This window comes from Dromaius novaehollandiae, chromosome 16 (genome assembly GCF_036370855.1).
Source record: "Dromaius novaehollandiae isolate bDroNov1 chromosome 16, bDroNov1.hap1, whole genome shotgun sequence".
Classification (NCBI taxonomy): Eukaryota; Metazoa; Chordata; class Aves; order Casuariiformes; family Dromaiidae; genus Dromaius; species Dromaius novaehollandiae.
Window position 1 is genome coordinate 1023185 of NC_088113.1, and position 284152 is coordinate 1307336.

Sequence of the window (284152 nt, forward strand, 5' to 3'; positions counted from 1 at the left end):
AATTGTGTTTGAACGTGGGTTGTTATTTGTTCTCTTCCCTGATACATGTGTTGAACTGCAGTATGTGATGTAGCTATACTCCCTTACTCACAGAATCCTGGAGTGAAGGTTTTCCATGATGTATCAATGGAAAATTGTGCTAGTCCAGTGTCCTATGGCTAATAATTGTAAGTATAAGATGATATTGGAGGGACATTTATGAATAAAAAGCAACTTCCACTGTAAATTTATTATACTCTGAAGCATATCTGTTAGGAAGGGCTTTGTCAAAACCCTTGAAAGGTCAAAATCTTTTGTCAAACAGTTTACCTTCAAATGCTTTTGTATCTAATATTGCTTGCAGATTTATTTGATTGGTTCCTAACAGTTTTATTTTTGTCAGTTGGTACATGTGTATATATGTATAAATGTGTCTGAATAAGCATAAGCCAAATGGTTACACTAGCTGTGTATCAGAATCAGTTGACTGGACTGGCTATAGATCAGCCAGTTCTTGAAGTTGAGAAAGAGATGTGAAATAATTTTTATATTCAACTGCCAGAATCAGACTTAGCACCATTCCTGGAATATTTTTTTAGGATTAGTCTTCTTGCTCAGTCATCTTGATACTAATGAGACAGTGTATGCTTTAAAAATATAAGAAGTCCCTTCGAGTTCTGTACAAATATTTATTCACCCCAGATTATTTATTGCTTTTAAAAGTGCATATACTTGCCACCTCTGACTACGTTTTTGTTGCCCATAAAAAGTCACTTAGAACAGATTTTCTTCATCTTTTCTGAAGAAATATGATTCAAATAAATAACTTAGTTTTCAAAACTCACATTATCTGCACTTTTTATCTATTCCCGGGTATTCCAGAAAACCTTTAGTTTCCCTTAGATTTCCAACTTGTTTTGTTTGATTTTATTTGGGTAAGCTTCTAGTTCCTGAAGGATGCTTGTTTAACTTGAACATGGTAATTTATTCATTTTTCTGTTTATTTCTGTCCCCAAAGGTAAGCTCCAGTACTCTTTTTTTCTAGTCTGCGCTGAGAATTTTTGTTTTCCCATCTCTGATATTTTCAAATATTTTACCAGCTTCTTCATTTTTTGAACACACTTTTTTTTTACAAAGCTTATTCTCAATGCTATTTTTTGGTTCAAGCTTAATTGCTAAAGAATATGGAAATGACTTACATTAAACCACTGTTAAATCAGTTACAATAGTTGCTTGTTTAAAGACTTCTTTGTTGCAAAAGACTCAGTTGGGACTAGTCCATCTTTATCTGTGCTTACCATTAACTCATACAATGATTTAATACTTAAATACTGTGTAGCAGTCCCAGCAAGTTCAGAAACTCATCGGTTCAAACTACACATTTCTGAAAAAGGCCATTCTTTGTGAAGCTTACAACATAGTAATCAACTGTTTACAAATTCTATATGCAAATACACATTTTGGAATTTTTTATATTTACATTATTCCTGAGAAAACTCTCTTAAGAACAGAATGAAACTATGAAACTCTTGTTACAGGAAATTTTGTTTTTCTATGTATTTTAGGCATAAACAAACTGCTTCTCTTATCTTTTTCCTAGCATGACCTAGCATGATCAGTTTTTAAATTAGACTCTTCTCCACTATTTAATATTGGCTGTCTAGGCACTGCTGTCATCTCTGCTCTTGAATATGAGATTGCTAAGAGGTATAACTTCTTAGAAACTTCTCAGCTTTTTCCTGGCTCCTATCCTACTTAGCCATTTACTGCCAATTCCGCTGTGTTTCCTAGAGAGGCCCATAATTTCAAAATAGAGGTTTTTTTTTCTCTCTTTTTAAGTAGTTTATGCCTTTATCCTCTTTAATGTCTCTAATCCTGTTTTTTCTTAATTTCAGGACTTAAAATGTTTGCTTTCATACTGATAAGTCTTCATACATCCCCTCCCAGATTTATCTGGAGTACTCTCAGTATTTCAACCCATTTGACACATTTAATTAGTATTCTGTCTGTCAGATATAGAAAGTATTAAAAAGTTACTGATCATCACACTTATATTTGAAATTTGCAACCAAGTCTAAAAGAAGAAGAAGAAAGTGTAACAGAGGATCAGCTTAAATATGCCATTAAGCCTTTGGATGAAACATGTAGCTGGACTGTCTCCTTACTTTCCAGGCTAGTAGCCAAATGCATGGCTTAAAAGGATTTTAATTTCCGACATCTGGATTTATCTGAGGAAGTGGCCTGTAAAAACAATAACTACAGATGAAAATAGAAGTTTTTTTTCCTGGACTTGGTTTAATGCTCAGGAGCTGTTTTTTAACTCCCATTGTATTTGTGTTATTGATCTTTACCTAAATCTTACTGTGAAAGTCCAATAGTAGTAGAAGACAACATAGTATGGGAAATTCTTACTGTAATAATGATATGAATATCTTTGCCATAGCAGTATTCACAGGAGGATGATGAAACTATAGAATGTAATTTTGTCATTTTAAACTTAGAAAGAAGCCAGAAATATTTGCATGCACCTTATTTAGAAATTAAGCAGTTAAATATAGCTTTGCTTCGCTGGTTCTGGCAGAACAACTCAACACAGTTTAGAAGAATGGAAAAAAACTTGATGGGAAGGCTAGAAAAAGAATGAATGTGGTACAGTTGTATCAGAGTAAAGGGGAAGGATAGCAGGAGTGGGAAGATTTGACAAATGAAACAAGGCCAGCTATTTCATTACAAAAACATGATACCTTTATGTATAGTCATACTTGGTTATTCCAAATTAAGAAAATACAGCGAGTCTCTCTGGATGAATTGTACTCCCAGTTGTACATATTAAGGGAATATGTTCTTTGTTTACATGTTGATATATCAAAAGGAACAGCCTACCTATCAGGGTAGGCTGAACGGTACCAATAGTAGAAATGATCAAATCAATTTTCAAGCAATCTCTTAGCTGTTTCTTAAATAATCTCCAAAGAGAAAGTTCTTGAGGACCTTTTGGTCTATTGCTAAGTATTTCAAGTTCCGAGTGTGAAATTTTTTCCTTCTTGTTTAACTGGTAACTGCCTGCTGTAAGCGTAGGAGTGTCTTTATATTCTTAGGCTAGTTAGTTCTGTCCTACTGATCAGTTCCCTGAAAAAATGAGGTATAGCAATAAACAATCAATTTACTTAAAGATATCTTTTAAATCAAAATAAAAGTAGGCATGTTTTTTCTAAAAGTTTATGCCTTGACTATTTTCTGGAATAGGGACTGTGTTCTAATATATTCAACTGTGTGGCATTATTATTTAGCACTGATTAGAATTTGTATTTTTAACAGGCAATTTTTATCCAAATTGATGTTCTGAAAGTTCACTTTCTAAACACGCATTACAGGATTCAGATATTTCTGATCTTTTGAGAGGTGCATGAGGATAACAGTAATCAATCATATCTAATTAGCTGCTGACACACTGTGCTTGCAATAATTAAACAAGACATTACTGCTTACTTTGTAATGTTTAAGATCACACAGATTGAAAGCCAGCTGTTAATCACTTCTCTTGCAGGACTAATGTCATTAACAGAAAATCCCAACTTCCACCCCTAAGGCTATTTTGAGGAGAGCTTTTGGTGGACAGGCTGTGATGTAAGCAGTAAAATAGATTTTAAAATTACGGTTTTTGAGCATCTTTTCAAACAGCTGTTGGCTTGAGCTTTTAGTCTTTTTTGTAGATTTCTATGTGCTAGTTAAATATTTAGAAAAAATCTTGTGTCCTGAAGTGCTGGAAAATAATATCACAATGCTGCAATTAAAATATTCTAAAAACTTTTAACATTAATATGCCTTTTAACTGGATGTAGTGAAATGTTAATCCACAATAAGCACTGATAAATGCAGATATGCAAAAATAAGAAAAATCTTTATGAAAAATAGTAATTTTTAAGATGCATATTTCATATATTATAATTCATATATTCATATATTATAATCTGTACTTGGGGGAAAAACAGAATGAATTTTTTATTAAATATCTGTTCTTGAACATTTTTGTTTCTGATTCTGATTCTTATAATAATCATATATCTACCTATTAAATATCTTGCATTGAAAATTTACAATATATTGTGACTGAGTACCTTTAGTCTTAATTGACTTACCCTGGAATCATTAATGCCCATCAGACAAATTCCACTGGCTTTAGCATGAATATGAATCACCCGTTTAAAAACAGGCTGTCAGGAATTTCTGTTCTTCGCCACTGACTGACAGTGGTGATTGTGAACTCTATGAAACGGCGTAACAGTCTATAATCAAAATACATAATCTAGTCTCATACTTTAACTGCTCAAGAGGATTAAAAAAAGGAAATAAGTGAAGAATAAATACTCTTATTAGCTACTTACTGATTAGGCTACCAAGCATTTTTCTCCTTTTGATTAATTTTTGGTGGGTTTGGCTTGAGGTTTTGTTTGTTTTAAATAGAGGCTGAAAGAAGATACATTCCAAATACATCTTAGATAGAAGTAAGGCAGCTGTTAAGTCAGTTTGGTTGTATATTATTCTAGATTAAAACTTACTGTTGACTTTGTGATAATAAAAATAATCTGCTATCAAAGATTAACATTGGCAGTTGCTTTCAGACTGGAATAAAATTCACAGTTTATTTTATGTTGGTTAGTTTTTCAGAAATGAAAATAATACTACCCTTCAGTCTACTTCATGATAATGACAAAGTAGACTCTTGCTTCACTGTAGTTTGGGGGAAGGAGGGAATTAGTAGAATTAGGTAATACAAATATGATTTCAGATTTTTGCTTTTGCTGACAGGATGCATTCTAAAGTCCTCTCCAGTTCAAGTTTAAGGCTAGTTCAAAATATTTAATTTTCTTTCTAGGTTGTATAGATCTATTCTTCCAGTAATTTTATTAGGAAATTGTAAAGCAAAATAAAAACAAGCAATGTGTTTAAAACATCATCTACACTATTTTTTCTGTCATTCTATTTGCTTGCACTTAGAGCTGCTACGTTTGATATGTTCTACTAAGTTTAAGTAAAGTTTCTAATTGAAGAAAGCAAGAATACTTATATTGCAAATATTATTTATAGTGTTTGTTCTGCTTGCGTTTACAGTGCAAGTAATGTTTAACCAGTCAAACCTTCTCATTACCCATTTTAATAATTAAATTCAGTTTCACAACTGCGTGTGTGTGTGAAGAACACTGTACTTAAAAGGTAAAATTAAAATCAGTGATTAAGTGAAGCAAAGCCTCTCCTGAATTCCTGTGCAGCATTGCCTAGTTTAGTGATTAAAGCTTATCAGTGACAATATTTGCCAGATTAATGTATTAATAAACGCTGTATGCTCTGTGGCTGGCCACATGTGTCATATGAATGACATACGAATGATGCATTTGTTACTTATTTTCCTAGATGATTATCAGGGACTCAACATTTTCTGTGGCTCAGGCAAGTAGGTGCTTAGTGCTCACATCACCCTTGTTCTAACAAAACATTTCAACATATGCAGAACTCAGTTATGCTGAAGTTTACATAAATGTGGTGCTCTTGTAAAAGTCATTGACAGAATTAGCATTTTAAATTCCTCATCTTTTTTATGCTATTAAATGCTTTTATCTGTGCAAAACAGTTATAATTCTGAGTTTTGCATCATCACATAGAGGAAAATACATTTTCTATTACAAATCTGTGTTGTTCTTTCAAACACCATATTGCTGTATTTTTCTCTCAGGATTTATTCCAGTAGAATGTCATTCTACTTTTCAGAATATTTATTATCCTAATGGGTGCAGTTTCTAAGCTATAGCTCACAGTGCACACCCACACACTGTATCATTGAGCTACATGGGAGTTTGCATTTCTATATAGGTTGCAGTTTTGGGGCAAGGCTGTGCTGTGGGCAGTTCCACCTTATTCAGTCAAATAAGTTCTTACATCACGGCTGCCTGTTACAACTCACTTTCGGTGTACCCTCTTCTGGAAGTTGCATTGACGGTGCTCTTCCTCTGTCTATGCAGCAGGCTGTAAACCCATGGGCTTTCAGTGCTACCTTGCTGTTCTTCATGGATGTAAAGGCAAAGTAAAGGGGGCTGGCTGGGAAAAGGGGCAGCTTCTGCATGGAGGGTGGAAGGGGTACATAGATTCAAACTGAGAGCAGCTGTAGGGGAAGGGAGTAGTCTTGCCTCAGCCACAGGCGAAGGCCAAAGGACTGAACTGCTGGGGCAGGCAGCCACCTCTTGTGCAAGGGGTAGCGCAAGACGCTGGTGCTGCGGTCACCACTGCAGTTGCTGTGCTCACTTAGAGCGGAAGCAGAAGCAGCTGGCAGTGAGCTATGTGTGTGTGCGGGGAGAGGCCCTGGGCATGGTCCTCAGACCCAAGCACAAGGTAGAGTGTGTAAGAGTGTCCAGCACAGCCCTGGCCTTTGGACTCTGCGGTTGGGTAAGCAGTAAGGGCCCCTGGTGATATCCTTGGGCCTAGCATGTAAAGGCACTGCTGTGCTCCTCTGTACATGGAAACTGGACAGTTGTGGCACTGGTGATGGTGAGCAATAGGAATTTAGAGCAGAACGGTGTCTGGAAATTTGAGCTCCCTCCTGTTTTCCCTGTCTTCAGTATTTCCTGTTAAAAGCACAGCCTGATTAAGTCGTTGACTGGGAGGGGATAGGAGCTCAGAAAAAAACCTCCATCAGAACCCACTGGTACTCTCTGACAGAGCACCTGTGTTTTGGAACAACTTTGAATTTTAATCTCATGTCTGGTTCAGACTGTAGAAGAGATGGCTTCAAGGCAGCTAATAGCAGCCCCCCCCTGTACCTATGAGAGAGTATCAAGAAGACAGAGCTGGGCTCTTCACAGTTGTGCATGATGGGAGTATGAGAGACAACACGCAAAAATTGAAAAGAGAGGTTCAGACCTGATACAAGGGGAAGCTTTTTCCCCAGGAGGACAGCCAAGCAGTGGAGTGGGTTGCCCAGAGAGGTTGTGTAGTTTCCATCCTTAGAGAAGTTTTCAGCCTGGTCTGATCTCAGAGCTGACTCTGATCTGAACAGGAGATTGAGCTTCAAACCTCCCAAGTTCCCTTTCAACCTGAATGATTCTGTGATTGTAAAACAGCATTTTACCTCCTGATCTACAGCAGTTTTGAGTTACTCTTTGAGATATGGGAAAAGTCCATACCGTTTGGGCATCCAATGGTTAGCATTTTTACAGATGGTTTTGTAACTTGTTCTCAGAAACCCCTAGTATTAGGGAACCATAATCTATCCAAACAATCTGTTTAAGGACTTCATTATCATTATAATCCCTACATATCTGCTGTCCTTATCCTTTTATTCCATGTTGGTCCATCAAAAAGCCTGTATTTATGTTCTCACTCAAAGCCTCTTAAACCTGGAATTATCTTCTAGTCATGAAAGACAAAGTTACAGTTCTCTTTAGGGTACAGTCTTCCTTCAGATTAATTGGTGTGAAAATTATTAATATTAACCTATTCTATTTTGAATGCCACAAATCCATTTTTAGGTCCTTAAATGAAAAACTTCTTTAGGTCTTCTAGTTATTTTTCATGTCTCTCCTGTAACAGCAACAAGTTTTTCAATGTAGATACCCTTTTAAAGCCAGAGTTCTTCAAGAATGCACGATTCCAGTCATATGCAAGAAGTCATAACTCTAAACATTAGTTTCATAGACAAACAGATCTGAAAGAAATCATTCTGTCCAAGATTTTTGCCATGTAAGAGGATTAGTACCTCTACAATTCAGACAGATGTTCAATTTTTTCTCAGAATCCCTCAGAGATGAAAATCCATAATCTGTCCCAGCAATCTGAGGACTTCAGTTTATTTGCAGTAGGAGTATGCTAAAGAAAGGAGGTTTTTTTTTTTCCTTACTGGATTGTTCCGTTTGTCTTTGTAATATGACTTTAAAACTGTCATCATCTCCCCTGCCGTTCTGTCTTTAAGGTAAACAACCCTAATTCATGCAGAATTACAGATCTCTGGTAATTTTTAATTTTTTGTTCTTGACTCTTTTCAGTTCGTTATCTCTTTTCTCTAGTGCGGCCATGAATCAGCACTGTCATAATGTATAAAAAGAAAATTTACTGGGATGCATTAAATGCAACCTGTGGTAATGGATTACTTCACGGACATGAAATAATCTTCCCTTGTATTCAGCACTGTGAGGGAACATTCTGTACTACAAAGCCAGAGTGCTATGTTCACTTTTGGGCACTGTTTTTTGTTGCGGGGAGGGAAGCAAATCAGTTGGAGAGAACCAAAAGTAGAGCCACAGAAATGATCTGTGTTTGCCTTTATTGCAACAAGATAGTACACTAATATTGCCTGTTTCCTTTCTTGAAGGAGTGGTACAAGTTTTCCCAATTACATGCAATTGATTATTATTCCTAGAGTGTAGTACCTTCCACTTTCTTCTGTGGTGCTTCATCCCATTTTTTTAAATCTTTTTTGTATTAGTCAAGGTCATTTCAAATTTGAATTCTCTCCTGTTCCAAGAAAATGCCTTCCTTTGTCTTTTGATCGCAATAGTGGAAGTTGTGTATAAAATATATCAGAACAGTTATGAGAGAGTAAATTTAAGTCTTCCTTAACTTAGTGGTGAGAGCACTGTGGGGCAGACAGCAAACCTAAAGTTCTGTCTCTGCTTAATTTAAAGTGACATAGGATAAAAATTAGTGACCCCACTTCTCACATGTCCTCCCAAACATCAGTAAACCACAGATATGAAATTTCAACAGAGTTAAGTTTTCAGGAAAACCTTCATAATTGGATTAAAGAATTTAATCACTGTTTCTGAGATATAAGGATTATTGATAAAATATTTTTATTTATTTCACTTTAAAAAGTTAAATTTAAGTTCAAGTATGATGCTAAAAGAATTTTTTTTACAAATGAAGAAAGCTTATTTAGAAATGTATTTTTGGCAGTTGAAAATTAAACTGCTGTGCTATTGAAGCTATAAATATATTTATTAAGCATAAGAACCAGCCAATGGTAATTTCTGCTGGAGGATCAGTGTGACTCAATGGACTAGAGCAGAGTATTTTTTAGATACAGCAAGGGAAACTCCTTAGAATAAATTTTCATGCAGGTCTAAAGACACTGACGCCTCTATTCAGTTGGCCAAAATAGTGACGACAAATGATAAAAGCCATTTAGGCAGAGGGAAGGAAGAGAGAGAAGTTTTGAGTTACTGAGAACTTCTGCAATCTAAATCTCTGTAAAAGAGTTTTAAACTTTTTTTTATGTCAAATATTCACTAGCATAAAAAGCCTGAAAACTATTGCTCTAATTCAGTATTACATTTGAAAATCAATTATATGTAAACAAGTAAACAGTTTCTGTAAAAGAAGACGGAATACACCTCAATAACACTTTTACATTTATGTCTGCCTTATTTTTTGCAAGCTTTTTCAACATTAAAGTACTGAAGACAAATGCTTATGCCATTAAGACCAAAGTTTGGCCCCTAGATGTCTACTCTGAAACAGAATTCACAGCTGTGACGTTTAGGCTGCAGATACAGTGCACTGAAAGAATTACGATAGTTTGAGTAGGGTCCCAAAATACTACACTGAACAGGGAGCACTCTAAAGCAAGTACACTGACAGAGAGGACCTGCCCTGAGTAGTGAACAATAGAAGTTTGATAAAAGGATGTATCTACAATTCTAGCTCCATCTAGAAAGTGCTGTTTTCTTCTGTGTGGTATTAACAGTTTTTGAGCTTGCTTAAGAAAGTAAGCCTCAGTGTTTCTTCTTTCAAAGACAGAATAGTGACTAAGCTTTCTTAAATGTCACGACTAATGTGATGTGTATGCTACTGTGCTCTCTTTTCTTTTCCTCTCTCTGCACACACATACATACACAAACCCCTTTTCTTTTCCTGAGGCCAATGTCTAGAAAACTTATCAGTACAGTATGTATTGGTACGGCAACCAACATTTAATTTCCTTATCTGCCCAAATGAATTTAAACACATATTCCTTTACTTCTCACTATAAGCACCTAAGTCCTATTGAGATGCAACTCTCTAGGCACTTTGTGCATTCTTTTATTACAAAGCACATACAAATTTGGTGTATGGTCTCTAACATTACTATGTCATTTTTAGGAGATACTTCTACTCTTCAAATCTCACTTTCTGATACCAGTTATTGGAACAGTTACTTTATAAAGAAACTTTTTAAAAGAGAAATCAAGACAAATCCAGCATAGATTAAATGTTGTATATACAAGTACATGCAAAAACTAAATTGCCATTAAAATAGTCTTGTTTGAAGAAGCACTTTGTCCATACTGGAATTTGCCTAATGAATGTGGAGTTACTTGTAACACCTCTTTAATACAAAGAAGGAACAGGTGAATGTTCTGAATTCTAATTCACAGCCATTTATAATGATCTAAAAAGGCATAATTGAAAGGCTGAGAGAAATCTAGATTTATTTTATTGATTCTGAAAGTAAATATGGTATTGCTGTTTGTCATCTTAGATCACACTGAAAGTTAGATGGTGTGAAGTAGGTATTCATTTTAATAGGAATAGATGAATTTCAGTGAGACTTTTAGTTTAAATAGCATGATAGAAAGCACTACAATATTTAATCACTCTACATGTTTCATTCATTATTTCATGGGCTGTTACAGGTAAAAGTTCTGTTGTTGTTTTTTTTTTTATTGTGTTACTTCTAAACATGTGCAACAATTGCTGGCCGGTAGAATGTTCTGATTTTAGATTATATAAAGTGTTCTGTTCTCTCAAGATGTTTCTGTAAAGCATAATCTGGCATATCAGCAAAAGTAACAATGATTGCCGGGCTGGGTGAAGTAGTGATGCAGAACCTTTGAATGGGAGCAAAATTTGGGTAAGCTGATTTTGCAAGGGAATTCTACTGTTTGAAAATATTTGCTCTTCTGTACCGTAGCTGTTAAGGAGATGGTGTTGACACAGTTTTCATATCCTGTCATTTATAAAATTGTATTGATAAATCATCCGATCATACTAGAAATTTTAAAATGTTGAAAGTTTGTGAATATAAAGTAATGTCAGTTTACAAACAAATGAGAATAATTAAAGTTTACACATGACACTGAACATTTTTTTTCCTTTAGGCATTCCTAGCAGACACTAGGGACAAGATTCATCTGTCCAGAATTAGACACCTGTGTCTGGGTTGTCATTTATATTTATTTTCTAAGTTGAAATAGAGAGCTGTGATGCAATTTGTTTCATTCTAGATGGGTCTGTAGAAGAGATCAGATAAATCATGCTCCGGAAGTGTTTATTTCTCACCACTGGCTTTACAGAATCCAAATGGCTGGCCTAGATGGGAAATTCTACATTGTAAACCTTTGTGGCGAGATTAATTTCAAGCTTAAAATATCTACAGGTAGATATCTACTAGTATGATAGGTGTCTGCATGTCATTATAATCATGGAGATCTGGCCAAGCCTCCAGCTAGAAGCACCTGGGTTTCCCATAGGGCCACATACATGTTTAGATTGTCTTGGATATCCTAAGTGTGTTAAATGGCAGCAGTGGCCTACATGGGGCACTAATGAGAACCTTATGAGCAATTCAACTGAGCAACTGCTATGTAAGGGTATATTGAATTGCTGTCTAGGCGGTTTTCCATTTCCATGGACTATAATGGATGCTTTGGCACTTTCTTTCTGCATAGAGCTACATGACATCAAAATATAAGTGCCCTAAGCTTGAACTGATCCCGCCTTTAAAGACCAAAAGGTTTTACTAACAATCACCAAAGAGCTCTCTGCTTAATCTTTATAGTAATGAAAATATTGTTTTAAGGTTATGTGCCATTTTTTTTATTTTACTTTTAAATCAGTTGAGGAGCATCCATCCAGTGCACAGGGCATGTTTCTTCTTTAATTCCATTACTCTGTTCTTTACTCAGTCTGCTATTTAACAAAATAAAAACAAAATATGAAGGTGAATGACTTGATTTAAAACAGTCTTAAGAAAAAAACAACACTGTAGCTATAAACCTTAAGTTGTGCTTGATTTCTTCACTTGCACAGAGAAAGTGCACAGTGGTCTGATGTTACAGATACAAATTAATAAACAAATATTACTCTCCAATATGATCATCTGTTTTCAGAACAGGTGCTATAATCTTTCTCTTCTGTGCAACAGTTGTAAAGTTCTGAAATTATACTAGCCTGCTTATTTTAACAACTAACTATAGCATTCTGAATTCCAGTTTAGTAGGAAATCTGTGCATATGTAAGAAAACCAAAAGTCAAAACAGATTTTCTTTTCTATTAGTCATGTAGAGAACTTTGAGGATAATCATTTCTTCTGGCTACAAGCTATCTTTTAGATTTTACCTTTTTTTAATACAAACATACTTGACTACCGATAGACTTTAGTATGTAATATTCTGGTGATGATGTAACTTCAGAAATACATGTCCATTTGACTTAAACAAATTGAAACCTTTAACACCTATATGTTTGCAGTGTGTATATGTGTGGTTTACTGTATGAAAACAGTTTTGTACCACAATAGAACTCTATCTTAAAGGTGGCATTTATGAAGGATACAGATTTTTTTCCTGAGACAGTGGAAGGAACATCTTTGAGTCAGTAACAATATTACACTTCTCCACCTCTTGTTGAAACTGAAAAGTGCATACATACATGTATATATATGTATGTACATACATTTTGCTTCTAATACAAATTAATAGTAAGTTGTATGACTAAAAATAAACAGAATTTTCTACAGCAAAAAAATCCTTTGTTGAACAGTACAATGGGGAATATTTTTTTATATATTAATACCTACTTCAAAGACCATTTAGCTGTCTTTTTACAGTACAGAAGAGGCTTTTTATGTTTAATCCATTTGAAGCCTAAAAAGCAAACCAGTTTTCCACTTTTTATAAAGAATGCTTATTTATATGCATTTTGTGTATTGAATCGGATAGAGGTTATTTTTTATCATTATGAAGTGTTCACATAATTAAAATCTTTGTTTCTATTTCTGTGCCTTGTTTTCGCAGACTAAAACTGGTATTGCATTGTTGTATGATGAAGTATCTGAAAATGCCTATGACATCCGACTGAAGCTTACAAAAGAGGTATTAACAATTCAAAAACAAGATGTCGTCTGTGTTAGTGGAAGTGATCACAGTGCAAATGTAAGTGCTTCTAGATTTCTATGTTTTTGACTGTATATTTTAATGTCTTCTACAGAGATCAGAATATGCTATTGGAGTGCGAGATATGTTATTCGGTAATAGAAAATATGTAATGATCAATATTTCTTTTGTGCATATTTGGATTCTTGTAGGTAAGAACTTATTTTTTTATCTACAAGATGGTATGTGTCCTTTATTCTGACATGACATTACAAGAAATTAAAAATCTATAAATATTGAGAGTACAGTATTCTTCCACCAAATATCGTTAGCTTATTAAATGAAAAAAAATAAAAGCAAGAAAAAGCTGTATTTCCAACTGAAAGCATTTTAAGAGTAAACTAATACAAGGACTTTTCTTCATTGATGCATCAAGTATCAACAATTGTCTGTTCAAGGGCATAGAGCTGGCTGGGAGAACACTTGACAGATACTTACTTGCTTCATTTTAATTCTTCTTCAGCCACAGATGGAGCTTACTCAGTGCCAGCATATATATGGTGGTGTTTTTTTTTTTTTTTTTTTTTTTTTTTTTTTTTTTTTAACCCAAATTCAGTTACAAAGTTTTTCTAAAGCATGTGGTGTCCTTAAGCTATAGAAAAGTCTTCTGTATCACCATTTAATATTGTTGCTAGAAAATCTAGAGACATTTTGTATAATGAGTACAACAATGGCATCTGTGTTTTGGACATCTTCAAATAGCATCTTTTATTTCCTCATATGAAAGTGTTCCTCTTAAATCTAAGTGTAGATATCCCAAATTTACTGAGTAAAATAAATTTCATGAACCATGCTGGTATTCGCTAGAACAATGCATGGCAGCCTCCTCAGAGGGAGGGCAAAAAGGGAGTCTTTTGTCTATTTGTTATATGGCACATTTCATCTGAACATAAAATCTAGCACTAGGAGTTATCATGTAAGTTTATGATATCCTGTTGAGGATTAAGAGCCTAAAAGTATATAGGGGTATCTGTATATGCATACACACACGCACGCACGCATGCACGTATACATGTGTGTGCATATGAGAGCGAGAGTGAGAGCCTGCTTATGTAACACATACATACATAAATTTCTGCTACAGTAAATATCTGTATTTTTTGTTTAATATCACACAAAAACAAACAGCTTTTAGAAGTTAGAAACTATATACTGGTTTCAAACCTTGTCTGTGTAATTCAATGGAACGTGACTTGCTTTTAAAAATGTGCAAAAAGACTGCATCAGTGGGCAGCTAGTGGAAGAACACTTAGTGAAGTGAAAGGCATGTCACATTCCAGTTGGTTTGCTGAAATAAATACAAGCCTGAGCCAAAAATTGTCAGCTTGTGTATACTTTCCACTTCACTGAGAAACATGAAAAGGTGCAGACTTTAACTACAGACATTATTGGTAGCACTGAGAAGTTGTATGCAAACTGTGGTTACAAAAGTCATAGTAAAATGTTTTATGGCTGCAATTCATGGTGTCTGTACATATAAGCATACATGATGGCTCTGGTCTTGGTGGCATCTAGATGCCTTTTGTATAAATTTTCTTTCATTGAAAAAGAATAGAAATTCATCCTATTCTGAGATAGTTCTTGACTGAATTAGCACAGGCTAGTTGCATCTGAGGAAAAAAAAGAAGTATCAAATCTGTATCTGTATTGATCATCTTTCATTGAGCAAAAAAGCAAGCCTGATGCACTTTACTGCTACATTTTATGTGTCCCCTAAGTAGCATTTCCTGGAAGAAGACAGGACAGGAAAACAGGCTCTGATAATACTTGGAGTTTTAAGATAAGAAGTAGGATTTTGAAAAAAGTTCTGGAAAGTAAGAGTCAATGTAGTGTACCAGAGCTCTGACATGTAGCCACTGTGTACGAAATGAGCTGAAGATCCTAGGTTGTATTTCATGACGAGTAACAATTAAAAGTAGGTAAGCCTAGAGATAAGGGCATAGCCTGGGACTACGTCAGAAAGTAAACAGCTTTTCCAGTATATAGAAGTAGCATTAATGTGTAGAAGTGAGGGAGTTTCATATACAGGTCAGATGGCAATCCAGGTTTGAGTTGCAAAGTACTATGTGGCTCTAGATATGAAGTTCATTAAGAAGGAATTCTTCCTCATTGCACTGTTTGTAGGCAACATGGTAATTCTGCCAAGCTGACCTTTCCAGGAAAACACTGAAACATCAGGTGATCGTACACAAACAACTGGGTCTTCCTCAACCTGTCCAGTTGCCTATACTGTGGTAGAGCCTATAGCTTTGTACTTTTCTAAATTCATTTAATTCTCATCTTCACATGTTATTTTGATGTTACGGCTGAACTTTTTCCTTGTTTCCTTTAATGGACAGGATATTTTCCTCACTATTTTTCTCCATATTGCTATAATTGGTGGGTTTTTTTTTTAAACAAATGCATTGAATTTATATAATAGAAATTATAAATTGAAAAACTGAATTGTTTTGAAAATCTTAATCTTTATCATTTGTTTATGATATTATTACAATATTACAATATTATTACTATTACAATATTTATTGATTGTTTACATTAATCCTAAGTTATCCTTAAGTTTTCCTCAAGTTTTTTGTAGGTTTTGTTGCTGAAGACTCTAAAATGTAAATTACAAAGCTCTTACCTGTTGCTTTTCTATGGGCCTTTCAAGATCTCCTCAAGTTGTCCCTTCTTGAAAGTGTTATCTTCAATCTGCATGAGTTTCTGTTGTCAAACTCAAATGAGAAAAATGGATTAAATCAAGGCTTCGTGGCAATATTTGCTTTGGTTTACTTTGGACCAAATAGAAACTTTTGGAGCATTAGTTTTTAAAATAAATGCCAATTGAGTGTAATGTAAAGATGAGCATTTTAGTTTTTACAGACTATAAATTACCAGTATATAGGAACTCAAAGGCAGAATTTGAAATCAGGGTGAAATAGCTGGAAGTCCTCTAGCACTCTCTTTGGTAACTCTAAAATTTTGAAGAAAAATTCAGAAGAGCTAAATGTTTTAAGTGTTTCAAGAAAATAATTTTGCTTGTCCTCTATATGACTATGTATAATTCAATATATTAATAGAAAATTGTAACCTGAAAGGCATTTCTATAGCAGTTATAGACAATCACATTGTCTTACTGATTTATTCTCCTCCTTTCTACACTTTGCCTTTATTATTTATTATTCATAGTTAATCTGTATTTTGCACACAGCCATTCATCACACTATTTCCTTTATAACAAAAATAGAAATAACTCATTTGCTTTCTTTATGTAATCATCTCAGATATGTAGGAGGAAAAAAACTTCTGCTTTTAGAGTTGCTTTTCGTAGGTGGAATATGTGAATGGGAAAATATTGAAAGTTCTGTGTCTACTTGTGACAGTACTTAATTCTCTAGCCAGTTTTGTGGAAAGCATTCCATGTTACCTGTTCTGCTCCGCTATCAGTTCTTTCTCATATACTTCCAGCCTCCATGGGGCCGACCAGTTCATTGAGCTTGTGCAATACAGAAGACTACACAAGCCACTGGGGTGGGTTGGACTTTCAGCAACACAGATTGCTCCATAAGCATCTCACATTGATTGTACAGATAAAAGGCAGGTCCTCTCACTGTAAAATACTACTAAGAGTAAATTACTTCTACTAGCATCATCTTGACCTGTACTTGTTTCGTATTTTGTCTCTGCCATACATTTTTAAACACTGAGAAAGCTGTTCACCTGTTCATGAGAAAATGTAGAGCTGGTTTTCTGTAATTTGATGGCAGTTCATCCCATTTCACTAGCCCATTTCACTAGACATTTGACTTGGATGTAAAATAATAAGGGAGAGGAATGTGGTTTGTGGAATTCAAGGTATGTATAGAAGAAATAGGTAAAGAAAGAGTTGTCTTTGCATTTTGATACCAGATTCTACACAATAGAAAAGATGGCTTTTAAATATGTAAAAAAATCCTTCCAGAAGTGGAACCACTGTGGGAAATAATATGTTCTCAGTGTTTGATTATATATTATTTGATATATAGAGATGTTATTAAATATGTGTTCCTTCCAACAAAATGTTTCAGTCATTCAGATTTGGAAAGTCCAAGCACTCCAAACAAGTCTTTGTGACTTACTTCACAGGGTTCTCATTGGTAGGAAAAAGGAGAATGTATGGGAGAATCATTCATAGAAGCAAAATTTGAAAATACTGACAGAAAAACAGGTAATTTTTTTTCAGGATGAATAGTTTAACAATACCCACAGAAGCAAATTGGTTGTATGGTAGCTAGGGAAAGAATCCATTATCAGTTAAAGGAGAAACAGGACGGCATTTGTTTCTATGCTTTCATAATACGATGTGCTTTACTAAGATGTGATATTTCTGTAATTTTTTGCTTGTCCACTTGTTAAAATTAGTTTCCCATATATTGCTAGTGCCTCACTATCTTACTATCTAGTAAGTGCTATCTTACTTCTCCTGCTGTCAGCCCAGTTTTATGCCTCTCCACTTTTCATAAACATTTTTTCTTTTCCTTTCTATTACCTTTCTGTGTCTATTCCCTGCTAAGTCCACTTGCAAAGTAAGAAAAAAAAATGCATTTAGCTTTTTATCACTATTAATCAGTCCCTCCCACAGAGCTGAATTGTCTGACTTGATCAGTGGTAGAACAAATAGGTTTCTGATGCAGGCTCTTGGCTTGTTAATTGGAAGAAGACTCTTCAGAGGCTTTTGGAAGACTAATATAATTAGAATAACAAAAGCTTCACATTCTGGGCACACAATCCAGTTTCACAGGTCTTGTCTTAGCTGGAGTTTGCCACATCGAGATAAGGTAGGTGAATAGGGACAAAAAATAGCAAGACTGGTTGTTTTGTTGATCCAAAAAAAAAAAAAAAAAAAAAAAAGAAGAAAGAAAGAAACAAGCATCTGAATGTACTGTTTAAATCTCTGATGAGACTGCTATGACTTTTTTTCTTTATAACTCAGGTGCGAATAAGGACAGAAAAGAACGTTCTTTTAGCAAACCTCTAGAGAATAGGTCTGCATTAAAAGTTTCTTTATACCCCAAGTACATTTCTGTCTAGGTAACTACTAATATTACTGTTTGCCCAGTGCCCATTCTGCCATAAGAGCTAATAACTAACATTTCTATTTATTTGGAAATATCAAGCTGGTGATTAAAGAAAGACTTTTCTTCTTGAAAATTAGATTTTTTGTATGGAGGAAATACATTATTTAGCCTTTTGTTATTTATTTTCCATACTCTGGGAAGCTGGCCTGGATATTTAGAAGACAGATATCAAATAATGCTTTAGGATATATTATTAAAGATCATAAGCTCCTGTTGCTGTCACTTTGAGAACAGTTAGAAGTTTATATCACAAAATAAATAATAAATATGAGTATTCATCAGCATGACAAACAGAAAATAAATTTGGTTTATTATTAAAGGCAAAAAAGTAACTAGCATTGACAAAAATAGTAGTAAATGTACAGAGGAGAATAATAAAAGGGACACTGTAGATATCCCTGAAAAAAAAATCTCCCTGAGATATGGTCAGAATCTAGCTGAGGTTAAGTGCCCTTACCAACAAGGTAGAAAAGAGAGCAATACAGTATCAGTATTTCTGTGTTGCTAACCAGGCAAACAGGCAGACAGATATATGCATCCTTTATTAAAATTTAAATTAATCTGTTGTTGTAGATGGGGCCATGACAAACTGTCAGGATTGGTAAATTGCTACTGTATATATTGCAAAAGATTGTGCAACAGTTAAAAATCTTCGATAGCTAGATGCAGAATATCTGACTGTGTGGAAACATAAGCATCTTTAGTGATAGAACAGGACACCGGTGGATACAGCCTCTATTGTTCATCTTTGCCTTCACACCTGCCAACATGTAACAGCGAATGCCATTGAAATTATTCAGCTAAAGAACAGCTGTGTTCTGGAAGGATTTAGCTGTAACTCTTGTTATAGCATGTCTTTTTACTTGAAAGAAATCAGCTTATTCTTAATGGAAAAAGAAAGAAATATAACTATATATTGCCACTGGGGCCATATATGTAATAACAATTAGCGACTCTGAAAATCCAGATTTGTAGATGATCTGCACAGCCTTTATCTATATTGTTGCTCTCACAGTCTGGGATCAGTCCAAGTCTCAAATCTTCTCTTATCACCAAAGATAGCTCCTGTCCCAAATTAATCTTACAACTCAGTGAGGGAGTTCCTGGAGATTCTTGTGAACTTATACCAATACTTATACCAATATTGTCACTGAGAAATCTGTAATATGATCACCACACCCTGGAGAATGAACTACACTGTGGTTTCTCAGACTCATCCTTATTAGAATAGATCACAAGATAATTTAGATTGAAAGGGATCTGTGGAGTCATCCAGTTCAACCTCCCACTGAGATAGGGGTGGAGTCATCTAGTGCAACCTCCCACTGGAAGCAAGGATAGCTTCCAAGTTTGTTCAGGTTGCTTGGGGCCTTGTCCACTCAAGTTTATAATATCTCCAAGGATGGAGATTCCACCATCTCTCACCAGGGCAGCCTGTTCTAGTACTTAACCACTTTCACTGTGAAATTATTTCCCATTATACTCAACTGGAATTTCCTTTGCTGCCAGTGGTGACTGTTGCCTCTCCTCTTTTTATTGTGCACCTCTGAGAACAATCTGGTTCAGTTTTCTTTATAATCTTCCTTTAGGTTGGCAGGCTTTAAAAATAGAATGAGTGACTTCATTTTACTCTATCAAAAATGAACTAAGACTTTGATCTGCAGTAATGGAAATAGTTATAACAACATAAACTGATAAAAACACCTTATTACACTTAGCAAGGATCATCTACAGCTGTCCCAGATCTCAGCTTGCATGTGAAAAGATCTGCTTTGCCTCTGTACAAACCTCTACTGGTCCTGGCATGCCTCAGTCAATTTTTATAGCTGCATTTTTTATGTTGCTTTGGGGTAAAGATGACATCCTGTACAAAAAAACAAACAAACAAACAAAAAACCTGTGTTAAAAGTTCCAACTATCTCTTATATTCACAGTACTCACTTGCTTTCTGTTTACCTGTCTTTTATTACAGCTTACCTCCTTTTCATGGCACTGGAGAATGAAGCATCACATGTTGCCATAGAGGATTACTGCATGCTTTTCTCTCTATTGAGGTTTCTTGACCTGTATTTCCATTTTCTGCTTAATTTATTCCACTTCCTGACAAGTTACAGTGTCTTTTTAAGACTATAAAACTATTTCTAAGACTATAAAACAGTATTTTAAAAATCACATGGATTTAGGGCTAAAATTTATACAGACAGCCTTTGAGCAAAAAGCTTCTGCTGAAGGCTAAACATGTTACAACCAACAGTATAACACATTCTGTTGTAAAACCGGTCTTTGATTTCCACCCTCCTCCAATACATGGAAGAGCCTTTACATTATTTTTCATTGCATTATATAACAGTTTACCTAGTTAAGGGTAAGGTGCTGGTGGTTACAGTTCCCGAGAGAGCCGTATTAACAACCCTTAGAAATACATGAATATGGCAGATTCAGTCTTAAGTGGCTGTGAAATTTAGGTGAAACCTTCACTGTTTTCTTAAGATTTGTGATACTCATGGTCTTTCATAAAGGCTGTGGGACATATGTAAGTAGTAACAGGAGTCAGTAAGGAAGCAATCAAAATTCAGTGTTTTTTGGCATTTAATTAATTAATTAAATTTAATAATTTGTTTTTTGATCCCAGACTACAAAGTACTGCAACAAGGAACCTCTCTAATCCAGTCCTAGATATTGGCATTGCAATTCTTCTGAAATGCTGAATGATATGTGAAGTCTACTAGCCTTATCATGGGTGCCTATACTAGTCAGTGATAAATCATAATCCAGTACCATCTCTAGTTACAGCTGTCATGTACACTCTTTCTCCCAGGCATAGTTTTTCTTCTGACTTCCACCTTGATAGAATTTTGGCAAATGCAGTCCCTTCTGTAGTTTAAAATCCTTATTTCTAGCAAGAGTGTTGGGCAAAGGGCAGACTGCATCCAGTAGGAAGTGGAAGTGTGCTGCTCATCAGCGAGCAGTGAGGGTTATGTGAGTGTAGGTGGAAATCTCAATATATGGCAGAATATTAAATATATGCAGAGCAATATGCTGAGGAAGCTCTGGGATTGAACAGGTGGAGGGGTGTAGCTGAGAAAATCCTTGTCTGCAGTGATCTCCCCACCAAAGGATTTTACATATTCTTGTTCTGCCCTGGATGTCTGCATTTGGTGATACATTTTACGTTTACATTTTACATTCTCACAGCATCTGTCTCTTCAATCATTTTTTATCTTATAACTTCCTGTGGCAGCTTCAGCAATAAGAAAAGATAAGATTTGGCTGATATCTTAAGTATCTTCATCTTCTTATCCCTTTTTGTATCATACTATTTCTTTCCTTGCACCCATGTGGGACAGGTTACAGACTTGTTTTAGCTCTTCTTATTGTACCTTTTTGTTCCACTTCTTCCTTTCCCCTGAATATTTCCCAAGGGATTGGCTGGTAAATTCTGCATTATTGTTTAAGGCTGGCTTTTGTTTTGTATCGTCACCCTGCCGTGTCACTTGGAGAAAATTTGGTGCCTTATTTCCAACATCTAAGATGGCCTTTTGAGGTTATTCTTTCCAGTAGAGGAGATTACAACCACAGAACTGGGAATAAAGTTTCTTTATCTAATAAAAACAACAAAGACTTTGAACTACTATGAACAATGCAGCAGTGAATGATTTCCTTGCTTGCATTTTCCTGGCTTGCTGTTTAGCCACTTACCTTGCTTAAGTTAATAGTGTGTTATGGTTTGAGATGGAGCTGGCAATGTGGAGACTAGATGGTCTCAGGTACCAAAGCACGTTTAATCACAGATATATGGACAAGTGACACAGCAGCCTTACAATGGAGGAGGTGGCAGGAAGAGTTTGGGCGGGCCAAACGTTGACATTTCTCCTATGACCTGCCTTTGCCCTGGCGGTGCAGACCAGGTGGCCCTGGAGGACACGGGGGGCCAGTGCCCTTGGGCACTCCGGCAACCTCCATGGGCGCTTTGCTGGGTCCACGCGGCAACCTCAGCACTTTCAGCTATGGGTGAAAATGCCTGGTTCTGATTGGCTCAAATTCCCGTGTCACCTGGCGATTGGCTGTTGCTGGGGAAGGGGGCACACACAGCCTGCCCCTCTGGAAGGTTCTGCATGCTGTGGCAATGGCATGTTCACGGCTTTCAGTGTGATTACCAGGTTGTTTACCCTAAAATTACTCCCTTATTCTTGTCTGCTTCTTTCTAACTATAGTACAACCAGACTGCCGGCTAGCATCTCCTAGCCTTGTTATGATTTATCTTGGATACAAAATAGATAGTAAAATGCCTATTATTTTTTCCACAATGCATGACGAACAATTGTTTAAATAATTATTTCTCCTTTTCTAGAAGGCCTTTCTTTGCTGTATGAGCGTACTTTTTTAGAAAGAACTCAAATTTCGAAGTGTTTGTTTGTGTATATTACTTTTATAGCCACCTAGGATCATTACATATATATATGCTGAATATATATATATATATACACACACTATATATATATATGTACTATATATATACACAGTATATATATATACACATACTGAATCTTCTCCCAAATATATGCCTTTATATCAAATTGTGTGGAAAGCTTAAAGTACCTCCTCATGAAATCTCTCCCCTTGTTCATTAACGCACAAATAGAATACTCTTCATAATGAAGGATCCCCTTCCTCGACTGCCAGTGCTGGATGTTGACAATGTGGTAATGATGACAAAATGGGTAGACATTGATGGGTGGATGTAAAATCCTGCTACAAAACACTAAACTGAATTCTGTGATTGTTCAGTGACAGACAGCAAGCAGCACCAAAAATTAGAACTATAATTGGCTTCTGACATTGGCCCTTAAGCTCCATTCACATCTGTAGAAAAGTCTTTTATATATTTGTATCCATCCACATGCAGAGATAAACTTTTCTATCAAACCATTGTGTTTTAAAAGAACATAATAGGTCACCTATGTCAAGAGCTATCTCATAACTAAAAGACAGGTGTTTGACCACATAGTTCTCCAAATTACATTTAAAAAGTATCATAAGGCAAGTCTCGATGTTCTTTGAGAAACTTTATTAAAGCTGTTGGTTGTTTTCAGCTATATCATTCTCAGGAGTTAGGTCTGTGAGCCAGAGTTTATGATTTATTTGTAGAGAAATACACTTAAAATGAGGAGGGTAATTCATGTTTTTCCCAACATAGAAAGATTTCAGAAGTGGATTAAAAACTTTTTGAAAAATACATAGTATTAAAGGATAGTTTCAGTAGCAATGGAAATTGTTACAACCTCCACTTTATGCCTCCAGTTACCAACTAGTCTCTTCTCTAGTTACTGATCTCTTGCTCTTCTATTTGGTGTCTGTGTTTTCAAGTTTGCATTGCATTTGTTTTTCAACATATTCTCGCATCATTCTTGGAGTTCTTTAAAGTTTTTGCCTTGCTGCTGTCTGTTTCAATATTGATGACTGAGATCTTTTAAGCTCCCCAATCTGTTTAGTTATATGTGCTGTTTCAGTCTAGAGCTCTCCTGAAATTGTCTCTCCCTGAAATTCTCTCTCCCAGGGCTTCTAAAACCTTTTGGGACTACATCTAAGCAAAAAAATGCAGGCTTAATTAACAACTATATTTTTGGTACTGCTTTCATGCTTAAAGCTTTGGAGAGCTGCAGGTTGTTGAAAGCGACATAAGTACTGAACTGCATCCTGCCCAAGTCTGATTTCATCTGTGGTCTATGCCTGTCAGCATCTTAGGTTAGGGCAAAATCCTTTCTGCTTACTCACATCGTGAACAGCTTTTTTATGCATTGCAGTTGTTTGCCCTTGTGCACAGAACAAGATCTTGTTCTGAAATAAAGCCCTTGTCTCTGAGCTACGTACTGTGACAAGATATAAACCCACTGGAATGTGCTCTGGCCTCCCTTCAGAACAAATGTTGTTCCATGAGCATGATAGTGACTGAGGAACAAACAAGTTGATCACTTCTAAATATTACTTCTAACCACAAAATTTAGTTTAACTCCACCCTTTCACTTTTGCAGCTACAAGGGTTTTTTTGGCCTAGAAATTGCTTTTGCTTCTGTCGTGATGACTGCTGATGTTAGTCTTTCATGAAAAGCAAAGTGCTTCCTTAAATGCAGTTGCATTGTCTTTGAACATATCTAAGCCTGTTCATGGTCAACAACCATGAACTCCAGTGTTTCCATGCTTTGGAACAAGACAAAGGTTTTATTCAGGCATGTACAACTGGATTTCTGGATTGCTCCTTTCCCCCCCCCCCCCCGTAAGCTACATTTTCATTTAAAGGACTTTTTTTTTTTAATTACATACTGGCTTTACCAATAAGATGCTTTTTTTATTTACCCTTCTGGTTGTGTTCTGTGCTCTGACTGTCTGCCCTAACAGGTGGCTGGACTCATTTTCACAGAGGGTCCTGTCCATCCTATAGTTCTCTCTACCATGCACCTATAAAATTCCAGGAAATAGCTTTTTAACACTGGATATCTAATTGGCAGCAAGAACAAAAGCGCAAAAATTGAAATGAACTCACAGACAACATTCATATCTGCGCACAATCCCTGTATGCTAATTCTTGTGAGTCGACTTTGGTTTCTTGGACCAAAGAGACAGTGTTTAGGAATTTTATTTCTATTCAAACCTTAAATAGAATTCACAGGAAGAATTCATCTTATGCACCTACATTTTCTAACTTTTCATTTTATGACCTTTCAATGATTTCAGTTTTTCCAGAAACAGATAGCAGATTTAGTAGAGATATCAAGATTGGAACCCATCATTTTGCAGTGGGATTTACGCCCAGAGTTAGGCTTTGTTTCAACTTCTCCATTTGTTTGTCTTACCCATCTGTTACAGGCTTTTGCCTGTCATCTGAAATTTCCAGTTCTGTGTAGCAGTACTTTTTTATGAAATGATAGATATGTTGGTCCTTGAAACCTCTTGTTATTATTATAGGGCTATATAAGAAGTGTTAGAAGTAATCTTAATCTTGCAAATTCCATTATTCTGTAATATTAAGAAAATTATAGTCCTATTTGGGCTTTGGCAGTGAGTGTGTATTTCTGCGCTTCCCTCTAAAAGATTCCTTGATTGTAAATTTAGGGGAAAAACTGAACATCTAATTTTATAAAATTTTGTGACGAAGTATTGACCATACAATGCTAAAACTTTATAACAATGAGAATGTTACTGGCCTAGTCTTTTTAAAAATTAACTTTTCAAAGAAAAAGCCTGTTTCCAAAATATATATTTCTCCACAGTAAACTAAGTCAAAATGAAACAGCTAGGCTATACAGTCACAGAACTGCTTCTACCCACCATGCACTTAGGAAAATCTGTTTTCTCTTTCCATGTTGGTACTTTTGATACTGGTCAATTTAATCTGTTTCTTAAAGCTTAGAAGCTAGCTAATATCATTCCCAAAATGTTAACCCAATTCTTAAACATAATGATAGGTATTACACAGCCAGTATCACTTGGAAAACTGGACAATTGAATCCTTGTCTACTTGCAACAATAAAAGGTCCCACAAAGGTAGGAATGTTTCATATTGGTATCCTGAACAATTACAGTTTTAATAATTACATTCTGTCTACTCAAATGCACCTTGAAGTTCCATGCAGTCCACTTATTCTTCCTCTAATCTCCTAGAAACCAGAGACCCAAAAGCCTGTTATGCTATCTGCTGTAAGAGGTACAGAATTACTTCTGCTTTGTAGCACAATTTGAGTAAGTGATCTTTATAGTGTACACATCGAGTACTTTGGAAACCTTCAGAATGAGTGGCTTTAATAAATAAAAAATTATTAAAGGATATAATTAGTAAAACAAAACACTAGTTAAAAACAAAATAGTATGAATTTCAGATTTTCTGTTCAGATTCAGATTGATAATTTGTAACACTTTCTAAAGAGTTTTCCTTGCCTATACAGAAATAATATTACACAGTTATCATACAGTCAACTGTAACGCTATATTTTTGTGGTTGTTTCTTAAGACAGCTACAGATGTCTGCCTCACTTTAGCCTCAAACCATAAATAAATTAATCTGAATAGAAAAATTATACATAACATACAGGCAACTAAGAGGTAAAATAAGCTGTCTCTATATTTGAATTATACAAAAACATTAGGTTTTCATCATGCATAAAGTTATCATTTATGTCTTCAGAAGATTTCGTTTTTTACAAATATTAGAGTTTGGTTTTGGCATGAAGTTCTTGTATTAGAATTTTGTTTCATAACTGCATACAAAACTAGTATAATTTTCTGTCCAAGTGTCATTGCTGTGAAATTTTGTCTGCATAAGTACTGATTCAGACCTAAGATCTACTGAGTCTAGTATCCTTTTTTCAAAAGTAGCCATTAATGTATCCCTAGGAAAGGATAAGGATAGGGCAGGAATATATGATGCTTTTCTTAACACTTGCCCTGCCTGAAGTTATTCAGGGTTTTCCGAAGCAAAATGTAGTTTGTATTAGCTGTTAACAGAATTATTTTCCATGTCCAGTCTCCCCTTGAACCCATGTAGATTTTCAGCATCCAAATTTTTTTTCTCATCAGACGCTATAGATCTGCTACTCATTGCACAAAGAATCACCTGTTTTTGTTTAATCTGAGCCTAGCTCCTAACAGTATCATTTGATGCCTCCTAATTCATGTATTGCAAAAGATGATAAAGACTGGTTCCTATTCACTGTCTTCCATGCCACTTGTGTTTTTTTAAGACTCTCCTGATCCCCAGTCCATCTCTCTTCCTGGCTGAGGAGTTATAGGCTATTCTGTTATTCTTTGTACAGAAGATCTTCTGTCCTTCCATCATCCTTATTGGCCTCCTCTAAACCTTTTCCAGAAGTTTTACATATGAGGGGACCAAATTGGTATACATAATTCAAGGATAGGTGAACTTTGGATTTTTACAGTGGTATAATTTACATATATGTATACCTATATATATACATACCTGTATACACACACACACTCACACATATATTTATTTATATATTTTATCTCTATTCTTTTGCTTAGACTTCCTAAAATTTGATCTGTGTTTTTGACCACTGCTGAAGACTGAACTGATGTTGTTGTGGAACTATCTATTTTAACCCCGAGGTTTGACTCCATTATAGAAATAACTGATTTAGAAATAATCCTAACTTTTATATAAAAATAATATATGTGGGGGAAAAGAAGTCTCTCTCATTAACACTTATCTACTATTGTCTTTTATCTGCTATTTTATAATTACTATTCCATGAGATCCTTCTGCAGATATTCCAAGTTCACTCATCCTTCTTGTCTCAGGTATAAGCAGTGAAGATAATCTCACTATCTGACCCTGGTGATTTGCTATGTTATTTAGTCAATTTGCTCCTAAAGTTATTTCAGAATCATACAGATCCATATATCATTTGTGCTACAAGGAGTATTGGAGGAACATTTCTATTTGCTTTCACAGTAAGCCCTAATGAAAAGTGTTCATTTATCTTCCCTCTAACAGCTTTATTTTCTCTTAGTACTCCTTTATATCTTCATCATAAATTGGCCCTGCAGTTTCTTTGGCAGACCTCCTGCTCCTGATATATTTGAATATTTATTATTATTTTTGATTGTTTTTGATTCTTTGATTCTTTGATTCTTTGTTTCTTTTTGTCAGTTGTTTTTTGAACTCTCTTTACGTCTAATTCTGTTTTTATATTTCATTTGCTTAAGTTCCTTTCTCTTGTCTTCATTTCAATATGATGTCCACTCCTTACATCTGATAACCTCTCTTATCCTGCTATTTAGCCATGCTGCTTTCATTTTGTCTTTGTTAAGCTTTGTTAAGCCACATTCAGTGGCTCTGCATTTCCAGCGTGGTAACCTTAAGTAGTTTTCACACCGCCTATGAAGATTTAATATTCAACTTTATATTCCTTTTTACCAAACTTCCTTACTTTTGCATAATTCCTCTTTTGGGATCAAAATTGCAGTGGAATTTTTGAACTTGCTGCTCTTGCAGATGTTGAATCTAAAGTACACAGTGGTTGCTGCTACAGAGTAGATCCTTTGTGGTATTCAAGACAGGAGCAAGTGTTGCATCTAATCTTTGAGCTCCATAAGCAGCTGCTCCATGAAGCAGTCACTGATAGACACCTACATTTTATTGACTGTGTTATATTCTGGTGTGATATTTGTCTGATCTACATGAGGTTAATTTAAATCTGTCATCAGTGTTATATTTCTCATTTTCATCACCTCTTTGCATATCTCGGTTACTGTTGTCAACCTAGTTGACTCGTATCGTTGTAATATACAGTCTTGCTTGTATTTAGCTTGGAATCCATAGAGATTCTGTTTTATTTGATGAGGTAGTTGGTTTATTAGTTTTCTTTGAGTCTAAGCTCTTTTTTCTCACAGAGCCTCTACTCTGCTGTTCATGCAGACTATTTTACCTTTACTATATGTATGTATATTTATGTATAGTTTTCATCCTGGCATTACAGTCGTCTTCTACCTCTCCAAAACCCCTTCACTTGAGCATACAGCATTTCTCTGCTTATATCCATAATACAAGCATAGTCCACAATAATGCTCATCTGTACTTCTTTCCCAGCCCTACAGTTTAAAATTTCACTTCAGCCTTCCTGAATTTTAAGTACCAGCAGCTTTGGCTTATTTACAGTCCAGATGAAGTGTGTGCCTCCTGAACAGGCTCCCTTTATTTCAAAAATTCCTTCAGTTTCTGATGAATCTGAATCCATATTTCTTGAGTTATCTTTTCAGGCAGACATTAGAGCTTTGTCTGTCTCCTCAGTCCTGTGGGGAGTATTGGAAGCATTTTGGGGAATCTTACTATAGAAGTGCAGGTCTCCAACTTACTTCCTTGCAATCTAGTTTTTATCTGTAGAGCTTATTTCCTGAATTTCCCTATGTTGTTGGTACTCATGTAGATCAAACCTACAGACTCCTTCCTGTTTTTTTCTGGGCTGAGCAAGATTCCTGAGAGATGTATCACCTTGCACTTGACTAACTAGACTTTCTGGAGTCTTTTCCCTGGTGTCAAAAACCTGTCTATTTGCCTGATGGTCATTTACCACTATTTCAACTATCTAGGATCTCAGTTTTAAGAAAGAGATTCTCACAGCAAGAAAATAGATGACCATCCTCCACTGGGAGAACTACCAGAGGAGTTACATCCCGCATCACTAACCTGTGCATCCTGTCATGAGACTAGACTTGGGGATCCTGCTATATGATGTTCCTGAAAGTCTCTGTAATGAACCATGTATATATGCTGTCTTTCCTGTGCGGAAGGAACTCAGACATATGATACTAACATGGTAAATTGCATAACTCTCATCATCTTGCATGAATTCTGCCTTCATATCTTCTTTAAACAGATAAAGTTCATACAAATATTAAATACTTGGAAAAAAATATATTTAGGCATTTTGCATCAGTAATACAGAATAAATTGTACTTTAATCTTTAGGTGCCTCCCTTCTTACTCTGTAGGATGAGGCTACTTGTGATAGATTTAACCAATTTTATTTCTATGGGTGAACCCAGATATTGTAGCGGTTAGTACCATAAAAAGCCCATGAGGATTTTAATAATTCTGCATTTAGAACTGAATTAAATCTGTGTTCATGAAATAACATGATAGATCATGGTTTAAAGAAAGATAAAAAAGAAATATCATTTCATTTTAAGGTCTAAAGGCCATATTATTGTTAAAAAATGTTCACTATTTTAAATTCCAATTATGGTTTACCCTGGTAGCAAGGTTTAAAATGTTGTGTCTGTAGTCTGAATGTGTCTATTTTCAACTTCATGTCACTGAAATTTGCACTATATTTGTCTGTAAGATTCACTCTTCTGCCAAGGAAGTTGCTTCTGCCAAGGAAGTTGCTTAAAAGTGTGCTTGATCATCCCTGAAATATGCTTAAAAAAGCTAAATAGGTTCAAGTCCTGGTATCTGTTTCACTACGAGACAAACCTCTCAAGCTGTTTGGCATTCTTGTGGCTCTTCTTTGCTGCCTCTCCAGTTTGTGTGTTATCTTTTTCAAAATGAGCTTATCAGAACTTGCTGTATTTGTTCAAGTGTTTGCACCACTGCCAGATACAGAAATAATTTAAGTGTCCATACTCCTGCTTAATAGTCACCTAATGATGTAGGATTACACTAGTGCTTTTGGCTGTGGTTTTATTTAGGAACACAGATTTTTCTCATACTCAGTAGAACTCACGTTTTTTTGGAAAATCACCTTTTTCCAGATAGAGTGCTCTGCTCTATTTATTTATGGAATTTGTTTTCCTTGTTACAAAAAGAATTTATCTTTTATTTGCTTGTATTAAAATATGTATTGTAACTTACTTCTAATTTAACAAATCATCAAAATAACTATGTACTCAGAATCTGTCCTGGTGATCATTACTTCTCACTTTGTGTCACCTACAAACATTATTGCAATTAATTTAGATTTTCTTTCAGATCACTAATTTTTTGAACTTTTTTAATAATCCAGGGACTGTCACTACCCTACCAGAAGCATACCCACTTAATGATGACTTTATCTTAATTAAATTTTGATTTGGAATCTTTTAGTTAGCCAGTTTAAATGCATTTAAAATATGCCATATTATTTTGCGTAGTTTTATTTTTTTCATTAAATATTTTTGTGGTGTCAGATTGGTGCCTTATGTGGGTTATTACAGCACTGGTACCTGTCACTAAGACTGGAAACTGCATAACAAATATTAATTTAATTTGAAAAGCTCTGTTTTCCATAAAATTATTCTCCTTTAAATTTTTATGAGCTGAGTTGATTGCTATTCTATAATGGAACAGGTGGTTGGTTGACAGATTATGATCATCTGACCTTTAAGCCCCTGTGATATAATGAATTTATATATGTTTTAAATATTGACCCAATTTTAGCTTTCTTTTATTCTTCTGCAATTATACACTCTTCAGTTTTTGGAAAATTGAAAATCACAAAAATCTATCTTTCAGTGAAAATCAGAGGTAGGATTTGGTCTTGTATGACCGTTAGTCATGATCACAGCGAACGATATATGATTACGTAATAGCAATACTGTTTCATAAGACAGATTTATGCATACAGTTGAGATGAGTTTGTTTAAATGATCTTGATAATGACACTGTCCAGCTTTTGGTATTTGACTTAGCAATTTGAACATCTTTACATGTAGAGGGTTCCTTTGCATTTTTTAAATGTAGCTCTAATTTAAAAGGCTGTTACTAAAAAAAAAAAAAACAGATACATGTGTAATAACTTATGTCAAAGTATGTTTTAATAGGAGTATTTGGAGCTACATAATGACCTATGCTATAAGCTATGAAAATATAAATATCAAAATTATAACAAACTATTATGCAAGTAGAGTGCTTTGTAGGGCTCTGAACTGAATAATCTAGTCAGTATTATCAGTTGAAATTTATCTGTCAACTGTATAAAATATGTGTATTAGTTATAGTTGAATGGAGAAAATGCCAATAGACAATATCTTGCTTGTTTTTTTATTATAAAAAGGCAAAAGCTGTCCTTGCAGCATATGTACATTTCTTGCCAAATAATGCTCAAGTAATCTAAACTCTGAAATAATTTATTTCATCATTTCTGTACAATGAGTTATATTGGGATAATTTTTTTAGAGGGGATAAGTATAGGTGCAGGGAAAGAAAAAAAATTAAATAAGCGAGTAGGATTTATGTCATAGAAAAATGGCTCTTGGGAATGAGTCAATGATTTTAAACGTAGATATCCATGTATTCTCAATCAGATTGGATCCGAGCTTTCTCAGTACACATGATTATTTTGATTAAAAGTTTTGATTCAATTCAAAATGAAGAATCAATGAAATAATCTGAAATAGCACATACTTCACTAAAGCTGAATTATATAGTCTGAGATTGAATCATACACACCTTTGATTAAATCAGTTATCATATGTCATGATAGAATACTTTTCCATTTTAGCACAGACTGGAGTAGTATAATATTCATGGGAACAGAAAATGCAAGGAAGTATTCTTAAGTTTTAACTATATGCTTTAGTTTTTACCCTCTTAAAGTCAAACTGAAATGTATGACTTACTGTTGCCCTTTCCCCCAAGTCAATATTGTCACAAGTCTGCTAAGTTGAGTGTTAGAAAAAATAAATAACGTGTTGGGTATGGGCTTAACTGTTGAACATCAAAATTCACATTTATCTGAATTAGTGAAATCATAAAATACCCAATCAGAAATTTACATGTAGGCGTAATCTCATATGAGATTCTGATATACAGAATAAAAAGAAAAATATTTTACCTTAAATGTTCAGTAGTTACTGTTGTAGGTGCTGAGAATCGACATAAATCGAATGCAGTATTGTTCAGCATGTTGCTAAAAAAAGTCCTGCTCAACTATTAATTACTGTCAACAGATGAAGTAAAGATACATGTTCCATTATTATGGTGTCAGGCACTGAGAGGTACACATGAATGAAATGTCAAATTCAATATAGTATTAAACATATGATAGGTTACTATAGAAAAATATTGATAAATGTTTATCTTCTTTATGCACTTCAACAGAAAATGCAAGAAAATTCACATAGGCCTGAAGATATGGATTAGAAAACATTGGTATTTGCAATTGAAAAATGATCAGCTAGAGAAAATAATTCGGCTGTAAAAATTTGCATCTCAAATCTCTTCATATAGTTTTCTCACAAAAACATTTGTCAAAGCAAAAGGATGTAAAAATTTCCATCTAGGAAGAATAGTGCTTCAGTAATAGAAAAAAAAACCATTAAAAATCTGTGTGCAGAATTCACAATATAAAAGTGTTCTGCTCTCAGTGTTAAAGACCTTTATGGTAAGGGAATTAAATGAGTGCCTATGAAGTCAGTCTTGAATCATACCTCAGAACTGAACTTGATCACCCAGATTCTAGGGTACCTTTGAGAAATAACTTTTTAAAATTAAAAAAAAACCCAGACATTTTATATGCTTGTTCAGATATCATATTTTCACCTAAATTTATTTTTTCTGCAATTTTTTAAAGCACAGAACTGTTACACTTCGTAGACAACCAGTTGGTGGCTTGGGCTTAAGCATAAAGGTATGGATAACTTCTTGTTTTTTTTCTTTTAATTTTCAGTATAAATAGTTCACCACAGTCTTAATTGAGATCTCATGGTTAATACACATCTTTTGCAGGGTGGTGCTGAGCACAAAGTGCCTGTCGTCATATCAAAAATATTTAAAGACCAAGCAGGTAAAATATATGTTTGTATTATTTAAATATATAGTACTATAGTATACATTGTCTTTTCTTGAGAAAATTAAAGGTTCTTTGAACACAGAATTAAAATACATTTATGGATCATTCCTTCAGCATCACACTTTCTTTAAGCCTTTCTATAAATGTCCAAGTGCTCCATATGTCTTTGTGCTGAATTTAAAATCTATAATCTTTTCAAGTCTTTAAGACCTGTACTTGAAATTTTACTGGTCAATATTAGCTTTAGAAAATACACTTTTTACAGCAGAAACACAACTGTGTCATAAACATAGCATTTAACATTAATCATAAAAACACAACTATGTTATAGGAAATCTACTGATACACTTAACTTTAATAACCCAGAGGATAAAATAATATGAACCGAGCATATTTTTCCCGACACAGTAATTCATTGCCATGTGGTATGACTTATTGTGCCTAGTAGCAAACAGAGAGTGATTTGTAATGTTGATTTTTATTGTGATAACACCAGATATAAATCAGTATAATCCAACCCAGTTAATTATTACATTGACAAGTATTTGCAAAAGAAACCTCCTTTGCAGGGTAGTATTAGAATTTGGAACGATCTTGAAAAATTGTAGAACTGTGAAAAAGAAAGGATCAGTTCAGTGGAACCACTGCACGTAGGTGGGAATAATGAACTACACAAAGATAGGCAGCACCTTGCAAGGTGAAATAAAGGTTTTAGTTGATCAAAAACAAAGTCATATTTTTGTGTCTGGTGGACATGGACATGGTGACTAGTTTGTTGTTTTCTTCACTAAGGCAACCTTTAAATATTTGAAGACTTACCATGTTTCTATGATAAATCTGTATGTTTCCTGTCTTCTCTAGAAAAAGTATGTCCATTTCTTATAACCTTTTCTGCAAGAAAAGACAGAACACTATATAATGATACTCATTACATGCTGTGCTCCTTAAAGGACTCAGAGCCATTGGGATCAGGTTTTTGGCATCATCTTTTTAGCTTATCAGACTCTCTTCCTGCTTTGTGTAGTAGAGGCTGAGCATTTTTTTTCTACTTGGCACCATGTTCAGCTTCATGCTTTCCTAGATCTCAGACTGTGCTTGTTTTTTTCTTCTCTGCATTTTCTTTAGTGGGTCCACATTTTGCTAGAAGTGTAATACCCAAACTTGGAAACCTATTTCCAGCTGATATCTAATGAATACCCAGTATATTGGCTATACTGAATATCCTATTGGAAAGAGTGCTTTAAGTTTCTTACACATAGAGTACTTGTGTTTATATATATCAATATAATATTTTTTATGATTGTTTCTGTTGTTTAAGATTCTGTTGTTTAGGATTGTTTCTACAGTGAGGAAGAGAACAGATATTTTCATATCAATTGTAGATGGAACAATAGTAAGCTTCTAATGCATAGCATAATAAATCACACGAAGAAAACAAATAAATAGTTAAAAGGAGAAGTATAAGCATCCAGGTCTAAAGAATGTAGTTCAGGCAATTAAATACAAATAAAGGAAAGATATCTACTGCTCTTTTAGGACACAATACTTTAAATCAAAGTTTATTGTAAGGTTGAATATCAAATAGTTATGTGCACTATTTTGTACATTGTAGGTAATTTTTGGAAATCTGTATCTATTTGTAGAGTAACTAGTGCACCAACAATTTTATGGGATCAACAGTTTACCTCAGAGTTGAGAGTCTCTTCTCAGAAGATACCTGTTGTAAGATCTTGTAATGTTTTGTCCAAGAAAGCTCTAAAATGAGTAGCAGTTATGATAAGAGACAATGCTGATCCTGGCTGAGTCAGTGAGTTGCATGAAGACACTGACCCAATTAACAAGGTATAAAGAAGGTAGTATATGCTTTAACTGCACCACTGGTGTGGGTGCTGGACAACATGACCTCCTGAGGTACCTTCCAACCTAACTGTTTTTGTGATTAGCAAAAAAAAGATGTAGCACTGCAGGAGCATAGACATGTGATCAAAATGGTTATTGTGGCACTTCGTATCATGCACCCCCATTCTGGTTACTGAATGCCTGCACAACAGAAAACAATTCTTTTTTGTTTTCTTCTGGAAAATGAATATTTCTAAAAAGCATGAAAGGTTTTGAGAAAAACTTGGAAATCTGGAATGTTCACATACTGCAAATCTTTCTGCAAATCTTTTTTTGGAGATGATATCGAAATCTCGAAATGTTGCTGGTTTTCTGTTTAGAAAAAAGATAACAAAATCTGTTCACAGCATTATTTTGATAGCAGGATATTTAATTGGTAATTAAAGCTAATAAAGAGATTATGTCCAAATGTAACTCATAGATGACCCTGAGGAAAGATTTCAATTTTAAGATTCTAATGTCCTAATGTTACAGGAAACAGTTTAATACTACTATTTAAAGGAAAAGTAGTTCTATACATATGTGCATGCTTTCTTTTTTTTTCAATTTCATCTCTCCCTATTTATTTATACACATGTATATTATATACATATGTATGTGCATATTTATAAAAAATATATAATATATAAAAAATTGTGAAAGAATAATGATATAATATAATGAAAGAATAATGATATAGCAAAAGGATATGTTAAGCATGAGGAGAGATGAGACGCAGAGTTATCTCTAACTAAACAGCTATGTGTTCAAAATGTGAATAAATTAACAAGAACGTCTGTTATTCTAGAGACTAATAGTGGTGAAACTGGTAGTCTAACTTGAAAGGTGGCAATGAGATAACACCCTTTGTATGGAAACATGGGCAAAATCACTCAACTTTACTTTGGTTGGATACAGTATTATTTTATAGTTCCAAAAGCTGGAAGTGTAATATATTAAAGTAGTTGATTCTCTTGTATGTACCTTTGCAAGCCTTTTGCTGTCCTAAATAATGTAATTAGTCAGCTGTCTTTATGCCCTCTTTAAATTTCCTAATTATAGGTGAAGAAAGGAAGTGATTTTGTTGGTATTGACCTAAGCAACAGCTGAACACTTCAGCTGTTGATATAGGATGAGGATTTCAAATTTACTTGATTTAATTATTCAACACAAACACTTCTATAGCAACAGTGGTAATAAATATGATTCTTAAATTTTTGTCTATCTAGGAGGCCCCTCAAGGAGCTGTGATCTTTCTGTTTATAATTTCTAGATGAAGATACCCTACTTCACTATAATCCAGATCAGTATGACTTTCATGAACAAGTTCACTGAAATATATACAGACACTCAATTCAAAAGCATAACCCTAGATTTCTGAAATACAAGCTTAAGTGGCCATTCAGTTCTGGAGGCTGATATCTCATATATTATGAATCACAGTAAGAATGCCCTGAAATCTGTCTGAATACGTGCTCTTCTCAACAGTATTAAGAAACAGCAAGTTTTGCTAATGTCCCTCGTCACCGCAGTACTTTACATTTCTCTGTGGTTTCTGTGTTCTGTCCTAACAAACATACTGCATTTTTTCATACCACCAAAGCTTTTATTAAAGTTGATTTCAGAAGGAGAGAAGTACTATGTCAGTCTCTAAATGAGAACAAGTAAACATGAACACATTTATGAATTCAAAACAGAAGCAGTGTACTTAACTTTAGAGTCATTTTAATCCAGCACGGTTGATACAGATATCTTTCCAGAGTTATTGAATTGCACACTTTAAGGAGAAGCAAATATATGTTTCCTCAAGTATAAGAAAGCTTAAACACAGGAACACTTACAAATCATCTGTTAAATATAAGATTGGAAAACCTAAAATGGGTAATAATAAAATCATTTCTGCTACAGTAACTAGGAAAAAGAGTAGGCATTCAGGAAAACTGGAAAGGATGGAATATAATCTTATAAAACTGTAGGGATTTTAATATAAGAAATTATTTACTTCTCAGACTAGCCATCTAGATATCTTTACAGTGCTTATCTCTGCTATGTCAAAATACTGTCTGGAATTAGATCACACAGGAATCCTTACTGGTAAGTTTTGTGTAAATATGAGTCACTTGTGGAAGGCTAAAGGCAACACCATGGAAAATGCCAAAGATGGGACATGTTCTTCCAGAGGTAATAACAGCTGTTTGTATTTCTTTAATAAAAAGAGGATAGTTTAAACTGCTAAATATTTAAGAGCAACTGAATGCTTCTTAGATCTTTCTAAAGAAATGCAGTTACAGGAATATGAAGCATGAAACTTAGATATTAATATAGCACTTACAGATGCTTACTTACCTAGTTGCAAAATTTTAGAATAAAATTTAATTAAGAATAAACTATATGGAAACATATGGACAGTAATTAGACAGTCACAGATAGACAGTTACAGATAGACTGGAACTACATGGAAACTAAACTATGTGGAAACAGACTGTAAACTCTGCATCACATATGTGGTGAGTTGAACAGTCATATTCCTAAAAGAAAAAAAAAAAAAAAGTCTTGATAATGAAATAGTAAATACATGGGAAATGAGTGGTCCTTTATTTACTGGGCTCCTCAAAGAAAGTGTCCCATAGCTTATTATTTCACTTCCAAAACAAGGATTTGTTGTTCCTGCCCATGTGTCTAATTTTCCAGTTGACTCAGAATGTAAGCAACATTACTAGTAATTTCACAAAATACGTTTTTGAAAATATACTAACTATTAATGTGAAAGCTTCTAACTAAAATTTTCCCAGATTGATCAATACTTTCTCTTAGTTTTTTCTTTGAGGAGATTTAATACAATATTGTTTTTCCTTTATTTTCCTTTTTGAAGCTGACTTCAAATTGAGTGAATCATTACATAATACTTTGTGTTTTGCTAATAGCTTCTAGATGTGTACTACTCATATTGTTATCATAATCAGTATTAACAGCTAATTTATGGTAAAGAATGCAGTAGTTTTGCAGTCCAGTATAGATTCCTTTTCTTACAGATGGGTGATTGAACAATTGAACATGGCTAGTTGAAAGGAATCAGATCATTTAGGCTTATTTGATGCACAGTGAACCTATGAGAAATGTTGTCAGGTCCATTAAATGTCCCTTAAAATCCTTATACACAGTAAGAATTAAATTGCATGATCTTTTCTATGTTTCTCCCTATTATTTTTCTCCCTGTTATCTGTTATTTTCATTTTAAATGACTAGGGAGTCTTTATGAACTTTTGGAGGCTGTAAATCCTCGTGGACTTTAAAATAACTTCATTGTACGTATAACTGACTTTTAATCACATATAGTATTGGGGGCGGGGTTTGTAAAAACAGTTTATTATACCGGTCAAGGATAAAATTTCTCTTTTATGTTGTAGAATTATGAAGCTAGCAATCACATTTTTTTACCTTGATGCAACATTCCATTTTTGTGAGAACTGCTGTAATAATCTGACTACTGCTGTGAGCTTTGCCTGTATCTCTTGTAACATGTCAAGTCAGACAAGCAACAATGATGAAACAGACTCATCTCTTCAGAAACAGAACAGTGAGTTCAGCTCACTAAGGCATGATGAAAATAGTTAAATAAAATTAAATACAACTTGGTGGAAGAGGGATAGTTTGGATTTTGAAAGCATTTTCCCACCTTCTGTGCTCTATAAGGTGATGTATAACCCACATGCTGCTATATTGAAAAAACTTCTGTTTTATGTGGTTAGTCCATTTCTGACTGAAAATGGCATGTACCATGGAAGAAGTGGAACAAACTCAGGACATTCAGCCATTGAAACATTCTTGGCTTGCAACCTTGCACTCTGCAAACACAGAATGTGTCTATGACCAAATGCCACATCCTGGCTGCCTGTATTCAGGGCCTTCTGTTTAGAGGACATAGTGTGGATTTGTCAAGGGCTTATGACAGGTTCATTTACACATAGATGCCAAACAAAGATGGTTTAATATGGAAGCACATGTGCTACTTCCTCCCTAAGTATTTTTTCAGAGTTGACCCCAGTCATTCACAAAGGTAGTACAGCTGAGGTAACCAAGGCTAGTCTGAATGGGTCAGTGGCCAGAAGCCAGGAGCTTGACTCCAGTGGGCCAACAAGGTCAAGTTTAAGGACGAGTTAAGCCCAGATGGAGGTGCTTGTGTGCATAAGGAAGTCAGAGTGGATCAAAAGCTTGTGTTACACCTTGCACTGATGAAGGTGGAGGTTGAACATGAGTCCTTCATTGAACAGAAGAAAGGCCTTACTTGAACATAAGACATTAGAACTTGCATGCTATTTAATATCTGTACACTGTTTCCTAGTGTCACATATTTGACTTAATATTTTTGCAGGATTATTCTTATTCTCTTCTATTTATTTTTAATTATTTTGCCCATGTTATTTTTCTTTATTACTGGAAAGCTAAAGGTATCTGAAGATAACATCTACTCAGTGTTCTCGCTCTTAGATCCACGCCTCCAGCACTACGTTTGGTTTGACAGGACCGAGTAGAACATTCTTAGCATTTAGGATTTTTTTCTTTTTCAGTATTGCATCTTTGAGACTAGTCAGGCACCAACAGGGGCCTCATTACCTGTTGATAGAAAGAACATCTCTATGAACAGTTTAATAGCAATCAACAAGAAGAGGCAAGTAGTTTGATCTCTGATTGAAGAATATATTTTTATTCAAAATAATAATTAAGCACATACTTAAGTTGCAATGATATGGAGTCACTATATGTTTAGTGAAAAGTGTATGGATAAATTAATTCTACAGTTGAGGCTTTAGAGTAATATATGATAATGGGATTTGTTTTGAGGGTTAAATGCTGAAACAAGGGACTTATTGAGGTAACTAAAGAATTCTTTGAGTAGAAGGATGCACAAGCTTAATTTTTAGTTGTTTGCTTAAGTGAACAGGCATATACTTAAAATCAGATCTGAGAAATGTTTTTAAGAACATAATGTTTTTAAGAAGATATTGGAAATATTTGTATGCTTTAAAATTATTTATAAATGATTCCGCAGGAAAAGAAAAATTGGAATGAAATATTTGTATGTTTCACTTGAAAATTATGTTTTGTTGTGGAATTTGCTTTAATTTTCTTTTATAGGATTTAAGAGCTTGATGAATTCAAAACACATTTTTAGAGAGAAAACCAAAGTATTCACATTTTAGGCTGATATAAAAAATTTTTTCATTTATTTGATTTGGCTAAAAAAACAGAAAGAGTGAACTAGCTGCCCAATTCCAGACTTGCACAGTCACTTACTTACTTTCCTGAAATGGGGCTTTATATATGTGTATATTTATATACGTGTGTGTGTGTGTGAATGACACCTGAGGGCTGTGCTGCCATTCAGAGGGACCTGGACAGGCTGGAGTGATGGGTAGAGGGAATCTCCTGAAGTTCAATAAAGGGAAGTGCAGGGTCCTGCACCTAGGGAGGAATAACCTCATGCATCAGTACAGGCTGGGGGTTGACCTGCTGGAAAGCAGCTCTGCGGAGAAGGACCTGGGAGTCCTGGTGGAGAAGTTGTTAACCATGAGGCAGCAGTGTGCCCTTGTGGCCAAGGCAAATGGTATCCTGGGTTGCATTAGGAAGAGCATTGCCAGCAGGTCAAGGGAAGTGATCTTCCCCCTCTACTCAGCCCTGGGGAGGCCACACCTGGAGTACTGTGTCCAGTGCTAGGCTCCCCAGTACAAGAGAGACATGGAGTTACTGGAGTGAGTCCAGCAAAGGCTTACTAAATCCCCTGATGAGGGGACTGGAGCATCTCTCATATACTGGGACTGTTCAGCCTGGGAAAGAGAAGGCTGAGGGGGGATCTTATCAATGTGTATAAATATCTGAAGGAAGAGTGTCAAGAGGATGGGGCCAGACTGTTTTCAGTGGTGCCCAGTGACAGGATGAAAGACAACTGAAACACAGGCAGTTCCATCTGAATAGGAGGAAACCCTTTTTACTGTGAGGGTGACAGAGCATGGCACAGGTTGCTCAGAGAGGTTGTGGAGTTTCTATCCTTGGAGACATACAAAAGCCATCTGGACAGGATCCTGGGCAATGTGCTCCAGGTGATCTTGCGTGAGCAGGATGATCTCCAGAGGTCCCTTCCAACCTGAACCATTCTGTGATTCTGTAAAGATGCTTCTGGATACTGTACTTTAGTTCTGTATGTATTTCATGATCAATATTCACTTTGGAAGGTGCATTTTGCAGTTTATGAAACAAAAGATCGATATTAAATCTGAAAACCATAATCTGTAATTTCAGTGAACTTGTAGTATTACAGTTATCATTCACATACTTTAATCTTAATAGAGAAAGGTATCAAAATGCAATATACTGTTTTAATTATCATCTCTTCCATGTAACATTTCAGTGAATATACTACTGCCTTAGGATACCACTGATATGAACAGTTCCTATTCTTTCTTCTACCTACCTCTGGTTGAACGTAGTTCCTTCATGAATTTCAGAAATCTAATTAAATAGAAGTTACTATTTGAATTTATTACCATTACAGTCCAGGTAGAAGAAAAAAATTATAATTATTCCATGCAGGCAAATTAGAGACCTAGACCATACGTGTTCACTCAGATCATTTGTTCAGGAGAGAACCACCTGAAATCTTTCTGAAGATGGATGGTGTTTTGGACTTTGGGTTTGGAGCTTGCTTTTACCATGGTGCTTTAGTGTGGAAGCTGAAGAAGCAAGCAGCTGGACAGAAAGCATCCTCTGGTCTGTAATACAGACTCACAGTGCACTGAAAGATACCGATTAAATTCAGAAGAAAATTCATGCAGATATTTTGGGGCAGAAGCACAACCAAGAATCATACAGTATATTTGATGGAAAGAGCAAATGTAGTGATCCTTCTGCTGGGAGATAGTGTCATATGGAATAATATGAGAAATTTAATAACATCCTTTGGCAATTTCAGAAGAGTTCTATTTTTGATCTTTTCACTGTTCTTATCTTCTTTGTACTGATTTATGAATTAAAGACTTTTTAGGCTATTTTAGGAAATATATCTCTTCTTTCCTTATAACTCATTTAATGTATATACTTCTGCTATTTCTGGCATCACCTCAGTTTGTCAAGTAAGTTTTCCAATTTTCATATCTACAGCTTTTACAACGTTTTTTGCATTCTATAATGGTATGTAATGGAAACTGAGTTACCTATTTTGGAAGAAAAGATTGAAGATACCAGATTTGCGTTTAATTTATTTCTATATAAAATGTTACATATTCATAACTTGTCTGACTTTATATTATGCTATTCAGCTCAGTAGGCTTTTTACCTGTGATATTAATCATACGTCTATTAGAGCTAACCTTACACCTTAGAATATTGCAATTATGTGAGCAGATTCATCTTCCTTTACATTTTACTGCATTCCTCAATTTATTCACCAAGTGATTAATTAATTTTAAAATGTGTGCAACTATTTTCAACTGAAAAATATTGTACTCATTCTTAAAATATTATCAGGTTTATATTGAGTAACATGTAAAGACTTTCTGATACTATTAACCATATCCTAGAAATGCTGCATTTTTATCAATTTAACTAAGTTTGCACTGACTTTTAATGGGGTCCTAATTATTCTTGCCTGGTAGAACTTTTTTTTATTGTTTAACAATAAACATAGCTTGCTCACAACTGTAACTGTTGCTTTTGCTACTTACTTATTGCTACTTACTTCTGTCCTTATACAATAGATGAGTATTTTTACTTTTATTTTCAAAAGTAATGAACTTATTGGCTATAGTTAGGAATGTATCTCAAATAATAAATAACAGTAGTAATGTAGCATTTTCAAATTTTCTAAAGATATATTAAAAAAAAAGATGCTGTGTTTCTCATTACACCATCTTAGGTGCCATGTGTTTCCTTGAAAAAGTGAAGTTTTAAGTACTTCCATGACTAAAGTTCCAATTTTATGTGTCTTAACTTCTAGTATTGATATTTTTCTATAAAGACAAAGTCAGATGAGGAAGAACTGATTTACTAAGTGTGCATAAAACTGAAAATGTTTTCCTCTAGTACAAATTTATTCACATAATCACACATTCACAAGTTACACCACTCAACACTATTGGGTGAGGCACATGAATTACAATGAGATGAGAATTTACTGTTCATCAGCTGACCCATGATAACATTCATAGGGGCTCTCTTTGCTGGCAACAAATACAAGATAATCTGTGTTACGTTAAACCCCTTCCCTTAACTAAAAAGGTAACTTCATGTGTCTCAGTTTTTCTTAATTGACTTCACACTGAATATTATTTGCTTGGAAATCACTGAAAGAATCACATTTTTAGCAGTTTGGCTTAAGATTATGATAACGAGACATACAAATACCTGGACTTCTGCAGGAAATTCAAGTTATTTGCATTTTTCTCCTAATTTCCTAAAGTAGGTCGAAAGTTAGTCTATTTTATCACAGTGTGTGTTGACACTTCACACAGATCATCTGATAAACTGTCAATGCAGCTGATGTCACAAACCTGCTTGCAATGAGAAAATCATACAAAAGCCTTCACTAATTTTTCTTTTAGTCAGTGCTAAAAGATAGACGGGCAGAAATTTAACTGAACTGTAAAGCTTTTCCTGTTATATCTTTTGATATACAAAGCACATTTAATTAAAAAAAGAGGAGTCATCCCCAGGACTTTTCCACATGTCTTCTATGTTTTGAAATGCATAGAGCTTATTGCCCCCACCAGATCAGAAAAAAAATGGCAAATTCTGGCAGTAATATAGGCTCTCAGAGTTATTAGGCAATTAGTATCAAAATGGTATTTTTTGAAATTGGCAAGAGACGCAGAGGACAGTTATAATATCATCTGCCTTCTAAAAGTCACAGCAGGGCAGGAAAAGGTTTGGGTTTTTAATTTTTTTAAAAGTTAAGGAAAGAATTTTCTCCTGTTTATGCTTTTCCTTGATGCCAGTTGCTATGCTTTAGCGGTTGCTAATTGCACTTACCCATTTGCCTCCGTTTATTTTTTGGCTTATATAAAATGTAAAACAATATTTGTTTATAAGAAAACAACATTTGTTCCATTGATATAGTCTGCAGTGAAAAATATTATGAATTTGTTGTTGCAGTAGTTTTCCTTTCAAGTTGGACTCAGTGCCAGCCATATAGGGGAAAGCACTTTTATTAGTAGAATGTTGTAATAAACAATTTATTCTGAAAACCTGCTTTTTTGCTTGTATCATCTGAAGGGAAAGAGTGAAGAAGCAAAGCCAGTGTCAAAAGCAAAGCCATCTGCAAAACAGATTCATCCCTGTTACGTTTGCCTGTGTGACGTTCTCTGATTCTTTTAGAATTAAAACAACTTTTCATTTGAAAAAAGAAATTTCTAGCAATTCACAGCAATAAAGCAGGCTTTGAAATCATGAGCTAACTGTAAAATCTCCCCTTAAGCTGCCTATTTCTGTAAAAGATATCATAAAATAGCTTAGATGGTCTTAAGTATCAGAATTGACTACAAGCTTGCTGATCATTCCAGGGAATGGAGTGGAGAATGGGATGAGAGAACAGCCTGTGAGGGATTCTCACACTAAAAATGAGTAGAAAAAGAGATGGAAAATCACAGAGATAAACAGAGCTAGAAATGAATAAAGCAGAATAGGGAAGAAAAATGGTAATAATACTGGAACAGAGAAAATCAGTTTTGTTACAGGACTATAGTAAATACGACACTAACAATCTGAAGTATATATGGTTAGAAGTGTCCACCATTTCTTCACACCCCCACCCCCAGTGGAACCTGACTCAGTTACATTTTTCTGGATGAGATATCCATGTTTGATTTGGGAGGATTATTATTCTTAATTGCTGTGTAAGTCTTCAAAAACTGCTATGAAAATCTGTCTGCTCTCAATGTGAGATTCTCTTTGCTCCTCATGAGGTCTTTTTTTTTTTTTTGTGAATATAGTTCCCATACATGTGAATACATAATTTTGTGAATATAGTTCCCACTATAGCTCCCATTGCATTCTAGGAACCGGGAATTAAAAAAACAGTGCTTAGGTTTCTCACAGCAAAAAAGATCCAGAAAATGATATGGGTAGCATAGAGTATGAAGAATAATTCTGAGAAGAATCAACGTCTGGAAATCAAACTCTAGTTTATACTAAATCCTGTTTTCATCCAGGATATCTTTATTTACAACAAATACTTCCTTAATATGTTAATGCCATGTTAAATTAGTTGTGTTTGAACAAATATGCTCATTATTAGAATACTACATATATTCCTGTATGCACCTTTGCAAATGTTCCTTTGATAGTAACAGCAGTACTCAAGGACTCAACAGTGTATTTTGTAAGCCAGGAATACGTGTAATTCTTCTGAGGTAAATATCTCTCTTAGAGCAACAGCTGTTTCCTTTTCAGTAAAAAATATCAACTTATTTAGCAGTAGTTTACAAGAAATGGAGAAAATCACAATATTGGTATTCTCAGTGAAATAAAGGCAGAAATTAAGGTCACTAGCTAGCATGGAATTTGGGTAGAATATTGAGACAAATATTTCTATCAGTGTAAAAAGAGATAAGTCATCTCAAATTCCACATAATCTATTGGGAGCAAATAAACTCCAGTGTTCAATAGTCTTATATCAAATAGCATAGTTTCTTCTGGAAGTGTACTTTCTCTTACCCTCATGGTAAGGCATTAGTTTAACAATGAATTCATGGCTTGAGCAAAACTTACTGACTCAAAAAGCATCATCTTTTGCAGCAGCAGTTATTTTATGGGATTCTCATCCAAGTATTCAGCCAGCCTAATCCTGCTTAGCTTTTGGAATCTGATGCAATTACGGGCTATTGTGATAAGGCAAAAGGCTTACTACCCAGATTTATTTTATAGTAATGTGAAGTCAGAACTTGCTGTGTTTAGATATAGTATTCTCCCCTTTTTCTTGGCAATATTATGTCAAGTAAGTCTTTCTCATGCTTTTACAGATTCCTATATTTGCCCTCTAGTTGCCTTTGTATGTTTACCTTCTGTTTGTGTAGCTTCTTAGCTCTGCAGTAATCTTGAGAGAGTAAATAAATAAGAGCTATACAACTCTATTTTGAATTATGTGCCAGCGGAGAGGAGGAGGGAAACAGAAAGTAAAATCAAGCAATCCATAGTTAGACTACAAAGCCTACATCTGTGCTCTTGGCTTTCTGATCACCACGGAGTGACGCTAAATCACACTTAATTAATTGCATGAATTTCTTCAAATGATTTAACATTTTTGGTATGCTCCCACAGATTCTTCTGTCGTAATAATTGCACATGTTTAATTACTAACAAAATAATACCTTTCACTTGCAAACAAAGAAGTGCCAATTTTTTTGGTATAAATCATGGTTTCCTAAAATTTCCCAGATTACTACTGCTAAAAGCAGCAACATTAGTAGTTGTATTTTGACCCATGCACATATGTTTAGTTTCTAGACAACTATGATCCCACTCCCATGACCTGACTTTACCAACTTTCCTAGTGTTACAAGAAAAACACCGCCTTCTATTATGTGCAGACCCTGCCTGCCCAATGAGTAGAACAGAAAAAGACTCACTTTATTAGTATTTCTTTTATTGAAGAAAATCTGAAGTTTACAATTGCTAGCACGTATCTATGACAAAGGTGTTGTAGACAATTCCTGGTGTCAGTTGCATGCACGTGACTGTGACCTATGCCAAATTGCAAGGAGGACTCCATCTAAGAGTGATCAGCTCTTGCACAGATACTTGGATGGTGGGTAGGTGTCATTATGTTATCTGCACACTGTTATAGTTCATGCTGTTCTTTACATAGTCCAAGTTCAAAATACTTCTGGTCTTCCAGGCCAAAACAGTTTTATCTTGAATTAACTTTGTAGAAGCAAGAGCATATGCAGCTATAAGAGTACCAGCTAAAATATTGTTTGGCAAGATGGCATTAGCTTTTTAACAGTTCGTTAACCTACTCACATAAAGTAACTAATCACTAATCTGCTGTGAGTCAGCAGGAGATTCATTCTGCCACTAAGGCATTCAGGGATGTTGAGGAGGGTAGTGGCACTTTCTCTATCACTGCTGAATATCCCACTTCTTCATTCACATAGGACCTATTATCGTCTCTCCAAAGGTGTCTCCAAAGGTCTCCGTGCTACATCCTGACTTGACCTGCTCCTGTATCCAGTACTTGTCTCACCTCACTTCTCCTGTGCATGTCTCACATTGAGTTGATTTCTACAGTGTGTCAGACTTCAGGCTTGTGTACATGTAGGGTCTACAAGTGATTTCCTAAGTGGGTGTGTAGGCAGACACAGTACTTCAATAACATGAAGCCATCTTTTTCTGCCTGCTCCACAGGCACTGAGAGAAGTGAGGAAACAAGTCCTAAAATTTCCCATGTACTACCAGTAGTTTACTTACTACAGTGTGGGCAACCTCGTGCTTTAGAATAATGACATGGTGTTTTGAAACACATTTTATTATTGAGTGAGTTAAAAGCTTTTCTTTATATGATAAACTGGACACACATGAAAAGGAGGAAGACTAAGCTGAGGGAACCTCATATTCAAGAATAGAAATTTGGACCTTTTTTTTGCTTTAAACAAAGAAATGGAATTTAACATAGTACTGTAAAGAACGTGTGCACTTAAAAAGCTTTTCCAACAAGGTATTTTTCAATGTCTGAAGTAAGAGAGTTCTACTTTCAAATATTGATTAGAAATGTCAAATTGTTTGTCCTTAAAGTATAGTAATAAATCAAATGGCAGCAAGTGTCTCTTTACAGTCATGATGGACACTTTGACTAGTTCATGGGAGAGGAGGGAAAAACACATCTGTACAGCTTTAAGGAGTCTCTTGTACTCTGGTTACCAATTTCTCCAGTCTTTGTTTTATTTCATCTGGTTTCTTAATTAATGATTTTCATTTTCCTTATGAAGTGAATACTTATGCCTATATTTAAAGTTAAGCCTATGAGTTGAGAGATCCGTAAAGTCAATGAAGCTAATCATATGCTTAAAACTGATCATGTTTTTGTGCAAAACTAATACAGTGTCAGAGAACTTACTGCTTTGTATATTTCCTATGTAATTCAGGAATTTAACAATTTTTGAAAAATTAAATGGAAATATTTATTTTGATAAATGTAGGAAAATATGCACAATAAACTATTTGAAGAATCGAATCTGTATTAGGAACTATGATTTGTGCATGAATTAACATGTGGTAAGTCAGGATTTCCCTAGCATCTGTTCTGTAAAATTTACAGCTTCACAACCTTACAAAGTTTAGAAAATTTAATACAGCTCTCCTCCAGCCCTAATGAATATGAAACACAAACAAGGTAAAGCTAGAAAAAATTACTTCTACTTCCTTTTTCTTCTCATCAAGTGCAAAATAATTTCACATAGTCCATGACTCTTTCTGAATTTTTAAGTGACTTCAATGATGGGCAACTTGCTTTCAGGAAAGTGTCTCAAGTCTGATACATTCTTAAAAGTAAGAAATTTTTATTTGATTAATTTCATATCATTTCATCTACTTCATTCCCTTTGGACTTCCCAGATGCTTTCTTCCTACTGCAGTATCATTTGTGAATTTTATCAGTGTACTTTTAAAGCTTTTTTTTAAAAAAAAGGATAATTAAGATGAAGACTAAAAGTGTTTTAACACTAATTGCTGCAGCATACATTTAATGTTCTTTTAAAGCCTGGTACATTTCTGCTTGTAACTACTTTGTGCTTATTTTCTTTTGAAAGTTTTTTTTTTTTTTTTTTTTTTTGGCCATGTTCAGTTCAAGATCACTGAAATTATTGGTATTGGTACCAAAATTACATATTATTTCAAGTGAAACTTGACTCCACATAAATTGGAACATTTTACTTGAAATTAGAAATGTTTTTGTTGTGTAGAGAGCATATAATTCCAGTGAAAACACCAGTGAAGTTTTAAATGGTATATCCACTTGTCTTCAATATTTGAAATATGTCCTAGAGAAACAGAACTGTCTTTTTCTCTTTCTCTCTTATTTTAGTAGCAACTAGGTTAATTCCCTGAACCACAGCTTCTTGTCAATTTTTTTTGTAGATTTATACATTTTTGCGAGAAACTGAGTAATTCCCTTAGAGCTGGCATTCACCTAGGTCGCAAAATTATTTGTTTTAAAGGGGTAGTATCTGTTTAGTCTTTCAGATAACATCAATTTGTAATACACTTGTAACCTATAATATGACTTCTGCATCTTTTCGCACGTCTTTGCAATTTGATTTGGGCAAAATACCTTTGTTAGAAGCCATCTTTGATTTTAAATTATAGACCATTGGCTGAAATCAAAATAAGAGACTTTCAAAGATGGTTTGCCAGACTACCATCACTGGCCATGATGACAGCTAGTGCCATTACAGCAACCATGGAGGTTTCTACATTATTGTTTTGGTTTGGAGCAATATTGCATTTTTGGAGCAAATCTCCTGATTGTCCTTATTTTCAGTGTTTTGTTTCAGATCACAGAACATTTGGTATCAATCCTGTAACCCACCTTCTCTCAGTTACTTTGTCTGGGCACACACAACTGTGCAGAGACTCTGCAAGAATATAAATGCTTTGTGCTCTTAAGCTGTAATATATATTGGCTAATACACACGATACATTGGTATTGCAGTACTCATTACCCCTGGGGGACACCTAGTGAGTCTTTGCTGGCCTGGAAGTCATCAGCCAGGTGGGGAAGGTTCAGCCTCCATTGTTCCCTGGAAGAGATTTGATCTTCAGTGTTGCTGAATTACCATCTTCCAGTTCCCTGCTTTTCTCTCTTGAGATTTTCTACCTTTTCATGTCAGTGTTTTTCCTCTTCCATCTTCAGCTGCAAACTAGCCCCGTCAGAACAATCTTACCTGTGTCTGTAATTTTGACTTTCTTATCTGCATGATGCTTATCTGCATATTTTATTATAGCTCTTTCTCAAAATGTAGCAGTTTTCACAGAAGTCTGAGTGAAGATTATACGGCTGTGCTGCACCAGAATTAGGTAGTGGGTCATGGCTAGGTCAACAACTAGGAGGACGGTTACAACTACCAGCCTCTGGCTCTTCATGAATCACCCTTCCACCAGCAACTCATCTTCCACCCAAACCTCTCCTGGCTCAGTAGGTTTTCCCTTCTTGCTGGCCCTTCTGTTGTTTTCAGAACTTTTTTCCAAACTCCTTGTGCCCCCACCTCTCTTTTATTGTACTTCTTTTGTCAAGTGTCACCATTTCCAGTTAAAATCTTTTCCAATGGTGACATCAGCTGCTTTGGTCTCCCAGACAAGCCAAGAAGAGAGGCCCTCAAGGAAACAACACTGCCTGCTGCATGACATCCTCATCATATTGGAGGCCTGTAGGTTAGTTGAGTGGCAGCCATTGAAGTATGTGTGATTACAGCTGCTTTGCTGCAGTGATTTGGAGCGTGGGTCCTGCCATCACCCCCACACAGACCAAATAATATCCAGGAGGGCCAGGACTGCTTCATTAAGGGTGCCCTCCTGGAGAAGGTTGAAATCTTACTCTGTTGGTATTACACCTTTGTTCAACTGAAGTTGAAGTTCTGCTTCACTGTAAGGAGGTTCAAATAGCAGGTACCATTGTATCACTTGTAAGTAAGGCCTACTTCTGCCGATGTGGCCCATTATAGCTACTGCTGGCATCAGGAGTATGTCGCTGTGTGGCACAAACAACAGGATGCTGGTGCGTCTCTGGATGGGCTGCTTAGGGGCCAACATCCCAGAAAGTGAAGGTTTGTGCAATAGCTTTCCTTAGGCAGCTTTGCCTCACCTGGGCTGTGGGACCATTCAGTCTGGGAGACCAGACTAACTAGTCTGAAACAAAACTTCTGAAACCCATATAGCATAGGTATAAGGAGTGTCAACAACAGCTGCTTGAGCTGCTGACCCATTTCTGTTGTGCTTCATTATTGCTCATACAAACACATACAGTATTTCTCTGTTCACTGCTCAATCTCATACAGTGGGCACGGCATGCCTCCTGCACCCTTTGACTTTATCCTCTCATACCTCAGCTAGAATTTCAATCCTATTCACTATCCTGTCCTACACAATCGTATATGTGACTGTTCATATACTTAAGTTAACCACATCAATCTTGGTAGGATCAGAGCCTTGCTTTTAATTAAGTACTAAATTCCAAGAGGTAAATGTCCTCAAATTCCACTAAAAATTACGAAATTTAAAAATCAGTGAGTACACCTCCGGAAATGTCATTGTTTGTACCTATACAGAATTATTTTTCCTTACAGTTTCATTACAGTGTTCCCATTAATTCTGCAAGGCAGGACACATGCAAATCACACACGGAAATAATGTATTATGTTACTCTCAGGAACAAAGCTAACTCAAACTTCATATTAAAGAGTGGTATTATATTCTAGGCACAACCTCTTTAATTATAGCAGTCCCTGTAAATTTGTTTGGGGGGAAAGGAGCTGCTAAGCAGTTTTCAAAATTCCTATTTTCCTTTTGTAGAAGATTAATGAAAAGTGTGAAATACGCTTTCCACATAATTTAATGAAATCCTTCATTAGTGAGAAATTACACTTGTGCTCCATATTAAATAAGTTCTTTGTGCATGGAAAGTAACTCTTAATTTGCTTAAAATTGGAAGGAGTCTATTAGCTTTACAGGATGGTAACTGATTGCTGTGCCACTGGTATTTTTCACAAGCAAAGCAGTTTCAGATGACTGTTATAAACAGTACGCTAAACCAAATGCTGAAAGGCAATATAGCGTTATTTTTCACTACCTTTTTCAATTAAAATGTACTCTCTTTGTAATCCCACAGCTGACCAAACAGGAATGTTATTCATAGGAGATGCAATAATACAGGTCAGTAAAGATTTGCTTGTTCTGCAGACACGTTTGTTTCATACTTGGCTTTATGTCTATTTCATTAGCCAGCTTACACATTGCAAATCGTTTTCTCTCTATCATATCTGCTTTTAGGTTAATGGTATTAATGTAGAAAGTGCTACCCATGAAGAAGTGGTAAGTCTTTCTACTTTGATTTTTTGATAACATGCAGAATATTGTGTCCATACTGTTTTTTCTCTAGCTTTGTACCATAGCAGTTTATTTTTTCACTGTAAAGACACAGTGCTTTAGCCAGGTCTGTCAGGCATGTGAACATTAAGAGTTTTATTTTGCCTGTTCACATTATTTATAGTTTCTTTATAGGTACCTTTTTGTGACTGTTCTTCACATTAGGATACATGCACTTGTGGCACAAACGTACTGTTCCAGAGTCCAGTCTCCATTATCATTTACTGTAGTTTTTACATTCCTTAGAAAAAATAAATTTTTAAAAGCAGAAAATAAGGCAAAAATGCCAAATCTTGGTAGGTTATGTCCATTCTCTTCAGTGGAGCCCAACTGCTCTTCCCAGAATACGAACTTTATCAGTTTCACCAATGAACATATGATGAATTTTTTCTTTCTGTGAACTGTACACTGGGCTACTTGCCATAAAAATTGAATAGAATGCAAATAAAAAATTAAAAGAGCTTCACTATTTAAGAATTAATGTTAAACATATAAAAAACATACATCACCTTCTTAGGTATGCTACCACAGGTACTCAACAGTCCTGTGGGTATGCACAATTACAGTTTCTCAGGGAAGGCAAATACATTGAATAGTCTTTTTATATATATATATATATATATATATATATATTTAAATATATATGTATGTATATGTACATGTGTGTGTATTTGTAACTTTATTTATTTATGCACAGAGGTATGATCTTTATGGAGTATGACTTCGTTATAGTCCCTGATCCACTGGTATTGTAGGTGGTCCTAAAGGGTTTAGGTACTTTGATAATACTTTTAAACAGTACAAAAATTCTCAGCTTTTTAGCATTGCAGGAATAAGGATTGAATTACTGTAGTAAAGAATCTATTTTAATTGATTGTAAGAGCAACATTGAAAAATTAGATTATGTGAGGTGAGTGTCATGTTCCTGCTCAGGTATTTAAAATCTTTGATACCCTTTGCCTTCAGTACGATTAAAAAGGACTCAAGTTTTGCAGGTTATATGTGTGCGTGTATATATATACACACACATATATATATGTATGTGTATGTGCACATGTGCACACATGTATATATATATGTATAATATTATATATAATTTATATGTGTATTGTGACCACAAGGTGGACAAGAGAGGGTCAGATACCAGCGGAGAGAGACATTCAAGGTTCATAAGGGGTTAAGCAGGATAAGTTTAACAAAGGATTTACTCTACAGACTGCATGGGGAGCCCCAGGAACCATGAGGAGGGGTTGCCAGTGGGAGGCTGCTGGAGGCACGGGTAGGACACACAGGTCAGACGCCCAGGTGGGAGTCAACTTGTTGTTCCTAAGGACCCCTTAAGTCTACTACAACTGTTTCCTCATCTCAGCTGTGCTAACCTGAGTAGCTACTGTCTGGAAAGCAGCCAGACGTTGTTGACAAAATGGAATATGCATGCCTGACCTTGATGGGAATTTGGTCAGTGCATAGTTTCACACAGTGGGCCTGCTACTATGTACGCTGCCAGTCACTGATTCCTCACCAGATCTTCAGCAGGTGTTCTCACTACATGTATATACACCTGCATTCATGCGTATATATATAGTTATGTAGTTATTGTTGCTGTGGGCTGTATTGCTTAGCACAGTGTACCTGTTTTGTGTTAGGAGTTCTCAAGTGTTACAGAAATATCACTAGTACATAAAAATAAGATTTATCATTATATTTAGACTGTGTCTAAATGCTGGGGCAATAATGGGAGGAACAGAGAAAGCAGTGGTGATAACCCCATTCAAATTTCAGCTTATCCTGTATGTCATTTTAAGACAGTATTCATCAGATTTGGGGGAAGTTTAAAAGAAAGAAACTTTCTTTGAAAGAAAGAAGCTTCCCCCAAATCTGATGAATAGTGTCTTAAAATGTAAGAAATGTACTTAAACATTGGTTGCAGATTTTTCTTCTTTTCTGAAGATTCTTTTAGATTGTATCTGTAGGACCAAGATGCACTTCCTACCTTCAAGTCTGAGTGCACATATTGTACACATGCTAACTCCAAGCTTATACTGCCAGATGTTAGAGGGATAGAGATAATAAATAACCCTAATATAAATCTTTGTACCTAATAAGACTAAATGTAAATGTTGAAGCAAAAAGGAGAGGAATAAAAAAAAAATACAAAGATATACGAAGTTAAAAAGTTGACCTACAAAGATGTCAGCTGCAGGCTGGGATGAGAATAAGGCACACACTGCTGTATCATGGTTTTCATGTGAAAACCAGTATGTGCGGATTACAGGGGAGCTGCACCACTATGAAAAGTCCCCTTCTCTAGAAAAGATTGTCCAGGATTGTACAGCATGCTATGGAATGCACTTGTAGCTTGTGCATAGCTTTTGAATCTGGTGAAGTTCCTTAAGAGAAGCCAAACTGTTATTCATGAAGTAAAAGCATGAATGTGATAGATACGTATCTCCTTTTTTTTTCTGAGGCTCACTCATGTCGATTTTTGAGAAGTGTTAACAGTATGTAAGTTTTTGTTAAGTTTAGAGGAATCCTGAAGTTAAAGAATGGAATTAAGATAACTAGTGCTAGTACCGTATACTGACTCTTTCTGGCATATTCATGGTCATTATAATATTCAAGAAGGGGACTAAGGTCTTCAAGTGAGTTCTAAGGAGGTATAGTACAGTAAAAAAGGATCTAAAGATTGGGAAGATTATCTGATATTTCTAAGGCCAGTAATTTCACAGAGCATTCAGTTTGCTTAAAATAAAAATTATTAAAATGTTTTCTATATTGCTTTATAGAATTAAGATGTTAAGAGCTTCTCTCTTCTCCTAATTAAACGGTAGCATCTCAAACTCTCTTATCTCTTCATTGAAAAGGTTTGTGTTGGGGGGTCAGTAGGGTTGTTCTGTTTTGCAGAAAAAAATTAAAATAGGGAATTACTTTCTTCTTCTGAAACATGTTATTTTGTATATAATACCTTCCATAGCGTTTTCAGTGCTTAGATGCTTGCAGCTGTACCCCAGATTAGAAAATACTTATCAATTGCTACTTCATATTACCTATTGGTAATAGTTGTAAGTTGTAATAGTAATCAGTTGATTCACTGACAAGTGTATCTCAGAATAGCATCTGTAGCAATCATAAATGACATGGGTTTTGACAGTCTTATCAGCAAGGCAGAAATTATATGGGCAAAGAAACTAAACTAGTTTTTATTACCTGGAGGTGATCTCTCTAGGTCAAGATAAAGTGCAGCTACATGATCTTGCAGTCCATTTCTTAGTGCTGATTAATATAGTCAGGCTGAATCTCTAAAATAATAACAGACAGAATCTCAGTAAAGCACTGAGTCAGATCTGTTTTATATTGGTGAACTGCCCTCCTGCTGCTTGTATTGTTATTGCACATACAAAACTCTAAACCTTCTGAAAGCTATTCCTCACAAAACTGTAAGTTACATCCCTTAAGGGTTGTTTTTCAGTACCAAGGAACACTGAAGAACTGTCAGTGTAACTCAGCTATTCTCAGTGGTGAGGAACGATAGAGAAATTTGTAAAGCTACTCTTTGCACTGTGCATGGGAATTCAATGAGAATCACTAAACAAAACATTTTGGAACAACTGTAGGCCATATGGCTGAAAGAAGCTCCAGAAGGGAAAGAGATCTCAATGGACCTGGAGACAGATCTGCAAAGAGACATTTCTACAACCACAGCCTGCTATCAAAATCAGAGTGAGGTTTGATAAATGGGTCAAGTAGTTTAGGAAGGGACTGATTCTATATGGTATCAGATTAGGTAGGCTACTGCCAAAGCTCCTGAAAGAATGGAGGATGTTTTATTTCTTATTTTTATCTAAGTTGCATTTCCCTGAAATAACAGTTGAGTTTTCTCACCCAGAGTAAAGATTTCCTTATTTGAATATGGTATATGACTTTGTAGTTGAGAAGAAATGCTTCAGAAAGAAGTCTGTTAATGTTCCTAAGCTTGCAGCTGTAGGAATCCCTTGTTTGTCAGTAGCCACTATTTGTAGATGGAATACGTCAATGATGCCTTTATCTGCTGTCTATGAGGAGGTTAATATTTCTTATCTCATGTTCATTGAATTACACAGTGCCTGAGTGCACATGCATGCACACAAACATACGACATAAACAGCTAAAGTAAAATTCATATAGAATTTAGGAATATGTGCGAGTGATCTATTTAATTAAAAATAAAAAATAAAAAGCCTTGAACTGAAGTTCTTTAGAGTCTGTGGGTTGTTTTTTTTTTTTTTCTGATGAATGTAGATAAGTTTAAATTTCTGGTACTGCATACATCCAGAGCTGCGTTGATACTTGTTTTTTCAGTGCTTCTTTCCTACGTAAGATTTTTCATTTATTTGAAAGAGGAAACCTCACTCCTAAGATCTGTTTAGGGTTCAGAGAACTCATAAACTAACAGGTTTGGGTTTTGTATACAATACAGTAGCTTCTGAAGCTATTAATACAATAGCCTAGTGATTAAGAGTACTTATCTAATCCAAAAGGCAGGAAGTTAGGTTTTGAGGAGCTATCTAACCTTTAGGGAATCACACCTGCATCTTCTATCTCCATAAAGAGTTCCCTATTTTCTATGTGCGTAAGTCGGGTGAGAGGTACTCCATCAATTCTGTTCAAAAGGCGCTCAGCAATGAGGTTTGGGTAGTCTCAGTTCATGTGGGGTTGTATTTTATGCTTAGCATTGTTAATGTCATACGAAATAGTTAATGAGTGGGAGAATGCCTGCCGCAGGATTACTGAGTCATTCTTCTGGCTTGCTTTATTTCCTTTGGCACCATGATCATATTCAGTGATCTGCTTCAAGAGGAGGCTTCTGAAAAGTCATCCTCCAGCATAGTTTGAACATACTTCTTCCTGTTCACGTCCTGGGAGATGAAGATGTCATTTGTAAACAGCTAAATCAAGATTATGAAATGTAGTGTGTGATCCAAAGGACTACTACAAGGACGCTGGTGGTAAAGGTAGAGACACTGGATTCTTTCACTGGTGCCTGCTACAGTGATAAGGTATTAAGGGGCAGGTTCAAGAACACAGTCTCTGCTTTTAGTTTTTTGGTTTGGCTTTTTTTTAATCTTTTTATTGTAGCACTAAAAAGTGGTATTTAGAATTTTTCCCCTTTTGTTCTTCATTTCTTCTGTTTTAGAACACCTGCTGGTTCAGTCTTAGAGTATGTGAGGAAGTGTGCTGCATAGACACAAGTTTAGATAACCTACACTTTATTAAATGGAAGATTATGTGTAATCTCATGCCAGTTTGGCTGACAGGTGTTCCAGAGTCACCATGGGTGAATACATTTGGAGAGGAAGCTACAAGATCTGGGAGTAGTGGGAAAGGAGGTCAATTTAGTCTATCTACTGCTTACCAGCCTCACAGCTGGCACTGTGGAGATGGTTATGTAGATGGCTGATCTTGGTTGCACCAAATGTATAGCTTTGTTTCTTGATCCTTGCACTTTCAGCAAGGTTAAAAGATCCTAGCTTCCTTGGAATCTAAACAACTAGCTGGGCTGTCAGCAACAATCACAGCTTTCCTGTTTCACACTACTAATTATTAGAATTTGCTTTTCTCCACAGTTCTTCAAGCTGCTACAGACTTGCTATCAACTTGCAGTAGTTGCTACCCTTCTATGGGCTTATCTTGATGGCTTTATTTTCTAATATAATTTGGCTGTTTTTTTGCACCTTATTTTGTACTTCAGCTTTGCATTGTTGTTTCTTTATCCTTTTCATCTAACTTCGAGCAACTATCCTATCCCACAGTTCTCCCATTCTTTGCATTATTTCACTCATATGCACCAACCAAACATCAGAGGGCAAGCAGATAGAATCCTTAAAATAACAGTGTGTCCAAATTTTGGCTGATACACAGGCACGAAGGGGAGCTGCCGTGGCCCAAACTGTAATTTTTGTGTTGTATTTTGTATTCATGCCTGTCCTAGGTCTGACTCAGGAAAATATTCATGAGGTCATCAGATAAGCCAGTGTTTAATCCAGTTGAGATATATGGAAATGAAGCATGTGTTTAACTATTTTAATTATTGCATATGGCATTTTCTCTGAATGGTATGTTAGCAACAGATTCAAACACAATAATAATAAAAACAAAAAGATTAATGTAAATTTCATTTTAGATTTATTGCAGTCTGTGTGAGGGATTGCCTGTTTCCATTTCATATTATTAGAAAATAGATCTTTGAATTTTTAGATCACGACAAACTTAAGGACATCATGGATATTGATAAAATTCTGGATGAGTTGCTGTAGGTAGTGTTTGAAAAAAGTGTAGATGAAAACAGAAAACTGGAAATCAGAATTGAGTGAAATGATGCTTTTACAGTAGGTAATACAACAGACTGTGAAGAAATGAAAATAAATTATTTTCCGTGAAAAATAAATTTATTTTTAGAAATAGTATATTGGCATGGGCAGACTGTTAGTACAGATAATTTTAATGCAGAAATTAATCTTGTTTCTGTATTGATCATCTGAGAGCAAATATATTTTGTTTCTCTCATGGCTAATCAGATTATCACCCAACACAACACAAATCGAACAGTCAGTTCTCCTAATAAAATGTCAGTTCTACGTTTGCCCCAAAATACCCTTACAGCCTGCAAAATTCTATTTCGTGTGCATCAATCCTTTGCATTGGATGGTGTGTATATTAAAATAAAAACTGAACATATATTTTTTACTCCTTTTAAAATTTTAAAATCAAAATCTTTGATGTTGTTTCCTTCTTCTAGTAATGCTTCACTATTTAACAGAAATCAAAATGGACACTCCTTCCAATGAAACCGAATCAGGAATTACAGTAACTATACTTTTAAAAATTACTTTTCTGGTATTTTACAGATATTTTTCTCAGTAGCCTATGTCAACTGAGAAATATTTCTACAACATAGAACCAGTTGCTCCCGTGCTGTCTATGTGTTATTAGGGTATGAGGAACATGGACAGACAGCCTGTGGGACAAACTCCCAGTACGTTAGTTTATATTTAATTTTGGGACTATTTCAGATCATTGTCAGAGAGAGTTATGTCCAAAACAATGCACCAAAGTCCTTATTTTTATAAGCTCTGCCGCACTGTTGTAAGGCAAACTATTCTTAAGCATCCCAATATTGTTTACATTGGTCAAATCATACATCTACCATATGTCTGATCAGAACTTATTCTAGAGAATTACTGGATCAAGCATTTCCTTGATCAGGTCAAAACAAAATAAAATAAATAATCTTGTGTATCATAATGGAAGGTCACTGTAGGAGCGGTGAATAAATGGGTCTTTTTAACAGTGAGCCACAGAAGGATGTGCTGGCTCTTTACTGCCACATCGAAGGAGGAGGCTGTCTTGATTTTACCCTAATTATTCCCTATTTTAAGGAGCAGTAAGAAATTCTAACTCTAAGTAAAGACATTTTTTTCCTAGAGAGAGTGGTGTCTGCAGAAAACTTCAGCAATGCTTGTATGCAAGTACTTTATTTTCAGATGTTGATGGGGAGTCTAAAGTATCTTTGTATTTGAGGATTGAGAGGTGACAAATATGTGTTAGTAAAAAGCACAAAAGATGATCTGGAAAACCTGGTGTCTGAACTAAGCAAATTATTAGCAAGTAGCAAAAAAATAGAGTTAACAAACACATAGACAAAAATGATTTGCTGGCAGAGTCAGTATGTCTCAGGAACCTACTAGAGCTTTGTCAGGAATCGAGAAGCGTGTGGATAAAGGAAATGTGATCAATATAGTCTGCTTGGCTTTACAAAAGGCTCTCAACGAAATGCTTGTCTCAGACATGCTTTTAAGTAGACTAACTAACCAGTGGATAAGAATGACAATTCTTGCTTGGATAAATAATTGATTAAAAGATGGGAAACAGAGGAAAAACTATCTGGTCAGTGTTCACAGTGAAGGGATACCATCACAGCTTTGCTTCATTCACAATGAACTGTGAAAGGAAATAGTTGTCTTGGTGTGAAATTCATATGTCCTTCTACTGTTTGACTACCATTACTTGGGAAAAGACTCCATGGCAATATGGAGTATGGTTTGGCGACTTTGGTAGTTTTAAAGTTAGTGTCTTTATTTGCATTAAAAGTGAAAAAATATCTAACATTCTTAGGGTAAAAAATTACCCTCTTTTGTGAGAAAGACAGAGAAATTGTTATTCTGTTACTTTATATGAAATGGTCATTTTGTATAAATATTGCTTTATGGAAATTGTTTTCTATTTTTGTCATTTTACTGCATTGAAAAAAGCATAATTTTCTCTTAAAATGACAGTAGCTCAATGCTGTATTTCCAAACTGTCCAAAGCAAAATTAATATTTCTTTTTATGCTGAAACCATTGTACAGTACTTGTGGCAGACAAATCCACAGACATCAGTGTGCGCGCATGCGTGACTGTCTGTGTGCTTGTGTGAATACTGCTTAGCAAGTTCTACTGAAGTCAAATCAATAAATATTTCCTTTAATTAAATCATATTATTTGGAAAGATGCACATTTATCCAAAATGGTCAGGAGTTCCATATACTTAAGTTATATGTCCATATCTTCAAACATTATGTGTCTGTCATATTATGTAACAGTGGTGAGTCTAATCCTTTCTAGTTAATGAAGATCTCAACGTAAAATTCTGTATGGGTTTGTGTGTGTGCCTGCAAGTGTATAATGCAACAGAGATTTAAGAGAACAGTATTGTACAAATCAAAAAATAAATAATAATAGCAAAAGAGTTATTTGTTTATATTTTGGGGGAAAAAAAAATAAAAAGACCATTACCATGCAGAGGGCCTTTTAACTTTCTTCTAAGTGGCCTTCCAAGTGCCACAAGCTTGTTTCTGCAGGGTTAGGAATAGTAAGGGATATCCCACAGAGTACTACTGCACAGGTATACGAATGTGCAGGAACTCTGTAACAGGTTTACTAAATTTGTTTTTTTTTAAAAAATCATCTACTTTGTTCTACTTAATCTTACAAAGTAGCATTTGAGCACACAGACAATAAATTCTTGCCGCTCATCTTATGTACGAATTGCCAGACAGCTGGGTTATCAGGTTCATCTTTCTTTGACACACCACTTTTTGTGAACAGCCCAAGTGGTCTATGATGTTCTCTGTGACTTTGGGGGAAACCCAGGGAAATCCGTGCTAAACGGCTATTGCACAGTACAGTTCCTGTTCTGGTGTTGTGTGGTGTGGGCTAGGTGTTAGCATGTGTGCTCTCTGTGCCTAGTGGAGAAGAGAAACACGGTGCAGAAAGATTTTACTGAGATTTGTCTGGTTTTGGTCGGGGACACATCGCACTGTCCCCAAAGTGAGCGCTACCCTAGAGTGGAATGAATTGTTCACTAGAAATGCCTATTTGTATTCACCATAAACAAAAACCTACATGACTAGTTAAGATGTAAGTTTCATTGAACTGAATCCCATTTCAAGACAGTAAACTTTTTTTCCCATTAACTAGAAAAGACAAAACTGAGCATCTAAGAATATAAAAAGAAGCACAAGGTACTACGCAACATTTTTTCTTCATATGTTTTCATAGTAAATTAGTGAGTTTTAATATAATTTTGGTATTTCACACAAATGGTAATTTAATTGAAATCTTGCTCACCAGTCCAGGAAAATACTTAGAAATATTTCGTATTTTAAGTATGTGAGTAATGTCACAGAAGTGAATCAATAAATAAGAAGTACTTCTTTAAAACAGAGAATCCATTCAATGGGGTTGTTTTAGATTTTCAGAATTTCAACTGCTTTTAGTCAGTAGTCATCAAGCGTCTTTGCCAGATCTTTGAACTCTTCCAGCTATTTTTTGTAATAGTTTAATATATTATTGGCTTGTCTGGCAGAGGGTGATGGACTTGGACTTGAATAGGTTGATTCATTAAGGACACAAGGGAAAACTTGAAAATTGCTCTTCTTCCTTAAGATATTGAAATTTTCGTTTCACTCATCCCTTATTTCATCATTCATTCTTTGTAAATTATTATTAGTTCTTTGCACAGAGTCTTCTTAAGTTCTATTACAAGTGGAACATAGACTATATCCTTGAGTTTGTATCTACGTAACATCAGAAAGAAAAAGGCTGACTAGAAAGAATTAGATACATGCCTAAAAACGTGCATGGTGGTCAACTGCTTAGCAGATACTTCACATCGAAGTTTGTAACATAATAAAAACCATATAAGTAGAATTGTAGTGATAAATTAATAAAATCAGTAAAATAGGAGAAAGAGAATTATCAAATACCTTCACAAATTGATAAATTCATCTTTTGATATGTATGTGAAATAATAAAAACATTTTTATGATAAACCATTCATTTACTAATTTTACTGTGTAGCAGTGCCTCATAATCATATTAATAAGTAATTTTTTATTGACATATCCAGTTATTAAAGTCATTTATTAAAATCTGCTGCTACCTTAAACAATTTAAGATATTAATTTATTTGCACTGTGAAAACTACAGTGTTATTTTCTGTAGATTTAACTACCTGTTAAATTTTAATACATAATTCAGCTATATTTGAGGCAGCAGCCATGTGAAATTTGGAGAAAATAAAAGTAAAGTTTTCATTCAATACCAATAGAGGGTTAGATACCTAAAGATTCCTGCAGGAAATAATGAGCAGTACAGATTACAACTGCAAGTGAAATGCTTTTTGTTTTGTTAGATTGAACATGTACTTGCTACATTAAAATATATAGATACACTTGCAGATGTACATGTATTTCTGACTTGAGACTGACACTGACCTGTTATCTTCAGGTTATTCTTCAAAGCTTTACAGTTTCTCCTGTGGGGAGCTTTTCATTTTAAACATGTTCTTTTGCCCAACAGAGAAAATGTTACGATGTCAGCAACATGTTAATTGAGATATGGCAAGTATAGTATGAGAGTTTGATCAAATAAATGAAGGCTAAGACAAATATTTTACTACATATGAAGACTGCGCACCTCTTTCATTTCTTGGAATATCTATCTTAATGCTGCCAAGATGAGCATTTTACACTGTACATTTCACTTTAATAGTTAGGCTTTTATACTGCAATTTCAGACTTCTATCAAAATATAAGAAATATTCAGATAATACTGGGAGGTAATTCCTCCAAGTCCAGAAGAACCAGTAGCTAAGAGTTTCTCAGGTCACATGTAGATTATCTGATGCCTTTGGATGTTGTGGCACTGGTTCTTCGTTTCAGCTGTGTGGCTCTCCCATTTTATCAGTACTTTGCAAAATTATTTTTAGACATCTTAATTGTAGTAAATTAATTTGCTCTTTTGTATGGAGAGTTTAGAAGTGATGTTATAAATGGTTTCCATCTAAATGAGATTGTGATTCTGTATTCCCTATCCCTTTTCCTCCCATGTCTCCTTTCCCAAATGAAATTCAGTCAGAAACTGATCAAATAAGTATTAAGAAAAAAAAAAAGAAGAAAGGATGTGGTGATTCCTAAGATGGTCTTACATATCCATTTACTTCCATATAGATGTTGCTGCCTTGCTCAGATGTTCTAACAAAAGCAATCTCTTCCTCCTCTTTTTTTTTTTTTTTTTTTGATGTACTGAAAGAAGAGGTGGATGCTTTTAAGAACCATTTTTAAATGAATTATTACCAGTAAAAAGAGACAATAAAATTGTACACATTTTCTGAAATATTGTATATACATTATTGCAAAGTTTTGTTGGAATTAAATCCTACTATATTAATGCAAGTCAAAAAAGTATGTGTTATTGCACAGAAACTTAGCAGTATTGTGTTAAATCACCTGAACATTTTGTTGCAATTCACAGTCTGTATTTCCTGAAATTGGCATGTGTTCAAGTAATGCAGATGCAGTAGAGTGGAAATAAACGAATCTCTGTAAAGATTATATTGAACATGTAGAGAAGAAGTGTGTGTACATTTTTGTGAGGTTGTATGTTTTGTCATGGGAAACCTAAAGAAATATGGAATAGGATAATCAAACTCTGTTCCAGAGAGACTGCAAATAAGTCTCAGGAAAATGTCAGCGAGGGAAGAAAAAGAAGAGCAATAGAAAAAGTTGAAAATCTGCCTCAGTGAGTTTTTGTTAGGGCTTTTGTTAGTGCCTTCATTGATGTCAGTTAAGTAGCTGTTAAAGAAAAAGAGAAAAAATATAAAAACTTACAATATACAATTGACTAACCGAGAGCTAAAGTGGCTCCCTTCTCTCTGTCTGTCTCTCTCTCTTTTTTTAAACAAAAACTTAATTAATCAAAGCTTGTAGAGCAAACAGAATTAAGGTATGTACTTTCATAGCCTTGACCCTCCTACTTCCCTTCTCCATATCCTTTCTGCTCATGAGAGCTGAAGAGAGAGGAAGGGAAAAATGATGGAGATTACCTAGAACAACTTGGCAAGGCTGTGCTGTGAAATGACTTAGGAGGATCCATTGAGTCTCCCCTTTTTTTCAAAGTCTTTGTGTGAAATGCATTTAATCTTTTGAAGATAGTTTTGGCATTTTCTGAATTTTCTGCTTACATCGTTCCGCCCACCCCCAAAAAATAGCATTTAAAAACAATAAAGCCAAAACCTTTGGTATTTTCTTACTCTAGCTGATTTCCATCACTGATCTAAGTTGTTACTGGATATTGAAGAAGAAATGTAGAGGTTTTTGTCTGTCGTCTTTTCTATGACTAGTTTCTGTGTATGAAATGTAATTTATTTAATTTGTGATGCCTTATTCTTTTCCGTATATGTTGCTGTTAGTTTTATTTCTCTAAATGGATTATAGGGGTCATGAAATAAATGGCCAAATACTGAGTGACTGATAAGATTGGAGTGTGCTCCAGGCTAATAGGTTATCTCCAGTTACACAAAGACATAAAGAAACAATGTGGGCAGAATCCTTCCGCCCTGAGTGTATTAATGAAGGGGAGCTGCATTCCTGGAACCCCTGCTGAAATAATTCCAAACTCTCCCTGCTAGGTATTCCCATTATTAGAAGGTTTACTTTTTCAGTCAGACAGAGCGAGCATGGAGCTTGCCAAAGGTTTTATAAGTGAACTTTAAACAAAATGGGATTTTCAGACATAAGAGAAATTGCAATTGCATTTAAATAAGATTTTGTGGAGGAACTCTTTAACCATGAAACATTCAACAGGTCTCTGTTTAGTTAAAGCTTTTTAGTGTATTTCGAGGACTACACAGAGAAAAAAAGATAACAAGCTTCTGAAGATTTTATTTTCAGAACTTCATCTTGGTAGTTCTCAGAGTTCTCTTGTCATTGTCCCAGATCAGTGCCAAAACAGCACTTTAATTGTGTCCACTATGTGGACAGTAAATACCTCTTACGGTGAATAGATAGCTGCAGAATGGCTGCATGCATCAAAGAGCCCAAGCAGGAGCTGAAAGAAGTAGTTGAACCCTTTTTTTAGTAGCATTTATTGAAGGGTTTAATATAGGAGCTTTCATTAGTTAAGACTTACCATGTATTTTAGAAAATTAGCTGCTGCTATGTTGGTAGGCAGTAACAGAAAGAGAAAAAAATTTACATTAATAGCAAGAATGCTAATTTGAGTGCAGAATGAAGTCCTGGTGTTCATAGTTTGTCTAGGTTATAAAATAGTATACTTTCAGTTACTCTTTAGAACTTTCCTGGGATATTTTTCTGGGGATTTGGTCATAGCAGAACAAGCCTCCTATCTGACTGCGAGGCAAATAATTTAGCAATATTTTTTACCTTAGATGCGAAAGATATGAGTTTTGTTTCATTTTTCCAGGTGCTAGTTTGCCATAGGCATTCTGTATCCCAGCCCTACGTAAAAATAAAACTACATAAAATAAGCAAATTACAGTACTACTGAAAAATATTGTGGGATACACAATTCATCATTGCTGTTTGCCAGATACCATAAGAAATGGGATCATTTCATCACTGGATGCATCTGTCAGCATTCCTTATTAAGAATCAAGTTCTAATATACCATCAGTCTTCAGCATCTTTAACATGAAAATGATAAACCTCACATGCTTTAACACACATTTTTGCCATTTGAAATTGCACCCTTTTGCACCTCTAGAGTTCTTTTGTAAAGAATAAAAAAAAAATCAAGAAAAAGATTTAAAAAATAGAGTAACACCATATGGTACCTATATTCGTTTTATACTTAAAAATGTTACATGATTTCTGTAATATATTCTTGGAAATGGACTTACTTTGAAGCACTAAACATGTTAAGAAAGCATCCAGAATTTAATAGTTCTAGATTTCAGTATTGTTATTTTACCACCACCTATTTCACAATCACTTAATTCCCTGAGTAAGAAAAGCAGCAAGTACTCTGATATTACAAAAATGTGTGATATGCATAATCTTTGAACACAAAAGCTGAATTATTGTAATTAAAACCAATAGAAGAATGCAGCTTCTTGGCACAAAGGAGCTATAAGCAGAATTTAAGTCTTTGTTAAGTTACAGGCACAAAATGTAGCACTTAGATAAAGCACATAGACAGTAGGTCTGAACAGCTACCATTTAAAGCAGTACTTTCTACAGGTTAAAAAAATAATATTTAAAAAAAAAGTTTTACTTCCAAACTCAGGTATCTCTATCTCTTCCTATAACAGTTAGCCTTTTTCATTTCATAAATTCTGAAAGACCTACAAAAGAGTTTTAACAAATTGTACTAGTCATAAAGAACAAAAAAATAGGGTCGCTATTAGAGTTGCATGTAAACTGTAAATAATACAAATACAGTTCAGAAATTAAAAGTAATTTTGCATCAGTTTATATAAGGGAAAATAATATTGAATGCATGAGTAAAAGCAGGATGAGTGATCACAATTTATATATTTTATTATGCTTAAAATGTGATCCTCATTTTGATCTAGGTGATCCTTGTCTTAGAGTTTTGAAAAACTGACACATGATATAGCAGATCCTTTTACAAAAATCACCAAATACCTGGAGTTGTGCAAATACCTGGAGCAAGCAATTACAGTAGCTCTATATTTAACAGAGCTGGGGGGGGGGGGTGTTGAGGGGGAAGGGTAAGAGTGATCTAAACAGTTTGCTTGTAATAAGATGAAAAATAATCTTAATTTTATTCCATTTTTGTAAAGTACATCAGACAAATAAAGATTAGATCAAAATATAATTCAAGTTTAAAAGTAGGTCATGTTAGATCAGTCATATTTCTGCCTCTTATGATTACTGAACTTGATCACCACCACCACTGACACCTGCATCCACCCTCCTCTTGGCATTGTTGCCAGCACCCTGTCTGCACACCCTGTCTGAGCACATGGACCACAACCCTTGACACCCTGCACAATGGGAGCCAAAGATCCAGTAGGTCAAAACTGTGCCGGCTACCAGCTGAGTGTGGGGTGTCCCTGCACTGTCTGCAGCAGCAACTTCTTCCCACCACAGCCTGCTGCCTCCTCACAGAGGGAGTGAACTTTGAGTGAGTCCTCTTCCTCACTTACTCCAGCCCTGCTCCCCACTACTTCACTCTGCTCCTTCTTCCTTCTCCTCCTATCTGTATAAAACCAAATGCCATGGAGGGAAACCAAATATTTAAGCTAAAGGAGAATGTTGAAATAAGAACAAAAGGGTATAAACTATCTGTGGATAAATCTCTAGCATCACTGAAAGTGTTGATAGGAAAAGAAATCATCTATTTTTAAAACGGGGCTTGATAGATTCAGGACAAGTACTGTGTGACGTCCCTTGTTATCACTGACAGTCACTAGGAAGAACTTTCCACTCTTGCTTTATTTGATCCTTACATCATGTGCACAAACTAATCTGTTTTTTTCATTTTTGGTCACACTTCTGCACCTCAACTGGTAGTTAGCTTCTCTGAAGCAGTATCCATTCTTCCTATTTCCCCCTCCCCTACGTACCTTTTGCTATGTTTTGTGCTATCAAATAAATCACTGCCTTATCTTGGGTGACCCTCCGTTTTTCATCAGAGTGTAAAGAATTACAGAACATGATATATTCTAGCCCCATGTTATTATGAGGACCAAACTGGAAACTAGAAAAGACTTAGTGATGTTCAGTTGATTATGTGAATAAAATTGTACAAGATCAAGCTTATTCTGTTTCCATAAGTGGAACTCAGTCATTTTGCATCTTGTACATTTCCTGAATGGGAAAGGAAAATACAAGTTGTATAAAAGAATTAATCCCACATAAAAATAACTTCTGAATAGAGTTGTTGTATTTCTGATCATAAGTGAGATGCATGAACTACTTCTTGGATTGTGGTTTGTAAAGATCATTATATAAGCTGTATATAAGTTCTGTTTCTCTTCAGAAAGGCGTTGACTTTAATGGGGATGATCTAAACAAGAGGCGAAGAGGTCTCATAGCTGTTATTAATATTACAGGCAATATTAATTTGCTTAGCCACTAAATTGAGGCTAGATTGTGGTACCTGCTCTTGTTCCTTATTGTAGATACCAGACAAAACACTCAGAGCATAAATGGTCATCCACTTTGTTAGGGGGAGGCCAAATCCAGTAGCCCAGTAGTATCCTGGGCTGCATTAGGAAGGGCTGCATTGCCAGCAGTTCGAGGGAGGTGATCTTTCCCCTCTACTCAGCCCTGGGGTGGCCACACTTGGAGTACTGTGTCCAGTTGTGGGCTCCCCAGCATAAGAAGGATATGGAGCTACTGGAACAAGTCCAGCAAAGGGCTACAAAGATGATTAAGAGACTAGAGCATCTCTCATATGAGGAAAGGCTGAGAGAGGTGGGACTATTCAGCCTGGGAAAGAGAGGGCTGAGGGGGGATCTTATCAGTGTGTATAAATAGCTGATGGGAGGGTGTAAAGAGGATGGGGCTAGACTCTTTTCACTGCTGCCCAGTGATGGGACAAGAGACAACAGGCACAAACTGAAACACAGGCAGTTCCATCTGAACGTAAGGAAAACCTTTTTTATTGTGAGGGAGACAGAGCACTGGCACAGGTTGCCCAGAGAGGTGGAGTCTCTATCCTTGGAGATACACAAAAGCCATCTGGGCAGGGTCCTGGGCAATGTGCTCTAGGTGATTTTGCTTGAGCAGGGGGGTTGGGCTAGATGATCTCCAGAGGTCCCTTCCGAACTCAACTATACCGTGATTCTGTGATAGCGGTGAGGCTGTCACAGCTCCGCGTCCCTAAATTCATCCAATAGCAAGGCTGAGCATACATTCCCAGTAGGCGCCCACACAAACACATGTATACAACATATATATACATATACACATGACTGGCCACACAGATTAACACGGACAGACACACTCAGCACTCACATAGACACAAGCAGTACCCGTGTCCTCATCTTGGTCCCCTCTCTGGCTGATCAGGAGGCAGGTCTGTAGTGGGGCACATATATACAAATGCATGATGTGGATCCCTCCTGTAGCTGGGCTTCGACATTCAGTTTGTCCAGTCACTGCCCCTAGATCCCCAGTTTCCCAGTTGCTGGCTCATGGACATATGAGTCTCTGAGGCCCATAGCCACACTCCAGTTGCTGATGCAGATCCCCTTATGATCACGAACACACACTCAGAGACACAATCCAGAACCTGGGTTTAAAGACACACAGTCCATCTAGAAGTGTATCCTGGTGTTATTTGAGTTCCTCCATCTGCCATTTTGTCTCTGCACCTTTGTGCGTGTGCAGAGGAACTTTTTATCACAGAGCCTAACACTTCAAACCGTGGATCAGATAATGCAAATGTGGGTGCAAAACTGCTGTAGGTAAATCAACACTCCACATTTGAAGTAGGAATTTTCACCTTACAAAAACCATCATTCTATTTTAAAGGGCCTGTTTCAGGGCCTGCAGCTAGCTAGCACTATTTGGAATCTAGCCCTTGTTACTGTTGTTCAAGGAAGAGCTGCTTGAAACAGGAAGACTACTTTAACTGTGGTGTTGTATGCATATACATCATCCGTCCTTCTGTGGTTACAAGGAATGTCGCTGATGCAATTTCAATCAAAATCCTGGTAGCATGAACATGTAGAATACCAGTCTATTCTTGGGCATGTCAGTGACGTTGGGATTCAAAGATCAGACGAAATTTCCATAGCAAGCAAACCTGCTGTCTTGCTTTTGGCTACAGCCAGAGTACAGGTGTCATGAAAACAAGATAGAATTTTCATAGAGACAGGGAATTCAGACTGAAGTTGGAACTCAGTCTCTAATTTGGTAATATATACATCTACATGAAGAGTTCATTTACATTGGAACACTCTCAGTTTGGGTGTGAAGTCCTACTTTGCCAGTCTCCACACTATTTTTTGATGTGGGCTATGTCCTAAGTGTTCTTTCTGAGAAAGCCCAGGTATGGAGGGTGTAGAGTGCTAGGCTGGTGCACACATTTTGTTACTGCAGTACAGCTGTTCCACTACGGATTTTCTGAACACCACGGGCTCATCATTCTGGTTCAGTTACAGTCCTCACGAGAGGTCATGAATGGGTTTGCAGCATGTTGTTCTTCCTCACAATCTCATACGTCTTTCTGTATACATATATCACCCTCATCTGAACAACAAAGAAAAAGTTCTTTCTCCTGGACTGTCTTGTTTCTGTTGCTGCACCAATGTTGTGCTGCAAGGAGGACCATCAGGCATTGCATAACAGTATAGGAGGGTGAAGGGAAAAAGGAACAAGAGAGCTGTAGTGCATATGTGTGATGGGTAGTAGGGGGGTTGCTACTCCACTGTCTTTGGCAAATTTTCCTGTCAGTAGCATAGTGCTATTTTAAACACGCTGTCACAGACTATCAAGAAGCACAACAGAGAAGCAATGCTTAACTGAAAGAAACTGAGAGAGACATGTTGGATACAAAATGCTAATTTGGGGCGTTTATCGGACCTGCCTCTCTTACAGCAAGCATGAAGAAATCTTTGGCAAGCATTATACTATCCTACCCACTCCAGTGCATGATCCCGTGCCCGGAGTCCTATACTACAGGCTCAACAAAAGGACTCTTTCAATATGATCAGGCAGCTGAGCAACTGAAGAAATGATCCTCCTTTTGAACTAGACATGGACATCAGCACAGAGCTCACCTGCTTGTCTCTGGGATGGTCTGTGCAGCCATCCAGTATAGGCTGAAACCAAACTCAATGAACAAGATGATCTTTGGACTTGATACAAGTACTCATTTTAGTGGTGATTGGGAAGAAACTAAAGTCTCATGGAAAATAGATTGCTTTAGGGGTACACACTGACATTATAGAGATGAGCAGAAGTGGGACAAAGCACCCAATGTTGGGAAGAAATTTCAGAAGCCTGTGCACAAAGGGGAATTCCAGTCATGAAGCATCAGTGACACGTATAACAGGCTAATTAACACTTATACTAAGCAATAAAGTACATCCCAACTCACACTGCTTGCAAGATTGAAGTGTATACATGCATAACTGAAGTATCTTGGCCTTTCCTGGCATCCCAGAAGACTCAGGCATATAGTCCCCTACCTCCAAGCATTCAATCAGACTAGCTGCTGCATTGGCAGTTTTAGTACTGTGGTGTTTTCCTTTTGAATGCAATCATATTGTCTCTTCCCATTAATCGGTGTTCTTACTGTAATATTTCTTGTAAGTACATCCTCATGAATAACATTTGCCTCCCCTGATTATTTTTCAGAGTTCTTCCTTCCCTACACTACCTCATGCAGTGGGCTAGCAAAGGCACAAGATGTCACAACAGGGAAATACCTGCCTACAGTTCTCAACACTTTTGTCTGGTTGCTTCCCCATTTCATGGGTAATGAACAATAATATAGGATTTGGCATGGGCTTAGGCAAGGGTATTGACTAATTGGCACTTAAGTATGAGACAAGGACTGCTTGTTTCTTCATTTGGGGGTAGGTCCTACCCAGTGGTGATATGCCAGTATTGGTAGAGATCTCTGTCTCTTTCACAGCTGCCTGGAACTTCTGGACCATACTAGAGTGTTCTGATTGTCCATAATAGCATGGTGTCAGCAAATATTCTTTGGCACAGGAATTTGATCAGCAATATTGTTAAAATATCAGAGGATACTTGGCATAGCTTGGCCCAAACCAAATATTTCTTTCTGAAACAACTACCAGGCCTGGATCAGAAGTTAACATGGGCCAGCCACCCTGTTTTGGAGGTTAAGAGAAATACATATGGCCAGACAATGCTAGTTGGTTTCAGTGCCAAAGAACAGGCACTGACACTATTTTCCTTACTAGTTTAGCTGTGCCCGCTGAATTCACTTTATGCATCCACATATAAAGTTGCAAACTTTGTGCTGTAAGTAGCACTGGGTGTTTGGCAGATTGGGTCTGGCTACCAATATATTGTGTACCTCTAAACAGAAGTAGAGATTGATGAATTTGCTGTCTTTGCCTCTCTGTAAACAGCTGCCTCACCTTCTCATGGGTTGCCTCAAAACTCTCACCGTGAATCCTCCAACAGCAGACTGCTTATGCTATTGAGATCATGTTCCTCGAGCACAGATAGATGAGGAAAGATCCCTCATCTATCATGCCCCAGCATAATTTTGTAGGACTGGAAGGTGCGAGGGTGCTAACAGTGCTATCTTCAGGGGGAACAGCGGTAGCAGCTGGACCTACTCCAGCAGAAACCATCAGGAAGAGCTAGTCCAGCCTGTGAAATGATTCACAGAAGATAAAGCAGTAGCTGAATCAGTAAGTCTTTGGTCTGAGACCCCAAATGCTCTTCCATATGGCTCCAGCCTTGGGGGAGGAGTGAAGGGAACAGGACTAGGTGCTTCTAGATGCTAGGGCTGATGGTAGCACAATCTACCCCTCCCTGGATCCACAATAGCTGGTTTGTAGGGATGTAGCCATGGCACCTACTAATATAAATTAGGACAAGAAGACCTTGATTCTTGTGGGAAGAGGGTTGGATTTTTTTCTCCTTAATAAAATTAAGAAGATATGGGAAAGTAGGACAGTTAATTTTCTCTTGTTGACTGGGTGCCCTTTTTTTGGTTTTGAATTTGGAAATAAAATGCTGGTAAGAACTGAAGCTATGTCTTTTGCCTTTCCATGGATTCCAGGAGCTCCTGATCTGTTAGCTTCTTCAAGATGTACAACTATGTGCCCTGGTGGTCACCCTACGCTGAGGCAGGGCACCAGGGTTCAGAATCTTCTGCAGGATAATAAATTAGGCCAACTAAGGAGTGGTGGGCTGTGGAGGGAAACCTCTACCAGACAGGTTTTGTGATGTTGAAGGGGAAACTTGATTTGTAGCATCAATAACTGTCTGCTCATTGGGTTGCCTTGCTCCATGACTACGATGATTCCTCATCCCATAGCCTGTGGTTTGCTCTAAGGTCACTGTGGGCAAGCCAGAGGACAGATCTGTGTTCCTGAAACAAAAAGGAGGAATTTCCCTTTTTGGGACTGGGTCAGGAAGTTGTTAGTGGATTAGTTATTGGAATTCTTTACTGTAGATGGTACTGAGTTCATTACCCATTCCAGAGTTGAATAGAGCATTAAGGGCCTTGTAGGGCCCTCTTAGCTAGGGTTCACTGCTAGGGTTCACTGATAAGATTCATCAGAGCATTTTATTGTTAATCAGACTCTCTTAAGAAATTTCTCTTTCTGATAGTTAGGCAAAATTACCAGAATATTCTGAAGTTGCAAGGCTTGTAGTGTAATTAAAAATTGCTAGAAGATTTTCCTTCGGTTTTATTTTGTGGTTTGACTGGAATGGTCTTCTTTCAGTTTTGTCTATTGGAGGTTGTCTATAACATAATTAGCAAGTCAGATATATGAGATTTGTTAATACAAGAGATCCCCAGTATAATACAGCAATTTTGATGATAAGACAAACTGTAGTATTATAAAGAATAAAACCTTGCTGACTACATGGTTCTGCTAGCCTGTTTTACTTGTTTTGTTGTTGTTGTTGTTGTTTTTTGCTTAGATGTTTAGTGTAATTCACTGACTGAAATAAACAGCTGTCTGTTGATGGCACTCTGGTGACCTTCTAGGTCTAGAAAGTTTCAGATTTTTAAACTTAAAAATATAATCCAGGTCATATTAAAATAAAAAGTAGAGTGCCTAACTTTTTAAGTTGAAAAATCTCAGTGATTCAATCAGAAAGAATAGAAATGAAAAAGATTTATTAACAACTCCCACCTGTACAACTGCAAATGAGTTCTTGCTTTCAGATTTAGTTTCATCTAACTCAGTGATTTCCTGAGTTACCACTAACTTCACAAAGTCCCCTGTGACCCTTTCCCTCACCTCTGAGTTCTGGTTCTCTGCCTCCTGGTACCCTCAGGAGTGTCCCGGTTTCTCTTCATGAACTGCAAACTCCTATATTGTTGCTAGATCTCTTTCTCTGACTCCTTCCCACCTTGCAGGCCAAGTTTCTTTCTCTGAGTATACTCAGCTGTTGCTCAAGCAAAGATCAATCTTCTCCTCAACCAGAGAATCCTTCCTAACCCAGCTTTCTTAAAAGAATAAAAAATGGCACAACTGAGAATAAACACATTAAACAGATACAGCCTGTCATGCCCTGCATTCACGTTTCTCATAGGTTGGATGTCTAACTGCAATTTGGATGGGGTAAGATGAGAGCTAGGTAATGAAAGGATGCTGAAAACCTCCAGCGTACCAAATACATAGTATCTGGCATGAGTATCCATCAGGATATTGTACAGTAGTGATGGAAAGGGGAGTTACCTACAGAACATGTTTTATTTTACATATATACTTTGTTTAGATAGTCTTTCTTGAAATACTGTTCCAGAGTTAGACTGGTACCTACCCTGTTAGATTTGGAGTCTCATCTACTTGGGCAAAGACTATAGTAGCAGATAGTGGAAGTTTTACTTCATGTTAGTATATTGTGTGTTGTGTATTTACTGCCTTTTTGGGTTTTGTTTTGTTCTGAGAGCAGGGAAAAAAGACTACTTGTTTGCTTTTGGGCTGCCATGCAGGGAGGCAGGTGGAGCTGCTTGGGAGATCAGAGAACAGCACCTTCCATGAAAGCATTTGAGCATACACAGGGGCAGTTTCTAAAATGCTGAATGCGGCCATGAGTGAATAGTCCATGAGTGTGTGAGGCGTAATAAGCAGGGAGCATACTAAAAGACTTGTGAACTTGATTGTAAGTCAAGTCTGGGAAGTGACAGAGACTGAGAGAGGCTGTGTAGAGTTTGTTGTGACACAGAAAATGACAGACAGCTGCTGAACTGGAAAGCAAATCCGTAAGGACACTGTAGTAGGAGGGAAATTTGTTATTTCACCTTTTATTCTAGGTTTTACCATGCAGCAGATGTCAGTTTTCTCCATTTAAAAAAATAATTTATTGTAATGTAATGTTTTGTATTCTAGTAAAACCTGGATTTAGAGATTTGGAAGTCTCTTTGGAATTCATGTATTTGATATGTTCAGTCAACAGAAGAGATGGGATAGTTCCATTTTAAGAATCTGACTGACTCATGGACCTATTATGTGGTCCCCAAATAGCAGACTCTTCAGTGGAGAATTTAATGGCAACTATTTTATTTAAATGTTTTGATAAAGAATGTAGAAATTATTTCCAGTAAATTATAATCATCTATCAGTCCAAACATAGATTTTTGTGTTCGCATACGTGAAACTATCCATAAAATGTTATAGTTAGTTACTACAGTTGGTGCTTGGGTTAGATATATATAAGCAAACTGTGTCTATGCTATCTAAATATCTAAATGCTTTATAAAATAAATGTGAAAGATTAATTAAATGAACAACAATCAGCCAGCTTCCATGGCCATCAGAAATATAAAGACATTATAAATGCCTCTTGCTGATACAATTTAAAGGCATACAGAAATGACTGCAGATGAAAACCTGCTGAAACTTCCGAACTCAGGATATTGCTTTGAGACCTCAGCACTGAACTGACAGAGATTTGTTATGGAGAAAATGAGCTTTTGCTGAACTAACTTCCATTTTGCTAAATCCTTCAGATATGTGGAATATAAACCTAGGAAAATATATGGCCAAGAATGACTTTTTGACTTTCTTGATGTTAGACTTGAAAAACCTATTAATGTGAAATGATTTACAGGCAATTTCAGGTGACTTCTTCAGACAGAAAAAAGAGTTTTCGGTGATGATGAATATAATGCTGTGAAATTGATTTTATGTGCTTTATTGATAAGATCAAGTCCTGTCTGACAGTAATTGTATGAAGTGCCTTATTGGAGCTATATGTTAAGATTATACATTTAAGAAAATTGTACAATGATGTGACTTTGTGCTGGTTCCATTATAAAAATAGGTTATTACATACAGATGCATTAAGCTAACCTGGAGTCACATTAACCATTAAAGCAGGATCGTGATGCATAGCTATTAAAGAAAGAGTTATCTCAGAGATAATTTTTGAGACTATAATGGTGCAATATTAACATTGCAAAATGACTCCTTGCTTTTAATCTTGCAGTTTCAAAAAGTACCTCATACTTGGCACTTGTAGCAAAAAGATATATCCATTAATAAAGTGTGTGTATGTGTACAGTTAGTGCTTGCCTGAGAGGTTCTTATTAGCTTTGTCTATAAATACAGTCCACAGTTATACTGTAGGGTGAGAGTTTCAATAGTAAATAAGAAATGTATTCATTAAATTAATGGGATTTGTGTAACTAAATTACTTACTTGGTTTTAAATATATCATTCTCAGTGCAAAAAAGGCTTAGTGCTGCGAACAGTTAAGCATATTAGAAGTTCCTCTGAGCCCAGTCTCTATATAATGATGTCCAGCTGCTTTTATCTTTTTAGACATATGAAGTGTAGCATATGGTCAGACACATTTTATTGGCTGTCATTCTAAATGCAAGCAGTACTCTTTTGGTTTGGTGTTTTATATTGAAAGTTCTCATTGTGTTTTCCTTTCTCAGCTGAATTACCTATTGTCTGCTGAAAAAATATATGTGTATAGTATAATGTAATATAATGTGTTAACATAAACAGTTTTCTTTCATGATCTGATTTCAGGTTCCCCTGGACCATCTAGTGATCACAGCAGTGGAGCTTCATCACCTCTCTTTGACAGTGGTTTACATTTAAATGGAAACTTGACTAACACGGTAAGCAAATTAGTAATAAAAACATGATGTAAGCTGTGTAAGTTCGCTTTCCATTCTGAGCTTCAGAATGTTAACATAGGACTATACTAAGGATTTGCATTTATTTATTTAATTTAAGGGCATAAAAGATTCTGAAGATTCTGAATTCACAAAGTAACCAACATGGGCTCTTGAATTACTAGGTTCTTATTCGGAAAAGCTGGTAAGAGTGACCACAGTAAGACTGGGTCACTGTATTGGGGGATATGAGTACATGTTAACTTTTGACATATTTTATTGAATTTAATACAGCTAAAGATGCTGACTTACACATGGAATTCTGAAAAGAATGTAAATTGAATTACTGAAACAAACATTCATAACAGGAAAGAAAGCGAGAAAAAAGGAAAGAAATGAAATGAGAAAGCAGACTTAGGGAAAAAAATCGGTTCTTTATTATGGAAGATAACAGTTCTTTTCTCATCAGCAAACAGCTATGATTGAAGCATACGTAATATCATGAGGGGTTTTTTTTCCCCTTTTTGAAGTAATAAGACCATCTGGCAAAGCCAAAGATAGGTTGTCTTAGTAGGTGGACATGTTGCTATCTTTTTAAAATTAAGATGGAAGATGGAAATAGCAGCTGTACAAGGAGAGACCTTCATGGTGACAACTCCTTTAGCTCCTAACTAATTGCAACTGTGGTCTTTTCACTTCGATACTACATTTTACAGAAAGTATATCCAGAGAATGGACTGCAGGCTGCTGCTTCTATTTTTCCTTTTTTTTTTTTTTTGACTCAGCAAAAGATATCAGTGTCTGCTCCCTGCCTTAGACTTCTCCCACAACTTTGCACTTTTCTGAGCATTGTCTCTCTAAGCTAGTCCTTAAGGCAGGTTTTCGTCTGATCGAAATTCTGAGATTCATCTATGCTGTGATACCTGTAACTTAGGGCCCAGGGTCCAAACTGAGTCTAGGTTCAGAAAGTTTCATGCTTATTTGTTTGCAGTTAATTATTTCCTTTCGGTTGTGTTATTGTCTTACCAAAGAACCCCAGTCAGTCATCAGGGTCCATCACTCTGCAGTGCCTGAAGAATGCCTGTGTACCAGGTGCTCTGCAAGTAATCCATTTTGCAAAGAGCATATGTTATAAGAAGAGGGCTATGGTCAGAGGATTGCATGTGATTGCATTAGCATGTTTTAGTAAATTAATGCCTTTTAAGTACCAACATGAGTGTTCCATAATAACTTACAAAAATTATTATGACTGTACTTTGGGAATTACACATTTTGAATTCTACACATTATAAAAGTATAAATAAGTGGCTGGAGATGCTTAAATTTGTAAAAGATTAATTTAGAGTTGCAGTTTACAAGGTAGCACACAAAAGACTGAGTAAGCTTGAAATACAGGCAGAAAAACAGAAAGCAAAGAAAGGAGAATACTTAGGAACGAATTTGTTTTTATACAGAACTTACTCTCTTTTTCTGAAGTTTGACATAAACTCACATGGGAAGCTATGCCTAAGCACCAGACACTATGGCCTAGAAGTGAAATAAAGCAAAAGAGTCTATATTTTATCTAGCCAACTACTGTGGATACAGGAAGGGGTAGCTTGTGCTACCATCAGCTCTAGCATCTAGAAGCACCTAGTCCTTAGTGCTAAAGGAGGAGCTGGCCTCAAGGCCGGTGATTACAGGTCATGTACCTCCATGATTCTAACTACAAAACAATGGGGAAAATACAATATGGATATTTTTCTTGCTGTCCAGATGCCCTAGATTTCCAGGCCGGCCCACTCAAGAGAAAGAAAAAGTCTGAAATAACTTTTAATAAAGACATATAATGAAGGTACAATAAAAATACCATTGAATTATTATTATTCAGTAGGATAGTTGCCAGGCACATGGGGAGAATGTGGTCATTTTTCATTTGTTTGAAAATCCAGCTTCCTCGAGATAAGGTAAATGGTCTAAAAGTGGTATTCTGATAAGTGAACTGAGACCAAAGTAGACCATGATTTTCTGTGTGTTCATGTAATTTAAGAATGCTAATTACATTTTTATAAAGTGTATGATGACTTTGGTTGGTTAGATGAAACTAAATAAGCATTTAGGATTTTCTAAATTGCTTTAAAATCTTTTTTCCTTAGTTACTTTGTTTCATCTATTAAATTAAAATGTTTTGCATTAAGAAAGACATTGTCTACTTCATCACCTGCTACAGCTTATAAAAAATTAAAAATACAAATGCCCAGCTGATGGGACCTGTAAGATGCTAAATGTTTAATTTGCTATGCAAGATCCTGTTTTCAGAGAGAGATAAAGGTATGGCTCAGTCAAGCCCGTAAAAGGCAAAAAAGGAAAAGGCTCCAAGAAAGGGGATGGACACCCCCATGCAGAGTAAAAGCTATGCTGACGGATACTTTTAGTAAGTGATCGGGCTATTGAGTTGAGATCCAGTTGCTGCCCTACATCTAAAAGCTTCAATGGTTTTATTTTTTGATTGCTTATATGGCATCTTCCAATTCAGTATAAACACACTATTTATCATTCTGAAGTTTTATTTTATTCTCCATTTTTACCATCCTGTAGCTCACTTTGGAGAAGTTTCAAGATTTCAGATCAATACTTTTTCTATTAGAATGGTTTAGCATGTGATGCCAGTAGACTCAGCCATTCCTTGATCTGAAAGTCCATGATTTTCTCACTGAGAATGAAAGCATTATAGGTATAGATCTTGAAGCTTTAAATTGACTTTCAATTTACACTGCATCATTTAGTAATGTATGTGTATAAAATGTAACAAATACAAAGAATAGTTCCCTTACTTAGAAGGACAGTGCTGGTTCCTGTCATGAAAGTAGTCATCAATATCTGCTGAACAGAAAAGAAAAGTGTTACAATAGATGAGCATAGCTAGGTACACTTAAATATTTTGGACTGCTGCTGGGCTGTGGACCTATATGAAATGAGATAAATACACTGCAAATAAGTGCACTCCTTTTACTTCATGAATAAATTTGAAATGGCTGTCTCTTTTCTGCATACAGGGAAAAATAATCTTGAATTTTCTGTTCTGATTACACCTTTCAGGAATAGTAGCAGTAGAAAAATAGGCTGGAAAAAGACAATTAATTAATGCCTTCTTACTCTACTAATATAGAATTGTATATGAAATTATTTTGATATTGAGTAAGAAAATTGTTTAGTTTAGATTTAGTTGTTCAAAAACACTGTATGTCTCTAATTCGGATTAGAGTTGATTGGGACTTTCACTCTGACATTATTGAAATGAGTAAATCGTATCTTTAAAAGTCTTATCTTTTAGTTGCATTGATCCCCATAGTCAATTCTGTTAATTCTTTCACCAGACATATTTCTTCTGGTGTTGAAACTGATGGTTGTTTGTCATTTCTTCTGCACAGAAATTAAACACTTTTTAATTTACCATTGAAGTTTAATTCAAATATGTTTTATGATTTTTTTTTAAACTTAGAGCCTTAGCAACGTCTGGTGAATGGCAATACGGAATTGCAAAGGTCTTATTAGCTGCTAAATAAGTAAACACTGAGCAATATTTATTATTTTATGATATCTAATACTAGTAGGAAAAATTCAGTTAAAACTCTGAAAATTGATCCAATGTTCACATACTGTCCAAGAGGAAGGTTTACATTTTTTAAGTAGGACTGGCCTTGTTCTGTTCCCATTGGAAAAGAAATCAGACCAAGAAAGGTCAGATGAAAGGTTCTGGCTTTGTGTAGTCTTTGTTGAGACTTCTAGCCATAAGCATAACAAAGAAGTGCAGCAGTGAAACTACGGAACTAAAATGCCAAGCGGAAAACAATAACTTGAGTTGCATTTTGTAGCTATTCTGTTTTCATTTATTATTTCTACAAATTTTTCCCATAAACAGCTCTTTCCTGTTGTGAATAAGTTGTTTTCATATTTCTTACAATTTTATTTCATTTTACTTTTCATCAGTAGCACAAAGGAAATGGCTTAGAAGATAAATAAAGCTTAGTTTATTACTTAGAGCTTTTTTATCCTTTCTCATATCACTGGGCTTATTTTCTTTACCCTTGTATTGTCTGCAAAATTGTCTGCAATAGCTGAAGTTTGGATATACTCACATTTATAATATAATTTCATATTAATCTCAACATTTTTTTCTTTACTGTTCTATTCCTTATATACCTACAACATAATGTTTTGATTTCTGAGTGCAGTTATAATTTGAGGAGCGGCACAATTACTTTCTGCTTTTTGTGCTGAAATTAAATATAAATTACTCTGTCTCCCCATGACCGTCCCCATCTCCCCCCTTCCTCCCCCCCCCCCCCCCCCAAGAATATATCTAGAAAGGCATTCCAGGCAAGGTCATTGAGGTTAGTCAGGAACCAATTAGATACTAGCCTGAGGGAAACAAATTAAAGAAAAAGGTGCAAGATTCTGTCAAATAGTCTATTCTCAAAAAATATCTTAGGCTTTTACTTTACTGAGTCATTACAAAAAATAATGTAATAGTACCTGGCAGCACAAATATAATGAAATATTCATTAATATTTCCATTGTAAATCACTTCTGGAGAAATTCATATAATTGAAAGGTTTTTAGTTTGTGCCTCACTAGTAGCAGAATTACTAATCCAACTGATTTAAATGCATAGCTACTGCAGTGAACAGGGCAGCGTAAGCCACTAACACATACTGATATACAGACTCTCATGTAAACACCGCATATAGGTGTTCAGTGTCTGCAAGAGCAACCATTAAATTAAAAAAACATTAAAAGTCTGTGAGAGCAGCCATTAAATTTCAAACGCATACAGGTGAGATAGCCTTAGAATCAAATCAAAATGTTTTTTCCTGTGACAGAAAGAGAGGGGGCAATATCTTGTTTCACATGCTGTTTCACATTCTTCCAATTTAATTAAACAATGTCTGCCGATTAAAATAATGTAGAATAGAGCTGTGTAATTAAAAGTTGCTGCTTTCACTGAATTTTAAAGACCTCAAATTACTTTTCCAAATTGTTATTTCATCTGGAAGACCTTGTTTCCTGTATAGAAGCCTTTATCTACTAAATGATTTGGTGATGCATGCTTTACCACATAATTACTGTCGTTTTAAAGCTGTCACAGAATTGTGCACTTGCATCTAAGCATTCCATTAAAAATAAATAAACACCAACCCTCCGCTGAATTGATGCTGCATCAAAGGAATGCATAGGTATTTTGATATCATCATTAACTGAATTTTGAGACTAGTCTAACACTCTGATTGACTCCTGTTTACAGCAGCTATCTCAAAAGTGTGTTTCATTAGCTGGGCATCACAAGAGTTTCAAGTCATGTCCCTGCTCCTCGTTGAACATTTGTAATTTTGCTGTTCCATGATTAATGTAAGCTAATGTAAGACTCCGCTACTGCTAGATGGAACAGTCTTAATTTCTTCTCCGACTTGTCCCCAGCCTCTGCTTCCTCTCTTTCCCAAGAATCAGTAATGTTCAGCCATACATTGATCAGATCAGTTCACTGTTCCACTGGAAACTAATCCTACCTATATATATGGGTATACATATATACATATATATGTATATACACGTATTTCAGTCACTGACCTGACTGAGAGCTGAAGAGAGAGAGTTCATTCAATTCATTGTGAGTTGTGTGGTTTCTGGTGCTGTTGCAAGAAATGTAACAAGGAAACATGCCTGAGACAAAGACCAGAAGGTTAGAATAACTGCCATCAGCACCAGCATGATTTTATATCAGCTTAAGCTGATCATGACACTGCATGCTAAGGCCATAGCTTTGTGTACGTTTAAGTTTGCATTAGCCAGCAATAGTAGTGAAAGAAATTCTACCTTCCCCTAAACTAGTAATTCTCATCTATGCCTCCTGTGTACCTTTTCATGCTTCTGCAGTGAACTAGATTGGGGAATTGATCTAGGTTAATAACTAAGCTGGCAAAAACTTCTTCACGTAATTGTACAAATGGTGTTTGTGCAGAGGGTGGAAGTGCTGCATTGTTTTGGCAATGATGCTAGAATATGCAGGCCTTAGAAAGTGAAAATTACATGAAATTATAGCCTCATTTAGAGTGGTGCAGCTTCACAGGGTGTTGGCTGGATCTGAGGCTTTTAGACTATACAGGATGAGCTTTCCAACTTCTCAAGTTCTGCCACTCCACTTCCAATTTTAGTTATCAGTCTACATTGAACAAACCCCTGAACACAGTTTTACTAATCAGAACTAATGTATTTGAGCATATTCAAAGACTTGTACAATCTCATTGGAAATTATAAAATGCTAAAGCCCCTCCTCCAGATTAACTGTAAGACAAATCAGCCTACTTTGAAAAGCTTGTTACATTGAAAGCTTTCTTTTGAGTATGCTGTAATATAACTGGTAATGGAGGTTTGTAGAGATGTAAAGATGCAAGAAAGTTAAATTTACTACACTCAAAGTTTTACTAAATCCATCAAAAGTGATTGTCCAATGTTTTCAGTTATAGCTTTAGAAAATGAAAGTATTGAACATAAGGGCACTTTTCGGCACTTCAGTCTCAGGGTTAAGTTTATAGTTTCACTATAGTTTCCGTTTATAAATTTCAAATGTGGTATTATCAAATGTTGTATTAATGTCACTAACATTTTCATATACATATTTTATAGAGAAAGATTTGTTTTTCTGCTCAGAACTTTTCAATAATGCTTACTAAACAGTAAATAGCAAAAAAATGCCTTAGAAGATAAATAATATCATCCTCATAACCTCTTATTTTATCCAGTGTCAACAGCAGGCAGTAATCTGGTATTAGTCATGCTCTTCCATATGCATGTTCTTGATAGAAAAAACACTTTTACAGAACAAGTTCAAGAGTTGAATAATATGCTTTGAAAGATAAATTCTCTAAAACAAAAAATGGATGAATTCTGAATTATCGATAAAGATCTTACAGAAGGCAAGAGGAAGTCACAAAAATTAGGCTGTAATTTTTCCTAGTGGGTATCCCACTTGATTCTTAATCATTTTCTTGTAGATAGTTTTACCTGTCAGTCTTCACCAAAACAATAACTTCATTGAAAGTTAAGTTTCAATATAAGAATTTAGCTGCCCATATGTATTTGATCCAAGTTTCCTTGAAAGTTGTAAGTGTATATCTTGCCAGTCTTTTGAAACCTGCAAACATGCAAGTTAGCAAGTAATTGCAAAAATCAAGGGATTTTGATAGAAGATTGAAATCTTACAGAACACAAGCCTTTTGTGAAATCATTTCCACCGGTTACATTAATAACTGGCCACATTATGTAAAACAAATCTTCTTACACATGATAAATTTTTAAACCCAACTTATTAAATTTTTAAACCTGTAATTTTATTTTTGAACATTGCTTTCATTGCTAATGTTTTGTTTTGTATTCCATTCAAATATTTACTGAGTAGTAAATGCTGGGTATATCCAAAAGGCACATTTTGGGAAATCGGTTTATGCCTTTACCATCCTCAGTGGAGAAACATCATTGATAGGAGGAACAAACCAGTACCAGCCAAACACATTAGCAGGTTGAGAAGAAGTGATAAGGAACTCAGAGTACCCCCAAAAGAATCACATCTTCCTAGCTATTTCTTGCCCACATCCTTCCAGTAGGATTCTGCAACAGCAGCAGAAATTGCTTCAAATATCTCCAGTTTGCCAGAGCCTATCAAAACAGGAGGTTGATGGGCATTCAGTTATCAGGAATATCTGGAAATGGAAGCATTCCAGAAAGTGGAAGTGAGGTTCCTAGAACCTTTTTTCAATTAAAATTTGCCACCAGAAGTAAGATTGCATTGCTTGGAATGAGAAAGCCTTGAATCCTTGACTTGTCCTATCATCCTTACTGTCATACACTGCAAGAGACCATTGAAAGCTCAGATATTGCTAAAAAAAAGGTTCTGCCCTCACTTTCTTTCTTAAAGGTGGTGACAGCAGAGCAAGGCATCATGGTAGTAAAGAAAGAAAGATAGCTTCTTTAAAGGGAACAAATACTTGATGCTAGTCAGTTTAGTCTTCTAAGAATAAACCCTACCAATAATTGTTGCCTCTGTTTTTTTGCCCAGTTGTGCTATGACAATGCTTGCAATAGATACCTTGCTATTCCAGGTGTATTCCTTCATCTTCATCCACTATAAAGACTTTGCAAGACCTGCCTTCCTGCAAAACAGATTATATTTGCAGTATGAAGTAAAGAGCATATTTAAGTGCAAGCTTAAGCACACTGAGTAGCATGACCCTGAGTATTTTCTGCTCCCAAAACTGGCTTAACTCAGCTTCAACCTGTCTGAAGCCTGTGTTTAAAGAAAGAGCTGTGTCAACCTAGAAAATCACCGTTTCAAGGGGCAGCCGTAAGAGAAATTGCAAATTAAATTACTAGGGAAGATTCAGAAATACTTTCCTCCAATAACATGATATTTCCCCTGTAGAGATTTAGAATCAGTGGCAGTTTAAAAAAAAGCAAGGTAAAACAACTGATTGCCCACTCTCTGCAAATCGTATATCACAACAAGATGAAAAGTTGACAGCCACAGCCAGCTGCAATCCTATTTTCTCCCTTCCTATGTTCTGATAGTGGAAGGTTGATCATAGAGACATATCTAATTAAGGCTCCCACTTAACAGAGGATGTTTTATTCTATTTATGGAAAGACTTCTTGGTTGACCCATAATGAGTTGTTATAGAATATGTTTAAAAAAACAACAAAGCTGTCATCTAAATTGTCCTTCATAGGTCAGTGATTGCTAATGGGATACAGAATCGTTCCCTCCTCCAGGTCAGCAGCTCACATCTGTCCCAGGTGGGTAGTGATTATGTGTCATTACAAACTGATTCTTGTTCAGTGTTCTGTCAAAAATGAGATTTTTCTGCTCAATCCATTTCCTAATGGACAGGTGTTACAAACAAAATGGCATTAATTGGCAGCATTGTTGGTGGTCTCAGCAGAAAGTCAAAGGTGTGAAATGGACCAGAGGATAAAAGATGTGATTGCAGAGGTGATCCCTAAACAGCTATTTTTTTTAGTGCTTTGGAAGGGTGATGTGGAGGGTTGCAACATGAGCAGCAGCTGTTTAGTAGACAGAAGGCTTGAAGGGCAGCCAGCTCGGCACACTGGACTTTGTCCTCAAAACATGCTCTTGACAAAATACAAGACCAGAGGAAATATATAGTGTTATTTCTATGGTATATTCTCTACACCTCCAGTGATTTCTGGCATAGGGACTTCCTGAGCTGGAGTTTGTATCTTTGCATTTAGCAGCCCTATTTGGATTTTGATTCCATATATTTGTATTTCTTGACCACATATAAACTTTTAGCACCTACAACTTTGTGGATGAAAGTTTCACAGCCTCACTCTATGTTATGTGGAGACATACATCCTTTTTTTGTTTTTACCCTGTTGCATTTTACCTCTATTTGATATCTCTGCTTCTTATATTAAAAGACTCAGTGAACTATTGCTTCCTACTCACTTTCTTTGCATTTTTTGTGGCTTTATAAATCTTTGCCATACACCCCCCTCAGCAGTTTCTTTTCTAGTCTAATGAATCTTTGTTTACTTACTCATTTTCATGGAAGCCATTCCATACCTTTCAACATTTGTTTTTCCCACAAGAGCAAGATCTTTTTGCTGAGCAGTAATCACCTGTTCATATCCTACCACAGCATATGGAAAGTTAATGTTGTCTTTTCTCAAGTATTTGTTTACAATAATTTTGTCTGTCATTTTATCTCTTGACTGGAGAAATATTAAATATCATGAGATTCTTTATTTTCATTTTGATTTTCTTTTTATTGTTCTTCATTACTTGGTATGCTTAGTAAACTTGGTCAGTCCAGCATTCACCACCTTGTCCAGTTCATTCATCAATATGCATAGGTTGGGCCACAGTTGTCTGTGGGAGCCTGATAATGCCCCTCCACAGTGAAAAATGGTTATTAATTGCTGTGTTTTGTTTGCTATATTTTGCTATATTTTAGGTAATTATTTATCTGTATTTATCTTGCCTTATTTCATAGCAAATTAGCTAAGAATCTTTGTGTGGGACAAATGATTTTTGGAAATCCAAGTGTGCCTTACCAAGTGGTTCTCTCATATTAGTTGACTGCTTTGGACAACTCTGAAAGATTTGTGAGACGTGACCTCTGTTTGCAAAAGTTGTGTTGACTTGATTCTTCCCCAGTTTGTTATGTTTATCTATGTGTTCACTAATTTTGAAGGGATAAAATCAAAGGATGAGTGTCAAATTGAAGTGTAATAGGTTACAGGACAAGCTGAACAAAATGAAGTGTTGGTCCTATGACAGAGTTTACTTTTTGCATGGTGGCCTATGGCCATGTGTATGCCCTCTTTTTCTCTTAAGAAGGAGGGGTCAGGCTCTACTCTGTGCTCCAACATAAACTGGGTAGTAGAATGTGTTTTAGTACGAAGTAGACATTTGAGAATGTCACCAGCTTGACCCCTTTGTATCCTTTCCCTATTCCTTGTCATTACAGACAGGCTTTTAAGTTTAGATTATCTAGATCTGATCCATATCTAGAGAGTGGAGGGGAATGGAAAAATAGGTGAGGATGCTTCAGAAATTGTGGTACTTCTTTACTTTCTGATTCCTGGATATAAATTCAGTGATTGTATTCAAGCATTTATGTTTGACTGTAATAAACTACCTTCAGGTTTATGCTTAGACATTTCAGTTTCCAGATAGGCACTTTAAATTATGTTGATATTTTCAACTTCGGATTGCATGAGGTTATGTCACAAAATCATTTGTACAGAATTCAAAAATATGCAACAGATTCTTCACTATGATCTTATAAAATTTATACAAAGCTCTGGAGACACCTTAGCCTTTTGAGGCTAATTGTACGGACTAGAATTAGTCTATGAACTTTATTATTAAATATTCATACTGCAACAACACCAGGAGATCTCAATCAGATGAAAGCTGGATTTTCCTAGGTACTTTGCAAATACTCTAAATGAAATTCTTTTCCCCAAACAGTTTGAAGCCTAGGAGATATTTTAGTATTACCAATTCTGGCAATTTCATTACGAATTTTTCATTTACTAGAATGCGTTCCTCAGTCACTAATTCTCAGTGGTCCTGTTAGAATATGAAACTCACTATTCTGATTTATTTAAAGAAATAAATAGAAAGATCAGCCCTTGCTGACTATAAGAGCTTTAGGAAAAAATGTTAACCCTAAAACCTTATGAGCAAGAAAAAGAACTAGAAATAAAACAATTCTCAGAATATGCTTTATTTTGAGTTAAGTTTTATGGCCTTTGAACACCAGGACTTAACAGAGCTGAAGCCAGGTCATCCTGTAGTTTATCTGCTTTTGTACGTACTACTCAGTGCATATTTGTGACCTTTTTTTAAAATAGCCAGCTTTCAACTACATTCTGTACTAGAAAATTCTCTTTACAACCTGGGATAAGTAATTTTGGTTCAGAGTCAGAGAACATAGATGCCTAGTTTTGACCTTAATAGCTGTGTCTATGAATCTGTCTCAGCTGCTTCTCTGTAAATAGTATTCCTATCTTTATAAAAGAGTGCAATGCTCAGATGTCATGATAGTGAGGAGATAAAAGTACCAATGAAAACTTTCCAAGTTATCATTTTTATGCACTCTGTAAGAAGCTCCTTGCTGTTCTATTGTTCCCATTTAATAATTCCCATTTTGCAGTACATAATCATGATCATAAATCCTGAGTGGTATTCTGAACAATGAATTCCAGCAGTGACTCAGCTGTTTCTAATTTAATTGATTTTTGCCTGTAAACACAATTTTCAAATCAATTGAATTGCAACCAAAACCAATTGCCACCATTTCCTTCTAAATTTGGGCATATTTCTGTACTTTCACTGGTGTAAACCTCTGTTTTTACAAATGGTGTAAACCTCTGGACATTATGTCATAAAGAACAAACTACATATATATACATATATATACCACTGCATATATATATTAGTGTTAGTGGTTCTGTTACACCTTTAACAATCTAAAAAATACTTTCTTTTAATCATGTTTCATTCTGTGGTGCCTTCAGGAACTAATTAAATAATTAGGTGTGATACATAAGAGGCAATATATATTAGGAGGCTGAACAATCTCCATATAATCTCTACTTTAGGTTTGGCTAGAGCCTTTTATCAATGACAGTATGTCCAGTCTAATTCCCCTAACTTCATTTGCAATGGCATTTGCACACATTTAATTTAATGTTATATTATTTTGTTTGTTCTCATAACATGAACTAAGTAGGTCATACAGCTACATATTTATTTTCACTGTTCTGAGATCTGGACATCTTTTACTGCTTAAATAATGCCAGCAATCTTTACTAGAAGAAATACTTGGAGGAAAACTTCAAAGATAAAATTTTTAAATTCATCAGTCTGTAGATGGTTAGTGATCATATGAAACTCAGGATTTGCAATCTGTTATTAAATAATGCTATGGATAAAAGTCACAATGCGTAAATAAGAAACCAGTATTCTGCATGACTACTGTAGTCTTTACATATATATACTAAAATTAAAATTACTGAAATACTGAAATCAAATCACAAGTATAGTATCAAGATGTCCAGTGTTCTTTTTTACACAAATACTTTTTAACATTTTTCTACTAGATCCTGAGTTTCTTGAATAGTTCTATTGCTATATATTATTCACTTCCAACACAAGCACAGCCAGAAATGCATATTCTTGCTTTATGCACTATATTGTCTGATAGACTGTGCTTACTGATTCTCATTTGTTTTGTACAGGCTCCATCATCACCTTCTTCACCCATAGCTAATGAACCAAAATACGAGAAGCGCTGGCTAGACACCTTATCAGTTCCTCTGTCGATGGCTCACATCTCGAGGTACAAAGCTGGAACAGATAAATTAAGGTTTGTAATCTAAAAAGGGAAGCACTGGGTTAGTTAGCTGGACCTAATATTTTGCTCTGGAGCATTGGCTGTGCAAGAATTCTTTGCGTTATGAAAATCTTTAGTTTTTATCATAAAAGATATATGTATATGCCGGTCATCTTCCCTTGAGGTTAATGGCATGCTTGGTGATTACCAATGACAAAGTAAAAAGTATAGTAAACATAGCTCCATAAAATATGTTTCCATAATCCATTTTATCTTGGGAGTTCGGTTACCATCAGCAGATAGTTCAGAGGTTAAGCTTGGCTTTACTTGAATTAGTTTTTAAGGTATTACATTTCACTCCATAGCTCTATAAGAGAATACTCCTATATTCCATATTCCCAAGTTTTGATATTGTCAGTTAACACCTTTTTTTAAAAAATAATGAGATATCTCACAATTCTTGTGACTGTGCTACATACCATTGTCATATAGAAACTCATATTGACTGTAACAGAGTTTTATAAAGTACAGGGTACAAAAAGTAGTATTTTCGATCATAAAATCTTGCATCTCAGAGACCTAAGCAATGGTTTATAAAGCATCTGTGGAATAGGATAGAAGAGCTGATTTTGCTGGACTAACAAAAAGATGTGAAAGCAAAAGTGTATACTGTCACCTGAATCAGGTGGCAGCTCCTCTCCCAGACTTTGCGTTAAAGCATCACAAATCAAATAATAGTAATCTGTCCAGGAGAGTTCTAGGTTCTTCCCCAGTCTTTGTGTTAGCTCTTAATTCTATTCTCTGCTAAGTCTCTCATCACTTCCTCCACCGCTTTCTTTCTCCCTCCTTCAGCTGTGAAGTTCACATGGTCATTCTTCCAAATCTATAACAGGCCTCTATACATTCCAAAATAAATATATCACAACAAGGCTTAGAAGTTCTCCTGTGGGTTAAATGAACAAATCTCTGCATGCATATTTAGGCATCAACTCTAATGATCAATGTTATTGCACTTAAAGGATAAGTGGAAAGAAATTTAAACATTTAAACGACTGAGTTCAGTTACTACCCTGCTAGTTAGAAGCAGTTTCACTCCTATTCTGTGCACTCTGTCCATTAATTGGAGCAATCTGAATGGATTCCAATTCAGAAAATGTCAGCAATATATGCATTTTGAGATTGCCTTGAAATAAAACACCTTCTAAGTATTTTTCATGTAAGGAATTAGAATTCTAGTGCTTTCAGCCTCAGCCTCAGATAGATACAGTCTCTTGTGATGCATCTGACTCCAATATATACTTTCTGTACACAGCATTCCACTATTACTGTTCTTTTGCCTTTTCTTTTAAACAATACAGGAAGTTGGAATCATTCCTTAGAGCCTATCACTATCACATGATACTTCTACTGATATGCACCCTGCTGCTTTTTATTTTTGGTAATCCTGCAGGAGTATCCATGTGAGCATTAAAGGAATACTACCTTGGGAGTAATTGCTGATGAGGCCAGTCCCATGTTCTTACCAATGTTGTATTCTTACATGAGGGGTACCAGACTGCTCTTACCTATTCTCTCCTCCTCTGAAATACATGCTTATATTCTTACTATTATCCCACATATTACTTTCTTTTACATTTCTCCATGTTTGTGTAAGCATAAATTCCAGCATTTGTCTTCAGTACTTACTTTATATAATCAAATGTCTGCCTTGCATGAAATGAAACCTATAAACAACTAGAAGTATAAATGGTAACATCAAATCCCTTCTTTCAACCATATCTGCATATCTTGACTCCCTTTCACATTTCAGCCATCAATCTAAATTCATTTGAATGAGTCTGTGCCAATTTCCTTGAATGTATCATGGGTCTAGCTGACCAATTTGCTTTTTTTGCCATTCTCTGAATATTTATTTAGAGTCTGTCTGCATACATTAGGTAAACAGCATGCCTACTTTTTCAGTATTAAATGAGTTTATGAATCTATATGTCATCCTTGCTACTTTCTGAATCCCTCCTGTTCTCTGTCATGGCTTTGTTTTGCTGTAATGCTTCTTTATATATTTCTTTTTATATACTACTTTATATATTATCCTTGGGATAATATATAGGATTATCTCAGTTGATCTTAAGAAGGTGCACTGGCACTGGAACAGCCACTCTTGTTTTTAAGTCCATATCATTGAACTATTGGAACTGTTTTCTGTAGTATCACATACGCAGCTGTGTGCTTTCTCTTCTACTGGGTGACCTGTGTGAAGGGCCTTTTTCCCTGCTCTTTACATCAATTAAACTTAGAAAGAGTGATCTGTATCATTCTCTGTATCAGAATGGTCTATGTACTGCTTGCTTTAGGAATTTACTTGCAACTGTGCAAAATGTTATGGTTTGGAAAAGGTTATTAAAGCCTGTATGAGTATCTTGCTGTCTGTCCACTCAGCCATGTAACACACACTGCATTCTTCAGTCCTTCTTTCCCAAATGGAAAACCATCTTTTTCACCTCTGAGATTCTTGCAGATAGCCACAGCAGACTTAGCATTCTTTTGTTATTAAAATCAATTGCTTAATTGCTGTGGCTTGTTTTAATACGTGGTTTTGTACAGTGTAAGCCCAACTATTCTTGTTGTTCTGAGGTGGAAAGCTGCTGCCAGCCAGTTTGGATGACCTCATTCACTTTTCTTTCCTTGGCCATCATAATTTTCAGCTTTCCTTCTCCAGTGTTGTAAATAATCTCCAGCCTTCAGACAACCTTATGAACAAAAAAGAGATTGCTTGTCATAAGGTCAAACAGAGTCTGATATGTTACTGAAGGGTATCTTTTTGTTGCCTTTAAAAAATACTGAGTATGTCAGCGTATAGCATGTAAGCATCTTGCTGAATGTCTTTGACCCTTTTTTGGATTAGAAACATTTTATAAGCTAGAGTTGTCTGTTAGACTATAATATAACTTTAGTGTGATATTAGATCAGTTCTAATCTAAGCTAATCAGATTAGGTTATATCATTTCCTTTGTGGTTAAACTACACATTTTAAATAGCTTGGTACTTCCTCTGAGCTTTCCAGTAACTTTGGCACGAAAATGCATACTTTTAGCTCTTATGTCATCAGATGGCCAGGAAAACCTATATGTTTGATTGTTATTCTATTCTTCACTATAAGGAAAAGGACTTACCTTTGACTTTTCATTTCACTTGATTTTTCATTTGATTTTTCTCATGAAGTCTTAAGTCTTTTTACTTAGTGCCAAAGAGTACCTTTTTTCACATATATTAGATTTTGTTAGCACCATAGGTATTAACGGAAACCAGAGAGAATAGGAAGGACTTTTTTCCTTTTTTATACTCAAAGAGTAATAATCAGAAATACTGCAAAGGGCAAGTCCATGAAGTGTGTTTGCCCCATTACAAAACAAAAACAGAAGAAAAACAGTCCCAGGATACCTAAAGAAGAGGTAAGAAATGTAGTAGATCTCTTCTCTTCTCGGTGCAGGATTTTTCCAGCTATGTCTTCAGAGAGTGTGAGTATGGGCAAGAAATAGTAACTACCCAAGTCACCCCTAATTAGTATATTTCGGATTGTTGGTATGATTGAAGTTTATCTGAATGCATGTAGATTGGTGTACTCCTTTTGGTAACTTACTAAATCAATAACTTTTTTATTTGCTTGTTTTTATAATAAGGCACCACTGCTTTTATCATCCTAAAGTTCTCATCAACCCATAAGTGTCTTAAATGTCCTGTTTTCTGTGTAAATTTTACAGTAATATATACTGTGAAAATTCTGTTCTTGCGAATACTGTTAATTGCTACTTGTTGATGGAAACATTAGGGATAGAGTTGGTCACTAATTGTAATAGAAGTTTGGCAGTGAAATACTGAGATCAATGTCTTTCTTACCCAAAGTATGCAGAGTCTTAAGAAGTGAATATTGTGTATCTATAACCTCTCAAACATTATGAGTTTAGAGTCTGAAAAAAAAAAAAACAAACTCATTTGGAAGCAGATGGAAGCTAAATTCAAGAAATGTGTGGACTGGAAGTAACGTAGGCACAGTGGCTATGAGTCTGTGTAGCTATGATCCCAATTACAAAAACAGCTTAATTAGGTTTTGGTGTTATTTTCTATTTCTTGATATTCTGGTCATTATAATTATTGCAGTGTATTGTGTTTTTTGTTTTGTTTTGTTTTTATAATTGGCTCACTGGGTTTTTAAGATAGATAATTTTTCTTAAGTCTTCTATTTCCCATTTTAACACTTCAGTGGGTTAACAAAATGCCTTTAATTAGGTAAATAAATAGGACAGTAAGAAATTAAGCAAACCATTTTGAGATAAGGAAGGTGAAGGAATTGAGCAAAGAGTGAGTATGTAAATGAAAAATACCACAGCCAAACTGGAATCTAATTCAAGAAAAGGGGGCAGTAGGGCAGGAAACTATGGCAGACAGTAACATCTGGTAAACGGAAAAGATGGGAGTAATTTGTAGTGAAAAAGAAACTATTGATTTGGAGAGATACTATTAATAGAGTGCCTTAAGAACTAACTTGGCTGCTGTTGATGCAGAACATAGAACTACACTAATCAAGCTCACTGGTGACACAGAATCAGCATCATCGGTACAGAAAAGGAGCACTATATTCTTATAAAAAGATGGAACTAATGGAAATGGGATGCAGCCTAACAGTACAAAGTGCAGGGAGATGACATCAGGGATTGTAAATGTTGTAACAGGGCAGTTTGATCCTTAAGGAAGATTAAAGTTTGTCACAGTTCTGTTCAAGCAGCAAGATATTTTGGAAATCAATTGTCAGGAATCAAGTAAATGCAGGCTACAGAATAAAGTCTGCTCAGCAGAATAGAAACAAAGAGATATCCAAGAAGTGGCTAGGCATTCTGCAGATCTCTCCACAGTGAGAGACAGACATACCCTTGACTAAAATGAGCTGCTAACTCAGGGAAAAATCAAGATATAGGCAGGAAAGAAAAGCTAGACAGGAACTGTGCCACACAGAATTAGAGATCAGCGCTGAGTACTGATTCTCAGCATTTTAGTACCTGTTCCTTATGCAGCAAGTGAAGTAGAATGTCTAAGCCAGAAGTTAGACATCCTTTAGGATGCCAGATATTTGTAGTCTAAAAATGTATCAAAAAATCAATGACATGAAAATTAAGGAAATTGCTGTTTCTTTGCAGTGTAGAGCAGTGTATTTACATGCTCTTTACAGCTCATATACATGCCTTTAATTTGTTCGGCAGCATAGCAAGAGAAGTAAACTGGCTTATTTTTTGAATCTTCAATGGTTAGCTGAATTCTAGCTTTAAAATCTATACTGCAATTAAGTGTGCCACAAGCAAAAATGAAGCATCCTCATCCTTTTCAGAATCCATGTATTCAGGAAGAACTTCCCCTTATCCCCAATGGTTACATGTTGCACATCTCTTCATTTGTGCTTCTTCTACTAAATAGCATCCCTTAGAGTACAGAATCCTAGATCACAGAAAGGCAAATTGTTAGGAAGCAGAAGAAAAGGCAAAAGAAATCTTCCTATCCCCACCCCCCAAAATAAAGAGATTAATACTGTCAGAAGATTGTTCATATTAATATTACCACTGAGCTCAAAGAATTATTACTTCTTTTTCTTTCTGGAGGTGGTGAGACTTATTTTGCCTTTTCTTCTGCTTGCTGACAACATACTAAATTCTAATCCACTAGGATTATTTCAGCAAGACTCTGCCCCCAGATGTCTTCAATAAATGCCTCTGGATAAATAGCCTTGGGTTTCAGTGGCAGACCTGCTTGCTTTCCACTAACTTGGGCATCAAAGTAGGAAAGAAATAAGTCAAGTGAGCTGAGTATGTTGAAGTGAGTAGTCGTAGTGCTCATTACTGAGCTTTATTGCTTTTGTTTTTCAAAATACCTGTTTGTTCAAGAAATGACTGTTTTCAGAGGTGTGTTATGGAAAAAGTCTGATTTGCACTATGTTAGCTTATTAATAATAATAATAATAATAAAAATATAAGAGCAAGCTATATTGGTCTTCCTTCTGAAACCAGACGGTTTGCAGACTTCAAAGAAACATTGCTAAGTGTGTCATGCACATGAACATCTGTTCTTCCCTCCCAAACACATCTGAATTTCATATGCCGTATAAACTATATATTTAAATCATGTGGAGAGCTGAAAATCTTGAAGAAGTAATCATTTGCGTATAATTTAAACAAAATGTACCTGATATTCTCTGTATTCATGACACTGATGAATACAATTCAGTTGTTGTGGGCTGTAGACTGTCCTCTTACCGAAAGGCTTACAGGGCCTGAGAGGAAATTGAACCTGAACATGAACGAGCATTACAATGGCAAGGCAGTCCAATAATTGTTATCTATATGTAGATTTTGTTAGCCATCTTATGTGTCAGGAAATAACTAGAGACACCTATATGTTATATATAAGAGATTGAAGCTATTGACCTGTCAAGTCATCTGTAAAGGCATCATTAAGATAAATCTAGTCTTCCTACAAGGAATGCAGTAGGATGGCTTATTATTTAAAATTTTCACATCTCCCACACACTCCCATTGTGCTGAAAGACCAATTAGAAAATAACATGCCTCTGTATCATCCAAGTGACTAAAAGAAAATATAAATACTTGCATTAAGACTTCTTAAAAATACAGCTGAAGGGTTCCTTTTTTTTTTACCTTTGCTTGTATTTACTTTGCCAGTTCATTCAATAAGATGAATGAAATCAATCTTGTCTGCTTTTTTCTTTGTCATTTTCAATTCATATTTAGTAATATTTTCTTGTATTTTTTTAAGTTGAGTTAATGTGATTATGCTCTGCATGTCGATAATGTAAGGCAAACCAACATTCCAACTGTTCTGTGGAACTATTCACATGCTTAAAATCTTTATGGGATTGGGACTTAATAAGTGAGATTGATCTCATCTGACTGTAACATCTAATAGTTGCTCATCTGCAAATGTGCTTAATCCCTGGACTCATGTTGGAGTCAATGGAGAGAAATAAATATCTCCAGAGAGTGATTCACCTCACCTATCTTGTGCATTTACTTATGATAAAACAAAGTTGTTCCTGAGTTTAGCATGCCTTGCTTATCGAATCATAGAATAATTTAGGTTGGAGGGGCCCTGGCGGTCATCTAGTCCAACTCCCTGCTCACTGCAGGTCTAATGGGATCATGTTGCTCAGACATCTTGTGCTGTCAAGTCTTGGACACTTCCCAGGATGAAGAGTCCACAGGCGCACTGTGGCAGTTTTTGATCCTGGCACCTGTGTCAGTATTTGATTGCCCCCATGGCAAAAAAAAAAAAAAAAAAAAAAAAAAAAAAAAATCTAATATCTGATTGTAATTTGCCACATTCTAACTTCTGTTTGTTGCCTCTCATCCATATACTTAGGCGATAGAATTTAACATGGCTAAATTGGGTGAAATGCGTCTCACTTGAATTATGCCTTACCATAATTACACTGAAATTATAAAACACTTGCTCACAAGTACACATACACCCTGTTCTCCAGCCTACCACAGTGACCAGCCCTACTAGACATGCTGCACTCAAGAGACGACAGTAGTACAGTGATATTGCATATAGCTTTCAGTAATTCAAGCTGCTCCTGTTTTCCAGCAAAACTCCTCCACCTCTTTCTTTGATCTGTTACTTCCATACAAATAAAGCATGCTGAGTGTGACAGACTGTAATTCCACAGACTTTTCTCCCTGCAGCAAAGCCGATTAAATTATCTCATACCTGCATTCCACTCTCTTGTTTCTCCTTCAGCTGCTTGTTTTACCCTATTCTGTCCTCTTCATAGTGCCAGTGTAACTATTTGTATGACTTCATGAAGAACAGAGTAAGAAAGAGACCGGATCAATACTAAAACCGTCCCACCTCCCCCCTCTCCTTTTTCTCTGCATGTATTATTACAAACCTGATGGATACAGCTGGGAGTTGCTTCTGCTGGCAAATTAGTAAGAAAATTTCTCTAGAAGCATCATTTCTATGTCACTTCAGTTATCTTACTCTACTACTCCAAGTTTAATACAAAATAAAGCAAAGTGACAGCATGGGAAGCAAAATGTTCAGCTAAAACAAACACAAAATGCAATCCAGGTTTATGCTTAATAGCTTCATTTATTTTTAGCTCCACAGTTTCTGCTAATAACCCAATTGTATGAGCAACTTGATCATTATTTGAAAATATGAGGGTATATAAAAGCTACAGTACTAAAGCCCTTCATTTCTTAAATTTCAAAGGGATAAAGATTCAGAGAGTACTTTCTTAGGATTTTTCATTCATATCCACCCATAATCCATAAAACTTAAGCCTAAATAGAAGTAGAAATTCTAGCAAGACAGCCGTAGAGTAATGTAGATAAGCCACTAGAAAATGCTGTAAGAAACACAAGAAACTTTGAAGGCAGTCATCAAAATATGTAGAAACAGGGCAGAAGACTGAGTTAGGACCTGGGAAGATATAAAGCTGATCAAGTGTATCTGTCTGTAACAACATGTTAGTAAACTTTGGATAAAACAGCTGCTGTCAGACAACCATCTAGGCTTTTATTAAGGAGATACCGTATAACTTTGAGATAAATCTAAAGGACAGACTGTTTCACATACCACATTCAGATACTGAAAATCTAGTGGCTCTATATGGCAAAATTCACAGTGGCCATTTTAAGTTTTATTAATATTAGTTATTATTAATTACCAAGAAGTGTCAAAGTCAGGAATTGAATTTAAGTCTGTCGATGCCTATCTGTTATTCTGACTGCCACTCTCACTAAAACAGTGTTATTTTATTAAAAGAAATTAATGCAGTAAACAAACCCCAAAACAGAGCAGCATGCAGATTCTTCCATCATTTCACCATGAAAGTGGGATATAAATAGACTGAGTATAGAAAACAGTGCCACATGCTCCTGAGTGGTTATGCTTACAAGAAACAAACAAACAAAAATTTACAGATAAAAGGCTGAAAATAATAACAAAGAAATGTAAGGGTAGTGTGGCCCAAATCCCTAAAGTTTAGGAAAAGCAAACATTCTAAAATTCTTATTCACACTCATGCAATGTCCAGTTAAAGACAGTATGGCCAGATTCAGTAGCTGTCCAAATACATAAATGTCGAGTGAGAGAAAGCTGTAGAAACTAACAATATAATATGAAATATTAAAAGAAGACTCTTTTCATCAGAAATTTTTCTGCATCTGAAGTGTTTGTACTTTTCCCCATAGAAGTCACATATCAGCAAAAATGATCTCTTACATTTAATGTGTGAAACACATGCCTAAAAATTAATGTTTGTTATCCTTCTTCCACACCTGAGGAAGAGATGAGATATTTTAAATGTTGGAGAAGGATGGCTGCCTCCAGATTGTCACTTCACAGCCACAATGATGCTGTCTTTGAACAGGCTACATTGGAGAAAATCATGCAACTCCAGTCTTTCAAGATGAAAAAAAGGCCTTCAATTTTCTCAGTCTGGGAGTTTAAGTGATACTTTCCTCAGTAAGACTATTTATACATGATACATTCGGTGATTGCTGCTTTGTAGTGAAGAATACTTCCAATCATGGCAAAGTGGGAAAAATTCCATAAAGTTGATGCATCTATTAAAGTGGAGACTTCTGTATTTGGAAGGACTTTATCTTTTACTTGATTCAGAGATGAGTTTCATGAGCTTTGGTGGTCACTTTAAATAGTTATGTAAAACTCTTGATAATGTCATCCCATCTGTATTTGAAATGATACTGAGAGTAAAGCACCAGCACACAAACTTTCTCAGAGATTACTGCTTACATTTCTGTTTCCTGTTTTTTTCTTTTTGGGGGCTGTCTGAACTGAAGTCCATTCATTTCTGGTTCTATTTGCAATAATCGGTACAGTAACAGGAAAAGTAGAAGAGATGGGAATTTCCTCTAGCTCTGTCTTTCAATGATCTTGAAGCCACAGAGGGAAAAAATAGCCAAAAAAGATGTATCTGATCGTATTTTGTGGTGATGAGATGACTACATAGCATCTTGAGATCTCTCAAACCTGTTTTTCAGTATTAAATACAAAACTTAGCTAAAAGGAGTAGGCGCATACTTGTGCCTCTTCCCCCCGCCCATGCTTTGAAGAAATGGAGAAAGGCATGATCTTTAAGCCTCCAGGATTTATTTTCTCCTGAATTTCAATGCTGTCTTTGTGCTTGCGTTATTTATTGATTACTTCACATAAAAAGAAAAGAAAAATTCAGCATTCAGTAGTTTTCTATTTAGCTTTTATTTTTAGCTTCCATATTTGCTTTTACTTTTTTCTGTATATATGTTATATTTTTCAGACTACAGAGTAAAACAGAACAATATGTTACGTGAATTGTAGAGGGAAACTACTGTAATTAAAGGCAAGAAATAATCATAATAAAGTTCAGTATGTTGAGAACAAAACCACTGTTTTACCAGCACAGACTTACTGGTTGGCATCTGTAAACTTTGCTTATTCTTTTTCTGTTCTGTTTCAGTCACTTGCTTCAAAGGGGCCTGCTTTCTGGCAAAACCAGCTTTCTGCTAAAGTCAGCATAGTGGTGGTGGTGGTGATGGTGGTGCACTGCAGGTCTCCGTCCCCCATACCAGACAGTGTGACTACCTATGGCACATCAGAGGCCTTAAACCAGACAGAGCTCCTGAGGGAGGAGGCAGTTGTCCTGGTCACAGGCTACAGGGACACATTGGCTAGAGACAAGGAATGGGGTCAGTGGAGGAGGTGGTTGAGCTATCAGTTGAAGAGGAGATGAAGGAGATGAGCAGCTGCATAGCATCATGGAGGATGAACAGGAGATTGACAGGTTCCTCACAGAGACTCTGGGGGCTCAGGACTGCGCCTGTCCACCCAGATTGCTTCGTATGATGAAACAACTCTCTCTGTAGATGAGGGGAGAGCAGTGGGTGTTATTTACCTTAACTTTTGCAAGACTTTCTGCAGTCTCCTGTAGCATCCCTGTAGCCAAATTGAGGACAATGGACTAGATGAGTGGACTACAAGACGTATGAAATTCTGGCTAGACTCAAAGGGCATTGGATAATGGTTCAAAGTTTATCTGGTGGCTGTTTACAAGTATTATTCCTCAGCTGTCTGTAGTAGGGCCAGTAATGTTTAACATCTTCATTGGTAATCTGCTCAGTTGGACAGAGCACATCCTCATCAAGTCCATGAATGGCATCAAATTGGGAGCAGTAGACATTCTTGAAGATAAGACTGCCATCAAGAGAGACCTCAAAAAGGTAAAGAATGAGCCAACAGGAATCTCATCAAGTTCAGCAAAGACACATGCTAAGTCCTGCACCTGGGTCAGAATAAGCCCATGCAACAATACTGGCTAGGGAGCAGCTCTGCAGAAGGGCTTGGGGATCCTAATGGACAGCACATTGAGCAGCGGTCAGCTGTAAGCACTCTCAGTGATGAAGGCTAAGACAGATGGGGCTGCATTGGTAATAAAATGGTATGCAGGTTGAAGGAAGTGATTATTCTTCTCTGCTTTGCATTTGTGAGGCCACATCTCAAATACATGCATCTATAATACTGTGTCCAGTTTTGGTCCTCTCGCTGAAAAGAGAATTGTAATGTAAACCAGTCAGCCAGGAGGTTGGACTAGAGGACCTTCAGGATCCCTCACACCATGTTCTTTGATTCTGTGCAAATATCCTGTGACTGAAGCGTTCAGAACTCTGTCAACTGGCTTTTATAACTGATTACCAATTTTAATAAGGAAAAGGATGTGACAACTGGAGTTTGTAGTGTCATCCGAAGTATTGCCAGCATCATGCTTTCAAACAATAAAAGATTAGTTCATTTTTATAATAAAATTTGTTTTGTTTTGTTTTTATGTTGATTGTCTAGTGCATTAGTTGTTAGCTTAAGAGTTTATTTCTGTGATCTTTCATCAGCCATTTGTATAACTTTGTGCCACTTGAATAGGGCATTCACATTGCATTCATTCATGCATCTGCTCTGGATGAGTTAGAATCCTAGGCATTCTGTGGATTCAGTGGAGAGCATTTACTATTTCCTGCTTCAGTTAAATGTATTTTAATTTTGATATTTAAATTTGATGTCTAAAGTAGGCATTGTGAATGGGTTAACTTCATGGCAGCAGATTCAGTTTTTTTCCATGCTCCACTGTCTACATACATGATAATGGAACTTTCCTATCTCAGAGGGGTGTGTATATATACGTATATATATATGGATACTGTCTTGTGAATATTGTATTTGATGGGAACTTTATAATACCATTTTTAGCAAGTATATAGATTGGAGTCTTCATGTGCACCATCAAACTGCCTATGAATGACAAATGTTAGGTTAATAATTTTTTCAGTAAGTCATGAGTAAACATGCCTTGTAACCTCCATGTGTCACTTTGAATGCTTATTTTGACATATATCATAAACTAAGCATTATTGGACTTGGCCTTAGATCAGAGAATCACAGGGAAACCCTGCAACCACATAGAGCATTTTTCTTGAGTCATTATCTTATTTTCTTCTGGGTTAGTTCTGAAAAGAAACCAATATAGCATATAAATAATCTGTACTACAAATATAGCAGATAGCAGCAATATTTTCCAAATGATATACAAAAGAAACATATGCACAATCTTTCAACTATTTATAATTGTCTTTTATAGTAGTATTTGAGCTTTCTGAAGTTCTGTTGCTGAAAACATTGCATGACACATATTTTAAAGATATCTAAACCAGTGCACTTCCATGCCACTACTTAATTTTCTGTTGTTCCTACCAAAAAATCTAACAGTTCAAAATGCATAATGATATCCCATTTCAGCATCCAGATGTGTGGGATTTCAGCAGTACATGGATGGTGCCTAATTTACTGCAAGCAATGAGGAAAGCACTGGCATTTGCAGAATAAAGTTGTTATATAAAAGATGCATAGAAAGTGAATAAATGCAATTAGCAATTAGCATACGTAGATGCTATTATGAAAAGGGGCCTTACACTGAAAAATGCTTTAAAGGAAATTTTAAGTACATTTTTCAGATTTTCTATGTCATAAAGGGGCTTAAAGGAAGCATTGCTTAGAATTTTATATAGAAAATTATAGGAATCCAAGAAATTAAAACTAGGGAAGTCAATTCTTTGCAACTTATACATCCTTAGTAAATGAAACCAAAATGCAAGAAATGCAGAAAAAAAGTCATTTTGGTTTCAGGATTTGTTATAGTTGTTCAAAAAATTTAATGCATATGTCCTCAGTATGCTACACTAAGTTCAGTAATTGTAAACATATATTTATACCCTAGTAAATAAATGATCAGGGCATATAGATACTGGTACAGAGAAAGCATTTATTGTATGTATTGCTCCTGATACTGTCCATTATTATCTTTCTTTCTGTTACCTTTCCTTTACTTTGTAAAGTCAAAACCCAAAACTTGTCAAAGATTGTAAAGATCACTTGAACCCTGAAAAATATTGGGCAGTTTCAGAAAACTGACATATCTTCCTTTATGGATATGTTTCTTCTTACTGCAGATCTAATGCATTTGAAGTGCTGGCACTCGATGGAGTTAGTACTGGGATACTTCAGTTATATACAGCCCAGGAGAGTGCTGACTGTCCGAGAGCAATATCAACTAACATCAGTGGTTTGACACTTCAAAATGTATGTTACTTTCTGCATATTTTTTGTCTATGCTGTCTTAAAATTATTTCTAATTTTCCAAGGACAGAAAATAATTCACATTTAAGATAGGCGATATAAAATAAATGTGTGTGTATTGGGAGGAAAAGGAGAAAGGAAAGAGAAGAGACAGGGCTTCTGGTAAATCAAAGCTGTCCTGAAGTTTTCAAGACTTGCAGTACTACTGTAAAACAGAGAGAAATAGAAGTTCATGTTGCCTTTATTATTTTAAAGATTCTTTCAAGGCAAAATACTGACCCTTTCTAATCATATAATGGAGCTTTGGATAGGGCCAACTATATCACTTGTACTTTCTCGAAATTAGTGTGCTTAAAACATGCCTTCAGAAATTAGCATTTGTTGATTTTGAAGTAGGCATGTGGAAATTTTGTAACTAGTGAAGTGTAACTTATAGGGGCTCATTGGGAGGCAGTATTTTTACATCTGTAATTTGTCTAGGAATTGGTTTATTTAAAGTCATGTGTTCCATCTTTTTGCCTACAGGTATAGAGGTGCTTATGCCAGTGTAAATTATTCCTGTAAATTCAAAAGTAGCATTTGTTATTGAAAACAGAGGTACTAAATAAACTCCAGAGAAACAGAAAATCGTTATTTGGACAACAGGTTATTATTCCAAGAAAGAACAACTGGAAACTATTGAAAATTCTGGAATGGAACATAAAGTCAAATAGGCAACTTGATAATGTACACTATTGAAAATATATACCAGTCTTTATGAACTGGTAGAAATCAATGATGAAAAAAATACAAGCACAGTTTGCTCTGAGAGAATTACCTGGGCAGATTTTTAATCTTGTTCTTTAGATGTGTTAAGACTGAAGCATCTTCTATAAACCAGGATCTGGTAGGATAAATATCTTTAATTTGTACTCCAGGTTAATCGATGCTTAGTTATTCAGATTATATTGGGTAGGATTTGTATCAGGTTTAAGCAATCTTTGATCAAACTACATAATAATTTGACTTTTTTGCTCTTCAAAAGTTACTTGATCATGGTAGGTATTTGATCATGGTAGTTCTATTAAATTAATTCTTTTTTTTTAGTCTGAAATTATTTAAGGAGGTCTTTGACAAAATCAGTAAATTTGCTTATGATATATCCTTTATAAATATTCCCTTCTAGGCACTATTTAGTAAATTACCTAATTTAGAGATTATTGTTTCTATTTGATAATTCTAGGGAAATAATATACATTATTCAAGAATGTTCATAATTGCCTGCTGTGTGAATAGTGGAAAGAAGTTCACTTTAGTATTTTTAGAGCAATTCCACTTCCTAGTTCCTAATCACAATTCTTTTGCTTTCTAAAAAAATCCCATGAGTTAAAGTCACTCCAAGTATGTAGCTGAATATGACAGTAAAAGTGGCTGTACAAGCAAAGTATTTATTAATATATTTTATTACTGGTAGGGTTCTGGTCTGTTTCTTTGAAATGCAATGTATGTGGTAGCAGGTGTCTTGACATAGTATCCTCACTGTGTTATGACCTGTCTACAAGAATATTTTGTTATCTGCTGAGTATTTTTACTAATCTTCATTTTTCAGTTATCTATCACAATATAGAATTCTGTAAACAAAATACTGCATCTTGTGTCTTCCTCTTTAGTAGGGGTTTGATCAAGCTTTGTTAACAGCAGTGATAAATTCACGTGTTCTAAGCCAGGCAGAGAGTAATCTCTACACAGATCATATTAGAAGTGGGTAAAATCTTTACTTGGATTTAGTGCTTAACAGGCTGTGACAGAGGTGCAGCCTTTGGAACAACTGAATAGGGTCTGGCCACAGTAGTATTTTAACTAATTACTAATCATCAGAACAACAGATGTAAAAGTCAGTGAGAAACCATTTTATTGCAAAACCTTTTGCAAAAAGATCAGAATGTGAGGCTGGAATGCAATTTCAGTGAAAGTTTGCAGTAAAGGAAGACTCCCTGACTGGGAGGGCCAAGGGACTATTTCAAATTCACAGTGCCTAGGGCAAGGCCTTTACAGTAGACTTCTTGAAAATCTATTCAGAATGCTTTTTATTACATTATTATCTTCTCACAAATGGTCAGTATTTTTCTATGATCATCTTATTGAAGTCGAAGTTAGGCTATGTATCTGTAATTCTTCAGACTATTTTTCCTGTATTTGCCCTTCTTTAGTCCTGTAAAATTTCAGCCATTCTCCAGGAGTCTCTGAAGATAATCAGGATTCAGAGATTAGGGTTAGGGTTAGGGTTTGGAGTTCAGATAATTTCCTAACTTCTCAAGGGTTAATTTCATGAGTACATGCCAACACTGAGTTCATTGGCTTCTCCAAATATTTAGCCTATTCATTTCCTGTTCTGTCCTATGCTGTCATGTCTGTAGATAAATGAATTCTGTTAGATACGTGATCACAATGGGCCTTGTTACTAAGACTATTGGCATCAAGAATTTCAGCCTTTTCACCTGACCATTATTAAGTTTTTCTGCCATATTTTCCATTGCTCACTTTTACTTCTATATATTTTCAGATTTTCTGTGTCTATGATGTTTATGTTTCTTGATTTTAGCAACTCTTCCTGCACCTTAGTCATTCTTGCTTTACCTGTGCCTATCTGTGCCTCTTCTGTATACATTCTTTGTTGTACATGTTTGCATACCATTCGAATCGTCTATTTTTGACTTTTAGTTCTTAAAGAGATCCTGATGGAGGTGAATTGATCTCTTACAATGCACGCTGTCTTTCCTGCATCGTAATGCTTTGCCACTTTGCCCTTTCAGCAGTTGGCAGCTCTCTGCCAGATCCCCTGCTGATGCCAGAAGACAGTCCTAATGTAGGCAATACAAAAATAATTCTGCCACAATCTGACACTTCTGCTAATGTCAGACTACTCTTTTGAAGTATTGAAACATCTAACTTCTATGCAAAGGCAAGCTCTCAGGGGATCAAGTGAAAGGGAGGAGTTGTCTTTCAATAGTGAAGATGTGAGGAGTTGTCACTGCCTAAGGATGCTACCACTGAATGTTAGCATAGCTAGAAAGTGTTACTCTGTAGATGAGAAATAATGATTCTGGTATTAGCCTGGAGACAGTTAGTTCTTATAAGACAGAAAAGCACAGCGAATATGGCAACATGGAGAAAGATGTAAGCGTGTCTTTTCAGCCTGCCTTCCTGATATTTCCCTTGTATGCTGAGTTAGGAAAACCTGCCAGTAACTGTCATCTTTACAAGCAATACAGATTTTTTTCTAAAGATCCATGCCCCCCACTATTCACCATTCTGTCCATACCCTTGTTTTTTGCATACTTTTCTACCAAAGGGAAACTTCCCTATCCTCTTCCTTTATGATTCAATCCTTAGTCTCCTCAGTGTATTCCAAGATCTTCACATTTACCTTTTGGAGGAGGAAGAAAACAGAGATGAGTAAGCACCTCCCATCTATTTCTTCTTACAACCCTTTTCTCACAAAAGGAGGTACAGTTAAAGACACTGAGGGAAGAAAAGGAACAGAAGCTGGCAGTGAAGCTGCCATAATGAATCAAAAAACATAGGCAGCAACTTGATCTGCATGTGCTTCTCGCTGCTACTGTTTGGTTTGTTTAGTTAGAGGGTTCTTTGCAGGGAAGTGACAGCGCTGTGCAGGAGATGTTTTTAGGAGACAATTCTTTGGAGTAATTTAGAATCCCCCCTCTGTTGTGCACCATGCAGATAGCTATCTATTAAACGTTTTTAGCTTTTGTCATGGGCTTTAATTATTTTCTTTCATACATAACACCAAACATTAATATAGACATGATAGGTAGAAACACCTTAAGTTGATGTTGCCGGTTCATTTGCATCATAGAAACTTATTTCTTGTATTTATAGATCTCTCAAGGTTTTCTCTTTTTTGCAGTGTGTTCTCAAGGTGTTGTGTTTTTCAAATTTAATAACGAATTTAATAAATGAACAGTTCATAAGCAGATAAGGAATAAAAAGATGCAGTTGTTCCACTTTAACCATTATTTATGATCTTTTTAAATCATTCCAGCAGCTCATTGGAGGATGATAGAAACTTAAAATTTGGCTTCAAAACAAGGATATTAATCTTAAATCATATATATGCTTTTGACAGTGGATTTAATTTCCATGTGTTGCAGGACTTAAACATTTTCTCTTATGCTTACATGTACATGTATATCTACAACAGTGGAGTGAAATTTCAGTTTGATTAGAGAGAGGCTTATGAAATATGAGCTTTGAACATTCATATAAAAAAGAAAGAGGAGTAGGTCTTTCTTTCTTTACAAACCAATATGTGAGGTGCATGTAGATCAAAACAAAATCCATTATGTGTCCATAACCTGTAGGAAGTGGTATACAAATCTTATTGCTCAATGATTATACAAACCATTCTATTGCTGTCTAGGGATAGTAGCACAAGATAATGTATCTTTTCTGCCGCTTCTTTTTGTTTTTCAGTGCAGGAATTCCTATTTGGAAGTACATCAGATCAAACCACTGAGATTGTAAAGGGTAGTCAGTAAGGGTAGGAATCATGTCAGCTAAATTTAGCCAATCAAATAGGATCCTCTTGCTGTGCGAAAAGAGAAAGAGACAGCTGTCAAGATCCTCATATGTCTCTGCTGATTAGAAAGAGAATATTGATATATTAAATGTATAACTTTTTTTTTTTTTTTTGAATTGCCAAAGCTAAGTGAGGTAAATCCCAGCCTGGGAGCTGAGTCATGGCAGCCCCATTCTCTTCCTGCCCCCTGCAGATTCCTATGCATTCATTTAAACACAGTATAGTAATTATGATTGTTTAACAGTTCTAGTTGTCTGACTCAGCCACCGCACTCTTTGCAGATCCAGATTTTTGGTTTTAGCTTCCCTGCTCTTCCAAACACCCATTACTGTACTACAGTGTTTAAAACACATACATTCCCAACAAGGTGTAGCAAATTCCATTTGTATTCCTGCCACAATGCACCAGCTGTGGAGGGATGTAGGGAACATATGGTGCTGTGCAGTATGGAGAGTGCATACTTCCCTCTCCTCAGTCCAGTGACACAGGGGCACAATGTGATGTAGAAGGAGATCTTTCCCCTTGCCCCGCTTACATCAGGGCTGCAACCATCCCTGCTTTGAATAAAGAAAGAGTTAAGCCTATGTGGTGAATAGCTGTGGAATCCAAAGCATCCTTCCATATTGCCCTTAATAACTGGAAGCAATGCTGTTTGTGAGGATGCTCTTCACATTACTCTTCTCTCATTCTCCAGAGAATCTGCATGGCCAGTCTCACGCACATTTTCACAGGCACATCTGAACATAGTAAGGTAGAAAGTCAGATAACAGAATTTCTTCCTTTTATAAAGAGAACTTAAAATAGTTTGATTTAACTGGAAAGCAAGGTGAAAGGAGACAGGATCACTGCTTATTCTGTTTATTTGCACTGTATTATATTATAGTGATCTCATAATTTAGTGTGTCTGTGGTCACCTGCAGGGAAATAGTATTTTCTGTGTGCGTGGCTTGGTTTCTGAGTAGTTACTTCTTGTGTATATTTTTCTCTAAAGCACTGGAGAATTGCTGGAGCTGAAGATAGGCAGGGGGTGATGGTATTCCTGGTGATGTTAAAGTATTTAAGATACCTTTTTGTTATGTCTTCTCAAATGCCCAAGATTAACCCTGCTACCAATCCCCCAAATCAGACTGGTGAGGACTGCTTCCTTCTGTAACACCGGGCTTTTCACTAATTTGTAGCACGCAGGTTACAGATAAGGTTTCTTGGGTTCCCACCAGTTTGTTACTGTCAAGGCCCTGAGAGTGGCCAACAACCTCTGCCACCCCCCACCCCATCCCAGGGATTTGGCTGCATGTGCTCAAGGCCAGTGCTGACATGCAGCCAGGGATGAGGCTGCTGTGAGAAGAGCTGTGGGAGAGAGCTGGGAGAAGCCTTGCTGGAGGCTCCCCTTTTGCTTGGAAGCTGCATGTTGGGAATGCTCATCCTTGGTCTTTGCCTGAGCTGTGGTGCAGATGTCTGTGGCCTGCCTCTGTTGTGGTGGCCCCACTCCTCCTCTGGGGTAGCATGACCCCTCCAAGGGGCTGGCGGACCCTCCCTGCGCACCATCAGATGCCCTGCCAGGGTGATAGCCAGGCCTGGCAGCTGCCTCAGGCAGCCGGCAGGTCAGCTTTGGCCACCTCATCACGCAGGGCCTCAGTTGGCACACCTGCACGGTTCAAATACACAATTCAGTTCAAGTGGGTTGCAAAGCTGAGTGGGGGGAACGATCCCCTATGGCCTATGACTGACAAGTTCTTATAGCCCTGGGGCCTTTGTGTCATCCTCCATGTGTACATTCAAGGCCCTTGCTATCATCCTGTATTCCTCTGTGTTGCGTTTTATTCTAGGGTCATTTTGTTTAGGGTGGTTCCATACAGAATAAGCACTTGTTATTGCTATCAATTAGTTACAAATATCTGCATATGTATATATATAACATTATACCCCACAACTGCACTTTTCTCAAAAAAAATGAGTCTCATGCTCTTTAGATAATTGTTATAGCTAAACAAGCTGTAACACAGCTCCAGACATACCAAGACAGATCCAGACCAAGCCCAACAAGAGCTGAGGCTGGTGTTGTTGTAATAATGCAAGGCCTGTTGGCCTCTTACTGTCATGCTCTGCCTTTGAGGTTTATCCACAGATTTCATCTTGCAAATCTCTTGCTCTTGCTAGGATACTGGTAATAGCCTTGGATTTCTTCTGCTCTTTTCCAGTGACTGTATCTTTTCCTGTGTGCAATTGTAGCTTTTGGTCTGTTATCACAAGCTTTTCATTTTTTTATAAAATGAGGGGAAATGCTTTGTGATGATAAGATTGTTTGGAAGGACTCATCAGCTGTGTGACTGTTTGCAGGTTCTATCCCTAGATATAGGGGAGTCTTTTCTTGTAGTCATTCAATCTTTTCATGTCTAAATCCCATATCTTTAGTTCACTGTTACTAATATTTCGCATTAAGAAGTGTTTCACTTTAAAGAAGGGTTTGTCAAGGTTTGTTCAGCAGTCACCTATGCCAATTATGACTGTCAAAGAAAAGCCAAAATCAGCACACCTCTTCATTGACTAAACTGTGAGCAAAAAGGAAGATATGTTACTTTATATTGAACAAAAGGAAATCCTAAACAATTCCCTTAATCTGTTTTATATGCTGCGTCCTTCATTTCACAAAGTACTTGAGCACATGCCTAATTTACAGATCTGCTTAAACAATTGTTAACTGAGATCTAAAAGAGATATCTATAGTACAGTATAATATTTTCACAGTGGCAAAGTAAATTCATACAGCCAGTTCTTTATGAAGGATTTCCTGAAAACTGTGATGAAAGGTTTCCTGTCTTTTGAGTCCTTTGTTTTCTAGGCTTAGGATAATTATAATCTAGTATTTCTGCACTGAAAATATAAAAATTTCTTATAATTTTGAAGTACTAATACCAGTGTGCATTAACTATGTCAGTGCTAATTGCCTCACAGTAACTTTTAGCATCAGAATATTAATAACTGAGTATTTTTCAATCTCTGTTCTATAGATGAAAATGACAAATAAATGCTGTTCTCCCTCAGACCAGGTAAGACTTTAATTGTATTAATGAAATGTATTCATCATGCCAGAACAAAAATTATTAATTTTTCTAATTCTTCTCATTGCTTTAAGTTGCAAAATTTGTAGAGCCTACATACAGACATTTAGTCAGTTTGCAAATTCTAAAACCACATTTGCAAAATCTGTTTTAAATGTTGAGATGTCATAGTTTACACAGCAGATTCTCACTAATCAACAGTAACTAGTAGAATCCCCAATTGCACTTGTTTATTAAAAAATAAAAATAAAGGAAAATTAAAAAAGAAGGCTATATCACTGGATTAGATGGAGCCATGATATAAGTGAAAGAGGGAGACAGTGTAACTTACAAATATGTCTTGGAAAACATACTTTATGCTTGCATGCCTATAGCTTCAGCGAGTCTGACAAATTGGTGTGACTTTATATCTACATCACATTATTATGCATAGATAGCTCAGGAATATATTGCAAATAGTATCCTTTGGATGTGTCATGCTGTGCAGAATACATGTTTGCAGTGACCATTTGTCTAGAGCTTTTGGAGCTTAGGGAGCCTGATGCAATATTGCTGCACCTCTAGCTAGTCAAAAAGACCCAATGAATTTACTACACTGGAAAGCCTTCTTACTTACTGTGGGATTGCAAAGTTGTTTTTTTTTTTTTTTTTTTTTCCATTTACTTTGTAAATTTTCTTTTTCCAGGCTAATTCTATAATTCTGGGAAATAAATTGAATTTTATATCATAAAACTAATGAGCTTCACACTTATTTGCTATCCTTGCATCAATCTGGTGCTGAACTCAGGAAAAAAGAGCCCAATCCTTGTCTGTTTCCAAGAATGCTGTGTTTGCAGATTAAAAAAGTGAAAATTAGCCAGGTTGTCTTTTGCTACTTACTGCTTTACTATAGAAATTTATTGTAGAAATTTACTACAGAATTAAAAGACTGAGTCTAGAAGTATTTTGTATGGACATCAAATAAATGTTTAAAATATTTGTTATTAATTAGACAGCTTGTATATTCTTTCATGTGTCACCATTTTGTCATCTTATCTAAAAAACGTAGTTGGACATTTGTAGACTGTTCTAGAAGTCATTAAAAATATCTAACCATTTACATTTTCTTACCCAGGAAACTGCTTTATTTTGTTATACTTGTGCCTGCATTTTGGAAAAAAAAAAGTACACCTGAAGAACTACTATAAACTTTAATTCTGTGCGTAGTAGATACCCAAAAATTATCCCTAAAACAAAATGAATACCTATGTAAGAAGGGAGCATTTAATTATTCCTTCTCATTATTAATCAAACTGATATGAAAAACAGGTGATTATAAATGGTAGGAGGAAAGATATTGAATTTGGATATATGTTGTTGGATGAACTCCCTACTACAAATATTTTAGTAACTATTTTCATAACATCTGAATCCCATTTTAAATTTAATGATACATTTAATTATCTGTAAGTTAAAGAAATGAAGAATAATGATAAATGAGAATTGCTGCCTGTAACCTGCTTACTTACCTGCAGTATGGTATAACTACTAATGTAATTAATAATATGTTCCAAAATTTATTTAATGTTCTTGGGTCTGTCACTTTTTTGGAGCTGCAGGAGTACTGAAATCAAAGAAATGCCAAATCTGCTATACTGTAGCATTCCCATGAAAAGCTCAAAAGGGAATTCCAACTTCTATTTTATTAAAGACAGAAGTACTAATTGACATTAAAATGTCTGCTTTTAAGAAGCTCTTTCTTAAACTAAGTACAGGAATATTAGAAGCAGTCTTTGTTGATACAGACAGCTTGTAGAGTTGGATTTAAAGACTTTGGTTCAAGCTGCTGAGAGTTAGAAGGCGAATGAAGATGATATAAGAATGAGCTTTTTGGTATTAATGGATAACTGCAAATGATTGACTCTATTCTTTTAAACTTTATTCATCTCAATTTTTGTGCATGTAATATGATACTTCAAAAAAAGGAAGAAGTATTCTTCCTGAATTTGTAAATAAATATTGAGGACAGTCATACGACCCAACATTAGATGCTTAATTTGATTTCCCAGGTTAACAGGCTAGCGTCTATAAACTATCCATTTAGTCAGGGCAGAAAAATATTCTTTTCCAGAGCATCATTCAAATGTGGAAATTAATATCAATCAGTATTTTAAATAATCCTTTATACGGATTATATATATAGCCTCTCCTTCTGCTTTGACTGTACTGGGGTCCTAAGAAGACCCCAGTAGCCTCTTAACTTACTATCTAAGGTAGGTGTCTAATGTTAAGCAGTACAAATCCATTACCCTTTTTACCTTCAGAATATGAAAGGAAGGAAAGATGCAATTAGAACGTAAATTTCTGGAATGGAAAATTTAAGGCAAGACTGATGTCACTTACATAATGTGTGTACAAACCTGAACTGCTCTTGTTAATATAATTGATTTAAAAGACAGAGAAAAGAGAAGTTTGAGAGACTGGAGGTGGTTTGAAGAGCTTCCTTAAGTAAATTTTGTGATAGTTGCAGATTTATCCTTCCTGTTGAGTATGGACATTCCTGAAGAATTAGATAGAGCCTTTGAGTTTCATTATCGTGTCAGTTGCCATGAGTTTTCTTCATTGCCTTCAGAATCCAAACCAATCTTTCGAAAAGGGGTGAGATCAGATCAGGACAGGTTCCATTCAGATTCTGTTTTTCATAGGTCTGTAACAAACTAGGATTTGGCATCAACAAATGCAAAATTAGTTCACTAAACCTGGGTTTCTCGCTTTTCTTTCATATTGTCCTTGACTGGTTTAACTGGAAATATTATTCTGGAAATCCAGAACAAGATGAATTCCAAGGGCATATAGCTAAGAAAACTGTAGAGGGAAGGGATGCAACTAATGGTTCTCAGATCTAAAACAGCTGTATTTCTGGGTCTCTTTGCCCAAAGAAGACATTAAACAAAGAGTTTGCATTTTGTCCTGCATATAAGATCCAAAGTTAGGAAGAGGTTCCTAGAGGTAGTGGTAGCAACAGTTGTAATTATTATGACTATATTTATAATGTTAAATTAAACAGTACCAGGTCAACAAGCTAATTGGCACAGTCTCGCTACGTTCATACTATTAATGTCTCTTCTCCCTCCAAAGGAGGCATTTAAACTGGGAGGCATTTAAACTATTGGAATTTCATTTTTGCCAGTGCTTAAATCCCAAACTGTTCTTGGGAATTTTTTGAAGAGTACTAGTTATCCCAGACCGTGTCATGCTAGTTAGTCTCTGTCAAGGACAAATTATAAAAATTTGACAGGTGTATATAAACAAGTACCACTGCTGAAGCCCTGACACTATACGTAACCTGTGTAGACCTCAGAGGATTGGAAGCATGAGGCACCTAAGCACTGGGTACTTTTAGAGCAGATTGGTGCTCTGCAAGAAGACAGGGAGATTGAGCTAGATTGTACAATATTTTATTGAGTGTGGAGAGCTGCCATTTTCCAAATACTATAACTTTTGATTCTGCTTGATATGATTTGTTGCAGTGCTCTAGAGACTTGGAAGCACTTAATTCTCTTATCTGTAAGCAGTTAGATTTGTGACTCAATTTTCAAAAAGATATGCACCACTGGATTGCTGCATATTTTTTTATGAAACAGTAAATTAGGTGATTCCCTCTGTACAGAAAAAAAAACTTGCAGAGTTGTTGGCTTTCTAAGACTATATGAGCATTTCCCATCCCCCACTGAAGCAATACCTTTTCTTCTCAGTATTAAGAAAATGTTCATCGGATCTTGATAAAGACTATGTATAATTTTACTTTATATGCTATAAAACAGATTTTCAGTGTTTCCTGCAATGTCTCTTTCCTTGTTTGTTTTGATTTTTTGCAGCTGGAGGAAAAGGTGAACTCTCTCCCTGTAATTGTTTGCATATGTATATTCCATTTGCTCTTTTGTAGTGATTGTATGGATTTCAGTATTTATAACAATCAGTGATTTAGAACATGAGAGGAATTTCATGAATTTGGAGCCTTGCTTTAGTTGTGTCCTTTACCAGACTTGTGCATGGTAGTGCACAGGTATTCTCATCTGCAGCCCTGCAACTGTGAATCTTCCACGATGTTATACCAAAGTTTTACATTTGTGTTTCTGCTACAGTATCACCAATTCATAACATGCTTTTGAATTTGCTGACAGTACTATTCCAGAACTGTTCACTGACCTTTGCAACCTGAGTCAAGGCCTGCAAAGGGCACAGTAACATACTAATTGAATTAACTGGGGTTTGAATCATTCTTTTGTTTTTCTTCTGACATATATCTTCAGTAAACAGAGTCACTTGCTTGCCTAAATCATGAGCTTTTCATTGACCGCTAGAGGAAATCATACAGAAATTAAATTCTAGATACAGTGATTATAAAAGAGGAGCATGTACCTGAAAGGCCAGGACACAGATTAAGATGTAACCAGCAAGAGATATATAGGTAACAAAAAATTATGCTGTGAATTCATTAATAGCAGGGAGATGACAAAGGAAAATATTTGCCATTACTCAGTTTATCAGACATCAGCCTTCAATAAAAAGGTCAACTGCAACAGATGGTTATTGCAAGTAATACTAGAAAAATATGGCAAGATCTCAGATTACAAAATGAAGGAAAATTTTGGTGGTACTTATGCTTTCAATGCCTTGTGATGTGAAACAATGGTCAAAGTAATCTCAGAGCTGTTATCAAGATATCTCAGAGGATTTGTGACTGCCAGCTGACAGATCAAAAGACTGGGAAAGGGTAAACACAGTGCCTGTTACTGAAAAGAAAGAGAAACTGGAGAATTAGAGACTAGTCAATTAACTTCAAACCCTTGAAAGAAATCTGAAATAAATAAGCAGAACATTTGTATAGAGATGAAAGATAACAAGCAGATGAGTGGCAGCCATGAAGGATTTGTCAAGAATAAGTAGTTAATATCTAATCTGATTTCCTTCTGTGGTAGGATAACACATCTTGTGGATGGGTGAGAAGTAGTTGCTGACATATCTTGACTTCAGTAAAGCTTTTGACCTTGACATGAGAGTATTCTAAACAAATTTTGTCCAGATTTCCTGGTACAAACTTTGTTGGATAATCCAAGAATAGGTGTAAATGGTTCACTTTTAAAACTAAATGATATATTGATGGAGTCCTGAAAAGGTATCTCCCAGATCCAATTCACTTGAATATTTTCCCTACGATGCATTAGCAAAAGTATGTGTACTAGTTTTGTAGACATGAAGCTGTAAAAGTCAGCATTAGACATAAGAATGATCTTGATGTATTGAAGAATGAGTCTGAAAAACAGGATGGAAGCCAGTTATGGTCCAGCACGTAAGCAAGAATAATCAACAAATATTTGTGAGAGGTTGTAGGAACAACTCATTCTTCCAAAAAGTATTTGGGGACATAAAGTCTGTTGGGCAGTTCAGTCCAGCCTCTGTCCCCTTGCTAGCATTAGGGAGGTCATCGTAGTGCTACTGACCACAGAAGCCAGTTGGACACACATGGTGTCATCAGAAAAACAACAGGTTTATTATTATATCAGGCTGTGGTAGTCAGGCACAGGGCTGATTAGCAGGGACCTTTCAAAAGTCCCAGTCACATGGTTGACCTTAAATTCCCTTTTCTCTCTTTTTCTCCCTTCCAAATAAGCATCCCACAGACTTTTTAATCTTTCATCATCTCTGTTTTTCTCATTTTTATATTCTTTTTTGGTTATTTTGGCCTTAGTCACTGATCCTCAACATCCTCAAAAAGCCAGCACCTCTCTTTCTTCTGATATTCTTAACCCAAGGGGACTTCCTGATGCTTCCCTGTCATATATTTAGCCTGCCAGTTTATCCCGTTAATGTTTTATTAGTTCAGCAGTGCTAGATTGGAGTTGGCCAACCACTTTTTCCTGTACATTGTGTGCAATGTCCAGCAGTTTCTTACATTGTTACCTTGTTTGTTTAACCTCAGGCCAGAGCTGCATACCATAACTCCAATGTCTCCTTTGTGACTTTTGATAAAGAGGCAAGCATTCTGGCCTATATGTTAATGTATAGGTGAGAGTACCTTGCAAAACATAAGTGCAAAGTGTTCCAGCTAATTTTGTGCACTGTGCTGCAGAAAAGATTTTGGCGAAAGGCTTTCCATGGTCTCTGTGGAAAGATTAAAAGAAATGGAGTTGTGTAAATTAAAGAAGAGAAGACAGGGAGGTATGAAAGAAGTCTTCAGAAATGGTAACCTGATCTTGCAGAATGGAAGAAAATAAATGTTCTTATGTGGTTGATCAGAGAATGACATGTGGAAAGAAGCAAGGAATGATGCTACACAAACTACATGTTATGATTCATGGGATTTTTGCTCTAGTTATGGATTGAAGGAGTTTCTATTTCCTCTACTCTTGAGGGTGAAGCAATTTGAGACTTTAATGGAGAGGGCAAAAAATGTCTTGAATTGTAATTATAGCACAGATGACTCATGTTAGACATGAGGAATAGACTTCTTCATCTCTGGTAAAGCTGATAAAGTGCTGGAATAGATTGTTGGAAGAAATTATAGAGTCTCCATTACTGGAGGTCCTTAAGAGGTTAAGAAAACATCTTTTAGAAATAAAATATGTATCATGGGTCCTGCATTTCAGAGCGGGTTTTAAACAATTTCTGAGAAGCCTCTTTTCGTCTCTGTTTTTGATGATTATATGAACCTAATTGTGAATAAGTTTTCAAATATGAGGGGTTTTCCCACTGTTCTTCATAGTAGAACTGCTGTCTCAGGCATGCCATGAACTCTGGCTTCATGCTGCAGATTCAGACACTGCACATACTCTTACAAGATCAATTTCTCTTTTTTCATTTTCATAAATTAGAGAAAAACATTTTACAATTATATCATATACATGATAAATTTAGTTTCTCCAAACTTCAAAAGTTAGTCTTCAAAAGTTAGATTCTTGCAGACTATAGTTTTAGGACTCACACATCTGGAAACAGAGCAAGAGTAAACTCCTTTGAACATAATGCAACCACTTAAAGATAGAATTGAGATATTCCTTTGTAATTGTTCTTACTTTATTTATATGGAAGGTCAGTTATGCAATTCTTAATGAAATTCTCTTGATCTGTTTCAGAGATTTTTCTGGGACCTCAACACTTTCACTTATAAAATAAAAGTTATTGGAACAAATAAACACCACTTCAAAGCACATAAACAGTTGAACCTCTAGTCAGATAGTTACAATGTAATTCCTCTGTGATGTAATATTACTATTATACCAATTTTGAAGATGGAGAAACTGTAGATAATAAGGTTAAGAAATTTGTCAAACTTGATGGAACAAATCAATATATTCTGATTATCCTTGTTCTGAACATATTTCAAAAATCTCACTGTGCCCTCTAAAACTAACACATTTCACAGTGTGTCATGGTGTTTGTATGTTCCACTTTTCTCTCTTTAGAATGGAACATATTTGTGTTAGTGAAATAGCTTGTATTAGCTTACTCTTTTAAAGTTGGAAGACTTCGAAACATTTGATTCTAGAAACTCTAGAATGGGTCAGACTAAAGAATTCTGTCTCAAAGACTGACCAATAGTTCCTACTGAAGAACTAAGTATATGAAACACTGTATTTAAACAGCATTTCTTACCCTAATATGTTGACCATAGCTTCCAGCTGTCAGCTGGGTCTACAGATACTCTGACAGTGACAACGTAATTCTGTTTTTTGTGAAAAATCATGTTCTCTGATTAAAGCTGTCTTCCTGATAATTTCATTGAGCTTCGATAAGCTCCTAGAATATAAAAAATTGTTAACAATTGTTCTTTATTCTCTGTTTCCATACCATTCTGACCTCTCCCTACTCTCTTTTCAATTTCTGCTCTCCAGGCTGAGTGCTGACCTACTGTATAGATTTCCTGTCTTTATGTCTGGACATCCGTGTTGCCATTTTCTGTAGTTTTCTAGTTCTATTTTATCTCTCAATTTGATTTGTTTATTTCTGCTTTATGATTGTGAGAAAGAATCTAGAAGATATAGTCTTCTGCACAGGGAGCTCCTCTTCACAGCTTTTAGAACTAATTGCTTTTCTACTCAGTTTTATAGAACAGTGATTTCACTGGATTCACACTATACGATCAGTCCTTCTCCTTCAGGATGATTCTCCAGTTAAAATTATGTTGACGCATTTTTAAGCAGAATTATCATGTGATTGATTAGGGGATAACATGCAGAAGGAAGCTGGGAGTAAATTTTCAGACTGAATTTTATTTTTGAGGATCTTTTTGCAGCAGCTATAGATTGATTTTTTTAAAAATTTTCCAGAACAGCAGAAGAAACAATTTGAGTCCTTATTAGGTGAGGAGTTGTTTTTTAAGCTCACTTTACGGTGGTTGTAATGTTGATAAAAAACTAAACAGAAATTTAAGAAAAGAGTAACTAAGGACCTGAGTTCTCCACTGTTACTTGGATTGGGTTCCTGCTGCACAAGTAGTCCCACTGATTTTTTAAAAAAATACAAGAATATGTAGAAGAACAGGGCATCTACTAATAGGGAAGAAGAAGAATCACAATAGTTAAATAAGGCTTGACCATCAGCTGTTGAGATATGAATGCTGCTTTGGGAGAGAGAAGAGGAACAACTGCCCAGCTCACTAATCATTACACCACATATGGTCTCCCAAAAGAAGAACATCTGAATATGTTCAAATATTGGAACTTTTGGTAATTTGGTCAAACACCGGAGCAAATTACCCAGACAGGTTGTGGAATCTTCATCTTTGACAGATATTCAAAAAAATACATATTATGTTATGTTATATTATTTGTGTTGATACTAAAAACTCATTTGGATAAGTCCCTGAGTAACCTGATCTACATTGGTACTGCTTCAAGCAGGAGGTTGGACAAGATGAGCTCCAGAGGTCTCTGTCAACCTAAATTATTCTATGATTCTGTTTGGATCTTTTTTCCTGAAAGGCTCCCAGATGTCATCAAAGAGAGCAATACGGGCTGTAATAACTGTTTTCACATACCATTTCTGGACAAGAAGCTGAGAGCTGGATAGTCTTGACTTTAGTACAGGTGTGCACCCTTCGTTAATTTTAGTCGCACCTACTCCGGCGAAATATATCTGACATTTAGCCATGGACACTGACCTACATGTACACTGCTCATCAGGCGCTCATATCACATAGCGGGCAACTGTGCCACAGAATTCAAACTTTGGCCAGTAGGTTTGGCATTACACTGAGCTATTGTATAAAAGGCAAACACAGGTGTATCACTTCCTGCTGCATTCAGAAAAGGATTTTTTTCAAAGGCAACTTATTGATAGCTGTTCTCAAGAGAAAGCTTTAGGTTTTAGATCCTATCTTGAAAGAGAAGGCTATTATGAAATAACCAGTAGGTTATTATGAAAAAAAGTGGGTGACATCATCCCCAATTTTACCAGCAGCCCTGTAATGGAAACAGTAGTCACTACCCAAAGGACTCTGAATCCAAATTTGACATAGGCAGCCAGCTCCTGGGAAAATGAATGAAGTCAGATGCATACCCATCTTCATGGTTTCCTATCTGTTAATGTGGACATGTTGCTTTTTGTGGTGTTCAAGTTGTGCCTAGCTTGGACTTAAAAAATTCCCTCTGGGGTTGAAGCATGTAAAAATAGGGTATCGTCATTTCTAAATTCCTCTGTAGTTTCATCCCTAAAACATGTTATTTTAAATAAATGTTAAATATGTCATTCTGACAGAAATGGATTAAGTTAAATACAATGGAAAACATCAATGTAATGCATCAGATCTTCTGGCAGGCCGATTTTTTTTTTTTTTTTTAAATTTATTATTTTCATGATAATTATGTATGTGAGAGGCCTGCAGGTCACAAAGATACAGAAAAATCTATTAGTCCCTCTCTCCCCCCCCTCCCCCACCAAGTACTAGTTAGAATATAAAGTCTGCCACTTGCTTTGGAAAAGACCAGAAAAAGAACTAAAGCTAAAATTAAAGCAATATATACTTCTCTTAGCTTTCTTATATTTGCATTGTTCCATGATGCTTTATGATGCAACATTAGTTTTTGACTTGCAGTCAAAGCTGGTTCCTGTTGTAGATTCTTCTCCTTCTTTAACTAAATGAGCATTCTATCGCATCTGTTCTGACCTTTCATATGTCAGAGATCTACTTGATTTTCTTTAACTATTTTCCCCTTCAGTGTTTTGCTTCATTTACTTTTCATAGCTATTTAACTAACAGCACTACACACAAAATGTGCAGATAACTTTATTAAATGTAACACACGTTACATTTCCAGTCATCTAGATGCTCTTTTCCTATAGCAAAACAGTAAGTGCAAATAAGAATGTTCACTCATCTGCTATCATCGGATTACATTTTGTTAGTGACATATTATCACCCCATAATGAGTGCCATTGCTCATTTTGTTCCTACAGGAACTTTTGTAAAGTATATTGGAACACTTTAGGAAATTAATAACACAGCAATGGTGAATGGGTACTTTTCCATGCGGTTTCAAATAGCAGTCTGAGATTGATCAAGAAAGGAGTGCTAAAAGCAGTGCTGAAAATGGGGTAGTTTGTAGTGTTATGCCAAATCAGCACTCCTTAAAATTTCAAATGGAAGGTTTTGGTCTAGTCAAAATCTCCCTAGCATACTTATCAACCACAAGCAGCTTATTATTGAGTGCCAATATTTGGTTGGGTTTTTTTTCCATACAGACTTCTGTTGAACTGAATAATTATTCTTCTACCCATTCATATGGGCTAAATGACCGTTAAATAAACCAGTCAACAAGAAGGAGAGATGGAGAGAAAGTAGACAAATGTTAGATCTTTTTTTCATATTTTTTATAAAAGATGCGTAATTTTACTTACATATGTTAATTAAACACTGATTCTGATAAAATTCTTCTATTTTCTTTCTTTACTTTTTAGGCATTTTTTGTCTTTATAGTTGATTATCAATTTGTTATACTCTTTTCTTTATGGCTTTTTTTCCTCTCAGATTTATTTTTCTCCCTGATTTTTCCTTCTTCGCATGCCTGTATAGTGTCTTCTCTTTTGTTCTTTTCATTTTAATTTCATGTTTATTTTGTTTCATTATTTTCCATCTTACAATATTGGTGTCTTTCTCCTCCTGAATGTCCTTTCCCTTGTCTCTCTGGTTTGCATTTGCCTTTCCTCTTTCTCTTTTATACTCGTTAGCACTTACTTTCTAGTTTCCCCTTTTATTATCCTCAGTTAATTCAAATAACAGTAATGCAGCTCTAAACCCACTGAGCTCACTCCAAATCTTCCAGTAGCAATCATTCTTCAAACACGTAGCTTAACTTTATTTCTTCTTGTAGACAGTATCTCATTTGAGCAATCTGCTCAAATATTGCTTTCTCATAAATATACGAAAACTCTAAACCAAACAACCACTAGAACTTTTCATGTCTTCTAGCCATATTATATTTCTTTCCCTAAATATATGTATGTACTGAGACTTCATACATTCAGTAAATTTTCTACAGGGGTATTCTTCTTTGACTTTTAGATCAATCTACCAATGGCTCCTTGTTGATTTTTTTCACATTTTCATTAAAAAAAAAAAGGACCAAGATGATGTAAGAATAGATACCTTTTAGAAAAGGCAAGAATTGCCAATAGATTTTTTTTTTTTTTTTTTTTTTTACTGGCACCTTTAATACTTAGGTAAGAGTCTCATAGTGTAAATATAGAAACCATAACCTTGTGATTTGAAAGGCTTTCAAAGCTTTTGAAGGGGGATTCTTTTCTTTAAATTCACATTGAACTATAACATACTAGCTAGTTTTTCTGGGTGAGTTTTTATTTTCTTTTGTAAGATAGAAATCAGCAAAGCATTTTTTCTTATTTCTACTGCTAGGCACAAAAATTGCTTCCTCATTCAAGAAACTATGTTGACAATCTGAAGCTAAGTAGTGGCTTTAAAAAAAATGGAAACCGAAAAAGCTGTTAATCAGTTTTGACATTTCTTGGCAATTATCATTAAATCAATCATCCAAAAAAACAAAAAAAAATTTCAGGGTTCTAAGACTGTTTGCTTTGATGATGTTATATTATTTGGGTTTTTTGATTTAGATCCTGTGTTTCTGGAATTGGACTCTTTAATTTGGCTACTCATTTCAGTCAAGCAGAGTAATAAGCTGTCCAGTGTATTCAAAGTGTAACTGAAGTATTGCTCTTTTTTTCTGTAGTCTTTGAAGAAATAGAACAAATAAATGACCTCATGATGATCCATATACTTGTTTCTATAAGAAATTAAATGAGCGATATTACAAAGTTGCAATCAGTTAATAGAAAGACCATACTCTCCAAAAAGGTTTCACAGTCCCCCCAAAATCTAGTCCAGTGAATATGTTTTTGTATAATTTTGGTTTTTTTGGTCTGGGGTTGAAAGAGATTCCATCATACCAAGGCAGATTATCACTGAGTTTATAGGTGCTAATAGTTATAAAAATCTGTTTGCAGTGTGGAAAAGGATATACTTGAAACCAAGACTTTTGATTCTGACCTACCACAAGTAGTCTGGTCACAGCATCATGTGGCTACAATAAAAATAGTAATAGTACATTTCCATTTTAGTAAAACACTTAGAGCACAAGCCCAAAATATATGTCTGCAGCTGATCAGAAAATGTAATCTATAATGTAAAGGGACATATTATAATACTGTTAGAGCAAAGTTATGTGATGAGTGAAACTGACATTTAATTTTACTACAACATAAAGCACATATCCTTCTTATGTGATAAAGTTAATCCCAAAAAGGTATATAAAGAAAGAATCAATGTGACAAAGGCATTTTATTAGCAACAACAAAGGTGAGCGTACAGAAAGTTTTTTTCAGATAAATCTTGTGACTTATTCAGATGTCTCTCTTAAGAGGTATGTGTCACAGAGGTTCTAGGTTGTCCAGCTTTTTACTGTCCTAAAGGTAAAGTAGAATCTAGAGTACTGGCTGTACTATTTTAGTACACCCAGCTTTTCTGCTGGCTAAAATGAGAGTCTGCTGAAACATATGTAGGTGACTTTTTAAAAGGAGATTATCTTTGGAACCTTCTAATATGGTTGAATTAATCATATTAGAACACCTAATTTTACGATAATAACTATGCTTAATTTTTACATATTAAATTTCCCCTTTCCTCCATGGCTGGCACACAGCATACCAGCATGGATACAACTTTGCTGCCTGGAATAGAATCGGGATTCAGAAAACCTGTTCAATATGGATTATGTCTCTTCAGGGACTTTTGACACACTGGAATGGTTACAAGGTTAAGAGTGTGATAGCAATGGAAGGGCAGTTTAGAAGCAGGGAATGATGCATCCAAATCTAAGACACTCTTCCGTGTGGAAAGATTTGACCTATTCAGGTCTATCTTATGCCTCGCTAGAAAAATGAGCTTTAATTTTCAATGACTTTGTTTTACAGGTCGTACATATGGGATAGGTTAATGAGAAACTTGAAGGAACTGATTCATCTCAGCTCTACAAATTCAAGTTTCTGGCACTGAAGGGTTCATCCTTCTACATTTTCAGCACTCCACCGGTAAAAATATGTACACATATATATATACTTTGGGGGAGGATTTAACTGTAGATGGAAACCTGTTTGTTATGTCTGGGTTTATTTTTTCCTACCAAGTAGAGTAGTCAGCTGAGTTTTCAAAAACAGTTAAAGCCATAGATGCCACTATGTTTCAGTAAGCTTTAGATATCTAACCTTTTTCAAGGTCCTCTGAAAATCCTACCATATCTGGATATCTCAATAAATTCTTAATAGAGAAGACACATTTGTGTTACTTTTTAAAGTTGTTGTGTTCAGATTCTTTTCTAGTTGGTTATAGTCAAAATTTCATATCTTACATTTATTCTGAGGCATTTTTCCAGGTGTAATGACTTGGTAGTTACTCTGTTTTCTTAAAGATAGTCACATCATGAAATACACCACCGATACTAAAGTTGTGAATTTTACATACAGGCTAGGGATTGAACTATTACAGAGAATCCAATCCTAAATGTACAGTTTGAATAAGTGACAACATCCTGCTTTGATTATTTCCATAGCTAAAAACTAGAATCGTATTTCATAACAGATGACTTACCTAATACCACTGTAAAACACTAAAAATTAATTTAAAAGAAGGGAACAGAAATGAACTGGAAAATTCTCGGCTCCTAAAAGTGACCCATAAATACCACATGGAAACTTTTTTATGCTTTCTTTCTCTCTTCAGAGAGCCATTGCTTTAAATACATCACAAAGAACAAAATGTAGAATTAAAATACATTTGCAGCTAAATAGCTTTCTTAATTCTTGATCAGAAAGTGGTCAGTCTCCTGATTTCTTCACCAGAAGCAAAAGCAAATCTGATTTTTTATGTGTACCACCAGCATACCTTTGTGAAGTACTTACTCTTTGAACCTTATTTATGAACAGAAGCAATAAATAACAGTCTCTTTCTCTAGACTGAAATTCTAAACCCAGTGATTCCTATGAACTTCTAACATTTATAAATGGCAAATTAATAGTACTTTTCTTAAAATGAGAGAACACATCTGGAAAAAGGTTTTTTTTTTCTTTCTGCAAAAGAATATTCATGTTTATATGTTGAGGAACTAAAATCTTATTCAGTTACTAGAATCCAATTATAGTGAAAAACAAAACAAAACAAAAAAGTAAATAAATAGCACACGAATTATTCATGTGTCTTTAACTTTATGAATTTCAATTATGATGTTCAGACCTATTTTGGAAGGAAAATTTTTGATATAATTAAAACTATCTATCTACATGATACTAATTGAGAATAAACTACTTCATTTATCATATTCAGCATACTCATTTATCATATTCTACTAAGAACAGGCAAGTCAGGATAAATGTTTGTCAGCATTTTTACCATCTTATTTGTCACTATCTACTACACTCTACAGTGTTTCTGTGCAACATATTTGTAGAAACAATGGCTTTTCAAAAAAAAGGAACAAAGGTGACCCCTTTGGTCATGGTGTTACGTCATCCCAGTAATCAGATGCACTTAGGTGTACAATGTCAATGACAGAATGCATAAATCCCAAAACCCATTGACCAGTTTTCCTGATCTGTAATCACACCACAGATGTTTTATATCAGGGAATTAAAAAAAAAATAAAAGAAAGGAAATTGGCAGTTTCCGTTTAGAATTCAAACCTGGATCTCGAGCCACAAGCTGGCTGGGGCTGCCCCAGCTGTCACCAGGACCTTGCTCCCTCAGAGCAGGGGGACGGGCCCCAGCAGCCAGGCCAAACCCAGCCCTGTCCCACCAGCAGCCCTTGCCAGTACCAGCCCTGGGGAGGCCCTGGCCCATGTTGCATCCTGAAACTGGTTCTGTATTGCATGTCCAAGCACGAGTAACTTTGTAGCTTCAAACATAAATCCCCACAAGAAGCCTTACACTACTTTTAGTGATATTTAATTATGCTGCTCTTATTATCCCCACTGATTTCTTTTTTACTACATTAAGTGAAATATAAGAAATGGACTGTTCTACTACAAAAATATTAATACTGTTATCTTGCCTGATCTTTAAATGTTTGCCATTATGTTTTATTTCAGACATGTTTCTCTGATGCTATGCTATTGACAATGCCATACTGTAGTGTACATGAAGTAGATGATGTACAAGTCATATAGTTAGTTGTAATGACCTTATCCATAATTTATAACTGCTTATAAAAACATCTAATACAATTTTTACTCTATTTCTTTGTGTATAAGAGATCATATGGGGACAAATACAGTTTCTAACTTTCAAAAGAATAAACAAAATATAGCTACCAATGAGCAAAATTCAAGAAAAGTACAGATCAAGTACGGATTTTGTAATTTCAGAGAAGCTACTATAGAGAGTAGTGTTCTATTTATACTCTGCTTAAACAGTTTCTCAGATGGTGCTTTCAAAAATGTAGATGCTTCCCAGTAAGAACAGATATCAAGAACAGAGTTGCTTACCACAGTAACAGAAATGGGCTAGAAAACTCAGCTGTGATGTGTAGACCAGGGAGTTTTCTAGCTCCATGATGAGGAACAAGCCATTTTCTAAAAGGCTGTATGATATCTTCTGTCCTCTCCAAGAAGAAGTGTTATTTAACATCTTCCATGCTGGAAAAAGCTCATAGGCTTATTCTTGTTTGACTGTAATGGGCGCATTTTCAACTTTTTCTGTTTTCAGTTGTGCATATAATTTCATTTGCATGGTTTGTCACTATGAATTGATGAGAAGTTCTACATGTACACAGAGATATGCATGTACAGATACAAAACCCAGCACCTGTTCATGATGGAGTGAAACATTGTCACATATGTTTGGCATGGTGTGCATAGCTGTAGCTGTATGCAGGAGAGTTTTATATACAGAAATTGGTGATGTGCTGAAACGCTTTTACATTTAGACCTAATGATAGTAATCGAAATGTCTTTTAGGTAAATACGCCTATGACTTATAGGTCATAACTTATGACACTTCCTATCATAGTTTTAATATCCACAAAGGCCTTGGAAAAGAGATAATTAGGTTTCATATCAGATTTAGCAAAGTCATTTTTTTGTGTCATCAGATGCTGTATATTCTCATGTTTTCCTGTTTTAAGTAGAAGTAAAATATACATGACATCTGCACACTTTCTTCCCCAGAATCTTCACTGGCCCTAGAAGTGCATCTTTTCTGTAGTTTATAGAGACAAATAGACTGATATGATGTTCTCAGAGTTTAAATAGCTTGGGCTGTGAAAGTTCAAAAAGCAGATGCTTGGGAATGGCTGCAGCAGGCACTGACCTATAATTGAGACTGAACTGAAGAATGTGTAATTTGTGTTTATAAGGCATAAGCATGGATCTACTGCCTGTGTTTACTCCATTCATTTCAAAAATTTCTTCCTGTTGTTTTTGTGTCAGTCTGGTTAGTTAATTATACACTCTGTAACAGAATTCTTATCCACCCACTTTACAATATGTGAATCTTTCTGGATCAAGATCATTCCTGAATAAAGCCAATGAGTTTATGGTGAAGTTGCAGCTTAATGCTGAGACTAGAATATCTATAATATCTGTACTGAGGTCTGCTCTGCCTAAGAAGTGTTTTATTGGGGTTCCTGTTTTATGCAACAGTATCAGGACAAAACTTGGCAGATTTAGCGAAACTAGATTTTAGATTGCCCTTATGGAAAATGGATAAAGATATGGTAGGTGCCGTAAATATTACAGAATAGATAGCTCAAGGGGAAACAACTCTTCGAGTCATTGCCAGTGTTAGATTTGTCAATTATTCTGTAATCATGGCTGGCTCTAGGGGATAATTAAGGGCTAAAAATGCATGCATTTTTATTGCAGCTGATGGAGTCTGAATTATTGCCCTCTAGATGTTACCATATATAAATAAAACAGCAAACAGATGTGATTACAAAGTGCTTTCTATAAGCTGTTATTATGCTGTTTCCACTTATAATTGTATTTACTGTAAAAATATTTTAGTTCAGTTATATCCAAGGAATTCTGGGAGATTTTCTTTTTTGCAAGATAATACTTTATTTCTGAAGAAGCTAATTTTTTAAAAGAGTGGAAATTTATCCAAGAATATAAACATGACCGACAGTGAAGAGAAGATCTTGTTATCTCATCGTATACATAATTTGATTAAAAAATTAAAAATTCTTAAATAAAGATATGAAAAATCGAGTCTTTATTTTGAAATTATTATGAAGACTCCATCCTCAAAATTTATGTTTCGGTTATATAGATATACAAATGAAAAAAATGTAGTGGTTACAATAGGCATGTATAAATTAAAACAATTCCTTCTCTGTAGAGTTCATTTTGATCTTAAGGCAATATACTAGACATCTAAGAACTAATGCATAATCAGCAACCTACAGCCTGTTCTCAAATCCGTCTGAAAACCAAATTTGCTGCACGATGTAGATGTTCATTAACTTCAAGACAAGAAATTCTTCAAGGCAAAAATACAGTCAGTTTGAGTTTGGCAGATGATCACCTCTGCTGAAACAACGAGGAAAGTGGAAAGTGAATATGAATATTACGTGATATGACAACAGTGATGGCCCTCAGGAGACAAACTGCCAGTTGTTTTAGAAAGAGTTATGTTTGTCTAGAGGAAGCAGATTCTCCATCTCTCATTCAGATAAGTGCATTAATCACTGACTATTATATATAATAGCACATCTAGAACCATATCCTGTGTTAGATTACTGATTCTGTGATCATCTTTGTTATCTGCCATTAACCTGTTATTTCAGGCTCTGCTCATCACTGGTCACTGGATTTCCCTTTAATTTTCATGTGATTTTCCTGAATAAGTATCACTGATAGTTGCTGCCTGTGAGAATTTTTTTCTTATTAGAAATATTTAACAACTTTCAGGGCATTAATGACTGATTGGAAAAGCTTGGTAAAATAATGCTAAATTGCAAAACTGAGGCACATATTCAGTTTTGTATGGAAATTTCAGTGACTTGTAACTTGAAATTGGCAAAATAGCTGAAGCAGAATATATTATTGCTTATTTTGTTACTGTAGTTCTTAGTAATTATAGTCCTGGACCAATATTTCAGAGTTTTGTTGCTGTTCAGAGAAGGTTCAATAAAAAGATCTCTTCTCCAGAAAACCTGAAATGTAAGTATGAGAGAACAGAATGAGAGAACAGATATGGGGTAGATAGAGAAAGACAGGGGGATATAAAAGGACAGTATTGGTAATAACCCACAACCCAAGTTCACAAAAGTATTGGTATAAAATTTGTGAGTAGTCTACAAATAGAAACTACATGAAGTAGTGTAGAGTGTTAGTGGTGAAGAGAAATGGAGTGGATGTATTTGTGAGGTAGTGAGAAAGGAGTTTTCTGAACTTTTTATAAAAGCCAAGAGGAATGCCAATGAAAGATTTTTCTTTTTCCTTTCTTTTTTTCCTTTTTACAGCCAACAGAGATGTGCCTGAAACAGGACATATACTCTTTTTTGACCTTCCCAAGATCCAAAAAAACTCCTGGATCACATCATTGATCATAATTCACTTAAAGAAGCTGAAACAATAAGGCTGTTTGTCAAAGAATGTTCTTCCTGCATCCCTAAAGTAGCTTATCTGACTGCATTTAACAGATTTACAGATTTAATTCACAGATACCGTATTTACAGTTTAAAATTATGACACACTTTTGAAACTATCAAATATGAAAAACACCGTATCACAAATAAAAAATTATTTTTAGGGCTATGTTACTATGCAAGCTTTATTTTATTACATTCCGAAAGCATCTGATAAATTTCTGTCTATTTTCAAATCTTGAAAAAGTTCTGAATTCATATCCTAGAAGAAATTGGGAAGACATTATTCAGTGAACAAAATTTGCAAAAACATTCATTTAATAACAAAGTAGTTGAGATTTACTTGAAAATTTCCAGAAAAAAATATTTTGTATTCACAGAATAAGTGCTGTAATTGTGGGGAAGTTGTACTGTTTTGTTTTTCCTATCTTCTTCTTCCTCGTAGTTTAATATCATTTTTAGGTTCCAGTTTTAAAGTAATCATATCTTTGAAGCTGTTGTGTAGTCTTTAATGTGTTTTTTGAGATGATTAAATAAATAGCACTGAAGTGACTCAAGTGAAGACAGTTGACCGTCTATCCTACTTTTAGTTTTAACAAAAGGAATAAATGCAACAGTACTATGAAAGCAATAGAAATAGTTATGAAGCTAATATACTCTATTTTATCAGTCTTTTACCTTGGACAAAAAATTACAGAGAAGAAAAGTACAGGTAATTTAATTGGTACATGAACAGTACTTTGATATGAAAGAGTACCGCTATTTAAGTGGTAAGTATTGGCAATTGTAATTGTAATTGTACGTTGTGTATATTGCCAATGTAACATAATAGGAATTGAGCTGCAGTGCGTAGCCATGGATGCTTTCAGTGGACTTTCTAACTCTACATATAAATCCTTATTTCTTTAGTTCACATCTTTGCTTGGATCTGACTGCTCTTTACTGTGTGTTTTGTAGCATCTAGTTCAGGTTGTTTTAGACATCTTTAGGTTCCTACTGTTATATCATAGTTCACATCAGGAACATCTCTTGATATATTTCTTTTTAAAGTTTATATATAATTTTTGAAATTTTTTCTTGGATGATTTTTTCCCCTTTCATGAAGAAGCCAGTGAAGTGAATACTATTGACCTGGAAGTATTTCATCTTTTTGTCTTTACCTTTGTAAATATTTTTAGATTGATTGGATAATTCTGCTTACTTGTCAGATAGTGAAGCTCCTCTGCAGTCCAGGTATTAAAATCTTTTTCATTTTTTCCCCTAAGTTTTATTCTTTAAATATATTAAAATTTGTTAATACTATTTAGGTACTGTAAATTTCCAGAATCAGGTTCAGTGTTCACAGAAGCCAAAGAGTATGTTCCTTTTGCCTTCAGTGAGTTTTAGATTAGGTCTAGGTATAGTCATGCTACAATTTTTAATTAATTGTGATACTCCCTTATATATGCCCCAAAATTATATTGACTGTATCTCCTTCTTTATGTTCTATATCTGTAGTGTAATCCTTTAGTATGTTTTGTTGGGTATCATTGCAGAATTCTCTTCTAAGGAATAACTGTTGTTCAGTTTGTTGTCTAACACATGGATACATATGTCCTGTATGCATGTGTGAAAATGATTTTAATTTTGTTGTTTTCTCTCTCCTGTTCTAAAATCTTAACAGTGTTTTTAAGAAAAATCAATGAATTATGTGCCCATTTAGAGCTAAGTATATTTTGAATTTGAGCATTCTTCTGAACTGATGTTCAGATTACTTGGTCTAAATACTTAAAACGAGAAGGCTTGAACAGTGTAGTTTAGTTTCTTAAATCCATTAGAATGCCTTTTTTAAAAATGAGGAGCTCACAGAAACTCACACTGAAGGAAAAAGTACCTGTTAAACACTTAGCACTTTTGAAAATCAGGTCTGTTATTCCAGTATCTCTTTATGGATTTAGAATTGTCACTTCAGGTTATATCTTTGTTCATTTGTATTATCCCTGTGTCCTCATGGGTGTTCATGTGGCCTTTCATCTGAGCTCAGCATCATCTGCCAGTTCATGAATGTGTTATTTTACACTCTTTCTGAAGGAATAAATATAACCAAATATCTACAAAAACAGTATTCAATAACTTTTACAATTTTTCACCAGGTAGTGCATTGAGTTAGCTAGGAGTTGGCTATACACCTGAAAAATGCTCAACAATGCAATTCTTTCTAATACTGTATAATTAGACTTTCACCATATTGTTGTGAATAATAGCATTCAGTTAAACTTGGTTATAAATTCATGTATTAGACAAGAGTTAGGTGGAAGCTGACTGAATGCTACTAGGTATTCTCATATATTTTCACACTAGTTTTTACTCTTTGTGAGACCTAAATTCACATGAACGAAAGTGTGTCTCAGTCTTAATTGACCCATTCTGAATATAACTTTTTGAGATATTTTGTCAAATGCTTTATTAAAAAGTAAATATGTTGTCATTTTAGAACAGTTCCAAAATATTGCAATGTATGGAATATTTAGAGGAACAATTCCAAAAGACAATAATGAGGAAAACTTCTTTATTGCTTAAGGAATATATTTCAGAGTCTCATTTATCTTAGACCTATTTATTAACTGTGTTACGATGGATATGCTCATGATAAATTGAGACATCTTTTAAAACAAATGAAGTGTATTGCACTTTTTGTGAACTCTTCTGATTCTTTGCAGCTTTTCTCATTGACTAGAAGTATATGATCACTTGCAATATTTTTAAAGCAATGCAGACTATAACAACAACATTTTAAACTTAGACATTCTAGGATAGTTCTAAGGAGAAAACTATAAATAATGTCAACTGCCCCTTTGGATTCCAACATCTCTTTGCATTATGTTTATTTCCCTTCCTTAAAATCCCTCCAAATGTCATTTGTGTTCTCCTGATGACCTTGCACACTATGATATTCAGGCTGTTTCACTCTTGGCTGTAAGTGTGGTAGTTTTTCCTTGATACACACAGTAAAATAAAGACTTGGCTTATATAGCTGTTGATTTTGTTCTATCATCCCTTGCTGTCTCTGCACAAAAGGTCATAAGAGGTTACAGAGAGTCAAAGCATGAAAGAGATCCACAGGATAATGGGGAGAATTCTGAAGTATTCACAGTGAATTTAATGGCACAGCAGTGTTACCAGTGTCCATGGCAGCATCATTAATAGTAGCAAAAAACCCTAGCAGTTTAAATTAATCTTCAGGAATCAAAACAGAAGGTAGAAGCAAATGAGAATTCAGTTGTCTGGACAACTTTTAAGTTATACCTTCTGTCATTAAGTTCACTTTCATAAACAGCAAATTAAGCAGGTGCTTCTGCTTTTATGTCTTGTCTAGCCACTAATAGGGATGGAGGATTCTCATACTTTTAACTGAGAATGAAAAGAAATTTTTTCCTTCCAGAAACTCAAGACCAAATAATGAACTAGCTATCACTCTGCTATAAATCTTATTTTGCAAGAAGCATTGAGATCTTTTGAGAGTCAGCAGTAATGGGTCAGAACCTGTTATCTTTAATTAGTTTATTTTCAAAACAACTATCAAAGTAAAAAAGACTTCCCTTTAAATAAGAATCAAGGAAAGACCTGCAGTACTTAGCCCGATGTCAGCATGTTTGAATGTACGGTATTCCCTTATGAATCTGCCATAATTCCTCAGTTCCAGTTGCTTCTAATCTTGTGTTATTGCCAACTCCTAACAATAATTAAAAATCAGAATTCAAATAAAATATTGATTGCACCTCACTAGAAAGAAAATAGTAACAGAATATTTAAAATCAGTAATGTATGACTCCAAAAATTACTGCACTTTATAAGTAATGGGAGGACAAGTGTAATATTTAAAGTTGCTTTAAATTGGTTTTCTAAAGCAGCTGACATTAGATTTAAATTTGACAAAGTTCCTTTAAGGTAGTATTAAGTACTTTTAAAGTTATCATTAAGTAATGTCTTGAGCTTTAATTTATGATGAAACAATGCTTATAATATTACAGAAAGAATTGTATTGCATTGTATTTAGGTGATTTTTTAATTTAATTTTTAAAATATAAAAACTGTCAAATGGACAACCATGGAATATGAGTCCCTTTACATCCTGAAAAGATGTGGTGATACAGCTTTCACTTCCAGGGGTCTTCAGTCTCGTTTGTAATATGTGATTCATCTCAACTAAGTTTGGTTTTCTGAAAGCTACATATCTAATCTAAAGTAGTTACCAACTTCTATATCCAGTGACAGAAAAAGAAAAAGCATTTCCACAGTCTGTTCATAAACCCTATGGCAAGGATGTAAGACAACTTGGAGAAACCACTGTCTTGTCTTTTTTTTTTCTTTCCCAAACATGAGGGAATTAAAATTAGATTTATGAAGAATTAGAGTAGATTGTTAATATTACACACTTCTGATATCTAAATTTAAGTGAGATGTTTTGCATGCTGGGAAGAAAGATTTTAGGTAAATTCTGGAACACTGCTTTTAAACTCATAGCTGTGACAGATATGTGGCAATAATGCCCATTAGTTCCTGTTGGAGTGGACACAAGAGCATATAACATTAGACAGAAATTAACACTGAGTTCACATTACTCTTCAAACAGCATTCAGGTGAAATAACTTTTAGTTACTGACAAAAATCACCACAGTCTGCTCCTGAGTTTTGTGGTGGTTTTCAGAGTTCGGTTTAGTCACATTCTCCATGTATCTGAACAGTCATACCTGTGCATTCACCAAGAAAAGAAACATGACTTTGCTGTAAATAATATAAAGAAAATAATGTGTATTCGCCTTGTATTTTTTATACTTAGAGGTTCATGGTTTTTTTCTTGAACTGCATAGGCTAGATCCTGTTTTTAAAATAAAGCAGATGATTATCACATGATACCATGACCTAGACATTAGAGAGAAAAACTTCAAATATCATTCCAACTGTCAAGCTATAGCAGCCGTTAATGTCAACAGGATACTGTAACAAAATAAAAAGAAAACAAAAAAATTCCATTTCTTTTTAGTATTAAGAAATATAGGCACACAGCTGACATTCTTTCTAATGTCAGATATTGTAAATATATAGTCCTTTTTCATTTTTAATATAAAATTAAGGTCCTCGTGTTCTAGTGTATGTGAATTCAAAGCTGAATTTAGGATCACATCTTGGTTTATTGATTTAAAATTTTTATTAAATTGGGGAGTGCATTTGAATGACTCTGAATTTGAGAAAGTTCTGTCTGTTAGTATTTTGTAAAATAAATATGGTTATGTACCTCACCACAGAGATTACAAAGAGGTTTCCATCATACTGAAGTAATAATAGAAAAAATGTAATTAAATATGTTTTAATTTTAGTAAGAACCCTCTAGGTTCTGTTTCTTTAAAAATGAAATGCTATTTGGCAGTCTTTTTTAAATCCTGGATATTAAGTGTAGTAACGTTTGAATATTTTTGTAGTATCCAGTAGAATAATCATTGGTGAAATCTTTTTAATTTTTCATCTTTTCATAATTTTAATAGAAATATGTAAACAGAAATATGTTTTTTAATATTTTCTTTTGATATTATAGGTAAGCACACTAGACTGGGTACGAGCTGAAAAAATCTTTAACCTCTGTGAGGTTCTGTTTAAAATTCACAAGGTAGGTTTCCCAAAAATTACGATTATGCTATTTAGTAAAAAGAGTTTACCTCTTCAGGTTAATGATGATCTCAAGTTAAGATTAACTGGTAGTAGCTAACATTCAAGTAGTTTATCTGTTGTTATAAAGCCTATTCTTTGCAGCAGCTGCATTGTCTATGTAAGTATAAGAGACTACAGCAAATGGATTAGGTTCCAAGCGAGCAACTTACTAAAATACTTCCAAATTGAAGACATTTTTCAGTATTACAGCCAGCCATGTCAATTATGAATGAAACAAACAGCTAATCATAATGAAGCTTGATATTGCATTTCTCTTTAATGAGTCAGATTTTTACATGACTGTGACAAAAAATGCTTTCTTTGTAATTTTGATCTATGTAAGGTACTGTTATTTAATTTGCATAATAAGGAATACAAAATTCTGTCCTTGTTAGATTGTGAGTAACTTGCTAACACTATAATTGGTTTTACCTTACAAAGGACAACATGGTGCATTCATGTATTGTAGGGTTTTTTTCTTTTCTTTTTTGCATAGTCTAGAGACGTTGTCATGTTTTATCTCTTTAGCTTGTCCTGAGGAATGACTTTTTGGCCAAACATTAGCAGTCTGTTTATAGAATTGATTTGTGAAAGATATTTTTATGATAAGTTCCATCAGATAGATTAAGTTAGTTCTTTACCAGCTAATCGGAAACTGCTTTGCAGGTGAGGGAAATAACTTGATCATCATCATTTTGGACAGGGAAACCCAAGCATAGGTATATTAAAAGTATGCTTGTAGAGTCGCAGAAGACTGAAAGTAGAGCCATAAGAAGACTGTAATTCACCTGAGTCCCCAGACTGCACTCTAACTGTGAAATTATACTTTCCTTCACTATATTTGCAAGCTATGAAGTTTACACAGGATGATGTCCAGAAAGACAGGTACTAGAAAAGACAGGTCCAAAAAGACAGGTAGAGGTACCAGTTTGCAGCCATCCAAATGGGAAGTTAGCTGGAAAAAACTTGTACTTATCTCTCTCACGTTCTGTATGAGTGCTTTAACTACTAGACTACTTGCTGTTAGAATTACATCAAGAAATGCCATCCTAAATAAGAGATATTTTGAAGAAAATAAAAATGAGTGAATTCCCAGAAAAAAAGGTTTTCAATAATTCAGTCTTTTTTCATGAAATGCTATTTCATTGAAAAATTCCAAACCAACTGAAAACAATTCTGACCAGCTGCTGACCCTTTCCTTACTGTTATTCCTTTGACCATGTGCTAGTGTTCTAAAGAAGACGGGTTGGTCTGCTGTCTGTACGTAACTGCTCGCCGACTTAAGTTCCATTACTGTAAGGGAGTGCTAGTTACGGATGCTTCTCTGATGCAACACAGTTATTATTCAGGACAAGTTACAGAAGGAGAAGATCAAAAAATATATCTTTCAGAGAGCTGACAATAACATTCGATCCCCGTTTTCTGTCTGGCTCAGAATGGAGTTCCCTGTTGCAGTAAATGACCAAATTCTTTAAAGAATGGGGTGACAGGTATGGATAGGTACAACATCTCGACCACTCAAACTATTTATTCCAAACTAGCTTTCAACAACATGGGCATACTTCCTATGCTTGTTTTGCTGATAATGACTAAAAAAAAAAAAGAAAGAAAAGAAGAACAAACTTGAAAATATGATCAAGTTATAACCACAGAGCAAAGAATATGTGAGATGACAGAAACTACAAAAATAGTTCTTAAACATGTGCTGACATCTGCATTTTACAGAGGTGTCATTCCCTTTAGCTGACAGCTAAAGGAGCCTCTACTGATTTCAGTGGCCAATTTTGCTGTTGTAAATGAAAAGTTCAGCAGTTCCAGCCCTTCAGCCAGAGTGAGGAGATTCCTTCACTGCCTATCACTGCAGCAAAGGGCAGAGGCTCTGTCCCAGGTTATTGATTCTATTTCCTTAAAATTTTATTAAACCTTATATTTTCCAGATAAATAAATTGGGCAGCGACAAAGTAGATACTCGTCAAGCCTTTTGAGAAGGGTTTGCTGTATAGTAGGCATTGTTTTTGTTTTCTCTCCTATAAATGTTACTACTGATTTCATACTCAGTCCTTCCTTGAATATTCTGGTAAGGTTAATTTCAAGGACATCACAAGAATTTGCTTGAAGTAAATTCTGAAAAAAATGAAAAAGTCTTAATTTTCATTAAGAAAAAGTGGGAAATAGACTACCCACAATTCAACTTGTAATGTCCTTGACATTTTAATAGATGAATTCTTAATTCCAAATCTTAGTGATTAAATTAACTAAATTACAAAAGCTTAAACTCAACACTTAAGTTTCTTTTCTGTTGGTTCTTTAGTATACATGACAAATGAAGGAAATTGTGTGAATCAACAAACATGGACAAAATTCTTAAGAGATTAAAGATTCTGCATGGCAGACTCAAAGGTGGAATTCATGTTGTAAAGACTGCAGTTTTGGGAGAGCGTTTTTAAAGATTTTCTGAAGCTAGTTAGAACTACTGTAAGGGTGTAGTGGAGAATATTGTATCATTTTGGTTCTTAGGAAAGATGGTTCTTAAGGCAAGGTCAGTTGTTACACATCAGATTGTAAGCTTCTTGTGTTGATTATAACATAAGTTAAAAATGGAAAATAAGAATTCAATATGGAAATTAGATTTTAACACAAAACACTTGCTATATTTTAGGTTTGTGTGTGTTTACATATGTACATATATACACACACACATGCAAACATAAACATACATATGCAAATATGTGAATGAATATTCATATTTCACATTCTCACACTTGAACATACATGAACATTCAGTGGTAACAACCAGATGATTGAAAATCTGATCTCATTTATCTCATTTTTCCCCCTACATCTTAACTCATACTCCATATTTACTGGAACTGTTACTGAAAATCTGTATAGTTCAGAGGCAAGAACATTAGATACTTTTTAAAAATCAATCTGCCTTAAAAAACATTTCATTTTCTTCTAATACGTAGTGTTTCCACACATCACATTTTCACATTCAGTCAAAGTAAAAAAATATATATGTATTAGTCTAAGAGCCAGGGTAAGCATTACTGAGTCTCAAAGCAGAAGTAGGCTTAATACCTATTAGTCCATGGCTGCTGAAAAAGAGGTGACACTTGGGAACATAGGAGAATCTCTGCTCAGCTTCCATTTCATCAGTCCAAAAAAGCATGGGAAAAACGGTTTGAACTGCCTCAAGACCATTCTCTCCTAGAATAGCTGCAGGGCCATTTTTGACAATGAAGTGCAGTGTACCCTGGTGGTATTACATGCCACGTCCAAGGTGCCCCCTAGAACACCCACAGAACACATCACAGCTTAGGTTTGAGTAAATGGCATAAAGTTAGATATGCCAGCTTTATGTTACTCAGTAGTTCACAAGCACAAGCAAAATTTTCAGTTCCCACATGAGAAGTTTGGTGCTGTTTGTGAATATGGGGCAGTACCTGGAGGAGAATGTGCTAGCAGAGCAGTTTTTTCTTCTGCTTTTTATTACTGAAAAGGGAACCTTCACTGCTCTCCTGTGAAGGTGGTTGTGTGTTCATCTAGAACAGGAAGGACACAGGACCCTAAACTTGTAAGCATTTATTTTATACACATGATTGTAGGTTACATTTAGATGTTCAGATCCCAGTTGTTTGCTTATTTGTTTGTTTTTAGGTACATGGGTTGCAGGTCCAGACTTTGGTAGGTTATGATAGACTACTATAGGTCCTGGAAAAATGAATGCAAAATCTTTAAAGTGCTTATTCTGACTACAGGATTCTAGGACTTGGGTACAAAGCTGCATTCTGATCTTTTCAAAGCCACCTATGTCCAGTCCAGCATCTGCTTTTATCCCATATCTGGCTGACTAGAGACCTCTCCTAAACCCAGAAACAAAACGCTCTTTATAGGTGACATTAGAGTGTAACGAATGGGATTCTCTTTGCAAAGTCCCTTTTGTTCTTTCACTGTTCTCTTCCCTGTGCCGTCAAAGAGAAAGGGAGGTGGGAAAGAGCCCTATCTAATATATAGAAACTAAAACATATATAATTTGAAAATTCAACTGGTGAAAATATTTAAATCTATAAGCAGCTGGAAAGACTGGCTTTTTAATTTAGTTTTGTTTTTCTCAGTTTTCGTGCTAATCAATGATAAACTGAAACATAAAGGAAGTTTCTTGTAAGAGTGTGTTTTCATTTACAAAACCTTGTGTTACACGGATGTATTTTGGTTATAAAAGAGTAATGTGGAAGTTCTGGTTTGTCCTGAAGTTGATGGCAGGGTCTCACTTCACTGCCCTTGTAGTTGCAGGGCACACTGGCAGCTATTAAGGGACCTGTGTAAGCTCATGTTGTCATTTCCAGAATAACCATTAGATTGTTAATAAATTACTGCATTAGCAGACTGGAATCCAACTAGCGTGGAGTACTTGTACTCTGCTGTAAGACTGGTGCAGAGCTCTTCAACTGCATTCAAGCAAGTCAGGAATTTCCCTCCACTTGATTGTAAACAAAATATCATTTCTTTGAGCTTATAAGAAGTTCTTTTCAGTGTCACCTCTGAGTAATCTATGACTGGACCAAAACTGTAAAATGAAATGGGCTCATTAAAAGTGCTTCAAGAAAAAGAAACTCAATCTTTCAATCTTACAAATCTGAGTTTAGTGTTTGGGAAACACTTTAAATAAGATACCATTCATTTAAGTCTGTTTCAAAAGTAATTTCTTTCGTAGAAGCATTTATCACTATATGGGGGAGTCTTTTGTTTTATTTCATCTTTAAAAGGTTTTTTTTTCTTGTTTCACAAAATCACACTAATCAGTTCCTTGATTAACTGTGCAACTTAAACTAGGTATGTGGTCAGCTAAATTTATCTCAGATACAACTCCACTGACTGCGAGGGGCTATTTTCCTGCCGATTTTTTCATAAATATGTTAGTTCAAAGGGGTGCTATTATGAAGACATTTGAAAAACCTATGATGAAAAAACATAAAAGAATATATATTATATAATATGTATTTATATATATTTATGTATTTACTTTTATAATAGATTATAAATTCAAAAGCTAAAATATTTAAATTAGAGGGAATTGCTTTACTTGGAACTGGTATCTGACATCATAGTCACAATTTTTGCTATTTTAAACGGTCCATTTTTATAAAGTAGGTAAGACACCATTTTGCTTATAGAAGTTTGAATTCAAGTTCACATATAAAACAAAAAATAGCAATTCACTTCCAAATGGTTGATCACAGGATAGCTGGAAAAGGGGAGAAACAGAACTGGAAGGATATAAAGTATAGTTCCATATATTATCAACACACCTGCTAATAGGTGTTCCTCTCTCTCTTCAGCATGATAGTGCAGACGTTTTAGTCATCACCTGGAATCATGGATGAATTTTTAAGAAACTTCTCCCACCATCCTCTGGAGAAACAATAGTATGCTATCTGCTCTACAGCCATTGGCTTTCTTAGAAGTTCTGATGCACTCCCATATGCTGTCTCCCAAATTTATCCCCAGTATCTCTCCAAAATCCTTCTTTCCCTCTTTCGTTGGTAGGCGTGTTCTCTAACCTCAGTCAGAGAACTTCCTTCTGGTCACCCTCCTAATCATCCCTTCCTCCTCAACTTCATTACTATAAAATCCTTTTAAATTACAATGTATGTATTGCTTAGATTACTTTGACGGTATTTTGGAAGTACAGAAGTAGCTCAGATTGTATATACAGGTTAAAGTGAATAAAAAGTAAAAGAGAAGTTGTCTTTGCAAATATTCCTTAATTCTCAAAACATTGCTTCAAGATAATTGTTAATATAACAACATAAATAAGTGAGTACCTGTCATTTACAGAAGACAATGTTGCCGTAACTGCTTGTTTTTGCTAGATGAAGAGTCACATACTGAAACATGTCTTTCAGCTCTGGCTTGCTGATGATTGCTGGCTACAAGCCAGCTTGTATTTAGGTATTCATCAAGACTATGATCTTGAAGACCAGAGGCCATATTGTTTCAGTGTTATGGTTGGACATGGCAAGAGTCATTATTTCAATGTAGAGCTTGGCATTGAGTTGGCAGTGTGGGAGAAATCTTTTCAAAGAGCAATTTTCTTGGAAGTTCAAAGAACAGGGGTAAGTAATGAATAATTTGAATCCTGGAGCCATTTCATCAATAAAATATTCTGTAACAAATTTTAGCAAAGTTACTGCATATGTTTAATAATTGTTTCAGATTAATATGCACTGTGAGTAAAGATCTGAGTATACTTTAATACACCAAAGGCTTCTGAAAGCTTCATCATCACATAAATATTTATCTGTCTATGACTGTGTGATAACACTGTATGAGTATATTATGACAGTTTGAAAATTAGAAGTAGTAATGTATAAATTTACTTTGATTACAATAAACTGGAAATTGATACATTCTGCAACTGGAAAAAAATTTCTGTGGAGTTTCTTCAGGACACCTTAAACAGTGTCCTCCATAAAGCTTATTTTCCACTTGCATAATATAAATTTATTGTATTTTGCATAATGGTTCTATTTTCAAAGAACAAAGAAAGTATTTTGCTCTTACGTTGTTAATTGTAATTTAGGAATGACTTTATTAACATTGGAAGAATTTGAAAAATCATTGTAAAATCATTGTGAGAACAAATTTTGTCATATCACTCTATCACTCTTTACTGAATAGTAAAATTCTCTCAAGCTATTCTTTTCACAGACCAGAGAATACATTTCCCATTAGGTGATATGAAATTTAAGATGCAGATTCCTCATACAGTTATCTACAAGTGGGTGCCTATTAGCCTTGTGGTGTCTAAGCTCCCATGAGAGTTAGTGAATGGAACCCAGAGAATGATTGTGCTTATCCTAAAGCAGATATTTTATCCTAAAGGAGGTATTTTGTGGTATGAAGACAGAGCAGTTCTATTGATTTTGAGTTAAGTTGTAACTTACAGCATATTTATACTATATACCATTGCTATACATAAGGAAGTTATTGCTGAACATCTATATCTGTACTCCCAACTGAACTGGATGAGTAGTACGTGAACGTATGGGTTAAGAGTATAAGCCTTCTCTATTTCAAAATCTATTTACACATTTTAGCACAAATGCAAGCTTGAGCTGGTGTGTGCTAGTTTGCAGGGGCCTCCTAAAGATGTTTATGCTAGCCAAAGCACACTGGATCATGGTATTGCATTAGCACAGCTTGCAAGGAGCGGGAGTCCCAGCAAGACTGTTGAACCAGCTTTTCTAAGTTTATGTATATTTGGAATTCCCAGGAGATTTCTGCATGTTCACTTAGAAGAGTTTTAATAATCTCTTTGGACTGATAGGGTAACAAAAAAGATTTTGTAATGGCAATGTTGTTGTTCGTGCACTTCTGAGAAGGAATGCAGTCCTTCAGAAAAAATGTGATTCTTCCTGAAAAATTGCTAGGTTTCAGGGAGGGATTAGTAATGCATAAAGGATTTTCTCACGCAAACTCTTCAAGAAATAGTGATGAATCCATTTGACCAACCACGTAATTATCTTATCCATCACCCATATAAAAACCAGATAATATAGAATTAAAGTGTAGGAAGGGTGGGGATCAAATTATTTGGTAACTGATTTAAAAGACATTATTTTGTCTTATATGACATTGTGAAGTGTTTATTGTTAAATCTCAAAACCTGATGCTCTGTTACATTCTAACAATCTCAAAATTAAGGGACAATTATTCACTTGTGCAATGATCTTTGTCATTTGAATTCAAGAATCTGCTAGCCCAGTATAGCACAAAAGATATTAATATTTCTTCCAGTCATGGTTCAGCCTACCTGAAGACTCCAGCTGAGGCATTAGATTAAAAATCTGGTTGCAATGCGTAAATTCCTGTGTGTGTATTCCCATATCTTAGTTTTCTGTCAGTCAGTTTCATACATTCAAGTTTGCTATAAACCACTATGCCAGTAGGGTACAAAGTGTTGTGGTCACTCTCCAGCAGTGAAAAATCTTTCTGATTCCACTATTTCCTTTCTTACCTCAAAAAATAAATGCTGCTTTTCATGTCCATCTTTTCAGAAGGATATCAGGACTAGCATGAATGAAGTCTGCAATTTAATGTTACGCAGAATATTTCTAGCCACATAAAGGGGACTGACATTTCAGCATCCAGAAAATTAAAGGTTGTCACCTGTAGGTTCATTTGTCCATAAGACTTCTTTCTTTTGAATAAGGACCATAATTGCAGTGGGAAGCTTTCAATTTTCATTTCAGAAATGTTATGCTGATAAAACACTATTTTAATATTTAATTTTTTAGAAATTAAATTTCCTAAAAAAGAAACAAGAATAGTTAAAACAAATGCAATTAATCAATTCCTTTTCTGTTTTGTCAGCAGCGATGAATTACTTTTCAATGCTGGTGTGTCCTGCCAATCCCTGTTTTTGCTCTGTGATCATAAGCAATGTTCCACAGTTATGAAAGATGACAGAGCTGAAATTAACTTATCTCAAAGTATCCTGAGTTCGTTATCTTCTTATTCCAGACTTTAGCATTTCCCTCTATCCACTGAATGTTCTTCAGGATGATCAAGTCAAGTAATAATTTTAAAGAAATGTTTTATACAATATCCTTTCCTCAGCTTTGTTTCTCTTTCCTGTTTTGCTTGATGGACTATCTCTGATTGAGTATCTAGTCCTGGGTATTTTTGACATCTTCTCTTCTATTAGTCTTTCTAAATTTCCTCTTTAATATCTTGTCATAGATTTTACGAGTTCATCAGTTTAATTCATTTCTAACCCAAACATAATATTCAGGTCTGAGAAGATGAGATTATTTTCCATGACATATCCATTGCTTAAATTCTTTCAGAATCCATTCTGTGTTTATGTTTTGTTTTTCACTTCTTGTTTTCCTAGTAAATATTTATGGTTTTAAAATTTTCTGTGTAAAACATACCCATATAATACTTTCTTTCCATCTATCCTTTGCAACTCAGACAGTGATCTATACAATCTCCTCATTCCTACAACTGCTCACTGTTCTGAAGTATTATTTAATTTTGCATGTGTATTCTATTAAAAATGCCCTGAAAGAGGTCACTAGCACTGATCAATAATCATACAGAAGTGAATAGATTAGCTCCAACTGATTTCAGTAGCCTTTGCATGAAACCAGTGTTTTCTAATAATTTCCCTTTAAATGCATTCACTTGACTATATTATATATAATATCAACACAGTAGTGACTATATGCCTATGTACTACTTCCTGACCTTTCATTAGCAATAATTGTTTTATAATATGAAAAGTATTGCTTATATTTTAAATCACATACTTGCTTTTGTGATATTTTATATATTGATATATTGATAGCTGTGAGAGGTCAAATAGAAAACTGCACAAAACTGCACTGACATTTTAAAAACCTGCATTTTCACCAAAATAAACAAACAGGTGAATAGCTCCAAAACTCTAAGATGCTCCAGAAAGAAACAAAATTAACTTGTATATTTTGGATATTGTTCTCAGTCCACTGGAGGTATCAATAAAACTCCCATTGTTTTCAAAATTAGGAGTTAGCTGAAGAGATTCCACTAGATAAAAATTCAAATAGCTTCTAAACTATTTTTGCAATGAATAGCAATGCAGTCTTGTATCCAGTTCTTCTGTGATCGTGATCAATAGTAGCCTACTCGTATATTTTAAACTTTTTTTTCTATTTTAATGTTTCTATTCAAAAATAAAATCTGTAAATATCAAAATCTGGGTGAGACTGCTAAATAATTACAGCATAATATTCCATTATAAATCCATCACAATATTGTTGGACTCAAGTAAAATGTGATTAGAGGGGTATTGGAAAGGCAAGGCAGAGGCAGAGAATAGGTATCTCCCTACTCATGTTTGTATCACAGCTAACCTAGCTCTTCCGAGAACTCAGAAGACTTTGGGTGTCTAAGCAACTCTGCAGTCAAAACAAAAACATTGATTGTTTCTAGGCATCTTTAGGAATTAAGTGGTGCTTGAGAAATAGGATTCTGAATCACCCTCTAAGTTTCATCAAGAAATGTTCCCCTACATAAATAAAATTTAGCAGAAATTAGGCAGTCAGAATAAGAAGTAATTGTCATTTCTATCTTATGAATCTATTAATTCTGCATGGCAAACTAAGAAGATGAATAAAACAGGGTTGATGAATGTGATGCTCATGAGTGGCAGGATCCTGGCTGCTTGCTGTGCTTGTGAGGTCACAGCAGCCTGAGTGCCTCCTAGGCCAGTGGCAGGCTCATGGCTGCTGTCTGTCTTTGTGAGGTCGCAGCAGCCTCAGTGCCTCATAGGTTAGTGTCCAGCGCCCCCTGCTGGCTGTGCTTGTGGTGTCACAGCAGACACAGTGCCTCCTAGACCAGTGGCAGGCTCCTGGCTGCTGGCTGTGCTTGTGAGGTCACAGCAGCCTCAGTGCCTCATGGGTTAGTGTATATCGCCCCCTACTGGCTGCACATGTGAGGTCACAGCAGCCTCCATGCCTCCGAGGCCAGTGGCAGGCTTCTGGCTGCTGGCTGTGCTTGTGAGGTCACAGCAGCCTGAGTGCCTCTGAGGCAAGTGGCAGGCTCATGGCTGCTGGCTGTGCTTGTGACGTCACAGCAGCCTCTCTGCCTCATACTTTAGTGTGCAGCGCTCCCTACTGGCTGTTCTCGTGAGGTCACTGCAGCCTGAGTGCCTCCTAGGCCAGTGGCAGGCTCATGGCTGCTGGCTGTGCTTGTGAGGTCACAGCAGCCTCAGTGTCCCTAGGCCAGTGGCAGGCTCATGGCTGCTACCTGTGATTGTGAGGTCACAGCAGCCTCAGTGTCCCTAGGCCAGTGGCAGGCTCCTGGCTCCTGGCTGTGCTTGTGAGGTCACAGAAGCCTGAATGCCTGGTAGACCACTGGCAGGATCCTGGCTGAGGGCAGTGCTTTTGAGGTCACAGCATCCTCAGTGCCTCAGATGTTAGTGTGCAGCGCCCCCTGCTGGCTGTGCTTGTGAGGTCACAGCAGCCTGAGTGCCTCCTAGGCCAGTGGCAGGCTCCTGGCTGCTGTCTGTGCTAGTGAGCTCACAGCAGCCTGAGTGCCTCCGAGGCCAGTGGCAGGCTCCTGGCTGCTGACTGTGCTAGTGAGGTCACAGCAGCCTGAGTACGGCCTAGGCCAGTGGCAGGCTGATGGCTGTTGGCTGTACTTGTGAGCCCACAGCAGCCTGAGTGCCTTCTAGGCCAGTGGCAGGCTCCTGGCTGCTGGCTGTGCTTGTGAGGTCACAGCAGCCTGAGTGCCTCATACGTTAATGTGCAGCGCCCACTGCTGGCTTTGCTTGTGAGGTCACAGCAGCCTGAGCGCCTCCGAGGCCAGTGGCAGGCTCCTGGCTGCTTCCTGTGCTTGTGAGGTCACAGCAGCCTCAGTGCCTCATAGTTTAATATGCAACGCCTGCTGCTGGCTGTGCTTGTGAGGTCACAGCAGCCTGAGTGCCTCCTAGGCCAGTGGCAGGCTCCTGGCTGCTGACTGTGTTTCTGAGGTGACAGCAGCCTCAGTGTCTCCGTGGCCAGTGGCAGGCTCACGGCTGCTGACTGTGCTTGGGAGGTCACAGCAGCCTGAGTGCCTCCTAGGCCAGTGGCAGGCTCATGGCTGCTGGCTGTGCTTGTGAGGTCACAGCAGCCTGAGTGCCTCCTAGGCCAGTGGCAGGCTCATGGCTGCTGGCTGTGCTTGTGAGGTCACAGCAGCCTGAGTGCCTCCTAGGCCAGTGGCAGGCTCCTGGCTGCTGACTGTGCTTGTGAGGTCACAGCTGCCTGAGTGCCTCCTAGGCCAGTGGCAGGCTCATGGCTGTTGGCTGTGCTTGTGAGGTCACAGCAGCCTGAGTGCCTCCTAGGCCAACGACAGGCTCATGGCTGCTTCCTGTGCTTGTGAGGTCACAGCAGCCTGAGTGCCTCCTAGGCCAGTGGCAGGCTCCTGCCTGCTGGGTGTGCTTGTGAGGTCACTGCAGCCTCAGTGCCTCCTAGGCCAGTGGCAGACTCCTGGCTGCTGGCTGTGCTTGTGAGGTCACAGCAGCCTGAGTACGGCCTAGGCCAGTGGCAGGCTCCTGGCTGCTGGCTGTGCTTGTGAGGTCACAGCAGCCTGAGTGCCTCTGAGGCAAGTGGCAGGCTCATGGCTGCTGGCTGTGCTTGTGAGGTCACAGCATACTCAGTGCCTCCGAGGTCAGTGGCAGTCTCATGGCTGCTGGCTGTGCTTGTGAGGTCACAGCAGCCTCAGTGTCTCCTAGGCCAGTGGCAGGCTCATGGCTGCTACCTGTGATTGTGAGGTCACAGCAGCCTCAGTGTCCCTAGGCCAGTGGCAGGCTCCTGGCTGCTGGCTGTGCTTGTGAGGTCACAGAAGCCTGAATGCCTGGTAGGCCACTGGCAGGCTCCTGGCTGAGGGCAGTGCTTTTGAGGTCCCAGCATCCTCAGTGCCTCAGATGTTAGTGTGCAGCGCCCCCTGCTGGCTGTGCTTGTGAGGTCAGAGCAGCCTGAGTGCCTCCTAGGCCAGTGGCAGGCTCCTGGCTGCTGACTGTGTTTCTGAGGTGACAGCAGCCTCAGTGTCTCCGTGGCCAGTGGCAGGCTCATGGCTGCTGACTGTGCTTGTGAGGTCACAGCAGCCTCAACACCTCCTAGGCCAGTGGCAGCCTCATGGCTGTTGGCTGTACTTGTGAGCCCACAGCAGCCTGAGTGCCTTCTAGTCCAGTGGCAGGCTCCTGGCTGCTGGCTGTGCTTGTGAGGTCACAGAAGCCTGAGTGCCTCATACGTTAATGTGCAGCGCCCACTGCTGGCTTTGCTTGTGAGGTCACAGCAGCCTGAGCGCCTCCGAGGCCAGTGGCAGGCTCCTGGCTGCTTCCTGTGCTTGTGAGGTCACAGCAGCCTCAGTGCCTCATAGGTTAATATGCAACGCCTGCTGCTGGCTGTGCTTGTGAGGTCACAGCAGCCTGAGTGCCTCCTAGGCCAGTGGCAGGCTCCTGGCTGCTGACTGTGTTTCTGAGGTGACAGCAGCCTCAGTGTCTCCGTGGCTAGTGGCAGGCTCACGGCTGCTGACTGTGCTTGTGAGGTCACAGCAGCCTGAGTGCCTACTAGGCCAGTGGCAGGCTCATGGCTGCTGGCTGCTCTTGTGAGGTCACAGCAGCCTGAGTGCCTCCTAGGCCAGCAGCAGGCTCATGGCTGCTGGCTGTGCTTGTGAGGTCACAGCAGCCTGAGTGCCTCCGAGGCCAGTGTCAGGCTCATGGCTGCTGGGTGTGCTTGTGAGGTAACAGTATACTCAGTGCCTCCGAGGCCAGTGGCAGGCTCCTGGCTGCTGGCTGTGCTTGTGAGGTCACAGCTGCCTGAGTGCCTCCTAGGCCAGTGGCAGGCCGCTGGCTGCTGGCTGTGCTTCTGAGGTCACAGCAGCCTCAGTGCCTCCGAGGCCAGTGGCAGGCTCATGACTGCTGGCTGTGCTTGTGAGGTCACAGAAGCCTGAGCGCCTTGTAGTTCAGTGGCAGGCTCATGGACGTTGGTTGTGCTTGTGAGGTCACAGCGGCCTGAGTGCCTCCTAGGCCAGTGGCAGGCTCATGGCTGCTGGCTGTGCTTGTGAGGTCACAGCAGCCTCAGTGCCTCCTAGGACAGTGGCAGGCTCATGGCTGCTGGCTGTGCTTGTGAGGTCACAGCAGCCTCAGTGCCTCCTAGGACAGTGGCAGGCTCCTGGCTGCTCTCTGTGCTTGTGAGGTCACAGCAGCCTCAGTGCCTCCTAGGCCAGTGGCAAGCTCCTGGCTGCTGGCTGTGCTTGTGAGGTCACAGCAGCCTCAGTGCCTCCGAGGCCAGTGTCAGGCTCATGACTGCTGGCTGTGCTTGTGACGTCACAGCAGCCTCAGTGTCTCATAGTGTAGTGTCCAGCTCCCCCTACTGGCTGTGCTTGTGACGTCACAGCAGACTCAGTGCCTCCTAGGCCAGTGCCAGGCTCCTGGCTGCTGGCTGTGCTTGTGAGGTCACAGCAGCCTGAGTGCCTCCGAGGCCAGTGGCAGGCTCATGGCTGCTGGCTGTGCTTGTGAGGTCACAGCAGCCTGAGTGCCTCCGAGGCCAGTGGCAGGCTCATGGCTGCTGGCTGTGCTTGTGCGGTCACAGCAGACTCAGTGCCCCCGAGGCCAGTGCCATGCTCCTGGCTGCTGGCTGTGCTTGTGAGGTCACAGCAGCGTCAGTGAATCCTCTGCCAGTGGCAGGCTCATGCCTGCTGGCTGTGCTTGTGAGGTCACAGCAGCCTCAGTGTCTCCTAGGCCAGTGGCAGGCTCATGGCTGCTACCTGTGATTGTGAGGTCACAGCAGCCTCAGTGTCCCTAGGCCAGTGGCAGGCTCCTGGCTCCTGGCTGTGCTTGTGAGGTCACAGAAGCCTGAATGCCTGGTAGGCCACTGGCAGGCTCCTGGCTGAGGGCAGTGCTTTTGAGGTCACAGCATCCTCAGTGCCTCAGATGTTAGTGTGCAGCGCCCCCTGCTGGCTGTGCTTGTGAGGTCACAGCAGCCTGAGTGCCTCCTAGGCCAGTGGCAGGCTCCTGGCTGCTGACTGTGTTTCTGAGGTGACAGCAGCCTCAGTGTCTCCGTGGCCAGTGGCAGGCTCACGGCTGCTGACTGTGCTTGTGAGGTCACAGCAGCCTCAACACCTCCTAGGCCAGTGGCAGCCTCATGGCTGTTGGCTGTACTTGTGAGCCCACAGCAGCCTGAGTGCCTTCTAGGCCAGTGGCAGGCTCCTGGCTGCTGGCTGTGCTTGTGAGGTCACAGCAGCCTGAGTGCCTCATACGTTAATGTGCAGCGCCCACTGCTGGCTTTGCTTGTGAGGTCACAGCAGCCTGAGCGCCTCCGAGGCCAGTGGCAGGCTCCTGGCTGCTTCCTGTGCTTGTGAGGTCACAGCAGCCTCAGTGCCTCATAGGTTAATATGCAACACCTGCTGCTGGCTGTGCTTGTGAGGTCACAGCAGCCTGAGTGCCTCCTAGGCCAGTGGCAGGCTCCTGGCTGCTGACTGTGTTTCTGAGGTGACAGCAGCCTCAGTGTCTCCGTGGCCAGTGGCAGGCTCACGGCTGCTGACTGTGCTTGGGAGGTCACAGCAGCCTGAGTGCCTACTAGGCCAGTGGCAGGCTCATGGCTGCTGGCTGCTCTTGTGAGGTCACAGCAGCCTGAGTGCCTCCTAGGCCAGTGGCAGGCTCATGGCTGCTGGCTGTGCTTGTGAGGTAACAGTATACTCAGTGCCTCCGAGGCCAGTGGCAGGCTCCTGGCTGCTGGCTGTGCTTGTGAGGTCACAGCATCCTCAGTGCCTCCGAGGCCAGTGTCATGCTCCTGGCTGCTGGCTGTGCTTGTGAGGTCACAGCAGCCTCAGTGCCTCCGAGGCCAGTGTCAGGCTCCTGGCTGCTGGCTGTGCTTGTGACGTCACAGCAGACTCAGTGCCTCCGAGGCCAGTGCCAGGCTCCTGGCTGCTGGCTGTGCTTGTGAGGTCACAGCAGCCTGAGTGCCTCCGAGGCCAGTGGCAGGCTCATGGCTGCTGGCTGTGCTTGTGAGGTCACAGCAGCCTCAGTGCCTCCTAGGCCAGTGGCAGGCTCATGGCTGCTGGCTGTGCTTGTGAGGTCACAGCAGACTCAGTGCCCCCGAGGCCAGTGCCATGCTCCTGGCTGCTGGCTGTGCTTGTGAGGTCACAGCAGCGTCAGTGAATCCTCTGCCAGTGCCAGGCTCATGGCTGCTGGCTGTGCTTGTGATGTCACATCAGCCTCAGTGCCACCGAGGTTAGTGTCTAGTGCCCCCTGCTGGCTGCGCTTGTGACGTGACTGCAGATTAAGTGCCTCCTAGGCCAGTGGCAGGCTCCAGGCTGCTGGCTGTGCTTGTGAGGTCACAGCAGTCTGAGTGCCTCCTAGGCCAGTGCCATGCTCATGGCTGCTGGCTGTGATTGTGAGGTCACAGCAGCCTCAGTGTCCCTAGGCCAGTGGCAGGCTCCTGGCTCCTGGCTGTGCTTGTGAGGTCACAGAAGCCTGAATGCCTGGTAGGCCACTGGCAGGCTCCTGGCTGAGGGCAGTGCTTGTGAGGTCACAGCATCCTCAGTGCCTCAGATGTTAGTGTGCAGCGCCCCTTGTGCTTGTGAGGTCACAGCAGCCTGAGTGCCTCCTAGGCCAGTGGCAGGCTCCTGGCTGCTGACTGTGTTTCTGAGGTGACAGCAGCCTCAGTGTCTCCGTGGCCAGTGGCAGGCTCACGGCTGCTGACTGTGCTTGTGAGGTCACAGCAGCCTCAACACCTCCTAGGCCAGTGGCAGCCTCATGGCTGTTGGCTGTACTTGTGAGCCCACAGCAGCCTGAGTGCCTTCTAGGCCAGTGGCAGGCTCCTGGCTGCTGGCTGTGCTTGTGAGGTCACAGCAGCCTGAGCGCCTCCGAGGCCAGTGGCAGGTTCCTGGCTGCTTCCTGTGCTTGTGAGGTCACAGCAGCCTCAGTGCCTCATAGGTTAATATGCAACGCCTGCTGCTGGCTGTGCTTGTGAGGTCACAGCAGCCTGAGTGCCTCCTAGGCCAGTGGCAGGCTCCTGGCTGCTGACTGTGTTTCTGAGGTGACAGCAGCCTCAGTGTCTCCGTGGCCAGTGGCAGGCTCACGGCTGCTGACTGTGCTTGTGAGGTCACAGCAGCCTGAGTGCCTCCTAGGCCAGTGGCAGGCTCCTGGCTGCTGGCTGTGCTTGTGAGGTCACAGCAGCCTGAGTGCCTCCTAGGCCAGTGGCAGGCTCATGGCTGCTGGCTGTGCTTGTGAGGTAACAGTATACTCAGTGCCTCCGAGGCCAGTGGCAGGCTCCTGGCTGCTGCCTGTGCTTGTGCGGTTACAGCTGCCTGAGTGCCTCCTAGGCCAGTGGCAGGCTGCTGGCTGCTGGCTGTGCTTGTGAGGTCACAGCAGCCTCAGTGCCTCCGAGGCCAGTGGCAGGCTCATGACTGCTGGCTGTGCTTGTGAGGTCACAGAAGCCTGAGCGCCTTGTAGTTCAGTGGCAGGCTCATGGCTGCTGGCTGTGCTTGTGAGGACATAGAAGGCTGAGTGCCTCCTAGACCAGTAGCAGGCTCATGGACGTTGGTTGTGCTTGTGAGGTCACAGCGGCCTGAGTGCCTCCTAGGCCAGTGGCAGGCTCCTGGCTGCTGGCTGTGCTTGTGAGGTCACAGCACCCTCTCTGCCTCATACTTTAGTGTGCAGCGCTCCCTACTGGCTGTTCTCGTGAGGTCGCAGCATCCTGAGTGCCTCCTAGGCCAGTGGCAGGCTCCTGGCTGCTGGCTGTGCTTGTGAGGTCACAGCAGCCTGAGTGCCTCCTAGGCCAGTGACAGGCTCCTGGCTGCTGGCTGTGCTTGTGAGGTCACAGCAGCCTCAGTGCCTCCTAGGCCAGCGGCAGGCTCCTGGCTGCTGGCTGTGCTTGTGAGGTCACAGCAGCCTGAGTGCCTCCGAGGCCAGTGGCAGGCTCATGGCTGCTGGCAGTGCTTGTGAGGTCACAGCATACTCAGTGCCTCCGAGGTCAGTGGCAGTCCCATCGCTGCTGGCTGTGCTTGTGAGGTCAGAGCAGGCTGAGTGTCTCCTAGGCCAGTGGCAGGCTCATGGCTGCTGGCTGTGCTTGTGAGGTCACAGCAGCCAGAGTGCCTGGTAGGCCAGGAGCAGGCTCCTGGCTGCTGGCTGTGCTTGTGAGGTCACAGCAGCCTGTGTGCCTCCTAGGCCAGTGGCAGGCTCATGGCTGCTGGCTGTGCTTGTGAGGTCACAGCAGCCTGAGTGCCTCCTAGGCCAGTGGCAGGCTCATGGCTGCTGGCTGTGCTTGTGAGGTAACAGTATACTCAGTGCCTCCGAGGTCAGTGGCAGTCTCATCGCTGCTGGCTGTGCTTGTGAGGTCAGAGCAGGCTGAGTGTCTCCTAGGCCAGTGGCAGGCTCCTGGCTGCTGGCTGTGCTTGTGAGGTCACAGCAGCCTGAGTGCCTGGTAGGCCAGGAGCAGGCTCCTGGCTGCTGGCTGTGCTTGTGAGGTCACAGCAGCCTCAGTGTCTCCTAGGCCAGTGGCAGGCTCATGGCTGCTACCTGTGATTGTGAGGTCACAGCAGCCTCAGTGTCCCTAGGCCAGTGGCAGGCTTCTGGCTCCTGGCTGTGCTTGTGAGGTCACAGAAGCCTGAATGCCTGGTCGGCCACTGGCAGGCTCCTGGCTGAGGGCAGTGCTTTTGAGGTCCCAGCATCCTCAGTGCCTCAGATGTTAGTGTGCAGCGCCCCCTGCTGGCTGTGCTTGTGAGGTCACAGCAGCCTGAGTGCCTCCTAGGCTAGTGGCAGGCTCCTGGCTGCTGACTGTGTTTCTGAGGTGACAGCAGCCTCAGTGTCTCCGTGGCCAGTGGCAGGCTCACGGCTGCTGACTGTGCTTGTGAGGTCACAGCAGCCTCAACACCTCCTAGGCCAGTGGCAGCCTCATGGCTGTTGGCTGTACTTGTGAGCCCACAGCAGCCTGAGTGCCTTCTAGGCCAGTGGCAGGCTCCTGGCTGCTGGCTGTGCTTGTGAGGTCACAGCAGCCTCAGTGCCTCATAATTAACTGTGCAGTCCCTCCTGCTGACTGTGCTTGTGAGGTCACAGCTGCCGGAGTGCCTCCTAGACCAGTGGCAGGCTCATGGCTGTTGGCTGTGCTTGTGAGGTCACAGAAGCCTGAATGCCTCCTAGTCCAACGACAGGCTCCTGGCTGCTTCCTGTGCTTGTGAGGCCACAGTAGCCTCAGTGCCTCCTAGGCCAGTGGCAGGCTCCTGCCTGCTGGCTGTGCTTGTGAGGTCACTGCAGCCTCAGTGCCTCCTAGGCCAGTGGCAGGCTCCTGGCTGCTGGCTGTGCTTGTGAGGTCACAGCAGACTCACCACCTCCTAGGCCAGTGGCAGGCTCCTGGCTGCTGGCTGTGCTTGTGAGGTCACAGCAGCCTGAGTGCCTCCTAGGCCAGTGCCAGGCTCCTGGCTGCTGTCTGTGCTTGTGAGGTCACAGCAGCCTGAGTGCCTCCTAGGCTAGTGGCAGGCTCCTGGCTGCTGACTGTGTTTCTGAGGTGACAGCAGCCTCAGTGTCTCCGTGGCCAGTGGCAGGCTCACGGCTGCTGACTGTGCTTGTGAGGTCACAGCAGCCTCAACACCTCCTAGGCCAGTGGCAGCCTCATGGCTGTTGGCTGTACTTGTGAGCCCACAGCAGCCTGAGTGCCTTCTAGGCCAGTGGCAGGCTCCTGGCTGCTGGCTGTGCTTGTGAGGTCACAGCAGCCTCAGTGCCTCATTATTAACTGTGCAGTCCCTCCTGCTGACTGTGCTTGTGAGGTCACAGCTGCCGGAGTGCCTCCTAGACCAGTGGCAGGCTCATGGCTGTTGGCTGTGCTTGTGAGGTCACAGCAGCCTGAATGCCTCCTAGTCCAACGACAGGCTCCTGGCTGCTTCCTGTGCTTGTGAGGCCACAGTAGCCTCAGTGCCTCCTAGGCCAGTGGCAGGCTCCTGCCTGCTGGCTGTGCTTGTGAGGTCACTGCAGCCTCAGTGCCTCCTAGGCCAGTGGCAGGCTCCTGGCTGCTGGCTGTGCTTGTGAGGTCACAGCAGCCTCAGTGCCTCCTAGGCCAGTGGCAGGCTCCTGGCTGCTGGCTGTGCTTGTGAGGTCACAGCAGCCTGAGTGCCTCCTAGGCCAGTGCCAGGCTCCTGGCTGCTGTCTGTGCTTGTGAGGTCACAGCGGCCTGAGTGCCTCCTAGGCCAGTGGCAGGCTCCTGGCTGCTGGCTGTGCTTGTGAGGTCACAGCAGCCTCTCTGCCTCATACTTTAGTGTGCAGCGCTCCCTACTGGCTGTTCTCGTGAGGTCGCAGCAGCCTAAGTGCCTCCTAGGCCAGTGGCAGGCTCATGGCTGCTGGCTGTGCTTGTGAGGTCACAGCGGCCTGAGTGCCTCCTAGGCCAGTGGCAGGCTCCTGGCTGCTGGCTGTGCTTGTGAGGTCACAGCAGCCTGAGTGCCTCCTAGGCCAGTGGCAGGCTCATGGCTGCTGGCTGTGCTTCTGAGATCACAGCAGCCTGAGTGCCTCATAGGGCAGTGTCAGGCTCATGGCTGCTGGCTGTGCTTGTGACGTCAAAGCAGCCTCAGTGCCTCCTAGGACAGTGGCAGGCTCCAGGCTGCTGGCTGTGCTTGGGAGGTCACAGCAGTCTGAGTGCCCCCTAGGCCAGTGGCAGGCTCATGGCTGCTGGCTGTGCTTGTGAGGTAACAGTATACTCAGTGCCTCCGAGGCCAGTGGCAGGCTCCTGGCTGCTGGCTGTGCTTGTGAGGTCACAGCAGCCTGAGTGCCTCCGAGGCCAGTGGCAGGGTCATGGCTGCTGGCTGCTCTTGTGAGGTCACAGCAGCCTGAGTGCCTCCTAGGCCAGTGGCAGGCTCATGGCTGCTGGCTGTGCTTGTGCGGTCACAGCTGCCTGAGTGCCTCCTAGGCCAGTGGCAGGCTCCTGGCTGCTGGCTGTGCTTGTGAGGTCACAGCAGCCTCTCTGCCTCATGCTTTAGTGTGCAGCGCTCCCTACTGGCTGTTCTCGTGAGGTCGCAGCATCCTGAGTGCCTCCTAGGCCAGTGGCAGGCTCCTGGCTGCTGGCTGTGCTTGTGAGGTCACAGCAGCCTGAGTGCTTCCTAGGCCAGTGGCAGGCTCATGGCTGCTGGCTGTGCTTGTGAGGTCAAAGCAGCCTGAGTGCCTCCTAGGCCAGTGGCAGGCTCATGGCTGCTGGCTGTGCTTGTGAGGTCACAGCAGCCTGAGTGCCTCCTAGGCCAGTGGCAGGCTCATGGCTGCTTGCTGTGCTTGTGAGGTCACAGCATACTCAGTGCCTCCGAGGTCAGTGGCAGTCTCATCGCTGCTGGCTGTGCTTGTGAGGTCAGAGCAGCCTGAGTACGGCCTAGGCCAGTGGCAGGCTCATGGCTGCTGGCTGTGCTTGTGAGGTCACAGCAGCCAGAGTGCCTGGTAGGCCAGTAGCAGGCTCCTGGCTGCTGGCTGTGCTTGTGAGGTCACAGCGGCCTGAGTGCCTCCTAGGCCAGTGGCAGGCTCCTGGCTGCTGGCTGTGCTTGTGAGGTCACAGCAGCCTGAGTGCCTCCTAGGCCAGTGGCAGGCTCATGGCTGCTGGCTGTGTTTCTGAGATCACAGCAGCCTGAGTGCCTCATAGGGCAGTGTCAGGCTCATGGCTGCTGCCTGTGCTTGTGACGTCAAAGCAGCCTCAGTGCCTCCTAGGACAGTGGCAGGCTCCAGGCTGCTGGCTGTGCTTGGGAGGTCACAGCAGCCTCAGTGCCTCTGAGGCCAGTGGCAGGCTCCTGGCTGCTGGCTGTGATTGTGAGGTCACAGCAGCCTGAGTGCCTCCGAGGCCAGTGCCATGCTCATGGCTGCTGGCTGTGCTTGTGAGGCCACAGCAGCCTGAGTGCCTCCTAGGCCAGTGGCAGGCTCATGGCTGCTGGCTGTGCTTGTGAGGTAACAGTATACTCAGTGCCTCCGAGGCCAGTGGCAGGCTCCTGGCTGCTGGCTGTGCTTGTGCGGTCACAGCTGCCTGAGTGCCTCCTAGGCCATTGGCAGGCTGCTGGCTGCTGGCTGTGCTTGTGAGGTCTCAGCAGCCTCTCTGCCTCATGCTTTAGTGTGCAGCGCTCCCTACTGGCTGTTCTCGTGAGGTCGCAGCATCCTGAGTGCCTCCTAGGCCAGTGGCAGGCTCCTGGCTGCTGGCTGTGCTTGTGAGGTCACAGCAGCCTGAGTGCCTCCTAGGCCAGTGGCAGGCTCCTGGCTGCTGGCTGTGCTTGTGAGGTCACAGCAGCCTGAGTGCCTCCTAGGCCAGTGGCAGGCTCCTGGCTGCTGGCTGTGCTTGTGAGGTCACAGCAGCCTGAGTGCCTCCGAGGCCAGTGGCAGGCTCATGGCTGCTTGCTGTGCTTGTGAGGTCACAGCATACTCAGTGCCTCCGAGGTCAGTGGCAGGCTCATCGCTGCTGGCTGTGCTTGTGAGGTCAGAGCAGGCTGAGTGTCTCCTAGGCCAGTGGCAGGCTCATGGCTGCTGGCTGTGCTTGTGAGGTCACAGCAGCCAGAGTGCCTGGTAGGCCAGGAGCAGGCTCCTGGCTGCTGGCTGTGCTTGTGAGGTCACAGCAGCCTCAGTGTCTCCTAGGCCAGTGGCAGGCTCATGGCTGCTGGCTGTGCTTGTGAGGTCACAGCAGCCTCAGTGTCCCTAGGCCAGTGGCAGGCTTCTGGCTCCTGGCTGTGCTTGTGAGGTCACAGAAGCCTGAATGCCTGGTAGGCCACTGGCAGGCTCCTGGCTGAGGGCAGTGCTTTTGAGGTCCCAGCATCCTCAGTGCCTCAGATGTTAGTGTGCAGCGCCCCCTGCTGGCTGTGCTTGTGAGGTCACAGCAGCCTGAGTGCCTCCTAGGCTAGTGGCAGGCTCCTGGCTGCTGACTGTGTTTCTGAGGTGACAGCAGCCTCAGTGTCTCCGTGGCCAGTGGCAGGCTCACGGCTGCTGACTGTGCTTGTGAGGTCACAGCAGCCTCAACACCTCCTAGGCCAGTGGCAGCCTCATGGCTGTTGGCTGTACTTGTGAGCCCACAGCAGCCTGAGTGCCTCCTAGGCCAGTGGCAGGCTCCTGGCTGCTGGCTGTGCTTGTGAGGTCACAGCAGCCTCAGTGCCTCATTATTAACTGTGCAGTCCCTCCTGCTGACTGTGCTTGTGAGGTCACAGCTGCCAGAGTGCCTCCTAGACCAGTGGCAGGCTCATGGCTGCTGGCTGTGCTTGTGAGGTCACAGAAGCCTGAATGCCTCCTAGTCCAACGACAGGCTCCTGGCTGCTTCCTGTGCTTGTGAGGCCACAGTAGCCTCAGTGCCTCCTAGGCCAGTGGCAGGCTCCTGCCTGCTGGCTGTGCTTGTGAGGTCACTGCAGCCTCAGTGCCTCCTAGGCCAGTGGCAGGCTCCTGGCTGCTGGCTGTGCTTGTGAGATCACAGCAGACTCACCACCTCCTAGGCCAGTGGCAGGCTCCTGGCTGCTGGCTGTGCTTGTGAGGTCACAGCAGCCTGAGTGCCTCCTAGGCCAGTGGCAGGCTCATGGCTGCTGTCTGTGCTTGTGAGGTCACAGCGGCCTGAGTGCCTCCTAGGACAGTGGCAGGCTCCTGGCTGCTGGCTGTGCTTGTGACGTTACAGCAGCCTCTCTGCCTCATACTTTAGTGTGCAGCGCTCCCTACTGGCTGTTCTCGTGAGGTCGCAGCAGCCTAAGTGCCTCCTAGGCCAGTGGCAGGCTCATGGCTGCTGGCTGTTCTTGTGAGGTCACAGCGGCCTGAGTGCCTCCTAGGCCAGTGGCAGGCTCCTGGCTCCTGGCTGTGCTTGTGAGGTCACAGCAGCCTGAGTGCCTCCTAGGCCAGTGGCAGGCTCATGGCTGCTGGCTGTGCTTCTGAGATCACAGCAGCCTGAGTGCCTCATAGGGCAGTGTCAGGCTCATGGCTGCTGCCTGTGCTTGTGACGTCAAAGCAGCCTCTGTGCCTCCTAGGCCAGTGGCAGGCTCCAGGCTGCTGGCTGTGCTTGGGAGGTCACAGCAGTCTGAGTGCCCCCTAGGCCAGTGGCAGGCTCATGGCTGCTGGCTGTGCTTGTGAGGTAACAGTATACTCAGTGCCTTCTAGGCCAGTGGCAGGCTCCTGGCTGCTGGCTGTGCTTGTGAGGTCACAGCAGCCTGAGTGCCTCCGAGGCCAGTGGCAGGGTCATGGCTGCTGGCTGCTCTTGTGAGGTCACAGCAGCCTGAGTGCCTCCTAGGCCAGTGGCAGGCTCATGGCTGCTGGCTGTGCTTGTGAGGTAACAGTATACTCAGTGCCTCCGAAGCCACTGCAGGCTCCTGGCTGCTGGCTGTGCTTGTGCGGTCACAGCTGCCTGAGTGCCTCCTAGGCCAGTGGCAGGCTCCTGGCTGCTGGCTGTGCTTGTGAGGTCACAGCAGCCTCTCTGCCTCATGCTTTAGTGTGCAGCGCTCCCTACTGGCTGTTCTCGTGAGGTCGCAGCATCCTGAGTGCCTCCTAGGCCAGTGGCAGGCTCCTGGCTGCTGTCTGTGCTTGTGAGGTCACAGCAGCCTGAGTGCCTCCTAGGCCAGTGGCAAGCTCATGGCTGCTGGCTGTGCTTGTGAGGTCACAGCAGCCTCAGTGCCTCCTAGGCCAGTGGCAGGCTCATGGCTGCTGGCTGTGCTTGTGAGGTCACAGCAGCCTGAGTGCCTCCTAGGCCAGTGGCAGGCTCATGGCTGCTTGCTGTGCTTGTGAGGTCACAGCATACTCAGTGCCTCCGAGGTCAGTGGCAGTCTCATCGCTGCTGGCTGTGCTTGTGAGGTCAGAGCAGGCTGAGTGTCTCCTAGGCCAGTGGCAGGCTCATGGCTGCTGCCTGTGCTTGTGAGGTCACAGCAGCCAGAGTGCCTGGTAGGCCAGGAGCAGGCTCCTGGCTGCTGGCTGTGCTTGTGAGGTCACAGCAGCCTCAGTGTCTCCTAGGCCAAGTGCAGGCTCATGGCTGCTACCTGTGATTGTGAGGTCACAGCAGCCTCAGTGTCCCTAGGCCAGTGGCAGGCTTCTGGCTCCTGGCTGTGCTTGTGAGGTCACAGAAGCCTGAATGCCTGGTAGGCCACTGGCAGGCTCCTGGCTGAGGGCAGTGCTTTTGAGGTCCCAGCATCCTCAGTGCCTCAGATGTTAGTGTGCAGCGCCCCCTGCTGGCTGTGCTTGTGAGGTCACAGCAGCCTGAGTGCCTCCTAGGCTAGTGGCAGGCTCCTGGCTGCTGACTGTGTTTCTGAGGTGACAGCAGCCTCAGTGTCTCCGTGGCCAGCTGCAGGCTCACGGCTGCTGACTGTGCTTGTGAGGTCACAGCAGCCTCAACACCTCCTAGGCCAGTGGCAGCCTCATGGCTGTTGGCTGTACTTGTGAGCTCACAGCAGCCTGAGTGCCTTCTAGGCCAGTGGCAGGCTCCTGGCTGCTGGCTGTGCTTGTGAGGTCACAGCAGCCTCAGTGCCTCATAATTAACTGTGCAGTCCCTCCTGCTGACTGTGCTTGTGAGGTCACAGCTGCCGGAGTGCCTCCTAGGCCAGTGGCAGGCTCATGGCTGTTGGCTGTGCTTGTGAGGTCACAGCAGCCTGAATGCCTCCTAGTCCAACGACAGGCTCCTGGCTGCTTCCTGTGCTTGTGAGGCCACAGTAGCCTCAGTGCCTCCTAGGCCAGTGGCAGGCTCCTGCCTGCTGGCTGTGCTTGTGAGGTCACTGCAGCCTCAGTGCCTCCTAGGCCAGTGGCAGGCTCTTGGCTGCTGGCTGTGCTTGTGAGGTCACAGCAGACTCACCACCTCCTAGGCCAGTGGCAGGCTCATGGCTGCTGGCTGTGCTTGTGAGGTCAGAGCATCCTGAGTGCCTCCTAGGCCAGTGCCAGGCTCCTGGCTGCTGTCTGTGCTAGTGAGGTCACAGCAGCCTGAGTGCCTCCGAGGCCAGTGGCAGGCTCCTGGCTGCTTCCTGTGCTTGTGAGGTCACAGCAGCCTGAGTACGGCCTAGGCCAGTGGCAGGCTCCTGGCTGCTGGCTGTGCTTGTGAGGTCACAGCAGCCTGAGTGCCTCTGAGGCAAGTGGCAGGCTCATGGCTGCTGGCTGTGCTTGTGAGGTCACAGCATACTCAGTGCCTCCTAGGCCAGTGGCAGGCTCCTGGCTGCTGGCTGTGCTTGTGAGGTCACAGCAGCCTGAGTGCCTCCTAGGCCAGTGGCAGGCTCATGGCTGCTGGCTGTGCTTCTGAGATCACAGCAGCCTGAGTGCCTCATAGGGCAGTGTCAGGCTCATGGCTGCTGGCTGTGCTTGTGACGTCAAAGCAGCCTCAGTGCCTCCTAGGACAGTGGCAGGCTCCAGGCTGCTGGCTGTGCTTGGGAGGTCACAGCAGTCTGAGTGCCCCCTAGGCCAGTGTCAGGCTCCTGGCTGCTGGCTGTGCTTGTGAGGTAACAGTATACTCAGTGCCTCCGAGGCCAGTGGCAGGCTCCTGGCTGCTGGCTGTGCTTGTGAGGTCACAGCAGCCTGAGTGCCTCCGAGGCCAGTGGCAGGGTCATGGCTGCTGGCTGCTCTTGTGAGGTCACAGCAGCCTGAGTGCCTCCTAGGCCAGTGGCAGGCTCATGGCTGCTGGCAGTGCTTGTGCGGTCACAGCTGCCTGAGTGCCTCCTAGGCCAGTGGCAGGCTCCTGGCTGCTGGCTGTGCTTGTGAGGTCACAGCAGCCTCTCTGCCTCATGCTTTAGTGTGCAGCGCTCCCTACTGGCTGTTCTCGTGAGGTCGCAGCATCCTGAGTGCCTCCTAGGCCAGTGGCAGGCTCCTGGCTGCTGGCTGTGCTTGTGAGGTCACAGCAGCCTGAGTGCTTCCTAGGCCAGTGGCAGGCTCATGGCTGCTGGCTGTGCTTGTGAGGTCAAAGCAGCCTGAGTGCCTCCTAGGCCAGTGGCAGGCTCATGGCTGCTGGCTGTGCTTGTGAGGTCACAGCAGCCTGAGTGCCTCCTAGGCCAGTGGCAGGCTCATGGCTGCTTGCTGTGCTTGTGAGGTCACAGCATACTCAGTGCCTCCGAGGTCAGTGGCAGTCTCATCGCTGCTGGCTGTGCTTGTGAGGTCAGAGCAGCCTGAGTACGGCCTAGGCCAGTGGCAGGCTCATGGCTGCTGGCTGTGCTTGTGAGGTCACAGCAGCCAGAGTGCCTGGTAGGCCAGTAGCAGGCTCCTGGCTGCTGGCTGTGCTTGTGAGGTCACAGCGGCCTGAGTGCCTCCTAGGCCAGTGGCAGGCTCCTGGCTGCTGGCTGTGCTTGTGAGGTCACAGCAGCCTGAGTGCCTCCTAGGCCAGTGGCAGGCTCATGGCTGCTGGCTGTGTTTCTGAGATCACAGCAGCCTGAGTGCCTCATAGGGCAGTGTCAGGCTCATGGCTGCTGCCTGTGCTTGTGACGTCAAAGCAGCCTCAGTGCCTCCTAGGACAGTGGCAGGCTCCAGGCTGCTGGCTGTGCTTGTGACGTCAAAGCAGCCTCAGTGCCTCCTAGGACAGTGGCAGGCTCCAGGCTGCTGGCTGTGCTTGGGAGGTCACAGCAGCCTCAGTGCCTCTGAGGCCAGTGGCAGGCTCCTGGCTGCTGGCTGTGATTGTGAGGTCACAGCAGCCTGAGTGCCTCCGAGGCCAGTGCCATGCTCATGGCTGCTGGCTGTGCTTGTGAGGCCACAGCAGCCTGAGTGCCTCCTAGGCCAGTGGCAGGCTCATGGCTGCTGGCTGTGCTTGTGAGGTAACAGTATACTCAGTGCCTCCGAGGCCAGTGGCAGGCTCCTGGCTGCTGGCTGTGCTTGTGCGGTCACAGCTGCCTGAGTGCCTCCTAGGCCAGTGGCAGGCTGCTGGCTGCTGGCTGTGCTTGTGAGGTCTCAGCAGCCTCTCTGCCTCATGCTTTAGTGTGCAGCGCTCCCTACTGGCTGTTCTCGTGAGGTCGCAGCATCCTGAGTGCCTCCTAGGCCAGTGGCAGGCTCCTGGCTGCTGGCTGTGCTTGTGAGGTCACAGCAGCCTGAGTGCCTCCTAGGCCAGTGGCAGGCTCCTGGCTGCTGGCTGTGCTTGTGAGGTCACAGCAGCCTGAGTGCCTCCTAGGCCAGTGGCAGGCTCATGGCTGCTTGCTGTGCTTGTGAGGTCACAGCATACTCAGTGCCTCCGAGGTCAGTGGCAGGCTCATCGCTGCTGGCTGTGCTTGTGAGGTCAGAGCAGGCTGAGTGTCTCCTAGGCCAGTGGCAGGCTCATGGCTGCTGGCTGTGCTTGTGAGGTCACAGCAGCCAGAGTGCCTGGTAGGCCAGGAGCAGGCTCCTGGCTGCTGGCTGTGCTTGTGAGGTCACAGCAGCCTCAGTGTCTCCTAGGCCAGTGGCAGGCTCATGGCTGCTGGCTGTGCTTGTGAGGTCACAGCAGCCTCAGTGTCCCTAGGCCAGTGGCAGGCTTCTGGCTCCTGGCTGTGCTTGTGAGGTCACAGAAGCCTGAATGCCTGGTAGGCCACTGGCAGGCTCCTGGCTGAGGGCAGTGCTTTTGAGGTCACAGCATCCTCAGTGCCTCAGATGTTAGTGTGCGGCGCCCCCTGCTGGCTGTGCTTGTGAGGTCACAGCAGCCTGAGTGCCTCCTAGGCTAGTGGCAGGCTCCTGGCTGCTGACTGTGTTTCTGAGGTGACAGCAGCCTCAGTGTCTCCGTGGCCAGTGGCAGGCTCACGGCTGCTGACTGTGCTTGTGAGGTCACAGCAGCCTCAACACCTCCTAGGCCAGTGGCAGCCTCATGGCTGTTGGCTGTACTTGTGAGCCCAAAGCAGCCTGAGTGCCTCCTAGGCCAGTGGCAGGCTCCTGGCTGCTGGCTGTGCTTGTGAGGTCACAGCAGCCTCAGTGCCTCATTATTAACTGTGCAGTCCCTCCTGCTGACTGTGCTTGTGAGGTCACAGCTGCCAGAGTGCCTCCTAGACCAGTGGCAGGCTCATGGCTGCTGGCTGTGCTTGTGAGGTCACAGAAGCCTGAATGCCTCCTAGGCCAGTGGCAGGCTCCTGCCTGCTGGCTGTGCTTGTGAGGTCACTGCAGCCTCAGTGCCTCCTAGGCCAGTGGCAGGCTCATGGCTGCTGGCTGTGCTTGTGAGATCACAGCAGACTCACCACCTCCTAGGCCAGTGGCAGGCTCCTGGCTGCTGGCTGTGCTTGTGAGGTCACAGCAGCCTGAGTGCCTCCTAGGCCAGTGGCAGGCTCATGGCTGCTGTCTGTGCTTGTGAGGTCACAGCGGCCTGAGTGCCTCCTAGGACAGTGGCAGGCTCCTGGCTGCTGGCTGTGCTTGTGACGTTACAGTAGCCTCTCTGCCTCATACTTTAGTGTGCAGCGCTCCCTACTGGCTGTTCTCGTGAGGTCGCAGCAGCCTAAGTGCCTCCTAGGCCAGTGGCAGGCTCATGGCTGCTGGCTGTTCTTGTGAGGTCACAGCGGCCTGAGTGCCTCCTAGGCCAGTGGCAGGCTCCTGGCTGCTGGCTGTGCTTGTGAGGTCACAGCAGCCTGAGTGCCTCCTAGGCCAGTGGCAGGCTCATGGCTGCTGGCTGTGCTTCTGAGATCACAGCAGCCTGAGTGCCTCATAGGGCAGTGTCAGGCTCATGGCTGCTGCCTGTGCTTGTGAGGTCACAGCAGCCTGAGTGCCTCCTAGGCCAGTGGCAGGCTCCAGGCTGCTGGCTGTGCTTGGGAGGTCACAGCAGTCTGAGTGCCCCCTAGGCCAGTGGCAGGCTCATGGCTGCTGGCTGTGCTTGTGAGGTAACAGTATACTCAGTGCCTCCTAGGCCAGTGGCAGGCTCCTGGCTGCTGGCTGTGCTTGTGAGGTCACAGCAGCCTGAGTGCCTCCGAGGCCAGTGGCAGGGTCATGGCTGCTGGCTGCTCTTGTGAGGTCACAGCAGCCTGAGTGCCTCCTAGGCCAGTGGCAGGCTCATGGCTGCTGGCTGTGCTTGTGAGGTAACAGTATACTCAGTGCCTCCGAAGCCACTGCAGGCTCCTGGCTGCTGGCTGTGCTTGTGCGGTCACAGCTGCCTGAGTGCCTCCTAGGCCAGTGGCAGGCTCCTGGCTGCTGGCTGTGCTTGTGAGGTCACAGCAGCCTCTCTGCCTCATGCTTTAGTGTGCAGCGCTCCCTACTGGCTGTTCTCTTGAGGTCGCAGCATCCTGAGTGCCTCCTAGGCCAGTGGCAGGCTCCTGGCTGCTGTCTGTGCTTGTGAGGTCACAGCAGCCTGAGTGCCTCCTAGGCCAGTGGCAAGCTCATGGCTGCTGGCTGTGCTTGTGAGGTCACAGCAGCCTCAGTGCCTCCTAGGCCAGTGGCAGGCTCATGGCTGCTGGCTGTGCTTGTGAGGTCACAGCAGCCTGAGTGCCTCCTAGGCCAGTGGCAGGCTCATGGCTGCTTGCTGTGCTTGTGAGGTCACAGCATACTCAGTGCCTCCGAGGTCAGTGGCAGTCTCATCGCTGCTGGCTGTGCTTGTGAGGTCAGAGCAGGCTGAGTGTCTCCTAGGCCAGTGGCAGGCTCATGGCTGCTGCCTGTGCTTGTGAGGTCACAGCAGCCAGAGTGCCTGGTAGGCCAGGAGCAGGCTCCTGGCTGCTGGCTGTGCTTGTGAGGTCACAGCAGCCTCAGTGTCTCCTAGGCCAAGTGCAGGCTCATGGCTGCTACCTGTGATTGTGAGGTCACAGCAGCCTCAGTGTCCCTAGGCCAGTGGCAGGCTTCTGGCTCCTGGCTGTGCTTGTGAGGTCACAGAAGCCTGAATGCCTGGTAGGCCACTGGCAGGCTCCTGGCTGAGGGCAGTGCTTTTGAGGTCCCAGCATCCTCAGTGCCTCAGATGTTAGTGTGCAGCGCCCCCTGCTGGCTGTGCTTGTGAGGTCACAGCAGCCTGAGTGCCTCCTAGGCTAGTGGCAGGCTCCTGGCTGCTGACTGTGTTTCTGAGGTGACAGCAGCCTCAGTGTCTCCGTGGCCAGCTGCAGGCTCACGGCTGCTGACTGTGCTTGTGAGGTCACAGCAGCCTCAACACCTCCTAGGCCAGTGGCAGCCTCATGGCTGTTGGCTGTACTTGTGAGCTCACAGCAGCCTGAGTGCCTTCTAGGCCAGTGGCAGGCTCCTGGCTGCTGGCTGTGCTTGTGAGGTCACAGCAGCCTCAGTGCCTCATAATTAACTGTGCAGTCCCTCCTGCTGACTGTGCTTGTGAGGTCACAGCTGCCGGAGTGCCTCCTAGGCCAGTGGCAGGCTCATGGCTGTTGGCTGTGCTTGTGAGGTCACAGCAGCCTGAATGCCTCCTAGTCCAACGACAGGCTCCTGGCTGCTTCCTGTGCTTGTGAGGCCACAGTAGCCTCAGTGCCTCCTAGGCCAGTGGCAGGCTCCTGCCTGCTGGCTGTGCTTGTGAGGTCACTGCAGCCTCAGTGCCTCCTAGGACAGTGGCAGGCTCCTGGCTGCTGGCTGTGCTTGTGAGGTCACAGCAGACTCACCACCTCCTAGGCCAGTGGCAGGCTCCTGGCTGCTGGCTGTGCTTGTGAGGTCACAGCAGCCTGAGTGCCTCCTAGGCCAGTGCCAGGCTCCTGGCTGCTGTCTGTGCTAGTGAGGTCACAGCAGCCTGAGTGGCTCCGAGGCCAGTGGCAGGCTCCTGGCTGCTGACTGTGCTTGTGAGGTCACAGCAGCCTGAGTACGGCCTAGGCCAGTGGCAGGCTCCTGGCTGCTGGCTGTGCTTGTGAGGTCACAGCAGCCTGAGTGCCTCTGAGGCAAGTGGCAGGCTCATGGCTGCTGGCTGTGCTTGTGAGGTCACAGCATACTCAGTGCCTCCGAGGTCACTGGCAGTCTCATGGCTGCTGGCTGTGCTTGTGATGTCACAGCAGCCTCAGTGTCTCCTAGGCCAGTGGCAGGCTCATGGCTGCTGGCTGTGATTGTGAGGTCACAGCAGCCTCAGTGTCCCTAGGCCAGTGGCAGGCTCCTGGCTCCTGGCTGTGCTTGTGAGGTCACAGAAGCCTGAATGCCTGGTAGGCCACTGGCAGGCTCCTGGCTGAGGGCAGTGCTTGTGAGGTCACAGCATCCTCAGTGCCTCAGATGTTAGTGTGCAGCGCCCCCTGCTGGCTGTGCTTGTGAGGTCACAGCAGCCTGAGTGCCTCCTAGGCCAGTGGCAGGCTCCTGGCTGCTGACTGTGTTTCTGAGGTGACAGCAGCCTCAGTGTCTCCGTGGCCAGTGGCAGGCTCACGGCTGCTGACTGTGCTTGTGAGGTCACAGCAGCCTCAACACCTGCTAGGCCAGTGGCAGCCTCATGGCTGTTGGCTGTACTTGTGAGCCCACAGCAGCCTGAGTGCCTTCTAGGCCAGTGGCAGGCTCCTGGCTGTTGGCTGTGCTTGTGAGGTCACAGCAGCCTCAGTGCCTCATACGTTAATGTGCAGCGCCCACTGCTGGCTTTGCTTGTGAGGTCACAGCAGCCTGAGCGCCTCCGAGGCCAGTGGCAGGCTCCTGGCTGCTTCCTGTGCTTGTGAGGTCACAGCAGCCTCAGTGCCTCATAGGTTAATATGCAACGCCTGCTGCTGTCTGTGCTTGTGAGGCCACAGCAGCCTCAGTGCCTCCTAGGCCAGTGGCAGGCTCATGGACGTTGGTTGTGCTTGTGAGGTCACAGCAGCCTGAGTGCCTCCTAGGCCAGTGGCAGGCTCATGGCTGCTGGCTGTGCTTGTGACGTCACAGCAGCCTCTCTGCCTCATACTTTAGTGTGCAGCGCTCCCTACTGGCTGTTCTCGTGAGGTCGCAGCAGCCTAAGTGCCTCCTAGGCCAGTGGCAGGCTCATGGCTGCTGGCTGTGCTTCTGAGATCACAGCAGCCTGAGTGCCTCATAGGGCAGTGTCAGGCTCATGGCTGCTGCCTGTGCTTGTGACGTCAAAGCAGCCTCAGTGCCTCCTAGGCCAGTGGCAGGCTCCTGGCTGCTCTCTGTGCTTGTGAGGTCACAGCAGCCTCAGTGCCTCCTAGGCCAGTGACAGGCTCCTGGCTGCTGGCTGTGCTTGTGAGGTCACAGCAGCCTCAGTGCCTCCTAGGCCAGCGGCAGGCTCCTGGCTGCTGGCTGTGCTTGTGAGGTCACAGCAGCCTCAGTGCCTCCTAGGCCAGTGGCAAGCTCCTGGCTGCTGGCTGTGCTTGTGAGGTCACAGCAGCCTCAGTGCCTCCGAGGCCAGTGGCAGGCTCATGACTGCTGGCTGTGCTTGTGACGTCACAGCAGCCTCAGTGTCTCATAGTGTAGTGTCCAGCTCCCCCTACTGGCTGTGCTTGTGACGTCACAGCAGACTCAGTGCCTCCGAGGCCAGTGCCAGGCTCCTGGCTGCTGGCTGTGCTTGTGAGGTCACAGCAGCCTGAGTGCCTCCGAGGCCAGTGGCAGGCTCATGGCTGCTGGCTGTGCTTGTGAGGTCACAGCAGCCTGAGTGCCTCCGAGGCCAGTGGCAGGCTCATGGCTGCTGGCTGTGCTTGTGAGGTCACAGCAGACTCAGTGCCCCCGAGGCCAGTGCCATGCTCCTGGCTGCTGGCTGTGCTTGTGAGGTCACAGCAGCCTCAGTGTCTCCTAGGCCAGTGGCAGGCTCATGGCTGCTGGCTGTGCTTGTGACGTCACAGCAGCCTCTCTGCCTCATACTTTAGTGTGCAGCGCTCCCTACTGGCTGTTCTCGTGAGGTCGCAGTAGCCTAAGTGCCTCCTAGGCCAGTGGCAGGCTCCTGGCTGCTGGCTGTGCTTGTGAGGACATAGAAGGCTGAGTGCCTCCTAGACCAGTAGCAGGCTCATGGACGTTGGTTGTGCTTGTGAGGTCACAGCGGCCTGAGTGCCTCCTAGGCCAGTGGCAGGCTCCTGGCTGCTGGCTGTGCTTGTGACGTCACAGCAGCCTCTCTGCCTCATACTTTAGTGTGCAGCGCTCCCTACTGGCTGTTCTCGTGAGGTCGCAGCAGTCTGAGTGCCTCCTAGGCCAGTGGCAGGCTCCTGGCTGCTGGCTGTGCTTGTGAGGTCACAGCAGCCTGAGTGCCTCCTAGGCCAGTGACAGGCTCCTGGCTGCTGGCTGTGCTTGTGAGGTCACAGCAGCCTGAGTGCCTCCTAGGCCAGTGGCAGGCTCCTGGCTGCTGGCTGTGCTTGTGAGGTCACAGCAGCCTGAGTGCCTCCTAGGCCAGTGGCAGGCTCATGGCTGCTGGCTGTGCTTGTGAGGTCACAGCATACTCAGTGCCTCCGAGGTCAGTGGCAGTCTCATCGCTGCTGGCTGTGCTTGTGAGGTCAGAGCAGGCTGAGTGTCTCCTAGGCCAGTGGCAGGCTCATGGCTGCTGGCTGTGCCTGTGAGGTCACAGCAGCCAGAGTGCCTGGTAGGCCAGTAGCAGGCTCCTGGCTGATGGCTGTGCTTGTGAGGTCACAGCAGCCTGTGTGCCTCCTAGGCCAGTGGCAGGCTCATGGCTGCTGGCTGTGCTTGTGAGGTCACAGCAGCCTGAGTGCCTCCTAGGCCAGTGGCAGGCTCATGGCTGCTGGCTGTGCTTGTGAGGTCACAGCAGCCTGAGTGCCTCCTAGGCCAGTGGCAGGCTCATGGCTGCTGGCTGTGCTTGTGAGGTCACAGCATACTCAGTGCCTCCGAGGTCAGTGGCAATCTCATCGCTGCTGGCTGTGCTTGTGAGGTCACAGCAGGCTGAGTGTCTCCTAGGCCAGTGTCATGCTCCTGGCTGCTGGCTGTGCTTGTGAGGTCACAGCAGCCAGAGTGCCTGGTAGGCCAGGAGCAGGCTCCTGGCTGCTGGCTGTGCTTGTGAGGTCACAGCAGCCTCAGTGTCTCCTAGGCCAGTGGCAGGCTCATGGCTGCTACCTGTGATTGTGAGGTCACAGCAGCCTCAGTGTCCCTAGGCCAGTGGCAGGCTTCTGGCTCCTGGCTGTGCTTGTGAGGTCACAGAGCCTGAATGCCTGGTCGGCCACTGGCAGGCTCCTGGCTGAGGGCAGTGCTTTTGAGGTCCCAGCATCCTCAGTGCCTCAGATGTTAGTGTGCATCGCCCCCTGCTGGCTGTGCTTGTGAGGTCACAGCAGCCTGAGTGCCTCCTAGGCTAGTGGCAGGCTCCTGGCTGCTGACTGTGTTTCTGAGGTGACAGCAGCCTCAGTGTCTCCGTGGCCAGTGGCAGGCTCACGGCTGCTGACTGTGCTTGTGAGGTCACAGCAGCCTCAACACCTCCTAGGCCAGTGGCAGCCTCATGGCTGTTGGCTGTACTTGTGAGCCCACAGCAGTCTGAGTGCCTTCTAGGCCAGTGGCAGGCTCCTGGCTGCTGGCTGTGCTTGTGAGGTCACAGCAGCCTCAGTGCCTCATAATTAACTGTGCAGTCCCTCCTGCTGACTGTGCTTGTGAGGTCACAGCTGCCAGAGTGCCTCCTAGACCAGTGGCAGGCTCCTGGCTGCTGGCTGTGCTTGTGAGGTCACAGCAGCCTGAATGCCTCCTAGTCCAACGACAGGCTCCTGGCTGCTTCCTGTGCTTGTGAGGCCACAGCAGCCTGAGTGCCTCCTAGGCCAGTGGCAGGCTCCTGCCTGCTGGCTGTGCTTGTGAGGTCACTGCAGCCTCAGTGCCTCCTAGGCCAGTGGCAGGCTCCTGGCTGCTGGCTGTGCTTGTGAGGTCACAGCAGCCTCAGTGCCTCCTAGGCCAGTGGCAGGCTCCTGGCTGCTGGCTGTGCTTGTGAGGTCACAGCAGCCTGAGTGCCTCCTAGGCCAGTGGCAGGCTCATGGCTGCTGCCTGTGCTTGTGATGTCAAAGCAACCTCAGTGCCTCCTAGGACAGTGGCAGGCTCCTGGCTGCTCTCTGTGCTTGTGAGGTCACAGCAGCCTCAGTGCCTCCGAGGCCAGTGACAGGCTCCTGGCTGCTGGCTGTGCTTGTGAGGTCACAGCAGCCTCAGTGCCTCCTAGGCCAGCGGCAGGCTCCTGGCTGCTCTCTGTGCTTGTGAGGTCACAGCGGCCTGAGTGCCTCCTAGGACAGTGGCAGGCTCCTGGCTGCTGGCTGTGCTTGTGACGTTACAGCAGCCTCTCTGCCTCATACTTTAGTGTGCAGCGCTCCCTACTGGCTGTTCTCGTGAGGTCGCAGCAGCCTAAGTGCCTCCTAGGCCAGTGGCAGGCTCATGGCTGCTGGCTGTGCTTGTGAGGTCACAGCGGCCTGAGTGTCTCCGTGGCCAGTGGCAGGCTCCTGGCTGCTGGCTGTGCTTGTGAGGTCACAGCAGCCTGAGTGCCTCCTAGGCCAGTGGCAGGCTCATGGCTGCTGGCTGTGCTTCTGAGATCACAGCAGCCTGAGTGCCTCATAGGGCAGTGTCAGGCTCATGGCTGCTGGCTGTGCTTGTGACGTCAAAGCAGCCTCAGTGCCTCCTAGGACAGTGGCAGGCTCCAGGCTGCTGGCTGTGCTTGTGAGGTCACAGCAGTCTGAGTGCCCCCTAGGCCAGTGGCAGGCTCATGGCTGCTGGCTGTGCTTGTGAGGTAACAGTATACTCAGTGCCTCCGAGGCCAGTGGCAGGCTCATCGCTGCTGGCTGTGCTTGTGAGGTCACAGCAGCCTGAGTGCCTCCTAGGCCAGTGGCAGGCTCATGGCTGCTGGCTGTGCTTCTGCGGTCACAGCTGCCTGAGTGCCTCCTAGGCCAGTGGCAGGCTCCTGGCTGCTGGCTGTGCTTGTGAGGTCACAGCAGCCTCTCTGCCTCATGCTTTAGTGTGCAGCGCTCCCTACTGGCTGTTCTCGTGAGGTCGCAGCATCCTGAGTGCCTCCTAGGCCAGTGGCAGGCTCCTGGCTGCTGGCTGTGCTTGTGAGGTCACAGCAGCCTGAGTGCTTCCTAGGCCAGTGGCAGGCTCATGGCTGCTGGCTGTGCTTGTGAGGTCAAAGCAGCCTGAGTGCCTCCTAGGCCAGTGGCAGGCTCATGGCTGCTGGCTGTGCTTGTGAGGTCACAGCAGCCTGAGTGCCTCCTAGGCCAGTGGCAGGCTCATGGCTGCTTGCTGTGCTTGTGAGGTCACAGCATACTCAGTGCCTCCGAGGTCAGTGGCAGTCTCATCGCTGCTGGCTGTGCTTGTGAGGTCAGAGCAGCCAGAGTGCCTGGTAGGCCAGTAGCAGGCTCCTGGCTGCTGGCTGTGCTTGTGAGGTCACAGAAGCCAGAGTGCCTGGTAGGCCAGTAGCAGGCTCCTGGCTGCTGGCTGTGCTTGTGAGGTCACAGCAGCCTGAGTGCCTCCTAGGCCAGTGGCAGGCTCATGGCTGCTGGCTGTGTTTCTGAGATCACAGCAGCCTGAGTGCCTCATAGGGCCGTGTCAGGCTCATGGCTGCTGCCTGTGCTTGTGACGTCAAAGCAGCCTCAGTGCCTCCTAGGACAGTGGCAGGCTCCAGGCTGCTGGCTGTGCTTGTGACGTCACAGCAGCCTCAGTGCCTCTGAGGCCAGTGGCAGGCTCCTGGCTGCTGGCTGTGATTGTGAGGTCACAGCAGCCTCAATGCCTCCGAGGCCAGTGCCATGCTCATGGCTGCTGGCTGTGCTTGTGAGGTCACAGCAGCCTGAGTGCCTCCTAGGCCAGTGGCAGGCTCATGGCTGCTGGCTGTGCTTGTGAGGTAACAGTATACTCAGTGCCTCCGAGGCCAGTGGCAGGCTCCTGGCTGCTGGCTGTGCTTGTGCGGTCACAGCTGCCTGAGTGCCTCCTAGGCCAGTGGCAGGCTGCTGGCTGCTGGCTGTGCTTGTGAGGTCTCAGCAGCCTCTCTGCCTCATGCTTTAGTGTGCAGCGCTCCCTACTGGCTGTTCTCGTGAGGTCGCAGCATCCTGAGTGCCTCCTAGGCCAGTGGCAGGCTCCTGGCTGCTGGCTGTGCTTGTGAGGTCACAGCAGCCTGAGTGCCTCCTAGGCCAGTGGCAGGCTCCTGGCTGCTGGCTGTGCTTGTGAGGTCACAGCAGCCTGAGTGCCTCCTAGGCCAGTGGCAGGCTCCTGGCTGCTGGCTGTGCTTGTGAGGTCACAGCAGCCTGAGTGCCTCCGAGGCCAGTGGCAGGCTCATGGCTGCTTGCTGTGCTTGTGAGGTCACAGCATACTCAGTGCCTCCGAGGTCAGTGGCAGTCTCATCGCTGCTGGCTGTGCTTGTGAGGTCAGAGCAGGCTGAGTGTCTCCTAGGCCAGTGGCAGGCTCATGGCTGCTGGCTGTGCTTGTGAGGTCACAGCAGCCAGAGTGCCTGGTAGGCCAGGAGCAGGCTCCTGGCTGCTGGCTGTGCTTGTGAGGTCACAGCAGCCTCAGTGTCTCCTAGGCCAGTGGCAGGCTCATGGCTGCTACCTGTGATTGTGAGGTCACAGCAGCCTCAGTGTCCCTAGGCCAGTGGCAGGCTTCTGGCTCCTGGCTGTGCTTGTGAGGTCACAGAAGCCTGAATGCCTGGTAGGCCACTGGCAGGCTCCTGGCTGAGGGCAGTGCTTTTGAGGTCCCAGCATCCTCAGTGCCTCAGATGTTAGTGTGCAGCGCCCCCTGCTGGCTGTGCTTGTGAGGTCACAGCAGCCTGAGTGCCTCCTAGGCTAGTGGCAGGCTCCTGGCTGCTGACTGTGTTTCTGAGGTGACAGCAGCCTCAGTGTCTCCGTGGCCAGTGGCAGGCTCACGGCTGCTGACTGTGCTTGTGAGGTCACAGCAGCCTCAACACCTCCTAGGCCAGTGGCAGCCTCATGGCTGTTGGCTGTACTTGTGAGCCCACAGCAGCCTGAGTGCCTCCTAGGCCAGTGGCAGGCTCCTGGCTGCTGGCTGTGCTTGTGAGGTCACAGCAGCCTCAGTGCCTCATTATTAACTGTGCAGTCCCTCCTGCTGACTGTGCTTGTGAGGTCACAGCTGCCAGAGTGCCTCCTAGACCAGTGGCAGGCTCATGGCTGCTGGCTGTGCTTGTGAGGTCACAGCAGCCTGAATGCCTCCTAGTCCAACGACAGGCTCCTGGCTGCTTCCTGTGCTTGTGAGGCCACAGTAGCCTCAGTGCCTCCTAGGCCAGTGGCAGGCTCCTGCCTGCTGGCTGTGCTTGTGAGGTCACTGCAGCCTCAGTGCCTCCTAGGAGAGTGGCAGGCTCCTGGCTGCTGGCTGTGCTTGTGAGGTCACAGCAGCCTCACCACCTCCTAGGCCAGTGGCAGGCTCCTGGCTGCTGGCTGTGCTTGTGAGGTCACAGCAGCCTGAGTGCCTCCTAGGCCAGTGGCAGGCTCATGGCTGCTGTCTGTGCTTGTGAGGTCACAGCGGCCTGAGTGCCTCCTAGGACAGTGGCAGGCTCCTGGCTGCTGGCTGTGCTTGTGACGTTACAGCAGCCTCTCTGCCTCATACTTTAGTGTGCAGCGCTCCCTACTGGCTGTTCTCGTGAGGTCGCAGCAGCCTAAGTGCCTCCTAGGCCAGTGGCAGGCTCATGGCTGCTGGCTGTTCTTGTGAGGTCACAGCGGCCTGAGTGCCTCCTAGGCCAGTGGCAGGCTCCTGGCTGCTGGCTGTGCTTGTGAGGTCACAGCAGCCTGAGTGCCTCCTAGGCCAGTGGCAGGCTCATGGCTGCTGGCTGTGCTTCTGAGATCACAGCAGCCTGAGTGCCTCATAGGGCAGTGTCAGGCTCATGGCTGCTGCCTGTGCTTGTGACGTCAAAGCAGCCTCTGTGCCTCCTAGGACAGTGGCAGGCTCCAGGCTGCTGGCTGTGCTTGGGAGGTCACAGCAGTCTGAGTGCCCCCTAGGCCAGTGGCAGGCTCATGGCTGCTGGCTGTGCTTGTGAGGTAACAGTATACTCAGTGCCTCCTAGGCCAGTGGCAGGCTCCTGGCTGCTGGCTGTGCTTGTGAGGTCACAGCAGCCTGAGTGCCTCCGAGGCCAGTGGCAGGGTCATGGCTGCTGGCTGCTCTTGTGAGGTCACAGCAGCCTGAGTGCCTCCTAGGCCAGTGGCAGGCTCATGGCTGCTGGCTGTGCTTGTGAGGTAACAGTATACTCAGTGCCTCCGAAGCCACTGCAGGCTCCTGGCTGCTGGCTGTGCTTGTGCGGTCACAGCTGCCTGAGTGCCTCCTAGGCCAGTGGCAGGCTCCTGGCTGCTGGCTGTGCTTGTGAGGTCACAGCAGCCTCTCTGCCTCATGCTTTAGTGTGCAGCGCTCCCTACTGGCTGTTCTCGTGAGGTCGCAGCATCCTGAGTGCCTCCTAGGCCAGTGGCAGGCTCCTGGCTGCTGTCTGTGCTTGTGAGGTCACAGCAGCCTGAGTGCCTCCTAGGCCAGTGGCAAGCTCATGGCTGCTGGCTGTGCTTGTGAGGTCACAGCAGCCTGAGTGCCTCCTAGGCCAGTGGCAGGCTCATGGCTGCTGGCTGTGCTTGTGAGGTCACAGCAGCCTGAGTGCCTCCTAGGCCAGTGGCAGGCTCATGGCTGCTTGCTGTGCTTGTGAGGTCACAGCATACTCAGTGCCTCCGAGGTCAGTGGCAGTCTCATCGCTGCTGGCTGTGCTTGTGAGGTCAGAGCAGGCTGAGTGTCTCCTAGGCCAGTGGCAGGCTCATGGCTGCTGCCTGTGCTTGTGAGGTCACAGCAGCCAGAGTGCCTGGTAGGCCAGGAGCAGGCTCCTGGCTGCTGGCTGTGCTTGTGAGGTCACAGCAGCCTCAGTGTCTCCTAGGCCAAGTGCAGGCTCATGGCTGCTACCTGTGATTGTGAGGTCACAGCAGCCTCAGTGTCCCTAGGCCAGTGGCAGGCTTCTGGCTCCTGGCTGTGCTTGTGAGGTCACAGAAGCCTGAATGCCTGGTAGGCCACTGGCAGGCTCCTGGCTGAGGGCAGTGCTTTTGAGGTCCCAGCATCCTCAGTGCCTCAGATGTTAGTGTGCAGCGCCCCCTGCTGGCTGTGCTTGTGAGGTCACAGCAGCCTGAGTGCCTCCTAGGCTAGTGGCAGGCTCCTGGCTGCTGACTGTGTTTCTGAGGTGACAGCAGCCTCAGTGTCTCCGTGGCCAGCTGCAGGCTCACGGCTGCTGACTGTGCTTGTGAGGTCACAGCAGCCTCAACACCTCCTAGGCCAGTGGCAGCCTCATGGCTGTTGGCTGTACTTGTGAGCTCACAGCAGCCTGAGTGCCTTCTAGGCCAGTGGCAGGCTCCTGGCTGCTGGCTGTGCTTGTGAGGTCACAGCAGCCTCAGTGCCTCATAATTAACTGTGGAGTCCCTCCTGCTGACTGTGCTTGTGAGGTCACAGCTGCTGGAGTGCCTCCTAGGCCAGTGGCAGGCTCATGGCTGTTGGCTGTGCTTGTGAGGTCACAGCAGCCTGAATGCCTCCTAGTCCAACGACAGGCTCCTGGCTGCTTCCTGTGCTTGTGAGGCCACAGTAGCCTCAGTGCCTCCTAGGCCAGTGGCAGGCTCCTGCCTGCTGGCTGTGCTTGTGAGGTCACTGCAGCCTGAGTGCCTCCGAGGCCAGTGGCAGGCTCCTGGCTGCTGGCTGTGTTTGTGACGTCACAGCAGACTCACCACCTCCTAGGCCAGTGGCAGGCTCATGGCTGCTGGCTGTGCTTGTGAGGTCACAGCAGCCTGAGTGCCTCCTAGGCCAGTGCCAGGCTCCTGGCTGCTGTCTGTGCTAGTGAGGTCACAGCAGCCTGAGTGCCTCCGAGGCCAGTGGCAGGCTCCTGGCTGCTGACTGTGCTTGTGAGGTCACAGCAGCCTGAGTACGGCCTAGGCCAGTGGCAGGCTCCTGGCTGCTGGCTGTGCTTGTGAGGTCACAGCAGCCTGAGTGCCTCTGAGGCAAGTGGCAGGCTCATGGCTGCTGGCTGTGCTTGTGAGGTCACAGCATACTCAGTGCCTCCGAGGTCAGTGGCAGTCTCATGGCTGCTGGCTGTGCTTGTGATGTCACAGCAGCCTCAGTGTCTCCTAGGCCAGTGGCAGGCTCATGGCTGCTGGCTGTGATTGTGAGGTCACAGCAGCCTCAGTGTCCCTAGGCCAGTGGCAGGCTCCTGGCTCCTGGCTGTGCTTGTGAGGTCACAGAAGCCTGAATGCCTGGTAGGCCACTGGCAGGCTCCTGGCTGAGGGCAGTGCTTGTGAGGTCACAGCATCCTCAGTGCCTCAGATGTTAGTGTGCAGCGCCCCCTGCTGGCTGTGCTTGTGAGGTCACAGCAGCCTGAGTGCCTCCTAGGCCAGTGGCAGGCTCCTGGCTGCTGACTGTGTTTCTGAGGTGACAGCAGCCTCAGTGTCTCCGTGGCCAGTGGCAGGCTCACGGCTGCTGACTGTGCTTGTGAGGTCACAGCAGCCTCAACACCTGCTAGGCCAGTGGCAGCCTCATGGCTGTTGGCTGTACTTGTGAGCCCACAGCAGCCTGAGTGCCTTCTAGGCCAGTGGCAGGCTCCTGGCTGTTGGCTGTGCTTGTGAGGTCACAGCAGCCTCAGTGCCTCATACGTTAATGTGCAGCGCCCACTGCTGGCTTTGCTTGTGAGGTCACAGCAGCCTGAGCGCCTCCGAGGCCAGTGGCAGGCTCCTGGCTGCTTCCTGTGCTTGTGAGGTCACAGCAGCCTCAGTGCCTCATAGGTTAATATGCAACGCCTGCTGCTGTCTGTGCTTGTGAGGCCACAGCAGCCTCAGTGCCTCCTAGGCCAGTGGCAGGCTCATGGACGTTGGTTGTGCTTGTGAGGTCACAGCAGCCTGAGTGCCTCCTAGGCCAGTGGCAGGCTCATGGCTGCTGGCTGTGCTTGTGACGTCACAGCAGCCTCTCTGCCTCATACTTTAGTGTGCAGCGCTCCCTACTGGCTGTTCTCGTGAGGTCGCAGCAGCCTAAGTGCCTCCTAGGCCAGTGGCAGGCTCATGGCTGCTGGCTGTGCTTCTGAGATCACAGCAGCCTGAGTGCCTCATAGGGCAGTGTCAGGCTCATGGCTGCTGCCTGTGCTTGTGACGTCAAAGCAGCCTCAGTGCCTCCTAGGCCAGTGGCAGGCTCCTGGCTGCTCTCTGTGCTTGTGAGGTCACAGCAGCCTCAGTGCCTCCTAGGCCAGTGACAGGCTCCTGGCTGCTGGCTGTGCTTGTGAGGTCACAGCAGCCTCAGTGCCTCCTAGGCCAGCGGCAGGCTCCTGGCTGCTCTCTGTGCTTGTGAGGTCACAGCAGCCTCAGTGCCTCCTAGGCCAGTGGCAAGCTCCTGGCTGCTGGCTGTGCTTGTGAGGTCACAGCAGCCTCAGTGCCTCCGAGGCCAGTGGCAGGCTCATGACTGCTGGCTGTGCTTGTGACGTCACAGCAGCCTCAGTGTCTCATAGTGTAGTGTCCAGCTCCCCCTACTGGCTGTGCTTGTGACGTCACAGCAGACTCAGTGCCTCCGAGGCCAGTGCCAGGCTCCTGGCTGCTGGCTGTGCTTGTGAGGTCACAGCAGCCTGAGTGCCTCCGAGGCCAGTGGCAGGCTCATGGCTGCTGGCTGTGCTTGTGAGGTCACAGCAGCCTGAGTGCCTCCGAGGCCAGTGGCAGGCTCATGGCTGCTGGCTGTGCTTGTGAGGTCACAGCAGACTCAGTGCCCCCGAGGCCAGTGGCAGGCTCCTGGCTGCTGGCTGTGCTTGTGACGTCACAGCAGCCTCTCTGCCTCATACTTTAGTGTGCAGCGCTCCCTAGTGGCTGATCTCGTGAGGTCGCAGTAGCCTAAGTGCCTCCTAGGCCAGTGCCAGGCTCATGGCTGCTGGCTGTGCTTCTGAGATCACAGCAGCCTGAGTGCCTCATAGGGCAGTGTCAGGCTGATGGCTGCTGCCTGTGCTTGTGACGTCAAAGCAGCCTCAGTGCCTCCTAGGACAGTGGCAGGCTCCTGGCTGCTCTCTGTGCTTGTGAGGTCACAGCAGCCTCAGTGCCTCCTAGGCCAGTGACAGGCTCCTGGCTGCTGGCTGTGCTTGTGAGGTCACAGCAGCCTCAGTGCCTCCTAGGCCAGCGGCAGGCTCCTGGCTGCTCTCTGTGCTTGTGAGGTCACAGCAGCCTCAGTGCCTCCGAGGCCAGTGGCAAGCTCCTGGCTGCTGGCTGTGCTTGTGAGGTCACAGCAGCCTCAGTGCCTCCGAGGCCAGTGGCAGGCTCATGACTGCTGGCTGTGCTTGTGACGTCACAGCAGCCTCAGTGTCTCATAGTGTAGTGTCCAGCTCCCCCTACTGGCTGTGCTTGTGACGTCACAGCAGACTCAGTGCCTCCGAGGCCAGTGCCAGGCTCCTGGCTGCTGGCTGTGCTTGTGAGGTCACAGCAGCCTGAGTGCCTCCTAGGCCAGTGGCAGGCTCCTGGCTGCTGGCTGTGCTTGTGAGGTCACAGCAGCCTGAGTGCCTCCGAGGCCAGTGGCAGGCTCATGGCTGCTGGCTGTGCTTGTGAGGTCACAGCAGACTCAGTGCCCCCGAGGCCAGTGCCATGCTCCTGGCTGCTGGCTGTGCTTCTGAGGTCACATCAGCCTCAGTGCCACCGAGGTTAGTGTCCAGTGCCCCCTGCTGGCTGCGCTTGTGACGTGACTGCAGATTAAGTGCCTCCTAGGCCAGTGGCAGGCTCCAGGCTGCTGGCTGTGCTTGGGAGGTCACAGCAGTCTGAGTGCCCCCTAGGCCAGTGCCATGCTCATGGCTGCTGGCTGTGCTTGTGAGGTCACAGCAGCCTCAGTGTCTCCTAGGCCAGTGGCAGGCTCATGGCTGCTGGCTGTGCTTGTGAGGTCACAGCAGCCTCAGTGTCCCTAGGCCAGTGGCAGGCTCCTGGCTCCTGGCTGTGCTTGTGAGGTCACAGAAGCCTCAATGCCTGGTAGGCCACTGGCAGGCTCCTGGCTGAGGGCAGTGCTTTTGAGGTCACAGCATCCTCAGTGCCTCAGATGTTAGTGTGCAGCGCCCCCTGCTGGCTGTGCTTGTGAGGTCACAGCAGCCTGAGTGCCTCCTAGGCTAGTGGCAGGCTCCTGGCTGCTGACTGTGTTTCTGAGGTGACAGCAGCCTCAGTGTCTCCGTGGCCAGTGGCAGGCTCACGGCTGCTGACTGTGCTTGTGAGGTCACAGCAGCCTCAACACCTGCTAGGCCAGTGGCAGCCTCATGGCTGTTGGCTGTACTTGTGAGCCCACAGCAGCCTGAGTGCCTTCTAGGCCAGTGGCAGGCTCCTGGCTGCTGGCTGTGCTTGTGAGGTCACAGCAGCCTGAGTGCCTCATACGTTAATGTGCAGCGCCCACTGCTGGCTTTGCTGGTGAGGTCACAGCAGCCTGAGCGCCTCCGAGGCCAGTGGCAGGCTCCTGGCTGCTTCCTGTGCTTGTGAGGTCACAGCAGCCTCAGTGCCTCATAGGTTAATATGCAACGCCTGCTGCTGGCTGTGCTTGTGAGGTCACAGCAGCCTGAGTGCCTCCTAGGCCAGTGGCAGGCTCCTGGCTGCTGACTGTGTTTCTGAGGTGACAGCAGCCTCAGTGTCTCCGTGGCCAGTGGCAGGCTCACGGCTGCTGACTGTGCTTGTGAGGTCACAGCAGCCTGAGTGCCTCCTAGGTCAGTGGCAGGCTCATGGCTGCTGGCTGCTCTTGTGAGGTCACAGCAGCCTGAGTGCCTCCTAGGCCAGTGGCAGGCTCATGGCTGCTGGCTGTGCTTGTGAGGTAACAGTATACTCAGTGCCTCCGAGGCCAGTGGCAGGCTCCTGGCTGCTGGCTGTGCTTGTGCGGTCACAGCTGCCTGAGTGCCTCCTAGGCTAGTGGCAGGCTCATGGCTGCTGACTGTGTTTCTGAGGTGACAGCAGCCTCAGTGTCTCCGTGGCCGGTTGCAGGCTCACGGCTGCTGACTGTGCTTGTGAGTTCACAGCAGCCTCAACACCTCCTAGGCCAGTGGCAGCCTCATGGCTGTTGGCTGTACTTGTGAGCTCACAGCAGCCTGAGTGCCTTCTAGGCCAGTGGCAGGCTCCTGGCTGCTGGCTGTGCTTGTGAGGTCACAGCAGCCTCAGTGCCTCATAATTAACTGTGCAGTCCCTCCTGCTGACTGTGCTTGTGAGGTCACAGCTGCCGGAGTGCCTCCTAGGCCAGTGGCAGGCTCATGGCTGCTGGTTGTGCTTGTGAGGTCACAGCAGCCTGAGTGCCTCCTAGTCCAACGACAGGCTCCTGGCTGCTTCCTGTGCTTGTGAGGCCACAGTAGCCTCAGTGCCTCCTAGGCCAGTGGCAGGCTCCTGCCTGCTGGCTGTGCTTGTGAGGTCACAGCAGCCTGAGTGCCTCCTAGGACAGTGGCAGGCTCCTGGCTGCTGGCTGTGTTTGTGAGGTCACAGCAGCCTCACCACCTCCTAGGCCAGTGGCAGGCTCCTGGCTCCTGGCTGTGCTTGTGAGGTCACAGCAGCCTCAGTGCCTCCTAGGCCAGTGCCAGGCTCCTGGCTGCTGACTGTGCTAGTGAGGTCACAGCAGCCTGAGTGCCTCCGAGGCCAGTGGCAGGCTCCTGGCTGCTGACTGTGCTTGTGAGGTCACAGCAGCCTGAGTACGGCCTAGGCCAGTGGCAGGCTCCTGGCTGCTGGCTGTGCTTGTGAGGTCACAGCAGCCTCAATGCCTCTGAGGCAAGTGGCAGGCTCCTGGCTGCTGGCTGTGCTTGTGAGGTCACAGCATACTCAGTGTCTCCGTGGCCAGTGGCAGGCTCACGGCTGCTGGCTGTGCTTGTGAGGTCACAGCAGCCTGAGTGCCTACTAGGCCAGTGGCAGGCTCATGGCTGCTGGCTGCTCTTGTGAGGTCACAACAGCCTGAGTGCCTCCTAGGCCAGCAGCAGGTTCATGGCTGTTGGCTGTGCTTGTGAGGTCACAGCAGCCTGAGTGCCTCCTAGGCCAGTGGCAGGCTCATGGCTGCTGCCTGTGCTTGTGATGTCAAAGCAACCTCAGTGCCTCCTAGGACAGTGGCAGGCTCCTGGCTGCTCTCTGTGCTTGTGAGGTCACAGCAGCCTCAGTGCCTCCTAGGCCAGTGACAGGCTCCTGGCTGCTGGCTGTGCTTGTGAGGTCACAGCAGCCTCAGTGCCTCCTAGGCCAGCGGCAGGCTCCTGGCTGCTCTCTGTGCTTGTGAGGTTACAGCAGCCTCAGTGCCTCCTAGGCCAGTGGCAAGCTCATGACTGCTGGCTGTGCTTGTGAGGTCACAGCGGCCTGAGTGCCTCCTAGGACAGTGGCAGGCTCATGACTGCTGGCTGTGCTTGTGACGTCACAGCAGCCTCAGTGTCTCATATTGTAGTGTCCAGCTCCCCCTACTGGCTGTGCTTGTGACGTCACAGCAGACTCAGTGCCTCCGAGGCCAGTGCCAGGCTCCTGGCTGCTGGCTGTGCTTGTGAGGTCACAGCAGCCTGAGTGCCTCCGAGGCCAGTGGCAGGCTCATGGCTGCTGGCTGTGCTTGTGAGGTCACAGCAGCCTGAGTGCCTCCGAGGCCAGTGGCAGGCTCCTGGCTGCTGGCTGTGCTTGTGAGGTAACAGTATACTCAGTGCCTCCGAGGCCAGTGGCAGGCTCCTGGCTGCTGGCTGTGCTTGTGCGGTCACAGCTGCCTGAGCGCCTCCTAGGCCAGTGGCAGGCTGCTGGCTGCTGGCTGTGCTTCTGAGGTCACAGCAGCCTCAGTGCCTCCGAGGCCAGTGGCAGGCTCATGACTGCTGGCTGTGCTTGTGAGGTCACAGAAGCCTGAGCGCCTTGTAGTTCAGTGGCAGGCTCATGGCTGCTGGCTGTGCTTGTGAGGTCATAGCAGGCTGAGTGCCTCCTAGACCAGTAGCAGGCTCATGGACGTTGTTTGTGCTTGTGAGGTCACAGCGGCCTGAGTGCCTCCTAGGCCAGTGGCAGGCTCCTGGCTGCTGGCTGTGCTTGTGACGTCACAGCAGCCTCAGTGTCCCTAGGCCAGTGGCAGGCTCCTGGCTCCTGGCTGTGCTTGTGAGGTCACAGAAGCCTGAATGCCTGGTAGGCCACTGGCAGGCTCCTGGCTGAGGGCAGTGCTTGTGAGGTCACAGCATCCTCAGTGCCTCAGATGTTAGTGTGCAGCGCCCCCTGCTGGCTGTGCTTGTGAGGTCACAGCAGCCTGAGTGCCTCCTAGGCCAGTGGCAGGCTCCTGGCTGCTGACTGTGTTTCTGAGGTGACAGCAGCCTCAGTGTCTCCGTGGCCAGTGGCAGGCTCACGGCTGCTGACTGTGCTTGTGAGGTCACAGCAGCCTCAACACCTCCTAGGCCAGTGGCAGCCTCATGGCTGTTGGCTGTACTTGTGAGCCCACAGCAGCCTGAGTGCCTTCTAGGCCAGTGGCAGGCTCCTGGCTGTTGGCTGTGCTTGTGAGGTCACAGCAGCCTCAGTGCCTCATACGTTAATGTGCAGCGCCCACTGCTGGCTGTGCTTGTGAGGTCACAGCAGCCTGAGCGCCTCCGAGGCCAGTGGCAGGCTCCTGGCTGCTTCCTGTGCTTGTGAGGTCACAGCAGCCTGAGTGCCTCCTAGGCTAGTGGCAGGCTCATGGCTGCTGACTGTGTTTCTGAGGTGACAGCAGCCTCAGTGTCTCCGTGGCCGGTTGCAGGCTCACGGCTGCTGACTGTGCTTGTGAGTTCACAGCAGCCTCAACACCTCCTAGGCCAGTGGCAGCCTCATGGCTGTTGGCTGTACTTGTGAGCCCACAGCAGCCTGAGTGCCTTCTAGGCCAGTGGCAGGCTCCTGGCTGCTGGCTGTGCTTGTGAGATCACAGCAGCCTCAGTGCCTCATAATTAACTGTGCAGTCCCTCCTGCTGACTGTGCTTGTGAGGTCACAGCTGCCGGAGTGCCTCCTAGGCCAGTGGCAGGCTCATGGCTGCTGGTTGTGCTTGTGAGGTCACAGCAGCCTGAGTGCCTCCTAGTCCAACGACAGGCTCCTGGCTGCTTCCTGTGCTTGTGAGGCCACAGTAGCCTCAGTGCCTCCTAGGCCAGTGGCAGGCTCCTGCCTGCGGCTGTGCTTGTGAGGTCACAGCAGCCTGAGTGCCTCCTAGGACAGTGGCAGGCTCCTGGCTGCTGGCTGTGTTTGTGAGGTCACAGCAGACTCACCACCTCCTAGGCCAGTGGCAGGCTCCTGGCTGCTGGCTGTGCTTGTGAGGTCACAGCAGCCTCAGTGCCTCCTAGGCCAGTGCCAGGCTCCTGGCTGCTGACTGTGCTAGTGAGGTCACAGCAGCCTGAGTGCCTCCGAGGCCAGTGGCAGGCTCCTGGCTGCTGACTGTGCTTGTGAGGTCACAGCAGCCTGAGTACGGCCTAGGCCAGTGGCAGGCTCCTGGCTGCTGGCTGTGCTTGTGAGGTCACAGCAGCCTCAGTGCCTCTGAGGCAAGTGGCAGGCTCATGGCTGCTGGCTGTGCTTGTGAGGTCACAGCATACTCAGTGTCTCCGTGGCCAGTGGCAGGCTCACGGCTGCTGGCTGTGCTTGTGAGGTCACAGCAGCCTGAGTGCCTACTAGGCCAGTGGCAGGCTCATGGCTGCTGGCTGCTCTTGTGAGGTCACAACAGCCTGAGTGCCTCCTAGGCCAGCAGCAGGTTCATGGCTGTTGGCTGTGCTTGTGAGGTCACAGCAGCCTGAGTGCCTCCTAGGCCAGTGGCAGGCTCATGGCTGCTGCCTGTGCTTGTGATGTCAAAGCAGCCTCAGTGCCTCCTAGGACAGTGGCAGGCTCCTGGCTGCTCTCTGTGCTTGTGAGGTCACAGCAGCCTCAGTGCCTCCTAGGCCAGTGACAGGCTCCTGGCTGCTGGCTGTGCTTGTGAGGTCACAGCAGCCTCAGTGCCTCCTAGGCCAGCGGCAGGCTCCTGGCTGCTCTCTGTGCTTGTGAGGTTACAGCAGCCTCAGTGCCTCCTAGGCCAGTGGCAAGCTCCTGGCTGCTGGCTGTGCTTGTGAGGTCACAGCAGCCTGAGTGCCTCCGAGGCCAGTGTCAGGCTCATGACTGCTGGCTGTGCTTGTGACGTCACAGCATCCTCAGTGTCTCATAGTCTAGTGTCCAGCTCCCCCTACTGGCTGTGCTTGTGCCGTCACAGCAGACTCAGTGCCTCCGAGGCCAGTGCCAGGCTCCTGGCTGCTGGCTGTGCTTGTGAGGTCACAGCAGCCTGAGTGCCTCCGAGGCCAGTGGCAGGCTCATGGCTGCTGGCTGTGCTTGTGAGGTCACAGCAGCCTGAGTGCCTCCGAGGCCAGTGGCAGGCTCATGGCTGCTGGCTGTGCTTGTGATGTCACAGCTGCCTGAGTGCCTCCTAGGCCAGTGGCAGGCCGCTTGCTGCTGGCTGTGCTTGTGAGGTCACAGAAGCCTGAGCGCCTTGTAGTTCAGTGGCAGGCTCATGGCTGCTGGCTGTGCTTGTGAGGTCATAGCAGGCTGAGTGCCTCCTAGACCAGTAGCATGCTCATGGACGTTGGTTGTGCTTGTGAGGTCACAGCGGCCTGAGTGCCTCCTAGGACAGTGGCAGGCTCCTGGCTGCTGGCTGTGCTTGTGACGTCACAGCAGCCTCTCTGCCTCATACTTTAGTGTGCAGCGCTCCCTACTGGCTGTTCTCGTGAGGTCGCAGCAGCCTAAGTGCCTCCTAGGCCAGTGGCAGGCTCCTGGCTGCTGGCTGTGCTTGTGAGGTCACAGCGGCCTGAGTGCCTCCTAGGCCAGTGGCAGGCTCATGGCTGCTGGCTGTGCTTGTGACGTCACAGTGGCCTGAGTGCCTCCTAGGCCAGTGGCAGGCTCATGGCTGCTGGCTGTGCTTGTGAGGTCACAGCAGCCTCAGTGCCTCATAGGGCAGTGTCAGGCTCCTGGCTGCTGGCTGTGCTTGTGACGTCAAAGCAGCCTCAGTGCCTCCTAGGACAGTGGCAGGCTCCTGGCTGCTCTCTGTGCTTGTGAGGTCACAGCAGCCTCAGTGCCTCCTAGGCCAGTGACAGGCTCATGGCTGCTGGCTGTGCTTGTGAGGTCACAGCAGCCTCAGTGCCTCCTAGGCCAGCGGCAGGCTCCTGGCTGCTCTCTGTGCTTGTGAGGTCACAGAAGCCTGAGCGCCTTGTAGTTCAGTGGCAGGCTCATGGCTGCTGGCTGTGCTTGTGAGGTCATAGCAGGCTGAGTGCCTCCTAGACAAGTAGCAGGCTCATGGACGTTGTTTGTGCTTGTGATGTCAAAGCAGCCTCAGTGCCTCCTAGGACAGTGGCAGCCTCCTGGCTGCTGCCTGTGCTTGTGAGGTCACAGCAGCCTCAGTGCCTCCTAGGCCAGCGGCAGGCTCCTGGCTGCTCTCTGTGCTTGTGAGGTTACAGCAGCCTCAGTGCCTCCTAGGCCAGTGGCAAGCTCCTGGCTGCTGGCTGTGCTTGTGAGGTCACAGCAGCCTGAGTGCCTCCGAGGCCAGTGTCAGGCTCATGACTGCTGGCTGTGCTTGTGACGTCACAGCAGCCTCAGTGTCTCATAGTGTAGTGTCCAGCTCCCCCTACTGGCTGTGCTTGTGACGTCACAGCAGACTCAGTGCCTCCTAGGCCAGTGGCAGGCCGCTGGCTGCTGGCTGTGCTTGTGAGGTCACAGAAGCCTGAGCGCCTTGTAGTTCAGTGGCAGGCTCATGACTGCTGGCTGTGCTTGTGACGTCACAGCAGCCTCAGTGTCTCATAGTGTAGTGTCCAGCTCCCCCTACTGGCTGTGCTTATGAGGTCACAGCAGACCCAGTGCCTCATAGGTTATTCTACAGCGCGCCCTGCTGGCTGTGCTTGTGACGTCACAGCAGACTCAGTGCCTCCGAGGCCAGTGCCAGGCTCCTGGCTGCTGGCTGTGCTTGTGAGGTCACAGCAGCCTGAGTGCCTCCGAGGCCAGTGGCAGGGTCATGGCTGCTGGCTGTGCTTGTGAGGTCACAGCAGCCTCAACACCTCCTAGGCCAGTGGCAGGCTGATGGCTGTTGGCTGTACTTGTGAGGTCACAGCAGCCTGAGTGCCTTCTAGGCCAGTGGCAGGCTCCTGGCTGTTGGCTGTGCTTGTGAGGTCACAGCAGCCTCAGTGCCTCATACGTTAATGTGCAGCGCCCACTGCTGGCTGTGCTTGTGAGGTCACAGCAGCCTGAGCGCCTCCGAGGCCAGTGGCAGGCTCCTGGCTGCTTCCTGTGCTTGTGAGGTCACAGCAGCCTCAGTGCCTCATAGGTTAATATGCAACGCCTGCTGCTGGCTGTGCTTGTGAGGTCACAGCAGCCTGAGTGCCTCCTAGGCCAGTGGCAGGCTCATGGACGTTGGTTGTGCTTGTGAGGTCACAGCGGCCTGAGTGCCTCCTAGGCCAGTGGCAGGCTCATGGCTGCTGGCTGTGCTTGTGATGTCACAGCAGCCTCTCTGCCTCATACTTTAGTGTGCAGCGCTCCCTACTGGCTGTTCTCGTGAGGTCGCAGCAGCCTCAGTGCCTCCTAGGCCAGTGCCAGGCTCATGGCTGCTGGCTGTGCTTCTGAGATCACAGCAGCCTGAGTGCCTCATAGGGCAGTGTCAGGCTCATGGCTGCTGGCTGTGCTTGTGATGTCAAAGCAGCCTCAGTGCCTCCTAGGACAGTGGCAGGCTCCTGGCTGCTCTCTGTGCTTGTGAGGTCATAGCAGCCTCAGTGCCTCCTAGGCCAGTGACAGGCTCCTGGCTGCTGGCTGTGCTTGTGAGGTCACAGCAGCCTCAGTGCCTCCTAGGCCAGCGGCAGGCTCCTGGCTGCTCTCTGTGCTTGTGAGGTTACAGCAGCCTCAGTGCCTCCTAGGCCAGTGGCAGGCTCATGGCTGCTGGCTGTGCTTGTGAGGTCACAGCAGCCTCAGTGCCTCCTAGGCCAGTGGCAGGCTCATGACTGCTGGCTGTGCTTGTGACGTCACAGCAGCCTCAGTGTCTCATAGTGTAGTGTCCAGCTCCCCCTACTGGCTGTGCTTGTGACGTCACAGCAGACTCAGTGCCTCCGAGGCCAGTGCCAGGCTCCTGGCTGCTGGCTGTGCTTGTGAGGTCACAGCAGCCTGAGTGCCTCCGAGGCCAGTGGCAGGCTCATGGCTGCTGGCTGTGCTTGTGAGGTCACAGCAGCCTGAGTGCCTCCGAGGCCAGTGGCAGGCTCATGGCTGCTGGCTGTGCTTGTGATGTCACAGCTGCCTGAGTGCCTCCTAGGCCAGTGGCAGGCCGCTGGCTGCTGGCTGTGCTTGTGAGGTCACAGAAGCCTGAGCGCCTTGTAGTTCAGTGGCACGCTCATGGCTGCTGGCTGTGCTTGTGAGGTCACAGCAGCCTGAGTGCCTCCTAGACCAGTAGCAGGCTCATGGACGTTGGTTGTGCTTGTGAGGTCACAGCGGCCTGAGTGCCTCCTAGGACAGTGGCAGGCTCCTGGCTGCTGGCTGTGCTTGTGACGTCACAGCAGCCTCTCTGCCTCATACTTTAGTGTGCAGCGCTCCCTACTGGCTGTTCTTGTGAGGTCGCAGCAGCCTAAGTGCCTCCTAGGCCAGTGGCAGGCTCATGGCTGCTGGCTGTGCTTGTGAGGTCACAGCGGCCTGAGTGCCTCCTAGGCCAGTGGCAGGCTCCTGGCTGATGGCTGTGCTTGTGAGGTCACAGCAGCCTGAGTGCCTCCTTGGCCAGTGGCAGGCTCATGGCTGCTGGCTGTGCTTGTGAGGTCACAGCAGCCTCAGTGCCTCATAGGGCAGTGTCAGGCTCCTGGCTGCTGGCTGTGCTTGTGACGTCAAAGCAGCCTCAGTGCCTCCTAGGACAGTGGCAGGCTCCTGGCTGCTCTCTGTGCTTGTGAGGTCACAGCAGCCTCAGTGCCTCCTAGGCCAGTGACAGGCTCATGGCTGCTGGCTGTGCTTGTGAGGTCACAGCAGCCTCAGTGCCTCCTAGGCCAGCGGCAGGCTCTTGGCTGCTCTCTGTGCTTGTGAGGTCACAGCAGCCTCAGTGCCTCCTAGGCCAGTGGCAAGCTCCTGGCTGCTGGCTGTGCTTGTGAGGTCACAGCAGCCTCAGTGCCTCCGAGGCCAGTGGCAGGCTCATGACTGCTGGCTGTGCTTGTGACGTCACAGCAGCCTCAGTGTCTCATAGTGTAGTGTCCAGCTCCCCCTACTGGCTGTGCTTATGAGGTCACAGCAGACTCAGTGCCTCATAGGTTATTCTACAGCGCGCCCTGCTGGCTGTGCTTGTGAGGTCACAGCAGCCTGAGTGCCTCCGAGGCCAGTGGCAGGGTCATGGCTGCTGGCTGTGCTTGTGAGGTCACAGCTGCCTGAGTGCCTCCGAGGCCAGTGGCAGGCTCATGGCTGCTGGCTGTGCTTGTGAGGTCACAGCAGACTCAGTGCCCCCGAGGCCAGTGCCATGCTCCTGGCTGCTGGCTGTGCTTGTGAGGTCACAGCAGCGTCAGTGAATCCTCTGCCAGTGCCAGGCTCATGGCTGCTGGCTGTGCTTGTGATGTCACATCAGCCTCAGTGCCACCGAGGTTAGTGTCCAGTGCCCCCTGCTGGCTGCGCTTGTGGCGTGACTGCAGCCTGAGTGCCTCCTAGGCCAGTGGCAGGCTCCAGGCTGCTGGCTGTGCTTGGGAGGTCACAGCAGCCTGAGTGCCTCCTAGGCCAGTGGCAGGCTCATGGCTGCTTGCTGTGCTTGTGAGGTAACAGTATACTCAGTGCCTCCGAGGCCAGTGGCAGGCTCCAGGCTGCTGGCTGTGCTTGGGAGGTCACAGCAGCCTGAGTGCCTCCTAGGCCAGTGGCAGGCTCATGGCTGCTGGCTGTGCTTGTGAGGTAACAGTATACTCAGTGCCTCCGAGGCCAGTGGCAGGCTCCTGGCTGCTGGCTGTGCTTGTGCGGTCACAGCTGCCTGAGTGCCTCCTAGGCCAGTGGCAGGCTCCAGGCTGCTGGCTGTGCTTGTGAGGTCACAGAAGCCTGAGCGCCTTGTAGTTCAGTGGCAGGCTCATGGCTGCTGGCTGTGCTTGTGAGGTCATAGCAGGCTGAGTGCCTCCTAGACCAGTAGCAGGCTCATGGACGTTGTTTGTGCTTGTGAGGTCAGAGCAGGCTGAGTGCCTCCTAGGCCAGTGGCAGGCTCCTGGCTGCTGGCTGTGCTTGTGACGTCACAGCAGCCTCAGTGTCCCTAGGCCAGTGGCAGGCTCCTGGCTCCTGGCTGTGCTTGTGAGATCACAGAAGCCTGAATGCCTGGTAGGCCACTGGCAGGCTCCTGGCTGAGGGCAGTGGTTGTGAGGTCACAGCAGCCTCAGTGCCTCAGATGTTAGTGTGCAGCGCCCCCTGCTGGCTGTGCTTGTGAGGTCACAGCAGCCTGAGTGCCTCCTAGGCCAGTGGCAGGCTCCTGGCTGCTGACTGTGTTTCTGAGGTGACAGCAGCCTCAGTGTCTCCGTGGCCAGTGGCAGGCTCACGGCTGCTGACTGTGCTTGTGAGGTCACAGCAGCCTCAGTGCCTCATACGTTAATGTGCAGCGCCCACTGCTGGCTGTGCTTGTGAGGTCACAGCAGCCTGAGCGCCTCCGAGGCCAGTTGCAGGCTCCTGGCTGCTTCCTGTGCTTGTGAGGTCACAGCAGCCTCAGTGCCTCATAGGTTAATATGCAACGCCTGCTGCTGGCTGTGCTTGTGAGGTCACAGCAGCCTGAGTGCCTCCTAGGCCAGTGGCAGGCTCATGGACGTTGGTTGTGCTTGTGAGGTCACAGCGGCCTGAGTGCCTCCTAGGCCAGTGGCAGGCTCATGGCTGCTGGCTGTGCTTGTGACGTCACAGCAGCCTCTCTGCCTCATACTTTAGTGTGCAGCGCTCCCTACTGGCTGTTCTCCTGAGGTCGCAGCAGCCTCAGTGCCTCCTAGGCCAGTGGCAGGCTCATGGCTGCTGGCTGTGCTTCTGAGATCACAGCAGCCTGAGTGCCTCATAGGGCAGTGTCAGGCTCATGGCTGCTGCCTGTGCTTGTGATGTCAAAGCAGCCTCAGTGCCTCCTAGGACAGTGGCAGGCTCCTGGCTGCTCTCTGTGCTTGTGAGGTCACAGCAGCCTCAGTGCCTCCGAGGCCAGTGCCAGGCTCCTGGCTGCTGGCTGTGCTTGTGAGGTCACAGCAGCCTGAGTGCCTCCGAGGCCAGTGGCAGGCTCATGGCTGCTGGCTGTGCTTGTGAGGTCACAGCAGCCTGAGTGCCTCCGAGGCCAGTGGCAGGCTCATGGCTGCTGGCTGTGCTTGTGAGGTCACAGCAGACTCAGTGCCCCCGAGGCCAGTGCCATGCTCCTGGCTGCTGGCTGTGCTTGTGAGGTCACAGCAGCGTCAGTGAATCCTCTGCCAGTGCCAGGCTCATGGCTGCTGGCTGTGCTTGTGATGTCACATCAGCCTCAGTGCCACCGAGGTTAGTGTCCAGTGCCCCCTGCTGGCTGCGCTTGTGACGTGACTGCAGATTAAGTGCCTCCTAGGCCAGTGGCAGGCTCCAGCCTGCTGGCTGTGCTTGGGAGGTCACAGCAGTCTGAGTGCCCCCTAGGCCAGTGCCATGCTCATGGCTGCTGGCTGTGCTTGTGAGGTCACAGCAGCCTCAGTGTCTCCTAGGCCAGTGGCAGGCTCATGGTTGCTACCTGTGATTGTGAGGTCACAGCAGCCTCAGTGTCCCTAGGCCAGTGGCAGGCTCCTGGCTGTGCTTGTGAGGTCACAGCAGCCTGAGTGCCTCCTAGGCCAGTGGCAGGCTCCTGGCTGCTGACTGTGTTTCTGAGGTGACAGCAGCCTCAGTGTCTCCGTGGCCAGTGGCAGGCTCACGGCTGCTGACTGTGCTTGTGAGGTCACAGCAGCCTCAACACCTCCTAGGCCAGTGGCAGCCTCATGGCTGTTGGCTGTACTTGTGAGCCCACAGCAGCCTGAGTGCCTTCTAGGCCAGTGGCAGGCTCCTGGCTGCTGGCTGTGCTTGTGAGGTCACAGCAGCCTGAGTGCCTCATACGTTAATGTGCAGCGCCCACTGCTGGCTTTGCTTGTGAGGTCACAGCAGCCTGAGCGCCTCCGAGGCCAGTGGCAGGCTCCTGGCTGCTTCCTGTGCTTGTGAGGTCACAGCAGCCTGAGTGCCTCATAGGTTAATATGCAACGCCTGCTGCTGACTGTGCTTGTGAGCTCACAGCAGCCTGAGTGCCTCCTAGGCCAGTGGCAGGCTCCTGGCTGCTGACTGTGTTTCTGAGGTGACAGCAGCCTCAGTGTCTCCGTGGCCAGTGGCAGGCTCACGGCTGCTGACTGTGCTTGTGAGGTCACAGCAGCCTGAGTGCCTACTAGGCCAGTGGCAGGCTCATGGCTGCTGGCTGCTCTTGTGAGGTCACAGCAGCCTGAGTGCCTCCTAGGCCAGTGGCAGGCTCATGGCTGCTGGCTGTGCTTGTGAGGTAACAGTATACTCAGTGCCTCCGAGGCCAGTGGCAGGCTCCTGGCTGCTGGCTGTGCTTGTGCGGTCACAGCTGCCTGAGTGCCTCCTAGGCCAGTGGCAGGCTGCTGGCTGCTGGCTGTGCTTCTGAGGTCACAGCAGCCTCAGTGCCTCCGAGGCCAGTGGCAGGCTCATGACTGCTGGCTGTGCTTGTGAGGTCACAGAAGCCTGAGCGCCTTGTAGTTCAGTGGCAGGCTCATGGCTGCTGGCTGTGCTTGTGAGGTCATAGCAGGCTGAGTGCCTCCTAGACCAGTAGCAGGCTCATGGACATTGTTTGTGCTTGTGAGGTCACAGCGGCCTGAGTGCCTCCTAGGCCAGTGGCAGGCTCCTGGCTGCTGGCTGTGCTTGTGACGTCACAGCAGCCTCAGTGTCCCCAGGCCAGTGGCAGGCTCCTGGCTCCTGGCTGTGCTTGTGAGGTCACAGAAGCCTGAATGCCTGGTAGGCCACTGGCAGGCTCCTGGCTGAGGGCAGTGCTTGTGAGGTCACAGCATCCTCAGTGCCTCAGATGTTAGTGTGCAGCGCCCCTTGTGCTTGTGAGGTCACAGCAGCCTGAGTGCCTCCTAGGCCAGTGGCAGGCTCCTGGCTGCTGACTGTGTTTCTGAGGTGACAGCAGCCTCAGTGTCTCCGTGGCCAGTGGCAGGCTCACGGCTGCTGACTGTGCTTGTGAGGTCACAGCAGCCTCAACACCTCCTAGGCCAGTGGCAGCCTCATGGCTGTTGGCTGTACTTGTGAGCCCACAGCAGCCTGAGTGCCTTCTAGGCCAGTGGCAGGCTCCTGGCTGTTGGCTGTGCTTGTGAGGTCACAGCAGCCTCAGTGCCTCATACGTTAATGTGCAGCGCCCACTGCTGGCTGTGCTTGTGAGGTCACAGCAGCCTGAGCGCCTCCGAGGCCAGTGGCAGGCTCCTGGCTGCTTCCTGTGCTTGTGAGGTCACAGCAGCCTCAGTGCCTCATAGGTTAATATGCAACGCCTGCTGCTGGCTGTGCTTGTGAGGTCACAGCAGCCTGAGTGCCTCCTAGGCCAGTGGCAGGCTCATGGACGTTGGTTGTGCTTGTGAGGTCACAGCGGCCTGAGTGCCTCCTAGGCCAGTGGCAGGCTCATGGCTGCTGGCTGTGCTTGTGACGTCACAGCAGCCTCTCTGCCTCATACTTTAGTGTGCAGCGCTCCCTACTGGCTGTTCTCGTGAGGTCGCAGCAGCCTCAGTGCCTCCTAGGCCAGTGCCAGGCTCATGGCTGCTGGCTGTGCTTCTGAGATCACAGCAGCCTGAGTGCCTCATAGGGCAGTGTCAGGCTCATGGCTGCTGCCTGTGCTTGTGATGTCAAAGCAGCCTCAGTGCCTCCTAGTTCAGTGGCAGGCTCCTGGCTGCTCTCTGTGCTTGTGAGGTCACAGCAGCCTCAGTGCCTCCGAGGCCAGTGCCAGGCTCCTGGCTGCTGGCTGTGCTTGTGAGGTCACAGCAGCCTGAGTGCCTCCGAGGCCAGTGGCAGGCTCATGGCTGCTGGCTGTGCTTGTGAGGTCACAGCAGCCTGAGTGCCTCCGAGGCCAGTGGCAGGCTCATGGCTGCTGGCTGTGCTTGTGAGGTCACAGCAGACTCAGTGCCCCCGAGGCCAGTGCCATGCTCCTGGCTGCTGGCTGTGCTTGTGAGGTCACAGCAGCGTCAGTGAATCCTCTGCCAGTGCCAGGCTCATGGCTGCTGGCTGTGCTTGTGATGTCACATCAGCCTCAGTGCCACCGAGGTTAGTGTCCAGTGCCCCCTGCTGGCTGCGCTTGTGACGTGACTGCAGATTAAGTGCCTCCTAGGCCAGTGGCAGGCTCCAGGCTGCTGGCTGTGCTTGGGAGGTCACAGCAGTCTGAGTGCCCCCTAGGCCAGTGCCATGCTCATGGCTGCTGGCTGTGCTTGTGAGGTCACAGCAGCCTCAGTGTCTCCTAGGCCAGTGGCAGGCTCATGGTTGCTACCTGTGATTGTGAGGTCACAGCAGCCTCAGTGTCCCTAGGCCAGTGGCAGGCTCCTGGCTGTGCTTGTGAGGTCACAGAAGCCTGAATGCCTGGTAGGCCACTGGCAGGCTCCTGGCTGAGGGCAGTGCTTGTGAGGTCACAGCATCCTCAGTGCCTCAGATGTTAGTGTGCAGCGCCCCCTGCTGGCTGTGCTTGTGAGGTCACAGCAGCCTGAGTGCCTCCTAGGCCAGTGGCAGGCTCCTGGCTGCTGACTGTGTTTCTGAGGTGACAGCAGCCTCAGTGTCTCCGTGGCCAGTGGCAGGCTCACGGCTGCTGACTGTGCTTGTGAGGTCACAGCAGCCTCAACACCTCCTAGGCCAGTGGCAGCCTCATGGCTGTTGGCTGTACTTGTGAGCCCACAGCAGCCTGAGTGCCTTCTAGGCCAGTGGCAGGCTCCTGGCTGCTGGCTGTGCTTGTGAGGTCACAGCAGCCTGAGTGTCTCTCATACGTTAATGTGCAGCGCCCACTGCTGGCTTTGCTTGTGAGGTCACAGCAGCCTGAGCGCCTCCGAGGCCAGTGGCAGGCTCCTGGCTGCTTCCTGTGCTTGTGAGGTCACAGCAGCCTGAGTGCCTCATAGGTTAATATGCAACGCCTGCTGCTGACTGTGCTTGTGAGCTCACAGCAGCCTGAGTGCCTCCTAGGCCAGTGGCAGGCTCCTGGCTGCTGACTGTGTTTCTGAGGTGACAGCAGCCTCAGTGTCTCCGTGGCCAGTGGCAGGCTCACGGCTGCTGACTGTGCTTGTGAGGTCACAGCAGCCTGAGTGCCTACTAGGCCAGTGGCAGGCTCATGGCTGCTGGCTGCTCTTGTGAGGTCACAGCAGCCTGAGTGCCTCCTAGGCCAGTGGCAGGCTCATGGCTGCTGGCTGTGCTTGTGAGGTAACAGTATACTCAGTGCCTCCGAGGCCAGTGGCAGGCTCCTGGCTGCTGGCTGTGCTTGTGCGGTCACAGCTGCCTGAGTGCCTCCTAGGCCAGTGGCAGGCTGCTGGCTGCTGGCTGTGCTTCTGAGGTCACAGCAGCCTCAGTGCCTCCGAGGCCAGTGGCAGGCTCATGACTGCTGGCTGTGCTTGTGAGGTCACAGAAGCCTGAGCGCCTTGTAGTTCAGTGGCAGGCTCATGGCTGCTGGCTGTGCTTGTGAGGTCATAGCAGGCTGAGTGCCTCCTAGACCAGTAGCAGGCTCATGGACATTGTTTGTGCTTGTGAGGTCACAGCGGCCTGAGTGCCTCCTAGGCCAGTGGCAGGCTCCTGGCTGCTGGCTGTGCTTGTGACGTCACAGCAGCCTCAGTGTCCCCAGGCCAGTGGCAGGCTCCTGGCTCCTGGCTGTGCTTGTGAGGTCACAGAAGCCTGAATGCCTGGTAGGCCACTGGCAGGCTCCTGGCTGAGGGCAGTGCTTGTGAGGTCACAGCATCCTCAGTGCCTCAGATGTTAGTGTGCAGCGCCCCTTGTGCTTGTGAGGTCACAGCAGCCTGAGTGCCTCCTAGGCCAGTGGCAGGCTCCTGGCTGCTGACTGTGTTTCTGAGGTGACAGCAGCCTCAGTGTCTCCGTGGCCAGTGGCAGGCTCACGGCTGCTGACTGTGCTTGTGAGGTCACAGCAGCCTCAACACCTCCTAGGCCAGTGGCAGCCTCATGGCTGTTGGCTGTACTTGTGAGCCCACAGCAGCCTGAGTGCCTTCTAGGCCAGTGGCAGGCTCCTGGCTGTTGGCTGTGCTTGTGAGGTCACAGCAGCCTCAGTGCCTCATACGTTAATGTGCAGCGCCCACTGCTGGCTTTGCTTGTGAGGTCACAGCAGCCTGAGCGCCTCCGAGGCCAGTGGCAGGCTCCTGGCTGCTTCCTGTGCTTGTGAGGTCACAGCAGCCTCAGTGCCTCATAGGTTAATATGCAACGCCTGCTGCTGGCTGTGCTTGTGAGGTCACAGCAGCCTGAGTGCCTCCTAGGCCAGTGGCAGGCTCATGGACGTTGGTTGTGCTTGTGAGGTCACAGCGGCCTGAGTGCCTCCTAGGCCAGTGGCAGGCTCATGGCTGCTGGCTGTGCTTGTGACGTCACAGCAGCCTCTCTGCCTCATACTTTAGTGTGCAGCGCTCCCTACTGGCTGTTCTCGTGAGGTCGCAGCAGCCTCAGTGCCTCCTAGGCCAGTGCCAGGCTCATGGCTGCTGGCTGTGCTTCTGAGATCACAGCAGCCTGAGTGCCTCCTAGGCCAGTGGCAGGCTCATGGCTGCTGCCTGTGCTTGTGACGTCAAAGCAGCCTCAGTGCCTCCTAGGAAAGTGGCAGGCTCCTGGCTGCTCTCTGTGCTTGTGAGGTCACAGCAGCCTCAGTGCCTCCTAGGCCAGTGACAGGCTCCTGGCTGCTGGCTGTGCTTGTGAGGTCACAGCAGCCTCAGTGCCTCCTAGGCCAGCGGCAGGCTCCTGGCTGCTCTCTGTGCTTGTGAGGTCACAGCAGCCTCAGTGCCTCCTAGGACAGTGGCAGGCTCCTGGCTGCTGGCTGTGCTTGTGACGTCACAGCAGCCTCTCTGCCTCATACTTTAGTGTGCAGCGCTCCCTACTGGCTGTTCTCGTGAGGTCGCAGCAGCCTAAGTGCCTCCTAGGCCAGTGGCAGGCTCATGGCTGCTGGCTGTGCTTGTGAGGTCACAGCGGCCTGAGTGCCTCCTAGGCCAGTGGCAGGCTCCTGGCTGATGGCTGTGCTTGTGAGGTCACAGCAGCCTGAGTGCCTCCTTGGCCAGTGGCAGGCTCATGGCTGCTGGCTGTGCTTGTGAGGTCACAGCAGCCTCAGTGCCTCATAGGGCAGTGTCAGGCTCCTGGCTGCTGGCTGTGCTTGTGACGTCAAAGCAGCCTCAGTGCCTCCTAGGACAGTGGCAGGCTCCTGGCTGCTCTCTGTGCTTGTGAGGTCACAGCAGCCTCAGTGCCTCCTAGGCCAGTGACAGGCTCATGGCTGCTGGCTGTGCTTGTGAGGTCACAGCAGCCTCAGTGCCTCCTAGGCCAGCGGCAGGCTCCTGGCTGCTCTCTGTGCTTGTGAGGTCACAGCAGCCTCAGTGCCTCCTAGGCCAGTGGCAAGCTCCTGGCTGCTGGCTGTGCTTGTGAGGTCACAGCAGCCTCAGTGCCTCCGAGGCCAGTGGCAGGCTCATGACTGCTGGCTGTGCTTGTGACGTCACAGCAGCCTCAGTGTCTCATAGTGTAGTGTCCAGCTCCCCCTACTGGCTGTGCTTATGAGGTCACAGCAGACTCAGTGCCTCATAGGTTATTCTACAGCGCGCCCTGCTGGCTGTGCTTGTGAGGTCACAGCAGCCTGAGTGCCTCCGAGGCCAGTGGCAGGGTCATGGCTGCTGGCTGTGCTTGTGAGGTCACAGCTGCCTGAGTGCCTCCGAGGCCAGTGGCAGGCTCATGGCTGCTGGCTGTGCTTGTGAGGTCACAGCAGACTCAGTGCCCCCGAGGCCAGTGCCATGCTCCTGGCTGCTGGCTGTGCTTGTGAGGTCACAGCAGCGTCAGTGAATCCTCTGCCAGTGCCAGGCTCATGGCTGCTGGCTGTGCTTGTGATGTCACATCAGCCTCAGTGCCACCGAGGTTAGTGTCCAGTGCCCCCTGCTGGCTGCGCTTGTGGCGTGACTGCAGCCTGAGTGCCTCCTAGGCCAGTGGCAGGCTCCAGGCTGCTGGCTGTGCTTGGGAGGTCACAGCAGCCTGAGTGCCTCCTAGGCCAGTGGCAGGCTCATGGCTGCTTGCTGTGCTTGTGAGGTAACAGTATACTCAGTGCCTCCGAGGCCAGTGGCAGGCTCCAGGCTGCTGGCTGTGCTTGGGAGGTCACAGCAGCCTGAGTGCCTCCTAGGCCAGTGGCAGGCTCATGGCTGCTGGCTGTGCTTGTGAGGTAACAGTATACTCAGTGCCTCCGAGGCCAGTGGCAGGCTCCTGGCTGCTGGCTGTGCTTGTGCGGTCACAGCTGCCTGAGTGCCTCCTAGGCCAGTGGCAGGCTCCAGGCTGCTGGCTGTGCTTGTGAGGTCACAGAAGCCTGAGCGCCTTGTAGTTCAGTGGCAGGCTCATGGCTGCTGGCTGTGCTTGTGAGGTCATAGCAGGCTGAGTGCCTCCTAGACCAGTAGCAGGCTCATGGACGTTGTTTGTGCTTGTGAGGTCAGAGCAGGCTGAGTGCCTCCTAGGCCAGTGGCAGGCTCCTGGCTGCTGGCTGTGCTTGTGACGTCACAGCAGCCTCAGTGTCCCTAGGCCAGTGGCAGGCTCCTGGCTCCTGGCTGTGCTTGTGAGATCACAGAAGCCTGAATGCCTGGTAGGCCACTGGCAGGCTCCTGGCTGAGGGCAGTGGTTGTGAGGTCACAGCAGCCTCAGTGCCTCAGATGTTAGTGTGCAGCGCCCCCTGCTGGCTGTGCTTGTGAGGTCACAGCAGCCTGAGTGCCTCCTAGGCCAGTGGCAGGCTCCTGGCTGCTGACTGTGTTTCTGAGGTGACAGCAGCCTCAGTGTCTCCGTGGCCAGTGGCAGGCTCACGGCTGCTGACTGTGCTTGTGAGGTCACAGCAGCCTCAGTGCCTCATACGTTAATGTGCAGCGCCCACTGCTGGCTGTGCTTGTGAGGTCACAGCAGCCTGAGCGCCTCCGAGGCCAGTTGCAGGCTCCTGGCTGCTTCCTGTGCTTGTGAGGTCACAGCAGCCTCAGTGCCTCATAGGTTAATATGCAACGCCTGCTGCTGGCTGTGCTTGTGAGGTCACAGCAGCCTGAGTGCCTCCTAGGCCAGTGGCAGGCTCATGGACGTTGGTTGTGCTTGTGAGGTCACAGCGGCCTGAGTGCCTCCTAGGCCAGTGGCAGGCTCATGGCTGCTGGCTGTGCTTGTGACGTCACAGCAGCCTCTCTGCCTCATACTTTAGTGTGCAGCGCTCCCTACTGGCTGTTCTCCTGAGGTCGCAGCAGCCTCAGTGCCTCCTAGGCCAGTGGCAGGCTCATGGCTGCTGGCTGTGCTTCTGAGATCACAGCAGCCTGAGTGCCTCATAGGGCAGTGTCAGGCTCATGGCTGCTGCCTGTGCTTGTGATGTCAAAGCAGCCTCAGTGCCTCCTAGGACAGTGGCAGGCTCCTGGCTGCTCTCTGTGCTTGTGAGGTCACAGCAGCCTCAGTGCCTCCGAGGCCAGTGCCAGGCTCCTGGCTGCTGGCTGTGCTTGTGAGGTCACAGCAGCCTGAGTGCCTCCGAGGCCAGTGGCAGGCTCATGGCTGCTGGCTGTGCTTGTGAGGTCACAGCAGCCTGAGTGCCTCCGAGGCCAGTGGCAGGCTCATGGCTGCTGGCTGTGCTTGTGAGGTCACAGCAGACTCAGTGCCCCCGAGGCCAGTGCCATGCTCCTGGCTGCTGGCTGTGCTTGTGAGGTCACAGCAGCGTCAGTGAATCCTCTGCCAGTGCCAGGCTCATGGCTGCTGGCTGTGCTTGTGATGTCACATCAGCCTCAGTGCCACCGAGGTTAGTGTCCAGTGCCCCCTGCTGGCTGCGCTTGTGACGTGACTGCAGATTAAGTGCCTCCTAGGCCAGTGGCAGGCTCCAGCCTGCTGGCTGTGCTTGGGAGGTCACAGCAGTCTGAGTGCCCCCTAGGCCAGTGCCATGCTCATGGCTGCTGGCTGTGCTTGTGAGGTCACAGCAGCCTCAGTGTCTCCTAGGCCAGTGGCAGGCTCATGGTTGCTACCTGTGATTGTGAGGTCACAGCAGCCTCAGTGTCCCTAGGCCAGTGGCAGGCTCCTGGCTGTGCTTGTGAGGTCACAGAAGCCTGAATGCCTGGTAGGCCACTGGCAGGCTCCTGGCTGAGGGCAGTGCTTGTGAGGTCACAGCATCCTCAGTGCCTCAGATGTTAGTGTGCAGCGCCCCCTGCTGGCTGTGCTTGTGAGGTCACAGCAGCCTGAGTGCCTCCTAGGCCAGTGGCAGGCTCCTGGCTGCTGACTGTGTTTCTGAGGTGACAGCAGCCTCAGTGTCTCCGTGGCCAGTGGCAGGCTCACGGCTGCTGACTGTGCTTGTGAGGTCACAGCAGCCTCAACACCTCCTAGGCCAGTGGCAGCCTCATGGCTGTTGGCTGTACTTGTGAGCCCACAGCAGCCTGAGTGCCTTCTAGGCCAGTGGCAGGCTCCTGGCTGCTGGCTGTGCTTGTGAGGTCACAGCAGCCTGAGTGCCTCATACGTTAATGTGCAGCGCCCACTGCTGGCTTTGCTTGTGAGGTCACAGCAGCCTGAGCGCCTCCGAGGCCAGTGGCAGGCTCCTGGCTGCTTCCTGTGCTTGTGAGGTCACAGCAGCCTGAGTGCCTCATAGGTTAATATGCAACGCCTGCTGCTGACTGTGCTTGTGAGCTCACAGCAGCCTGAGTGCCTCCTAGGCCAGTGGCAGGCTCCTGGCTGCTGACTGTGTTTCTGAGGTGACAGCAGCCTCAGTGTCTCCGTGGCCAGTGGCAGGCTCACGGCTGCTGACTGTGCTTGTGAGGTCACAGCAGCCTGAGTGCCTACTAGGCCAGTGGCAGGCTCATGGCTGCTGGCTGCTCTTGTGAGGTCACAGCAGCCTGAGTGCCTCCTAGGCCAGTGGCAGGCTCATGGCTGCTGGCTGTGCTTGTGAGGTAACAGTATACTCAGTGCCTCCGAGGCCAGTGGCAGGCTCCTGGCTGCTGGCTGTGCTTGTGCGGTCACAGCTGCCTGAGTGCCTCCTAGGCCAGTGGCAGGCTCCTGGCTGCTGGCTGTGCTTCTGAGGTCACAGCAGCCTCAGTGCCTCCGAGGCCAGTGGCAGGCTCATGACTGCTGGCTGTGCTTGTGAGGTCACAGAAGCCTGAGCGCCTTGTAGTTCAGTGGCAGGCTCATGGCTGCTGGCTGTGCTTGTGAGGTCATAGCAGGCTGAGTGCCTCCTAGACCAGTAGCAGGCTCATGGACATTGTTTGTGCTTGTGAGGTCACAGCGGCCTGAGTGCCTCCTAGGCCAGTGGCAGGCTCCTGGCTGCTGGCTGTGCTTGTGACGTCACAGCAGCCTCAGTGTCCCCAGGCCAGTGGCAGGCTCCTGGCTCCTGGCTGTGCTTGTGAGGTCACAGAAGCCTGAATGCCTGGTAGGCCACTGGCAGGCTCCTGGCTGAGGGCAGTGCTTGTGAGGTCACAGCATCCTCAGTGCCTCAGATGTTAGTGTGCAGCGCCCCTTGTGCTTGTGAGGTCACAGCAGCCTGAGTGCCTCCTAGGCCAGTGGCAGGCTCCTGGCTGCTGACTGTGTTTCTGAGGTGACAGCAGCCTCAGTGTCTCCGTGGCCAGTGGCAGGCTCACGGCTGCTGACTGTGCTTGTGAGGTCACAGCAGCCTCAACACCTCCTAGGCCAGTGGCAGCCTCATGGCTGTTGGCTGTACTTGTGAGCCCACAGCAGCCTGAGTGCCTTCTAGGCCAGTGGCAGGCTCCTGGCTGTTGGCTGTGCTTGTGAGGTCACAGCAGCCTCAGTGCCTCATACGTTAATGTGCAGCGCCCACTGCTGGCTGTGCTTGTGAGGTCACAGCAGCCTGAGCGCCTCCGAGGCCAGTGGCAGGCTCCTGGCTGCTTCCTGTGCTTGTGAGGTCACAGCAGCCTCAGTGCCTCATAGGTTAATATGCAACGCCTGCTGCTGGCTGTGCTTGTGAGGTCACAGCAGCCTGAGTGCCTCCTAGGCCAGTGGCAGGCTCATGGACGTTGGTTGTGCTTGTGAGGTCACAGCGGCCTGAGTGCCTCCTAGGCCAGTGGCAGGCTCATGGCTGCTGGCTGTGCTTGTGACGTCACAGCAGCCTCTCTGCCTCATACTTTAGTGTGCAGCGCTCCCTACTGGCTGTTCTCGTGAGGTCGCAGCAGCCTCAGTGCCTCCTAGGCCAGTGCCAGGCTCATGGCTGCTGGCTGTGCTTCTGAGATCACAGCAGCCTGAGTGCCTCATAGGGCAGTGTCAGGCTCATGGCTGCTGCCTGTGCTTGTGATGTCAAAGCAGCCTCAGTGCCTCCTAGTTCAGTGGCAGGCTCCTGGCTGCTCTCTGTGCTTGTGAGGTCACAGCAGCCTCAGTGCCTCCGAGGCCAGTGCCAGGCTCCTGGCTGCTGGCTGTGCTTGTAAGGTCACAGCAGCCTGAGTGCCTCCGAGGCCAGTGGCAGGCTCATGGCTGCTGGCTGTGCTTGTGAGGTCACAGCAGCCTGAGTGCCTCCGAGGCCAGTGGCAGGCTCATGGCTGCTGGCTGTGCTTGTGAGGTCACAGCAGACTCAGTGCCCCCGAGGCCAGTGCCATGCTCCTGGCTGCTGGCTGTGCTTGTGAGGTCACAGCAGCGTCAGTGAATCCTCTGCCAGTGCCAGGCTCATGGCTGCTGGCTGTGCTTGTGATGTCACATCAGCCTCAGTGCCACCGAGGTTAGTGTCCAGTGCCCCCTGCTGGCTGCGCTTGTGACGTGACTGCAGATTAAGTGCCTCCTAGGCCAGTGGCAGGCTCCAGGCTGCTGGCTGTGCTTGGGAGGTCACAGCAGTCTGAGTGCCCCCTAGGCCAGTGCCATGCTCATGGCTGCTGGCTGTGCTTGTGAGGTCACAGCAGCCTCAGTGTCTCCTAGGCCAGTGGCAGGCTCATGGTTGCTACCTGTGATTGTGAGGTCACAGCAGCCTCAGTGTCCCTAGGCCAGTGGCAGGCTCCTGGCTGTGCTTGTGAGGTCACAGAAGCCTGAATGCCTGGTAGGCCACTGGCAGGCTCCTGGCTGAGGGCAGTGCTTGTGAGGTCACAGCATCCTCAGTGCCTCAGATGTTAGTGTGCAGCGCCCCCTGCTGGCTGTGCTTGTGAGGTCACAGCAGCCTGAGTGCCTCCTAGGCCAGTGGCAGGCTCCTGGCTGCTGACTGTGTTTCTGAGGTGACAGCAGCCTCAGTGTCTCCGTGGCCAGTGGCAGGCTCACGGCTGCTGACTGTGCTTGTGAGGTCACAGCAGCCTCAACACCTCCTAGGCCAGTGGCAGCCTCATGGCTGTTGGCTGTACTTGTGAGCCCACAGCAGCCTGAGTGCCTTCTAGGCCAGTGGCAGGCTCCTGGCTGCTGGCTGTGCTTGTGAGGTCACAGCAGCCTGAGTGTCTCTCATACGTTAATGTGCAGCGCCCACTGCTGGCTTTGCTTGTGAGGTCACAGCAGCCTGAGCGCCTCCGAGGCCAGTGGCAGGCTCCTGGCTGCTTCCTGTGCTTGTGAGGTCACAGCAGCCTGAGTGCCTCATAGGTTAATATGCAACGCCTGCTGCTGACTGTGCTTGTGAGCTCACAGCAGCCTGAGTGCCTCCTAGGCCAGTGGCAGGCTCCTGGCTGCTGACTGTGTTTCTGAGGTGACAGCAGCCTCAGTGTCTCCGTGGCCAGTGGCAGGCTCACGGCTGCTGACTGTGCTTGTGAGGTCACAGCAGCCTGAGTGCCTACTAGGCCAGTGGCAGGCTCATGGCTGCTGGCTGCTCTTGTGAGGTCACAGCAGCCTGAGTGCCTCCTAGGCCAGTGGCAGGCTCATGGCTGCTGGCTGTGCTTGTGAGGTAACAGTATACTCAGTGCCTCCGAGGCCAGTGGCAGGCTCCTGGCTGCTGGCTGTGCTTGTGCGGTCACAGCTGCCTGAGTGCCTCCTAGGCCAGTGGCAGGCTGCTGGCTGCTGGCTGTGCTTCTGAGGTCACAGCAGCCTCAGTGCCTCCGAGGCCAGTGGCAGGCTCATGACTGCTGGCTGTGCTTGTGAGGTCACAGAAGCCTGAGCGCCTTGTAGTTCAGTGGCAGGCTCATGGCTGCTGGCTGTGCTTGTGAGGTCATAGCAGGCTGAGTGCCTCCTAGACCAGTAGCAGGCTCATGGACATTGTTTGTGCTTGTGAGGTCACAGCGGCCTGAGTGCCTCCTAGGCCAGTGGCAGGCTCCTGGCTGCTGGCTGTGCTTGTGACGTCACAGCAGCCTCAGTGTCCCCAGGCCAGTGGCAGGCTCCTGGCTCCTGGCTGTGCTTGTGAGGTCACAGAAGCCTGAATGCCTGGTAGGCCACTGGCAGGCTCCTGGCTGAGGGCAGTGCTTGTGAGGTCACAGCATCCTCAGTGCCTCAGATGTTAGTGTGCAGCGCCCCTTGTGCTTGTGAGGTCACAGCAGCCTGAGTGCCTCCTAGGCCAGTGGCAGGCTCCTGGCTGCTGACTGTGTTTCTGAGGTGACAGCAGCCTCAGTGTCTCCGTGGCCAGTGGCAGGCTCACGGCTGCTGACTGTGCTTGTGAGGTCACAGCAGCCTCAACACCTCCTAGGCCAGTGGCAGCCTCATGGCTGTTGGCTGTACTTGTGAGCCCACAGCAGCCTGAGTGCCTTCTAGGCCAGTGGCAGGCTCCTGGCTGTTGGCTGTGCTTGTGAGGTCACAGCAGCCTCAGTGCCTCATACGTTAATGTGCAGCGCCCACTGCTGGCTTTGCTTGTGAGGTCACAGCAGCCTGAGCGCCTCCGAGGCCAGTGGCAGGCTCCTGGCTGCTTCCTGTGCTTGTGAGGTCACAGCAGCCTCAGTGCCTCATAGGTTAATATGCAACGCCTGCTGCTGGCTGTGCTTGTGAGGTCACAGCAGCCTGAGTGCCTCCTAGGCCAGTGGCAGGCTCATGGACGTTGGTTGTGCTTGTGAGGTCACAGCGGCCTGAGTGCCTCCTAGGCCAGTGGCAGGCTCATGGCTGCTGGCTGTGCTTGTGACGTCACAGCAGCCTCTCTGCCTCATACTTTAGTGTGCAGCGCTCCCTACTGGCTGTTCTCGTGAGGTCGCAGCAGCCTCAGTGCCTCCTAGGCCAGTGCCAGGCTCATGGCTGCTGGCTGTGCTTCTGAGATCACAGCAGCCTGAGTGCCTCCTAGGCCAGTGGCAGGCTCATGGCTGCTGCCTGTGCTTGTGACGTCAAAGCAGCCTCAGTGCCTCCTAGGAAAGTGGCAGGCTCCTGGCTGCTCTCTGTGCTTGTGAGGTCACAGCAGCCTCAGTGCCTCCTAGGCCAGTGACAGGCTCCTGGCTGCTGGCTGTGCTTGTGAGGTCACAGCAGCCTCAGTGCCTCCTAGGCCAGCGGCAGGCTCCTGGCTGCTCTCTGTGCTTGTGAGGTTACAGCAGCCTCAGTGCCTCCTAGGCCAGTGGCAAGCTCCTGGCTGCTGGCTGTGCTTGTGAGGTCACAGCAGCCTCAGTGCCTCCGAGGCCAGTGGCAGGCTCATGACTGCTGGCTGTGCTTGTGACGTCACAGCAGCCTCAGTGTCTCATAGTGTAGTGTCCAGCTCCCCCTACTGGCTGTGCTTGTGACGTCACAGCAGACTCAGTGCCTCCGAGGCCAGTGCCAGGCTCCTGGCTGCTGGCTGTGCTTGTGAGGTCACAGCAGCCTGAGTGCCTCCGAGGCCAGTGGCAGGCTCCTGGCTGCTGGCTGTGCTTGTGAGGTCACAGCAGCCTGAGTGCCTCCGAGGCCAGTGGCAGGCTCATGGCTGCTGGCTGTGCTTGTGAGGTCACAGCAGACTCAGTGCCCCCGAGGCCAGTGCCATGCTCCTGGCTGCTGGCTGTGCTTGTGAGGTCACAGCAGCGTCAGTGAATCCTCTGCCAGTGCCAGGCTCATGGCTGCTGGCTGTGCTTGTGATGTCACATCAGCCTCAGTGCCACCGAGGTTAGTGTCCAGTGCCCCCTGCTGGCTGCGCTTGTGACGTGACTGCAGATTAAGTGCCTCCTAGGCCAGTGGCAGGCTCCAGGCTGCTGGCTGTGCTTGGGAGGTCACAGCAGTCTGAGTGCCCCCTAGGCCAGTGCCATGCTCATGGCTGCTGGCTGTGCTTGTGAGGTCACAGCAGCCTCAGTGTCTCCTAGGCCAGTGGCAGGCTCATGGTTGCTACCTGTGATTGTGAGGTCACAGCAGCCTCAGTGTCCCTAGGCCAGTGGCAGGCTCCTGGCTGTGCTTGTGAGGTCACAGCATCCTCAGTGCCTCAGATGTTAGTGTGCAGCGCCCCCTGCTGGCTGTGCTTGTGAGGTCACAGCAGCCTGAGTGCCTCCTAGGCCAGTGGCAGGCTCCTGGCTGCTGACTGTGCTTGTGAGGTCACAGCAGCCTGAGTGCCTCCGAGGCCAGTGGCAGGCTCCTGGCTGCTGGCTGTGCTTGTGCGGTCACAGCTGCCTGAGTGCCTCCTAGGCCAGTGGCAGGCTGCTGGCTGCTGGCTGTGCTTCTGAGGTCACAGCAGCCTGAGTGCCTCCGAGGCCAGTGGCAGGCTCATGACTGCTGGCTGTGCTTGTGAGGTCACAGAAGCCTGAGCGCCTTGTAGTTCAGTGGCCGGCTCATGGCTGCTGGCTGTGCTTGTGAGGTCATAGCAGGCTGAGTGCCTCCTAGACCAGTAGCAGGCTCATGGACATTGTTTGTGCTTGTGAGGTCACAGCGGCCTGAGTGCCTCCTAGGCCAGTGGCAGGCTCCTGGCTGCTGGCTGTGCTTGTGACGTCACAGCAGCCTCAGTGTCCCTAGGCCAGTGGCAGGCTCCTGGCTCCTGGCTGTGCTTGTGAGGTCACAGAAGCCTGAATGCCTGGTAGGCCACTGGCAGGCTCCTGGCTGAGGGCAGTGCTTGTGAGGTCACAGCATCCTCAGTGCCTCAGATGTTAGTGTGCAGCGCCCCTTGTGCTTGTGAGGTCACAGCAGCCTGAGTGCCTCCTAGGCCAGTGGCAGGCTCCTGGCTGCTGACTGTGTTTCTGAGGTGACAGCAGCCTCAGTGTCTCCGTGGCCAGTGGCAGGCTCACGGCTGCTGACTGTGCTTGTGAGGTCACAGCAGCCTCAACACCTCCTAGGCCAGTGGCAGCCTCATGGCTGTTGGCTGTACTTGTGAGCCCACAGCAGCCTGAGTGCCTTCTAGGCCAGTGGCAGGCTCCTGGCTGTTGGCTGTGCTTGTGAGGTCACAGCAGCCTCAGTGCCTCATAGGTTAATATGCAACGCCTGCTGCTGGCTGTGCTTGTGAGGTCACAGCAGCCTGAGTGCCTCCTAGGCCAGTGGCAGGCTCATGGACGTTGGTTGTGCTTGTGAGGTCACAGCGGCCTGAGTGCCTCCTAGGCCAGTGGCAGGCTCATGGCTGCTGGCTGTGCTTGTGACGTCACAGCAGCCTCTCTGCCTCATACTTTAGTGTGCAGCGCTCCCTACTGGCTGTTCTCGTGAGGTCGCAGCAGCCTCAGTGCCTCCTAGGCCAGTGCCAGGCTCATGGCTGCTGGCTGTGCTTCTGAGATCACAGCAGCCTGAGTGCCTCATAGGGCAGTGTCAGGCTCATGGCTGCTGCCTGTGCTTGTGACGTCAAAGCAGCCTCAGTGCCTCCTAGGACAGTGGCAGGCTCATGGCTGCTCTCTGTGCTTGGGAGGTCACAGCAGCCTCAGTGCCTCCTAGGCCAGTGACAGGCTCCTGGCTGCTGGCTGTGCTTGTGAGGTCACAGCAGCCTCAGTGCCTCCTAGGCCAGCGGCAGGCTCCTGGCTGCTCTCTGTGCTTGTGAGGTCACAGCAGCCTCAGTGCCTCCTAGGCCAGTGGCAAGCTCCTGGCTGCTGGCTGTGCTTGTGAGGTCACAGCAGCCTGAGTGCCTCCGAGGCCAGTGTCAGGCTCATGACTGCTGGCTGTGCTTGTGACGTCACAGCAGCCTCAGTGTCTCATAGTGTAGTGTCCAGCTCCCCCTACTGGCTGTGCTTGTGACGTCACAGCAGACTCAGTGCCTCCGAGGCCAGTGGCAGGCTCCTGGCTGCTGGCTGTGCTTGTGAGGTCACAGCAGCCTGAGTGCCTCCGAGGCCAGTGGCAGGCTCATGGCTGCTGGCTGTGCTTGTGAGGTCACAGCAGCCTGAGTGCCTCCGAGGCCAGTGGCAGGCTCATGGCTGCTGGCTGTGCTTGTGAGGTCACAGCAGACTCAGTGCCCCCGAGGCCAGTGCCATGCTCCTGGCTGCTGGCTGTGCTTGTGAGGTCACAGCAGCGTCAGTGAATCCTCTGCCAGTGCCAGGCTCATGGCTGCTGGCTGTGCTTGTGATGTCACATCAGCCTCAGTGCCACCGAGGTTAGTGTCCAGTGCCCCCTGCTGGCTGCGCTTGTGACGTGACTGCAGATTAAGTGCCTCCTAGGCCAGTGGCAGGCTCCAGGCTGCTGGCTGTGCTTGGGAGGTCACAGCAGTCTGAGTGCCCCCTAGGCCAGTGCCATGCTCATGGCTGCTGGCTGTGCTTGTGAGGTCACAGCAGCCTCAGTGTCTCCTAGGCCAGTGGCAGGCTCATGGTTGCTACCTGTGATTGTGAGGTCACAGCAGCCTCAGTGTCCCTAGGCCAGTGGCAGGCTCCTGGCTGTGCTTGTGAGGTCACAGCATTCTCAGTGCCTCAGATGTTAGTGTGCAGCGCCCCCTGCTGGCTGTGCTTGTGAGGTCACAGCAGCCTGAGTGCCTCCTAGGCCAGTGGCAGGCTCCTGGCTGCTGACTGTGCTTGTGAGGTCACAGCAGCCTGAGTGCCTCCTAGGCCAGTGGCAGGCTCCTGGCTGCTGACTGTGCTTGTGAGGTCACAGCAGCCTCAACACCTCCTAGGCCAGTGGCAGCCTCATGGCTGTTGGCTGTACTTGTGAGCCCACAGCAGCCTGAGTGCCTTCTAGGCCAGTGGCAGGCTCCTGGCTGTTGGCTGTGCTTGTGAGGTCACAGCAGCCTCAGTGCCTCATACGTTAATGTGCAGCGCCCACTGCTGGCTTTGCTGGTGAGGTCACAGCAGCCTGAGCGCCTCCTAGGCCAGTGGCAGGCTCCTGGCTGCTGACTGTGTTTCTGAGGTGACAGCAGCCTCAGTGTCTCCGTGGCCAGTGGCAGGCTCACGGCTGCTGACTGTGCTTGTGAGGTCACAGCAGCCTGAGTGCCTCCGAGGCCAGTGGCAGGCTCATGGCTGCTGGCTGTGCTTGTGAGGTCACAACAGCCTGAGTGCCTCCTAGGCCAGCAGCAGGTTCATGGCTGTTGGCTGTGCTTGTGAGGTCACAGCAGCCTGAGTGCCTCCTAGGCCAGTGGCAGGCTCCTGCCTGCTGGCTGTGCTTGTGAGGTCACTGCAGCCTCAGTGCCTCCTAGGCCAGTGGCAGGCTCCTGGCTGCTGGCTGTGCTTGTGAGGTCACAGCTGCCTGAGTGCCTCCTAGGCCAGTGGCAGGCCGCTGGCTGCTGGCTGCTCTTGTGAGGTCACAGCAGCCTGAGTGCCTCCTAGGCCAGTGGCAGGCTCATGGCTGCTGGCTGTGCTTGTGAGGTCATAGCAGGCTGAGTGCCTCCTAGACCAGTAGCAGGCTCATGGACGTTGGTTGTGCTTGTGAGGTCACAGCGGCCTGAGTGCCTCCTAGGACAGTGGCAGGCTCCTGGCTGCTGGCTGTGCTTGTGACGTCACAGCAGCCTGAGTGCCTCATACTTTAGTGTGCAGCGCTCCCTACTGGCTGTTCTCGTGAGGTCGCAGCAGCCTAAGTGCCTCCTAGGCCAGTGGCAGGCTCATGGCTGCTGGCTGTGCTTGTGAGGTCACAGCGGCCTGAGTGCCTCCTAGGCCAGTGGCAGGCTCCTGGCTGCTGGCTGTGCTTGTGAGGTCACAGCAGCCTGAGTGCCTCCTAGGCCAGTGGCAGGCTCATGCCTGCTGGCTGTGCTTGTGAGGTCATAGCAGCCTGAGTGCCTCCTAGGCCAGTGTCAGGCTCCTGGCTGCTGGCTGTGCTTGTGACCTCAAAGCAGTCTCAGTGCCTCCTAGGACAGTGGCAGGCTCCTGGCTGCTCTCTGTGCTTGTGAGGTCACAGCAGCCTCAGTGCCTCCTAGGCCAGTGACAGGCTCATGGCTGCTGGCTGTGCTTGTGAGGTCACAGCAGCCTCAGTGCCTCCTAGGCCAGCGGCAGGCTCCTGGCTGCTCTCTGTGCTTGTGAGGTCACAGCAGCCTCAGTGCCTCCTAGGCCAGTGGCAAGCTCCTGGCTGCTGGCTGTGCTTGTGAGGTCACAGCAGCCTCAGTGCCTCCGAGGCCAGTGTCAGGCTCATGACTGCTGGCTGTGCTTGTGACGTCACAGCAGCCTCAGTGTCTCATAGTCTAGTGTCCAGCTCCCCGTACTGGCTGTGCTTATGAGGTCACAGCAGACTCAGTGCCTCATAGGTTATTCTACAGCGCGCCCTGCTGGCTGTGCTTGTGACGTCACAGCAGACTCAGTGCCTCCGAGGCCAGTGCCAGGCTCCTGGCTGCTGACTGTGCTTGTGAGGTCACAGCAGCCTGAGTACGGCCTAGGCCAGTGGCAGGCTCCTGGCTGCTGGCTGTGCTTGTGACGTCACAGCAGCCTCAGTGCCTCTGAGGCAAGTGGCAGGCTCATGGCTGCTGGCTGTGCTTGTGAGGTCACAGCAGACTCAGTGCCTCCGAGGTCAGTGGCAGTCTCATGGCTGCTGGCTGTGCTTGTGAGGTCACATCAGCCTCAGTGTCTCCTAGGCCAGTGGCAGGCTCATGGCTGCTACCTGTGATTGTGAGGTCACAGCAGCCTCAGTGTCCCTAGGCCAGTGGCAGGCTCCTGGCTCCTGGCTGTGCTTGTGAGGTCACAGAAGCCTGAATGCCTGGTAGGCCACTGGCAGGCTCCTGGCTGAGGGCAGTGCTTGTGAGGTCACAGCATCCTCAGTGCCTCAGATGTTAGTGTGCAGCGCCCCCTGCTGGCTGTGCTTGTGAGGTCACAGCAGCCTGAGTGCCTCCTAGGCCAGTGCCATGCTCATGGCTGCTGGCTGTGCTTGTGAGGTCACAGCAGCCTCAGTGTCTCCGTGGCCAGTGGCAGGCTCACGGCTGCTGACTGTGCTTGTGAGGTCACAGCAGCCTCAACACCTCCTAGGCCAGTGGCAGCCTCATGGCTGTTGGCTGTACTTGTGAGCCCACAGCAGCCTGAGTGCCTTCTAGGCCACTGGCAGGCTCCTGGCTGAGGGCAGTGCTTGTGAGGTCACAGCATCCTCAGTGCCTCAGATGTTAGTGTGCAGCGCCCACTGCTGGCTTTGCTGGTGAGGTCTCAGCAGCCTGAGTGCCTCCGAGGCCAGTGGCAGGCTCCTGGCTGCTGACTGTGTTTCTGAGGTGACAGCAGCCTCAGTGTCTCCGTGGCCAGTGGCAGGCTCACGGCTGCTGACTGTGCTTGTGAGGTCACAGCAGCCTGAGTGCCTCCGAGGCCAGTGGCAGGCTCATGGCTGCTGGCTGTGCTTGTGAGGTCACAACAGCCTGAATGCCTCCGAGGCCAGCAGCAGGTTCATGGCTGTTGGCTGTGCTTGTGAGGTCACAGCAGCCTGAGTGCCTCCTAGGCCAGTGGCAGGCTCATGGCTGCTGGCTGTGCTTGTGAGGTAACAGTATACTCAGTGCCTCCGAGGCCAGTGGCAGGCTCCTGGCTGCTGGCTGTGCTTGTGAGGTCACAGCTGCCTGAGTGCCTCCTAGGCCAGTGGCAGGCCGCTGGCTGCTGGCTGCTCTTGTGAGGTCACAGCAGCCTGAGTGCCTCCTAGGCCAGTGGCAGGCTCATGGCTGCTGGCTGTGCTTGTGAGGTCATAGCAGGCTGAGTGCCTCCTAGACCAGTAGCAGGCTCATGGACGTTGGTTGTGCTTGTGAGGTCACAGCGGCCTGAGTGCCTCCTAGGACAGTGGCAGGCTCCTGGCTGCTGGCTGTGCTTGTGACGTCACAGCAGCCTCTCTGCCTCATACTTTAGTGTGCAGCGCTCCCTACTGGCTGTTCTCGTGAGGTCGCAGCATCCTGAGTGCCTCCTAGGCCAGTGGCAGGCTCATGGCTGCTGGCTGTGCTTGTGAGGTCACAGCGGCCTGAGTGCCTCCTAGGCCAGTGGCAGGCTCCTGGCTGCTGGCTGTGCTTGTGAGGTCACAGCAGCCTGAGTGCCTCCTAGGCCAGTGGCACGCTCATGGCTGCTGGCTGTGCTTGTGAGGTCACAGCAGCCTGAGTGCCTCCTAGGCCAGTGTCAGGCTCCTGGCTGCTGGCTGTGCTTGTGTCGTCAAAGCAGCCTCAGTGCCTCCTAGGACAGTGGCAGGCTCCTGGCTGCTCTCTGTGCTTGTGAGGTCACAGCAGCCTCAGTGCCTCCTAGGCCAGTGACAGGCTCCTGGCTGCTGGCTGTGCTTGTGAGGTCACAGCAGCCTCAGTGCCTCCTAGGCCAGCGGCAGGCTCCTGGCTGCTCTCTGTGCTTGTGAGGTCACAGCTGCCTCAGTGCCTCCTAGGCCAGTGGCAAGCTCCTGGCTGCTGGCTGTGCTTGTGAGGTCACAGCAGCCTCAGTGCCTCCGAGGCCAGTGTCAGGCTCATGACTGCTGGCTGTGCTTGTGACGTCACAGCAGCCTAAGTGCCTCCTAGGCCAGTGGCAGGCTCATGGCTGCTGGCTGTGCTTGTGAGGTCACAGCAGCCTAAGTACCTCCTAGGCCAGTGGCAGGCTCATGGCTGCTGGCTGTGCTTGTGAGGTCACAGCAGACTCAGTGCCCCCGAGGCCAGTGCCATGCTCCTGACTGCTGGCTGTGCTTGTGAGGTCACAGCAGCGTCAGTGAATCCTCTGCCAGTGCCAGGCTCATGGCTGCTGGCTGTGCTTGTGATGTCACATCAGCCTCAGTGCCACCGAGGTTAGTGTCCAGTGCCCCCTGCTGGCTGCGCTTGTGGCGTGACTGCAGACTAAGTGCCTCCTAGGCCAGTGGCAGGCTCCAGGCTGCTGGCTGTGCTTGGGAGGTCACAGCAGTCTGAGTGCCCCCTAGGCCAGTGCCATGCTCATGGCTGCTGGCTGTGCTTGTGAGGTCACAGCAGCCTCTCTGCCTCATTCTTTAGTGTGCAGCGCTCCCTGCTGGCTGTTCTCATGAGGTCACAGCAGCCTGAGTGCCTCCTAGGCCAGTGGCAGGCTCCTGGCTGCTGGCTGTGCTTGTGAGGTCACAGCAGCCTCAGTGTCTCCTAGGCCAGTGGCAGGCTCATGGTTGCTACCTGTGATTGTGAGGTCACAGCAGCCTCAGTGTCCCTAGGCCAGTGGCAGGCTCCTGGCTCCTGGCTGTGCTTGTGAGGTCACAGAAGCCTGAATGCCTGGTAGGCCACTGGCAGGCTCCTGGCTGAGGGCAGTGCTTGTGAGGTCACAGCATCCTCAGTGCCTCAGATGTTAGTGTGCAGCGCCCCCTGCTGGCTGTGCTTGTGAGGTCACAGCAGCCTGAGTGCCTCCTAGGCTAGTGGCAGGCTCCTGGCTGCTGACTGTGTTTCTGAGGTGACAGCAGCCTCAGTGTCTCCGTGGCCAGTGGCAGGCTCACGGCTGCTGACTGTGCTTGTGAGGTCACAGCAGCCTCAACACCTCCTAGGCCAGTGGCAGCCTCATGGCTGTTGGCTGTACTTGTGAGCTCACAGCAGCCTGAGTGCCTTCTAGGCCAGTGGCAGGCTCCTGGCTGCTGGCTGTGCTTGTGAGGTCACAGCAGCCTGAGTGCCTCATACGTTAATGTGCAGCGCCCACTGCTGGCTCTGCTTGTGAGGTCACAGCAGCCTGAGCGCCTCCGAGGCCAGTGGCAGGCTCCTGGCTGCTTCCTGTGCTTGTGAGGTCACAGCAGCCTCAGTGCCTCATAGGTTAATATGCAACGCCTGCTGCTGGCTGTGCTTGTGAGGTCACAGCAGCCTGAGTGCCTCCTAGGCCAGTGGCAGGCTCCTGGCTGCTGACTGTGTTTCTGAGGTGACAGCAGCCTCAGTGCCTCCTAGGCCAGTGGCAAGCTCCTGGCTGCTGGCTGTGCTTGTGAGGTCACAGCAGCCTGAGTGCCTCCGAGGCCAGTGTCAGGCTCATGACTGCTGGCTGTGCTTGTGACGTCACAGCAGCCTCAGTGTCTCATAGTGTAGTGTCCAGCTCCCCCTACTGGCTGTGCTTGTGACGTCACAGCAGACTCAGTGCCTCTGAGGCCAGTGGCAGGCTCCTGGCTGCTGGCTGTGCTTGTGAGGTCACAGCAGCCTGAGTGCCTCCGAGGCCAGTGGCAGGCTCATGGCTGCTGGCTGTGCTTGTGAGGTCACAGCAGCCTGAGTGCCTCCGAGGCCAGTGGCAGGCTCATGGCTGCTGGCTGTGCTTGTGAGGTCACAGCAGACTCAGTGCCCCCGAGGCCAGTGCCATGCTCCTGGCTGCTGGCTGTGCTTGTGAGGTCACAGCAGCGTCAGTGAATCCTCTGCCAGTGCCAGGCTCATGGCTGCTGGCTGTGCTTGTGATGTCACATCAGCCTCAGTGCCACCGAGGTTAGTGTCCAGTGCCCCCTGCTGGCTGCGCTTGTGACGTGACTGCAGATTAAGTGCCTCCTAGGCCAGTGGCAGGCTCCAGGCTGCTGGCTGTGCTTGGGAGGTCACAGCAGTCTGAGTGCCCCCTAGGCCAGTGCCATGCTCATGGCTGCTGGCTGTGCTTGTGAGGTCACAGCAGCCTCAGTGTCTCCTAGGCCAGTGGCAGGCTCATGGTTGCTACCTGTGATTGTGAGGTCACAGCAGCCTCAGTGTCCCTAGGCCAGTGGCAGGCTCCTGGCTGTGCTTGTGAGGTCACAGCATTCTCAGTGCCTCAGATGTTAGTGTGCAGCGCCCCCTGCTGGCTGTGCTTGTGAGGTCACAGCAGCCTGAGTGCCTCCTAGGCCAGTGGCAGGCTCCTGGCTGCTGACTGTGCTTGTGAGGTCACAGCAGCCTGAGTGCCTCCTAGGCCAGTGGCAGGCTCCTGGCTGCTGACTGTGCTTGTGAGGTCACAGCAGCCTCAACACCTCCTAGGCCAGTGGCAGCCTCATGGCTGTTGGCTGTACTTGTGAGCCCACAGCAGCCTGAGTGCCTTCTAGGCCAGTGGCAGGCTCCTGGCTGTTGGCTGTGCTTGTGAGGTCACAGCAGCCTCAGTGCCTCATACGTTAATGTGCAGCGCCCACTGCTGGCTTTGCTGGTGAGGTCACAGCAGCCTGAGCGCCTCCTAGGCCAGTGGCAGGCTCCTGGCTGCTGACTGTGTTTCTGAGGTGACAGCAGCCTCAGTGTCTCCGTGGCCAGTGGCAGGCTCACGGCTGCTGACTGTGCTTGTGAGGTCACAGCAGCCTGAGTGCCTCCGAGGCCAGTGGCAGGCTCATGGCTGCTGGCTGTGCTTGTGAGGTCACAACAGCCTGAGTGCCTCCTAGGCCAGCAGCAGGTTCATGGCTGTTGGCTGTGCTTGTGAGGTCACAGCAGCCTGAGTGCCTCCTAGGCCAGTGGCAGGCTCCTGCCTGCTGGCTGTGCTTGTGAGGTCACTGCAGCCTCAGTGCCTCCTAGGCCAGTGGCAGGCTCCTGGCTGCTGGCTGTGCTTGTGAGGTCACAGCTGCCTGAGTGCCTCCTAGGCCAGTGGCAGGCCGCTGGCTGCTGGCTGCTCTTGTGAGGTCACAGCAGCCTGAGTGCCTCCTAGGCCAGTGGCAGGCTCATGGCTGCTGGCTGTGCTTGTGAGGTCATAGCAGGCTGAGTGCCTCCTAGACCAGTAGCAGGCTCATGGACGTTGGTTGTGCTTGTGAGGTCACAGCGGCCTGAGTGCCTCCTAGGACAGTGGCAGGCTCCTGGCTGCTGGCTGTGCTTGTGACGTCACAGCAGCCTCTCTGCCTCATACTTTAGTGTGCAGCGCTCCCTACTGGCTGTTCTCGTGAGGTCGCAGCAGCCTAAGTGCCTCCTAGGCCAGTGGCAGGCTCATGGCTGCTGGCTGTGCTTGTGAGGTCACAGCGGCCTGAGTGCCTCCTAGGCCAGTGGCAGGCTCCTGGCTGCTGGCTGTGCTTGTGAGGTCACAGCAGCCTGAGTGCCTCCTAGGCCAGTGGCAGGCTCATGCCTGCTGGCTGTGCTTGTGAGGTCATAGCAGCCTGAGTGCCTCCTAGGCCAGTGTCAGGCTCCTGGCTGCTGGCTGTGCTTGTGACGTCAAAGCAGCCTCAGTGCCTCCTAGGACAGTGGCAGGCTCCTGGCTGCTCTCTGTGCTTGTGAGGTCACAGCAGCCTCAGTGCCTCCTAGGCCAGTGACAGGCTCATGGCTGCTGGCTGTGCTTGTGAGGTCACAGCAGCCTCAGTGCCTCCTAGGCCAGCGGCAGGCTCCTGGCTGCTCTCTGTGCTTGTGAGGTCACAGCAGCCTCAGTGCCTCCTAGGCCAGTGGCAAGCTCCTGGCTGCTGGCTGTGCTTGTGAGGTCACAGCAGCCTCAGTGCCTCCGAGGCCAGTGTCAGGCTCATGACTGCTGGCTGTGCTTGTGACGTCACAGCAGCCTCAGTGTCTCATAGTCTAGTGTCCAGCTCCCCGTACTGGCTGTGCTTATGAGGTCACAGCAGACTCAGTGCCTCATAGGTTATTCTACAGCGCGCCCTGCTGGCTGTGCTTGTGACGTCACAGCAGACTCAGTGCCTCCGAGGCCAGTGCCAGGCTCCTGGCTGCTGACTGTGCTTGTGAGGTCACAGCAGCCTGAGTACGGCCTAGGCCAGTGGCAGGCTCCTGGCTGCTGGCTGTGCTTGTGACGTCACAGCAGCCTCAGTGCCTCTGAGGCAAGTGGCAGGCTCATGGCTGCTGGCTGTGCTTGTGAGGTCACAGCAGACTCAGTGCCTCCGAGGTCAGTGGCAGTCTCATGGCTGCTGGCTGTGCTTGTGAGGTCACATCAGCCTCAGTGTCTCCTAGGCCAGTGGCAGGCTCATGGCTGCTACCTGTGATTGTGAGGTCACAGCAGCCTCAGTGTCCCTAGGCCAGTGGCAGGCTCCTGGCTCCTGGCTGTGCTTGTGAGGTCACAGAAGCCTGAATGCCTGGTAGGCCACTGGCAGGCTCCTGGCTGAGGGCAGTGCTTGTGAGGTCACAGCATCCTCAGTGCCTCAGATGTTAGTGTGCAGCGCCCCCTGCTGGCTGTGCTTGTGAGGTCACAGCAGCCTGAGTGCCTCCTAGGCCAGTGCCATGCTCATGGCTGCTGGCTGTGCTTGTGAGGTCACAGCAGCCTCAGTGTCTCCGTGGCCAGTGGCAGGCTCACGGCTGCTGACTGTGCTTGTGAGGTCACAGCAGCCTCAACACCTCCTAGGCCAGTGGCAGCCTCATGGCTGTTGGCTGTACTTGTGAGCCCACAGCAGCCTGAGTGCCTTCTAGGCCAGTGGCAGGCTCCTGGCTGTTGGCTGTGCTTGTGAGGTCACAGCAGCCTCAGAGCCTCATACGTTAATGTGCAGCGCCCACTGCTGGCTTTGCTGGTGAGGTCACAGCAGCCTGAGTGCCTCCGAGGCCAGCGGCAGGCTCCTGGCTGCTGACTGTGTTTCTGAGGTGACAGCAGCCTCAGTGTCTCCGTGGCCAGTGGCAGGCTCACGGCTGCTGACTGTGCTTGTGAGGTCACAGCAGCCTGAGTGCCTCCGAGGCCAGTGGCAGGCTCATGGCTGCTGGCTGTGCTTGTGAGGTCACAACAGCCTAAATGCCTCCGAGACCAGCAGCAGGTTCATGGCTGTTGGCTGTGCTTGTGAGGTCACAGCAGCCTGAGTGCCTCCTAGGCCAGTGGCAGGCTCATGGCTGCTGGCTGTGCTTGTGAGGTAACAGTATACTCAGTGCCTCCGAGGCCAGTGGCAGGCTCCTGGCTGCTGGCTGTGCTTGTGAGGTCACAGCTGCCTGAGTGCCTCCTAGGCCAGTGGCAGGCCGCTGGCTGCTGGCTGCTCTTGTGAGGTCACAACAGCCTGAGTGCCTCCTAGGCCAGTGGCAGGCTCATGGCTGCTGGCTGTGCTTGTGAGGTCATAGCAGGCTGAGTGCCTCCTAGACCAGTAGCAGGCTCATGGACGTTGGTTGTGCTTGTGAGGTCACAGCGGCCTGAGTGCCTCCTAGGACAGTGGCAGGCTCCTGGCTGCTGGCTGTGCTTGTGACGTCACAGCAGCCTCTCTGCCTCATACTTTAGTGTGCAGCGCTCCCTACTGGCTGTTCTCGTGAGGTCGCAGCATCCTGAGTGCCTCCTAGGCCAGTGGCAGGCTCATGGCTGCTGGCTGTGCTTGTGAGGTCACAGCGGCCTGAGTGCCTCCTAGGCCAGTGGCAGGCTCCTGGCTGCTGGCTGTGCTTGTGAGGTCACAGCAGCCTGAGTGCCTCCTAGGCCAGTGGCACGCTCATGGCTGCTGGCTGTGCTTGTGAGGTCATAGCAGCCTGAGTGCCTCCTAGGCCAGTGTCAGGCTCCTGGCTGCTGGCTGTGCTTGTGTCGTCAAAGCAGCCTCAGTGCCTCCTAGGACAGTGGCAGGCTCCTGGCTGCTCTCTGTGCTTGTGAGGTCACAGCAGCCTCAGTGCCTCCTAGGCCAGTGACAGGCTCCTGGCTGCTGGCTGTGCTTGTGAGGTCACAGCAGCCTCAGTGCCTCCTAGGCCAGCGGCAGGCTCCTGGCTGCTCTCTGTGCTTGTGAGGTCACAGCAGCCTCAGTGCCTCCTAGGCCAGTGGCAAGCTCCTGGGTGCTGGCTGTGCTTGTGAGGTCACAGCAGCCTCAGTGCCTCCGAGGCCAGTGTCAGGCTCATGACTGCTGGCTGTGCTTGTGACGTCACAGCAGCCTAAGTGCCTCCTAGGCCAGTGGCAGGCTCATGGCTGCTGGCTGTGCTTGTGAGGTCACAGCAGCCTAAGTACCTCCTAGGCCAGTGGCAGGCTCATGGCTGCTGGCTGTGCTTGTGAGGTCACAGCAGACTCAGTGCCCCCGAGGCCAGTGCCATGCTCCTGACTGCTGGCTGTGCTTGTGAGGTCACAGCAGCGTCAGTGAATCCTCTGCCAGTGCCAGGCTCATGGCTGCTGGCTGTGCTTGTGATGTCACATCAGCCTCAGTGCCACCGAGTTTAGTGTCCAGTGCCCCCTGCTGGCTGCGCTTGTGGCGTGACTGCAGACTAAGTGCCTCCTAGGCCAGTGGCAGGCTCCAGGCTGCTGGCTGTGCTTGGGAGGTCACAGCAGTCTGAGTGCCCCCTAGGCCAGTGCCATGCTCATGGCTGCTGGCTGTGCTTGTGAGGTCACAGCAGCCTCTCTGCCTCATTCTTTAGTGTGCAGCGCTCCCTGCTGGCTGTTCTCATGAGGTCACAGCAGCCTGAGTGCCTCCTAGGCCAGTGGCAGGCTCCTGGCTGCTGGCTGTGCTTGTGAGGTCACAGCAGCCTCAGTGTCTCCTAGGCCAGTGGCAGGCTCATGGTTGCTACCTGTGATTGTGAGGTCACAGCAGCCTCAGTGTCCCTAGGCCAGTGGCAGGCTCCTGGCTCCTGGCTGTGCTTGTGAGGTCACAGAAGCCTGAATGCCTGGTAGGCCACTGGCAGGCTCCTGGCTGAGGGCAGTGCTTGTGAGGTCACAGCATCCTCAGTGCCTCAGATGTTAGTGTGCAGCGCCCCCTGCTGGCTGTGCTTGTGAGGTCACAGCAGCCTGAGTGCCTCCTAGGCTAGTGGCAGGCTCCTGGCTGCTGACTGTGTTTCTGAGGTGACAGCAGCCTCAGTGTCTCCGTGGCCAGTGGCAGGCTCACGGCTGCTGACTGTGCTTGTGAGGGCACAGCAGCCTCAACACCTCCTAGGCCAGTGGCAGCCTCATGGCTGTTGGCTGTACTTGTGAGCTCACAGCAGCCTGAGTGCCTTCTAGGCCAGTGGCAGGCTCCTGGCTGCTGGCTGTGCTTGTGAGGTCACAGCAGCCTGAGTGCCTCATACGTTAATGTGCAGCGCCCACTGCTGGCTCTGCTTGTGAGGTCACAGCAGCCTGAGCGCCTCCGAGGCCAGTGGCAGGCTCCTGGCTGCTTCCTGTGCTTGTGAGGTCACAGCAGCCTCAGTGCCTCATAGGTTAATATGCAACGCCTGCTGCTGGCTGTGCTTGTGAGGTCACAGCAGCCTGAGTGCCTCCTAGGCCAGTGGCAGGCTCCTGGCTGCTGACTGTGTTTCTGAGGTGACAGCAGCCTCAGTGCCTCCTAGGCCAGTGGCAAGCTCCTGGCTGCTGGCTGTGCTTGTGAGGTCACAGCAGCCTGAGTGCCTCCGAGGCCAGTGTCAGGCTCATGACTGCTGGCTGTGCTTGTGACGTCACAGCAGCCTCAGTGTCTCATAGTGTAGTGTCCAGCTCCCCCTACTGGCTGTGCTTGTGACGTCACAGCAGACTCAGTGCCTCCGAGGCCAGTGGCAGGCTCCTGGCTGCTGGCTGTGCTTGTGAGGTCACAGCAGCCTGAGTGCCTCCGAGGCCAGTGGCAGGCTCATGGCTGCTGGCTGTGCTTGTGAGGTCACAGCAGCCTGAGTGCCTCCGAGGCCAGTGGCAGGCTCATGGCTGCTGGCTGTGCTTGTGAGGTCACAGCAGACTCAGTGCCCCCGAGGCCAGTGCCATGCTCCTGGCTGCTGGCTGTGCTTGTGAGGTCACAGCAGCGTCAGTGAATCCTCTGCCAGTGCCAGGCTCATGGCTGCTGGCTGTGCTTGTGATGTCACATCAGCCTCAGTGCCACCGAGGTTAGTGTCCAGTGCCCCCTGCTGGCTGCGCTTGTGACGTGACTGCAGATTAAGTGCCTCCTAGGCCAGTGGCAGGCTCCAGGCTGCTGGCTGTGCTTGGGAGGTCACAGCAGTCTGAGTGCCCCCTAGGCCAGTGCCATGCTCATGGCTGCTGGCTGTGCTTGTGAGGTCACAGCAGCCTCAGTGTCTCCTAGGCCAGTGGCAGGCTCATGGTTGCTACCTGTGATTGTGAGGTCACAGCAGCCTCAGTGTCCCTAGGCCAGTGGTAGGCTCCTGGCTGTGCTTGTGAGGTCACAGCATTCTCAGTGCCTCAGATGTTAGTGTGCAGCGCCCCCTGCTGGCTGTGCTTGTGAGGTCACAGCAGCCTGAGTGCCTCCTAGGCCAGTGGCAGGCTCCTGGCTGCTGACTGTGCTTGTGAGGTCACAGCAGCCTGAGTGCCTCCTAGGCCAGTGGTAGGCTCCTGGCTGCTGACTGTGCTTGTGAGGTCACAGCAGCCTCAACACCTCCTAGGCCAGTGGCAGCCTCATGGCTGTTGGCTGTACTTGTGAGCCCACAGCAGCCTGAGTGCCTTCTAGGCCAGTGGCAGGCTCCTGGCTGTTGGCTGTGCTTGTGAGGTCACAGCAGCCTCAGTGCCTCATACGTTAATGTGCAGCGCCCACTGCTGGCTTTGCTGGTGAGGTCACAGCAGCCTGAGCGCCTCCTAGGCCAGTGGCAGGCTCCTGGCTGCTGACTGTGTTTCTGAGGTGACAGCAGCCTCAGTGTCTCCGTGGCCAGTGGCAGGCTCACGGCTGCTGACTGTGCTTGTGAGGTCACAGCAGCCTGAGTGCCTCCGAGGCCAGTGGCAGGCTCATGGCTGCTGGCTGTGCTTGTGAGGTCACAACAGCCTGAGTGCCTCCTAGGCCAGCAGCAGGTTCATGGCTGTTGGCTGTGCTTGTGAGGTCACAGCAGCCTGAGTGCCTCCTAGGCCAGTGGCAGGCTCCTGCCTGCTGGCTGTGCTTGTGAGGTCACTGCAGCCTCAGTGCCTCCTAGGCCAGTGGCAGGCTCCTGGCTGCTGGCTGTGCTTGTGAGGTCACAGCTGCCTGAGTGCCTCCTAGGCCAGTGGCAGGCCGCTGGCTGCTGGCTGCTCTTGTGAGGTCACAGCAGCCTGAGTGCCTCCTAGGCCAGTGGCAGGCTCATGGCTGCTGGCTGTGCTTGTGAGGTCATAGCAGGCTGAGTGCCTCCTAGACCAGTAGCAGGCTCATGGACGTTGGTTGTGCTTGTGAGGTCACAGCGGCCTGAGTGCCTCCTAGGACAGTGGCAGGCTCCTGGCTGCTGGCTGTGCTTGTGACGTCACAGCAGCCTCTCTGCCTCATACTTTAGTGTGCAGCGCTCCCTACTGGCTGTTCTCGTGAGGTCGCAGCAGCCTAAGTGCCTCCTAGGCCAGTGGCAGGCTCATGGCTGCTGGCTGTGCTTGTGAGGTCACAGCGGCCTGAGTGCCTCCTAGGCCAGTGGCAGGCTCCTGGCTGCTGGCTGTGCTTGTGAGGTCACAGCAGCCTGAGTGCCTCCTAGGCCAGTGGCAGGCTCATGCCTGCTGGCTGTGCTTGTGAGGTCATAGCAGCCTGAGTGCCTCCTAGGCCAGTGTCAGGCTCCTGGCTGCTGGCTGTGCTTGTGACGTCAAAGCAGCCTCAGTGCCTCCTAGGACAGTGGCAGGCTCCTGGCTGCTCTCTGTGCTTGTGAGGTCACAGCAGCCTCAGTGCCTCCTAGGCCAGTGACAGGCTCATGGCTGCTGGCTGTGCTTGTGAGGTCACAGCAGCCTCAGTGCCTCCTAGGCCAGCGGCAGGCTCCTGGCTGCTCTCTGTGCTTGTGAGGTCACAGCAGCCTCAGTGCCTCCTAGGCCAGTGGCAAGCTCCTGGCTGCTGGCTGTGCTTGTGAGGTCACAGCAGCCTCAGTGCCTCCGAGGCCAGTGTCAGGCTCATGACTGCTGGCTGTGCTTGTGACGTCACAGCAGCCTCAGTGTCTCATAGTCTAGTGTCCAGCTCCCCGTACTGGCTGTGCTTATGAGGTCACAGCAGACTCAGTGCCTCATAGGTTATTCTACAGCGCGCCCTGCTGGCTGTGCTTGTGACGTCACAGCAGACTCAGTGCCTCCGAGGCCAGTGCCAGGCTCCTGGCTGCTGACTGTGCTTGTGAGGTCACAGCAGCCTGAGTACGGCCTAGGCCAGTGGCAGGCTCCTGGCTGCTGGCTGTGCTTGTGACGTCACAGCAGCCTCAGTGCCTCTGAGGCAAGTGGCAGGCTCATGGCTGCTGGCTGTGCTTGTGAGGTCACAGCAGACTCAGTGCCTCCGAGGTCAGTGGCAGTCTCATGGCTGCTGGCTGTGCTTGTGAGGTCACATCAGCCTCAGTGTCTCCTAGGCCAGTGGCAGGCTCATGGCTGCTACCTGTGATTGTGAGGTCACAGCAGCCTCAGTGTCCCTAGGCCAGTGGCAGGCTCCTGGCTCCTGGCTGTGCTTGTGAGGTCACAGAAGCCTGAATGCCTGGTAGGCCACTGGCAGGCTCCTGGCTGAGGGCAGTGCTTGTGAGGTCACAGCATCCTCAGTGCCTCAGATGTTAGTGTGCAGCGCCCCCTGCTGGCTGTGCTTGTGAGGTCACAGCAGCCTGAGTGCCTCCTAGGCCAGTGCCATGCTCATGGCTGCTGGCTGTGCTTGTGAGGTCACAGCAGCCTCAGTGTCTCCGTGGCCAGTGGCAGGCTCACGGCTGCTGACTGTGCTTGTGAGGTCACAGCAGCCTCAACACCTCCTAGGCCAGTGGCAGCCTCATGGCTGTTGGCTGTACTTGTGAGCCCACAGCAGCCTGAGTGCCTTCTAGGCCAGTGGCAGGCTCCTGGCTGTTGGCTGTGCTTGTGAGGTCACAGCAGCCTCAGAGCCTCATACGTTAATGTGCAGCGCCCACTGCTGGCTTTGCTGGTGAGGTCACAGCAGCCTGAGTGCCTCCGAGGCCAGTGGCAGGCTCCTGGCTGCTGACTGTGTTTCTGAGGTGACAGCAGCCTCAGTGTCTCCGTGGCCAGTGGCAGGCTCACGGCTGCTGACTGTGCTTGTGAGGTCACAGCAGCCTGAGTGCCTCCGAGGCCAGTGGCAGGCTCATGGCTGCTGGCTGTGCTTGTGAGGTCACAACAGCCTAAATGCCTCCGAGGCCAGCAGCAGGTTCATGGCTGTTGGCTGTGCTTGTGAGGTCACAGCAGCCTGAGTGCCTCCTAGGCCAGTGGCAGGCTCATGGCTGCTGGCTGTGCTTGTGAGGTAACAGTATACTCAGTGCCTCCGAGGCCAGTGGCAGGCTCCTGGCTGCTGGCTGTGCTTGTGAGGTCACAGCTGCCTGAGTGCCTCCTAGGCCAGTGGCAGGCCGCTGGCTGCTGGCTGCTCTTGTGAGGTCACAACAGCCTGAGTGCCTCCTAGGCCAGTGGCAGGCTCATGGCTGCTGGCTGTGCTTGTGAGGTCATAGCAGGCTGAGTGCCTCCTAGACCAGTAGCAGGCTCATGGACGTTGGTTGTGCTTGTGAGGTCACAGCGGCCTGAGTGCCTCCTAGGACAGTGGCAGGCTCCTGGCTGCTGGCTGTGCTTGTGACGTCACAGCAGCCTCTCTGCCTCATACTTTAGTGTGCAGCGCTCCCTACTGGCTGTTCTCGTGAGGTCGCAGCATCCTGAGTGCCTCCTAGGCCAGTGGCAGGCTCATGGCTGCTGGCTGTGCTTGTGAGGTCACAGCGGCCTGAGTGCCTCCTAGGCCAGTGGCAGGCTCCTGGCTGCTGGCTGTGCTTGTGAGGTCACAGCAGCCTGAGTGCCTCCTAGGCCAGTGGCACGCTCATGGCTGCTGGCTGTGCTTGTGAGGTCATAGCAGCCTGAGTGCCTCCGAGGCCAGTGTCAGGCTCCTGGCTGCTGGCTGTGCTTGTGTCGTCAAAGCAGCCTCAGTGCCTCCTAGGACAGTGGCAGGCTCCTGGCTGCTCTCTGTGCTTGTGAGGTCACAGCAGCCTCAGTGCCTCCTAGGCCAGTGACAGGCTCCTGGCTGCTGGCTGTGCTTGTGAGGTCACAGCAGCCTAAGTACCTCCTAGGCCAGTGGCAGGCTCATGGCTGCTGGCTGTGTTTGTGAGGTCACAGCAGACTCAGTGCCCCCGAGGCCAGTGCCATGCTCCTGACTGCTGGCTGTGCTTGTGAGGTCACAGCAGCGTCAGTGAATCCTCTGCCAGTGCCAGGCTCATGGCTGCTGGCTGTGCTTGTGATGTCACATCAGCCTCAGTGCCACCGAGTTTAGTGTCCAGTGCCCCCTGCTGGCTGCGCTTGTGGCGTGACTGCAGACTAAGTGCCTCCTAGGCCAGTGGCAGGCTCCAGGCTGCTGGCTGTGCTTGGGAGGTCACAGCAGTCTGAGTGCCCCCTAGGCCAGTGCCATGCTCATGGCTGCTGGCTGTGCTTGTGAGGTCACAGCAGCCTCTCTGCCTCATTCTTTAGTGTGCAGCGCTCCCTGCTGGCTGTTCTCATGAGGTCACAGCAGCCTGAGTGCCTCCTAGGCCAGTGGCAGGCTCCTGGCTGCTGGCTGTGCTTGTGAGGTCACAGCAGCCTCAGTGTCTCCTAGGCCAGTGGCAGGCTCATGGTTGCTACCTGTGATTGTGAGGTCACAGCAGCCTCAGTGTCCCTAGGCCAGTGGCAGGCTCCTGGCTCCTGGCTGTGCTTGTGAGGTCACAGAAGCCTGAATGCCTGGTAGGCCACTGGCAGGCTCCTGGCTGAGGGCAGTGCTTGTGAGGTCACAGCATCCTCAGTGCCTCAGATGTTAGTGTGCAGCGCCCCCTGCTGGCTGTGCTTGTGAGGTCACAGCAGCCTGAGTGCCTCCTAGGCCAGTGGCAGGCTCCTGGCTGCTGACTGTGTTTCTGAGGTGACAGCAGCCTCAGTGTCTCCGTGGCCAGTGGCAGGCTCACGGCTGCTGACTGTGCTTGTGAGGTCACAGCAGCCTCAACACCTCCTAGGCCAGTGGCAGCCTCATGGCTGTTGGCTGTACTTGTGAGCTCACAGCAGCCTGAGTGCCTTCTAGGCCAGTGGCAGGCTCCTGGCTGCTGGCTGTGCTTGTGAGGTCACAGCAGCCTGAGTGCCTCATACGTTAATGTGCAGCGCCCACTGCTGGCTCTGCTTGTGAGGTCACAGCAGCCTGAGCGCCTCCGAGGCCAGTGGCAGGCTCCTGGCTGCTTCCTGTGCTTGTGAGGTCACAGCAGCCTCAGTGCCTCATAGGTTAATATGCAACGCCTGCTGCTGGCTGTGCTTGTGAGGTCACAGCAGCCTGAGTGCCTCCTAGGCCAGTGGCAGGCTCCTGGCTGCTGACTGTGTTTCTGAGGTGACAGCAGCCTCAGTGTCTCCGTGGCCAGTGGCAGGCTCACGGCTGCTGACTGTGCTTGTGAGGTCACAGCAGCCTGAGTGCCTCCTAGGCCAGTGGCAGGCTCATGGCTGCTGGCTGCTCTTGTGAGGTCACAGCAGCCTGAGTGCCTCCTAGGCCAGTGGCAGGCTCATGGCTGCTGGCTGTGCTTGTGAGGTCACAGCAGACTCACCACCTCCTAGGCCAGTGGCAGGCTCCTGGCTGCTGGCTGTGCTTGTGAGGTCACAGCAGCCTGAGTGCCTCCTAGGCCAGTGCCAGGCTCCTGGCTGCTGTCTGTGCTAGTGAGGTCACAGCAGCCTGAGTGCCTCCGAGGCCAGTGGCAGGCTCCTGGCTGCTGACTGTGCTTGTGAGGTCACAGCAGCCTGAGTACGGCCTAGGCCAGTGGCAGGCTCCTGGCTGCTGGCTGTGCTTGTGAGGTCACAGCAGCCTCAGTGCCTCTGAGGCAAGTGGCAGGCTCATGGCTGCTGGCTGTGCTTGTGAGGTCACAGCAGACTCAGTGCCTCCGAGGTCAGTGGCAGTCTCATGGCTGCTGGCTGTGCTTGTGAGGTCACAGCAGCCTCAGTGTCTCCGTGGCCAGTGGCAGGCTCACGGCTGCTGACTGTGCTTGTGAGGTCACAGCAGCCTCAACACCTCCTAGGCCAGTGGCAGCCTCATGGCTGTTGGCTGTACTTGTGAGCCCACAGCAGCCTGAGTGCCTTCTAGGCCAGTGGCAGGCTCCTGGCTGTTGGCTGTGCTTGTGAGGTCACAGCAGCCTCAGTGCCTCATACGTTAATGTGCAGCGCCCACTGCTGGCTGTGCTTGTGAGGTCACAGCAGCCTGAGTGCCTCCTAGGCCAGTGGCAGGCTCCTGGCTGCTGACTGTGTTTCTGAGGTGACAGTAGCCTCAGTGTCTCCGTGGCCAGTGGCAGGCTCACGGCTGCTGACTGTGCTTGTGAGGTCACAGCAGCCTGAGTGCCTCCTAGGCCAGCAGCAGGTTCATGGCTGATGGCTGTGCTTGTGAGGTCACAACAGCCTGAGTGCCTCCGAGGCCAGTGGCAGGCTCATGGCTGCTGGCTGTGCTTGTGAGGTCACAGCAGCCTGAGTGCCTCATAGGGCAGTGTCAGGCTCATGGTTGCTGCCTGTGCTTGTGACGTCAAAGCAGCCTCAGTGCCTCCTAGGACAGTGGCAGGCTCCAGGCTGCTGGCTGTGCTTGGGAGGTCACAGAAGCCTGAGCGCCTTGTAATTCAGTGGCAGGCTCATGGCTGCTGGCTGTGCTTGTGAGGTCATAGCAGGCTGAGTGCCTCCTAGACCAGTAGCAGGCTCATGGACGTTGGTTGTGCTTGTGAGGTCACAGCGGCCTGAGTGCCTCCTAGGCCAGTGTCAGGCTCCTGGCTGCTGGCTGTGTTTCTGAGGTGACAGCAGCCTCTCTGCCTCATACTTTAGTGTGCAGCGCTCCCTACTGGCTGTTCTCGTGAGGTCGCAGCAGCCTAAGTGCCTCCTAGGCCAGTGGCAGGCTCATGGCTGCTGGCTGTGCTTGTGAGGTCACAGCAGCCAGGGTGCCTGGTAGGCCAGTGGCAGGCTCCTGGCTGCTGGCTGTGCTTGTGAGGTCACAGCAGCCTCAGTGCCTCATAATTAACTGTGCCGTCCCTCCTGCTGACTGTGCTTGTGAGGTCACAGCTGCCGGAGTGCCTCCTAGGCCAGTGGCAGGCTCATGGCTGCTGGCTGTGCTTGTGAGGTCACAGCAGCCTGAGTGCCTCCTAGTCCAACGACAGGCTCATGGCTGCTTCCTGTGCTTGTGAGGCCACAGTAGCCTCAGTGCCTCCTAGGCCAGTGGCAGGCTCCTGCCTGCTGGGTGTGCTTGTGAGGTCACTGCAGCCTGAGTGCCTCCTAGGCCAGTGACAGGCTCCTGGCTGCTGGCTGTGCTTGTGACGTCACAGCAGACTCACCACCTCCTAGGCCAGTGGCAGGCTCCTGGCTGCTGGCTGTGCTTGTGAGGTCACAGCTGCCTGAGTGCCTCCTAGGCCAGTGCCAGGCTCCTGGCTGCTGTCTGTGCTAGTGAGGTCACAGCAGCCTGAGTGCCTCAGAGGCCAGTGGCAGGCTCCTGGCTGCTGACTGTGCTTGTGAGGTCACAGCAGCCTGAGTACGGCCTAGGCCAGTGGCAGGCTCCTGGCTGCTGGCTGTGCTTGTGACGTCACAGCAGCCTCTCTGCCTCATACTTTAGTGTGCAGCGCTCCCTACTGGCTGTTCTCGTGAGGTCGCAGCAGCCTAAGTGCCTCCTAGGCCAGTGGCAGGCTCATGGCTGCTGGCTGTGCTTGTGAGGTCACAGCAGCCAGGGTGCCTGGTAGGCCAGTGGCAGGCTCCTGGCTGCTGGCTGTGCTTGTGAGGTCACAGCAGCCTCAGTGTCTCCGTGGCCAGTGGCAGGCTCATGGCTGCTACCTGTGATTGTGAGGTCACAGCAGCCTCAGTGTCCCTAGGCCAGTGGCAGGCTTCTGGCTCCTGGCTGTGCTTGTGAGGTCACAGCAGCCTGAGTGCCTCCTAGGCCAGTGGCAGGCTCCTGGCTGCTGACTGTGTTTCTGAGGTGACAGCAGCCTCAGTGTCTCCGTGGCCAGTGGCAGGCTCACGGCTGCTGACTGTGCTTGTGAGGTCACAGCAGCCTCAACACCTCCTAGGCCAGTGGCAGCCTCATGGCTGTTGGCTGTACTTGTGAGCTCACAGCAGCCTGAGTGCCTTCTAGGCCAGTGGCAGGCTCCTGGCTGCTGGCTGTGCTTGTGAGGTCACAGCAGCCTCAGTGCCTCATAATTAACTGTGCCGTCCCTCCTGCTGACTGTGCTTGTGAGGTCACAGCTGCCGGAGTGCCTCCTAGGCCAGTGGCAGGCTCATGGCTGCTGGCTGTGCTTGTGAGGTCACAGCAGCCTGAGTGCCTCCTAGTCCAACGACAGGCTCATGGCTGCTTCCTGTGCTTGTGAGGCCACAGTAGCCTCAGTGCCTCCTAGGCCAGTGGCAGGCTCCTGCCTGCTGGGTGTGCTTATGAGGTCACTGCAACCTCAGTGCCTCCTAGGCCAGTGACAGGCTCCTGGCTGTTGGCTGTGCTTGTGACGTCACAGCAGACTCACCACCTCCTAGGCCAGTGGCAGGCTCCTGGCTGCTGGCTGTGCTTGTGAGGTCACAGCTGCCTGAGTGCCTCCTAGGCCAGTGCCAGGCTCCTGGCTGCTGTCTGTGCTAGTGAGGTCACAGCAGCCTGAGTGCCTCAGAGGCCAGTGGCAGGCTCCTGGCTGCTGACTGTGCTTGTGAGGTCACAGCAGCCTGAGTACGGCCTAGGCCAGTGGCAGGCTCCTGGCTGCTGGCTGTGCTTGTGAGGTCACAGCAGCCTCAGTGCCTCTGAGGCAAGTGGCAGGCTCATGGCTGCTGGCTGTGCTTGTGAGGTCACAGCAGCCTCAGTGCCTCCGAGGTCAGTGGCAGTCTCATGGCTGCTGGCTGTGCTTGTGAGGTCACAGCAGCCTCAGTGTCTCCGTGGCCAGTGGCAGGCTCATGGCTGCTACCTGTGATTGTGAGGTCACAGCAGCCTCAGTGTCCCTAGGCCAGTGGCAGGCTCCTGGCTCCTGGCTGTGCTTGTGAGGTCACAGAAGCCTGAATGCCTGGTAGGCCACTGGCAGGCTCCTGGCTGAGGGCAGTGCTTGTGAGGTCACAGCATCCTCAGTGCCTCAGATGTTAGTGTGCAGCGCCCCCTGTGCTTGTGAGGTCACAGCAGCCTCAGTGCCTCCTAGGCCAGTGGCAGGCTCCTGGCTGCTGACTGTGCTTGTGAGGTCACAGCAGCCTCAGTGTCTCCGTGGCCAGTGGCAGGCTCACGGCTGCTGACTGTGCTTGTGAGGTCACAGCAGCCTCAACACCTCCTAGGCCAGTGGCAGCCTCATGGCTGTTGGCTGTACTTGTGAGCCCACAGCAGCCTGAGTGCCTTCTAGGCCAGTGGCAGGCTCCTGGCTGTTGGCTGTGCTTGTGAGGTCACAGCAGCCTCAGTGCCTCATACGTTAATGTGCAGCGCCCACTGCTGGCTTTGCTGGTGAGGTCACAGCAGCCTGAGTGCCTCCGAGGCCAGTGGCAGGCTCCTGGCTGCTTCCTGTGCTTGTGAGGTCACAGCAGCCTCAGTGCCTCATAGGTTAATATGCAACGCCTGCTGCTGGCTGTGCTTGTGAGGTCACAGCAGCCTGAGTGCCTCCTAGGCCAGTGGCAGGCTCCTGGCTGCTGACTGTGTTTCTGAGGTGACAGCAGCCTCAGTGTCTCCGTGGCCAGTGGCAGGCTCACGGCTGCTGACTGTGCTTGTGAGGTCACAGCAGCCTGAGTGCCTCCTAGGCCAGTGGCAGGCTCATGGCTGCTGGCTGCTCTTGTGAGGTCACAACAGCCTGAGTGCCTCCGAGGCCAGCAGCAGGTTCATGGCTGCTGGCTGTGCTTGTGAGGTCACTGCAGACTGAGTGCCTCCTAGGCCAGTGGCAGGCTCATGGCTGCTGGCTGTGCTTGTGAGGTCACAGCAGCCTGAGTGCCTCATAGGGCAGTGTCAGGCTCATGGTTGCTGCCTGTGCTTGTGATGTCAAAGCAGCCTCAGTGCCTCCTAGGACAGTGGCAGGCTCCAGGCTGCTGGCTGTGCTTGGGAGGTCACAGAAGCCTGAGCGCCTTGTAGTTCAGTGGCAGGCTCATGGCTGCTGGCTGTGCTTGTGAGGTCATAGCAGGCTGAGTGCCTCCTAGACCAGTAGCAGGCTCATGGACGTTGGTTGTGCTTGTGAGGTCACAGCGGCCTGAGTGCCTCCTAGGCCAGTGGCAGGCTCCTGGCTGCTGGCTGTGCTTGTGACGTCACAGCAGCCTCTCTGCCTCATACTTTAGTGTGCAGCGCTCGCTACTGGCTGTTCTCGTGAGGTCGCAGCAGCCTAAGTGCCTCCTAGGCCAGTGGCAGGCTCATGGCTGCTGGCTGTGCTTGTGAGGTCACAGCAGCCTCAGTGTCTCCTAGGCCAGTGGCAGGCTCATGGCTGCTACCTGTGATTGTGAGGTCACAGCAGCCTCAGTGTCCCTAGGCCAGTGGCAGGCTTCTGGCTCCTGGCTGTGCTTGTGAGGTCACAGAAGCCTGAATGCCTGGTAGGCCACTGGCAGGCTCCTGGCTGAGGGCAGTGCTTGTGAGGTCACAGCATCCTCAGCGCCTCAGATGTTAGTGTGCAGCGGCCCCTGCTGGCTGTGCTTGTGAGGTCACAGCAGCCTGAGTGCCTCCTAGGCCAGTGGCAGGCTCCTGGCTGCTGACTGTGTTTCTGAGGTGACAGCAGCCTCAGTGTCTCCGTGGCCAGTGGCAGGCTCACGGCTGCTGACTGTGCTTGTGAGGTCACAGCAGCCTCAACACCTCCTAGGCCAGTGGCAGCCTCATGGCTGTTGGCTGTACTTGTGAGCTCACAGCAGCCTGAGTGCCTTCTAGGCCAGTGGCAGGCTCCTGGCTGCTGGCTGTGCTTGTGAGGTCACAGCAGCCTCAGTGCCTCATAATTAACTGTGCCGTCCCTCCTGCTGACTGTGCTTGTGAGGTCACAGCTGCCGGAGTGCCTCCTAGGCCAGTGGCAGGCTCATGGCTGCTGGCTGTGCTTGTGAGGTCACAGCAGCCTGAGTGCCTCCTAGTCCAACGACAGGCTCATGGCTGCTTCCTGTGCTTGTGAGGCCACAGTAGCCTCAGTGCCTCCTAGGCCAGTGGCAGGCTCCTGCCTGCTGGGTGTGCTTGTGACGTCACTGCAGCCTGAGTGCCTCATAGGGCAGTGTCAGGCTCATGGTTGCTGCCTGTGCTTGTGACGTCAAAGCAGCCTCAGTGCCTCCTAGGACAGTGGCAGGCTCCAGGCTGCTGGCTGTGCTTGGGAGGTCACAGAAGCCTGAGCGCCTTGTAGTTCAGTGGCAGGCTCATGGCTGCTGGCTGTGCTTGTGAGGTCATAGCAGGCTGAGTGCCCCCTAGACCAGTCGCAGGCTCATGGACGTTGGTTGTGCTTGTGAGGTCACAGCGGCCTGAGTGCCTCCTAGGCCAGTGGCAGGCTCCTGGCTGCTGGCTGTGCTTGTGACGTCACAGCAGCCTCTCTGCCTCATACTTTAGTGTGCAGCGCTCCCTACTGGCTGTTCTCGTGAGGTCGCAGCAGCCTAAGTGCCTCCTAGGCCAGTGGCAGGCTCATGGCTGCTGGCTGTGCTTGTGAGGTCACAGCAGCCAGGGTGCCTGGTAGGCCAGTGGCAGGCTCCTGGCTGCTGGCTGTGCTTGTGAGGTCACAGCAGCCTCAGTGTCTCCGTGGCCAGTGGCAGGCTCATGGCTGCTACCTGTGATTGTGAGGTCACAGCAGCCTCAGTGTCCCTAGGCCAGTGGCAGGCTTCTGGCTCCTGGCTGTGCTTGTGAGGTCACAGCAGCCTGAGTGCCTCCTAGGCCAGTGGCAGGCTCCTGGCTGCTGACTGTGTTTCTGAGGTGACAGCAGCCTCAGTGTCTCCGTGGCCAGTGGCAGGCTCACGGCTGCTGACTGTGCTTGTGAGGTCACAGCAGCCTCAACACCTCCTAGGCCAGTGGCAGCCTCATGGCTGTTGGCTGTACTTGTGAGCTCACAGCAGCCTGAGTGCCTTCTAGGCCAGTGGCAGGCTCCTGGCTGCTGGCTGTGCTTGTGAGGTCACAGCAGCCTCAGTGCCTCATAATTAACTGTGCCGTCCCTCCTGCTGACTGTGCTTGTGAGGTCACAGCTGCCGGAGTGCCTCCTAGGCCAGTGGCAGGCTCATGGCTGCTGGCTGTGCTTGTGAGGTCACAGCAGCCTGAGTGCCTCCTAGTCCAACGACAGGCTCATGGCTGCTTCCTGTGCTTGTGAGGCCACAGTAGCCTCAGTGCCTCCTAGGCCAGTGGCAGGCTCCTGCCTGCTGGGTGTGCTTGTGAGGTCACTGCAGCCTCAGTGCCTCCTAGGCCAGTGACAGGCTCCTGGCTGTTGGCTGTGCTTGTGACGTCACAGCAGACTCACCACCTCCTAGGCCAGTGGCAGGCTCCTGGCTGCTGGCTGTGCTTGTGAGGTCACAGCTGCCTGAGTGCCTCCTAGGCCAGTGCCAGGCTCCTGGCTGCTGTCTGTGCTAGTGAGGTCACAGCAGCCTGAGTGCCTCCGAGGCCAGTGGCAGGCTCCTGGCTGCTGACTGTGCTTGTGAGGTCACAGCAGCCTGAGTACGGCCTAGGCCAGTGGCAGGCTCCTGGCTGCTGGCTGTGCTTGTGAGGTCACAGCAGCCTCAGTGCCTCTGAGGCAAGTGGCAGGCTCATGGCTGCTGGCTGTGCTTGTGAGGTCACAGCAGACTCAGTGCCTCCGAGGTCAGTGGCAGTCTCATGGCTGCTGGCTGTGCTTGTGAGGTCACAGCAGCCTCAGTGTCTCCTAGGCCAGTGGCAGGCTCATGGCTGCTACCTGTGCTTGTGAGGTCAAAGCAGCCTCAGTGTCCCTAGGCCAGTGGCAGGCTCCTGGCTCCTGGCTGTGCTTGTGAGGTCACAGAAGCCTGAATGCCTGGTAGGCCACTGGCAGGCTCCTGGCTGAGGGCAGTGCTTGTGAGGTCACAGCATCCTCAGTGCCTCAGATGTTAGTGTGCAGCGCCCCCTGTGCTTGTGAGGTCACAGCAGCCTGAGTGCCTCCTAGGCCAGTGGCAGGCTCCTGGCTGCTGACTGTGCTTGTGAGGTCACAGCAGCCTCAGTGTCTCCGTGGCCAGTGGCAGGCTCACGGCTGCTGACTGTGCTTGTGAGGTCACAGCAGCCTCAACGCCTCCTAGGCCAGTGGCAGCCTCATGGCTGTTGGCTGTACTTGTGAGCCCACAGCAGCCTGAGTGCCTTCTAGGCCAGTGGCAGGCTCCTGGCTGTTGGCTGTGCTTGTGAGGTCACAGCAGCCTCAGTGCCTCATACGTTAATGTGCAGCGCCCACGGCTGGCTTTGCTGGTGAGGTCACAGCAGCCTGAGTGCCTCCGAGGCCAGTGGCAGGCTCCTGGCTGCTTCCTGTGCTTGTGAGGTCACAGCAGCCTCAGTGCCTCATAGGTTAATATGCAACGCCTGCTGCTGGCTGTGCTTGTGAGGTCACAGCAGCCTGAGTGCCTCCTAGGCCAGTGGCAGGCTCCTGGCTGCTGACTGTGTTTCTGAGGTGACAGCAGCCTCAGTGTCTCCGTGGCCAGTGGCAGGCTCACGGCTGCTGACTGTGCTTGTGAGGTCACAGCAGCCTGAGTGCCTCCTAGGCCAGTGGCAGGCTCATGGCTGCTGACTGCTCTTGTGAGGTCACAACAGCCTGAGTGCCTCCTAGGCCAGCAGCAGGTTCATGGCTGCTGGCTGTGCTTGTGAGGTCACTGCAGGCTGAGTGCCTCCGAGGCCAGTGGCAGGCTCCTGGCTGCTGGCTGTGCTTGTGAGGTCACAGCAGCCTGAGTGCCTCATAGGGCAGTGTCAGGCTCATGGTTGCTGCCTGTGCTTGTGACGTCAAAGCAGCCTCAGTGCCTCCTAGGACAGTGGCAGGCTCCAGGCTGCTGGCTGTGCTTGGGAGGTCACAGAAGCCTGAGCGCCTTGTAGTTCAGTGGCAGGCTCATGGCTGCTGGCTGTGCTTGTGAGGTCATAGCAGGCTGAGTGCCTCCTAGACCAGTAGCAGGCTCATGGACGTTGGTTGTGCTTGTGAGGTCACAGCGGCCTGAGTGCCTCCTAGGCCAGTGGCAGGCTCCTGGCTGCTGGCTATGCTTGTGACGTCACAGCAGCCTCTCTGCCTCATACTTTAGTGTGAAGCGCTCCCTACTGGCTGTTCTCGTGAGGTCTCAGCAGCCTAAGTGCCTCCTAGGCCAGTGGCAGGCTCATGGCTGCTGGCTGTGCTTGTGAGGTCACAGCAGCCAGAGTGCCTGGTAGGCCAGGAGCAGGCTCCTGGCTGCTGGCTGTGCTTGTGAGGTCACAGCAGCCTCAGTGTCTCCTAGGCCAGTGGCAGGCTCATGGCTGCTACCTGTGATTGTGAGGTCACAGCAGCCTCAGTGTCCCTAGGCCAGTGGCAGGCTTCTGGCTCCTGGCTGTGCTTGTGAGGTCACAGAAGCCTGAATGCCTGGTAGGCCACTGGCAGGCTCCTGGCTGCTTCCTGTGCTTGTGAGGTCACAGCATCCTCAGTGCCTCAGATGTTAGTGTGCAGCGGCCCCTGCTGGCTGTGCTTGTGAGGTCACAGCAGCCTGAGTGCCTCCTAGGCCAGTGGCAGGCTCCTGGCTGCTGACTGTGTTTCTGAGGTCACAGCAGCCTCAGTGTCTCCGTGGCCAGTGGCAGGCTCACGGCTGCTGACTGTGCTTGTGAGGTCACAGCAGCCTCAGTGCCTCCTAGGCCAGTGGCAGCCTCATGGCTGTTGGCTGTACTTGTGAGCTCACAGCAGCCTGAGTGCCTTCTAGGCCAGTGGCAGGCTCCTGGCTGCTGGCTGTGCTTGTGAGGTCACAGCAGCCTCAGTGCCTCATAATTAACTGTGCCGTCCCTCCTGCTGACTGTGCTTGTGAGGTCACAGCTGCCGGAGTGCCTCCTAGGCCAGTGGCAGGCTCATGGCTGCTGGCTGTGCTTGTGAGGTCACAGCAGCCTGAGTGCCTCCTAGTCCAACGACAGGCTCATGGCTGCTTCCTGTGCTTGTGAGGTCACTGCAGCCTCAGTGCCTCCTAGGCCAGTGGCAGGCTCCTGCCTGCTGGGTGTGCTTGTGACGTCACTGCAGCCTCAGTGCCTCCTAGGAGAGTGGCAGGCTCCTGGCTGCTGGCTGTGCTTGTGAGGTCACAGCAGCCTCACCACCTCCTAGGCCAGTGGCAGGCTCCTGGCTGCTGGCTGTGCTTGTGAGGTCACAGCAGCCTGAGTGCCTCCTAGGCCAGTGCCAGGCTCCTGGCTGCTGTCTGTGCTAGTGAGGTCACAGCAGCCTGAGTGCCTCCGAGGCCAGTGGCAGGCTCATGGCTGCTGGCTGTGCTTGTGAGGTCACAGCAGCCTGAGTGCCTCATAGGGCAGTGTCAGGCTCATGGTTGCTGCCTGTGCTTGTGACGTCAAAGCAGCCTCAGTGCCTCCTAGGACAGTGGCAGGCTCCAGGCTGCTGGCTGTGCTTGTGAGGTCACAGCAGCCTCAGTGTCTCCTAGGCCAGTGGCAGGCTCATGGCTGCTACCTGTGATTGTGAGGTCACAGCAGCCTCAGTGTCCCTAGGCCAGTGGCAGGCTTCTGGCTCCTGGCTGTGCTTGTGAGGTCACTGCAGACTCACCACCTCCTAGGCCAGTGGCAGGCTCCTGGCTGCTGGCTGTGCTTGTGAGGTCACAGCAGCCTGAGTGCCTCCTAGGCCAGTGCCAGGCTCCTGGCTGCTGTCTGTGCTAGTGAGGTCACAGCAGCCTCAGTGCCTCCGAGGCCAGTGGCAGGCTCCTGGCTGCTGACTGTGCTTGTGAGGTCATAGCAGCCTGAGTACGGCCTAGGCCAGTGGCAGGCTCCTGGCTGCTGGCTGTGCTTGTGAGGTCACAGCAGCCTCAGTGCCTCTGAGGCAAGTGGCAGGCTCATGGCTGCTGGCTGTGCTTGTGAGGTCACAGCAGACTCAGTGCCTCCGAGGTCAGTGGCAGTCTCATGGCTGCTGGCTGTGCTTGTGAGGTCACAGCAGCCTCAGTGTCTCCTAGGCCAGTGGCAGGCTCATGGCTGCTACCTGTGATTGTGAGGTCACAGCAGCCTCAGTGTCCCTAGGCCAGTGGCAGGCTCCTGGCTCCTGGCTGTGCTTGTGAGGTCACAGAAGCCTGAATGCCTGGTAGGCCACTGGCAGGCTCCTGGCTGAGGGCTGTGCTTGTGAGGTCACAGCATCCTCAGTGCCTCAGATGTTAGTGTGCAGCGCCCCCTGTGCTTGTGAGGTCACAGCAGCCTGAGTGCCTCCTAGGCCAGTGGCAGGCTCCTGGCTGCTGACTGTGCTTGTGAGGTCACAGCAGCCTCAGTGTCTCCGTGGCCAGTGGCAGGCTCACGGCTGCTGACTGTGCTTGTGAGGTCACAGCAGCCTCAACACCTCCTAGGCCAGTGGCAGCCTCATGGCTGTTGGCTGTACTTGTGAGCCCACAGCAGCCTGAGTGCCTTCTAGGCCAGTGGCAGGCTGCTGGCTGCTGGCTGTGCTTGTGAGGTCACAGCAGCCTGAGTGCCTCATACGTTAATGTGCAGCGCCCACTGCTGGCTTTGCTGGTGAGGTCACAGCAGCCTGAGTGCCTCCGAGGCCAGTGGCAGGCTCCTGGCTGCTGACTGTGTTTCTGAGGTGACAGCAGCCTCAGTGTCTCCGTGGCCAGTGGCAGGCTCACGGCTGCTGACTGTGCTTGTGAGGTCACAGCAGCCTGAGTGCCTCCTAGGCCAGTGGCAGGCTCATGGCTGCTGGCTGCTCTTGTGAGGTCACAGCAGCCTGAGTGCCTCCTAGGCCAGCAGCAGGTTCATGGCTGCTGGCTGTGCTTGTGAGGTCACAGCAGCCTCAGTGCCTCCGAGGCCAGTGGCAGGCTCATGACTGCTGGCTGTGCTTGTGAGGTCACAGCAGGCTGAGTGCCTCCTAGACCAGTAGCAGCCTCATGGACGTTGGTTGTGCTTGTGAGGTCACAGCGGCCTGAGTGCCTCCTAGGCCAGTGGCAGGCTCATGGCTGCTGGCTGTGCTTGTGACGTCACAGCAGCCTCTCTGCCTCATACTTTAGTGTGCAGCGCTCCCTACTGGCTGTTCTCGTGAGGTCGCAGCATCCTGAGTGCCTCCTAGGCCAGTGGCAGGCTCATGGCTGCTGGCTGTGCTTGTGAGGTCACAACAGCCTGAGTGCCTCCTAGGCCAGCAGCAGGTTCATGGCTGATGGCTGTGCTTGTGAGGTCACTGCAGGCTGAGTGCCTCCTAGGCCAGTGGCAGGCTCCTGGCTGCTAGCTGTGCTTGTGAGGTCACAGCAGCCTGAGTGCCTCATAGGGCAGTGTCAGGCTCATGGTTGCTGCCTGTGCTTGTGATGTCAAAGCAGCCTCAGTGCCTCCTAGGACAGTGGCAGGCTCCAGGCTGCTGGCTGTGCTTGGGAGGTCACAGAAGCCTGAGCGCCTTGTAGTTCAGTGGCAGGCTCATGGCTGCTGGCTGTGCTTGTGAGGTCATAGCAGGCTGAGTGCCTCCTAGACCAGTAGCAGGCTCATGGACGTTGGTTGTGCTTGTGAGGTCACAGCGGCCTGAGTGCCTCCTAGGACAGTGGCAGGCTCCTGGCTGCTGGCTGTGCTTGTGACGTCACAGCAGCCTCTCTGCCTCATACTTTAGTGTGCAGCGCTCCCTACTGGCTGTTCTCGTGAGGTCGCAGCAGCCTAAGTGCCTCCTAGGCCAGTGGCAGGCTCCTGGCTGCTGGCTGTGCTTGTGAGGTCACAGCAGCCTCAGTGTCTCCTAGGCCAGTGGCAGGCTCATGGCTGCTACCTGTGATTGTGAGGTCACAGCAGCCTCAGTGTCCCTAGGCCAGTGGCAGGCTTCTGGCTCCTGGCTGTGCTTGTGAGGTCACAGCAGCCTGAGTGCCTCCTAGGCCAGTGGCAGGCTCCTGGCTGCTGACTGTGTTTCTGAGGTGACAGCAGCCTCAGTGTCTCCGTGGCCAGTGGCAGGCTCACGGCTGCTGACTGTGCTTGTGAGGTCACAGCAGCCTCAACACCTCCTAGGCCAGTGGCAGCCTCATGGCTGTTGGCTGTACTTGTGAGCTCACAGCAGCCTGAGTGCCTTCTAGGCCAGTGGCAGGCTCCTGGCTGTTGGCTGTGCTTGTGAGGTCACAGCAGCCTCAGTGCCTCATAATTAACTGTGCCGTCCCTCCTGCTGACTGTGCTTGTGAGGTCACAGCTGCCGGAGTGCCTCCTAGGCCAGTGGCAGGCTCATGGCTGCTGGCTGTGCTTGTGAGGTCACAGCAGCCTGAGTGCCTCCTAGTCCAACGACAGGCTCATGGCTGCTTCCTGTGCTTGTGAGGCCACAGTAGCCTCAGTGCCTCCTAGGCCAGTGACAGGCTCCTGGCTGCTGGCTGTGCTTGTGAGGTCACAGCAGACTCACCACCTCCTAGGCCAGTGGCAGGCTCCTGGCTGCTGGCTGTGCTTGTGAGGTCACAGCAGCCTGAGTGCCTCCTAGGCCAGTGCCAGGCTCCTGGCTGCTGTCTGTGCTAGTGAGGTCACAGCAGCCTGAGTGCCTCCGAGGCCAGTTGGAGGCTCCTGGCTGCTGACTGTGCTTGTGAGGTCACAGCAGCCTGAGTACGGCCTAGGCCAGTGGCAGGCTCCTGGCTGCTGGCTGTGCTTGTGAGGTCACAGCAGCCTCAGTGCCTCTGAGGCAAGTGGCAGGCTCATGGCTGCTGCCTGTGCTTGTGAGGTCACAGCAGACTCAGTGCCTCCGAGGTAAGTGGCAGTCTCATGGCTGCTGGCTGTGCTTGTGAGGTCACAGCAGCCTCAGTGTCTCCTAGGCCAGTGGCAGGCTCATGGCTGCTACCTGTGATTGTGAGGTCACAGCAGCCTCAGTGTCCCTAGGCCAGTGGCAGGCTCCTGGCTCCTGGCTGTGCTTGTGAGGTCACAGAAGCCTGAATGCCTGGTAGGCCACTGGCAGGCTCCTGGCTGAGGGCAGTGCTTGTGAGGTCACAGCATCCTCAGTGCCTCAGATGTTAGTGTGCAGCGCCCCCTGTGCTTGTGAGGTCACAGCAGCCTGAGTGCCTCCTAGGCCAGTGGCAGGCTCCTGGCTGCTGACTGTGCTTGTGAGGTCACAGCAGCCTCAGTGTCTCCGTGGCCAGTGGCAGGCTCACGGCTGCTGACTGTGCTTGTGAGGTCACAGCAGCCTCAACACCTCCTAGGCCAGTGGCAGCCTCATGGCTGTTGGCTGTACTTGTGAGCCCACAGCAGCCTGAGTGCCTTCTGGGCTAGTGGCAGGCTCCTGGCTGTTGGCTGTGCTTGTGAGGTCACAGCAGCCTCAGTGCCTCATACGTTAATGTGCAGCGCCCACTGCTGGGTTTGCTGGTGAGGTCACAGCAGCCTGAGTGCCTCCGAGGCCAGTGGCAGGCTCCTGGCTGCTTCCTGTGCTTGTGAGGTCACAGCAGCCTCAGTGCCTCATAGGTTAATATGCAACGCCTGCTGCTGGCTGTGCTTGTGAGGTCACAGCAGCCTGAGTGCCTCCTAGGCCAGTGGCAGGCTCCTGGCTGCTGACTGTGTTTCTGAGGTGACAGCAGCCTCAGTGTCTCCGTGGCCAGTGGCAGGCTCACGGCTGCTGACTGTGCTTGTGAGGTCACAGCAGCCTGAGTGCCTCCTAGGCCAGTGGCAGGCTCATGGCTGCTGGCTGCTCTTGTGAGGTCACAACAGCCTGAGTGCCTCCTAGGCCAGCAGCAGGTTCATGGCTGATGGCTGTGCTTGTGCGGTCACTGCAGGCTGAGTGCCTCATAGGGCAGTGGCAGGCTCATGGCTGCTGGCTGTGCTTCTGAGGTCACAGCAGCCTGAGTGCCTCATAGGGCAGTGTCAGGCTCATGGTTGCTGCCTGTGCTTGTGACGTCAAAGCAGCCTCAGTGCCTCCTAGGACAGTGGCAGGCTCCAGGCTGCTGGCTGTGCTTGGGAGGTCACAGAAGCCTGAGCGCCTTGTAGTTCAGTGGCAGGCTCATGGCTGCTGGCTGTGCTTGTGAGGTCATAGCAGGCTGAGTGCCTCCTAGACCAGTAGCAGGCTCATGGACGTTGGTTGTGCTTGTGAGGTCACAGCGGCCTGAGTGCCTCCTAGGCCAGTGGCAGGCTCCTGGCTGCTGGCTGTGCTTGTGACGTCACAGCAGCCTCTCTGCCTCATACTTTAGTGTGCAGCGCTCCCTACTGGCTGTTCTTGTGAGGTCGCAGCAGCCTAAGTGCCTCCTAGGCCAGTGGCAGGCTCATGGCTGCTGGCTGTGCTTGTGAGGTCACAGCAGCCAGAGTGCCTGGTAGGCCAGGAGCAGGCTCCTGGCTGCTGGCTGTGCTTGTGAGGTCACAGCAGCCTCAGTGTCTCCTAGGCCAGTGGCAGGCTCATGGCTGCTACCTGTGATTGTGAGGTCACAGCAGCCTCAGTGTCCCTAGGCCAGTGGCAGGCTTCTGGCTCCTGGCTGTGCTTGTGAGGTCACAGAAGCCTGAATGCCTGGTAGGCCACTGGCAGGCTCCTGGCTGAGGGCTGTGCTTTTGAGGTCACAGCATCCTCAGTGCCTCAGATGTTAGTGTGCAGCGCCCCCTGCTGGCTGTGCTTGTGAGGTCACAGCAGCCTGAGTGCCTCCTAGGCCAGTGGCAGGCTCCTGGCTGCTGACTGTGTTTCTGAGGTGACAGCAGCCTCAGTGTCTCCGTGGCCAGTGGCAGGCTCACGGCTGCTGACTGTGCTTGTGAGGTCACAGCAGCCTCAACACCTCCTAGGCCAGTGGCAGCCTCATGGCTGTTGGCTGTACTTGTGAGCTCACAGCAGCCTGAGTGCCTTCTAGGCCAGTGGCAGGCTCCTGGCTGCTGGCTGTGCTTGTGAGGTCACAGCAGCCTCAGTGCCTCATAATTAACTGTGCCGTCCCTCCTGCTGACTGTGCTTGTGAGGTCACAGCTGCCGGAGTGCCTCCTAGGCCAGTGGCAGGCTCATGGCTGCTGGCTGTGCTTGTGAGGTCACAGCAGCCTGAGTGCCTCCTAGTCCAACGACAGGCTCATGGCTGCTTCCTGTGCTTGTGAGGCCACAGTAGCCTCAGTGCCTCCTAGGCCAGTGGCAGGCTCCTGCCTGCTGGCTGTGCTTGTGAGGTCACTGCAGCCTCAGTGCCTCCTAGGCCAGTGGCAGGCTCCTGGCTGCTGGCTGTGCTTGTGAGGTCACAGCAGACTCACCACCTCCTAGGCCAGTGGCAGGCTCCTGGCTGCTGGCTGTGCTTGTGAGGTCACAGCAGCCTGAGTGCCTCCTAGGCCAGTGCCAGGCTCCTGGCTGCTGTCTGTGCTAGTGAGGTCACAGCAGCCTGAGTGCCTCCGAGGCCAGTGGCAGGCTCCTGGCTGCTGACTGTGCTTGTGAGGTCACAGCAGCCTGAGTACGGCCTAGGCCAGTGGCAGGCTCCTGGCTGCTGGCTGTGATTGTGAGGTCACAGCAGCCTCAGTGCCTCTGAGGCAAGTGGCAGGCTCATGGCTGCTGGCTGTGCTTGTGAGGTCACAGCAGCCTCAGTGCCTCCGAGGTCAGTGGCAGTCTCATGGCTGCTGGCTGTGCTTGTGAGGTCACAGCGGCCTGAGTGCCTCCTAGGCCAGTGGCAGGCTCATGGCTGCTACCTGTGATTGTGAGGTCACAGCAGCCTCAGTGTCCCTAGGCCAGTGGCAGGCTCCTGGCTCCTGGCTGTGCTTGTGAGGTCACAGAAGCCTGAATGCCTGGTAGGCCACTGGCAGGCTCCTGGCTGAGGGCAGTGCTTGTGAGGTCACAGCATCCTCAGTGCCTCAGATGTTAGTGTGCAGCGCCCCCTGTGCTTGTGAGGTCACAGCAGCCTGAGTGCCTCCTAGGCCAGTGGCAGGCTCCTGGCTGCTGACTGTGCTTGTGAGGTCACAGCAGCCTCAGTGTCTCCGTGGCCAGTGGCAGGCTCACGGCTGCTGACTGTGCTTGTGAGGTCACAGCAGCCTCAACACCTCCTAGGCCAGTGGCAGCCTCATGGCTGTTGGCTGTACTTGTGAGCCCACAGCAGCCTGAGTGCCTTCTAGGCCAGTGGCAGGCTCCTGGCTGTTGGCTGTGCTTGTGAGGTCACAGCAGCCTCAGTGCCTCATACGTTAATGTGCAGTGCCCACGGCTGGCTTTGCTGGTGAGGTCACAGCAGCCTCAGTGCCTCCGAGGCCAGTGGCAGGCTCCTGGCTGCTTCCTGTGCTTGTGAGGTCACAGCAGCCTCAGTGCCTCATAGGTTAATATGCAACGCCTGCTGCTGGCTGTGCTTGTGAGGTCACAGCAGCCTGAGTGCCTCCTAGGCCAGTGGCAGGCTCCTGGCTGCTGACTGTGTTTCTGAGGTGACAGCAGCCTCAGTGTCTCCGTGGCCAGTGGCAGGCTCACGGCTGCTGACTGTGCTTGTGAGGTCACAGCAGCCTGAGTGCCTCCTAGGCCAGTGGCAGGCTCCTGGCTGCTGGCTGTGCTTGTGAGGTCACAGCGGCCTGAGTGCCTCCTAGGCCAGTGGCAGGCTCATGGCTGCTGGCTGTGCTTCTGAGATCACAGCAGCCTGAGTGCCTCATAGGGCAGTGTCAGGCTCATGGCTGCTGCCTGTGCTTGTGACGTCAAAGCAGCCTCAGTGCCTCCTAGGACAGTGGCAGGCTCCTGGCTGCTGGCTGTGCTTGTGAGGTCACAGCAGCCTCAGTGCCTCCAAGGTCAGTGGCAGTCTCATCGCTGCTGGCTGTGCTTGTGAGGTCACAGCAGCCTGAGTGCCTCCTAGGCCAGTGGCAGGCTCATGGCTGCTTGCTGTGCTTGTGAGGTCACAGCATTCTCAGTGCCTCCAAGGTCAGTGGCAGTCTCATCGCTGCTGGCTGTGCTTGTGAGGTCACAGCAGCCTCAGTGTCTCCTAGGCCAGTGGCAGGCTCATGGCTGCTGGCTGTGCTTGTGAGGTCACAGCAGCCAGAGTGCCTGGTAGGCCAGTGGCAGGCTCCTGGCTGCTGGCTGTGCTTGTGAGGTCACAGCAGCCTCAGTGTCTCCTAGGCCAGTGGCAGACTCCTGGCTGCTGGCTGTGCTTGTGAGGTCACAGCAGCCTCAGTGTCCCTAGGCCAGTGGCAGGCTCACGGCTGCTGGCTGTGCTTGTGAGGTCACAGAAGCCTGAATGCCTGGTAGGCCACTGGCAGGCTCCTGGCTGAGGGCTGTGCTTTTGAGGTCACATCATCCTCAGTGCCTCAGATGTTAGTGTGCAGCGCCCCCTGCTGGCTGTGCTTGTGAGGTCACAGCAGCCTGAGTGCCTCCTAGGCTAGTGGCAGGCTCATGGCTGCTGACTGTGTTTCTGAGGTGACAGCAGCCTCAGTGTCTCCGTGGCCAGTTGCAGGCTCCTGGCTGCTGGCTGTGCTTGTGAGGTCACAGCATCCTCAGTGCCTCAGATGTTAGTGTGCAGCGCCCCCTGTGCTTGTGAGGTCACAGCAGCCTGAGTGCCTCCTAGGCCAGTGGCAGGCTCCTGGCTGCTGACTGTGTTTCTGAGGTGACAGCAGCCTCAGTGTCTCCGTGGCCAGTGGCAGGCTCACGGCTGCTGACTGTGCTTGTGAGGTCACAGCAGCCTGAGTGCCTCCTAGGCCAGTGGCATGCTCATGGCTGCTGGCTGCTCTTGTGAGGTCACAACAGCCTGAGTGCCTCCTAGGCCAGCAGCAGGTTCATGGCTGTTGGCTGTGCTTGTGAGGTCACTGCAGGCTGAGTGCCTCGAGGCCAGTGGCAGGCTCATGGCTGCTGGCTGTGCTTGTGAGGTCACAGCAGCCTGAGTGCCTCATAGGGCAGTGTCAGGCTCATGGTTGCTGCCTGTGCTTGTGACGTCAAAGCAGCCTCAGTGCCTCCTAGGACAGTGGCAGGCTCCAGGCTGCTGGCTGTGCTTGGGAGGTCCCAGAAGCCTGAGCGCCTTGTAGTTCAGTGGCAGGCTCATGGCTGCTGGCTGTGCTTGTGAGGTCATAGCAGGCTGAGTGCCTCCTAGACCAGTAGCAGGCTCATGGACGTTGGTTGTGCTTGTGAGGTCACAGCGGCCTGAGTGCCTCCTAGGCCAGTGGCAGGCTCCTGGCTGCTGGCTGTGCTTGTGACGTCACTGCAGCCTCTCTGCCTCATACTTTAGTGTGCAGCGCTCCCTACTGGTTGTTCTCGTGAGGTCGCAGCAGCCTAAGTGCCTCCTAGGCCAGTGGCAGGCTCATGGCTGCTGGCTGTGCTTGTGAGGTCACAGCGGCCTGAGTGCCTACTAGGCCAGTGGCAGGCTCCTGGCTGCTGCCTGTGCTTGTGAGGTCACAGCGGCCTGAGTGCCTCCTAGGCCAGTGGCAGGCTCATGGCTGCTGCCTGTGCTTGTGACGTCAAAGCAGCCTCAGTGCCTCCTAGGACAGTGGCAGGCTCCTGGCTGCTCTCTGTGCTTGTGAGGTCACAGCAGCCTCAGTGCCTCCTAGGCCAGTGGCAGGCTCATGGCTGCTGGCTGTGCTTGTGAGGTCACTGCAGCCTCAGTGCCTCCGAGGCCAGTGTCAGGCTCATGACTGCTGGCTGTGCTTGTGACGTCACAGCAGACTCAGTGTCTCATAGTCTAGTGTCCAGCTCCCCCTACTGGCTGTGCTTATGAGGTCACAGCAGACTCAGTGCCTCATAGGTTATTCTACAGCGCGCCCTGCTGGCTGTGCTTGTGACGTCACAGCAGACTCAGTGCCTCCGAGGCCAGTGCCAGGCTCCTGGCTGCTGGCTGTGCTTGTAAGGTCACAGCAGCCTGAGTGCCCCCTAGGCCAGTGCCATGCTCATGGCTGCTACCTGTGATTGTGAGGTCACAGCAGCCTCAGTGTCTCCTAGGCCAGTGGCAGGCTCATGGTTGCTACCTGTGCTTGTGAGGTCACAGAAGCCTGAATGCCTGGTAGGCCACTGGCAGGCTCCTGGCTGAGGGCAGTGCTTTTGAGGTCCCAGCATCCTCAGTGCCTCAGATGTTAGTGTGCAGCGCCCCCTGCTGGCTGTGCTTGTGAGGTCACAGCAGCCTGAGTGCCTCCTAGGCCAGTGGCAGGCTCATGGCTGCTGACTGTGTTTCTGAGGTGACAGCAGCCTCAGTGTCTCCGTGGCCAGTGGCAGGCTCACGGCTGCTGACTGTGCTTGTGAGGTCACAGCAGCCTCAACACCTCCTAGGCCAGTGGCAGCCTCATGGCTGTTGGCTGTACTTGTGAGCCCACAGCAGCCTGAGTGCCTTCTAGGCCAGTGGCAGGCTCCTGGCTGCTTCCTGTGCTTGTGAGGTCACAGCAGCCTCAGTGCCTCATACGTTAATGTGCAGCGCCCACTGCTGGCTTTGCTTGTGAGGTCACAGCAGCCTGAGCGCCTCCGAGGCCAGTGGCAGGCTCCTGGCTGCTTCCTGTGCTTGTGAGGTCACAGCAGCCTCAGTGCCTCATAGGTTAATATGCAACGCCTGCTGCTGGCTGTGCTTGTGAGGTCACAGCAGCCTGAGTGCCTCCTAGGCCAGTGGCAGGCTCCTGGCTGCTGACTGTGTTTCTGAGGTGACAGCAGCCTCAGTGTCTCCGTGGCCAGTGGCAGGCTCACGGCTGCTGACTGTGCTTGTGAGGTCACAGCAGCCTCAGTGCCTCCTAGGCCAGTGGCAGGCTCATGGCTGCTGGCTGCTCTTGTGAGGTCACAGCAGCCTGAGTGCCTCCTAGGCCAGCAGCAGGTTCATGGCTGTTGGCTGTGCTTGTGCGTTCACAGCTGCCTGAGTGCCTCCTAGGCCAGTGGCAGGCTCATGACTGCTGGCTGCTCTTGTGAGGTCACAGCAGCCTCAGTGCCTCCGAGGCCAGTGGCAGGCTCATGACTGCTGGCTGTGCTTGTGAGGTCACAGAAGCCTGAGCGCCTTGTAGTTTAGTGGCAGGCTCATGGCTGCTGGCTGTGCTTGTGAGGTCATAGAAGGCTGAGTGCCTCCTAGGACAGTAGCAGGCTCATGGACGTTGGTTGTGCTTGTGACGTCACAGCAGCCTCTCTGCCTCATACTTTAGTGTGCAGCGCTCCCTACTGGCTGTTCTCGTGAGGTCGCAGCATCCTGAGTGCCTCCTAGGCCAGTGGCAGACTCCTGGCTGCTGGCTGTGCTTGTGAGGTCACAGCAGCCTGAGTGCCTCCTAGGCCAGTGGCAGGCTCATGGCTGCTGGCTGTGCTTGTGAGGTCACAGCAGCCTGAGTGCCTCCTAGGCCAGTGGCAGGCTCATGGCTGCTGGCTGTGCTTGTGAGGTCACAGCAGCCTGAGTGCCTCCGAGGCCAGTGGCAGGCTCATGGCTGCTTGCTGTGCTTGTGAGGTCACAGCATTCTCAGTGCCTCCGAGGTCAGTGGCAGTCTCATCGCTGCTGGCTGTGCTTGGGAGGTCAAGGAAGCCTGAGCGCCTTGTAGTTCAGTGGCAGGCTCATGGCTGCTGGCTGTGCTTGTGAGGTCATAGCAGGCTGAGTGTCTCCTAGACCAGTAGCAGGCTCATGGACGTTGGTTGTGCTTGTGAGGTCACAGCGGCCTGAGTGCCTCCTAGGCCAGTGGCAGGCTCCTGGCTGCTGGCTGTGCTTGTGACGTCACAGCAGCCTCTCTGCCTCATACTTTAGTGTGCAGCGCTCCCTACTGGCTGTTCTCGTGAGGTCGCAGCAGCCTAAGTGCCTCCTAGGCCAGTGGCAGGCTCATGGCTGCTGGCTGTGCTTGTGAGGTCACAGCGGCCTGAGTGCCTCCTAGGCCAGTGGCAGGCTCCTGGCTGCTCGCTGTGCTTGTGAGGTCACAGCAGCCTGAGTGCCTCCTAGGCCAGTGGCAGGCTCATGGCTGCTGGCTGTGCTTCTGAGATCACAGCAGCCTGAGTGCCTCATAGGGCAGTGTCAGGCTCATGGCTGCTGCCTGTGCTTGTGAGGTAACAGCAGCCTGAGTGCCTCCTAGGCCAGTGGCAGGCTCATGGCTGCTTGCTGTGCTTGTGAGGTCACAGCATTCTCAGTGCCTCCGAGGTCAGTGGCAGTCTCATCGCTGCTGGCTGTGCTTGTGAGGTCAGAGCAGGCTCAGTGTCTCCTAGGCCAGTGGCAGGCTCATGGCTGCTGGCTGTGCTTGTGAGGTCACAGCAGCCAGAGTGCCTGGTAGGCCAGTAGCAGGCTCCTGGCTGCTGGCTGTGCTTGTGAGGTCACAGCAGCCTCAGTGTCTCCTAGGCCAGTGGCAGGCTCATGGCTGCTGGCTGTGCTTGTGAGGTCACAGCAGCCTCAGTGTCCCTAGGCAGTGGCAGGCTTCTGGCTCCTGGCTGTGCTTGTGAGGTCACAGAAGCCTGAATGCCTGGTAGGCCACTGGCAGGCTCCTGGCTGAGGGCAGTGCTTTTGAGGTCACAGCATCCTCAGTGCCTCAGATGTTAGTGTGCAGCGCCCCCTGCTGGCTGTGCTTGTGAGGTCACAGCAGCCTCAGTGCCTCCTAGGCCAGTGGCAGGCTCATGGCTGCTGACTGTGTTTCTGAGGTGACAGCAGCCTCTGTGTCTCCGTGGCCTGTTGCAGGCTCACGGCTGCTGACTGTGCTTGTGAGGTCACAGCAGCCTGAGTGCCTCCTAGGCCAGTGGCAGCCTCATGGCTGTTGGCTGTACTTGTGAGCTCACAGCAGCCTGAGTGCCTTCTAGGCCAGTGGCAGGCTCCTGGCTGCTGGCTGTGCTTGTGACGTCACAGCAGCCTCTCTGCCTCATACTTTAGTGTGCAGCGCTCCCTACTGGCTGTTCTCGTGAGGTCGCAGCAGCCTAAGTGCCTCCTAGGCCAGTGGCAGGCTCCTGGCTGCTGGCTGTGCTTGTGAGGTCACAGCGGCCTGAGTGCCTCCTAGGCCAGTGGCAGGCTCCTGGCTGCTGCCTGTGCTTGTGAGGTCACAGCGGCCTGAGTGCCTCCTAGGCCAGTGGCAGGCTCATGGCTGCTGGCTGTGCTTCTGAGATCACAGCAGCCTGAGTGCCTCACAGGGCAGTGTCAGGCTCATGGCTGCTGCCTGTGCTTGTGACGTCAAAGCAGCCTCAGTGCCTCCTAGGACAGTGGCAGGCTCCTGGCTGCTCTCTGTGCTTGTGAGGTCACAGCAGCCTCAGTGCCTCCTAGGCCAGTGGCAGGCTCATGGCTGCTGGCTGTGCTTGTGAGGTCACTGCAGCCTCAGTGCCTCCGAGGCCAGTGGCAGGCTCATGACTGCTGGCTGTGCTTGTGACGTCACAGCAGCCTCAGTGTCTCATAGTCTAGTGCCCAGCTCCCCCTACTGGCTGTGCTTATGAGGTCACAGCAGACTCAGTGCCTCATAGGTTAATCTACAGCGCGCCCTGCTGGCTCTGCTTGTGACGTCACAGCAGACTCAGTGCCTCCGAGGCCAGTGCCAGGCTCCTGGCTGCTGGCTGTGCTTGTAAGGTCACAGCAGCCTGAGTGCCCCCTAGGCCAGTGCCATGCTCATGGCTGCTGGCTGTGCTTGTGAGGTCACAGCAGCCTCAGTGTCTCCTAGGCCAGTGGCAGGCTCATGGCTGCTACCTGTGATTGTGAGGTCACAGCAGCCTCAGTGTCCCTAGGCCAGTGGCAGGCTCCTGGCTCCTGGCTGTGCTTGTGAGGTCACAGAAGCCTGAATGCCTGGTAGGCCACTGGCAGGCTCCTGGCTGAGGGCAGTGCTTTTGAGGTCACAGCATCCTCAGTGCCTCAGATGTTAGTGTGCAGCGCCCCCTGCTGGCTGTGCTTGTGAGGTCACAGCAGGCTGAGTGCCTCCTAGGCCAGTGGCAGGCTCATGGCTGCTGACTGTGCTTGTGAGGTCACAGCAGCCTCAGTGTCTCCTAGGCCAGTGGCAGGCTCATGGCTGCTACCTGTGATTGTGAGGTCACAGCAGCCTCAGTGTCCCTAGGCCAGTGGCAGGCTCCTGGCTCCTGGCTGTGCTTGTGAGGTCACAGAAGCCTGAATGCCTGGTAGGCCACTGGCAGGCTCCTGGCTGAGGGCAGTGCTTTTGAGGTCACAGCATCCTCAGTGCCTCAGATGTTAGTGTGCAGCGCCCCCTGCTGGCTGTGCTTGTGAGGTCACAGCAGGCTGAGTGCCTCCTAGGCCAGTGGCAGGCTCATGGCTGCTGACTGTGTTTCTGAGGTGACAGCAGCCTCAGTGTCTCCGTGGCCAGTGGCAGGCTCACGGCTGCTGACTGTGCTTGTGAGGTCACAGCAGCCTCAACACCTCCTAGGCCAGTGGCAGCCTCATGGCTGTTGGCTGTACTTGTGAGCCCACAGCAGCCTGAGTGCCTTCTAGGCCAGTGGCAGGCTCCTGGCTGCTTCCTGTGCTTGTGAGGTCACAGCAGCCTCAGTGCCTCATACGTTAATGTGCAGCGCCCACTGCTGGCTTTGCTTGTGAGGTCACAGCAGCCTGAGCGCCTCCGAGGCCAGTGGCAGGCTCCTGGCTGCTTCCTGTGCTTGTGAGGTCACAGCAGCCTCAGTGCCTCATAGGTTAATATGCAATGCCTGCTGCTGGCTGTGCTTGTGAGGTCACAGCAGCCTGAGTGCCTCCTAGGCCAGTGGCAGGCTCCTGGCTGCTGACTGTGTTTCTGAGGTGACAGCAGCCTCAGTGTCTCCGTGGCCAGTGGCAGGCTCACGGCTGCTGACTGTGGTTGTGAGGTCACAGCAGCCTGAGTGCCTCCTAGGCCAGTGGCAGGCTCATGGCTGCTGGCTGCTCTTGTGAGGTCACAGCTGCCTGAGTGCCTCCTAGGCCAGTGGCAGGATGCTGGCTGCTGGCTGTGCTTGTGAGGTCACAGCAGCCTCAGTGCCTCCGAGGCCAGTGGCAGGCTCCTGGCTGCTGGCTGTGCTTGTGAGGTCACAGAAGCCTGAGCGCCTTGTAGTTTAGTGGCAGGCTCATGGCTGCTGGCTGTGCTTGTGAGGTCATAGAAGGCTGAGTGCCTCCTAGGACAGTAGCAGGCTCATGGACGTTGGTTGTGCTTGTGAGGTCACAGCGGCCTGAGTGCCTCCTAGGCCAGTGGCAGGCTCCTGGCTGCTGGCTGTGCTTGTGAGGTCACAGCAGCCTCAGTGCCTCATACTTTAGTGTGCAGCGCTCCCTACTGGCTGTTCTCGTGAGGTCGCAGCATCCTGAGTGCCTCCTAGGCCAGTGGCAGACTCCTGGCTGCTGGCTGTGCTTGTGAGGTCACAGCAGCCTGAGTGCCTCCTAGGCCAGTGGCAGGCTCATGGCTGCTGGCTGTGCTTGTGAGGTCACAGCAGCCTGAGAGCCTCCTAGGCCAGTGGCAGGCTCATGGCTGCTGGCTGTGCTTGTGAGGTCACAGCAGCCTGAGTGCCTCCGAGGCCAGTGGCAGGCTCATGGCTGCTTGCTGTGCTTGTGAGGTCACAGCATTCTCAGTGCCTCCGAGGTCAGTGGCAGTCTCATCGCTGCTGGCTGTGCTTGGGAGGTCACAGAAGCCTGAGCGCCTTGTAGTTCAGTGGCAGGCTCATGGCTGCTGGCTGTGCTTGTGAGGTCATAGCAGGCTGAGTGCCTCCTAGACCAGTAGCAGGCTCCTGGCTGCTGGTTGTGCTTGTGAGGTCACAGCGGCCTGAGTGCCTCCTAGGACAGTGGCAGGCTCCTGGCTGCTGGCTGTGCTTGTGACGTCACAGCAGCCTCTCTGCCTCATACTTTAGTGTGCAGCGCTCCCTACTGGCTGTTCTCGTGAGGTCGCAGCAGCCTAAGTGCCTCCTAGGCCAGTGGCAGGCTCCTGGCTGCTGGCTGTGCTTGTGAGGTCACAGCGGCCTGAGTGCCTCCTAGGCCAGTGGCAGGCTCCTGGCTGCTGGCTGTGCTTGTGAGGTCACAGCGGCCTGAGTGCCTCCTAGGCCAGTGGCAGGCTCATGGCTGCTGGCTGTGCTTCTGAGATCACAGCAGCCTGAGTGCCTCATAGGGCAGTGTCAGGCTCATGGCTGCTGCCTGTGCTTGTGACATCAAAGCAGCCTCAGTGCCTCCTAGGCCAGTGGCAGGCTCATGGCTGCTTGCTGTGCTTGTGAGGTCACAGCATTCTCAGTGCCTCCAAGGTCAGTGGCAGTCTCATCGCTGCTGGCTGTGCTTGTGAGGTCAGAGCAGGCTGAGTGTCTCCTAGGCCAGTGGCAGGCTCATGGCTGCTGGCTGTGCTTGTGAGGTCACAGCAGCCAGAGTGCCTGGTAGGCCAGTAGCAGGCTCCTGGCTGCTGGCTGTGCTTGTGAGGTCACAGCAGCCTCAGTGTCTCCTAGGCCAGTGGCAGGCTCATGGCTGCTGGCTGTGCTTGTGAGGTCACAGCAGCCTCAGTGTCCCTAGGCCAGTGGCAGGCTTCTGGCTCCTGGCTGTGCTTGTGAGGTCACAGAAGCCTGAATGCCTGGTAGGCCACTGGCAGGCTCCTGGCTGAGGGCAGAGCTTTTGAGGTCACAGCATCCTCAGTGCCTCAGATGTTAGTGTGCAGCGCCCCCTGCTGGCTGTGCTTGTGAGGTCACAGCAGCCTGAGTGCCTCCTAGGCTAGTGGCAGGCTCATGGCTGCTGACTGTGTTTCTGAGGTGACAGCAGCCTCAGTGTCTCCGTGGCCAGTTGCAGGCTCACGGCTGCTGACTGTGCTTGTGAGGTCACAGCAGCCTGAGTGCCTCCTAGGCCAGTGGCAGCCTCATGGCTGTTGGCTGTGCTTGTGAGGTCACAGCAGACTCACCACCTCCTAGGCCAGTGGCAGGCTCCTGGCTGCTGGCTGTGCTTGTGAGGTCACAGCAGCCTCAGTGCCTCATAATTAACTGTGCAGTCCCTCCTGCTGACTGTGCTTTTGAGGTCACAGCAGCCTGAGTGCCTCCTAGGCCAGTGGCAGGCACATGGCTGCTGGCTGTGCTTGTGAGGCCACAGTAGCCTCAGTGCCTCCTAGGACAGTGGCAGGCTCCTGCCTGCTGGGTGTGCTTGTGAGGTCACTGCAGCCTGAGTGCCTCCTAGGCCAGTGGCAGGCTCCTGGCTGCTGTCTGTGCTTGTGAGGTCACTGCAGCCTGAGTGCCTCCTAGGCCAGTGGCAGGCTCATGGCTGCTTGCTGTGCTTGTGAGGTCACAGCATACTCAGTGCCTCCGAGGTCAGTGGCAGTCTCATCGCTGCTGGCTGTGCTTGTGAGGTCAGAGCAGGCTGAGTGTCTCCTAGGCCAGTGGCAGGCTCATGGCTGCTGGCTGTGCTTGTGAGGTCACAGCAGCCAGAGTGCCTGGTAGGCCAGTAGCAGGCTGCTGGCTGCTGGCTGTGCTTGTGAGGTCACAGCAGCCTCAGTGTCTCCTAGGCCAGTGGCAGGCTCATGGCTGCTGGCTGTGCTTGTGAGGTCACAGCAGCCTCAGTGTCCCTAGGCCAGTGGCAGGCTTCTGGCTCCTGGCTGTGCTTGTGAGGTCACAGAAGCCTGAATGCCTGGTAGGCCACTGGCAGGCTCCTGGCTGAGGGCAGTGCTTGTGAGGTCACAGCATCCTCAGTGCCTCAGATGTTAGTGTGCAGCGCCCCCTGCTGGCTGTGCTTGTGAGGTCACAGCAGCCTGAGTGCCTCCTAGGTCAGTGGCAGGCACATGGCTGCTGGCTGTGCTTGTGAGGCCACAGTAGCCTCAGTGCCTCCTAGGCCAGTGGCAGGCTCCTGCCTGCTGGGTGTGCTTGTGAGGTCACTGCAGCCTCAGTGCCTCCTAGGCCAGTGGAAGGCTCCTGGCTGCTGGCTGTGCTTGTGAGGTCACAGCAGACTCACCACCTCCTAGGCCAGTGGCAGGCTCCTGGCTGCTGGCTGTGCTTGTGAGGTCACAGCAGCCTCAGTGCCTCATAATTAACTGTGCAGTCCCTCCTGCTGACTGTGCTTTTGAGGTCACAGCAGCCTGAGTGCCTCCTAGGCCAGTGGCAGGCACATGGCTGCTGGCTGTGCTTGTGAGGCCACAGTAGCCTCAGTGCCTCCTAGGCCAGTGGCAGGCTCATGCCTGCTGGGTGTGCTTGTGAGGTCACAGCTGCCTGAGTGCCTCCTAGGCCAGTGGCAGGCTCCTGGCTGCTGGCTGTGCTTGTGAGGTCACAGCAGACTCACCACCTCCTAGGCCAGTGGCAGGCTCCTGGCTGCTGGCTGTGCTTGTGAGGTCACAGCAGCCTCAGTGCCTCCTAGGCCAGTGCCAGGCTCCTGGCTGCTGTCTGTGCTAGTGAGGTCACAGCAGCCTCAGTGCCTCCGATGCCAGTGGCAGGCTCCTGGCTGCTGACTGTGCTTGTGAGGTCACAGCAGCCTGAGTACGGCCTAGGCCAGTGGCAGGCTCCTGGCTGCTGGCTGTGCTTGTGAGGTCACAGCATACTCAGTGCCTCCGAGGTCAGTGGCAGTCTCATGGCTGCTGGCTGTGCTTGTGAGGTCACAGCAGCCTCAGTGCCTCTGAGGCAAGTGGCAGGCTCCTGGCTGCTGGCTGTGCTTGTGAGGTCACAGCATACTCAGTGCCTCCGAGGTCAGTGGCAGTCTCATGGCTGCTGGCTGTGCTTGTGAGGTCACAGCAGCCTCAGTGTCTCCTAGGCCAGTGGCAGGCTCATGGCTGCTACCTGTGATTGTGAGGTCACAGCAGCCTCAGTGTCCCTAGGCCAGTGGCAGGCTCCTGGCTCCTGGCTGTGCTTGTGAGGTCACAGAAGCCTGAATGCCTGGTAGGCCACTGGCAGGCTCCTGGCTGAGGGCAGTGCTTGTGAGGTCACAGCATCCTCAGTGCCTCAGATGTTAGTGTGCAACGCCCCCTGTGCTTGTGAGGTCACAGCAGCCTGAGTGCCTCCTAGGCCAGTGGCAGGCTCCTGGCTGCTGACTGTGCTTGTGAGGTCACAGCAGCCTCAGTGTCTCCGTGGCCAGTGGCAGGCTCACGGCTGCTGACTGTGCTTGTGAGGTCACAGCAGCCTCAACACCTCCTAGGCCAGTGGCAGCCTCATGGCTGTTGGCTGTACTTGTGAGCCCACAGCAGCCTGAGTGCCTTCTAGGCCAGTGGCAGGCTCCTGGCTGCTGGCTGTGCTTGTGAGGTCACAGCAGCCTCAGTGCCTCATACGTTAATGTGCAGCACCCACTGCTGGCTTTGCTGGTGAGGTCACAGCAGCCTGAGCGCCTCCGAGGCCAGTGGCAGGCTCCTGGCTGCTTCCTGTGCTTGTGAGGTCACAGCAGCCTCAGTGCCTCATAGGTTAATATGCAACGCCTGCTGCTGGCTGTGCTTGTGAGGTCACAGCAGCCTGAGTGCCTCCTAGGCCAGTGGCAGGCTCCTGGCTGCTGACTGTGTTTCTGAGGTGACAGCAGCCTCAGTGTCTCCGTGGCCAGTGGCAGGCTCACGGCTGCTGACTGTGCTTGTGAGGTCACAGCAGCCTGAGTGCCTCCTAGGCCAGTGGCAGGCTCATGGCTGCTGGCTGCTCTTGTGAGGTCACAACAGCCTGAGTGCCTCCTAGGCCAGCAGCAAGGTCATGGCTGTTGGCTGTGCTTGTGAGGTCACAGTATACTCAGTGCCTCCGAGGCCAGTGGCAGGCTCATGGCTGTTGGCTGCTCTTGTGAGGTCACAACAGCCTGAGTGCCTCCTAGGCCAGTGGCAGGCTCATGGCTGCTGGCTGTGCTTCTGAGGTAACAGTATACTCAGTGCCTCCGAGGCCAGTGGCAGGCTCCTGGCTGCTGGCTGTGCTTGTGAGGTCACAGCTGCCTGAGTGCCTCCTAGGCCAGTGGCAGGCCGCTGGCTGCTGGCTGTGCTTGTGAGGTCACAGAAACCTGAGCGCCTTGTAGTTCAGTGGCAGGCTCATGGCTGCTGGCTGTGCTTGTGAGGTCATAGCAGGCTGAGTGCCTCCTAGACCAGTAGCAGGCTCATGGACGTTGGTTGTGCTTGTGAGGTCACAGCGGCCTGAGTGCCTCCTAGGACAGTGGCAGGCTCCTGGCTGCTGGCTGTGCTTGTGACGTCACAGCAGCCTCTCTGCCTCATACTTTAGTGTGCAGCGCTCCCTACTGGCTGTTCTCGTGAGGTCGCAGCATCCTGAGTGCCTCCTAGGCCAGTGGCAGACTCCTGGCTGCTGGCTGTGCTTGTGAGGTCACAGCAGCCTCAGTGCCTCCTAGGCCAGTGGCAGGCTCATGGCTGCTGGCTGTGCTTCTGAGATCACAGCAGCCTGAGTACCTCATAGGGCAGTGTCAGGCTCATGGCTGCTGGCTGTGCTTGTGAGGTCACAGCGGCCTGAGTGCCTCCTAGGCCAGTGGCAGGCTCCTGGCTGCTTCCTGTGCTTGTGAGGTCACAGCAGCCTGAGTGCCTCCTAGGCCAGTGGCAGGGTCATGGCTGCTGGCTGTGCTTCTGAGATCACAGCAGCCTGAGTACCTCATAGGGCAGTGTCAGGCTCATGGCTGCTGGCTGTGCTTGTGACGTCAAAGCAGCCTCAGTGCCTCCTAGGACAGTGGCAGGCTCCTGGCTGCTCTCTGTGCTTGTGAGGTCACAGCAGCCTCAGTGCCTCCTAGGCCAGTGACAGGCTCATGGCTGCTGGCTGTGCTTGTGAGGTCACAGCAGCCTCAGTGCCTCCTAGGCCAGTGGCAAGCTCCTGGCTGCTGGCTGTGCTTGTGAGGTCACAGCAGCCTCAGTGCCTCCGAGGCCAGTATCAGGCTCCTGGCTGCTGGCTGTGCTTGTGAGGTCACAGCAGCCTCAGTGCCTCCTAGGCCAGTGGCAAGCTCCTGGCTGCTGTCTGTGCTTGTGAGGTCACAGCAGCCTCAGTGCCTCCGAGGCCAGTATCAGGCTCATGACTGCTGGCTGTGCTTGTGACGTCACAGCAGCCTCAGTGTCTCATAGTGTAGTGTCCAGCTCCCCCTACTGGCTGTGCTTATGAGGTCACAGCAGACTCAGTGCCTCATAGGTTATTCTACAGCGCGCCCTGCTGGCTGTGCTTGTGACGTCACAGCAGACTCAGTGCCTCCGAGGCCAGTGCCAGGCTCCTGGCTGCTGGCTGTGCTTGTAAGGTCACAGCAGCCTGAGTGCCTCCGAGGCCAGTGGCAGGCTCATGGCTGCTGGCTGTGCTTGTGAGGTCACAGCAGCCTGAGTGCCTCCGAGGCCAGTGGCAGGCTCATGGCTGCTGGCTGTGCTTGTGAGGTCACAGCAGACTCAGTGCCCACGAGGCCAGTGCCATGCTCCTGGCTGCTGGCTGTGCTTGTGAGGTCACAGCAGCCTCAGTGCCTCATAGGGCAGTGTCAGGCTCATGGCTGCTGCCTGTGCTTGTGACGTCAAAGCAGCCTCAGTGCCTCCTAGGCCAGTGGCAGGCTCCTGGCTGCTCTCTGTGCTTGTGAGGTCACAGCATCCTGAGTGCCTCCTAGGCCAGTGACAGGCTCATGGCTGCTGGCTGTGCTTGTGAGGTCACAGCAGCCTCAGTGCCTCCTAGGCCAGCGGCAGGCTCCTGGCTGCTCTCTGTGCTTGTGAGGTCACAGCAGCCTCAGTGCCTCCTAGGCCAGTGGCAAGCTCCTGGCTGCTGGCTGTGCTTGTGAGGTCACAGCAGCCTCAGTGCCTCCGAGGCCAGTGGCAGGCTCATGACTGCTGGCTGTGCTTGTGACGTCACAGCAGCCTCAGTGTCTCATAGTTTAGTGTCCAGCTCCCCCTACTGGCTGTGCTTATGAGGTCACAGCAGACTCAGTGCCTCATAGGTTATTCTACAGCGCGCCCTGCTGGCTGTGCTTGTGACGTCACAGCAGACTCAGTGCCTCCGACGCCAGTGCCAGGCTCCTGGCTGCTGGCTGTGCTTGTAAGGTCGCAGCAGCCTGAGTGCCCCCTAGGCCAGTGCCATGCTCATGGCTGCTGGCTGTGCTTGTGAGGTCACAGCAGCCTCAGTGTCTCCTAGGCCAGTGGCAGGCTCATGGCTGCTGGCTGTGCTTGTGAGGTCACAGCAGCCTCAGTGTCCCTAGGCCAGTGGCAGGCTCCTGGCTCCTGGCTGTGCTTGTGACGTCACAGAAGCCTGAATGCCTGGTAGGCCACTGGCAGGTTCCTGGCTGAGGGCAGTGCTTTTGAGGTCACAGCATCCTCAGTGCCTCAGATGTTAGTGTGCAGCGCCCCCTGCTGGCTGTGCTTGTGAGGTCACAGCAGCCTGAGTGCCTCCTAGGCCAGTGGCAGGCTCCTGGCTGCTGACTGTGTTTCTGAGGTGACAGCAGCCTCAGTGTCTCCGTGGCCAGTGGCAGGCTCACGGCTGCTGACTGTGCTTGTGAGGTCACAGCAGCCTCAACACCTCCTAGGCCACTGGCAGCCTCATGGCTGTTGGCTGTACTTGTGAGGCCACAGCAGCCTGAGTGCCTTCTAGGCCAGTGGCAGGCTCCTGGCTGCTGGCTGTGCTTGTGACGTCACAGCAGCCTGAGTGCCTCATACGTTAATGTGCAGCGCCCACTGCTGGCTTTGCTTGTGAGGTCACAGCAGCCTGAGCGCCTCCGAGGCCAGTGGCAGGCTCCTGGCTGCTTCCTGTGCTTGTGAGGTCACAGCAGCCTCAGTGCCTCATAGGTTAATATGCAACGCCTGCTGCTGGCTGTGCTTGTGAGGTCACAGCAGCCTGAGTGCCTCCTAGGCCAGTGGCAGGCTCCTGGCTGCTGACTGTGTTTCTGAGGTGACAGCAGCCTCAGTGTCTCCGTGGTCAGTGGCAGGCTCACGGCTGCTGACTGTGCTTGTGAGGTCACAGCAGCCTGAGTGCCTCCTAGGCCAGTGGCAGGCTCATGGCTGCTGGCTGCTCTTGTGAGGTCACAGCAGCCTGAGTGCCTCCTAGGCCAGCAGCAGGTTCATGGCTGTTGGCTGTGCTTGTGCGGTCACAGCTGCCTGAGTGCCTCCTAGGCCAGTGGCAGGCTCCTGGCTGCTGGCTGTGCTTGTGAGGTCACAGCAGCCTCAGTGTCTCCGAGGCCAGTGGCAGGCTCATGACTGCTGGCTGTGCTTGTGAGGTCACAGAAGCCTGAGCGCCTTGTAGTTCAGTGGCAGGCTCATGGCTGCTGGCTGTGCTTGTGAGGTCATAGAAGGCTGAGTGCCTCCTAGACCAGTATCAGGCTCATGGACGTTGGTTGTGCTTGTGAGGTCACAGCGGCCTGAGTGCCTCCTAGGCCAGTGGCAGGCTCCTGGCTGCTGGCTGTGCTTGTGACGTCACAGCAGCCTCTCTGCCTCATACTTTAGTGTGCAGCGCTCCCTACTGGCTGTTCTCGTGAGGTCGCAGCAGCCTGAGTGCCTCCTAGGCCAGTGGCAGACTCCTGGCTGCTGGCTGTGCTTGTGAGGTCACAGCAGCCTGAGTGCCTCCTAGGCCAGTGGCAGGCTCATGGCTGCTGGCTGTGCTTGTGAGGTCACAGCAGCCTGAGTGCCTCCTAGGCCAGTGGCAGGCTCATGGCTGCTGGCTGTGCTTGTGAGGTCACAGCAGCCTGAGTGCCTCCTAGGCCAGTGGCAGGCTCATGGCTGCTTGCTGTGCTTGTGAGGTCACAGCATTCTCAGTGCCTCCGAGGTCAGTGGCAGTCTCATCGCTGCTGGCTGTGCTTGTGAGGTCAGAGCAGGCTGAGTGTCTCCTAGGCCAGTGGCAGGCTCATGGCTGCTGGCTGTGCTTGTGAGGTCACAGCAGCCAGAGTGCCTGGTAGGCCAGTAGCAGGCTCCTGGCTGCTGGCTGTGCTTGTGAGGTCACAGCAGCCTCAGTGTCTCCTAGGCCAGTGGCAGGCTCATGGCTGCTGGCTGTGCTTGTGAGGTCACAGCAGCCTCAGTGTCCCTAGGCCAGTGGCAGGCTTCTGGCTCCTGGCTGTGCTTGTGAGGTCACAGAAGCCTGAATGCCTGGTAGGCCACTGGCAGGCTCCTGGCTGAGGGCAGTGCTTTTGAGGTCACAGCATCCTCAGTGCCTCAGATGTTAGTGTGCAGCGCCCCCTGCTGGCTGTGCTTGTGAGGTCACAGCAGCCTGAGTGCCTCCTAGGCTAGTGGCAGGCTCATGGCTGCTGACTGTGTTTCTGAGGTGACAGCAGCCTCAGTGTCTCCGTGGCCAGTTGCAGGCTGCTGGCTGCTGGCTGTGCTTGTGAGGTCACAGCATCCTCAGTGCCTCAGATGTTAGTGTGCAGCGCCCCCTGTGCTTGTGAGGTCACAGCAGCCTGAGTGCCTCCTAGGCCAGTGGCAGGCTCCTGGCTGCTGACTGTGCTTGTGAGGTCACAGCAGCCTCAGTGTCTCCGTGGCCAGTGGCAGGCTCATGGCTGCTGACTGTGCTTGTGAGGTCACAGCAGCCTCAACACCTCCTAGGCCAGTGGCAGCCTCATGGCTGTTGGCTGTACTTGTGAGCCCACAGCAGCCTGAGTGCCTTCTCGGCCAGTGGCAGGCTGCTGGCTGCTGGCTGTGCTTGTGAGGTCACAGCAGCCTGAGTGCCTCATACGTTAATGTGCAGCGCCCACTGCTGGCTTTGCTGGTGAGGTCACAGCAGCCTGAGTGCCTCCGAGGCCAGTGGCAGGCTCCTGGCTGCTTCCTGTGCTTGTGAGGTCACAGCAGCCTCAGTGCCTCATAGGTTAATATGCAGCGCCTGCTGCTGGATGTGCTTGTGAGGTCACAGCAGCCTGAGTGCCTCCTAGGCCAGTGGCAGGCTCCTGGCTGCTGACTGTGTTTCTGAGGTGACAGCAGCCTCAGTGTCTCCGTGGCCAGTGGCAGGCTCACGGCTGCTGACTGTGCTTGTGAGGTCACAGCAGCCTGAGTGCCTCCTAGGCCAGTGGCAGGCTCATGGCTGCTGGCTGCTCTTGTGAGGTCACAACAGCCTGAGTGCCTCCTAGGCCAGCAGCAGGTTCATGGCTGTTGGCTCTGCTTGTGAGGTCACTGCAGGCTGAGTGCCTCGAGGCCAGTGGCAGGCTCCTGGCTGCTGGCTGTGCTTGTGAGGTCACAGCAGCCTGAGTGCCTCATAGGGCAGTGTCAGGCTCATGGTTGCTGCCTGAGCTTGTGACGTCAAAGCAGCCTCAGTGCCTCCTTGGACAGTGGCAGGCTCCAGGCTGCTGGCTGTGCTTGGGAGGTCCCAGAAGCCTGAGCGCCTTGTAGTTCAGTGGCAGGCTCATGGCTGCTGGCTGTGCTTGTGAGGTCATAGCAGCCTGAGTGCCTCCTAGGCCAGTGGCAGGCTCCTGGCTGCTGGCTGTGCTTGTGACGTCACAGCAGCCTCTCTGCCTCATACTTTAGTGTGCAGCGCTCCCTACTGGCTGTTCTCGTGAGGTCGCAGCAGCCTGAGTGCCTCCTAGGCCAGTGGCAGGCTCATGGCTGCTGGCTGTGCTTGTGAGGTCACAGCAGCCTGAGTGCCTCCTAGGCCAGTGGCAGGCTCCTGGCTGCTGGCTGTGCTTGTGAGGTCACAGCGGCCTGAGTGCCTCCTAGGCCAGTGGCAGGCTCATGGCTGCTGGCTGTGCTTCTGAGATCACAGCAGCCTGAGTGCCTCATAGGGCAGTGTCAGGCTCCTGGCTGCTGCCTGTGCTTGTGACGTCAAAGCAGCCTCAGTGCCTCCTAGGACAGTGGCAGGCTCCTGGCTGCTCTCTGTGCTTGTGAGGTCACAGCAGCCTCAGTGCCTCCTAGGCCAGTGACAGGCTCATGGCTGCTGGCTGTGCTTGTGAGGTCACAGCAGCCTCAGTGCCTCCTAGGCCAGCGGCAGGCTCCTGGCTGCTCTCTGTGCTTGTGAGGTCACAGCAGCCTCAGTGCCTCCTAGGCCAGTGGCAAGCTCCTGGCTGCTGGCTGTGCTTGTGAGGTCACTGCAGCCTCAGTGCCTCCGAGGCCAGTGTCAGGCTCATGACTGCTGGCTGTGCTTGTGACGTCACAGCAGCCTCAGTGTCTCATAGTCTAGTGTCCAGCTCCCCCTACTGGCTGTGCTTATGAGGTCACAGCAGACTCAGTGCCTCATAGGTTATTCTACAGCGCGCCCTGCTGGCTGTGCTTGTGACGTCACAGCAGACTCAGTGCCTCCGAGGCCAGTGCCAGGCTCCTGGCTGCTGGCTGTGCTTGTAAGGTCACAGCAGCCTGAGTGCCCCCTAGGCCAGTGCCATGCTCATGGCTGCTGGCTGTGCTTGTGAGGTCACAGCAGCCTCAGTGTCTCCTAGGCCAGTGGCAGGCTCATGGCTGCTACCTGTGATTGTGAGGTCACAGCAGCCTCAGTGTCCCTAGGCCAGTGGCAGGCTCCTGGCTCCTGGCTGTGCTTGTGAGGTCACAGAAGCCTGAATGCCTGGTAGGCCACTGGCAGGCTCCTGGCTGAGGGCAGTGCTTTTGAGGTCACAGCATCCTCAGTGCCTCAGATGTTAGTGTGCAGCGCCCCCTGCTGGCTGTGCTTGTGAGGTCACAGCAGCCTGAGTGCCTCCTAGGCCAGTGGCAGGCTCCTGGCTGCTGACTGTGTTTCTGAGGTGACAGCAGCCTCAGTGTCTACGTGGCCAGTGGCAGGCTCACGGCTGCTGACTGTGCTTGTGAGGTCACAGCAGCCTCAACACCTCCTAGGCCAGTGGCAGCCTCATGGCTGTTGGCTGTACTTGTGAGCCCACAGCAGCCTGAGTGCCTTCTAGGCCAGTGGCAGGCTCCTGGCTGCTGGCTGTGCTTTTGAGGTCACAGCAGCCTCAGTGCCTCATACGTTAATGTGCAGCGCCCACTGCTGGCTTTGCTTGTGAGGTCACAGCAGCCTGAGTGCCTCCGAGGCCAGTGGCAGGCTCATGGCTGCTTCCTGTGCTTGTGAGGTCACAGCATTCTCAGTGCCTCCGAGGTCAGTGGCAGTCTCATCGCTGCTGGCTGTGCTTGGGAGGTCACAGAAGCCTGAGCGCCTTGTAGTTCAGTGGCAGGCTCATGGCTGCTGGCTGTGCTTGTGAGGTCACAGCGGCCTGAGTGCCTCCTAGGCCAGTGGCAGGCTCCTGGCTGCTGGCTGTGCTTGTGACGTCACAGCAGCCTCTCTGCCTCATACTTTAGTGTGCAGCGCTCCCTACTGGCTGTTCTCGTGAGGTCGCAGCAGCCTGAGTGCCTCCTAGGCCAGTGGCAGACTCCTGGCTGCTGGCTGTGCTTGTGAGGTCACAGCAGCCTGAGTGCCTCCTAGGCCAGTGGCAGGCTCATGGCTGCTGGCTGTGCTTGTGAGGTCACAGCAGCCTGAGTGCCTCCTAGGCCAGTGGCAGGCTCATGGCTGCTGGCTGTGCTTGTGAGGTCACAGCAGCCTCAGTGCCTCCTAGGCCAGTGGCAGGCTCATGGCTGCTTGCTGTGCTTGTGAGGTCACAGCATTCTCAGTGCCTCCGAGGTCAGTGGCAGTCTCATCGCTGCTGGCTGTGCTTGTGAGGTCAGAGCAGGCTGAGTGTCTCCTAGGCCAGTGGCAGGCTCATGGCTGCTGGCTGTGCTTGTGAGGTCACAGCAGCCAGAGTGCCTGGTAGGCCAGTAGCAGGCTCCTGGCTGCTGGCTGTGCTTGTGAGGTCACAGCAGCCTCAGTGTCTCCTAGGCCAGTGGCAGGCTCATGGCTGCTGGCTGTGCTTGTGAGGTCACAGCAGCCTCAGTGTCCCTAGGCCAGTGGCAGGCTTCTGGCTCCTGGCTGTGCTTGTGAGGTCACAGAAGCCTGAATGCCTGGTAGGCCACTGGCAGGCTCCTGGCTGAGGGCAGTGCTTTTGAGGTCACAGCATCCTCAGTGCCTCAGATGTTAGTGTGCAGCGCCCCCTGCTGGCTGTGCTTGTGAGGTCACAGCAGCCTGAGTGCCTCCTAGGCTAGTGGCAGGCTCATGGCTGCTGACTGTGTTTCTGAGGTGACAGCAGCCTCAGTGTCTCCGTGGCCAGTTGCAGGCTGCTGGCTGCTGGCTGTGCTTGTGAGGTCACAGCATCCTCAGTGCCTCAGATGTTAGTGTGCAGCGCCCCCTGTGCTTGTGAGGTCACAGCAGCCTGAGTGCCTCCTAGGCCAGTGGCAGGCTCCTGGCTGCTGACTGTGCTTGTGAGGTCACAGCAGCCTCAGTGTCTCCGTGGCCAGTGGCAGGCTCATGGCTGCTGACTGTGCTTGTGAGGTCACAGCAGCCTCAACACCTCCTAGGCCAGTGGCAGCCTCATGGCTGTTGGCTGTACTTGTGAGCCCACAGCAGCCTGAGTGCCTTCTAGGCCAGTGGCAGGCTGCTGGCTGCTGGCTGTGCTTGTGAGGTCACAGCAGCCTGAGTGCCTCATACGTTAATGTGCAGCGCCCACTGCTGGCTTTGCTGGTGAGGTCACAGCAGCCTGAGTGCCTCCGAGGCCAGTGGCAGGCTCCTGGCTGCTTCCTGTGCTTGTGAGGTCACAGCAGCCTCAGTGCCTCATAGGTTAATATGCAGCGCCTGCTGCTGGATGTGCTTGTGAGGTCACAGCAGCCTGAGTGCCTCCTAGGCCAGTGGCAGGCTCCTGGCTGCTGACTGTGTTTCTGAGGTGACAGCAGCCTCAGTGTCTCCGTGGCCAGTGGCAGGCTCACGGCTGCTGACTGTGCTTGTGAGGTCACAGCAGCCTGAGTGCCTCCTAGGCCAGTGGCAGGCTCATGGCTGCTGGCTGCTCTTGTGAGGTCACAACAGCCTGAGTGCCTCCTAGGCCAGCAGCAGGTTCATGGCTGTTGGCTCTGCTTGTGAGGTCACTGCAGGCTGAGTGCCTCGAGGCCAGTGGCAGGCTCCTGGCTGCTGGCTGTGCTTGTGAGGTCACAGCAGCCTGAGTGCCTCATAGGGCAGTGTCAGGCTCATGGTTGCTGCCTGTGCTTGTGACGTCAAAGCAGCCTCAGTGCCTCCTAGGACAGTGGCAGGCTCCAGGCTGCTGGCTGTGCTTGGGAGGTCCCAGAAGCCTGAGCGCCTTGTAGTTCAGTGGCAGGCTCATGGCTGCTGGCTGTGCTTGTGAGGTCATAGCAGGCTGAGTGCCTCCTAGACCAGTAGCAGGCTCATGGACGTTGGTTGTGCTTGTGAGGTCACAGCGGCCTGAGTGCCTCCTAGGCCAGTGGCAGGCTCCTGGCTGCTGGCTGTGCTTGTGACGTCACAGCAGCCTCTCTGCCTCATACTTTAGTGTGCAGCGCTCCCTACTGGCTGTTCTCGTGAGGTCGCAGCAGCCTGAGTGCCTCCTAGGCCAGTGGCAGGCTCCTGGCTGCTGGCTGTGCTTGTGAGGTCACAGCAGCCTGAGTGCCTCCTAGGCCAGTGGCAGGCTCCTGGCTGCTGGCTGTGCTTGTGAGGTCACAGCGGCCTGAGTGCCTCCTAGGCCAGTGGCAGGCTCATGGCTGCTGGCTGTGCTTCTGAGATCACAGCAGCCTGAGTGCCTCATAGGGCAGTGTCAGGCTCCTGGCTGCTGCCTGTGCTTGTGACGTCAAAGCAGCCTCAGTGCCTCCTAGGACAGTGGCAGGCTCCTGGCTGCTCTCTGTGCTTGTGAGGTCACAGCAGCCTCAGTGCCTCCTAGGCCAGTGACAGGCTCATGGCTGCTGGCTGTGCTTGTGAGGTCACAGCAGCCTCAGTGCCTCCTAGGCCAGCGGCAGGCTCCTGGCTGCTCTCTGTGCTTGTGAGGTCACAGCAGCCTCAGTGCCTCCTAGGCCAGTGGCAAGCTCCTGGCTGCTGGCTGTGCTTGTGAGGTCACTGCAGCCTCAGTGCCTCCGAGGCCAGTGTCAGGCTCATGACTGCTGGCTGTGCTTGTGACGTCACAGCAGCCTCAGTGTCTCATAGTCTAGTGTCCAGCTCCCCCTACTGGCTGTGCTTATGAGGTCACAGCAGACTCAGTGCCTCATAGGTTATTCTACAGCGCGCCCTGCTGGCTGTGCTTGTGACGTCACAGCAGACTCAGTGCCTCCGAGGCCAGTGCCAGGCTCCTGGCTGCTGGCTGTGCTTGTAAGGTCACAGCAGCCTGAGTGCCCCCTAGGCCAGTGCCATGCTCATGGCTGCTGGCTGTGCTTGTGAGGTCACAGCAGCCTCAGTGTCTCCTAGGCCAGTGGCAGGCTCATGGCTGCTACCTGTGATTGTGAGGTCACAGCAGCCTCAGTGTCCCTAGGCCAGTGGCAGGCTCCTGGCTCCTGGCTGTGCTTGTGAGGTCACAGAAGCCTGAATGCCTGGTAGGCCACTGGCAGGCTCCTGGCTGAGGGCAGTGCTTTTGAGGTCACAGCATCCTCAGTGCCTCAGATGTTAGTGTGCAGCGCCCCCTGCTGGCTGTGCTTGTGAGGTCACAGCAGCCTGAGTGCCTCCTAGGCCAGTGGCAGGCTCCTGGCTGCTGACTGTGTTTCTGAGGTGACAGCAGCCTCAGTGTCTCCGTGGCCAGTGGCAGGCTCACGGCTGCTGACTGTGCTTGTGAGGTCACAGCAGCCTCAACACCTCCTAGGCCAGTGGCAGCCTCATGGCTGTTGGCTGTACTTGTGAGCCCACAGCAGCCTGAGTGCCTTCTAGGCCAGTGGCAGGCTCCTGGCTGCTGGCTGTGCTTTTGAGGTCACAGCAGCCTCAGTGCCTCATACGTTAATGTGCAGCGCCCACTGCTGGCTTTGCTTGTGAGGTCACAGCAGCCTGAGTGCCTCCGAGGCCAGTGGCAGGCTCATGGCTGCTTCCTGTGCTTGTGAGGTCACAGCATTCTCAGTGCCTCCGAGGTCAGTGGCAGTCTCATCGCTGCTGGCTGTGCTTGGGAGGTCACAGAAGCCTGAGCGCCTTGTAGTTCAGTGGCAGGCTCATGGCTGCTGGCTGTGCTTGTGAGGTCACAGCGGCCTGAGTGCCTCCTAGGCCAGTGGCAGGCTCCTGGCTGCTGGCTGTGCTTGTGACGTCACAGCGGCCTGAGTGCCTCCTAGGCCAGTGGCAGGCTCATGGCTGCTGGCTGTGCTTCTGAGATCACAGCAGCCTGAGTGCTTCATAGGGCAGTGTCAGGCTCATGGCTGCTGGCTGTGCTTGTGACGTCAAAGCAGCCTCAGTGCCTCCTAGGACAGTGGCAGGCTCCTGGCTGCTCTCTGTGCTTGTGAGGTCACAGCAGCCTGAGTGCCTCCTAGGCCAGTGGCAGGCTCATGGCTGCTGGCTGTGCTTGTGAGGTCACAGCAGCCTCAGTGCCTCCTAGGCCAGCGGCAGGCTCCTGGCTGCTCTCTGTGCTTGTGAGGTCACAGCAGCCTCAGTGCCTCCTAGGCCAGTGGCAAGCTCCTGGCTGCTGGCTGTGCTTGTGAGGTCACAGCAGCCTCAGTGCCTCCGAGGCCAGTGTCAGGCTCATGACTGCTGGCTGTGCTTGTGACGTCACAGCAGCCTCAGTGTCTCATAGTCTAGTGTCCAGCTCCCCCTACTGGCTGTGCTTATGAGGTCACAGCAGACTCAGTGCCTCATAGGTTATTCTACAGCGCGCCCTGCTGGCTGTGCTTGTGACGTCACAGCAGACTCAGTGCCTCCGAGGCCAGTGGCAGGCTCATGGCTGCTGGCTGTGCTTGTAAGGTCACAGCAGCCTGAGTGCCCCCTAGGCCAGTGCCATGCTCATGGCTGCTGGCTGTGCTTGTGAGGTCACAGCAGCCTCAGTGTCTCCTAGGCCAGTGGCAGGCTCATGGCTCCTGGCTGTGCTTGTGAGGTCACAGAAGCCTGAATGCCTGGTAGGCCACTGGCAGGCTCCTGGCTGAAGGCAGTGCTTTTGAGGTCACAGCATCCTCAGTGCCTCAGATGTTAGTGTGCAGCGCCCCCTGCTGGCTGTGCTTCTGAGGTCACAGCAGCCTGAGTGCCTCCTAGGCCAGTGGCAGGCTCCTGGCTGCTGACTGTGTTTCTGAGGTGACAGCAGCCTCAGTGTCTCCGTGGCCAGTGGCAGGCTCACGGCTGCTGACTGTGCTTGTGAGGTCACAGCAGCCTCAACACCTCCTAGGCCAGTGGCAGCCTCATGGCTGTTGGCTGTACTTGTGAGCCCACAGCAGCCTGAGTGCCTTCTAGGCCAGTGGCAGGCTCCTGGCTGCTGGCTGTGCTTTTGAGGTCACAGCAGCCTCAGTGCCTCATACGTTAATGTGCAGCGCCCACTGCTGGCTTTGCTTGTGAGGTCACAGCAGCCTGAGTGCCTCCGAGGCCAGTGGCAGGCTCATGGCTGCTTCCTGTGCTTGTGAGGTCACAGCATTCTCAGTGCCTCCGAGGTCAGTGGCAGTCTCATCGCTGCTGGCTGTGCTTGGGAGGTCACAGAAGCCTGAGCGCCTTGTAGTTCAGTGGCAGGCTCATGGCTGCTGGCTGTGCTTGTGAGGTCACAGCGGCCTGAGTGCCTCCTAGGCCAGTGGCAGGCTCCTGGCTGCTGGCTGTGCTTGTGACGTCACAGCGGCCTGAGTGCCTCCTAGGCCAGTGGCAGGCTCATGGCTGCTGGCTGTGCTTCTGAGATCACAGCAGCCTGAGTGCTTCATAGGGCAGTGTCAGGCTCATGGCTGCTGGCTGTGCTTGTGACGTCAAAGCAGCCTCAGTGCCTCCTAGGACAGTGGCAGGCTCCTGGCTGCTCTCTGTGCTTGTGAGGTCACAGCAGCCTGAGTGCCTCCTAGGCCAGTGGCAGGCTCATGGCTGCTGGCTGTGCTTGTGAGGTCACAGCAGCCTCAGTGCCTCCTAGGCCAGCGGCAGGCTCCTGGCTGCTCTCTGTGCTTGTGAGGTCACAGCAGCCTCAGTGCCTCCTAGGCCAGTGGCAAGCTCCTGGCTGCTGGCTGTGCTTGTGAGGTCACAGCAGCCTCAGTGCCTCCGAGGCCAGTGTCAGGCTCATGACTGCTGGCTGTGCTTGTGACGTCACAGCAGCCTCAGTGTCTCATAGTCTAGTGTCCAGCTCCCCCTACTGGCTGTGCTTATGAGGTCACAGCAGACTCAGTGCCTCATAGGTTATTCTACAGCGCGCCCTGCTGGCTGTGCTTGTGACGTCACAGCAGACTCAGTGCCTCCGAGGCCAGTGGCAGGCTCATGGCTGCTGGCTGTGCTTGTAAGGTCACAGCAGCCTGAGTGCCCCCTAGGCCAGTGCCATGCTCATGGCTGCTGGCTGTGCTTGTGAGGTCACAGCAGCCTCAGTGTCTCCTAGGCCAGTGGCAGGCTCATGGCTCCTGGCTGTGCTTGTGAGGTCACAGAAGCCTGAATGCCTGGTAGGCCACTGGCAGGCTCCTGGCTGAAGGCAGTGCTTTTGAGGTCACAGCATCCTCAGTGCCTCAGATGTTAGTGTGCAGCGCCCCCTGCTGGCTGTGCTTCTGAGGTCACAGCAGCCTGAGTGCCTCCTAGGCCAGTGGCAGGCTCCTGGCTGCTGACTGTGTTTCTGAGGTGACAGCAGCCTCAGTGTCTCCGTGGCCAGTGGCAGGCTCACGGCTGCTGACTGTGCTTGTGAGGTCACAGCAGCCTCAACACCTCCTAGGCCAGTGGCAGCCTCATGGCTGTTGGCTGTACTTGTGAGCCCACAGCAGCCTGAGTGCCTTCTAGGCCAGTGGCAGGCTCCTGGCTGCTTCATGTGCTTGTGAGGTCACAGCAGCCTCAACACCTCCTAGGCCAGTGGCAGCCTCATGGCTGTTGGCTGTACTTGTGAGCCCACAGCAGCCTGAGTGCCTTCTGGGCCAGTGGCAGGCTCCTGGCTGCTTCCTGTGCTTGTGAGGTCACAGCAGCCTCAGTGCCTCATAGGTTAATGTGCAGCGCCCACTGCTGGCTTTGCTTGTGAGGTCACAGCAGCCTGAGCGCCTCCGAGGCCAGTGGCAGGCTCCTGGCTGCTTCCTGTGTTTCTGAGGTGACAGCAGCCTCAGTGTCTCCGTGGCCAGTGGCAGGCTCACGGCTGCTGACTGTGCTTGTGAGGTCACAGCAGCCTGAGTGCCTCCTAGGCCAGTGGCAGGCTCATGGCTGCTGGCTGCTCTTGTGAGGTCACAGCAGCCTGAGTGCCTCCTAGGCCAGCAGCAGGTTCATGGCTGTTGGCTGTGCTTGTGCGGTCACAGCTGCCTGAGTGCCTCCTAGGCCAGTGGCAAGCTCCTGGCTGCTGGCTGTGCTTGTGAGGTCACAGCAGCCTCAGTGCCTCCGAGGCCAGTGGCAGGCTCATGACTGCTGGCTGTGCTTGTGAGGTCACAGAAGCCTGAGTGCCCTGTAGTTCAGTGGCAGGCTCATGGCTGCTGGCTGTGCTTGTGAGGTCATAGCAGGCTGAGTGCCTCCTAGACCAGTAGCAGGCTCATGGACGTTGGTTGTGCTTGTGAGGTCACAGCGGCCTGAGTGCCTCCTAGGCCAGTGGCAGGCTCCTGGCTGCTGGCTGTGCTTGTGAGGTCACAGCAGCCTCTCTGCCTCATACTTTAGTGTGCAGCGCTCCCTACTGGCTGTTCTCGTGAGGTCGCAGCATCCTGAGTGCCTCCTAGGCCAGTGGCAGACTCCTGGCTGCTGGCTGTGCTTGTGAGGTCACAGCAGCCTCAGTGTCTCCTAGGCCAGTGGCAGGCTCATGGCTGCTGGCTGTGCTTGTGAGGTCACAGCAGCCTGAGTGCCTCCTAGGCCAGTGGCAGGCTCATGGCTGCTGGCTGTGCTTGTGAGGTCACAGCAGCCTGAGTGCCTCCGAGGCCAGTGGCAGGCTCATGGCTGCTTGCTGTGCTTGTGAGGTCACAGCATTCTCAGTGCCTCCAAGGTCAGTGGTAGTCTCATCGCTGCTGGCTGTGCTTGTGAGGTCAGAGCAGGCTGAGTGTCTCCTAGGCCAGTGGCAGGCTCATGGCTGCTGGCTGTGCTTGTGAGGTCACAGCAGCCAGAGTGCCTGGTAGGCCAGTAGCAGGCTCCTGGCTGCTGGCTGTGCTTGTGAGGTCACAGCAGCCTGAGTGCCTTCTAGGCCAGTGGCAGGCTCATGGCTGCTGGCTGTGCTTGTGAGGTCACAGCAGCCTCAGTGTCCCTAGGCCAGTGGCAGGCTTCTGGCTCCTGGCTGTGCTTGTGAGGTCACAGAAGCCTGAATGCCTGGTAGGCCACTGGCAGGCTCCTGGCTGAGGACAGTGCTTTTGAGGTCACAGCATCCTCAGTGCCTCAGATGTTAGTGTGCAGCGCCCCCTGCTGGCTGTGCTTGTGAGGTCACAGCAGCCTGAGTGCCTCCTAGGCTAGTGGCAGGCTCATGGCTGCTGACTGTGTTTCTGAGGTGACAGCAGCCTCAGTGTCTCCGTGGCCAGTTGCAGGCTCCTGGCTGCTGGCTGTGCTTGTGAGGTCACAGCAGCCTCAGTGCCTCATAATCAACTGTGCAGTCCCTCCTGCTGACTGTGCTTGTGAGGTCACAGCTGCCGGAGTGCCTCCTAGGCCAGTGGCAGGCACATGGCTGCTGGCTGTGCTTGTGAGGCCACAGTAGCCTCAGTGCCTCCTAGGCCAGTGGCAGGCTCCTGCCTGCTGGGTGTGCTTGTGAGGTCACTGCAGCCTCAGTGCCTCCTAGGCCAGTGGCAGGCTCCTGGCTGCTGGCTGTGCTTGTGAGGTCACTGCAGCCTCAGTGCCTCCTAGGCCAGTGGCAGGCTCCTGGCTGCTGGCTGTGCTTGTGAGGTCACAGCATCCTCAGTGCCTCATAATTAACTGTGCAGTCCCTCCTGCTGACTGTGCTTGTGAGCTCACAGCAGCCTGAGTGCCTCCGAGGCCAGTGGCAGGCTCATGGCTGCTTGCTGTGCTTGTGAGGTCACAGCATACTCAGTGCCTCCTAGGCCAGTGGCAGGCTCCTGCCTGCTGGGTGTGCTTGTGAGGTCACTGCAGCCTCAGTGCCTCCTAGGCCAGTGGCAGGCTCCTGGCTGCTGGCTGTGCTTGTGAGGTCACAGCAGCCTCAGTGTCTCCTAGGCCAGTGGCAGGCTCATGGCTGCTGGCTGTGCTTGTGAGGTCACAGCAGCCTCAGTGTCCCTAGGCCAGTGGCAGGCTTCTGGCTCCTGGCTGTGCTTGTGAGGTCACAGAACCCTGAATGCCTGGTAGGCCACTGGCAGGCTCCTGGCTGAGGGCAGTGCTTTTGAGGTCACAGCATCCTCAGTGCCTCAGATGTTAGTGTGCAGCGCCCCCTGCTGGCTGTGCTTGTGAGGTCACAGCAGCCTGAGTGCCTCCTAGGCCAGTGGCAGGCACATGGCTGCTGGCTGTGCTTGTGAGGCCACAGTAGCCTCAGTGCCTCCTAGGCCAGTGGCAGGCTCATGCCTGCTGGGCGTGCTTGTGAGGTCACAGCTGCCTGAGTGCCTCCTAGGCCAGTGGCAGGCTCCTGGCTGCTGGCTGTGCTTGTGAGGTCACAGCAGACTCACCACCTCCTAGGCCAGTGGCAGGCTCCTGGCTGCTGGCTGTGCTTGTGAGGTCACAGCAGCCTCAGTGCCTCCTAGGCCAGTGCCAGGCTCCTGGCTGCTGTCTGTGCTAGTGAGGTCACAGCAGCCTCAGTGCCTCCGATGCCAGTGGCAAGCTCCTGGCTGCTGACTGTGCTTGTGAGGTCACAGCAGCCTGAGTACGGCCTAGGCCAGTGGCAGGCTCCTGGCTGCTGGCTGTGCTTGTGAGGTCACAGCATACTCAGTGCCTCCGAGGTCAGTGGCAGTCTCATGGCTGCTGGCTGTGCTTGTGAGGTCACAGCAGCCTCAGTGCCTCTGAGGCAAGTGGCAGGCTCCTGGCTGCTGGCTGTGCTTGTGAGGTCACAGCATACTCAGTGCCTCTGAGGTCAGTGGCAGTCTCATGGCTGCTGGCTGTGCTTGTGAGGTCACAGCAGCCTCAGTGTCTCCTAGGCCAGTGGCAGGCTCATGGCTGCTACCTGTGATTGTGAGGTCACAGCAGCCTCAGTGTCCCTAGGCCAGTGGCAGGCTCCTGGCTCCTGGCTGTGCTTGTGAGGTCACAGAAGCCTGAATGCCTGGTAGGCCACTGGCAGGCTCCTGGCTGAGGGCAGTGCTTGTGAGGTCACAGCATCCTCAGTGCCTCAGATGTTAGTGTGCAACGCCCCCTGTGCTTGTGAGGTCACAGCAGCCTGAGTGCCTCCTAGGCCAGTGGCAGGCTCATGGCTGCTGACTGTGCTTGTGAGGTCACAGCAGCCTCAGTGTCTCCGTGGCCAGTGGCAGGCTCACGGCTGCTGACTGTGCTTGTGAGGTCACAGCAGCCTCAACACCTCCTAGGCCAGTGGCAGCCTCATGGCTGTTGGCTGTACTTGTGAGCCCACAGCAGCCTGAGTGCCTTCTAGGCCAGTGGCAGGCTCCTGGCTGCTGGCTGTGCTTGTGAGGTCACAGCAGCCTCAGTGCCTCATACGTTAATGTGCAGCACCCACTGCTGGCTTTGCTGGTGAGGTCACAGCAGCCTGAGCGCCTCCGAGGCCAGTGGCAGGCTCCTGGCTGCTTCCTGTGCTTGTGAGGTCACAGCAGCCTCAGTGCCTCATAGGTTAATATGCAACGCCTGCTGCTGGCTGTGCTTGTGAGGTCACAGCAGCCTGAGTGCCTCCTAGGCCAGTGGCAGGCTCCTGGCTGCTGACTGTGTTTCTGAGGTGACAGCAGCCTCAGTGTCTCCGTGGCCAGTGGCAGGCTCACGGCTGCTGACTGTGCTTGTGAGGTCACAGCAGCCTGAGTGCCTCCTAGGCCAGTGGCAGGCTCATGGCTGCTGGCTGCTCTTGTGAGGTCACAACAGCCTGAGTGCCTCCTAGGCCAGCAGCAGGTTCATGGCTGTTGGCTGTGCTTGTGAGGTCACAGTATACTCAGTGCCTCCGAGGCCAGTGGCAGGCTCATGGCTGTTGGCTGCTCTTGTGAGGTCACAACAGCCTGAGTGCCTCCTAGGCCAGTGGCAGGCTCATGGCTGCTGGCTGTGCTTGTGAGGTAACAGTATACTCAGTGCCTCCGAGGCCAGTGGCAGGCTCCTGGCTGCTGGCTGTGCTTGTGAGGTCACAGCTGCCTGAGTGCCTCCTAGGCCAGTGGCAGGCCGCTGGCTGCTGGCTGTGCTTGTGAGGTCACAGAAGCCTGAGCGCCTTGTAGTTCAGTGGCAGGCTCATGGCTGCTGGGTGTGCTTGTGAGGTCATAGCAGGCTGAGTGCCTCCTAGACCAGTAGCAGGCTCATGGACGTTGGTTGTGCTTGTGAGGTCACAGCGGCCTGAGTGCCTCCTAGGACAGTGGCAGGCTCCTGGCTGCTGGCTGTGCTTGTGACGTCACAGCAGCCTCTCTGCCTCATACTTTAGTGTGCAGCGCTCCCTACTGGCTGTTCTCGTGAGGTCGCAGCAGCCTGAGTGCCTCCTAGGCCAGTGGCAGACTCCTGGCTGCTGGCTGTGCTTGTGAGGTCACAGCAGCCTCAGTGCCTCCTAGGCCAGTGGCAGGCTCATGGCTGCTGGCTGTGCTTGGGAGGTCACAGCAGCCTGAGTACCTCATAGGGCAGTGTCAGGCTCATGGCTGCTGGCTGTGCTTGTGAGGTCACAGCGGCCTGAGTGCCTCCTAGGCCAGTGGCAGGCTCCTGGCTGCTTCCTGTGCTTGTGAGGTCACAGCAGCCTGAGTGCCTCCTAGGCCAGTGGCAGGCTCCTGGCTGCTGGCTGTGCTTCTGAGATCACAGCAGCCTGAGTACCTCATAGGGCAGTGTCAGGCTCATGGCTGCTGGCTGTGCTTGTGACGTCAAAGCAGCCTCAGTGCCTGCTAGGATAGTGGCAGGCTCCTGGCTGCTCTCTGTGCTTGTGAGGTCACAGCAGCCTCAGTGCCTCCTAGGCCAGTGACAGGCTCATGGCTGCTGGCTGTGCTTGTGAGGTCACAGCAGCCTCAGTGCCTCCTAGGCCAGTGGCAAGCTCCTGGCTGCTGGCTGTGCTTGTGAGGTCACAGCAGCCTCAGTGCCTCCGAGGCCAGTGTCAGGCTCATGGCTGCTGGCTGTGCTTGTGAGGTCACAGCAGACTCAGTGCCCACGAGGCCAGTGCCATGCTCCTGGCTGCTGGCTGTGCTTGTGAGGTCACAGCAGCCTCAGTGCCTCATAGGGCAGTGTCAGGCTCATGGCTGCTGCCTGTGCTTGTGACGTCAAAGCAGCCTCAGTGCCTCCTAGGCCAGTGGCAGGCTCCTGGCTGCTCTCTGTGCTTGTGAGGTCACAGCAGCCTCAGTGCCTCCTAGGCCAGTGACAGGCTCACGGCTGCTGGCTGTGCTTGTGAGGTCACAGCAGCCTCAGTGCCTCCTAGGCCAGCGGCAGGCTCCTGGCTGCTCTCTGTGCTTGTGAGGTCACAGCAGCCTCAGTGCCTCCTAGGCCAGTGGCAAGCTCCTGGCTGCTGGCTGTGCTTGTGAGGTCACAGCAGCCTCAGTGCCTCCGAGGCCAGTGTCAGGCTCATGACTGCTGGCTGTGCTTGTGACGTCACAGCAGCCTCAGTGTCTCATAGTTTAGTGTCCAGCTCCCCCTACTGGCTGTGCTTATGAGGTCACAGCAGACTCAGTGCCTCATAGGTTATTCTACAGCGCGCCCTGCTGGCTGTGCTTGTGACGTCACAGCAGACTCAGTGCCTCCGACGCCAGTGCCAGGCTCCTGGCTGCTGGCTGTGCTTGTAAGGTCGCAGCAGCCTGAGTGCCCCCTAGGCCAGTGCCATGCTCATGGCTGCTGGCTGTGCTTGTGAGGTCACAGCAGCCTCAGTGTCTCCTAGGCCAGTGGCAGGCTCATGGCTGCTACCTGTGATTGTGAGGTCACAGCAGCCTCAGTGTCCCTAGGCCAGTGGCAGGCTCCTGGCTCCTGGCTGTGCTTGTGAGGTCACAGAAGCCTGAATGCCTGGTAGGCCACTGGCAGGCTCCTGGCTGAGGGCAGTGCTTTTGAGGTCACAGCATCCTCAGTGCCTCAGATGTTAGTGTGCAGCGCCCCCTGCTGGCTGTGCTTGTGAGGTCACAGCAGCCTGAGTGCCTCCTAGGCCAGTGGCAGGCTCATGGCTGCTGACTGTGTTTCTGAGGTGACAGCAGCCTCAGTGTCTCCGTGGCCAGTGGCAGGCTCACGGCTGCTGACTGTGCTTGTGAGGTCACAGCAGCCTCAACACCTCCTAGGCCACTGGCAGCCTCATGGCTGTTGGCTGTACTTGTGAGCCCACAGCAGCCTGAGTGCCTTCTAGGCCAGTGGCAGGCTCATGGCTGCTGGCTGTGCTTGTGACGTCACAGCAGCCTGAGTGCCTCATACGTTAATGTGCAGCGCCCACTGCTGGCTTTGCTTGTGCGGTCACAGCAGCCTGAGCGCCTCCGAGGCCAGTGGCAGGCTCCTGGCTGCTTCCTGTGCTTGTGAGGTCACAGCAGCCTCAGTGCCTCATAGGTTAATATGCAACGCCTGCTGCTGACTGTGCTTGTGAGGTCACAGCAGCCTGAGTGCCTCCTAGGCCAGTGGCAGGCTCCTGGCTGCTGACTGTGTTTCTGAGGTGACAGCAGCCTCAGTGTCTCCGTGGTCAGTGGCAGGCTCACGGCTGCTGACTGTGCTTGTGAGGTCACAGCAGCCTGAGTGCCTCCTAGGCCAGTGGCAGGCTCATGGCTGCTGGCTGCTCTTGTGAGGTTACAGCAGCCTGAGTGCCTCCTAGGCCAGCAGCAGGTTCATGGCTGTTGGCTGTGCTTGTGCGGTCACAGCTGCCTGAGTGCCTCCTAGGCCAGTGGCAGGCTCCTGGCTGCTGGCTGTGCTTGTGAGGTCACAGCAGCCTCAGTGTCTCCGAGGCCAGTGGCAGGCTCATGACTGCTGGCTGTGCTTGTGAGGTCACAGAAGCCTGAGGGCCTTGTAGTTCAGTGGCAGGCTCATGGCTGCTGGCTGTGCTTGTGAGGTCATAGCAGGCTGAGTGCCTCCTAGACCAGTAGCAGGCTCATGGACGTTGGTTGTGCTTGTGAGGTCACAGCGGCCTGAGTGCCTCCTAGGCCAGTGGCAGGCTCCTGGCTGCTGGCTGTGCTTGTGACGTCACAGCAGCCTCTCTGCCTCATACTTTAGTGTGCAGCGCTCCCTACTGGCTGTTCTCGTGAGGTCGCAGCAGCCTGAGTGCCTCCTAGGCCAGTGGCAGACTCCTGGCTGCTGGCTGTGCTTGTGAGGTCACAGCAGCCTGAGTGCCTCCTAGGCCAGTGGCAGGCTCATGGCTGCTGGCTGTGCTTGTGAGGTCACAGCAGCCTGAGTGCCTCCTAGGCCAGTGGCAGGCTCATGGCTGCTGGCTGTGCTTGTGAGGTCACAGCAGCCTGAGTGCCTCCTAGGCCAGTGGCAGGCTCATGGCTGCTTGCTGTGCTTGTGAGGTCACAGCATTCTCAGTGCCTCCGAGGTCAGTGGCAGTCTCATCGCTGCTGGCTGTGCTTGTGAGGTCAGAGCAGGCTGAGTGTCTCCTAGGCCAGTGGCAGGCTCATGGCTGCTGGCTGTGCTTGTGAGGTCACAGCAGCCAGAGTGCCTGGTAGGCCAGTAGCAGGCTCCTGGCTGCTGGCTGTGCTTGTGAGGTCACAGCAGCCTCAGTGTCTCCTAGGCCAGTGGCAGGCTCCTGGCTGCTGGCTGTGCTTGTGAGGTCACAGCAGCCTCAGTGTCCCTAGGCCAGTGCCAGGCTTCTGGCTCCTGGCTGTGCTTGTGAGGTCACAGAAGCCTGAATGCCTGGTAGGCCACTGGCAGGCTCCTGGCTGAGGGCAGTGCTTTTGAGGTCACAGCATCCTCAGTGCCTCAGATGTTAGTGTGCAGCGCCCCCTGCTGGCTGTGCTTGTGAGGTCACAGCAGCCTGAGTGCCTCCTAGGCTAGTGGCAGGCTCATGGCTGCTGACTGTGTTTCTGAGGTGACAGCAGCCTCAGTGTCTCCGTGGCCAGTTGCAGGCTGCTGGCTGCTGGCTGTGCTTGTGAGGTCACAGCATCCTCAGTGCCTCAGATGTTAGTGTGCAGCGCCCCCTGTGCTTGTGAGGTCACAGCAGCCTGAGTGCCTCCTAGGCCAGTGGCAGGCTCCTGGCTGCTGACTGTGCTTGTGAGGTCACAGCAGCCTCAGTGTCTCCGTGGCCAGTGGCAGGCTCATGGCTGCTGACTGTGCTTGTGAGGTCACAGCAGCCTCAACACCTCCTAGGCCAGTGGCAGCCTCATGGCTGTTGGCTGTACTTGTGAGCCCACAGCAGCCTGAGTGCCTTCTAGGCCAGTGGCAGGCTGCTGGCTGCTGGCTGTGCTTGTGAGGTCACAGCAGCCTGAGTGCCTCATACGTTAATGTGCAGCGCCCACTGCTGGGTTTGCTGGTGAGGTCACAGCAGCCTGAGTGCCTCCGAGGCCAGTGGCAGGCTCCTGGCTGCTTCCTGTGCTTGTGAGGTCACAGCAGCCTCAGTGCCTCATAGGTTAATATGCAGCGCCTGCTGCTGGCTGTGCTTGTGAGGTCACAGCAGCCTGAGTGCCTCCTAGGCCAGTGGCAGGCTCCTGGCTGCTGACTGTGTTTCTGAGGTGACAGCAGCCTCAGTGTCTCCGTGGCCAGTGGCAGGCTCACGGCTGCTGACTGTGCTTGTGAGGTCACAGCAGCCTGAGTGCCTCCTAGGCCAGTGGCAGGCTCATGGCTGCTGGCTGCTCTTGTGAGGTCACAACAGCCTGAGTGCCTCCTAGGCCAGCAGCAGGTTCATGGCTGTTGGCTCTGCTTGTGAGGTCACTGCAGGCTGAGTGCCTCGAGGCCAGTGGCAGGCTCCTGGCTGCTGGCTGTGCTTGTGAGGTCACAGCAGCCTCAGTGTCCCTAGGCCAGTGGCAGGCTTCTGGCTCCTGGCTGTGCTTGTGAGGTCACAGAAGCCTGAATGCCTGGTAGGCCACTGGCAGGCTCCTGGCTGAGGGCTGTGCTTTTGAGGTCACAGCATCCTCAGTGCCTCAGATGTTAGTGTGCAGCGCCCCCTGCTGGCTGTGCTTGTGAGGTCACAGCAGCCTGAGTGCCTCCTAGGCTAGTGGCAGGCTCATGGCTGCTGACTGTGTTTCTGAGGTGACAGCAGCCTCAGTGTCTCCGTGGCCAGTTGCAGGCTGCTGGCTGCTGGCTGTGCTTGTGAGGTCACAGCATCCTCAGTGCCTCAGATGTTAGTGTGCAGCGCCCCCTGTGCTTGTGAGGTCACAGCAGCCTGAGTGCCTCCTAGGCCAGTGGCAGGCTCCTGGCTGCTGGCTGTGCTTGTGAGGTCACAGCAGCCTCAGTGTCTCCGTGGCCAGTGGCAGGCTCATGGCTGCTGACTGTGCTTGTGAGGTCACAGCAGCCTCAACACCTCCTAGGCCAGTGGCAGCCTCATGGCTGTTGGCTGTACTTGTGAGCCCACAGCAGCCTGAGTGCCTTCTAGGCCAGTGGCAGGCTGCTGGCTGCTGGCTGTGCTTGTGAGGTCACAGCAGCCTGAGTGCCTCATACGTTAATGTGCAGCGCCCACTGCTGGCTTTGCTGGTGAGGTCACAGCAGCCTGAGTGCCTCCGAGGCCAGTGGCAGGCTCCTGGCTGCTTCCTGTGCTTGTGAGGTCACAGCAGCCTCAGTGCCTCATAGGTTAATATGCAGCGCCTGCTGCTGGCTGTGCTTGTGAGGTCACAGCAGCCTGAGTGCCTCCTAGGCCAGTGGCAGGCTCCTGGCTGCTGACTGTGTTTCTGAGGTGACAGCAGCCTCAGTGTCTCCGTGGCCAGTGGCAGGCTCACGGCTGCTGACTGTGCTTGTGAGGTCACAGCAGCCTGAGTGCCTCCTAGGCCAGTGGCAGGCTCATGGCTGCTGGCTGCTCTTGTGAGGTCACAACAGCCTGAGTGCCTCCTAGGCCAGCAGCAGGTTCATGGCTGTTGGCTCTGCTTGTGAGGTCACTGCAGGCTGAGTGCCTCGAGGCCAGTGGCAGGCTCCTGGCTGCTGGCTGTGCTTGTGAGGTCACAGCAGCCTGAGTGCCTCATAGGGCAGTGTCAGGCTCATGGTTGCTGCCTGTGCTTGTGACGTCAAAGCAGCCTCAGTGCCTCCTAGGACAGTGGCAGGCTCCAGGCTGCTGGCTGTGCTTGGGAGGTCCCAGAAGCCTGAGCGCCTTGTAGTTCAGTGGCAGGCTCATGGCTGCTGGCTGTGCTTGTGAGGTCATAGCAGGCTGAGTGCCTCCTAGACCAGTAGCAGGCTCATGGACGTTGGTTGTGCTTGTGAGGTCGCAGCGGCCTGAGTGCCTCCTAGGCCAGTGGCAGGCTCCTGGCTGCTGGCTGTGCTTGTGACGTCACAGCAGCCTCTCTGCCTCATACTTTAGTGTGCAGCGCTCCCTACTGGCTGTTCTCGTGAGGTCGCAGCAGCCTAAGTGCCTCCTAGGCCAGTGCCAGGCTCATGGCTGCTGGCTGTGCTTGTGAGGTCACAGCGGCCTGAGTGCCTCCTAGGCCAGTGGCAGGCTCATGGCTGCTGGCTGTGCTTGTGAGGTCACAGCGGCCTGAGTGCCTCCTAGGCCAGTGGCAGGCTCATGGCTGCTGGCTGTGCTTCTGAGATCACAGCAGCCTGAGTGCCTCATAGGGCAGTGTCAGGCTCCTGGCTGCTGCCTGTGCTTGTGACGTCAAAGCAGCCTCAGTGCCTCCTAGGACAGTGGCAGGCTCCTGGCTGCTCTCTGTGCTTGTGAGGTCACAGCAGCCTCAGTTCCTCCTAGGCCAGTGACAGGCTCATGGCTGCTGGCTGTGCTTGTGAGGTCACAGCAGCCTCAGTGCCTCCTAGGCCAGTGGCAGGCTCCTGGCTGCTCTCTGTGCTTGTGAGGTCACAGCAGCCTCAGTGCCTCCTAGGCCAGTGGCAAGCTCCTGGCTGCTGGCTGTGCTTGTGAGGTCACTGCAGCCTCAGTGCCTCCGAGGCCAGTGTCAGGCTCATGACTGCTGGCTGTGCTTGTGAGGTCACTGCAGCCTCAGTGTCTCATAGTCTAGTGTCCAGCTCCCCCTACTGGCTGTGCTTATGAGGTCACAGCAGACTCAGTGCCTCATAGGTTATTCTACAGCGCGCCCTGCTGGCTGTGCTTGTGACGTCACAGCAGACTCAGTGCCTCCGAGGCCAGTGCCAGGCTCCTGGCTGCTGGCTGTGCTTGTAAGGTCACAGCAGCCTGAGTGCCCCCTAGGCCAGTGCCATGCTCATGGCTGCTGGCTGTGCTTGTGAGCTCACAGCAGCCTCAGTGTCTCCTAGGCCAGTGGCAGGCTCATGGCTGCTACCTGTGATTGTGAGGTCACAGCAGCCTCAGTGTCCCTAGGCCAGTGGCAGGCTTCTGGCTCCTGGCTGTGCTTGTGAGGTCACAGAAGCCTGAATGCCTGGTAGGCCACTGGCAGGCTCCTGGCTGCTGGCTGTGCTTTTGAGGTCACAGCATCCTCAGTGCCTCAGATGTTAGTGTGCAGCGCCCCCTGCTGGCTGTGCTTGTGAGGTCACAGCAGCCTGAGTGCCTCCTAGGCCAGTGGCAGGCTCATGGCTGCTGACTGTGTTTCTGAGGTGACAGCAGCCTCAGTGTCTCCGTGGCCAGTGGCAGGCTCATGGCTGCTACCTGTGATTGTGAGGTCACAGCAGCCTCAGTGTCCCTAGGCCAGTGGCAGGCTTCTGGCTCCTGGCTGTGCTTGTGAGGTCACAGAAGCCTGAATGCCTGGTAGGCCACTGGCAGGCTCCTGGCTGCTGGCTGTGCTTTTGAGGTCACAGCATCCTCAGTGCCTCAGATGTTAGTGTGCAGCGCCCCCTGCTGGCTGTGCTTGTGAGGTCACAGCAGGCTGAGTGCCTCCTAGGCCAGTGGCAGGCTCATGGCTGCTGACTGTGTTTCTGAGGTGACAGCAGCCTCAGTGTCTCCGTGGCCAGTGGCAGGCTCACGGCTGCTGACTGTGCTTGTGAGGTCACAGCAGCCTCAACACCTCCTAGGCCAGTGGCAGCCTCATGGCTGTTGGCTGTACTTGTGAGCCCACAGCAGCCTGAGTGCCTTCTAGGCCAGTGGCAGGCTCCTGGCTGCTTCCTGTGCTTGTGAGGTCACAGCAGCCTCAGTGCCTCATACGTTAATGTGCAGCGCCCACTGCTGGCTTTGCTTGTGAGGTCACAGCAGCCTGAGTGCCTCCGAGGCCAGTGGCAGGCTCATGGCTGCTTCCTGTGCTTGTGAGGTCACAGCATTCTCAGTGCCTCCGAGGTCAGTGGCAGTCTCATCGCTGCTGGCTGTGCTTGGGAGGTCACAGAAGCCTGAGCGCCTTGTAGTTCAGTGGCAGGCTCATGGCTGCTGGCTGTGCTTGTGAGGTCACAGCGGCCTGAGTGCCTCCTAGGCCAGTGGCAGGCTCCTGGCTGCTGGCTGTGCTTGTGAGGTCACAGCGGCCTGAGTGCCTCCTAGGCCAGTGGCAGGCTCATGGCTGCTGGCTGTGCTTCTGAGATCACAGCAGCCTGAGTGCTTCATAGGGCAGTGGCAGGCTCATGGCTGCTGGCTGTGCTTGTGAGGTCACAGCAGCCTCAGTGCCTCCTAGGACAGTGGCAGGCTCCTGGCTGCTCTCTGTGCTTGTGAGGTCACAGCAGCCTCAGTGCCTCCTAGGCCAGTGGCAGGCTCCTGGCTGCTGGCTGTGCTTGTGAGGTCACAGCAGCCTCAGTGCCTCCTAGGCCAGCGGCAGGCTCCTGGCTGCTCTCTGTGCTTGTGAGGTCAAAGCAGCCTCAGTGCCTCCTAGGCCAGTGGCAAGCTCCTGGCTGCTGGCTGTGCTTGTGAGGTCACAGCAGCCTCAGTGCCTCCGAGGCCAGTGTCAGGCTCATGACTGCTGGCTGTGCTTGTGACGTCACAGCAGCCTCAGTGTCTCATAGTCTAGTGTCCAGCTCCCCCTACTGGCTGTGCTTATGAGGTCACAGCAGACTCAGTGCCTCATAGGTTATTCTACAGCGCGCCCTGCTGGCTGTGCTTGTGACGTCACAGCAGACTCAGTGCCTCCGAGGCCAGTGCCAGGCTCCTGGCTGCTGGCTGTGCTTGTAAGGTCACAGCAGCCTGAGTGCCCCCTAGGCCAGTGCCATGCTCATGGCTGCTGGCTGTGCTTGTGAGGTCACAGCAGCCTCAGTGTCTCCTAGGCCAGTGGCAGGCTCATGGCTCCTGGCTGTGCTTGTGAGGTCACAGAAGCCTGAATGCCTGGTAGGCCACTGGCAGGCTCCTGGCTGAAGGCAGTGCTTTTGAGGTCACAGCATCCTCAGTGCCTCAGATGTTAGTGTGCAGCGCCCCCTGCTGGCTGTGCTTGTGAGGTCACAGCAGCCTGAGTGCCTCCTAGGCCAGTGGCAGGCTCCTGGCTGCTGACTGTGTTTCTGAGGTGACAGCAGCCTCAGTGTCTCCGTGGCCAGTGGCAGGCTCACGGCTGCTGACTGTGCTTGTGAGGTCACAGCAGCCTGAGTGCCTCCTAGGCCAGTGGCAGGCTCATGGCTGCTGGCTGCTCTTGTGAGGTCACAACAGCCTGAGTGCCTCCTAGGCCAGCAGCAGGTTCATGGCTGTTGGCTCTGCTTGTGAGGTCACTGCAGGCTGAGTGCCTCGAGGCCAGTGGCAGGCTCCTGGCTGCTGGCTGTGCTTGTGAGGTCACAGCAGCCTGAGTGCCTCATAGGGCAGTGTCAGGCTCATGGTTGCTGCCTGTGCTTGTGACGTCAAAGCAGCCTCAGTGCCTCCTAGGACAGTGGCAGGCTCCAGGCTGCTGGCTGTGCTTGGGAGGTCCCAGAAGCCTGAGCGCCTTGTAGTTCAGTGGCAGGCTCATGGCTGCTGGCTGTGCTTGTGAGGTCATAGCAGGCTGAGTGCCTCCTAGACCAGTAGCAGGCTCATGGACGTTGGTTGTGCTTGTGAGGTCACAGCGGCCTGAGTGCCTCCTAGGCCAGTGGCAGGCTCCTGGCTGCTGGCTGTGCTTGTGACGTCACAGCAGCCTCTCTGCCTCATACTTTAGTGTGCAGCGCTCCCTACTGGCTGTTCTCGTGAGGTCGCAGCAGTCTGAGTGCCTCCTAGGCCAGTGGCAGGCTCCTGGCTGCTGGCTGTGCTTGTGAGGTCACAGCGGCCTGAGTGCCTCCTAGGCCAGTGGCAGGCTCCTGGCTGCTGGCTGTGCTTGTGAGGTCACAGCGGCCTGAGTGCCTCCTAGGCCAGTGGCAGGCTCATGGCTGCTGGCTGTGCTTCTGAGATCACAGCAGCCTGAGTGCCTCATAGGGCAGTGTCAGGCTCATGGCTGCTGCCTGTGCTTGTGACGTCAA

General features: G+C 48.0%; 1 pseudogene; it reads left to right on the forward strand.

Moving 5' to 3' along the window:
- Positions 1-6339: 6339 nt before the first annotated feature.
- On the forward strand, positions 6340-142922 carry LOC135330159 (gamma-2-syntrophin-like; annotated as a pseudogene).
- Positions 142923-284152: the final 141230 nt, after the last annotated feature.